The sequence below is a fragment of the Mesoplodon bidens genome (genome assembly GCF_964165515.1).
Source record: "Mesoplodon bidens genome assembly, chromosome: 6".
Taxonomy (NCBI): domain Eukaryota; kingdom Metazoa; phylum Chordata; class Mammalia; order Artiodactyla; family Ziphiidae; genus Mesoplodon; species Mesoplodon bidens.
The window spans coordinates 39,268,255-39,556,612 of NC_138162.1; the positions used below are offsets into that span (position 1 = coordinate 39,268,255).

Sequence of the window (288,358 nt, forward strand, 5' to 3'; positions counted from 1 at the left end):
TACTCTTCCTCTGAGTTTATTTGAATATCTGTGAATAAAGAAGCTATAATATATGAAGAAGGCCTGCATTGTGTTCTGTGATGAGTCATCTTCTATGTTAAATGAAGGACCTTGTTACAACAGAATATTCTTGGGGAGGCAGAGGTGTTGGAGTGAGAGGCTGACATGGTTAAGTAAGAGTTGCCAAAGGGAATTCCCTGAATAGAAGCACCTTTGCTTTGCATTGGACCATTTTGGACCATGCAAGAGCAGGTCCAAAGCCAATGGCACAGCAGAGCTCCAGGGAGAGCCTGCTTGCCACATGGAGCTGCCTGTGAGGGTCAGCAGTGCACCTCTGGGGGAGCGGGACCATGGAGTATTTGATAGCGTGTGTCTCTGTCAGGCTCTCTGGTGTGGCAGTAAGACACCTGGGATAGTGAAGACCTGTTCCCTGTCAGCTTCAAGATTAATGAAATAACATGTCCTGTGGGGGTTGAAATTCAAGATTAAACGTAGTGGTTTGGAGTGGTAATATGTAATGGTTACTTGAAGGAGACAAGCTGATTGTGAAGCCACTAAGACCTTCATGAAACATTCATCTATCTGTCAAAAACTTACTGAGTACCTCCCGGGGACCATGTCCTATTACAGGCACTCGGGATGCAGTCATGAACAAGATAGATGGAGTGGATACTGTGAGATGCCACCAGAGGACAAGTGCAAGGCTTCTGAGATGCAAATATGATTCAGGAAGGTGAAGAAGAGAGAAGTGTGCTGTGGCTGGGTGGCATGGACAAGAGGAATCACCTTGAGATCAGTAAGATAGGTGGGGATAGACCGTGGAAGCCACCACTGGCCATGACAGGACTTTAAGGGCAATGAGAGATAGGGGCCACTAGTCCATACAGTAGTTTCCAGTGACTTCAAAAAAGGCACCCCTTTCTCAAGTTAAAAAAAAGTTAATGACTAGTTTAGTGCACGATTTGAACAACAGGTCACAGTATTCCTGCTGGGGAGAGCAAGGATGAAGAAATTTGTGGCAGCTGGGACACGTTACTGGGAGAGGAGCAGGGATGAGGGGATAGGAAGAACAACAGCCCTGGAGTTTAATCAGCATCATCCAGCCCAGGTTCATTCAAAGGGTGATTCCATAATTCAAGCTGCATTTAAATCAATGGCCAGACATATACATCCTATTACAAATTAGGCAAAGCTGCTGCTATGAGGACGTACCCCTTGACTTGGCCTGGCTCTCCCCACGTGCTCACTCATCACCTCTCGACGTGGGGTGCATAAGCAGTCAATAGTACGAATATGTCTCTCACACACACACACACCCCACCCGTACGTGTCCCAAGTTGTTTAACACAACTGGGGAGGGCTGGGCTTATTTGATTGCTTACTTCCATACCTCTAAATAAAATGCTATATTTTTTGTATCAGATAGGGATTGTGTTCAGCTGCCAGCACAGAGACCCAGCAAAGTCTGTTTAAACAAGGTAAAGATTTGTTTATCTCTCACATAAGAGAAACCAGACACAGGGAGCAGAAAGATAGAAGGAACTTGGATCCCAAATGATCACAGAGCCACCATAGAAATCCCAGACTCTTTACATCTGGCTGGAAAGGAGACAAGGGAAAGGAAGAGGAGAATGCCCCCACATGTTTTTTGACCTTTTAAGGAGCTTTTCCATAAGTCCTACCAACAACTTAGGCTCAGATTTCATTGGCCCTAACTTAGCTACATCTCCTCTCCACCCCTGTCCTGATATAGATATATCACTATTTGTAGTTAATAATCAAATTTCTATTTTTATGATTGTGTAAATATTGTTTACTCCAGCTACAAGAAATGAACCATTTCTTTTCTTATAAGGAACATCTCATAAATTTTTGTTCTTTCCTAGAGTTTTAACTAGCCTTTTTTTTTTTTTTGGTACTATCTGTCATCATTATAGCTTCAGCTTTTCTCCACCCCCACTCTGCCCTTGAATCTCTATCACTTCAGGTATGCTTCCTTTTTTTCTGCCTCACAAAGGCCCTTATTCCTGGACCTTCTGTTCCTTGGTCTCATCCTCTACTGGTTGATCTCAGGGTCTGCTGCTCAACAGTCATCCTTGGACTTGCCATTCCACTCTTGGGGGTTGGAGGCATTGTTTCCAGTGTTTCATATCTTCTTCTTTCTTCATTTATTCCACATTTTGATACAATTTCCCTACTGATTACTCTTAGATTAGCAACCAAAGAGGTACTGGACTAGGCACCAGACATACAGAGATGAATGAAATATAATTCCTGTCTCGAGGGTTTCACAGCCTAGTGATGGAGACAGACATGTAGAAAGATGAGTAATAATACTTAAGTGAACTTATACATTCTCATAGCTAAAGTGTGAGGCAGTGCGTGAGCAGGAGCAGTGAAATCTATTTGTGGTGTCAAGGAAGACTTCGTAGTAAAGGTGAAGCCAGGCTTTGAAAGAAGACTAAGCGTTTGGTTTAGTGGAGAAGTGGAGGAAGGGAATTCCAGGCAGAGGTAACAGCATGGACAAATGCATGGAGGCATGAAAGATAAAGCCAGTTAGAGGAATGGCAAATTCAGTGATATTGGAATATAAAATACAAAAAGGGAAACTCAACTAGGCTGATGAAGTAGGTTATGGCCAGAGGATACAAGACCTAGTATGCTTTCCAAGTTCCAAACAACCTGTTTATAAACTTATGAGCATGTCTTATTTGCAAGCTGCGGGTGGCCTAAGCAGGTCTATAAATGTAAGAAGGGCATTAAAAAACCCAAACATTTCTGTACAAGAAATAAAGTCTCTTCAGTTCTGCTTGTTGGTTTTTCAGTCCCAACTTAGAGGAGACTGCAGTGCTTCCATCAGGCCTATGTATCCCTTACTAACAAATCGCTTGAGGTTTATCTCAAAATAAATGTTTCTTTCTTAGATACACACTTTGCTTTCCCTTCAAAAGACAAAGCAAACCCAAGTCACAGAGGGTAAAGACCCTCCCATTTTCTACCTTTCCAGATTATTGGGTTTATTCTATATTTGCAACATTGCTAAGTGTTTCAAAGGGGACTAGGGCAGACATAACCTCACCACATAGACTCCTTCTGGCTCCACATCACAAGTCTCCTGGGTACTTTCACAATATTATTGGTCGAAAAATATTTAAAATATCTTTCCTCTATAAATGCATGGGCAAATAGCTTCCCCGTTTCCCTGTAATGCCCACATTATAGGTAGGAAGTAGACAGTTGGACAACTGTTTTATGGAGAGGCTCAGACCTCAAGAAAAAATACCTTCACCCTCCTTAATGGTGAAACCCAATATAAGGTAGTTCATGGTTACTCTCTTTTCAAATTATTTTCTGCCCTTATAGATAAAGTAGTTTCAGTAATTTTGTCGTAATAGCTCTTTAGGAGGAAAGAATGAGAGAAGAAAATAGTTTAATTGGTTAGGGGAAGTGTGGAAAAGTGTGAGGGGGCAGGTAACACAATATTTTGAAATCTACTTCTAAACCTAAAACCTAATTCATAAGCTTAGTTATGAACATTTGAAAGTGTTTGAATCGTTTGTTTACTTTTCTAACTAATATTGAGTGTGCAGCTCGCTCAATGCTGGATGCTTGCTGGGCAGTGAGAACAAGATGAAGAAGAGGTCCAGGCCTGCAGGGGACTTGGGGTCCACTGACCAGCAGAGGAGGACTCCTTCTTGCCGCTCGGTGCTGTCAGTGCTGGGAGGGCAGAGGGGTTCCAGGCCAAGGACCCCACCTTTTGGCTCCCCTTTGCAGATTTAAGTTCCATCAGTGAAATGACATCCTCTGTCTACGTCAACAAGTTCCACTATTATAAAACGTTTTAGATTTTTTAAAAAAGGCTTTTTGGTCATTGTTCAACTGCAGGTGATATTCTTTGGGCTCAACCTACCTTACTACAATTTTCCTTGGCTTAAAAATCCCAGCATCGCCACTGAGGATTCTCCTCGCTTTGGGGAGAGAGTGTCAACTGCCCAGGCTCCAATTCCAAAATTCTGATCCAATCCACTATCATTCTGGGATCTTTTCTAGGCATGTGTGTATACATACATATATGTGTGTGTATATATAGATGCATATGTATGTTCAATATATTTTATACACACATATGCATATATATGTGTATGTGCATATATATAATATATATATTTCTGTTTGTGCCTCTTTTTTCTTCATATTAGAAAAAATGCAACATTAACAAAGAAATGAAAACATTAACTGGTTTGTGGCTCTAGATTTCAAGACTCAGTGAACGTGTGGAATTTTGTAGTGACTGAAAGAGGAGTGTCCCCATGATTTTCTCAACTCTAAGCCTGTGAGGGAGTCACCCTTTGGAAGTGAGCAATATTATATAATTCTAGTGATAAGACCATTTGGAGTTAAATTGACCCAAATCCCCATGCGGCAGACGGAAAACATCTGCTGGGGGAGAAATGTACACTGGCAGCCAAATCCCTACAGGACTTAATCAGTTTTATGAAAACAGTTGTTGGCAAACACCCATTTCAGTTAGTGCCCCAGTGTGATACCCTGCATCCTGGGGTTGGGGTGCTGTGGGGTGTCGCCTAGGGCAGCAGTTCTGAACCTTATTGGCACATTGGAATCACTTGAGGAGCTTCCAAAACTACTCCTGTCGGGGTGCTACCTGCAGAGTCTTCCCCGACTGGTATGGGTGAGGTCGAGTCAAGTTTGGAAACCACTGCAGTGAGGTCATTGGCTGAGAAGTACTTGGTATTTGGGGGCAGAAACTACCAAGATAGCTTGTCTTCAATCTGTCTCTTTCTCTGGAGTGGAAAGTTGTGGAGAGAAACAGCACAGGGAACATGTGGGATCATCTGGGGACCTCAGGCCCAGGCATTCTTTCAGGAAGCCAGTGGCCCTGCCTGCGTGGACCCCACCACACACTGGCCTGGAGCCCCATATGGACTGTCATAATAGTGTAAGATAAGCTCCTAGGAATGAAAATAGGGCAGCCTGCCTTTCTGGGTTCTTGTACCAAAGCAAGAGGTCTCAAAACTACATGGTGGTGGCAATATAGTTTGCGAACAGAAAAAGCCAAAGGACAAGAGGACTCTGTTTTAGCAGATTCATTTATAAGGAAAATATCAGAAGCAAAAGGCACACATGGGAATATTGTTATTGGAAAGAGCATTTTGCTAAAGAATTTTTATAAATGGAAACTGCTTCAAGTTCAAGCCATATTTAAAAACACAACCACATGGGTGGCAGGAAGGAGGGTAACAACTGTGTTCAACTATTTTTCTGAAGGGATGAACACCCTTCAGACCTCATTCAGCTGTCTCTCCTGAGGGTCTGAAGTGGCTCTGTGTGGGTCCTACTTGTGTTTGGACCGGCCCCCAGCCCTGTCTGAGGCCTCTCCAACCCAGTGAGGATAATGAAACATGGTAGCTGGGTAAAGAGCTATCCCCTTTAGAGATACAGATTTTTTTCCCCAAGACAATTCAAGAACAATTCATTTTGGTACTAGAGGGAGAAATGGACACAAACTATGTATGATTTAGTGAAAAAGTCAAGGGGCCAAATTCCCTGTGAAACTCGTACCCCAGGGTATCTTGAAGTTTGTGGTATTCGCCTCAGGGATCGCTCAGGAATTCTCTCTCCCTTCCTTTGACCCATAGCAGAATACACTGGGTTAATTTTGGGTATTTCTGGGAGGTTGTTTGGGGATGGAGGTTGAGGGGATTTGGGGAAATGGGAGCCAATAACTGTTTCCAAATAGACCAGAAGAGAAGGTTTGCTGCGATGTGCAGCCCAGAATCTAGTGTAGGCCATCCTCTGTGGCAATTTTGTAAATCGCTATGGTTTGACGCAACCATCTTTGGTCTGATGGAGCTTCACTTTTCTAGAAAACCACATTTTCTTGTTAAACTAGGTGTATGGTCCATCACTGGATGGAGGGCAGGCAGTCTGGCCTGCCTCCCCAGTGGGGTCCGCCTTGTGCCCAGAGCAGCTGGCAGGTGCTCCAGATATATTTGTTGAACAAGAGAAAGCGTAAATGTCTCCCCTGTGAACTTCCAGGAAGCATTCAGAAGTAGACAAAAGACCCTTAATACATATTTTGCCCCAGATTCATCATTTCAGTTCCAAGGAAACAAAAATCTTCTCTGACCTTTTGTATGCCGTCTCATATCATATAAATGTAATGAAATCTGTTCCTGCTATTGATAAGAATTAACACTGTAAGCACACACTATGAAATCAGGCACTGTTTAAAGAGGCTTGCATATATTAACCCATTTTTACTCTTACAACTGTATAGGAACAGTTATGTCCATTTCACGAATGAGGAAAGGGAGGCCCAGATGATTTAGGATCTAAGTTTAGACACTCAGCTAATGAGTGGTGGAATTGGGAGCCCAGCCCAGGCAGTCGGCCTGTGGACCTTGTTCCCATGCCCACCTCCCTGCCCTGTGTCTAGGGGTCATAAAGTCGATGCTGTGGTTTTGCCTGTCCAGCATCCCATTCTTTCCTTCTGGATGCCCCTGGCTGACTCCATCAACATGGTTTGTGTTCTCACATGACCCTGCCCCAACCTTAGGTCATTGGTCTATGAATGTGCCCTGACTCATCAGTTTATGACTTCTGCCCCAGGGTTTTTGAACTTGAAATTAGTAAGGAGTCAGGGTCTATTTCTCTCCAATGATTGTAAAATCCAGGAGTTATTGGCAGCCCCATCTGCCACCACAAGGAGAAAGCACTCAACAGCCAGAGAGAGGAAGGAAGCCAGGTCCTCAGAGAAATGGGAAGGAGAGACCAAGAGTCCTGAAACACTGAGCCTCTGGTTTGTAATGTTCCCAAAGGCCACCACCTTCCTGTGTGAGATCCACGATCTCTGTAACATTTCTCCTTTTGTTTGAAGCACTTTGAATGGAGTTTCTGTCACTTACAACTTAGATACTTCTAACTAGTAGAGGCAGAAGCTCAACTCTGAGCCCTAAAGCAAAGATTTCAGAGCCCTTTTCCCTTTTTATCAACAAAGAAGGCCTTTGTCTAGAGAGGGATGTAAGCCTTTCCCTCATGGCCTTTTCCACAAGACAGGGATTTTTCAGGAGGACTTCATACCTGTGTTGCTACTGCAGATGTTTTCAAAGATGTGGCAGTAACTTATCCCATGGTCTCTTGCAATGGGACTCTGCCACTCCTTGCATCAAGAGATGAAGTCTGTTTCCTTTTCCCTTAAATTTAGACATGACACGTGACTTACTTCGACCAATAGACTACACCAGAGGTGGGGTATGTGACCTCCAAAGCTAGGCCTTAAAAGGCCTTGCAGCTTCTGCTCTTGCCATTTTGGAGTGCTGCCCTGAGGTCACCATATAAGGAAGCCAGGCCAGCCTCCTGGTGGACGAGAGGCCAGATGGAGGAGAGCTGAAGCACTCCGCTAAGAGCCAGTGGCATCTGCCAGACTTGGCGACCCTCCAGATGAATGCAACCATGTGAGTGAGTCTAAATGAACCAGCAGAGAGAGAAACCAACCTTCAGAATCCAAAGAAATAATACATCATTGTAGTTTTAAGCCACTAAGTTTTGGGGTGGTTTCTTTCCCAGCAATAGTTAAATGATACAGCCAGTTTCACTGTTTCAATTTTTCAAGTTTTGTAGTGAATATTCCTAATGAAAACAAATACAGCTGGCAGCTAGCAGGAAGCCTCTGAATGGAGTCTCCCTAGGTGCCTGGGTTTTGTTGTTTGGTGGAGAGGTATGGAGACAGAAGGTATGACAGGAAAAACAATCATACCTTCCAAGGCAGAGAGGGGATATTTTTCCTGTATTTTCTGGCCTACAATATGCTTTGGCATATAGAAGGGTCAGAAAGTGTTTTCGCCACATGGCAGGCTGTATGAAGTCTGAGAACATAAATGTTGGACACTTTAACTTGTGCGTAATGAGAAGCCATGCATGATGGCTCCTGAGCAAGTGTATGTTAGTTGTGCAACATTTCTGTAGATGGAGAAAGCTCCAGGTGTCATCCGAGTGCTGGTCCAGTGAAGAGGGAAAGGAATGCTCTGCGTGAGCTCTGAACATGACTACCTATTGAGTTCCAGAATCACATGGCTCTACATTCCCTCTTCCAGGCCCTGTAGTACTCTCATTTCAGGTGAAACTGGTCCAGGCCCAACCATTGGGAGGAGCCCAAACTTGGGATATGTTAAGCTTCCAAATCTAGAGTTCTTGACTCAGCCAGAAAGAGCTTTATGCCTTTCTTCTCACTGCACTAGTTATTCAGCAAAGAGCCTTTCTAATCTTTTGCTGTTTCTCCTCCTAGTTATTGATAGAAAACCCTGGGTGTGTAGAGCTGCAGAGTCTGAGGATACAACTGAGGAAAGATCCTCACTTTACATGAGGTTGGGGTGTCTTGGTGATTTCAGACAGGACTGGTAGGACGTGGAGTTGAGTGTTGGCTCCCACGGGACCTCTGTTTGCTCAGGGCAGACAAAACCACCTTAACTGTGACCAAATTCTCAGGATCTCATAAACTAATGTCCAGCTAGATCTGTTGGTTTCCCTGGGATCCCACTAAAAAGGACTTAAGCCTCAGTGAGAGTCAAGTGTCTGAAGGACTCGGGACCCTCCAGGAAACAGGATTGCAGAGAAGTCCCCCAGTGGAAAGTTTCCCAGTGTGAGGAGGGCATTCAGCATACTGCAGGCAGAATGTCAGGTACAGTGTGAGGAAAGAGTGGGGGTCCAGCCAGGAATGTCCCCCTATATTCCCTGATGTGTGAACAAGAGGACACCCTAGAGCCCACAGACCAAGTCTGGCCCAGGCCTATTCTCGTGGATAAAGCTGCCCATTTGTTGTAACCATATTTATAGGAGGAAAAGGGTGACACATAGTTCCATCATGAACTTTGTTCTAGAGGTAGAGGCATCCCCACTCTTTCCATTAGGAATGCAGAATAAGGACAAGGGTGAAACCCAGTTAATGATGAATCTGAATAGATGATAGCAAAATAAGGAAGTCTTGGAGTAAAAGATTTTAGTAGCAAGTAACCTGTGGCATCGAGGCCTTAGAACTTTACTAAAGCAGCCCTCGGCACCCACGCTGAAACAGTGGCTTGGGATGGAGTCAGTACAAAAAGCAGGGGCACTGTAGGTTTCTCAAACAAGCATTCTTTAAGTTAACTTGTTCCCACTAATAACCTGTAACAAGTTGAACTTCCGTTGATGCAAGTTTTTCATGCCCAGGGAAGGAGAAATGACATAAGAAACAAAAGAAACGTGTGAAAAGTTACTAGAGAGAGCATGATCCAGTCTTTGGCAGCACTGGCTGGGTCCAGAGCTTTGTAAAACCCAAAGCACCAGAAGTATATTTACCTTTTTGCACCGCAAATACACCAGAGAGTGGGGCAAGAAAGATTTAAAGAGAGGAGAGAAGAGGAGAATGGAAGGGGATGAAGGAAACCAAAGAACTCTATAAACTTCAGACGGCTGCTTCAGGACATCTGGAGGTTGACAATCCCCAGGAATCCAACAATCAATCCTCCTGGACACGTCCTAGGTCACAGGAGCAGCCCAGGGGCAAATGGACACATGGTAAGTGCGGTCGATGCCAGGCTGTGCACCAGAAGAGGGTGAGAACTGCATGTGCCCCTGGGAGTTCGTGGCCCTGCTGCCGCCGCCACTCGGAGCTCTGTCTGGTCCCCTGAGGCAGAGAACAGGGCTCGCAGTCGTTGCCGATCCTCAGAGCCAAAGCAGCTCTGGTCCTTCTTTGGTAGCCATAATGCAGCCTCACAGAGACTCTAGTCCAGGCTTCTTCCTTTTCTTCCCTCATTTTCTCCTTCAGCCTCCAAGAATGCAAAATGTGAGTCACAGGAAAGGGCTTTGAGACTGCAAAGCACTCATTTCTGTGGGCGTCAACATTCTCATCTGTGAAATGGGAGAGGCGTGGATGAGAACAACAAATTTCTAAATTTTTGTTTTAAACCAATAGGTGTCCTTTTACAAACAAAATGTTAACCAAAGCCAGGTGGAAACATTTCACTTGAGGAATGGGGAGAGTGAGCAAGATGTCTGTAAGGGCTGTCATGACACAGGACCACAAACAGAAATGTATTGTCTCACAGTTCTGGAGGGAGACATCCTAAATCGATCTTCCGAGAGCGTGAGCGTGAGGGAGGGATGTGTCCAGGCCTCTCTCTTTGGCTCAGAGGTGGCTGTCTTCTCCCCTCACATTGTCTTTCCTCACATGTCCTCTTTTTGTAAGGATCCCAGTTATGTTGGGTTATGGCCCACCTTAAGACCTCACCTTAACTTGATTACCTCTGTAGATACCTTATCTTCAAATAAGTTCATATTCTGAAGTACTGGGGGTTGGGACTTACATGAATTTGGCAGGGGGTCGGGGAGGGAGGGGCATACAATTCAACCCATAACAGAGCCTTTCCTGCTCTGACCCATTCCCCTCTCATGGAGACTCCTAGGAGAACACTACAGAAACACAGAGCTCCAGACACAGTTTTCAAAAGCTGACAAGAGAGTCAGCCCCTCTCTCGGCTCTAAAAGTCTATCCATCAGCAAAGGTCTGTGTTATAGGAAACCATTTGAGAATATGTGTGTCTTCACCTGTTGCTCAGGTCTTGGTTTCTAAATACCATTCCCCACTGAGTGAAACCAGGTTTCCTTGAAAAAATGGCAGATTCTAGGACAGGGTAGAGAAAGTATGAGATGCATCTGAAATAGATTTTTGTGCTAGAATGTAATGTTGGGAACACATTGAGAGAATGCAGAGTAGAGGTAGGGATCAGAGAGAGAGAAAAGAAAAAGAGGAGAAAAAAAGGACACAGAAATCTGTTTGAAGGGGCCCCCAGTGGCTAAATCTAGGATAATAGGAGCATCAAAATAAACAGCGATTGTAACGGATTATAACCATTTGAGTAAAAGAGTAATCTATGAGTCTATATTGATAGAAATAAGTGGATAAATAAACAAATGTGGAGAAGGGAATGTGCTTTCTTATAGTCTAATGCCAACTACTTAAGTTATAATTAGTTAGATTTTGAAAATCACCTTTGGAACCATCACAGTAATATAATTCAGGCAAGAATCATCATTAGATGCTAAAACTAGTGAGGAAAATATGATATTTATAAACAACATTTATAAATATGATCTTTAACAGGATTTTTATATCGAGTCTCAGAGTACCTCCCCACAAGTTATTCGTTAATTTCAAAGGGAAAAATAGAAAGTCTATGGTGAAGAAACGTGGAGGACATCACCTTAACTAAGGGATCAATGTTAACAAAAGGAGCAATGGGACAAACCTCCTTATTTTCCTCCTGATACGATGCAGTAAGAAGGACAAAACAGCATTTTTGTGCTACTCCTGCTGTATTAGTTTCCTGTGGATGTTGTAAAAAATATTGCCACAAACTTGGCAGCTTAAAAGAACAGAAATTTATTCTCTCACAGTTCTAGAGGACAAAAGTATGAAGTCAGTGTCAGTGGGCCGTAATCAAAGTGTCAGCAGGGCCCTGCTCCTTCCAGAGACTCTAGAGGAAAATCTGTTCTTTGCCTCTTCCAGTTTCTGCTGGCTGCTGGCATTCCTTGGCTTGGAGTCCATCACTCCAATCTCTACTTCTGTGATCCCATCACCTCCTCCTCTTCTGTCAGTGTGAAAGCTCCCTCTGACTTCCTCTTATAAGAATGCACATGGTTGCACTAAGGGACCACCCAGATAATTCAGGATAAGCTCTCCATCTCAAGATCCTTAACTTTATCACATCTGCAAGGGTCCCTTTTCCATATAACATTTCCAGGTTCCAGGGGTTAAGACCTGTTATCATTGGAAGGTCATTCATCAACATTATTCAACACCTTCTAAAAATGAAAAACCAAATTACTTCATGAAGACACATAAGACAGACCAAAACTGAGGGCATTCTACAGAACAATTGACCTGTGCTCTTCAAAAAAATTGATGTGGGCTTCCCTGGTGGTGCACTGGTTGGGAGACCCCCTGCCAATGCAGGGGACACGGGTTGTTGCCCTGGTCCGGGAAGATCCCACATGTCGCAGAGTGGGTGGGCCCGTGAGCCATGGCTGCTGAGCCTTCACGTCCGGAGCCTGTGCTCTGCAACGGGAGAGGCCATAACAGTGAGAGGCCCGTGTACTGAAAAAAAAAAAATTGATGTTATGAAAGACAAAAAAAAAAGTGGGGACCAGTTTGAGACTAAAGGAACATGACAGACGAATGCCATGTGTAATCCTGGGTGGGATCATGGATGGGTGCAGGTGGGGAATGTCACAAGGACATTATCAGAGCAACTGGAAACATTTAATTCCACAATAAATAATGGTAATATACTAAGACTAAATCTACTGACTTCTGAGGAGGAACCAAGATGGCAGAGTAGAAAGACGTGCTCTCACTCCCTCTTGCAAGAACACCAGAATGACAACTAGCTGCTGGGCAATCATCGAAAGGAAGACACTGGAACTCACCAAAAAAGATACCCCACATCCAAAGACAAAGGAGAAGCCACAATGAGACGGTAGGAGGGGTGCAATCACAGTAAAATCAAATCCCATAACTGCTGGGTGGGTGACTCACAGACTGGAGAACACTTATACCACAGAAGACCACCCACTGGAGGGAAGGTTCTGAGCCCCACGTCAGGCTTCCCAACCTGGGGTTCTCCAATGGGAGGAGGAGTTCCTAGAGAATCAGACTTTGAAGCCTAGTGGGAATTGATTGCAGGACTTCAACAGCACTGCAGGAAACAGAAACTCCACTCTTGGAGGGCACACACAAAGCAGTGTGTGCAACGGGACCCAGGGGAAGGAGCAGTGACAACAGGGGAGACTGAACCAGACCTACCTGCTAGTGTTGGAGGGTCTCCTGCAGAGGCGGGTGGGGGGGGTGCTGTGGCTCACCGTGGGGACAAGGACACTGAGAGCAGAAGTTCTGGGAAGTACTCCTTGGCATGAGCCCTTGCAGGGTCTGTCATTAGCCACACCAAACAGCCCAGGTAGGCTCCAGTGTTGGGTTGCCTCAGGTGAAACAACAGGGAGGGAACCCAGCCCCACCCGTCAACAGTAAAGTGGACTGAAGTTTTATTGAGCTCTGCCCACCAGAGCAACAGTCAGCTCTACCCACCACCAGTCCCTCCCATCAAGCCTCTTAGTCAGCCTCATCCACCAGAGGGCAGAGAGCAGAAGCAAGAAGAATTACAATCCTGCAACCTGTGGAACAAAAACCACATTCACAGAAAGATAGACAAGATGAAAAGGCAGAGGGCTATGTACAAGATGAAGGAACAAGACAAAATCCCTGGAAAACAACTAAATGAAGTGGAGATAGGCAACTTTCCAGAAAAAGAATTCAGAATAATGATAGTGAAGATGATCCAGGACCTCAGAAAAACAAAGTAGGCAAATATCGAGAAGATGCAAGAAATGTTTAACAGAGACATAGAAGAATTAAAGAACAAACAGAGATGAACAATACAATAACTGAAATGAAAACTACACTCGAAGGAATCAGTAGCAGAATAACTGAGGCAGAAGAACAGATAAGTGACCTGAAAGACAGAATGGTGGAATTCACTGCTGTGGAACAAAACAAAGAAAAAAGAATGAACAGAAATGAAGACAGCCTAAGAGACCTCTGGGACAACAATAAACGCAACAACATTCACATTATATGGGTCCCAGAAGGAGAAGAGAGAGAGAAAGGACCAGAGAAAATATGTGAACAGATTATAGTCAAAAACTTCCCTAACATGGGAAAGGAAATAGCCACCCAAGTCCAGGAAGTGCAGCGAGTCCCATACAGGATAAACCCAAGGAGAAACACGCCAAGACACATAGTAATCAAATTGGCAAAAATTAAAGACAAAGAAAAATTATTGAAAGCAGCAAGGGGAAAATGACAACATACAAGAGAACTCCCATAAGGTTAACAGCTGATTTCTCAGCAGAAACTCTACCAGCCGGAAGGGAGTGGCATGATACACTTAAAGCGATGAAAGGGAAGAACCTACAACCAAGATTACTCTACCTGGCAAAGATATCATTCAGATTCAATGGAGAAATCAAAAGTTTTACAGGCAAGCAAAAGCTAAAACAATTCAGCACCACCAAACCAGCTCTACAACAAATGCCAAAGGAACTTCTCTAAGTGGGAAACAGAAGAGAAGAAAAGGACCTACAAAAAAAAAAAAACAACCCATAACAATTAAGAAAATGGTCATAGGAACATACATATCGATAATTACCTTAAATGTGAATGGATTAAATGCTCCAACCAAAAGACACAGGCTTGCTGAATGGATACAAAAACAAGACCCATATATACGCTGTCTACAAGAGACCCACTTCAGACTTAGGGACACATACAGAATGAAAGTGAGGGGATGGAAAAAGATATTCCATGCAAATTGAAGTCAAAAGAAAGCTGGAGTAGCTATACTCATATCAGATAAAGTAAACTTTAAAATAAAGAATGTTACAAGAGACAAGGAAGGACACTATATAATGATCAAGGGATCAATCTAAGAAGAAGATATAACAATTATAAATATATATGCACCCAACATAGGAGCACCTCAATACATAAGGCAACTGCTAACAGCTATAAAAGAAGAAATCGACAGTAACACAGTAATAGTGGGGACTTTAACACCTCACTTACACCAGTGGACAGATCATGCAAAATGAAAATAAATAAGGAAACAGAAGCTTTAAATGACATAATAGACCTCATGGATTTAATTGATATTTATAGGACATTCCATTCAAAAACAGCAGATTACACTTTCTTCTCAAGTGCGCACGGAACATTCTCCAGGATAGATTACATCTTGGATCACAAATCAAGCCTCAGTAAATTTAAGAAAATTGAAATCATATCAAACATCTTCTCTGACCACAATGCTATGAGATTAGAAAACAATTACAGGGAAAAAAACGTAAAAACCACAAACACATGGAGGCTAAATAATATGTTACTAAACAACAAAGAGATCACTGTAGAAATCAAAGAGGAAATCAAAAAATACCTAGAGATAAATGACAATGAAAACACGATGATCCACAACCTATGGGATGCAGCAAAGGCAGTTCTAAGAGGGAAGTTAATAGCAATACAAGCCTACCTCAAGAAACAAGAAAAATCTCAAGTAAACCATCTAACTTTACACCTAAAGGAACTAGAGAAAGAACAAACAAAACCGAAAGTTAGCAGGAGGAAAGAAATCATAAAGATCAGAGCAGAAATAAATGAAATAGAAACAAAGAAAACAATAACAAAGATCAATAAAGCTAAAAGCTGTTTCTTTGAGAAGATAAACAAAATTGATAAACCATTAACCAGACTCATCAAGAAAAAGAGGGAGAGGACTCAAATCAATAAAATGAGAAATGATAAAGGAGAAGTTACAACAGACACTGCAGAAATACAAAGCATCCTAAGAGACTACTACAAGCAACTCTATACCAATAAAATGGACAACCTGGAAGAAATGGACAAATTCTTAGAAAGGTATAACCTTCCAAGACTGAACCAGGAAGAAACAGAAAATATAAATAGACCAATCACAAGTAATGAAATTGAAACTGTGATGAAAAAACTTCCAACAAACAAAAGTCCAGGACCAGATGGTTCCACAGGTGAATTCTATCAAACATTTAGAGAAGAGCTACACCCATCCTTCTCAAACTCTTCCAAAAAATTGCACGGGAAGGAACACACCCAAACTCATTCTATGAGGTCACCATCACCCTGATACCAAAACCAGACAAAGATACTACAAAAAAAGAAAATTACAGACCAATATCACTGATAAATATAGATACAAAAATCCTCAACAAAATACTAGCAAACAGAATCCAACACCACATTAAAAGGACCATACACCATGATCAAGTGGGCTTTATCCCAGAGATGCAAGGATTCTTCAATATACGCAAATCAATCAACGTGATACCTCATATTAACAAATTGAAGGAGAAGAACCATATGATCATCAATAGATGCAGAGAAAGCTTTTGACAGAATTCAACACCATTTATGGTAAAATCTCTCCAGAAAGTGGGCATAGAGGGAACCTATCTCAACATAATAAAGGCCATATATGACAAGCCCACAGCAAACATCATTCTCAATGGTGAAAAACTGAAAGCATTTCCTCTAAGATCAGGAAGAACCCAAAGATGTCCACTCTCCCCACTATTATCCACCATAGCTTTGGAAGTGCTAGCCACAACAATCAGAGAAGAGAAAGAAATAAAAGGAATACAAATTGGAAAAGAAGAAGTAAAACTGTCACTGTTTGCAGATGACATGATACTATACATACGGAATCCCAAAAATGCCACCAGAAAACTACTAGAGCTAATCAATGAATTTGGTAAAGTTGCAGGATACAAAATTAATGCACAGAAATCTCTTGCATTCCTATACATTAATGATGAAAAATCTGAAAGAGAAATTATGGAAACACTCCCATTTACCATTGCAACAAAAAGAATAAAATACCTAGGAATAAACCTACCTAGGGAAACAAAAGACCTGTATGCAGAAAAGTATAAGACACTGATGAAAGAAATTAAAGATGATACCAACAGATGGAGAGATATACCATGTCCTTGGATTGGAAGTATCAATATTGTGAAAATGACTATACTACCCAAAGCAATCTACAGATTCAATGCAATCCCTAACAAATTACCAATGGCATTTTTTACAGAACTAGAACAGATCCTCTTAAAATTTGTATGGAAACACAAAAGACCCCAAATAGCCAAAGCAGTCTTGAGGGAAAAAAACAGAGCTGGAGGAATCAGACTCCCTGACTTCAGACTATACTACAAAGGTACAGTCATCAGGACAATATGGTACTGGCACAAATACAGAAACGTAGATAAATGGAACAAGATAGAAAGCCCAGAGATAAACCCATGCACCTATGGTCAACTAATCTATGACAAAAGAGGTCAAGATATACAATGGAGAAAAGACAGTCTCTTCAATAAGTGGTGCTGGGAAAATTGGACAGCTACATGTAAAAGAATGAAATTAGAACACTCCCTAACACCATACACAAAAATAAACTCAAAATGGATTTGAGACCTAAATTTAGGACCGGACACTATAAAACTCTTAGAGAAAAACATAGGAAGAGCACTTTGATGTAAATCACAGCAAGATCTTTTTTGATCCACCTCCTAGAGTAATGGAAATAAAAAATAAATAAACAAATGGGACCTAGTGAAACTTCAAAGCTTTTGCACAGCAAAGGAAACCATAAGCAAGACGAAAAGACAACCCTCAGAATGGGAGAAAATATTTGCAAATGAATCAACGGACAATGTTTCGGACATTACATGAAATTTCTAAAAATCTTATATGTTCTGGTATAATGTTATATCATAATTCTAGTTATTACTTTAAAATGTATATCTCAGAAGTAACTAAATTTCCTTGTCAATTGCATTATTATGAACTTTCATCAAATCTTTAACCATGGTCATTTGTAAGTCTTTTGTCATTTACTGACAGTTCTGGGTATACTCTGGTGCTTTCACAAAAATGTTCGTATAAAAAAAAGGGTTTCATCTTCAAGGAATTCATGGAAAAGACTCTGACAAGTACAGGTTTCTGGTAACTGACTATACTGCTGAACTGAATGAATAAGCATTTTCAGAACTCTAATGAATTTATAAAAGTGCTAACAAAAGATCAAGATAAAAAAATAATTACATGGGACTGAGTGAACTGATGAGGATGATTATAAATTTTGTGACTTTCTGTTTGAAAAAAAAAAATCCCACAAGGTCTAAGAGGTAAAAAATATACAAATCAATTTTCACTGCAAAGTAAAGGAGCTGTTATAGTGGAGGATTACTGGACTGAATGTCAGTATTATGACATAGTATGAGTGTGCTTCGTGTTTGGTAATTGCAATCATTGTTGCTTTTGTGGTGGTCATCCATTTACAATGCTTGGTGTCAGTTTATTTATCTCTTGTAAAAATAAAATACAGTGTGTGTGTGTGAGTTGTGGGGGAAAAAAAGGAAACTTTAAAAAAAATCTACTGACTTCTATGATATATAAGAGAATGTTCTTGTTCTGAGGAAATGAACAGTATAGTATTAAGGGTACAGAGACATGATTTAAGTTTAAAAGGATATCTCAACTAGTTCTAAAAAAATACTGGAGATAGATACAAATATAGATACAGATGAAGGGAGATAAAGCAAATTTGGCAAAATGAATCTGGTGAAGGTTATATGGGAGTTCTTTATACTATTCCCACAAATTTTCTCTGAATTTTCTGTAAGTTTGAATTACAAACGAATATACAGTATGTGCTTTATCATTATGGGCACAATTTCATGTCATTGGAAAGTTCAGACCTATTGACTTAGTTAAGAGGCAGAGCAGGAGTGTATCTTCACTAATTGTGAGGCTTATTTAACGGCTTTTGTGGTAATATGTTGATGTGGAACGGCCAGTCTGCTCGATTGATATTGAAACATTAGAGGTGGAGAAGGCAGCCTGCAGGTGGAACCTTTTTTTTTAAGTGTTAATTTTTTTTTTCTTTTTGGAACACTTTTTTGAGATATAATTCACATATATACAAGTTATGCATTTAAAGTGTACAATGCAATGGCTTTTAGCATATTTACAGAGTTGTGCAACCACCATTGCTGTCAATTTTGGAACAATTTCATCTCCCCCCAAAGAAACCCCATACCTCTTACCTCATCCTTATCACCCTCGTCCCCTCAACCCTCACTCAGCGCAGCCCAAGGCAACTGCTAATCTGCTTTCTGTCTCTATTGATTTGCCTATTCTGTGCATTTCATATGGAATTATATAATATGTGGCCTTTTGTGACTGGCTTCTTTCACCTAGCGTAATGTTTTCAAGATTCATCCATGTTGTAGCATACATCAGTACCTCATTCCTGTCATACAAATGAACCAAGGTGGTCCTAGCTTGTTTATTTCTTCACAGCAGTCTGAGACCCTTAATCTCCAAAGTCTGCAGGTGCCACACTCAAAATTTTACATGTCTAGTTAAGAATAGCCCAAACAGGGGCTTCCCTGGTGGCACAGTGGTTGAGAGTCCGCCTGCCAATGCAGGGGACACGGGTTCGTGCCCCGGTCCGGGAAAATCCCACATGCCACGGAGCGGCTAGGCCCGTGAGCCATGACCACTGAGCCTGTGCGTCCAGAGCCTGTGCTCCACAACGGGAGAGACCACAACAGCGAGAGGCCCGCGTACCACAAAAAAAAAAAAAAAAAAAAAAAAAAGAATAGCCCAAACAAGCAGATTTTTAGCCATATAGGGTCTGCCTGTTTTGCATACATTGGGAAACTATACCCAGCTTCTGCCGACCATTGACAAGATAGAGCCTTGTGGTTTTAAGGCCCCAAGGTGCTACTGCCCTTCAGAGCTCTCCAATTCAAAGACTCATTGCTGTGCTTCTAAGCAAGGTCACCTAGACACATATGCCCTTGTTCTGGCCCCCCTCCCTGGGGTTCCCTTGCCCTCCTCCCCTTTGGGGTTGTCATAAGCCTCTGCACGATCTCATGTTGCGAGGAACTTCCCTTCTTATAGAACCCTGTCCAAATGCTGCCCAAAAAATCTTGCTGTGTGTTACTGCCTCTTATGGTCATCTCTTTTGCCTCCATCCCCACCCCTCAAATCTCACATAACCTCTATAATTCCTTTTTATTGTTGAATAGCATTCCAGTGTATGGATAGACCACATTTTCTTTGTCCATTCATCCCTTGATGGACATTTTGGTTTTTTCCACCTTTAGACTATTATTTTGGCTGTTATGAACATTTATGTCCAAGTTTTTGTTTGAACACTTTTTTTTTTTTTTTGCGTTACGGGGGCCTCTCACTGTTGTGGCCTCTCCCGTTGAGGAGCACAGGCTCCGGATGCACAGGCTCCGGACTCGCAGGCTCAGCGGCCATGGCTCACGGGCCCAGCCACTCCGCGGCATGTGGGATCTTCCCAGACTGGGGCACGAACCCGCGTCCCCTGCATCGGCAGGCAGACTCTCAACCACTGCGCCACCAGGGAAGCCCCTGAACACTTATTTTTATTTCTCTTGCTAGGTGTAGCATTGCTGGGACATAGGGTAACTCTATGTTTAATCCTTTCAAAAACTTCCAGACTGTTTTCCAAAGTGGCTGCAACATTTTCTATTCCCACCAGCAGTGTACAAGTGTTCCAATTATTACACATCCTAACCAATACTTGTTATTATTTGACATTTTTATTATAACCATCCTAGTGGGTGTGAAGCGGTAATTCACTGTGGTTTTGATTTGCATTTTCCTGATGACTAATGATGTTGAGCATCTTTTCATGTGCTATTGGCCATTTGTATATCTTCCTTGGAGAAGTGTCTATTCAAATTCTTTGCTCATTTTTAAATTAGGTTATTTAATTATTAAGTTGTAAGAATTCTTCATATATTCCAGACACAACTTCCTTATCAGATATATGATTTTGAAATATTTTCTTCTATTCTACGGATTGTCTTTTTACTTTCTTGGCGATTAGCACAAAAGTTTAGAATTTTGTTGATGTCCAATTTATGTATCTTTTTGTTGTTGTTGCTTAAGCTTTTGGTGCTATATCTAAGAATCTACTGCAAAATCCAGGATCATGAAGATTTAACCCTATGTCTTCTTCTAAGAGCCTTACAGTTTTAGCTCTTACATTTAGATCTTTGATCTATTTTGAGTTAATTTTTGTCTGTAGTGTAGGTTCATTTACATGTGGTGATCATTTCCCTACTTCTGGAATATGTTTTCCCTGCCTCATTAGACTGTTTCTCACCTTGGCCTCAACCTTTGGTATTCTCAAATCAGAACCAAAAAAGTGAAGCAGAGTCAACCCCCAAAGACCAGTGTCAGTGGGAGGCAGGGAGTGCCGAGGAAGCCCCCCATCTCCTGTAGACTGTGAGTTTAATCACTGCCCTCCACTGGGGCTTTTACTGTTTCAAGTCATCAAGCTTTTGTCTCAGCACCATTTGTTGAAAAGACAATTCTTTCCCTGTTGAATTGTCTTGGCACCCTTGTCCAAAATCAGTTGAACATGGATACATGGGTTTGTTTCTGGATTCTCAATTCTATCCCTTTGATTTGTAAATTTATCTTTATGTCAGGACCGCAATGTCTTGATGCTTGGAGTGGAGCTTTTTATGTGACTCATTCTCCCAACTAATGAACTGCTCAGGTGAGGTTCCACCCCAGGCCCTGTCCTCTGCACCTAAGTGTGTGGTACTTTTTAAAGGAGACACTGCACTAGGTATTAGGACCTGTGTTGTATCTCTGTCCATGTCTTTTGTTTCTCCTCCTTTCCTGCCTTTCTGTGGACTTCGTTGGACATTCTATCACTCAGGAGTATTCCCTTAGGCTGGTGGCAGTGGCTCGTGATGACTTGAAACAGTAAGAGCCCTGGTGGAGGGCAGTGATTAAACTCACAGTCTACAGGAGATGGGGGGGCTTCCTCTGCACTCCCTGCCTCCCACTGACACTGGTCTTTGGGGACTGACTGCTTCACTTTTTTGGTTCTGATTTGAGAATACCAAAGTTGAGGCCAAGGTGTGAAACAGTCTAATGAGGCAGGGAAAACATATTCCAGAAGTAGGGAAATGATCACTAGGAGGAAAAAGACATGGGCTCAATTCCTCAACACTTGGGCCTTCAGCCATCAAATGTTCTCTAGCCTTCCATCCCTTTGAAGGAAGGTAAAAAACATATGCTGAGAAGTGAATCCATTCATCATCAGGAGTACCATGGCTGTAAAAACCTTCCTCAACCTGAAACATTTCCAAAAAGGGAAATTTTACAGACTCGCTAGGGAACATAATAGAATCTGGAACTGGGAAAGCAAGTGAAAAGAAGCAAAGGTCACTGCCTTCAGGAGAGAAATATTGGGGAAAGGAGACATCCCAAAACAGTGTTTTTCATATGGAAGATGACATGCGGAGAGCTCAGGTCATACATCTCCAGAATGAGGTCACTTCAGGTGATTTGCTGGGAACCAAGAAGACCTTATATGATCTGGGAATATCTTTAATGAAAGCATCACTGGCAATGATTTTACACAGAGGAAGTGTTGGTTAATATTTCTCATCTGGAGCCCAGCTGGAACAGGATGGGGTGCAGGAAGGAGTCCAGGGATATCTAGAAGGGCCTCTTTCCTGGATGAGAAAACAGCATCACCATTTTGCAAATAGGAAGTGAAACATAAAGAAGGCAGGGACCACACCAGATTTAAGTTATACGATCAGAATTCCAGAGCCCATATCAGCACTATACCCACTAGCCCCTGACCCCAGAGGCCATGGGAAGGAAAAAAGTAAAAGGCATAGAGACAAGGCCTAGCTTAGACTGGACTGTCATGTCTAGGGTGGCTCACCTTGGCTTTCTCTTTTGGGACACTGAGGCCAACCTTTTTGTTCTTACCTAACACAATGCATATTTCTAATAAACACCAGGGTAGCTAAGGGGTGGAATGAAGACTCTAAGGGGTCCCCTTTGCACAGTGTGCAGAGGACACAATATGACAAGAGCACCTAGAGCTGTGCCCTGTGGTGACCCTGGGGCTTTGGTTTATCCCCAAGATGTTTTAAGCAGTATATTTTTTTATACCTTAATAATTTTCTTACATGTTAATTACATGTTGATTTAAACAGTGTAAGAAGCAAAACAAAAAAAAGTGATAATGACCTAGAATTCCACCTGTTAGTTACTGAGAATATTTTCACATCTACTCTCCATGACTTAAAAATATACTCTAACTCACATATACACACACACACACACAGAAGCACATATAATTTCTTCAAAAATTGAGTCTCACAGTACGTGTTCTTTTTTTTTTTTAACATCTTTATTGGAGTATAATTGCTTTACAATGGTGTGTTAGTTTCTGCTTTATAACAAAGTGAATCAGCTATACATATACATATACCCCCATATTTCCTCCCTCTTGCGTCTCTCTCCCACCCTCCCTATCCCACCCTTCTAGGTGGTCACAAAGCACCGAGCTGATCTCCCTGTACTATGCAGGCACTTTCCACTAGCTAGCTATTTTATATTTGATACTGTATATATGACCATGCCACTCTCTCACTTCGTCTCAGCTTATTCTTCCCACTCCCCGTGTCCTCAAGTCCATTTTATATGTCTGCCTCTTTTTTCCTGTCCTGCCCCTAGGTTCTTCAGAACATTTTTTTTTTTAAGGTTCCAAATATATGTGTTAGCCTACGGTATTTGTTTTCCTCTTTCTGACTTACTTCACTCTGTATGACAGACTCTAGGTCCATCCACCTCACTACAAATAACTCAATTTTGTTTCTTTTTATGGCTGAGTAATACTCCATTGTATATATGTGCCACATCTTCTTTATCCATTCATCTATCGATGGACACTTAGGTTGCTTCCATGTCCTGGCTATTGTAAATAGAGCTGCAATGAACACTGTGGTACATAACTCTTTTTGAATTATGGTTTTCTCAGGGTATATGCCCAGCAGTGGGATTGCTAGGTCGTGTGGTAGTTCTATTTTTAGTTTTTTAAGGAACTTCCATACTGCTCTCCATAGTGGATGTATCAATTTATATTCCCACCAACAGTGCAAGAGGGTTCCCTTTTCTCCACACTCTCTACAGCATTTGTTTGTAGATTTTTTTATGATAGCCACTCTGGTGTGAAAAGATATGTCATTGCACTTTTGATTTCCATTTCTTTAATGATTAATGATGTTGAGCATTCTTTCATGTGTTTGTTGGCACTCTGTATATCTCCTTTGGAGAAATGTCTATTTAGGTCTTCGGCCCATTTTGGGATGGGGTTGTTGGTTTTTTGGTATTGGGTTGCATGAGCTGCTTGTAAATTTTGGAGATTAATCTTTTGTCAGTTGCTTCATTTGCAAAGATTTTCTCCCATTTTGAGGGTAATCTTTTCGTCTTGTTTATGTTTTCCTTTGCTGTGCAAAGGAAATCTTTTACATTTAATTAGGTCCCATTTTTAAATTTTTGCTTTTATTTCCATTTCTCTAGGAGGTGGGTCAAGAAAGATCGTGCTGTGATTTATGTCATACAGTGTTCTGCCTATGTTTTCCTCTAAGAGTTTTACAGTGTCTGGTCTTACATTTAGGTGTTTAATCCAATTTGGCTTTATTTTTGTGTATGGTGTTAGGGAGTGTTCTAACTTCATTCTTTTACATGTAGCTGTCCAGTTTTCTCGGCACCACTTATTGAACAGGCAATCTTTTCTCTGTTGTATATTCTTGCCTCCTTTATCAAAAATAAGGTGACCATATGTGCATGGGTTTGTCTCTGGGCTTTCTATCCTGTTCCAGTGATCTATATTTCTGTTTTTGTGCCAGTACCATACTGTCTTGATTACTGTAGCTTTGTAGTATAGTCTGGAGCAGTAAGTCCTGGAGCCTGATTTCTCCAGCTCCGTTGTTCTTACTCAGGATTGCTTTGGCTATTAGGGGTCTTTTGTGTGTCCATACACATTGTAAAATTTTTTTTGTTCTAGTTTTGTGAAAAATGCCAGTGATAGTTTGATAGGGATTGCATTGAATCTGTAGGTTGCTTTGGGTAGTAGAGTCATTTTCACAATGCTGATTATTCCAGTCCAAGAACATGGCATATCTCTCTATTGGTTGGTACCATCTTTAATTTCTTTCATCAGTGTCTTATATTTTTCTGCATACAGGTCTTTTGTTTCCCTAGGTAGGTTTATTCCAAGGTATTTTATTCTTTTTGTTGCAATGGTAAATGGGAGTGTTTCCTTAATTTAACTTTCAGAATTTTCATCATTAGTGTATAGGAATGCAAGAGATTTCTGTGCATTAATTTTGTATCCTGCTACTTTACCAAATTCATTGATTAGCTCTAGTAGTTTCCTGGTAACATCTTTAGGATTCTCTCTGTATAATATCATGTCTTCTGCAAACAGTGACAGCTTTATTTCTTCTTTTCAGATTTGGATTCATTTTATTTCTTTTTCTTCTCTGGTTGCTGAGGCTAAAACTTCTAAAACAATGTTGACTAATAGTGGTGAGAGTGGGCAACCTTGTCTTGTTCTTCATCTTAGTGGAAATTATTTGTTTTTTACCATTTAAGACAATGTTGTTTGTGGGTTTGTCATATACAGCCTTTATTATGTTGAGGTAAGTTCCCTCTGTGCCTACTTTCTGGAGGGTTTTTTATCATAAACATCTGTTGAATTTTGTCGAAAGCTTTTTCTGCATCTATTGAGATGATCATATGGATTTTATTCTTCAATTTGTTAATATGGTGTATCACATTAATTGATTTGTGTATATTGAAGAATCCTTGCATTCCTGGGATAAACCTCACTTGATCATGGTATATGATCCTTTTAATGTGCTGTTGGATTCTGTTTGCTGTATTTTGTTGAGGATTTTTGCATCTATGTTCATCAGTGATATTGGCCTGTAGGTTTCTTTCTTTGCGACATCTTTATCTGGTTTTTGTATCAGGGTGATGGTGGTCTCATAGAATGAGTTTGGGAGTGTTCCTCCCTCTGCTATATTATGGAAGAGTTTGAGAAGGATAAGTGTGAGCTGTTCTTGAAATTTTTGATAGAATTAGCCTGTGAAGCCATCCAGTCCTGGGCTTTTGTTTGTTGGAAGATTGTTAATAACAGTTACAATTTCATCACTTTTGATTCGTCTGTTTATGTTTTCTATTTCTTCCTGGTTCAGTCTCAGAGGTTGTGCTTTTCTAAGAATTTGTCTGTTTATTCCAGGTTGTCCATTTTATTGGCATAGAGTTGCTTGTAGTAATCTCTCATGATCCTTTGTATTTCTGCACTGTCAGTTGTTACTTCTCCTTTTTCATTTCTAATTCTATTGATTTGACTCTTCTCCATTTTTTTTGTTGATGAGTTTGGCTAATTGTTTATCAACTTTGTATATCTTCTCAAAGAACCAATTTTTTTATATTGACCTTTGCTATTGTTTCCTTCCTTTCTTTTTCATTTATTTCTGATCTGATATTTATGATGTCTTTCCTTCTGCTAACTTTGGGGTATTTTGTTCTTCTTTCTCTAATTGCTGTAGGTGTAAGGTTAGGCTGTTTATTTGAGATGTTTCTTGTTCTTTGAGGTAGGATTGTATTGCTTTAAAAGTCTCTCTTAGAACTGCTTTTGCTACATCGCATAGGTTTTGGGTGGTCGTGTTTTCATTGTCATTTGTTTCTAGGTTTTTTTGCTTTCCTCTTTGAATTCTTCAGTGATCTCTCGGTCATTTAGTAGTGTGTTGTATAGCCTCCAGGAGTTTGTATTTTTTACAGACTTTTTCCTGTAATTGATACCTAGTCTCATAGCGCTGTGGTCAGAAAAGATACTTGGTACGATTTCAATTTTCTCACATTTACCAAGGCTTGATTTGTGACTGAATGTATGATCTATCCTGGAGAATGTTCCATGAAAACTTTAGAACAACGTGTATTCTGTTGTTTGGGGATGGAATGTCCTATAAATATCAATTAAGTCCATCTTGTTTAATGTATCATTTAAAGCTTCTGTTTCCTTATTTATTTTCATTGTGGATGATCTGTCCATTGGTGAAAGTGGGGTGTTAAAGTCCCCTCCTATGATTGTGTTACTGTTGATTTCCCATTTTATGGCTGTTAGTATTTCCTTATGTATTGAGGTGCTCCTATGTTGGGTGCATAAATATTTACAATTGTTATATCTTATTCTTGGATTGATCCCTTGATCATTATGTAGTGTCCATCTTTGTCTCTTGTAATAGTCTTTATTTTAAAGTCTATTTTGTCTGATATGAGAATTGTTACTACAGCTTTTTTGGATTTCCATTTGCATGGAATAACTTTTTCCATCCCCTCACTTTCAGTCTGTATGTGTCTCTAGGTCTGAAGTGGGTCTCTTGTAGACAGCATATATACGGGTCTTATTTTGTATCCATTCAGCCAGTCTATGTCTTTTGGTTGGAGCCTTTAATCCATTTACATTTAAGGTAATTATCAATATGTAGGTTCCTATTACCATTTTCTTAATTGTTTTGGGTTTGTTATTGTAGGCCTTTTCCTTCTCTTGTGTTTCCTGCCTAGAGAAGTTCCTTTAGCATTTGTTGTAAAGCTGGTTTGGTGGTGCTGAATTCTCTTAGCTTTTGCTTGTCTGTAAAGGTTTCAACTTGTCTGTCGAATCTGAATGAGATCCTTCCTGTGTAGAGTAATCGTGGTTTTAGGTTTTTCCCTTTCATCACTTTAAATATGTCCTGCCATTACCTTCTGGCTTGCAGAGTTTCTGTTGAAAGATAAGCTGTTAACCTTATGGAGATTCCCTTGTATGTTATTTGTTGTTTTTCCCTTGCTGCTTTTAATATTTTTTCTTTGTATTTAATTTTTGATAGCTTGATTAATATGTGTCTTGGTGTGTTTCTCCTTGGATATATCCTGTATGGGACTCTCTGAGCTTCCCAGACTTGATTGACTATTTCCTTTCCCATATTAGGGAAGTTTTCAACTATAATCTCTTCATATATTTTCTCAGTCCCTTTTTTTTTTCTCTCTCTCTCTCTTCTTCTTCTTTTGGGACCCCTATAATTCAAATATTGGTGCATTTAATGTTGTCCCAGAGGTCTCTGAGACTCTCCTCAATTCTTTTCATTCTTTTTTCTTTATTCTGCTCTGCAGTAGTTATTTCCACTATTTTATCTTCCAGGTCCCTTATCCATTCTTCTGCCTCAGTTATTCTGCTATTGATTCCTTCTAGAGAATTTTAAATTTTATTTATTGTGTTGTTCATCATTGTTCGTTTGCTCTTTAGTTCTTCTAGGTCCTTGTTAAACGTTTATTGTATTTTCGCCATTGTATTTCCAAGATTTTGTATCATCTTTACTATCATTATTCTGAATTTTTTTCAGGTAGACTGCCTATTTCCTCTTCATTTGTTCAGTCTGGTGGGTTTTTACCTTGCTCCTTCATCTGCTGTGTGTTCTCAGTTTTCTCATTGTGCTTAACTTACTGTGTTTAGGGTTTCCTTTTCACAGGCCACAGGTTCGTAGTTCCCATTCTTTTTGGTGTCTGTCTCCAGTGGCTAAGGTTGGTTCAGTGAGTTGTGTAGGCTTCCTGGTGGAGGGGACTAGTGTCTGTGTTCTGGTGGATGAGGCTGGATCTTGTCTTTCTGGTGGCCAATTCCAAGTCTGTTGGTGTGTTTTGGGGTGTCTGTGGCCTTATTATGATTTTAGGCAGCCTCTGTGCTAATGGATGGGGTTGTGTTCCTGTCTTGCTATATGTTTGGCATAGGGTGTCCTGCACTGTAGCTTCCTGGTCGTTGAGTGGAGCTGGGTCTTGGCATTGAGATGGAGATCTCTGGGAGATTTTCGCTGTTTGATATTACGTGGAGCTGGGAGGTCTCTTGTGGACTAGTGTCCTGAACTTGGCTCTCCCACCTCAGAGGCATAGGCCTGATGCCTGGTTGGAGCAGCAAGACCCTGTTAACCACACAGAGAAGGAGAAAAAGGGGAAAATATATATATATCATTGCTCCCAAATCCAGAGCCTCAATTTGGGATGAGCCGTTGTCTATTCTGGTATTCCAAAGATGTAGGGTACATCAAGTTGATTGTGGAGATTTAACCTGCTGCTCTTGAGTCTGCTGGGAGAGATTTCCTTTCCTCTTCTTTTCTCGCACAGCTCCGGGGGTTCTGCTTTGGATTGGCCCCGCCTCCACATGTAGGTCACCTGGGGGCGTCTGTTCCCCGCTCAGACAGGATGGGGTTAAAGTAGCAGATGATTAGGGGGCTCTGGTTCACTCAGGCCGGGGGGAGGGAAGGGCATGGAATGCGGAGTGAGCCTGCAGTGGCAGAGGCTGGCGTGACGTTACACCAGCCTGAGGTGCACCGTGTGTTCTCCCAGGGAAGTTGTCCCTGGATCACGTGACCCTGGCAGTGGTGGGCTGCATAGGCCCCAGGGATGGGAGGTGTGGATAGTGACCTGTGCTTGCACACATGTTTCTTGGTGGCTGCAGCAGCAGCCTTAGCATCTCATGCCTGTCTCTGAGGTCCACGCTGATAGCTGCGTCTCACAGCCATCTCTGGAGCTCGTTTAGGCAGTGTTCTTAATCCCCTCTCCTTGTGCACCACAAAACAAAGAGGCAAGGAAAAGTCTCTTGCATCTTCGGCAGCTCCAGACATTTTCCCGGACACACTCCCAGCTAGCTGTGGAGCACTAGCCCCTTTCAGGCTGTGTTCACGCAGCCAACCTCAGTCCTCTCCCTGGGATCGGACCTCCAAAGCCCGAGCCTCAGGTCCCAGCCCCAATCCACTCAGGTAGGTGAGCAGACCAGCCTCTTGGGCCGGTGAGTGCTGACCAGCACCAATCCTCTGTGTGGGAACTCTCTGATTTGCCCTCTGCACCCTTGTCGCTGTGCTGTCCTACATGGCTCTGAATCTTCCCCCCTCCGCCACCCACAGTCTCTGCCAGTGAAGTGGCTTCTTAGTGTGTGGAAATTTTCCTCCTTCACGGCTCCCTCCCACTGGTTCAAGTCCCATCCCTATTCTTTTCTTTCTGTTTTTTCTTTTTTCTTTTGCGCTACCCAGGTATGTGAGGAGTTTCTTGCCTTTTTGGAGCTCTGAGGTCTTCTGCCAGCGTTCAGTAGGTATTCTGTAGGGTTTGTTCCTCATGTAGATGTATTTCTGATGTATTTGTGGTGAGGAAGGTGATTTGCATGTCTTAGCCTTCTGCCATCTTGAAGCTCCTCTGTTTGCAGATTTTTTGATGATGGCCATTCTGACTGGTGTGAGGTGATACCTCACTGTAGTTTTGATTGCATTTCTCTAATGATTAGTGATGTTGAGCATACTTTCATGTCTTTGTTGCCAATCTGTATATCTTCTTTGGAGAAATGTCTACTTAGGTCTTCAGCCCATTTTTGGATTAGGTTGTTGGTTTTATTCGGTATTGAGCTGCTTATAAATTTTGTAGATTAATCCTTTATCAGTTGCTTCATTTGCAAAGATTTTCTCCCATTCTGAAGGTTGTCTTTTTGTCTTGTTTATGTTTTCCTTTGCTGTGCGAAAGCTTTTAAGTTTCATTAGGTCTCATTTGTATATTTTTGTTTTTATTTCCATTTATCTAGGAGGTGGGTCAAAAAGGATCTTGCTGTGATTTATGTCATAGAGTGTTCTGCCTATGTTTTCCTCTAAGAGTTTGATAGTGTCTGGCCCTACATTTTGGTCTTTAATCCATTTTGAGTTTATTTTTGTGTATGGTGTTAGGGAGTGTTGTAATTTCATTATTTTACATGTAGCTGTCCAGTTTTCCCAGTACCACTTATTGAAGAAGCTGTCTTATCTCCATTGTATATTCTTGCCTCCTTTATCAAAAATAAGGTGACCATATATATGTGTGTGGGTTAACCTCTGGGCTTTCTATCCTGTTCCAGTGATCTATATTTCTGTTTTTGTGCCAGTACCATACTGTCTTGATTACTGTAGCTTTGTAGTATAGTCTGAAGTCATGGAGCCTGATTCCTCTAGCTCTGTTTTTCTTTCTCAAGATTGCTTTGGCTATTCAAGGCCGTTTATGTTTCCATACAAATTGTGAAATTTTTTGTTTTAGTTCTGTGAAAAAAGCCAGTGATAGTTTGATAGGGGTTGCATTGGGTCTGTAGATTGCTTTGGGTAGTATAGTCATTTACACAATGTTGATTCTTCTAATCCAAGAACATGGTATCTCTCTCGACCTCTTTGTATCATCTTTAATTTCTTTCATCAGTGTCATCATTTTTTTGCATAAAGTGTCTCCTTAGTTTTGTTAATACCTAGGTATTTTATTCTTTTTGCTGCAATGGTAAATGGGAGTCGGGTTTTTTTTGTTTTGTTTTTTTGGGGATTTTTGCGGTACGCAGGCCTCTCACTGTTGTGGCCTCTCCCGTTGCAGAGCACAGGTTCCGGACGCGCAGGCTCAGCAGCCATTGCTCACAGGCCCAGCCGTTCCGCAGCATGTGGGATCTTGCCGGACCGGGGCACGAACTCATGTCCCCTGCATCGGCAGGTGGAATATCAACCACTGCACCACCAGGGAAGCCCTGAGAGTGTTTTCTTAATATCACTTTCAGATTTTTCATCATTAGTCCATAGGAATGCAAGAGATTTTTGTCCATTAATTTTGTACCTGTTACTTTTCCAAATTCATTGATTAGCTCTAGTAGTTTTCTGATAACATCTTTAGGATTCTTTATGTATAGTATCATGTCATCTGCAATCAGTGACAGCTTTACTTCTTCTTTTCCTATTTGGATTCCTTTTATTTATTTTTCTCCGCTGATTGCTGTGAATAAAACTTCCAAAACTATGTTGAATAATAGTAGTGAGAGCGGACAACCTTTTCTTGTTCCTGATCTTAGAGGAAATGGTTTCATTTTTTCACCATTGAGAATGATGTTGGCTGTGGATTTGCCATATATGGCCTTTATTATGTTGAGGTAAGTTCTCTCTATGCCTACTTTCTGGAGGGTTTTTATCATAAATCGGTGTTGAATTTTGTGAAAATCTCTTTCTGCTTCTATTGAGATGATCATGTGGTTTTTCTCCTTCAATTTGTTAATATGGTGTATCACATTGATCGATTTGCGTATATTGAAGAATCCTTGCATTCCTGAGATAAACCCCACTTGATCATGGTGTATGATCCTTTTAATGTGCTGTTGGATTCTGTTTGCTAGTATCTTGTTGAGAATTTTTGCATTTGTGTTCATCATTGTTATTGGACTGTAGTTTTCTTTCCTTGTGACATCTTTATCTGGTTTTGGTATCAGGGTGATGGTGGCCTCATAGAATGAGTTTGGGAGTATTCCTCCCTTTGCTATATTTTGGAAGAGTTTGAGAAGGATAGGTGTTAGGTCTTTTCTAAATGTTTTATAGAATTCACCCATGAAGCCATCTGGTCCTGAGCTTTTTTTTTTGTTGAAAGAGTTTTTATCAGTCTCCATTTCAGTGCTTCTCATTAGTCTGTTTATATTTTCTATTTCTTCCTGGTTCAGTCTCAGAAGGTTGTGCTTTTCTAAGAATTTGTCCATTTCTTCTACTTTGTCCATTTTATTGGCATATAGTTGCTTGTAGATACCTCTCATGCTCCTTTGTATTTCTGTAATGTCAGTTGTTACTTCTCCTTTTTCATTTCTAATTCTATTGATTTGATTCTTCTCCCTTTTTTTCTTGAGCAATCTGTTTGTCTGTTTTCTATATAGTAGTTTGTATTTGCTAATCCCAAACTCCCAGTTTATCACTCCTTCCCCCTATCTCCTTTGGTAACTATAAGTTTGTTTTCTATGTCCGTGAGTCTGTTTCTGTTTTATATATCAGTTCTTTTGCATCATGCACATTATTTTTAGTGCTTGATTAGTATTCCATCCCAGGGATGTATCACAACCTTCAAGTGTATTAGACTAATAATTATAATCAGAGCAACACATTTTTGAGTCTCCTGGGCAGAGCCAAAACAGGGCTCTCTGTTAGACATCCATCTTGCATCTCCCAACTTTTCAGAATGTAATAGGGGTCTATACAAGGGAGGACTGGGGAAAATAGTGGTCCCATGCCAAGTAATCACTGAATCCTGTTTAAGAATTCCTTATTTCTGATGGTTCCCTTAAGCTTCAGTGAAATTGATGGTTTCCCTGGAATAGATAATATCTAAGTGAGATAACACATTTAAAGTGATCTGTGAGATATAAAATTGCTATATAATCATAATAATAATGATAATGATAACAACACAATAATAATAGCATTTTTATTATAAATTAAGTTCTAGACTTTGGGTCTACAGTAGGAACCTATAGAAAATTCAGAATTACACAAAGCAATAGCTTGTTTCACTTTAGCTGTATGTGCTCCTGAAAGATTGGGACAAATAAACGCTTAATAAATTAAATCATACATTCACACTTAAACTTGGAAATGGCTCTATTTTCCTTTCTGATTGGTGTTCAATTTTCTCTGCTCTTAAAACTTTAGTTTTAAGTTCTCCCAAGAGGCTAAGTTTTGGCAAACACGTAAACCTTCCAGGGGAACCTCATAAAGGATTGGTCTAAGTGCAGGGTATCCTGTTTGCCACCTTCCCCCTCTTGCTATCCACCCTCACCCTCCCAACTGACCCTGTCCTAGGAGTCTGGCTTGTAAGGACTGCATTCTACAGCTGCCAGGTCCTCAGACTTCTGGGTGGACTTGGCCAATGGGGGACCCAACAGGAGATCAGAGGGAGGGGGAAGAGGGGTCCAAGGTATTCATTGCTCTGGCTTCCTCCCTGCAAAGTCACCTCTCAGGAGGGCATCCTCCACACAACTCCCTCCTTCCAGGAGCCCATAACTTCTCCTTTCCTCATCCCATTGGGTCTGGTGGTAATAACAGCTCCACTGTTTAGCCTACACCTTGTAAATAGTACCTTTGTAAAGAAACCCTTTTCTAATTATTGTAATTTGAGTGTGCCTTCTCTTTCCTTTTGGGTCCCTGTCTGATAAAGTCTGGAGGGTTCAGGAATCATTTGAGAGTAGATTGCATCCTTCCTTAATTTGGTGACTAGAAGCCAGTGGAGGCTTTGCTATTTCTTTCAAGGGCTCTGTGAACTAAAGATAACAACACACAAAAGAGGAAGGGCATCAAGGATCTGGGTGCTAGACAGAAATGGCAAAGCCATCAGTGGTAGAAGGTCATCGTGGTTAGGCGTGTAAGTTTTGGTGCCACACTGCCTGCATTCAGATAAAGTACTGTGCTCACTGTGGTGACCAGTCTCGAAGATGGCCCCCAGTGACCCTGCCTCCTGCATGCTTCCCCTGTGAAATCCTTCCCTTTGAGAGTGGGAACATGTGACTTCTTCTAACTAACAGAATATGTCATTTTTGTGATTATGTTGCATTAGATTGTAACTTCTTTGCTAACAGACCCTCTCCCAGGCGGGCTTTGATGATGCAAGCTGCCATGCTGTGAGTCATCATAAAAAGAAGCCCATGAGGCAAGGAAATGAGGTGGTATTTGACCAAAAGTCAGCAGGGAACTGAGGTTTTCACCCCAACAGTACTCAAGGATCTGCCACCTCCAAAAACCCTGTGAGTTTGGAAGCAAATCCTTCCCCAGTCAAGCCTCCAGATGAAACCCCGGCCCTGGCTGATACCTTGATTGCAGGCTCATAAGACACCTTGAGCCAGATCACTCAGCTAAGCTGTGCCTGGGTTCCTGACATAGGAATAATAAATAATATCAGGTAATAAATGAGATAATAAATGAGCTTTGTTTTAAGCCACTGACTTTGTGGTAATTTGTTAGGCAACAAAAGATAATGATATACTTACTAACTGTGTGACTGCAGGGAAGTTACTAAACCAATTTATGTCTTAGTTTCCTCATCTTTAAAACTGGAATTAGGATAATAGTTATACACTTCTGCTTTGTAGGGCTGTGGTAGGAATGAAATGGGTGAGCTGTAACATGCCTAAAGCAGCACCTGTCATAGAGGTGGCTGATCACACAAATGTTGGCTAATATTTTTAGAGCAGACCATGTAGTCCCTTCAAGGATATGCCACCTTCCCTGATAATAAGATTCAGTTGACCCTGAGCCCCAACTTTCCTCCCTCATTTGTCTCTTTGCTAAGTCTGGCATTTAATAACAGATTTTCACAGAGCAGAAAGCTTTTGCAACTTTGCAGAGCCCTAGAGCATGAAAACATTGCCCTGAACTTTTTCTGAGACTCAGTCACCTGCTCTGTCATCCTCTCTATAGATTCTTCCCTGCTGTGATTTCTGAATTCCTTAGAAAATCAGCTGGAGACACAGTTTGGCTGACTTGTGAAGCTCTGGATCAGAGCACAAATCTGGATGTTTGTTTGGTGGCATTTATTATAACGCATCCGTCTAGGGGCCGGCAGAGCATCGGAGCCCCATGGCATTTGGACACCAGAGAAGAGGGTCTTCAGCCCTGCATCTCCCAAAACAAAGTGTTCAGCTCCTAAAGTGCATTTCACTCTTCTGCCCAGACCTTGGATCCTCCTCTCTTCCTGTGTCTGATAGACTTAAGATTTCAAGGATCTTTTCCTGTCAGTCCCCTTTCCCCATATCTTCTCTCCATACACTCCAAACTTTCAGATCCATCTTCTTACCAGAGTGAGGCCTAGGCCTCCAAGCTCCTTCCCTTCTCCTTGTACCCACCCATGCTCCTTTTTCTTCATAGAATTTTACCTTTCCATCCAGTAAGCCCTCTCTGATCCAGATTCATTTTTACCTCCTGTTCCTACCTACCTAGATTTGGTGGACATGCGTTTTCCCCATTGTTCCAAAAGCCACCCCCCCCCAAATAAACACACATAAACCTATGCACATATGTGGGATATACTGCCCCACATGCTGTGGGAGAGCAAACAGACCAAAAGAGGAAAAATGACTCTTCAAATTAGCCTCCAGCTAGCGGTCGTCACCCCAGGAGTAAAATCCAGGTGTCCTGACCCAGAGTAGACACTGTCAGACAACAGAGCTGACCTGTCAGCTGGGTCTAGTCAGCTGTGTGATAGTTTTGGTTACTTTTGACCCCATGAGGTAGGGGCAGAGCTGGATGTGGGCAACGCTCAGGAAATATGGGTTGACTCAGAGGGCAGGGAAATTAAGTAGTTGGAGCTCAGTTGGAAAAACAGCCCACACTTTTGGGTGGAGCCTTTCTGGGAGGTGCATGTCACGCATTTCACAATAGCTGTTTACCTTTTAGTGTGCTGCCAGCTCTCAGGGACTCCACTGCCTGTGTTCTGTTTCAGTGCCAGGGAAAATGATTCTCTTCATTGACAATCGTGGTTTTTTAACATGTGAGTAAGCAGCTCCCCTGCATCTTTTAAATCTCTCTTCGCTGAGTGCTGGGCTGCAACACAGAGGAGAGAAAGGGGGAAACATAGAGGGGATTTGTCCACAGGGATAATTTATTATTAGCAGCAGCACTGCTTTCTTCCTTTTACCCCCCTTTTTTGTGGGGTGGTGGGTAGACACTACAGTCTTGTGTGTGGGTGGGCAGATGAGTGAGTGGATAGATAGACGGAAGAGGGAGTTTCCTTCTTGGGATTCTCATAATCGGTCTGTCGTTTACATCCCATTCATCTGGAGGGCACTGGGATTAATCAGAAACAGCTCGAGCTGAAACTGCCTCTACTGTCATAAACATTCTGAACTCCGTCAGGGTCTCTAATCTCCTTCCCACCAATCAACTCCTGCTCTATTTTATCTTATTTATTTATTTATTTATTTATTTATTTATTTTGTGGTACGCGGGCCTCTCACTGTTGTGGCCTCTCCCGTTGCGGAGCACAGGTTCCGGATGCGCAGGCTCAGCGGCCATGGCTCACGGGCCCAGCCGCTCCACTGCACGTGGGACCTTCCCGGGCCAGGGTACGAACCCGTGTCCCCTGCATTGGCAGGAGGACTCTCAACCACTGCGCCACCAGGGGAGCCAAACCCTCCTGCTCTATTTTAAACAAAACTCCCTCCAAGTGTCCTTAATCTCGGGTAACCACCACGTACAGTGCTCATTATTTAAACTAAAAGCAGTACATACATAGAGTAACAAAACAAAACAAAACAGTACAGAGAAGTGTATGATAAAATCCCAGCTGTTCCCCCCAGAAGAAACTTTCAGAGATTGGACATTTACAGAAAAATATCAGCTCCTAAACCAGGAAAGATTATATACTTTTTATTTATATAAAAGGAATTTCTCTATATCCACAACTCTGGCCCTTGCTGACTTTACTTTCTACACATTAGAGCTCTTTCAAATAAGCATGTGATCACTCTAGTTCATTCTTTAAAATGGCTGTATTGTATTCCATCATATGATTACATCTAATTTATTCAATCAGTTTTCTGTTTATAGTTGTTTTGGTGATTTGCAGTTTTTCATGTGGCAGCTTCAGTGGCAGAAGTCTCCTGACTGGAATGCAGGCCCTGGCGGTCATTGGCATGTTGATCCTGCTTAAGGAGTCTGCCAGCCAGGCGCTGAGCCCACAGACTCTCAGAGATGTTCCCCCCTGCAGCGAGGCCCCACCACAGGGGGGACAAGGCCCAGGCACTGCATGCTAAAGAGGTGCAGAAAAAGGTAATTGGGCTCCAACACACAAGACCTCCAGAGGGAGCAGGGAGAACATTCTCTGGGAGCCTGAGCCATGGGCTCTGGTCCTACCTCTACAGAAGAGTAAGAAACACAAGGGGCATGGACCAGCCATTCATTGTTCTCTGACTCTGAACCAACCACTTCGCATGGGCCATGGCCCTGCCTCCTCATCACAGCGGGAGGTATCATCAGCCCCTATGGGTGTGGGGACTGAAGCACCGGTGCTAAGTCACCTGCCATGGGTCAACACTATTTTTGTCCTAGTGGCACATGCCAGGGATCGCTTCTCTGTTAATTCCAAGTTTGAAATTCTCTTCTTCCCAACCTCACTTTGCTCTCCTTTTAGCCACTCTTTTCTTCTTTTCTGCCCTCTCTTTTCAGGATAAAGTAAATGAGGCCAAGAAGTTTTTATTGAGCACCTGCTCTTTGCAGAACACTTCTTTTTTTTTTTTTTTTTCTTTTTGAGGTATGCGGGCCTCTCACTGTTGTGGCCTCTCCCGTTGCGGAGCACAGGCTCCGGACGCGCAGGCCCAGAGGCCATGGCTCACGGGCCCAGCCGCTCCGCGGCATATGGGATCCTCCCAGACCGGGGCACGAACCCGTATCCCCTGCATCGGCAGGCGGACTCTCAACCACTGCGCCACCAGGGAGGCCCTGCAGAACACTTCTTTTTCTCCTTATCTTGTAGCTTTCCAAATGGGAGGCACAGTTGTCTAAGAGATTCCATGGTCTCAAATCATGCCCATTGGGCCGCAGACTCAAGAAGTCTGTCTTCTTGATGGTCAACATCACTAATTATCAAAGAAATGAAAATCAAAAGTACAATGAGGTACCACCTCATACCAGTCAGAATGGCCATAATTAAAAAGTCTGTAAATAACAAATGCTGGAGAGGGTGTAGAGAAAAAGAACCCTCCTACACTGTTGGTGGGAATATAAATTGGTGCAGCCACTATGGAAAACAGTATGGAGGCTCCTTAAAAAACTAAAAATAAAGTTGCCATATGATCCAGCAATCCCACTCCTGGGCATATGTCTGGAGAAAACTCTAATTCGAAAAGATACATGCACCCCAATGTTCATTGCAGCACTATTTACAATAGCCAAGCCATGGAAGTAACCTAAATGTCCATCAACAAATGGCATGGATAAAGAATATGTGGTACATATATACAGTGGAATACTACTCAGCTATAACAAAGAATTGAAATAATGCCATTTGCAACAACATGGATGGACTAGAGATTATCATACTAAGTGAAGTAAGTCAGAAAAAGAAAGACTCACAGACAGAAAACAAATTTATGGTTACCAAAGGGGAAAGAGTTTGGGTGAGGGTTAAATTAGGAGTTTGGGATTAGCAGATACAAGCTCCTATACAGAAAATAGATAAACAATAAGGTCCCACTGTATAGCACAGGGAACTATATTCGATATCCTGTAATAAACCATAATGGAAAAGAATATGAAAAAGAATAGTGTATATATGTATAAGTGAATCACTTTGCTGTACACCTGAAACTAACACAACATTGTAAGTCAATTATACTTCAATTAAAAAAAAAAAGAAAGAAGTCCAACTTTCCAAGGTCTCCTTGGGAGGAAATCACAGGATGCCCTCCTGACGTATAGGACAAGTGGCTTGAGGAGGGGGGTTGGTAGTGAAGTGGGTCCTCTCTGCCTTCCCGGGTCTCCTGCCAATGCAATGAGTCCAGGGCTTCTCCAGGTTGCACTCTGAGCTTCAGTGCTGAGTGTATCAGAGGCTGGGGTGCTGGAGGCTGCACCAGGGCTCAGGCCACAGGGGCCTTGGAGGGGAGGGAACTTAGAGGTCCCTGGGGCAGGGTGAAGACAGCATGCTAGTTTCTCCAGGGGCTGGATATTGAAGGAGGAAGGATATGCAGTCAGAAGTCAGACATCCACGTCCTGTCCCCACCGCCACCCCACCAGTCCCCATGGGAAATGGGCTCTGAGAGGTGGATTGACAGCAAGTAACACAGCCCCAGGCCCCCTGCTCCCATCCAACTCCTGGGTTGTTAGCAAGGCTATGGGAGCTCCCCAAAGTGCTTCAGAGTTTGAATGAGGCAGCCATTCATTGGGCAGTTGCTGAGGCCAGGCACTACCTAAGCCGGGCCCTTTTCTAAACCCCATAACAGCCCTGCAAGTCAGCTATCAATACTCACATTTTACAGATAGGAAGACAGAAGCTAAAGTTAGTCAACTGTGTGTTCCAGAACCCAGAGCATGTATAAGGCAGGCAGACAAACTGTGTGAGCCCAAAGCGGGGAGGAAACCTGGGTGGCAGCCTGGGGTGGACAGGAGGTGGCTCTGGCTGGGGCGCGGGAAGCAGCAGCATTATAAGAGCCCTTTGGGCCTTGTCTTCCTTGAATGGGGCTATTTCCTGGTGAATCCATAACACTGGAGCAGATTGGACTCTGACAAATCCCTTGGCAGGCTTTCTCTAATGGAACATCTAGAGAGAAAAAGTCCCCGTCTTCCTACATGTCCCTTGTAACCTCCTCCCCACCACAGGGACCTTGTTTGCTCTGGCAGACAGGGAGTCCATTCAGAGTCCTGGGTGGCACAGGTAGAGTCCGGCCTGGGAGCCTGGACCCCACGCCTGGTTAGGGGGGTTGGAGTGGCCTCCGGAAGCCTCCTTTGGCTCGAGTGGGGGAGGGTGCTGACCTTATGCTGGCCGATGAGAAGGACTGACTTTACGGTTCTATCTTGCCCCGTACACCAGAAAGCCACTTCGAGCTGGTGGAACGGGGCCTGGTGGGCGGGATGGTGGCTGGCTGGTGGGGCCGTGGTCTCTGCTGGCTGCAGGGAAGGTGATTCTAGAGCCATCAGCAGCCCCAGAGGGTGCCAGACCGCGTCCACGGGGACAGTCTTAGCTGTAACTGCTTGGGACACCCACAGCTACCCAGTTTAGCCTTTTATTTATGCTGCAATCATAGAGCTTTCTTTCTTATACAAGGAGGGGCTGCCCAGAGCTTTTTATTTTTCCAAGGGTGGGAAAAACAACCTTACCTTAGGCTCAGACCACATCTGATTATGAAGGGGCTGTGAGTGAATTACACTCAAGCTGCCACCCAAACGGCCCCCGGGCTCTCCCCGCCTCGGAGGCCTTGGAGGCGTGACAGGCCCTCATTCCCAGCTCCAGGCACAGGCAGCTCAGCCCCGCCCAGAGCCAGCCCCTCAGAGGAACGTCAAGGTCACTGTGAGGAAGGAACGTTCACAGCTTTTCCCCCTCCTGCCTTCTTGCTGGCCACAACTGTGCACGACTAGCTGAAGCTTATTATGTTGAAATATTCGAAAATGCTTCACTAAATACGGCGGCTTGTTTGCTTTTGCTGACAGTAACAGTCTACCCACAGAGCCCTTTCAAACCTCAGCGGTGTTTGGGAAAGTGGACAAGGGACTCATTCAGTGACGTGCAAGTTTGACCGGAGCCAGGAATGAAGCCTGGATTTCATGAAATGAGGAGTAGCCTCAGACCACACACAGAGGTGGTTCTAAACCAGCGGTGCCTGCCCTCCCCCCGCCCCCATCTCACACACACACACACACACACACACACACACACACACACACACACACTCACTCTCCTCACCCTGACAGAGGGCCCCAGCTGACAGCGGGAAAGCTCATTGGCATCCACAGCTGAATGTGAAGGGGTGTCCCGGGCTTAGGCGGCCCTTTGTTAGCAACAAGTTGATGAAAAAAATGGATTAGTACAGTGTGTGCACCCCATCCTAAGGAGAGCTCACACAAAAGCCAGCGCCACCTAAACACAGCTGTTAGAGAAGAAAAAGGAGCCGAATGGAATTGTTGAAATCAATTTTGTGTGGGGAGGCAAGAAACACACAACTTTTCCCCCAGAATGAGGTCCATTTTGTGAAAACCTGCCCTGCGTTCAGTGCGTCCAGGGGATGGCCCTTCCCCCCGGTCCCACTTCCTGAAATGTGGGCCCACCCAAATGAGATTATGAGGACTCTAGGAGTATGTTTCTTGCAGGAGACATCGGGGCAAAATTGTTGTTGTTCCCCTGTCACTGACTGCAAACTTCATGCAGGGTAAACTGAATCTGACTAGGGCCCTGTTTGAAGTTCAGAAGATTTAGGCTTTCTTTTTTTCCCTTTTGAACTTTTTTAGACATAGGTTCCAATGCATCCAAGGAGCACGAGGCAGTTACACTCAAGAAATATTTATGGCGCTTCAGTGAACTGGGTGGGTTAGAGGCAGAGTTGGGCAGGGTGAGGGAGGGTAGCCCCAGCCCCCAGCCCCCACCCCGAGTCCTGGTCCTTACGAAGGGAAGCTAGGCCCAGGCAGACATCACTGCCACATCTAGCTTGGCAAAAACTGCCACGCTTTTTCACGGTTTTTGTTTTTCCTTCACCATCCACTACCCACCCTCGCCCCTCCGGGCACTGTGGAGTGGCTGTGCCGGGGGCGGCGTGGGAGGCAGATTGCCGGCGCCTCCTAAGGTTGTCCCCGCTTGCCTCTCACTAGGGTGCTTCAAGGAGAGTGACCTGGAGAGAAGACTTGTGGTGTGCCTTCTTTCTTCTTACACTCACACTTTCTGATTTTGCCAAGAATAGGTACAAAGTTGGAAGCCCAGGGTTCTGGTTTGGTTTGGAACGGGAACCACACAGTTCCAGGATGTCTTAATTGGGTACACAAATTCTTAACCTCAAGCAGTGTGGACAGTCAGGAGAATGAGTTCCCTCTTCCGAGCTTTCTTGGGGTTTTCCTGAAGCTTCCTCTTAGTCTGTGACCATGCTGGTGAAATTATTGACCTCGGCTTCCCTAGCCCAGAGCACAAACCACAGAGATGGAACAAGAGCCAAAGGTTCCTGTGTGAGTGGTCACTTCACATCCAGGAAGGTTTCCTCCCTCCATCCTGGGTTGTTAGAGCCAGCTATCACTTCAGGTGATGGTGTCACCTCCCACAATAAAGTCACTCATATTTTAACTCAAGAGCTGCTCTTTAATCCTTCTGCTCTGTACTGCTGGGAATTCATGTCCTTGTTCCCTTGCTAAATAGACACTCAACCTTCTGCTCCCCTGGCATCTCTGCTCCTGCACCTCCACACCTCCCATTCCTACTGTTCTTGCCTCTGGAACACCAGGTAAACAGAGGGCTGGGCCTATAGCATCCACATGTCCTCCTGGAGAGCCAGCCTCTCACCTGTGGCCCAGGGTGTCACACCCAGGTCAACCCTCCTCTACAGGCCTCCCAGGAGGGACAGAAAAATACAGCTTCCCCAAGCAGTAAAATAGAGATCATGATTCTGATCTTGCAGGAGAATGTGAAAAGAGTAAGATCCCCCCTTTTTTAAAGTCCACCAGTATTTATCAAATATCTATTACATTCCAGGTACAGAAACATTGCCAGTTCCCAGTTATTTGGTAAATATTCTGGAACACATTAGCAGAGCAAGGAGTAATATTTTTGAACATTATAACTAGGTGTGGCAGAGACTGTAGTGCTCACCAATCAATACCTGATTCCTGTGATCCTCTCTTCTTGCTGCGCGCACCCCTGGAATACAGTCTCAGCCTCCCTTGCTGTCAGGTGGAGCCATGTGACTGGGTCCCAGCCAATGAGATGTGAGCATGTGATGTGTGCCATGTCCAGGCCCAGCACATAAGAACTTCCCACACTTTACAAAAATGAACTCAAAAATGGATCACAGACTTAAACATAAAACATAAAATTATAAAACCTTTAGGAAAAAACATAGAAGAAAATCTTTGGAATCCAGAGCTAGGCAAAGAGTTTGACATAAAATCACAAACCATAAAATGAAAAAAATCCTTTAGACCTCCTAAATTAGACTTCATCAGAATGAAAGCCTTTGTTCAGAGAAAGGTTCTGTTAAGAAGATGAGAAGACAAGCTACAGACTGGGAGAAAATATTCGTAAACCATATATCCATATGTCTAGAATACATACAAACCTCTCAAAACTCAGCAGTCAAAAAGCAAACAATCCAACTAGAAAATGGACAAAAAAACATGAAGAGAGACATTTCACTGGAAAGGATATACAGAATCAAATAAGCACATGAAAGACGCTCAGCATCATTAACCATTAGGGAAATGCAAATTAAAATGACAATGAGATAACCATACCAGAAAACAGTTTGGCAGTTTCTTAAAAAAACAGAAACAAAAACAAAAAAACAAAACATGCAAATATCTTCTACCCCAGCAATTACACCCCTGAGCATTTACCCCAGAGAAATGAAGACTTATGTACTTATGTTCACATAAAAACCTCTGTACAAATGTTTACAGCAGCTTTATCCATAGTAGCCAAAAATTGGAAACAGCCCAGATCTCCTTCAGTGGGTGAATGGTTAACAAATTGTGGCACATCATACCATGGCACACTGTTCAGCAATAAAAAAGAACAAACTATTGCTACATGTAACAACCTGGAAGAATCTCCACAGGAATTATGCTGAGTGAAAAAAATCCAGTCTCAAAAGGTTACATACTGGGACTTCCCTGGTGGCACAGTGGTTAAGAATCCGCCTGCCAATGCAGGGGACACAGATTCGATCCCTGGTTCGGGAAGACCCCACATGCCATGGAGCAACTAAGCCCATGTGCCACAACTATTGAGCCTGCGTGCCACAACTACTGAAACCAACGTGCCTAGAGTCCACAATCACAACAAGAGAAGCCACCACAATGAGAAGCCCGCACACCACAGCAAAGAGTAGCCCCCACTCGCAGCAACTAGAGAAAGCCCATGTGCAGCAACAAAGACCCAATGCAGCCATAAATAAATAACTAAATAAATAAATTTTAAAAAAGATTATGTACTATATGATTTCACGTATACAATATGATTGAAATGACAAAATTATAGAACTGGAGAACAGATTACCTTGCCAGGGATTAAGGAGGGGATGGAGGTGGGAGGGAAGCAGGTGTGGTTGTAAAAGGGCAACATGAGGGATCCTTGTGTGATGGTACTGTTCTCTATCTTGACAGTATTGATGTCAGCACTGGCTGTGATATTGAACTAGAGTTTTATAAGGTGTTACCATTGGGAAAAACTGGGTGAAGTGTCCATGGGTTCTTTCTGTATTATTTCTTACAATTTCATGTAAATCTATGATTGTCTCAAAACAACAAGTTTAGTTACTGGACCCGCCAAATACCCCTAAGACACATGATCCAGTGATCTTTCATCACTGAGAAAGATTAACAGAGAAAGGCAAACTCCAAAGTGTCCCTGAATGGCCATGTCCTGCAAAGTCACTCCCTCAACCTCCCATACTGGGCTGAGATGTAATCAAGAAAAAACTTTTCTTGCGTTAAAGCACTGATGTCTGGGGATTGTTTGTTACTGCAGTCACTTCTACTTACCCTGACTAATGACACATTGAGGATCTGGGACTTTAACCCAAATTCGGGTTCCACAGGGAACTGACAAGTTGTGCTGACTTCCCCATGAAACTATTTTTGTCTCTAGTGCTGAGAAATTACCCCATCTTTCTGTCTGTGTGAAAACCAGGGATCGACTCCCACTTCAGCACTTCCTGGCATTTGGAGTTTAAGTCACTGGACTTCTCTAAGCCTCATTCTCCTCTGCTGCAAGACTAGGGAGTAAAGAAGTGAGGTGCATATACGTGTACCTACCTGTGCAGCTGAGATTGGGGGTTGTGTGTCCAGCAGCCTCCTCCTTGTTCTCTTTGTGATCTGACTCTTCTGGTCTCCCAGTAATTCTCTGTCTTAGCTCCAGAGTGGCCTTTTCTAAAAATGGACCTGATCATTTGCCTTGGTTAAAAAATAACAATAATGACAATGACAAAATGGTAGTGATGCTGTTATTAATAATGATAGCTGCCATTCATCAAGCACTTATTATATTCCTAGAGACGCTCATAAACGACCTCAGCCTTCACCCTAGGGTTTGTGCTGGCATTTCCAAGCCCAGCACCTTCTGAACTGCTCTTCCCCCAACCCTCCTGGGCAGGTCATGCTCCACCAGGCAGCAGTTCTTCCCCTCAGCCCTCCACAACTTGCTCTTGGGGCATTGTGTCCCTCATTTGAGGCTGTGATCTCAGAATCATGTAGGTGGGGCCTGGGCTTTACCTGCTCCTGAATGGCTTTACATGCCAGGCACTGGGCAGAGTTCTCGTGTACATCGTCTTACCTGGTTCTGCAAAATATCCTTCTGTAGAATGCAAAATTCTGACAGGCTCTTTCTAGGATGGGCTTCTAAAGCTAGGGGCCCCCCAGACCTCAGTCAGGCCACGACGAAGTTTCACTGGTTGTGCTAGTTTTCTATTGCTGCTGTAACAAATTACCACAAACTTAGTGGTTGAAAACAACATGAATGCATTATATCTTGCTGTTCTGTAGGTTCCAGGTCTCACTGGGCTAAAATCCAGGTGTCAGATGGGCTGCATGTTTTCCTGGAGGCTCTGCAGAAGAATCCCTTCCCTAACCTTTCCAGCTTCAAGAGGCCTCCCTCCTGCCTCAGCCCACGGCTCCTCCTCTGTCATCACAGCCACAGCAGTGGGTGGAGGGCTTCGAATATGGCATCACTCCAACTTCCTCTTCTGCCTCCTTTGTCCATTTAAGATTACACTGGACTTGTGATTGCATTGGGCCCACCTGGATAATCCAGGATAATCTCCCCAGTTTAAGGTCTGTTTGTGAGCAACCTTAATCCTATCTGCTACCTGAATTCCCTTTTTTCAGATAAGATAACACATTCACTGGTTCCAGGGATTAGGAGGTAGCCATCAGACCTACCACACTGGTCCACAGCAAAATGAGAAAAATAACAATGTAGTGATTTTCCTATGAAGCTATTTTTTTTTAAATTTGTAATTCTGAACGTATGATTTTGCAATTTTAGGGACGGGATGTTAAATAGTATGAAATGTCCTTTTGAGAAGAAACGAAAAGTTGGCAAACTGACATTTTCCTAGTCCATGAAGTTCCAACCTGTGAAACTAGTAGTGGAACTTGTGGAAATAGTCCCATGGATGTGCTCCCCCAGAGCATCATCTGCATGGCAGCCAGAGGCTGGCAACCTCAGGGTGCTACTGAGGGGACCAGGGGTCCTGAAGGACGCAGCCCAACCAAGAATCATGGAGATGTGAGGGTGTCAATGACAGGGGCTTATCATCCCATTCAGTTCGGCTCCCTGATTAGTACTTGGGTTGGGCTGAGGAGTGGGGCCCCCAGGATGTGAGCAACCACAGGATGGCTGCAGGAGGCAAGCTGACATAACATGTGTCACGATCCTTAGCTGACAGGTGTTTGTCTAAGGCTAACATGGGTCCATGGATGCAATCAGAGGGCTGTGTGGTTTTTGAGAAGCCACTCAACCTCGCTCAGCCTATTTCCTTGTTATCAATTAAAGAGCATAATACCTTCCTTAAGGGCCTTATGAGGCTAAATGAGATCCTATACAAGAGGAATTTGTGTAGTCCACACACTTATACTATATAAGCAAATAAACAAATACCAGTTTTTACCTTACCTGATAGAGAATACTCTTGATATTTTTGAGGGTTAAAAAATAACTCTAATCTTTAACAAAATGCATTTCTTGGTTTTTACCGTTGTCATTTTTCTTTAGAGACACAAGTTAAACCAGACAACTTTAAAATAGCTTCTAAGTCAGCATTTCAGTTTCAAGATGTTGAGAGACAAATTCACTCAAGAGATGGGATAAAATCCAGCCATTAGCAAGCAGATGAATTTAGTTCAAATGTTGTATGTTTATAATATTTTGAAAATGTTTAATGGTCTATTAGTTGCTCAGGTAAGGATTTACCTACTGGTGAGGGCTTTTAAAATATCAGCAAATGATTTGAAAGATTAAAAAGAAAGAAAGAAAAAAAAAGGAGAGAAAAAGTTTGGTTTTGGTTGATTACCTTAAAAATCATATAAATGGCTTTTTTACAGATAGTAAAATTAATATATAGATATTGATGGATATATAAAGAGATTTATATAAAGGAGAAAATAATAGTCACTCTTATTCCCGTGACCCAGAACCCTGCTAACATTTGTTGTATTCCCTTCTGTTGTTTCCTTTTTAACCAGCAAGAATTAAGTGATTTTCATACTGTACTGCTATCCCATAGAATCCTACCAGCATAGACAAATGACTTTAGCTCAACAACAGAAAACCTTGTGGGTTTTTCTAATTATTACAGAATCTATATTTACCTTCCAATATTTCTAGATGTCCAGCAATACCTGCTTGGATTCCCCTTATATTTTCCATTTTTCCTCTCTCCTAGAAATTCCTTGACTCTTTCAGTACTCTCTATAGCACTGGTCTAAATGAACACAGCTTTTAGAACCACACTGGGGTTCATCCATGGCCACAGATGCTGAGGAACCCAAGGACAAGGAAGGTAGGGAGAGAAGGAGACACAAGTCCCATTTCCCTTCTCCCTGTCCTTAGGCACTGATCTCATGACAACAATGATAGCATGGTGGCTGGGGCTTGGCCCTTGTCCCGCCTTCTGCTCACTCCTGACCTGCTGGGGCCGGAGCACTAAACAACTTTATCAAACTCTCTTGTACCTGAATGTTTTCACATGAGTTCGAGTTAACCACTCAGATACATCTGGGACAGGCTTGGAAGATGGGAGTGAGGCAGGGTTGACGTCTGCGGTTTCTGCAAGCTTGCGGACATCACGAGCCATGGGCGCCTTCCATTTAGCTGGGGTAGCTGGTAGTGAACACATGTGATTTCTGGAGCCTCCCTCTGTAGTGGCTGTTTCTTGATTACAGAAGAGGCAGCAACCCTTTCGTGGCTCCATTCTGTAGGGTGGCTTTGAGAAAATCACCTCTGAAATCTCTCCCTAGAGGTGGTTTCAGAATCACCTCCCACTGATTTTACAAGCCATTTTGCTTAATTAAGCCCAACTCACTTACACTAGCTAGAGTGGATTCTATTGTCTGCAACTGAGCCCCCACTGATACAGCTATTCTACAGGATCGATCTATTTTGAGCATCTGCTATGAGTTCACATTGTACTAGGCAAGAAGGAGTCCATCAGAGAAGTACTAGAATGGCTCGCAACGTGCTGCACCAAAGTTACGTTAATCCTCTCCATTGCCTTAAGAGCAAAGTACTATTATCACTCCTATCATACAGAAGAGGAAATGGAGTCACAGGTGAATTAAATAACTTTCCTGAGAGATTTTGAAACCTGAACTCAAACAAGGGACCATAAATCTCTCTCTCCCATTATGTTTTTCCACATAGTCAGCTCTTTTCCACCCCTCCCTTACACCATCCCCCAGCAGAATGATATTCCACAAGAAGCCTGTTTAGCTCTTAGAAACTGATTTCTTTATGTCCTGCATTTGAAGTCTGGAATGTTAACCAAATAGTGCTACTGCAAAAGACATTCTCAGTCTGTTCCTAAAGAGGGCTGGAGTGTGCACTACATAGTTCTTGCTTTCTTTGTAGGGGAGATTAGCTGGGGGTGGGGGGGATTGCTCTTCTTTTCACTCCTCCACAGAGATAATTTATCACTATTTGAAGAATTGTATGTTTCTGTGGTTTCTTGGTTTGGAACTGCAACAGACACTGAGACTTCTGCAAAATTCCAATTATTTTCTGCGTGGAATGCAACTGAATGCACTGATGTCTTCCAGAGAGCAGGTCAACAGGAATCATTTTCTAATAATTAGTCCTATGAATAACACAATTCTCGGAGCCCACTTTCACTCAAGCCTTTCCATTGATGGTTTCAGTAGCTCCAGGTCAGGATTTCACTTTACACATCTAAGGTTCCCCGCCTCCCCACCCCTGTCCTGCTGCATCCAGCACAAAAAGAGGCAATGCGAACTTGACAGAAATGAAAATGCCAAAACCACACATAAGAATCAGGCCTGGGTGTAGCGCTCATCTGCTAAGTAAGAAAGCTTTCCCCTGAGTGAGTCCTCCACAAACAAGGTCAATCCCAAAAGCCCACACTACCTTAGTCAGGGAGGGGCCGATGGCGCCATTAAAAACTCTGCCAGCGGTTACCTCAGACAATGTAAATACAAAACTGGTGCTTGTGTTTATTTAAAGTTATTGGCATTGGGCTCATTCCTGGTAGACAAGGATAATCTTGTTTATAGCAGCATCAGATGACGGACAAGACTCTGTATAACATAAATCAAACGATGCAGGGGGGCATAGTTTAAACGTGCCCTCCCCCACCCCCCGCATAACAACTAGGGGCATAAACAACTTCCCTCAAGCAAAACAAATCCTGCCAAGATCAAGCTGGAATTCATTTATTATACAGCTTCAAGTTGACTTGTTTCAACATTAAACAACTGCAAAAGCAGAGGGATAAGAACTGATGTCCAAGACCATTACAAGCCTGTCATTTTACTCCTAACATTTTTTGCAAAATGTGTTTTTGGCTTTGTTTTGTGTTTGTTTGGCAATATTCACTTTCCTGCAAATGCTGCCACTCGTGTCACTTCACAGGGAAGGTGTGGCTGTGGACTATGCATGCGCATAGACAGCAGAAAGGGGCAAGGGGACCACCTGAAGAGTTGCCATTGTCCTTTCAAAGGCATTTGGCCTGGCGGATAAACCTGGGCCTGGGAACCTTAACGAATTTAACGATATAGAGACAGATATTAGGATTTCAGGGCAAATGTACAGAGCTCAAGTAGGGGTCAAAACTTGGCAATAAGTTCTGCCTCTTTCTGGGGTTCAGACCTGCTAGAACTGATGGCAAGGTGTGGCTGAGATTTACTCACCTGTGGAACTACAGGGCCTCCTGGGAAAGACTCATGTCAGTGAAGATGGAATCTAGCAGACAAGCCAGTCCAGAGAAAAGAGGGGCCTTAGGCCTACCTGATGACTCAGTAGCACAGACTCTCAGCAGGAGGTAGTGCCTGGGGAACACAGCAACCCCCAGAAAAAGGTGGTGTGGCCAGGAGAAGGAAGAACAGCAGTGGTGGTGGCACACGGTGTGGGAGGGGCACCCGTGGATAAAGAAACACTGTGTATGGGAGGAGGAAACAGGACATGAGGAGGAACAGGATCCTGCCTCTGAAGGGGAGAACAATAAATGAATGAAGAGTCCCCTCATCCCAGCACAGCACACATGACACAGGAATAGGAGGCAGACCAGCTGGGAGGGGCCGGCAGGACTTTGTTTCTCTGAAGCCCGATTCCCATTCTGGGTTTTTCTCCCTTTGCTGTCTGTTTCTCCCCTAGGTTAGGCCACATCTTCATCTCAGTGTCCCTGGCATCCTGCAGTTGGTGGGATTCGACACAGGGGATGACTCCATGCCCATCTGTGGCCTGCTTTCTCCTGGCCACACCATCTTCCTTGCAGCCCTCTTGGGGTGGGGGCATCCTGAGTGCCATCCTTGGCTTTGCGCAGGCTGTTATGGTTCCACTCTTTGGAAAAACCTCCCTGAAGCCTCAAGCTACCCAGAGATGCCACCTTTACCCCCTGTCACCTATTGGTCTGACACTCTCCCATGCATGTTAAGACCTTTGGCCTCTGAAGGTAGGTCTTTCTCTCCACCTTAAGTCCTGCCTCTGTCCTGACTGCCTTTGCTGTCCATGAACCTTAACTCCACTGTCCTCAACTTCCCTTAACCTTCACCCTGTCCACCTGAACATGTCCTCCTCAAACAAGAAATCCCACTACCTGACTCCCCTACACCTCACCCCCTCACCCCCACTCCTATACATATGCTCTTTGATTCCTCCAGGCCTGTGCCTTCTCCATCACCTCACCTGAGAGGTGCTTCCTGGCCCTACTTCATTCTATTCTCATGCCACTAATCACCCTATTTTCCGGCCCCTTGACCTCTACCAGGGCCCACCTGCCAAACCTTGACCCTGGATGAGTCTCACTGTCTGCTTTCTCTGCTCTCACACTTGGGCAGTATATTGGTTATCAATTGTTAATAACAAATTACTCCAAAGCTTAATAGCTTAAAATAGCAAACACTTAGTTTTCTTTATTTATTCTCTGTGGGCTGAGCTGAGTGGCTGTGGTTCAGGGCCTCTCGGGAGGTTGCAGTGAAGATGTTGGCCAGGGTTGCAGTCATCTGAAGGCTTGACTAGGGCTTTAGGGTCTGCTTCCAAGGGCTCCCTGTGTGGCTATTGACAGGAGGCCTCAGCTCCCGCCACAAGGACCTCTCCATAGGGCTGCTTGAGCATCCTCAGGACATGACAGCTGGCTTCCCCCAGAACAAGTGATCCAAGAAGGAGAAAGAGCAAAGGAGAAGCCACAGGTCTTCTGTGACCTAGAATTGGAAGTCACACACTGTCACTGGCACTTCTGCTACATTCTATTCCTTAGAAGCAAGTTGCTAAGTCCAGCCCACCCTCAAAGTTAGGGGAATTAGACTCAACCTTTTGAAGGGAGGAGTGTTGGGAGCATGTGGACATTTTAAAAAACCACCACAAATCACTTCATTCCTTTCCTCTCATGACAGCAATCACTCCACTTTCCTGCCCCCTTGACTACAGTCAGAGCCAGCTTGTGAAACGTTAACTGGGATCAATCTTGTCATCCACCTTCTCTTCTGTGCATGGGCAATGGAGCCCTGATGAAGAAAAGTCTCACAAATGGGCGATGGGGTTCATGCTGACACATTTTCTCCAGCCTCACTGGGCTCTTCCTGCTTCTGGTGCATCTTCTCTGCCACCCTAGGTGACTCTCACTGCTGTTTCTCAGTGGCACATCCAAAGTCCACCTCCCTTCTCCGGACCCTTACACCACACGCTCTCAGCAGGCAGTTGCCACCAGCTTCATTGATGGCATCAGCTTCCTCCCTCTTTCACAAATGAACTTGTATCATAAACTGCCTTCCCTTCCTTTTTACGGGAAAAGGGGCTTCTCTCCTTTATTCAAGCTTGACCATTCCTGATCCAATGCCCTATTCCTCCAGCAATCAGCACAGATTCCTCTCAATCTTTCACCTTTCTACTGGGTTCCCCTGCCCCCCTCACCCCCAAACTAAGAACAAACTGATGTTTGTTCCAACCATTTTTTTTAAAAGGTGAGACACAATAACAATCCAATCTTGGCCCAGTCTCTCCCCTACTACACAAGACACCCATAGCTGGATGGTCTTGTGTCTCCTCTATGTCACTGTTGAACTTCTAGAAAGAGTGGTCTGCACTCTTGGTCTCTTCTTCCACCCTTCCCACCACCACCCACCTCTCAACCCTTGGCAACCTAGCTTTCCCCTTCCTGGCTTCCATGATGCCCTAGGGGCCACCACACAGCCAGCTCCACAGATTATCCTGTCTTGTGTGGCCTCCATGTAGCCCTGGACTCCCTGTCGATACGTCGTTCCCTCTGACACTCTCTCCCCATTCCTGTCTGTCTCCTCATTCTCCTCTGGCTCCTCTCTTTCTTCCTAGAATGTTCTTGGTCTCTCTGAGGTAGCTCACCAAACTCATGTCACCTTCACCCTGGCCTTCCGCAGCTGCACTTCTAGCCCTGTCTTTGTTAAGGAGAGCACAACTTACTGCCCAGCAGTCCATGGCCCTGCTCCACCTGGATGTCACATGTGAACCTTAACCTTGACACGTCCAAAGCAAGATTGATCACATTTCCTCCCAAACTTGGCATCCCTGTCCACCTGGTCACTCAAACCAGAACCTGGGAACCATCCGTCTTCCCCCCCATATGACCAATCAATTAAGTAATCTTGGGAAACAAACAAGACAATAATAATTACAAAAATGGCTGAGGCCATACTGCCAGGGTTCACAGCTGCCTCGGCCACCTCCTGACCTGCTGGCATGGGGCAAGGCCCGTCACCTCTGTGCCTCTGCTTTCTCCTCAGTAAACTGGGCATAATAACAGTATATACCTCATAGGGATGTTGTGCTGGTTTCGTGATGAATACACGTAGTGCCAGAGAGTAAGAGCTCAGTAAAGTTTGGCTCTGACCATCACTGCTCTTCACCCCCAGGGATAGAGATGGCCTAGGAGTGCTACTCAAGGTCTGGCCCACAGACTGGGGCCAGTTTGGGAAATACTTGTCATTGGTTTGCAATGAGATAAGTTCAGAAGTTGAGAGTAAGCGTGTTAAACTAATTTAACCCTGAAGAGTTCTAAACTGTTATAGGGTATGATGGATAATTTTATACAGGTTGAATCTAATGATGAGAAATTGGGGCTTCATCTCACACTCATTGGGGCCACTATCAAAAGACCAGAAGAGAAAGGGAAATCTCTCCCAGCAGCCTCAGAAGCAGCGGATTAAAGCTCCACAATCAACTTGATGTACCCTGCATCTGTGGAATACATGAATAGACAAAAAATCATCCCAAATTGAGGAGCCAGGAGTCAGTGCTGTGCCTCTGAGGTGGGAGAGCCAACTTCAGGACACTGGTCCACAAGAGACCTCCCAGCTCCACATAATATCAAACAGCGAAAATCTTCCAGAGATCTCCATCTCAACACCAGCACCCAGCTTCACTCAACGGCCAGCAAGCTACAGTGCTGGACACCCTATGCCAAACAACTAGCAAGACAAGAACACAACGCCACCCATTAGCAGAGAGGCTGCCTAAAATCATAAAAAGGCCACAGACACCCCAAAACACAACACCAGATGTGGACCTGCCCACTAGAAAGGCAAGATCCAGCCTCATCCACCAGAACACAGGCACTAGTCCCCTCCACCAGGAAGCCTACAAGACACACTGAACCAACCTTAGCCACTAGGGACAGACACCAAAAACAAAGGGAACTACGAACCTGCAGCCTGCAAAAAGGAGACCCCAAACACAGTAACATAAGCAAAATGAGAAGACAGAAAAACACACAGCAGGTGAAGGAGCAAGATAAAAACCCACCAGACCTAACAAATGAAGAGGTAATAGGCAGTCTACCTGAAAAAGAACTTAGAATAATGATAGTAAAGATGATCCAAGATTCTATTTCCAAGATCCAAAATCTTGGAAATAGAATAGACAAAATGCAAGAAACAGTTAACAAGGACCTAGAAGAACTAAAGATGAATCAAGCATCGATTAAAAACACAATAAATGAAATGAAAAATATTCTAGATGGGATCAATAGCAGAATAACTGAGGCAGAAGAACGGATAAGTGAGGTGGAAGATAAAATAGTGGAAATAACTGATGCAGAGCAAAATAAAGAAAAAAGAATGAAAAGAACAGAGGACGTTCTCAGAGACCTCTGGGACAACATTAAACGCACCAACATTAGAATTATAGGGGTTCCAGAAGAAGAAGAGAAAAAGAAAGGGACTGAGAAAATATTTGAAGAGATTATAGTTGAAAACTTCCCTAATATGGGAAAGGAAATAGTTAATCAAGTCCAGGAGGCACAGAGAGTCCCATACAGAATAAATCCAAGGAGAAATACGCCAAGACACATATTAATCAAACTGTCAAAAATTAAACACAAAGAAATCATATTAAAAGCAGCAAGGCAAAAACAACAAATAACACACAAGGGAATCCCCATCAGGATAACAGCTGATCTCTCAGCAGAAACTCTACAAGCCAGAAGGGAGTGGCAGGACATAATTAAAGTGATGAAGGAGAGAAACCTGCAACCAAGATTACTCTACCCAGCAAGGATCTCATTCAGATTTGATGGAGAAATTAAAACCTTTACAGACAAGCAAAAGCTGAGAGAGTTCAGCACCACCAAACCAGCTTTAAAACAAATGCTAAAGGACCTTCTCTAGGCAAGAAACACAACAAAAGGAAAAGACCTACAATAACGAACCCAAAACAATTAAGAAAATGGGAATAGGAACATACATATCGATAATTACCTTAAATGTAAAAGGACTAAATGCTCCCACCAAAAGACACAGATTGGCTGAATGGATACAAAAACAAGACCCATATATACGCTGTCTACAAGGGACCCACTTCAGACCTAGAGACACTTACAGACTGAAAGTAAGGGGATGGAAAAAGATATTCCATGCAAATGGAAACCAAAAGAAAGCTGGAGTAGCAATTCTCATATCAGACAAAATAGACTTTAAAATAAAGACTATTACAAGAGACAAAGAAGGACACTACATAATGATCAAGGGATCGAACCAAGAAGAAGATATAACAATTGTAAATATTTATGCACCCAACATAGGAGCACCTCAATACATAAGGCAAATACTAACAGCCATAAAAGGAGAAATCGACAGTAACACAATCATAGTAGGGGACTTTAACACCCCACTTTCACCAATGGACAGATCATCCAAAATGAAAATAAATAAGAAAACACAAGCTTTAAATGATACATTAAACGAGATGGACTTAATTGATATTTATAGGACATTCCATCCAAAAACAACAGAATACACATTTTTCTCAAGTGCTCATGGAACATTCTCCAGGATAGATCATATCTTGGGTCACAAATCAAGCCTTGGTAAATTTAAGAAAATTGAAATTGTATCAAGTATCTTTTCTGACCACAATGCTATGAGACTAGATATCAATTACAGGAAAAGAACTGTAAAAAATACAAACACATGGAGGCTAAACAATACACTACTTAATAACGAAGTGATCACTGAAGAAATCAAAGAGGAAATTAAAAAGTACCTAGAAACAAATGACAATGGAGACACGAGAACCCAAAACCTATGGGATGCAGCCAAAACTGTTCTAAGAGGGAAGTTTATAGCAATACACTCCTACCTTAAGAAACAAGAAACATCTCGAATAAACAACCTAACCTTGCACCTAAAGCAATTAGAGAAAGAAGAACAAAAACATCCCAAAGTTAGCAGAAGGAAAGAAATCATAAAAATCAGATCGGAAATAAATGAAAAAGAAATGAAGGAAACAATAGCAAAGATCAATAAAACTAAAAGCTGGTTCTTTGAGAAGATAAACAAAATTGATAAACCATTAGCCAGACTCATCAAGAAAAAAAGGGAGAAGACTCAAATCAATAGAATTAGAAATGAAAAAGGAGAAGTAACAACGGACACTGCAGAAATACAAAAGATCATGAGAGATTACTACAAGCAACTCTATGTCAATAAAATGGACATCCTGGAAGAAATGGACAAATTCTTAGAAATGCACAACCTGCCAAGACTGAATCAGGAAGAAATAGAAAATATGAACAGACCAATCACAAGCACTGAAATTGAAACCGTGATTAAAAACCTTCCAACAAACAAAAGCCCAGGACCAGATGGCTTCACAGGCGAATTCTATCAAACATTTAGAGAAGAGCTAACACCTATCCTTCTCAAACTCTTCCAAAATATAGCAGAGGGAGGAACACTCCCAAACTCATTCTACGAGGCCACCATCACCTTGATACCAAAACCAGGCAAGGATGTCACAAAGAAAGAAAACTACAGGCCAATATCACTGATGAACATAGATGCAAAAATCCTCAACAAAATACTAGCAAACAGAATCCAACAGCACATTAAAAGGATCATACACCATGATCGAGTGGGGTTTATTCCAGGAATGCAAGGATTCTTCAATATACGCAAATCAATCAACGTGATACCTCATATTAACAAATTGAAGGAGAAAAACCATATGATCATCAATAGATGCAGAGAAAGGTTTTGACAGAATTCAACACCATTTATGGTAAAATCTCTCCAGAAAGTGGGCATAGAGGGAACCTATCTCAACATAATAAAGGCCATATATGACAAGCCCACAGCAAACATCATTCTCAATGGTGAAAAACTGAAACCATTTCCACTAAGATCAGGAACAAGACAAGGTTGCCCACTCTCACCACTCTTATTCAACCTAGTTTTGGAAGTCTTAGCCACAGCAATCAGAGAAGAAAAGGAAATAAAAGGAATCCAGAGTCTTTTGCAAGGAGCCCGCAAGGGGGGTTGGCGCGCGCTAAACGGGAGAAGCACTGGTTTGAGAAAAGCATGGGTCGCAAGTACACATTGGGACCCTGCCATTAATGGAGGGGAAAAGCGGGGAGACGCCAGCAGATTCCATCCTGTAAGCTGGTAGGAAGCCTGAAGGCTTGATGGGATTCCAGTGTGATAGGAGGCAAGGACATGCTTCAGGACCCCGGAGGAAGATGGCGGAAGAGTAAGACGCGGAGATCACCTTCCTCCCCACAGATACATCAGAAATTCATCTACACGTGGAACAACTCCTACAGAACACCTACTGAACGCTGACAGGAGACCTCAGACCCCCCAAAAGGCAAGAAGCTCCCCACATACCTGGGTAGGGCAAAAGAAAAAAAGAATAAACAGAGACAATAGGATAGGGACGGGACCTGCACCAGTGGGAGGGAGCCGTGAAGGGGGGAAGGTTTCTACACACTACAAGCCCCTTCGCGGGCGGAGACTGCAGGTGGCGGAGGGGGAAAGCTTCGGAGTAGCGGAGGAGAGCACAGCAACAGGGGTGCGGAGGGCAAAGCGGAGAGATTCTGGCACAGAGGACCGGTGCCCTCAGGCACACACCAGCCCGAGAGGCTTGTCTGCTCGGCCGCCGTGGCGGGCGGGGCTGGGAGCTGAGGCTCGGGTATCGGCTTTCAGTCGGAGCGCAGGGAGAGGACTGGGGCTGGCGGCAGGAAGAGAGCCTGAAGGGGTTAGTGCACCACGGCTAGCCCGGAGGGAGTCCGGGGAAAGGGTCTGGAGCTGCTGAAGAGGCAAGAGACTTTTTTCCCTTTTGTTTCCTGGTGCGCGAGGAGAGGGCATTAAGAGGGCTGCTTGGGGAAGCGCCGGTGACAGGCACGAGCCGCGGGTAAGGCACGGACCTCGGAGACGGGCGTGGGCCGCCGCCGCCGCCGCCGCCCGCCCGCCGCGGCCCGCCGCCGCCGCCGCCGCTGCCGCCGCCGCCGCGGGGCCTGTGTGCGAGCGCGGGTCACTGTCCGCCCCGCCTTCCGGGGGGCCTGTGCACCCCGCCACTGCTGGGGTCCCCGAGACCCGGGGACGGCTTTCCCGGGAAAGCGCACGGAGCGCCACGGGCTGCTGCAACGTCACGCCGGCCTCTGCCGCCGCAGGCCCGCCCCACACTGCGCGCCCCTCCCTCCCCTCTGCCTGAGTGAGCCAGAGCCCCCGAATCAGCGGCTCCTTTAAACCCGTCCTGTCTGAGCGAAGAACGGACGCCCTCCGGCGACCTACGCGCAGAGGCGGGGCCAGGTCCAAGGCTGAGACCCGGGAGCTGTGAGAGCAGAGGCAGGGAAATCTCTCTGTGCAGCCTCGGAGGCAGCGGATTAAAGCTCCACGGTCCATTTGATGTGCCCTGCGTCTGTGGAGTGCATGAATGGACAGCGAATCATCCCAAATTGAGGAAGTGGACTTTGAGGACAAGATTTAAGACTTTCCCCCCTTTTCCTCTTTTTACAACGAATTATTCCAAATTAAGGAGGTGGACTTAGAGAGCAAGATTTCAGACTTCTCGCCCTTTTCCTCTTTTTACAACGAATTATCCCAAATTGAGGAGGTGGACTTGGAGAGCAAGATTTTTGATTTTTCCCCCTGCTCTCTTTTTGTGAATGTGTATGTGTAATCTTCTGTGTAAGATTCTCTCTGTATAGCTTTGCTTCCACCATATGTCTCAGGGTTCTATCGGTCCGTTTTTTTTTTTTTTTTTTCAATAATTACTTTCTAATTTTAATAACGCTACTATATTTCATACTTTATTCTATTTTACTTTACCTGCTCTTTCTTTTTTTCCTACTCTCCCTTCCTCCCTCCCTCCCTCCGCTCCTCCTTTCCTTCTTTCTTTTTCTTTCCTCCCTCCCACCCTTCTTCTTTCCACTTTCTTTTTCTTTCCTTCCTCCCTCCCTCCTGTCTTTCTTCCTTTCCTTTCTCCCTCCCTCCCTCCTTTCTTTCCTTCTTTCTTTCCATCCTTCCTCCCTCCCTCCCTCCCTCCTTTCTTTCTTCCTTCCTTCCTTCCTTCCTTTCTTCCCTTCTTCCTTTCTTTCCCTCTCTCTTTCTTTCTTCTACTAATTCTTTCTTTCTACTTTTTCTCCCTGTTACTCTGAGCCGGGTGGATGAAAGGCTCTTGGTGCTGCAGCCAGGAGCCAGTGCTGTGCCTCTGAAGTGGGAGAGCCAACTTCAGGACACGGGTCCACAACAGACCTCCCAGCTCCACATAATATCAAGCAGCGAAAATCTCCCAGAGATCTCCATCCCAACACCAGCACCCAGCTTCAGTCAACGACCAGCAAGCTACAGTGCAGGTCACCCTATGCCAAGCAACTAGCAAGGCAGGAACACAACCCCACCCATTAGCAGAGAGGCTACCTAAAAACATAATAAGGCCATAGGCACCCCAAAACACACCACCAGACGTGGACCTGTCCACCAGAAAGACAAGATCGAGCCTCAACCACCAGAGCACAGGAATTAGTCCCCCCCACCAGGAAGCCTACACAACCTACTGAAACAACCTTAGCCACTGGGGTCAGACACCAAAAACAACGGGAACTACGAATCTGCAGCCGGCAAAAAGGAGACCCCAAACACAGTAACATAAGCAAAATGAGAAGGCAGAAAAACACACAGCAGGTGAAGGAGCAAGATAAACACCTACCAGACCTAACAAATGAAGAGGTAATAGGCAGTCTACCTGAAAAAGAATTCAGAATAATGATAGTAAAGCTGATCCAAGATTCTATTTCCATGATCCATAATCTTGGAAATAGAATAGACAACATGCAAGAAACAGTTAACAAGGACCTAGAAGAACTAAAGATGAATCAAGCATCGATTAAAAACACAATAAATGAAATGAAAAATACTCTAGATGGGATCAATAGCAGAATAACTGAGGCAGAAGAACGGATAAGTGAGGTGGAAGATAAAATAGTGGAAATAACTGATGCAGAGCAAAATAAAGAAAAAAGAATGAAAAGAACAGAGGAGAGTCTCAGAGATCTCTGGGACAACATTAAACGCACCAACATTAGAATTATAGGGGTTCCAGAAGAAGAAGAGAAAAAGAAAGGGACTGAGAAAATATTTGAAGAGATTATAGTTGAAAACTTCCCTAATTTGGAAAAGGAAATAGTTAATCAAGTCCAGGAGGCACAGAGAGTCCCATACAGAATAAATCCAAGGAGAAATACACCAAGACACATATTAATCAAACTGTCAAAAATTAAACACAAAGAAATCATATTAAAAGCAGCAAGGCAAAAACAACAAATAACACACAAGGGAATCCCCATAAGGTTAACAGCTGATCTCTCAGCAGAAACCCTACAAGCCAGAAGGGAGTGGCAGGACATAATTAAAGTGATGAAGGAGAGAAACCTGCAACCTAGATTACTCTACCCAGCAAGGATCTCATTCAGATTTGATGGAGAAATTAAAACCTTTACAGACAAGCAAAAGCTGAGAGAGTTCAGCACCACCAAACCAGCTTTACAACAAATGCTAAAGGAACTTCTCTAGGCAAGAAACACAACAGAAGGAATATACCTACAATAACGAACCCAAAGCAATTAAGGAAATGGGAATAGGAACATACATATCAATAATTACCTTAAATGTAAATGGACTAAATGCTCCCACCAAAAGACACAGAGTGGCTGAATGGATACAAAAACAAGACCCATATATATGCTGTCTACAAGAGACCCACTTCAGACCTAGAGACACATACAGATTGAAAGTAAAGGGATGGAAAAAGATATTCCATGCAAATGGAAATCAAAAGAAAGCTGGAGTAGCAATTCTTATATCAGACAAAATAGACTTTAAAATAAAGACTATTAGAAGAGACAAGGAAGGACACTACATAACGATAAAGGGATCGATCCAAGAAGAAGATATAACAATTGTAAATATTTATGCACCCAACATAGGAGCACCTCAATACATAAGGCAAATACTAACAGCCATAAAAGGGGAAATCGACAGTAACACACTCATAGTAGGGGACTTTAACACCCCACTTTCACCAATGGACAGATCATCCAAAATGAAAATAAATAAGGAAACACAAGCTTTAAATGATACATTAAACGAGATGGACTTAGTTGATATTTATAGGACATTCCATCCAAAAACAACAGAATACACATTTTTCTCAAGTGCTCATGGAACATTCTCCAGGATAGATCATATCTTGGGTCACAAATCAAGCCTCGGTAATTTTAAGAAAATTGAAATTGTATCAAGTATCTTCTCCGACCACAATGCTATGAGACTAGACATCAATTACAGGAAAAGATGTGTAAAAAATACAAACACATGGAGGCTAAACAATACACTACTCAATAACGAAGTGATCACTGAAGAAATCAAAGAGGAAATTAAAAAATACCTAGAAACAAATGACAATGGAGACACGACGACCCAAAACCTATGGGACGCAGCAAAAGCAGTTCTAAGGGGGAAGTTTATAGCAATACAATCCCACCTTAAGAAACAGGAAGCATTTCGAGTAAACAACCTGACCCTGCACCTAAAGCAATTAGAGAAAGAAGAACAAAAATACCCCAAAGCTAGCAGAAGGAAAGAAATCATAAAGATCAGATCAGAAATAAATGAAAAAGAAATGAAGGAAACGATAGCAAAGATCAACCAAACTAAAAGCTGGTTCTTTGAGAAGATAAAGAAAATTGACAAACCATTAGCCAGACTCATCAAGAAAAAAAGGGAGAAGACTCAAATCAATAGAATTAGAAATGAAAAAGGAGAAGTAACAACTGACACTGCAGAAATACAAAAGATTATGAGAGATTACTATAAGCAACTCTATTCCAATAAAATGGACAACCTGGAAGAAATGGACACATTCTTAGAAATGCACAACCTGCCAAGACTGACTCAGGAAGAAATAGAAAATATGAATAGACCAATCACAAGCACTGAAATTGAAACTGTGATTAAAAATCTTCCATCAAACAAAAGCCCAGGACCAGATGGCTTCACAGGTGAATTCTATCAAACATTCAGAGAAGAGCTAACACCTATCCTTCTCAAACTCTTCCAAAATATAGCAGAGGGAGGAACACTCCCAAACTCATTCTACGAGGCCGACATCACCTTGATACCAAAACCAGGCAAGGATGTCACAAAGAAAGAAAACTACAGGCCAATATCACTGATGAACATAGATGCAAAAATCCTCAACAAAATACTAGCAAACAGAATCCAACAGCACATTAAAAGGATCATACACCATGATCAAGTGGGGTTTATCCCAGGAATGCAAGGATTCTTCAATATACGCAAATCAATCAGTGTAATACACCATATTAACAAGTTGAAGGAGAAAAACCATATGATCATCTCAATAGATGCAGAGAAAGCTTTCGACAAAATTCAACACCCATTTATGATAAAAACCCTGCAGAAAGTAGGTATAGAGGGATCTTTCCTCAACATAATAAAGGCCATATATGACAAACCCACAGCCAACATTGTCCTCAATGGTGAAAAACTGAAACCATTTCCACTAAGATCAGGAACAAGACAAGGCTGCCCACTCTCACCACTCTTATTCAACATAGTTTTGGAAGTTTTAGCCACAGCAATCAGAGAAGAAAAGGAAATAAAAGGAATCCAAATTGGAAAAGAAGAAGTAAAGCTGTCACTGTTTGCAGATGACATGATACTATACATAGAGAATCCTAAAGATGCTACCGAAAAACTACTAGAGCTAATCAATGAATTTGGTAAAGTAGCAGGATATAAAATTAATGTACAGAAATCTCTGGCATTCCTATACACTAATGATGAAAAATCTGAAAATGAAATCAAGAAAACACTCCCATTTACCATCGCAACAAAAAGAATAAAATATCTAGGAATAAACCTACCTAAGGAGACAAAAGACCTGTATGCAGAAAACTATAAGACACTGATGAAAGAAATTAAAGATGATACAAATAGATGGAGAGATATACCATGCTCCTGGATTGGAAGAATCAATATTGTGAAAATGACTCTACTACCGAAAGCAATCTACAGATTCAATGCAATCCCTATCAAACTACCAATGGCATTTTTCACAGAACTAGAACAAAAAATTTCAAAATTTGTTTGGAAAAACAAAAGGCCCCGAATAGCTAAAGCAATCTTGAGAACGAAAAACGGAGCTGGAGGAATCAGGCTCCCTGACTTCAGACTATACTACAAAGCTACAGTAATTAAGACAGTCTGGTACTGGCATAAAAACAGAAAGATAGATCAGTGGATCAGGATAGAAAGCCCAGAGATAAACCCACGCACATATGGCCAACTTATCTTTGATAAAGGAGGCAGGAATGTACAGTGGAGAAAGGACAGCCTCTTCAATAAGTGGTGCTGGGAAAACTGGACAGGGACATGTAAAAGTTTGAGATTAGATCATTCCCTAGCACCATACACAAAAATAAGCTCAAAATGGATTAAAGACTTAAATGTAAGGCCAGAAACTATCAAACTCTTAGAGGAAAACATAGGTAGAACACTCTATGACATAAATCACAGCAAGATCCTTTTGGACCCACCTCCTAGAGAAATGGAAATAAAAACAAAGATAAACAAATGGGACCTAATGAAACTTCAAAGCTTTTGCACAGCAAAGGAAACCATAAAGAAGACCAAAAGACAACCCTCAGAATGGGAGAAAATATTTGCAAATGAAGCAACTGACAAAGGATTAATCTCCAAAATTTATAAACAGCTCATGCAGCTCAATAGCAAAAAAACAGACAACCCAATCCAAAAATGGGCAGAAGACTTAAATAGGCATTTCTCCAAAGAAGATATACAGACTGCCAACAAACACATGAAAGAATGCTCAACATCATTAATCATTAGAGAAATGCAAATCAAAACTACAATGAGATATCATCTCACACCAGTCAGAATGGCCATCATCAAGGAATCTAGAAACAATAAATGCTGGAGAGGGTGTGGAGAAAAGGGAACACTCTTGCACTGCTGGTGGGAATGTGAATTGGTACAGCCACTATGGAGAACGGTATGGAGGTTCCTTAAAAAACTACAAATAGAACTACCATATGACCCAGCAATCCCACTACTGGGCATATACCCTGAGAAAACCATAATTCCAAAAGAGACATGTACCAAAATGTTCATTGCAGCTCTATTCACAATAGCCCGGAGCTGGAAACAACCTAAGTGTCCATCATCGGATGAATGGATAAAGAAGATGTGGCACATATATACAATGGAATATTACTCAGCCATAAAAAGAAACGAAACTGAGCTATTTGTAATGAGGTGGATAGACCTAGAGTCTGTCATACAGAGTGAAGTTAGTCAGAAAGAGAAAGACAAATACCGTATGCTAACACATATATACGGAATTTAAAAAAAAAATGTCATGAAGAACCTAGGGGCAAAACGGGAATGAAGACGCAGACCTACTTGAGAATGGACTTGAGGATATGGGGAGGGGGAAGGGTAAGCTGTGACAAAGCGAAAGAGAGGCATGGACATATATACACTACCAAACGTAAGGTAGATAGATAGTGGGAAGCAGCCGCAGAGCACAGGGAGATCAGCTCGGTGCTTTGTGACCGCCTGGAGGGGTGGGATGGGGAGGGTGGGAGGGAGGGAGATGCATGAGGGAAGGGATGTGGGAACAGATGTATATGTATGACTGATTCACTTTGTTATAAAGCAGAAACTAATTAAAAAAAAAAAAAGAGAAATCTAGAAACAATAAATGCTGGAGAGGGTGTGGAGAAAAGGGAACACTCTTGCACTGCTGGTGGGAATGTGAATTGGTACAGCCACTATGGAGAACGGTATGGAGGTTCCTTAAAAAACTACAAATAGAACTACCATATGACCCAGCAATCCCACTACTGGGCATATACCCTGAGAAAACCATAATTCCAAAAGAGACATGTACCAAAATGTTCATTGCAGCTCTATTCATAATAGCCCGGAGCTGGAAACAACCTAAGTGTCCATCATCGGATGAATGGATAAAGAAGATGTGGCACATATATATAATGGAATATTACTCAGCCATAAAAAGAAACGAAACTGAGCTATTTGTAATGAGGTGGATAGACCTAGAGTCTGTCATACAGAGTGAAGTTAGTCAGAAAGAGAAAGACAAATACCGTATGCTAACACATATATACGGAATTAAAAAAAAAAATGTCATGAAGAACCTAGGGGCAAAACGGGAATGAAGACGCAGACCTACTTGAGAATGGACTTGAGGATTTGGGGAGGGGGAAGGGTGGGCTGTGACAAGGCGAAAGAGAGGCATGGACGTGTATACACTACCAAACGTAAGGTAGATAGATAGTGGGAAGCAGCCGCAGAGCACAGGGAGATCAGCTCGGTGCTTTGTGACCGCCTGGAGGGGTGGGATGGGGAGGGTGGGAGGGAGGGAGATGCATGAGGGAAGGGATGTGGGAACAGATGTATATGTATGACTGATTCACTTTGTTATAAAGCAGAAACTAATTAAAAAAATAAATAAATAAACTTAAAAAAAATGGATAACCAGTGGACCTACTATATAGCACAGGGGACTCTGCTCAATGTTATGTGGCAGCCTGGATGGGAGGGGAGTTTGGGGGAGAATGGGTACATGCATATGTATAGCCGAGTCCCTTTGCTGTGCATCTGAAACTATCACAACATTGTTAATCGGCTATACTCCAATATAAAATAAAAAGTAAAAAAAAAAAAAAAAAAAAAAAAAAAAAAGGAATCCAAATTGGAAAAGAAGAAGTAAAGCTGTCACTGTTCGCAGATGACATGATACTATACATAGAGAATCCTAAAGATGCTACCAGAAAACTACTAGAGATAATGAATGAATTTGGTAAAGTAGCAGGATACAAAATTAATGCACAGAAATCTCTGGCATTCCTATATACTAATGATGAAAAATCTGAAAGTGAAATCAAGGAAACACTCCCATTTACCATTGCAACAAAAAGAATAAAATATCTAGGAATAAACCTACCTAAGGAGACAAAAGACCTGTATGCAGAAAATTATAAGACACTGATGAAAGAAATTAAAGATGATACAAATAGATGGAGAGATGTACCATGTTCTTGGATTGGAAGAATCAACATTGTGAAAATGACTCTACTACCCAAAGCAATCTACAGATTCAATGCAATCCCTATCAAACTACCACTGGCATTTTTTCACAGAACTAGAACAAAAAATTTCACAATTTGTATGGAAACACAAAAGACCCCAAATAGCCAAAGCAATCTTGAGAACGAAAAATGGAGCTGGAGGAATCAGGCTCCCTGACTTCAGACTATACTACAAAGCTACAGTAATCAAGACAGTGTGGTACTGGCACAAAAACAGAAAGATAGATCAATGGAACAGGATAGAAAGCCCAGAGATAAACTCACGCACATATGGTCACCTTATCTTTGATAAAGGAGGCAGGAATGTACAGTGGAGAAAGGACAGTCTCTTCAATAAGTGGTGCTGGGAAAACTGGACAGGGACATGTAAAAGTATGAGATTAGATCACTCCCTAACACCATATACAAAAATAAGTTCAAAATGGATTAAAGACCTAAATGTAAGGCCAGACACTATCAAACTCTTAGAGGAAAACATAGGCAGAACACTCTATGACATAAATCACAGCAAGATCCTTTTTGACCCACCTCCTAGAGTAATGGAAATAAAGACAAAAATAAACACATGGGACCTAATGAAACTTCAAAGCTTTTGCACAGCAAAGGAAACCATAAACAAGACCAAAAGACAACCCTTAGAATGGGAGAAAGTATTTGCAAATGAAGCAACTGACAAAGGATTGATCTCCAAAATTTATAAGCAGCTCATGCAGCTCAATAACAAAAAAACAAACAACCCAATCCAAAAATCAGCAGAAGACCTAAATAGACATTTCTGCACAGAAGATATACAGACTGCCAACAAACACATGAAAGGATGCTCAACATCTTTACTCATTAGAGAAATGCAAATCAAAACTACAATGAGATATCATCTCACACCAGTCAGAATGGCCATCATCAAGGAATCTAGAAACAATAAATGCTGGAGAGGGTGTGGAAAAAAGGGAACACTCTTGCACTGCTGGTGGGAATGTGAATTGGTACAGCCACTATGGAGAACGGTATGGAGGTTCCTTAAAAAACTACAAATAGAACTACCATATGACCCAGCAATCCCACTACTGGGCATATACCCTGAGAAAACCGTAATTCAAAAAGAGTCATGTACCAAAATGTTCATGGTAGCCCTATTTACAATAGCCCGGAGATGGAAACAACCTAAGTGTCCATCATCGGATGAATGGATAAAGAAGATGTGGCACATATATACAATGGAATATTACTCAGCCATAAAAAGAAACGAAATTGAGCTATTTGTAATGAGGTGGATGGACCTAGAGTCTGTCATACAGAGTGAAGTAAGTCAGAAAGAGAAAGTCAAATACTGTATGCTGACTCATATATATGGAATTTAAGAAAAAAAATGTCACGAAGAACATAGGGGTAAGACAGGAATAAAGACACAGATCTACTAGAGAATGGACTTGAGGATATGGGGAGGGGGAAGGGTAAACTGTGACAAAGCGAAAGAGCGGCATGCACATATATACACTACCAAACGTAAGGTAGATAGCTAGTGGGAAGCAGCCGCATAGCACAGGGAGATCAGCTCGGTGCTTTGTGACCGCCTGGAGGGGTGGGATAGGGAGGGCGGGAGGGAGACGCAAAAGGGAGGGGATATGGGAACATATGTATATGTATAACTGATTAAATTTGTTAAATAAAAATAAATAAATAAATAAAGAATTTTTAAAAAGGACCAGAAGATAACAAGTGCTGGTGAGGATGCAGAGACATTGGAACACTGTGCACTGTTGGTGCAGATGTAAAATGGTGTAGCCACTGTGGAAAAGAGTATTGCAGTTAGTAAAAATTTTTTTTAAAATTACCATACAGTTGGCAATTCTACTTCTGGGTATATCCCCCAAAGAATTGAAAGGAGGGATTGAACAGATATTTGTACACCCATATTCATAGTATCATTATTCATTAGCCAAAAGATAGGTGAAACCCAAGTGTCCATTGTAGGCTTAAAGGATAAACAAAATGTAGAATATTATTCAGACTTAAAAAGGAAGGAAATTCTGCCACATTCTACAACATGGATGAAATCTGAGGGCATTATGCTGGGTAAAACAAGCCAGACACAAAAGGAGAAGTACTGTACCATTCCAGTTGAATGAGGTACCCAGAGTAGTCAAATTCAGAGACAGAAAGTAGAAGAGTGGTTGCCATGGGCTGGGGCAAGAGAGAATAGAAGGTTGTTTAATGGGTAGTTTCAGTTTTGCAAGATGGAAAAGTTCTGGAGATTGGTTGCATAACAGTGTGACTGTACTTAACACTACTAAACTATATATGATGAAAAATGGTTAGGATGGTAAATTTTATGTTTTGTGTGTGTGTGTGTGTATATATATATATATATATATATATATATATATATATATATATATTTTTTTTTTTTTTTTGCAGTACGCGGGCCTCTCACTGTTATGGCCTCTCCCGCCGCAGAGCACAGGCTCTGGTCGCGCAGACTTAGCAGCCATGGCTCACGGGCCCAGCCGCTCCACAGCATGTGGGATCTTCCCAGACCGGGGCATGAACCCATGTCCCCTGCATTGGCAGGCAGACTCTCAACCACCGCGCCACCAGGGAAGCCCTATGTTGTGTATATTTGATCCCAATTTAAAAACTGTTTTGATAAAAAATTAGGGCTTATACTTTGTATGTTCTTTTAAAATTTCACTTTCTCTGGTAATATGTTTTATAAAAGTATCTGTCCAAGAAGGATTGGAAACAAAACAAACGGGTCCTCCAGTGCATACTACAGATGTTTCCAGAAGTTCTGCCCTGGGTCAGGCTCTCCACCCTTCCTTACTGGTTTGCCTGCCTGCACTCTCACCCCTCTCCAATCCATTTCTCACCCTGTGGCCACAGTGATCTTTCTAAAGGGCAAGTCTAACATCATGTCTGTCTTGGGCAAAGTTGTTCAGTCGTTTTTTGCTTGCTTTGAGCAAAACCTCCAACTCCTCAGCTGGGCACTCTTCTGGGCTCCAGTCTGTGCCCCTGCCCAGCCTCACCCATGGATGGATCTGCCAATCCTCTGAGCATTCCAGGGGGCTCTGCATCTCCTGGTAGGGGCACTGGCTGCCCTTTTGCTTGTAATGCCTTTGCCTCTGTGTCCCATCCACCTAATTCTGGCTTGTCTGTCAAAGGCCATCTTTTCCCAGAAGCCTCCTCTGAAAGTCTAGGAAACCACTAGGAGTATGACTAACTGTGGGAAAATGAGCTTCCTTGGCATCACACGAATTTCAGAAGCTGTAAAGTAAGAGGTCAGGCACTTTGATGTGCTATAGGAGGGAAGCTTTAGGCAAGCCACTACTTGACACTTCCCAAATGATGCCTGGAAGGTCCTCCGCCACTTGCCATGTGTTTTTGTGTCTCTCACCATTTCCTCCTCCAGATTCTTTAGCAAATCAGGGGTTCTTCAAAGCCAGCGGGCTCCAGGCAGGTGGATGGTGTCAGACAACAGGACCCTGAGGGTGTGAACCTCTGGGGACTCCCAGCCGGGCCCCGCCCTGTCCCCACCCTGCGCCGCATGGAGAGGGCAGGCAGTGCAGAATCCCCTGGGCCTGTCAGGCCCCTGAAGGTTGCTGTCTTTCCTTTCAACTTGGGAGAAGAGAGAGAGGCTTCAGGATAGGTTTCTGATGTGCTTCCCAGCGAGTGGGGAGCAGCCCGGGCAGAGCTGGCTGCCACAACCCAGCAGCTGGGCTGCGTGGACAGCTGGCCCTTCCATGGCTGCTTCCCGCCCGAGGTCCTGCAGTGGCCTTGACCTCCCTGCTCCATCCTGCATGGGGGTTGGGGCTTCCTGCCAGCACTGGCCCCGCACCCTGCTTGGGGCGCCTAGATTCAAACCACGTGCCCAAACTCCCAAATACATTTTTGTAATCTGTCCAAATGATAACTGCAGACAGAAAGGGGCATCACTTTTATTTTGTGATGGCTACAAGAAGTGGCAGTGTCGTCCCAAGGACAGCATTCCTTCCCGGATACCTAGTTCCCAGCCTCTTCCTGTGTGGAGTGATTCTTCAAATAGCAAAAAAAAAAAAAAAGAGAAAAAGAAAAATTATTATATGAAGACCCAAAGTAGAAATTAGGAATTATCTATGGTTTCCTGTAATCCTCTCAGGTATAATATGTTAGATTCAAACTGGAAACTATGTCTGGGATGAAATCCTACTTGAAATGGTTTTTTGTGGTTCATAGTAATGACTAGGGCCTGGCAGGTTTACACAAACAAAATGAATATTATAATCTTGTGGGTCAGCAAATAAATTACTTTCATAGGATTTAGGCACTTTCCGTGGAAGCTTTATCTAAAAAGGCACTTATGCATAAAGGTTGCTAAATAGCCAACTTGTGACCCTTGAGGCCTGGTTCTTTGATTAAACAGGAAGTGGGGGCCGTGCCTCTGCAGGCTTTCTGATTAAATAGGGAAATACAGAATGCTTGATAAGTAGAAAGATTCTTGCTTGATTTGTAAGCCAGCTGGGAGCCTTGAGACTTTGAGATTTGACCTACATACAAGGGAATTGCCCTTTTCACAGGCCGTCAAGTACCTGATGGAGTCTGTGGAGGACAAGGACATTTTAGAGGTGGTCAGCATTGTATCTTGGCCACAGAGAAGCTCTCTCTGGCTCTGCCAGCCCCAGGCTCTCCATGAGATCTCTGCTGGTTTTAAATTGCTGCAAGGTATAATGGGGTCCTTTCGAGTTTTCATAGCTCCGAAGCATGACATTACTGACATATAAAAAGGCTCCAGGGCTTCCCTGGTGGCGCAGTGGTTGAGAGTCCGCCTGCCGATGCAGGGGACATGGGTTAGCGCCCCGGTCTGGGAAGATCCCACATGCCGCGGAGTGGCTGGGCCCGTGAGCCATGGCCGATGAGCCTGTGCGTCCGGAGCCTGCACGTCCGGAGCCTGTGCTCCGCAACGGGAGAGGCCACAACAGTGAGAGGCCCGCGTACCGGAAAAAAAAAAAAAAAAAAAAGGCTCCGGAAGGATGACTATCAAAGCTGAAGGGCTGTGTTTGTATGAGTACCCAAACAAACCCGCCAGGGAGATATATGGTGAGAGACAAACTTGGAATCTGAGGCAAAGATAAACAAGCCAGTTTCAGCGACAGAGCCAAATTACCGCCGGGGTTCCTAGGAAATGTTCTCTGAGGAGCTGTCACCGGCACAAACCCTCTGAGGAGAGAGAGGCTATGGAAAAAGAGCCTGAGTGAGATGCTACGTGCAGGTTCCCCTTAGCAGGCCTCGCTCGGCCCAGCTCCGTTGCCCCAAGTGAAATGGATCTGCTCTTTCCTGGAGGCTCCAGTGGGAGGCATGCTCAGATCTGGGGTCCCTGGCTCTTCCTTGGTGAAGGGAGGTATGTGTAGCGCTGGCCTTGGGGCCCAGGGCATGTGTGGAAGGTTCCCAGTGCGACATACCCAGGCCCAGCCCGGGAGCTTTGAGGAAGGGGAATGTGCCAGCCCCTCTCTGCCCCCAGGCATACGCATCCCTTAGCTGCAGGCCCCTGGACAGACCTGCATCATATCAATGACTCGTATTGTGCCACTGATGAGTTGAGGGCCCTGAGATTTCATTTTTCTACTCTTATTTGATTCAAATGTTGTCCAAAGTCAGTTGGATCTTAAAAAAAAAATGGTGGAAATGTTGTTTGCTCTTAATGTGGATGGTGGATGGCCAGCCTGCCCTTCCTGGGGTGGGCCTGGGGCAGGGGGCAGGTGGGAGGGTAGTCAGGTCTGCAGTGGCCTGGAAAGGCTTTTGTCAGTGCGGAGCTGAACCAGGCAGTGGGTGCCCAGGGATGGAGAGCAAAGAGGGCTCAGGGCTCTACACACTTCCTTTCTATTTGCAAACAGTTATGTAAACACATATGCAAGCTGGTTGCTGCCCTGAGGGTTTGGGCAGGTACCCAAACCATCCCCTGGGTCCTGGTGCTTGGTCACCTCAGCTTTATAGCATTTGGAAGGAAAATTGATTGGAGCAGGCTGTGGACTTTGCTGATGCGGGTAAATTATTTTTTGTTGGATTCAAGCCCTCCTTTGCTTGTTGATAAAGGGAGAAAATTTGTTCTGGATGAGTATTGGCAGCAATACGTCATTCTGGTTATTTTGGATGACTCCAGGCTCCCATCACAGACCTCTGGATGCCCTTGGTATACAATCATCTATTCAGGCCCTGGGTCAAGTGTCAGCTCCTTAATGGGAGAACTTCTCTGACCAGTCTTCCTAAAAAACAAACAAAAACCAAACAACACAAAATGACCCATCCTGGCCTATTTCATTCATACCACCTTAACTCTATCTGGAAATATTTATTTCTTTGCTTGTTGATTATCTCTGTCCCATTAGACATGAGCTCCATGAGAGCAGAAACCTTGTTTGTACAGTCACTGCTCTATCCTTGGCACCTAAAACTATGCCTGAAATATAGCAGGTGCTTTAAAAAAAAATTGTGGAATGAATGAATGTGCTTTGAAATGTACACAGGATTTGTTTTTTTATCAGGTTGGTAAGACTTGTGGAAATGACTGTCATTAAAGAAGAAGTCTATACTCACAGATCCCTAGAAACTGGAGGCATAGCAGGGCCATGTGGGGAAGCACCAGGGTCCATCAGGAGGCAGAAAGAGAGGGTAAAGCATGGGCACAAGCCTTTATTGTGACTTTTGTGGGAAGGGATGGATGAGGTAGGGTGAACAGCTGAGCAGTCTCGAGATTGAATAGTCTGAATAATTTCTGTAGCTCTGGGTTATAGGGGTGGTCCCTCCTTGTCTAGTATTTTGTGATTAGGGCAGAGGATATTGCCTCCAGGAGTGTAAAATCCAGATAGAGGAGGTGATTTGGAGTGTGGGCTCTGGATGGGTTGGTTTGCATATGAAAGATATGCAGGCAAGTTGTTTGCTGCCTGGAGGAATTAGCTAATCCTGGGAGGGGCAGTCCCTCACTGGGTCCCCAGAGTCCTGAGATGTCAAAGTATCATAAAATAAAAGACAACATAAAACAAGATTAATACAGAATGACTCTTTCACATGCATAGAAATGTAAAAGTTATGGGTACAGATGTTTAGATAAATATGATAACCAAACACAGAGTGAGCTAAGACAACTGGAGCTATCATATTGGAGCTATCATTTATATTGGTCCTGAAATCAGCATGTTCCCTCTGGGTGGTTTTGCCAATGGAATTGTCAGTGGGGAATGATCTCTTCTGACACCACCCCTCCAAAATTTTTACTGGAGTATAACATACATACAGAGGAATGCATCCATTATAAGGTACAGCTCATGAATGTTCACAAAGTGAGCACACCCAGGAAACCAGCCCTCTTGTACCCTGTTCATTTCCATTGGCAACCACCATCCTGATGTCTAATAGCATTGGTTAGTTTTGCCTGTTTTTTACCTTCATAAAAAAGGATTCATATTATGCCTTGCTTTTTTGTCTAATTATATTTGTGAAATTCATGAATATTATTGCCCATGTGGAAGACAGTCCATTCTCATTGCTGTACGGTATCCCATTGTAGGGATACACCACAATTTATTTATCCATTCAAATGTAAGGGGCGTTCGGGAAACTTCCAGTTTGGGACTCTGGCCCCTCCACTGACTTTTTGCCCACTGGTGTGTCAGGCAGCATTTCAGTTTTGACCAACAGAACTTACACTGGACAACTTGGTTCAAAAAGGTGGGTTTATTGGAACCATTCTAAGGAGCTCACAGAATAGAAGGAAAAGAGGGAACAGCCAGGCTTTGAAAAGGATGTGAGTCAGGTCTCCCCCTACTAGGGGGAGGATTTTGGTAGGGAGAACTTGTGGATGACCTCTTTAGGTGGAATAGTTAGTTGTCCCACCTGCATAGAGCAAAGTTTTCTACCTGTTGTGTGAACACTAGTGGCCCACAGGAATTTTATAGTGTCGCATGGAAAAAAAAAAAAAAGACCCTGTGGCTAAGGTAGTTGAAAAAAGTGGTTAAAAAGGTTATGTTTCTCAGGACCTTTAATATAAGAGAGTATATTTTAACTTTACAGGAGAGCAATATTTCTCAAACTTGACTTTTTTCATGGCGCATCAACTTCTATCTTAAGGGACACTAGTGTTCCAAGTAAGACAGCTTTGGGATATGTTTATGCAGAGCAGAGTGTGAATGAATGGGGTCATAGAAAATACAATTCGGGCTGAATTTTTAATGCAAAGAGGGATTTGCGTAAAGTTAGATAAAGTTCTCTAGAAAATAGAGAACTTTGAAAAGTGTTATAATAACAACATTATTTTGTGTGAGTTTTACAGTTTACAGAGTATCTTCAAGTACATTACCCCAGTCAACTCTGAGGTGGGAGTTATTAGTCCAGATTACAGAATTGATTACTGATGCAATGTGCTCTGAGAAAGCTGAGGGTTGGAGGGACAGAGGAGGACTCAGGCTCATGTGCAAAACTGAATCAAGCTGTCCTCTGACTCTCTTATAGTTGCCAATTTGAGACTGGGTTCTAGATCAGGATTGTAATTTAAGTCATGGGTGTGGGTGAGATCACCTGGGAGAATGTGGAGCGGAAGACCTAAGAGTAAGGCTTGGACAATACCCATGTATAAAGGTCAGGTGGATGAAGAGGAACCTGCCAAGAATTCTCAGGAAGAACATCCAGTGACATCTCAGGTAAACCAGGAAAATACTGAGATACAGAAGCCAAGGCAAGATAGAGTCTCAGAAGAAGGGGCGGGTCAAAAGTCTTGATGTTCAGAGAAGTCAGGTGAGATCAAGGCTGGAGGACAACCCTGGGTTTATTGCCACAGTGGCCATGGTCACATGACAGTACACCACTCAGATCCCGCTGCCAGGGAGGACCTGGCCCAAGGAGTGCAGTTTCTGACAGCCTCTAGCTGTGGTGCCCTCAGGATCTGCCTCAGGATTTGAACAAGTCCTGCTCCTCCAGGGCAGCCCTCAACCAGTGGCTGACCAGAGTGGTAGTGCTAGGGCTCAGACTCCCCGAAGCCCAGTGTCCTTCCTAGCCTCTTCCCTTCCTGTCCTCTCTTCTTTACAGGTGTCAGGTCCACATCAAAGCGTGGTAGGGGGCTCTCCCTGCCTGCTCCTTCTCCTGCCTGCTTCATCTTTCACAGGTGTTAGCCCCAATGAAGCACCTCTAACTCTACAGGGTTAGCCCCAATGAAGCACTTCTAACTCTAGCTCAGAGTCTGCTTCTAGAAGAACCTGAATTGACACAGTGGCCACTGGTGACTTCAGTGAGAGATGTTTAGATAGAATTATGAGGCTGGAAGTCAGACTAGGGTGAATTAATATTGAGTAGAAATTGGTAAAATGGAACCAGCGTGTATAAAGAATTTCAGGAGGCTTGGATGGCCCAAATGCTTTAGGCCATTCGAGGACAGAAACTTTTTGTAAGTATCCTGTAGTCCTCAGAAGAGGTGAGAACCATATAAAAGAAAATCAAAGTAATAAGGGTGAATCATTTTCTCTTTTGTAGGTACATCTTTCTCAAAGCTCTATTTTTTTGATGTCTTTGCATAAAGGACCACCCAAAGAAAAGCAAGTTGATGAACATTGCCTCCTCTTTTCCATTGAAAAGTCTTCAACTTCTCACTTTCTTTACCACCCTTACCAGATGATACAAAAACTGTTCCAAAGCCCTTTCGGATATGAAAGAGTTAATAAGGTGCTGAAATCAGAACTTTTCAGAAAAAGATAAACATAGGGTTTTTTTTTTTTTTCCCCTGACAGAAGCTAACAAAAGGAAATTCTGAGATGCACTTCAAATAGAGGGAAAAAAGGGATGGATGGTCAAAGAAGCAATAAGGATTGATGAACAAAGAAAATAAAAATATGGGCATAAATGTAAACAGAATTACCTGTATCAAACCCAAAGAATAATAATGTTCTGTGGGGTTTTTAAAGAGATAAAACATAATAAAAAGAGCACACAATTTGGGAAGGGAGACTCAGAGTTAAAATTTTCTAAGGTCCTTTGATTTAAGGAGGAGGATAAAAATATTGATTACCCACAGATTTGGTCTGTTTAGTATGCATGCTAAAATGTTTAGGGAAACAAAATATGGGAAGTAGCGTGTTCAGCTTTTACCCAAGGAGAGATAAAAACAGAAATGAGAAAAATACTCCACTGGGGCTTCCCTGGTGGCGCAGTGGTTGAAAGTCCGCCTGCCGATGCAGGGGACACGGGTTCGTGCCCCGGTCCGGGAAGATCCCACATGCCGCAGAGCGGCTGGGCCCGTGAGCCATGGCCGCTGAGCCTGCGTGTCCGGAGCCTGTGCTCCGCAACGGGAGAGGCCACAACAGTGAGAGGCCCGCGTACCGCAAAGAAAAAACCAAAAAACCAAAAACAAAAAAACTCCACTGTTTCCAAGGCTCAGGCAGGTCTCTTTCCTGGAGCGTACACTTGATATATGGACTCCTGGGCCTGAGGGGTGGCCAAGGGGTACGTATTTGGTGGAACTAGAAGTTACATGCACGGAGCTGGGATGTCCACACCACTGCATGTGAGGTCCCTCTCAGTGACTAATGGAGCCATAAGCAGGGAGAGAAGGAGGGTAGGCTGTAGGCTGGAGCCTCCACATGCAATGCTACCCAGGCCCCACAAGTGTTAGGAAAGGAAGGAAAGAAAGAAGGAAGGAAAGAAGGAAGGGAGGGAGGGAGGGAGGGAGGGAGGAAGGAAGGGAGGGAGGGAGGGAGGGAGGGAGGGAGGAAGGCCATCTAAGGGTGGCAACTCTGAATACTCATCTTGACCTGGAATGGAACTGCAGGGTCAGCCATTGGTTAAGAGCCACGAGGGCAGAGGAGGGTCAGACAGTGCTGACTCTGACTCCTGAGTGCAGAAGTATGAAATTCAGGCTCTCTGGCCTCAGGTTAGGATGCCTGTGGGTACAACTTAGCCTCCAGAGTCCTCAGCAAATTCAGATTGAAGCTATATCCACTGGATGCAGCCGGAAATCACATCCTTGCTTGGCTTCCTCCCTCTTCCCTCTCCCCTGGTGGCACTTCTTTAATATATCACATGCGGACCAAACCTTGTCCCAGACCCACTTCTGGGGAACTGGACCTAGGCTGAGGAATCTCATGAACAAAAGCATGGTGTATGTGTGGTGTGTGTGTGGTGTGTTTATATGGTGTGTGTGGTGTGTGTATGTGGCATGTGTGGTGTGTGTGTGTGGTGTGTGCGGTGTGTTTATGTGGTGTGTGTGGTGTGTGTATGTGGTGTGTGTGGTGTGTTTATGTGCTGTGTGGTGTGTGTGCGTGGTGTGTGTGCTGTGTGTGTGTGTGGTGTGTGTGTGGTGTATGGTCTGTATAGTATATATATGTGTGTGGTATGTGTTACTAAGTCTGGCGTTTGAGGTGGGAGGAGATGGGCTTGGGGAAAAGTCAGCCCACCTGACACTGTTTGTTTCAAGGGTATTCTATCTTCTCTCCATTCGATGCCCCAGAAGAGGTGACTGGGGAGAACTCTCCCACCTTCTCCCATTGCTACGTCTCTTCCCCTGCTCATGATTCCTGCTCCCAGTCTCCCTTCTCTTTGCCCTTCTCCCCTGTGCCAGTTATTAAGCTCCCAATCCACCCAATTCTGCTCTGCTCTGTCCTGTGGGACCATCATAGGACTCTGACCCTCCCCTCTGTCAGTGGCCCCGTTGGCTATGCCAATAGGGGGCACTAGAGGGAGACTGCAGAGCTGCAGCCAGAAGTAGACCATACTCCCTTCCTTGTTTTTAATTAAAAAAAATATTTTTGGGACATCTTTATTGGAGTATAATTGCTTTACAATGGTGTGTTAGTTTCTGCTTTATAAACATGTGAATCAGTTATACATACACTTATATCCCCCTATTGCCTCCCTCTTGCGTTTCCCTTCCACCCTCCCTATCCCACCCCTCTAGGTGGTCACAAAGCACCAAGCTGATCTCCCTGTGCTATGTGGCTGCTTCCCACTGGCTATCTATTTCACATTTGGTAGTGTATATATGTCCATGTCACTCTCTCACTACATCCCAGCTTACCCTTACCACTCCCCGTATGCTCAAGTCCATTCTCTACATCAGCGTCTTTATTCCAGTCCTGCCCCTAGGTTCTTCAGAACCTTTTTTTTTTTTAGATTCCATATATATGTGTCAGCATACAGTATTTGTTTCTCTTTCTGACTTACTTCACTCTGTATAACAGAATCTAGGTCCATCCACCTCACTACAAATAACTCAATTTCATTTCTTTTTTTTCTTTTTTTTTTTTATTAGTTTCTGCTCTACAACAAAGTGAATCAGTCATACATACACATCTGCTCCCACATCCCTTCCCTCATGCATCTCCCTCCCTCCCACCCTCCCCATCCCACCCCTCCAGGCAGTCACAAAGCACCGAGCTGACCTCCCTGTACTCTGCGGCTGCTTCCCACTATCTATCCACTCCACGCTTGGTAGTGTATATATGTCCACGCCTCTCCTTCGCTTTGTCACAGCTTACCCTTCCCCCTCCCCATATCCTCAAGTCCATTCTCAAGTAGGTCTGTGTCTTTATTCCCGTTTTACCTCTAGGTTCTTCATGACATTTTTTTTTTTAAATTCCGTATATATGTGTTAGCATACGGTATTTGTCTTTCTCTTTCTGACTTACTTCACTCTGTATGACAGACTCTAGGTCTATCCACCTCATTACAAATAGCTCAGTTTCGTTTCTTTTTATGGCTGAGTAATATTCCATTGTATATATGTGCCACATCTTCTTTATCCATTCATCCGATGATGGACACTTAGGTTGTTTCCAGCTCCGGGCTATTGTAAATAGAGCTGCAATGAACATTGTGGTACATGACACTTTTTGCATTATGGTTTTCTTAGGGTATATGCCCAGAAGTAGGATTACTGGGTAGTATGGTAGTTCTATTTTGAGGTTTTTTTTTTTTTTTTTTTTTGCAGTACATGGGCCTCTCACTGTTGTGGCCTCTGCCGTTGCGGAGCACAGGCTCCGGACATGCAGGCTCAGCGGCCATGGCTCATGGGCCCAGCCGCTCCGCGGCGTGTGGGATCTTCCTGGACTGGGGCACAAACCTGTGTCCCCTGCATCGGCAGGCGGACTCTCAACCACTGCACCACCAGGGAAGCCCTATTTTTAGGTTTTTAAGGAACCTCCATACTGTTCTCCATAGTGGTTGTATCAGTTAACATTCCCACCAACAGTGCAAGAGCCTTCCCTTTTCTCCACACCCTCTCCAGCATTTATTGTTTCTAGATTTTTTGATGATGGCCAATCTGACTGGTGTGAGGTGATACCTCATTGTAGCTCTGATTTGCATTTCTCTAATGATTAGTGATGTTGAGCATACTTTCATGTGTTTGTTGGCAATCTGTATATCTTCTTTGGAGAAATGTCTATTTAGGTCTTCTGTCCATTATTGGATTGGGTTGTTTGTTTTTCTGATATTGAGCTACATGAGCTGCTTGTAAATTTTAGAGATTAATCCTTTGTCAGTTGTTTCATTTGCAAATATTTTCTCCAATTCTGAGGGTTATCTTTTCGGCTTGTTTATGTTTTCCTTTGCTGTGCAAAAGCTTTTGAGTTTCATTAGGTCCCATTTGTTTATTTTTGTTTTTATTTCCATTTCTCTAGGAGGTGGGTCAAAAAGGATCTTGCTGTGATTTATGTCAGAATGTTCTGCCTATGATTTCCTCTAACAGTTTTATAGTGTCTGGGCTTGCATTTAGGTCTTTAATCCATTTTGAGTCTATTTTTGTGTATGGTGTTAGGGAGTGCTCTAATTTCATTCTTTTACATGTAGCTGTCCAGTTTTCCCAGCACCACTTATTGAAGAAGCTGTGTTTTCTCCATTGTATATTCTTGCCTCCTTTATCAAAAAGGTGACCATATGTGCATGGGTTTATCTCTGGGCTTTCTATCCTGTTCAATTGATGTATATTTCTGTTTTTGTGCCAGTACCATACTGTCTTGATTACTGTAGGTTTGTAGTCTGAAGTCTGGGAGCCTGATTCCTCCAGCTCCGTTTTTCTTTCTCAACATTGCTTTGGCTATTCGGGGTCTTTTGTGTTTCCATACAAATTGTGAAATTTTTTGTTCTAGTTCTGTGAAAAATGCCAGTGGTAGTTTGATAGGGATTGCATTGAACCTGTAGATTGCTTTGGGTAGTAGAGTCATTTTCACAATGTGGATTCTTCCAATCCAAGAACATGGTATATCTCCCCATCTGTTTGTGTCAACTTTGATTTCTTTCATCAGTGTCTTATAGTTTTCTGCATACAGGTCTTTTGTCTGCTTACGTAGGTTTATTCCTAGGTATTTTATTCTTTTTGTTGCAGTGGTAAATGGGAGTGTTCCCTTAATATCTCTTTCAGATTTTTGCAGCATTAGTGTATAGGAATGGAAGAGTGCATTAATTTTGTATCCTGCTACTTTACCAAATTCATTGATTAGCTCTAATTGTTTTCTGGTAGCATCTTTAGGATTCTCTATGTGTAGTATCATGTCATCTGCAGACAGTGACAGCTTTATTTCTTCTTTTCTGATTTGGATTACTTTTCTTTTTCTTCTCTGATTGCTGTGGCTAAAACTTCCAAAACTATGTTGAATTATAGTGGTGAGAGTGGACAACCTTTTCTTGGTCCTGATCTTAGAGGAAATGGTTTCATTTTTTCACCATTGAGAATGTTTTTGGTTGTGGATTTGTCATTTATGGCCTTTATTATGTTGAGGTAATTTCCCTCTATGCCTACTTTCTGGAGAGTTTTTATCATAAATGGATGTTGAATATTGTCAGAAGCTTTTTCTGTCTCTATTGAGATGATCATATGGTTTTTCTCCTTCAATTTGTTAATATGGTTTATCACATTGATCTATTTGCATATATTGAAGAATCCTTGCATTCGTGGGATAAACCCCACTTGATCATGGTGTATGATCCTTTTAATGTGCTGTTGGATTCTTTTGCTAGTATTTTGTTGAGGATTTTTGCATCTATGTTTGTCAGTGATATTGGCCTGTAGTTTTCTTTCCTTGCAACATCTTTGTCTGGTTTTGGTATCAGGGTGATGGTGGCCTCGTAGAATGAGTTTGGGAGTGTTCCTTCCTCTGCTATATTTTGGAAGATTTTGAGAAGGATAGGTGTTAGCTCTTCTCTAAGTGTTTGATAGAATTTGCCTGTGAAGCCCTCTGGTCCTGGGCTTTTATTTGTTGGAAGATTTTTAATCACAGTTTCCATTTTAATGCTTGTGATTGGTCTGTTTATATTTTCTATTTCTTCCTGGTTCAGTCTCGGAAGTTTGTGCTTTTCTAAGAATTTGTCCATTTCTTCCAGGTTGTCCATTTTATTGGCATATAGTTGCTTGTAGTAATCTCTCATGATTCTTTGTATTTCCAGTATCAGTTGTTACTTCTCCTTTTTCATTTCTAATTCTATTGATTTGAGTCTTCTCCCTTTATTTCTTGATAAGTGTGGCTAATGGTTTACCATTTTTTAATCTTCTCAAAGAACCAGCTTTTAGTTTTATTGATCTTTGTTATTGTTTCCTTCATTCCTTTTTCATTTATTTCTGAACTGATCTTTATGATTTATTTCCTTCTGCTAACTTTGGGGTTTTTTTTTGTTCTTCTTTCTGTAATTGCTTTAGGTGTACGGTTAGGTTGTTTATTTGAGGTGTTTCTTGTTTTTTGAGGTAGGATTGTATGGCTATAAGCTTCCCCCTTAGAACTGCTTTTGCTGCATTCCATAGGTTTAGGGTGGTTGTGTTTTCATTGTCATTTGTTTCTAGGTATTTTTTTATTTCCTCTTTGATTTCTTCAGTGATCTCCTGGTTATTTAGTAGTGTATTACATAATAGTTCAAGTATTACATAATAGTTCAGTTCACAGAAATAAAAAGCAGGGATTCACTTGAGCAAATGGTAATCAGATGGTCCCTGTTTACCGTCTTGAATGTCTGCCCATCTTACCTAGGTCATAGAAAGGCCAGTGGGGGAGGAATCACCCCTAAGTCCTAGACAGGAAATGGGGGCTAGGGGCTCTTGTGGTGTCAGTGTGGGTCCTGGAAAGGGAGCAGGTGCTGTGGGTCATTCCATCCCTGATAGGAAGGTCAGGGCTTTCTGCAGTGGTGGAGAAACTGACTGGGGGCCGCATGGGGAGTGGGGGAGGACTGCCTGACTCCAAATTGCCTCTGCTACTCATAAGCTGTGTGATCTTCTGTGCCTCAGTTTCTTCCTTCATAATAATAGATAACAATAATAGATAACAATACTTAATAATACCTATCCAGAAGGGTTGTTGGGAAGTCAAATGAGAATATCCACTTGAAGTGTTTAACAAATGACATAGTAAGCGCTCAATAAATGTGAGCCAAAGTCCTCAGAACATTTATTCCCCAGCCCAAGCACCCTTAGCCTGCTTAACAGAGGAAATACGCGGTTTACCACCACCGGGGTCCCCTTGTGCTTCAACAGGCTCTTGGAAGCAGTGTGAAAAATGGATTAGGGAGGGAGAAGGAGCAAGACTAGGAATCCAGGGAGAAGTCTGCAGGCATCCAGATGGGAGGTGAAGGGGCGGGACCTCGGACCCTTGGCAGTTTGAGTCATTATTTTGGAGAAATAATCTCTGGTACTTGATAACAGGCTGGGAAAGGGCCCTTGGCCAAGCACCAGGCTTGGATGGCGGGAGGAAGATGGAAGGTAGGGAGGGCAGGTGCAGGGACGATCTTGGGCGGCGGTGGTGGGGGGGTGCGACACGTGCGGTTTGGGACAAGCAGCAGGCCCAGAGGAGGCGGGAAGTGCAGGATGGAGTTAGGGCAGAAGGTGGAGTATTTTTGCACGTTGGGGGCCTGCTTCCTGGAGCAGCTGGCTCTGGTCTAGGTGCTGTGCAAGTAGGTGCTAGGCCCGATTTCCTCCCCGGACCGTCGGCTTCGCGGCAGTCGGGTGTGCCGGACGAGCCGCCCAGGGGCACTAGCAGGTACCGAGCTTGGGACCCGCCAGGAGGAGTTCCATCTAGTCGCTGGCTTCCTTCCTCCCTCCCTCCGCACCTCACCGTCCTCAGTCAGAGCTCCCATTCCGCCCACCTCCCTGGCGCCTCCGCCCTCCTGCTTTGCTTGACCTCGGTTAGACGCGCTGGGGGATCAAGCTGAGGCTGATTTTTCAGCCGGCCGCCAGCCAGACCGCAGAAACCGTCGCCCTTCACACCCGGTGGCCGCGCGCCCTCCGCGGCCAGGGCGGGAAGGGCGCGGGCGGCGGGGAGGGGCCCCTCTCGGCTGGATCCCCCAGCCCCGGCGCGGCCGGCAGAGGGTCTCGCCTTTCACAGCCCGCAGAGTGCTGACCCCGCCGGCCCGAGCGGTGTCTGCGTGCTGGGCGATCGAGGGCTGCGCGCAGCTGTGGCGTGTGCGCGCGGGGGGCATTCACGCCGCCGCCAGCCCACATCCCTCGCCCCTCTCTGTCCCCGGCGGGGTCGCAAGCTCCCGCCTGGTCCCCCAGACCAGGGTTGGGGATTATCAAGCGCTCCCTGCACCCGAAGCTCGAGGGTAAGCAGGACCCCACAAAGGGCCGCCCCTCCGCCTTCCTTGCCTCACTTTCCGCGGTGGACGAGACCCCGGGGCGCGGTGGAGATCGGCCACCCATCGTTTCCTGCGCACAGAGGGGCTCGGGGACTTTCCTGAGGCTTGCGGCTAGTGGAAGATCACGCGCCCTCGAGGCGCAAGTCCCTGCAGTTTGCTTTCATGTTTTCCATCAATACAGCCAGAGCGTAATTTAATTAGCTTTCCTTCTTTTTTCCCCCAAAAGGAGAAAATAAACCTGATTCGGAGAAACAGATTGTCTCCCCTGCTTGGGGGCGGTGAATCCCCTCTCCCGTTTTGTGGCACAGCAGCGGGGGTTTCCAGCGATGATCCTCAGAAGCGGCGGGTGGCCTTCTGGAAACTCGCTGAGGAAAATTCACATGAGTTTTACTTGAAGCAATTTCTACATACACTCTCTAATATTTGCCTGCCGGGCGGGATGGGAAGGCGGAGCCGGGAGTAAGGTGGATTCCCCGACAGCGCTCCTGGGAAAGGGAGTGCAGGGCCGGGGAAAAGCGGGGGCGAGGGGCAGAGCAGAGTGCGCGCTCGCGCTTGGGTCCGCCGTCCTAACCCGCACCGCAAGCCGCAGCGCGGCTCCACGTGCCCAACACCATCCCACAGAGTAACAGGCGAGGGAGGAAAAGCCAATCAGCCTCCCCTTTGCCCAGAGACGGAAACCTGCGAGGTGCTGCCAGTCCCCCTACACTCAGGACTTGCAGTCATTAACACCCGAGCTCTCAGTCTCCCCCTCCGCCCTTTTGTCCCCCGCCCCTCTTACATATTTTGGAGGTTAGGTTAGTCGTCAGAAGCATTTTTATGTTTGGCAGTCCAAAGCTCCAACTTCTCTACTAGGCCCACGTTCCTGCTCATTTAGGGTTTTAAAGACCAAGGGAGGAAGTGATGTTCTAGCATTCCCATTCTTTCAGGTCTGGCCACCAACCCATCTCCAGAATTTGGGGGTGACCTTCTCTTATCACTCCAGCCCAATTCATGCTTCACTCAGAGAGCACCCATCATTTGTGCCTGGGTTCCTTGGTGGCTCTTGTTCCCTTACCCACATACCTTCCTAGGGGACACTCCAATCTTCCTGAGACCTGGCTGTCCTCCCCAACATCCCCCAGCACACTGCTGTGCCCTAGGGTGTCTTTTAGGACTATAGAAGCTGTTATGCCTTTCAGGGCAATGTGGCAGCTCTGGGCCATTTCGGGTGGTGAATGGCACCTCTGCAAGGGCCCCACGAACTGGTTGGTTTTCCCTTTTCATGGGAGGTCAGTGAATTGCTGCCTCTGGGGTTGACTTGCCTGATGATAGGGCCTCTGCAGTGTCCCAAATATGACATTCAGAGCTCCTCTGCTGATGGCATTTCCCAATATGTGAAGCCGGAGGGTGAGGTATCTACTAAATAGGGAAACTGGGGAGTTAAGAAATCTGAGATGCAGGTTTGATGTAGTGTTTGCGGGAAGTGAGGAAAGCTGATTGAGGAGGGGAAGCTATTAGGTTGCTGGGCAGGGCATTGGGGGCTCCATTGATAACTGCTGAGCAGGATGCTTGGGGACAGGGAGGGGTGGGTAAGGACTGACCTGGAAAAAACCTGGGGTTTTGCCAGGCAGTGCTGAAGGGAGGCCACATAGGGCATTGTCACTGGGTCAGGAAGGCGGTGAGTACCGGCTGATACAGTGAGACAGAGTTGACTGTTGGAAGCATAGTGAGGACGGTGGCAGATGGGCAGGGCAGGCGGACTCTAATCATGGAAAGTCAGAAGTTTCCATGACCACATGTTGACATTTATGTTTTGAAAAATTAAGATATTTTGTTTTTATCAATACTTTTATAATGGCTTTAGGAAAGAAGAAAATATATATGAATTAGCTATTATGAGGCTTCTTTTGAAGTCCAGCTTTCAGTCCAGAGGCATGCCTCACTTTACAAAAAATAAAGAAAAACCCAAAGTCAAAAGATATGGGGAGGGGCACAAAAACTCATATTTGACAAGAGGACTCACTGGAGTTTCCTTAGAGATGTATAGGAAATTCCAAGATTTCCTATACATCCAAGATGCACCTTCCCCCTTGCTTAAATATATAAACAATATAAATTGAGTTTCAGTTATTTCTTTCAATGAGAGGAAGGGGCCCAGAAAGACATCTGTAGAAAGAGGCATTCTTGATTTTTAACTATGAGAGAAAGCAGTACAAAACCAAGAATGTCCATTGGGCATTATCCATGTCAGTGACATAAGGGCATCATGCTCATAGAAATAAGATTGGTCTTAAATTTGGAAATTTAGGGGATAAATATTACCACATAAACTGTTAACCTACAGTAAAAATAAATAAATAAAGTACTTTTGGTAAAGTTTAATCAGAGAAACAATTCTGTGTGTGGGTATTTTTATGGAAACGTAACAACCACTTTGGGGCCTAAAAAAAATACAGGATGGCTCCAGCGTGAGCTCAGTTGCATGTCCACTGGTTTCACGTGGGTTGGGGGCTCACTGGAGAGGTCAAGTGAGTCCTGTCCAGCAACAAAGTCTCAGACAAAACATTAACATATCAGAATTATTGTGAAAATAAAAATGGGCATCTATGCTGAATCCTAGACCTTCTGAACTAGAATCTTCTGGGGAGGGACCTGGGCACCTGTGTGTGGAAAAGCCTCTGCAGGTAGTTCTGACTTGCCACTTCAGGGCTGGGGACCACACAGACTTAGACTTCTGAAGGGAAGGTCAGTCTGAGTCTCTCCCCCTAGGGGCAGAGAGTAAACACCCAAGTGGCTGTTTTCATACTTAATACTCTGCAAGATCCTGTGAGGCAATGGTGTTCTTTCCACCTGCCACAAACACCATATGGAGCCAGCACTGGGGGAGGTGTGGAGACAGGGCAGTGCATGGGGCTGTCACCCAGGGCAAATGCACTGTCACCAGTGCCAAGACCTGTTCCTCAGCTTTCGAACCTTCCCTTTGAGGCCCTCCAGAAGCGCTGGGTGGAGGATGCTTTGCAAAAGAAGGTGGGGACAGAACTGGGAAAGAAGATCACATCAGTGATGATTAAATGAGAATTAGGTGAGGAGCCTAAAAAAGGCTCTGCACTCTGGGCTCTTGGAAGGCAGATGCATCTTATAGGTTCACTGACATCCTTGGTGGGTTCTAGACCCACTGTTAACTGGGTTTATGACATAGTGACCGTGGAGCTCTATTGCCTCATATGTGAAAAATGACCTTTGAGGCAGGCAGCGAACCCGTTCTTTTAGATTTTATAGACTAGTAAATGTCAAAACTTGGGAACTGACATATGGTTACCAACTTTTATATCAAGTAAGGACAATGAAATAAGTGAAAAACTATGATACGCTATCATTTCATAAAAGATGGCTATTTTATATCATAAAGGAAGGATAACTTCAGAATCTTAAAACTGCACATTCAACTTTAAAAACAACCCTATACTGTCCTTGGCTTTCTCATTTTCTATGGATTGATGAAAAGTTTATCACCAACTCATCTCTGCAAACTAAGGCTCTGTCCCCTTGAACACTTAGGGGCAGCTGCACTGCTTGCAGATGATGTTAATTTACTCAAAGAAGTGGTTTCAGGGCTTGAAGGGAACTCTGAAGAGTTCAAGTGCAACGGTCTCACAGTATCTTGCCTCAGTTTCCAATACTGATAATTATGTTTTGAGTGCTAGCAGCCAGAAACTCTATTGTTGCTTGGAAGAGAAGTAAAAAATACAGATTGTGGCAAATAGAATCATGGAAACTTGAAGTTGGAAGATTTTTTAGCAATGATCTCATCCCTGTCGTTTTCAAACTAATGCTCCATGGAGCCACAGTGGTGCTGCTTGAATCAACAGACCTCCATTTTAATTGTTATAAATAATTGAGCCTCTAATTACGGTAGAGTTCGTTTGCTTAAAAAGATGCTTGAACACTACTGATCCAGTCCATCTCAAATTTAAAGGGGAAACTGATGCTGAAAGAAACCCTGGGATTTGCCTGTGGTCACCTTCTTAGTTGGGAGAACTTGGTGGCATGACACTAGTGGAGTGGGGAAGGAAGGATTATTACAGTGTTTGTTCTCACATTCATCAATAGTTGAACCAAATCTTCCCACTGCTCCACTGCAAGGAAGGTGAACCCTTACAGTTACCCTTCTGGAACGTTCTGACTGGCTCCTTTCTATACTGAACCTCATACTCTGCTTGGCAAACCATTCCTACATGATAATTATGACAAACATTTCCCTGACATTTGTTGGAAACTAATTTTTAAACTCCAGATCTGTACTTTTGCTCCCACTTTGACCAGCACTGATAAAAATCTAAAATTAAATAGCATTTAATTACATTTGAAGAGTAGAGAGCTAATATTTGTATGAACATCATTTTATGTTTCTAAGGTCATGTGTATGTAAGAAAATTAAAAGGTACTTTATTTTATGAAAGATATACTTTGATTAAAATGACTGAACCCTACTGTCTGATATATAAACTGAGATGAAGATGTATCTACTTTCTTTCTGAGCTCCTCGTACAGCTGACCCCACAACAGTCTAACAACATTTATATGTCAAGTCTATCACACACTGCACAGCACATTCATTTTGTAGCAAGATCCTGGTGGTGACATGTAGCATCTAATAAGTCTGGACACAATTCAGCTGCGAGCAGCAAAAAAAAAAAAAAAAGACTAAGTCTATATAACCTAAAACAGAAAATTTTTGAACTGTGGTTCCCAGTCATTAGTGGGTCATGAAATCTACTTAGTGGGTTATGAAAGCATTAAAAAACATACATACACAAGAGCCAAAAGTGCAATAGAAGAGAAAATACCAAAATATGTTGCATGCCTTAAGGGTAAATATTATTTCATAAACATTTTATTTCATTCATATATATTTATTAACACATGTACTGGGTCATGAAATAATATATATTTCACAGCTCTCAACACTGCCCTAGAGAAAAACATACTTGGCCATTCAGTCCCTTAAGAAAAGATTTTCTTTCTTTTTTTCCCCATTTCTGAGCAATGGCTCCACACTGCGATGGCTGGGTACTCCAAAGGCCCCCTCCCCTCAATACAGTAACAATTCACAGTGATCTCTGAGCACCATAATTTCCTGGTTCACTGCTATTTTCTGGACATTTACTCCCATCATAGCCCTGCCGGTTCAACTGAGGGAAAGTTGCCACAGTGTATCTGCCTGTGGGTCAGTAGAAGCCTCAGGTCCTGCTACCATGTGCCAGGCATGATGCCAGGGGCTTTACAGACCCGACTCTTTATACACATGGTTTCCTTTGTTTTACTGGTAGCAGTGCCTCACCTGTACATCTCGAGCTCCTAGCACAGCACCCATAGGGGCTGAGTGAATGCTTCCAAATAAGTGAATCCAACAACAAGCACATACCATTGGTTATAAACTATTTAAGTTAAGTTCAACAAAATATAAGAGTTTTAAATAAAATCAAATGTTTACTCATTTACTCATACTTAAAAAAGTGCAAAAGTACTATACAAAGCTTTATATAGTTGTACAAAAAGTTGACGCATTGGTGTTCTGTGGCTAATGATAATAACTGTATTACTTCAGTATCATATATCATAAAGTTATACAACTTAACCCTTTGATTTTGAGCAGTTTATAAGCTTACTATTTTAATATACATCATGTATTCAGTACTAGTTATTACTTTTGTATAAATAATTTCTTAATAGTAGTACATGATACTGAGGGAAAATAAAACAGTTAATAATTTCCCAAATGGTAGTAAGAAAGAAACTCACTAGTATACATTTGATTTGGGGGGTGACCATAATTTGGCCTATGACTTAAGGAATCTAGGAGAGTGAAACAAAGCTTTTTTAAACTGGAAGGACACTCGTGGATGAAGTTCAAGCCCTTCATCTTTCATATTAGGAAATGGCTGCACACCAGCCTAAATGACTTATCTAAGGTCATATAATTATACAATAAGAGAGATACCCCAGGTCGCCTGATAACAAATCCAGAATATTTTCCATTTCATAAAAGAGGTTTATACTATAATACGTATTTTTTTAAAAGATCAAATCAGCTATCAAGGAAAACCAATACATGATAACATTTTAGACTTAAAAAGAAAACCTTAGAGCAAGAGTTTAAAAATATATGTTGACAACTGTGTAACATAATCAGTGTGGAATACAGTGTTGTAAACATTGATGGCAGAAGTTCATTGGTTGTAGTAATTTATTTGTGTGTTTATGTATTACTCTTGTGTATTAGTTGTGCTTTCATCTGTATCACTGGAGTTAAATTTTTTCCACAAAAATTTCTCATTTGATTTCCAAAGAGGAGCTTCAAGATCCTCTTTCCTTTTGGAGGATGCAGCAGAAGGCACTTTTTCACACAGAGTCTCTATTACTGCCAAGTCGGTGAGTTTACTAAGACTCTCGTCATTCTGTTCATTCAAGATGTCCCAGAAATCTTTTGGTCTCTGTTTTGCTTTCTCCATGGGCCCTGAAAGAACTTTCTTTGGCAGTTGTGTGGGACTGTTCCCGTGACTTTTAAAGAGGTCATCAAGAATAGAGGTGTCACCAAGTAAGCTTACCACAGAAGTGTTTTCTAACACTGGATTGTCTATCTTTTTGTTTTCCACTTTGAAAAAGGGTCCATTTCTTGAAACACCCAATCCTGTGAGATCCTGTCGGTTTTTCATGGTATTTTCCAACTTTTCCAACTCATACGCTCCAGACTTACTGTTCAGGAAACAGGATGCTACAGTATCTTTGGATGCTTGGCTGTTTTTCCCATTGTTCGTCTTTTGGGTAGAGCTTACAGGTAATTTCTTAGTTTCCACATCATTAGAAAGCAACTCTTCTCTATAGAAACTGTGATTTCGAAACTTAATTGATTTTTCTTTATATATTTTTGGGCTGCAAATTTGAGAAAAATTTTTGGTACAATTTTTAAATGACAAAGTTACAGAATCTGACACCCTTTCTTTTATAAGAGACTCTCTTTTTTCAGACAGATTCCTGACTCTCTCTCCTTCCTTATAGGCAGATTTAACGAATTCTGAGGGGGAATCCACAAAAAATTCTTTTACCTCTGGATACTGAGAAGCATAAAAGTCTCTTAGCATTTTCTGTCGTTCTTCTGACGTGGCATTAGTTATGTGTTTAGCAAATTCCTTTACAGAAGACAACTTAAAATAAGAAGCCATTTCTTCAAATTGTTTTCTGAAGATTTAATGAACAAAACCAGTGGTTATTTTTATTACATTTTATTTTTAAAGAGCTTGTCTTCAGTGTTATGCTATGTAGCAACAAAGCAATGTAAGCATATTCCTTTAGCATGTATTAGCTTAATTCCATAATGACCATGCATTTTGCACTTAGGAGAATGTGATCTCTTTCCTTACACTACCGAAAAAAATATTCTAGCTCATGAAATTACCAGCTTTTTAAGTTATTCTGACTTATACTATCAGGTATTTCCTGGGAATTGTGTGATCCCAGCATGCTGCTACTCCAGTCAGCCAATTTAAGACTTACATGAGAATCATAATTTATATAATCTGTATTTGGAAATCTATATTGCACTCAAGATCCATGAAGTAAAACTGTCAAAGAAGGGTCTTAAATAGAAAAGAGAAAATGCTGAAAAATTAAGACAGGAATTTTTTTCATCTATCTCTTTTCTCCTTCCACAAGTATCGATACAATATAGAAATTTCACACAACTTTTTGATGAGCCTAAGGGAAAGTTCTAAACTGATAAACCTAGATTCTTTTTCAGTATTGATCTGACTTCAGTATAGATAGCTAAACTATAGTCAGATGCTATTTGAAGAAATGCGTTTCAGTCTTAGTATAAGATATTAATAAAAGCTGTTATATGCATGTGTGAGGAAATGAGCCTTCTGAAGCCCTGCTAAGATGGAAGTGGAAAAGCTGTCTAGGAACCCTGGGCACTAGACTCTGCTCCTTTCCCTAGGTGAGGGTTCTAGGGACTGAACTGTAGCCTCCCCCAAAATTCATAAGTTGAAGCCCTAAACCCCAGTGTGACTGTATTTGGAGATGGGGCCTTCAGGAGGTAATTAAGGTTAAAAGAGGTCATAAAAAGTCACCAGACAGCTCTCTTTCTGCCATGAAAGGACACAGTGAGAAGGTGGCCATCTGCACGCCAGGGAGAGAGCTCTCACCAGGAACCAAATCAGCTGGCACCCTGATCTTGGACTTCCCAGGCTCCAGTACTGTGAGAAGTAAATTTCTGTCTTTTAAGCCGCAGTCTGTGGTATTCTGTTATAGCAGCCCGAGCAGACTAAGACGGGCTAAGAGGGTATTGGTTTGCTGATGCTGAGTTTAGGCCATGAGTCAGGAGAGCCCAATGCTTATAAATGTTCTTTTAAACAAAAGCCATAGATAGTGCTGCAGCGTATGATTAAAAGTCCCCGAATTGTAGAATTATATCTATTTTTATATAATATTTCCTTACAACATTCATTTATCCACTCAACAAATATTTATAGAGCCCTCTTATTTGCTAGGCACTGTAAAAGAAACTATACAACAGTGAACAAACCCCAGTTCCCTGTCTTCAAGGGGTTTATTGCATAGTTGGGGGAGACAGATACATGAAAATCAAACCAGAAGGGAGTAATAAACTCCATGATGGAGGTAAATACAGCACCCTGTTGGCATCCACAGAAGGGGTACCTAAGCCAGTGATTGGTAGTGGGCAAGGTGGCAGGGAAGGCTTCTCTGCTGTCACCACAAGCCAGTCAGGTAAAGATGAGCCAGGAAGCCTTCTAGGGAGAGAGGGAACGTGCATGGGCCCAGTTCCAAGAAGACCTGGTGCACATAGGGGCAGGAGAATCAGCCAAGAAAAAGGCTGAAAATCACGAGGGGATCCGTATGCCAATTTCAGAAGTTTGAATTTTATCCTGTATACAACAGAGAATCCTGAAGATAAAAAATGATTTTTTTAAATGTATGTAACCAGGAGCTTTATTTAAAGCCACTATTATTTTTGCCACTCAGACCAGGTTATATAAAGTTTGTGTTTCCTTTGATTTTAGTGGCAATCCATGCTGCAAATTCATGACTTTCTTTTGTGGCTTCAGATGAGTACGCTGGCTTCTAGTCCTCACCACACTGGTCCTGTTACTTGTTCCAAATCCAGGTACTATCTATGCCTGATCAACAGCCACTCTCATTGCCAACAGAATAGTTAATAACACAAAAACAAGTTTCCAAATTTCTGTCCTGGATATGGCCAATGTTCTTTGTTGGAAAACAACAAGTATGTTCTTAAAAGGTTCCAGTTTTAACTTCACATGAAGTAATGAAGTGTCATTATTTTGTTTATTAATCATCTCTGAATCATTTTCATGGCCTTTCTCATAAATATTTGTGCTGTGAAGATTAAGTTATTGGCAGGGTTACAGGCTGATGTCTTTTATTCATCCAAGACTTGGTAGTGTTTCAGCAGTTGCCAAAGTACTTTCACCTTTGCTGTGCTGACCTCACCCATGACCCTGCAAATCTGTCACCTCTGGGAGGAGAGGTGCCTCAGACCTTATTCTACCCGAGTAGTATGCAAGTAAACTGGGCTGTGTGGTTGCCCTTTACAGGATGAGCTATGATTACAATTCATTTTATTTTTGCCTTCTAAACTTGCTTTTGTAATTCTTGGTCTTTCTAAACACTCAACGAATTGCAAGGTACAACCAGGGGATATAAGCTAGCCACCAGTTTGTGAAGAAAATTTTGTAGACACTCATAATCCATTTAGAGAAAGGGGCAGTGGTGGGGCAAAGGAAATCAAAGTTAGGTATCTTTCAGTCTTTCAGCAAGTGTATCAAGAGTATTTATGTATCACGGAAAAAATTCAATTTTTCTCCTTTTTTCTCGAGGAACTGAAGGAGAAGGGATGGAACACAGCTAAAACCATGTTCTTTTTGCCTAAGCTTTCTGAAGTGAAGGTAGGATTGAAAGTTCATTCAGATAATCCATGGGGCTACAGCATAGTACAGATTCTTGATTCACATCACGTAGGATGGTTAGCAGGAAAGAGGTGCTAGCGGTCTGGACAGCGATCCCTAGTTCAGATGTTGGCATTTCTAATGTTAGACACCCTTCACCTTGTTATTTAGCACGAGGCACTGATCCCTAGGATAAGTAGAGAATAAAGAAAGAGGCAAAAACTAATCACTGTTAATACTTTTATTTTTATATACAGTGCTAAAGGGTTAGATAAGACACTTGTGCTTAAAGACTGGTGAAATGTATATGGTTGGTCTCCTAGCAAAAATAATTGCCCAAAGAAAATTACCTGCAATTTACCCAAAATCATTGTTGTAAATCTGTTTGTGAGGAGTTGTGTTGCTATAGCAGTGTGGGGTGTTCACCTTTGTGGGCAATGGTGGGCAGCTGAGAGGCGTGCTCCAATCGGCCACACCAGCACCCCAGGAGCTAAGGGACAGGTTGCCTGGGAGTTGCCAAAACCTGAGGGAAGCATCTGGAACATGCAGAGCAACCACCATTTTCCTATCGTACGTAGAAGTCATCAGGACCAACTGGACCGCGCCTCCTCTCCCTGCTTACCTCAGTCACTACTTCTCAGTTACACATAACCACTGGCTTCTCATGCCCCTGCTAGTCTCTACATCCCTGATCTAATCCAATCCCCCATCCTGCCAGACCATTCCTCGGTGCCCCTGGAACCAGGCTATGATCTACTAACTCTCCTGTGTCTTCTGCCCAAGGGGCCCTCTGTCTCCTCCTGATACTGCCTCCCCGCTGCAGCCCTCACAAGTCAAGATCTTATACCTCATATCCCTAAACCTCAGAGTTCATGCTTCCCATTGCTGCTTCCAGATCATTTTTTCTTAAAAACTCCTTCCCGGGCTTCCCTGGTGGCGCAGTGGTTGAGAGTCCGCCTGCCTATGCAGGGGACACGGGTTCGTGCCCCGGTTCGGGAGGATCCCACGTGCCGCGGAGCGGCTGGGCCCGTGAGCCATGGCCGCTGAGCCTGCGCGTCCGGAGCCCGTGTTCCGCAGTGGGAGAGGCCACAGCAGTGGGAGGCCCGCGTACCGCAAAAAAAAAAAAAAAAAAAAAAAAAAAAAAAAAAAAAAACTCCTTCCCCTCTTTAAGGTTTATGCTATCCAGCTTAACCATTCTCGCCCCCACCCCACCTTGTTAACTGACTGTCTAGTTGCTTCCTGATAGTGACTGAACACTCAAGATCCTGGATTAATGTTGCTTCCTTTCCCATCTCCTGCCGTCATTCTTGATAACGTCAGTATCCATGTGGATGTCCCACCCAACTCCTGGCCCACCAGTTTCTTGACCTCACCTCCACAAACTTGATTCCATGTTAGGCCCCTATTCCCAAAGTCATATACCACTAATGTCATTACCATTAACTGCACATCCTCCAAATCCCTGAATTCAATCATATCATGCTCCAGTTCAACTGCTCAATTATCCCAATGACAACAATGCTGGAATATACCCTTGCTTTCTCACTAACATCAGCCTCCCCTTTTCCAGCTTATGTTCAATTTTATAATCGCTTCTTTGCAAACATCCTTTAGCTTCTTTGCTTTTCTCTCCTTCTCCTGGTAAAACTCAGCTGTTTCCCTATTCTGTGTCTGCAACTGAACAACTGAAGCTTGTTGAATGCAGTCTGCACAACTGCACAGATGGTTTTACTGGAATTACTCTCAAATAGGAACTTAACATCACCCAGGAAGTCTAGCCCCACTAAGCTTGCTTTCCCACTTTATGACTTCCACTAATGACTTCTTTCATAATTTCTCTCTCCCCAAATCTCTTTCCCTCTGTACTGATGACTTTAATTCTCAATTAATTGAGGAAATATCACTGTATCTGTGCCCTTCTTTATCCCTTTCTCTTAATACTTCTCAAAGGCTAGACCTTTGCCTGTGGTCTGGATCCCACCCTCTCCTGCCTCCAGGACTTCACTTTTTCTGTTATTACCTCTCTGGCATGATCTCTTTTTTTCCTATTAGTCTTTTTCCTCAACACACAAACAGGTTCTATTATCTTCCCAACTTAAAAACAAACTACACTTCATCCCACAATGCTCTCCAGCTACTGCTAGTTTCCACATCCAAACTTAAGGAGCAGTCCCAGGGGCTAGCCCTTTCACTGCTTGCCCACCTCACCCTGGCATCTGCCTACTTCTACTGCTCATGGAAAGGTGACCAAAGAGTTCTTCAGCTCCAGGGGCTTTCCCACTTCTTCTGATTCTGGTTCTCAGCAGCAGTCAATAAAGTTAAGTGTTCCCTCCTTTTCGAAACTCTCACTTGTGTTGGACTTTAGGACCTTGCACTGGGCCTCCTACCCAGTAGGCCACAGTCACTCTCCAGGCTCAGTACTGGGGCTTCTCCTCTCCTCTCTGTGTTCTGTTCCTAAGCTGTTCACACAGTCTATGGCTATAAAAACTATCTGTAATCTATTTATAATCTCTATGCTGATAATTTCCAAATTTAGACCTCCCGTCTCCAAATCTCAGAGTAGCATATCCACTGCCCATGTGACATTTCCCTATATCCTCAAATTTAATATGAGCAAAAGAGAACTCTTGATTTTTTTTTTACTCCAAACGTGTGTCTCTCCCAGTTTTCCCCATTCAGTGAATCCAGTCTGCTGCTTAAGGCAGAAAATTGGGAGTAATCCTGTCTTCACCCCTTCCCAAAAACCAGTTCAACATCAAACTGAATTTATCCATTCAGCCCTGTCTCCATGGCAACTATTCTATTGCAAACTACCATCACCTAGTTCCTTATGGTTTCCCCTAGTCCACTCTGCCCTCTTCCATGCAGAAGCTGGAAAAATCTTTTAGAAACATACATCAGATCATGTCATGCTTCAACAGCTTTTGGAACAAAATCCAAATTCTTTTCTATAATCTACAAGGCTTGGCATGCTCCAGCCCCATCTATGTCTCTGCCTTCATCTCATGCCATTCTCTGCTTGATTTATTATGCACTAAGTATACCAGTCTTCTCTCAAAACCTCCTCCCTCTTCAGAAAGTTACTTTGGTTCTTTGCTTCATTATCCTTCAGGTCTTAACTTAAATGTTACTCGTATAGAGAGGTCTTCCCTGACTACCTAGTAGAAAGGGAGTTATATCCCTCCCAATCCCATTATTCTCTATAAAGGAGGCCTGTCTACTTTCTTCCTATAACACACCATTTTATAATTATTTATTTATAAGTTTTTTTACTTTTGAAAATTTTATGGTTTGATGCCAACCCCCATCCCACTGTACTGTAAGCTCTACGTCTCTTTTTTTACACTGTATATTTAGCACCTAGCACAATGCCTGAGTGCATATTAGATGCTCAATAAATACTCAATGAGTGAATGAATATAATGCACTTAAGTATTTCATTTATATAAAATAATTTCATTTTTTTTTATCAATTTGGGGATTAGCCTTCTTAAAACACTAAAACATTTGGGATTTTTTTTCTTTTTTTGGCCGTGCTGCATGGCTTGTGGGATCTTAGTTCCCCGACCAGGGACTGAACCCAGGCCACCACAGTGAAAGCGCTCTAACCACTGGACCACCAGGGAATTCTGGGATTTATTTTTTAAAGTGTACAAATTCATATTTCTCTGAAATATTCAGATGCCAGGTATAGTTAAAATTCAAATAATTTGTGTATTTTACTAGGTAGTTATATTTCTTTTGAGAATCATTCATAAAGTCCAATGTTGTTGTAGATGACATACCTGCGGATCCCTTTTGGTGTTTCTCCAATTATGAAGGTGGTCTGGCCTGTTCGGTAGACATTTTTCTTCTTCTGGCTTACAGGGTGTGAAATGTAAAGGGGAAAGGAAATGCTGCCTTCACTTGGTTGTTGGCATTCCTTTGTATGTGTCGATGTATCTCCCTTCATTTTTTCCTTATATGTCTGAAGAAAGGATGAAAGCAAAAACTCTGAAAAAACAGTCATTTTTGGTCAAATGAGACTGTCTTACATTTTCCCAGTATTCTTTACAATCTAGTATATCATATTCTCCAAGGAATATCACTGTCAGATCTTGTTAGATCTTTAAAAAGATATTACTTGCAGCAGTAATGCGATGTTTCTCTTTTCATTGTTTAAGATATATGCTAAAGATATACCTTTCTTAAAGATACAATAAAAGTAATGGTAGTATGATGTTTCTACTGTCAAGACTATGGGTATACTGATACACATGCTGGCATCCACTCTCCTAAACAAGGATAAAAATTAATGATTATATAAATAATGGCATAAAAATGGGATATTTAAAAATTTTAATTCAGTAATTTCTCTCAATATTATTAAGCAGACTTTCAGTTATTTAATCTTATATAAGCAGTCAAACTTTTAAGAAATAACAACCTTTATAGAATAATGCAATACACTAGTTTTGTAAACCCTACTTCAATCTCCAGTGGGTTGCAAGAATTACTTAGTGATTGTTAAGATGTTAACTACAGGTGGTTGAAATTACAGATAGAATCATATTTATTTTACAGACTAAGGGTGTCTTGCATAACACAAATTGTTAAAAATAGTGAGTCAAGAAAAAAATAATTTTAAATTGTATGGTTCCATTTTCCACGACAAAATGGTAAGGTGAGTATGTGGAAAGTCCCCATCTTATTCAAAAAACAGAAATATTGGATGCAATTTGACAATAACAACAAAATTATATTTGAGCTCAAAAGTAAGAAAGGAAAATCTCTAGATGCCAAAACCAAGTAACATAGTGGTAGGTGGGAGCTGAAGCTCAGCAACCCCAGGGATAGGGTCCTAAATTCTAGTCTGCAGGATTCCATGTGTAGAGGGAAAATGGAAATGATTTAAGTCTCTGAATTAAAAAACAAACAAACAAAATAAAAACACAGCAGGAATTAAATGGATATCCAGTTTTCAAATTAAAGCTAGGAAAGCCCAAACTGGGGGCACAGGATAGACACAGGCTCCCTTGTTACTCTAGATAGAATCACTGGTGAAAACATGGAATGCCCAGCCTCTGCCATTTGTGGAATCTGATTTTGTAGCACTTGCATTGTATGGAAAAATTTAAGCTAAAAACCAACATAAAAAACTGGCCCAGAACCAGTGAAAACCATAGATCTCAATGAGGGGTGAATACAAAAATATAACATAGGAACACTTTTTAAATCTAGAGAATGCTTGTGATTCCAATGCGGCGGGGGGAAAAAGAGTTCAGGTAAAAATTATAAAGAACACACAAAGCCCACTGCCATGAAAGTGGACAGATACAACAAATGTGAGAATCCATATCTGAGGAATTATAGATAACAAAGCAATCTGAAAGAGACTTTAAATCATTCGCATGTCCAGAAAGATAAAGGAAGAACTGGGTATTGTAAAATACCAGATCTGAGAAAGAACCAAATACAAATTCTAGAAAAGAAATATAGGTTTGAAAAAACATAGACATAGAAACAAACTTAAAATATGAGTTAAGCAGCAGGCTACACAGCCTTACAATGATAGTTGATAAATTGGTAGAGTAAAGTTACTCAGAATGCTGGGGAGAGAGAGGGAGGGAGGGAGGGAGGGAGGGAGGGAGAGAGAGAGAGAGAGAGAGAGAAAGAAAGAAAGGAGGAAAGGAGGGAAGGAGGGAAGAAAGGAAGAAAGGAGGAAAGAAAGGAAGGAGGAAAGGAAGGAAGGAGGAAAGGAAGGAAGAAAGGAAGGAAGAAGAAAGAAAGGAAAGAAAGAAAGGAAAGAAAGAAAGAAAGAATGGAAGAAAGAATGGAAGAAAGGAAGACAGAAAAGAAAGAAAGGTTAGAAAGAAAAATTGAGAGAAGACATGGCAGAAAACATAACAAAATTTCTAAAATATTAGAAAGAGATAACAGAAAATGGAAGAGATAATGTCAAAGAAGTAATGGTAGAGAATCGAAGAAGGCATGAATCCTCAAACTAAAATAGGAGAATCTCTAGTGTGAAAAATGAAAATAAATCTGTACCTTGTTATATCACAGATAAAGAGAATATCTTAAAAACTACCAGAGAAAAATAAGCTATCCCACAAAGAAATAATAATCAAATTAAAGGCAGACTTCTCATTACCACTACTACCATCACCACCACCAAGAGAAGATAATGAGAGTATCTTCAACATGCTGGGAGAAAAAAACCGTCAACCTAGAATTCTAAACCCAGTTAAACTATCACTTAAGAAATTTGCAGGCATACAAATACTACAAAACACAGATTAGTAATTGTCAATGAGACAGTGATTTTTTCTTTTACAGGAGTTCAATGGGATTGAAGTGGCACATATCACTGAATGTTGGTAGGGAATGGCTTTCATTCCACAAATATTTACTAAGCACCTATTACGTTCCTGCCATCATGCTATGCAGCTGAGAAGAAAAATATTTACATATACAAAGAGGCCCCTACTCTTAAGGGGCTTAAAAAAGTTGAGCCCCCCCTTCCGTTGTTAGTTTTTTGTTTTTAAAATAAATCATTTATCTCTTTAATTTATATTCAAGTTCATTTCATTGAGATAAACTGAACAAAAGACATAATTATATGTTCTTTAATAGCAAACCATTTCTAATGAAAAGAAATTGACTTCTTCAAAATCTAGTGTGACTCACATGGACAAACACAAAATGCCAGGTTGCCATTTTGAACCAGGGCTTTGCTTCAGTTAGTAATGCTGAAAGTACTTTCCTCAAAGACATCATTTCTTAAAGCTTAAAACGTTATTAATAAAGAGAGGGAAATGTTGATCTTTAAAGATAAATTTGAAAGAGATTTGATGCATTTATTTTACATCACAAGAAAACAAGATGAATGTTAAAAGTTCCTAATAAAATAGCTCATAATCTTTGATGATTCCCAAGAAATAATTACCCATTATTATAAGGAAGGATGGGAATGTTTACATGGGGATAAAGGGAGTAAACCGAAAGGGAAGGAACGGGGCCAACCAAGAACACTCCCTCCTCATATACTGCAATTTCTGAAGCCATGGAGAAAGCATGCAAGGCCATGGAAATTTTCAATTATTTACATGATTACTCTGGGTCTTTCTGACCCTGGCAGCATTACAAAGCTCATATTTCGAACAGATACATTTTTTTCTCAAGTTGGTTTTACAAATTCTTCAGGAAAATTCAACTTTTCTATTCATAGCTATCAGACATGTGGATCTTTAATTTATGCCAAATATTATACAATTAAAAACCTGATTATTTTAGATAATAATAAAAAGAGAAAAGCATTTTTTCTCTCACACTGGCTCAATATCCCATCTTTTACTTAAAAAAAATCTAGGTTCAGATTTCCATTTTAGTAGAGTAGTTTAATACTTACTGAAACAAGGCTGTGAAACAAAATTTTGTTTACTAATTATTTTAATAAACATTTTGATGTCCTTGTTATAAAAGCTGGTTTCACTATTTATAGTAAAATAGTATCTTTTACAATAGCTGATATAAGGAAAATAGTGACAGTGCAGTTGCAATTGAAGGGACAGTTATAATTTATTATAAAGCAAAGTACAATGCCTGTGGCCATGATGAAAAGATTCCAGACCACGTGAAATTGGACGCAAACTCTTTCACTACCGCTTATGTCAAAGTTGGGAAGTCATATGACAGAGGCCACACTATGAAGTAGCAATAGTAATGAAGGGTCAAGTAATGAAAAATTCAGTAAAAATGAGCTGGACTAGGAAATTAAAAGATAACATTATTGCTCCTTAATATTATGGTAGAGGGTGAGATTACTTGCTCAAGAAAGCAAAATAAACCCACTCTTCTTTCCACCAGAGAACAGAATGGCCAACAACTGGAACACTATGTCTGTATCTGATAGGAAATTTTGAGATCATAACATGAAGAAAGCAGAAAGCCCAGTTTCTGTAAGAGCTCCTAATTGCTCCTAACTTTTTCCTAGAAAGTTTCTTCTAAATTACCCAAGATTTGCTTTGAGAAATTACTTCTGTACTCCGTGATTCTGATGAAGGTTTCCTTCCTCTTAAGATTTATGGTTATAATGATAAGGAGGGAATTATGAAGACAAGAACTTTGTACAGTATTTGTATAGTATAAATATGACTGTTAATAAGTATTTTAGAAAGCTTGACACTGTTAGAGTTTAATTTATAACTTAGTAATTGCTATGTTCATGATTATCTTCATAAATTATTGGATATTGTTAGGCATTTCTACTATGGTATATTTATGAAAGTAATCAAGTTCAACTTATGGTATCTTTATTAAAAATAAAACTTAGTAAGTGTAAAGAGTGTAGTAATTATTTCTAAATAACAGAAACATACAGTTAAAAGATCCATTTGATGATGAGATTAATTGAATGGAAATGTGAGGTTACTTAAGAAGCTGAATTTATCAGAGAATATTGAAATAATAATCCTAATTTATGAGTGGTAATATGTCTTCCTCCTTTGGACATATATGTACTATGTGGAGCAGCCAGTTGAATGTTGAAAACGTAGAGGAAAACCCTCCCTCTTCAGAGTTAAACAGGTCTAAAAAGGTAAAAGGTCGGCCACGGCTAATTATGTTAAGTCCTAATCTGATTTTATAATTAAACATTTAAAATGTAATATGTTGTCAGAAAAGTAAATATTTGTCATAAAAAATAAAATTCGGAATATAAAAAATTATTTAATTCAATAAAAACGTTAAATATATATTATTTCTATAAATGGTAATTGTTTTAATATATTTTGGCCAAAACAGTCTCCTCACCTATCCACAATCAAATGTTTAATGTGGAAATGGCTCACTTCAAAGACTTCATAAATAACTGCTTTTTTAAAAATTGAAGTATAGTTCATTTACAATATTATATTAGTTTTAGGTGTACAACATAGTAATTCAATATTTTAATAGATTATACTCCATTATTAGTAAATTATTACATTATTATAAAACAAAGGCTGTATTTCCCTATGCTGCATAGTAGTATATCATGAACATCTGTTTTGACTTAATTTTGATAGTTATAAAATCATTATTCATTTTTCTAATGTCTCTATAAAATATATTTTAAAATACATCATAAAATTACTATTTAAACGTGTATAAAGTATACGGTCTGTAAAATAAAAGCTATAATTTTATTTATTTATTTTTTATTTTTAATTTTTTAAATTAAATTTATTTTTTTTATTAGTTTCTGCTTTATAACAAAGTGAATCAGTCATACATATACATCTGTTACCACATCCCTTCCCTCCTGCGTCTCCCTCCCTTCCACCCTTCCCATCCCACCCCTCAAGGCGGTCACAAAGCACCAAGCCGATCTCCCTGTGCTATGCGGCCGAAAAGCTATAATTTTAAGTTGTAAAAGATATACATTAGGATTACAATAAATAAGAGGGCACTTTTGTAGGGAAAAATTTCTTCTTTTAGAGTAGCCAAAATGAATTTACACTAGACCTAGTCAACTGTACATAATCCTGTACAATTTATTTCTTACTGTAAACTTTTAGGTTTATATTGGTTCTAGAAGGAAAGTTTATCTTTAGATCCATAGTATGAGACATTCAAATGTCCTTTGATAATAAATACTTTCTTTTTCCTTTGGACCCAAAGTGTACTGTCCGTATTTCAAGGCATTAGACCTAAGCCAAATAGCAATATTAATAGCAATAGCCAATTAAAATATTGAACCAGTAGTTATTTTTTTAAAGATATAACTGAAAAAAAGATAAGGTATATATAGATTTTCAATATGAAAGAGTAAGAAAAAATAAAACTTACCCTTAAAAAGTTTGCAGATAACAATCTTTGATGTCAGTGTACTGAGAAAAGGAAAAAAGGGAATATTCCCCCTACCTCACAGCCATATGATTACATTAGCATTTTTCTTTTTTCTCTGCTACATATGAAATTTATCTTTATATAATAGAAAACTTCATTGGAATAGTGCACAGAATGTTTAAGGAAAAAAACCCTCTTTCTTTGAAGTAAAAAATAATTTTGGAGGCAAATTACTAAAGAACTATAGAGGGCACCTAGGTAGGAATAGCAAGGAAATGAGAAAAGTTGATAGGAATCAGTTTTTCCCAAACACACCCACCTGTGGGCAACAAATGGGGCAGGAAATATTACAATCCAGGAGACTGAGTTTCAAAAACAACCATGAACAGCCTCTAGTTCTCATTTTGGCAGGAGAAACACTATCATAATCTCTACCATCTTTCTAAATCTCTTTGGGGCTAATTACTGGAGACACATCCATAGGTGGTGCAGATAATGCTGATTCCTTTTCCTCTGCTCATCTGTATCCCCGACAAGTAGAGGAAGCTTGGAGGGGGACAATGTACAATGAAGAACAGCCTGATAGGATGGGTAGCCTGTCTATGATAGGCTACCAGGATGTAGTGAAATCTTTATTAAGCAATTTTGGAATGGATCTGTCTGCTGAGCCGGTTTCTCTAGAAAACACCTTACAGAGGATATACCAGAACAAAGAGCAATGTAAATTTAACAGCCACATTCACTGTTTTTTCCATAACTGGATGATCAGCCTTGATTAGTCACTGAGAAAACTGGAAACCAGGGAGGAGATTTTCAAAGGCAATGGAAGGTCCCAATGGTTCTGACTTGAGAAGCCTGAGTTTGGATTCTAAGATCACCAGAGGATCTGCCCATCACAGGAAAGCTCTTTGGTTTACACCTTGCTCCTGAGAATAGCACAGAGCTTCACAAGCCAGTCTATGGTCACGGCCACAGGTGGGCAAACCGTGTAGCCAAAGCCCCTCACATTGGCCTGATCACACCAACTTTGCCATAAAGACTAAAAAAAAAATCAAGTGCTCTTTCATTTTTTTTCTTCATTAAACCTTAAATAGTTAAGTCTGAGAGGCAGCAATGCTTTTGTTTACACATCTGTTCAAACAAAAGATTAAAAAGAAATCTCTCTTTGGGTAAGGGCCAAACCCTATAAACACATAAAAAGTCATCAACTTGCTTGTCTTTGCAAAGCAGGGAATCAGGAGTACCATAAAGACATATAGCACATGTAAATAAATTCATTCAAATGGCATCTGAGAGTCTAAAAGGACAAAGACCTTTAAGGATCTTTGCGCAAGTGTGAAAAACCCCTTATCTTTGAAGTAATCATTCAAGATTTCTGCCTGGAGGTAGGAAATATTACTGTAAATGCAGTTTTCCAACACTCAACAAAAACCTAAGGCAACTATGAGGTACCCCTGAATTGTCTTCACTCAGCCTCTGGAGAAAAGCCAGCTGGTTAGAGGACCTACCACGAATATACACTGAAGTATAATTTTCTGCATATGTTTAAAAATGTCATTCAAGTCTGAAAAAACAAACACTTAGATTCAAATCTAAAACATTTTTTTTTTTTTGGTGGTGAAGGGAGATTAAAGTTTGTAATTATGGTTCTCTTTTCCTCCTGGAAGGAGTAATTCAGTTTTATATATATATAGATATATATTTTATTTTTTGATAGTACTTTGCTTGCTGAGTGAGCCACAAAAGGACAACTTTATATTGGCTTCCCTGAGCCTAGCTTCCTTTTTTTGTGCACAACAGTCCATTTCTCATTGTACAAGAAACTCATCTATCTAAAGGAACAAAGTGATAGCCTCGGGAGTGCAGGTGAATACTGTGGGGCACACACTACAAACAGAAATACAAAAGCCCTATCTCCTTGGGATTTGGGAACATGAAGGCAGTGCCACAGCAGTCAACCTGGGGGAAAAGGCCAGGTGAGATGGTGGCAACTACCTTTAAAAAAGCCTGCAGACCAGCAACAGGGAGTGTTGGCTAATATTCCCTCAGTCCTTCATGGGAGGGTGGTCAGGGAGTAAATTCCCCTTAATACCTCCTACAGACAAAGGCAAGGCCTTTTGGGGTGGCTGTCTGAGCACTGGACTCAGCACCACAAGCCCTGGTCTCTACTAGTCTTTTTAGGATCTCCAGTAAGTAGTAATGAATAGGTCCTTGGCATCTTGAGCCCCGACTCAATTTTAAATCTTTACATATATTATTTATATTACTATAAAAATGTCTCTAAAGACTACTTGAAGGTCCTATACTAAATAATGCCTGTTAGTGAAAAGATCACGGAAGGGTGGTGCTGATGGAAAAATTTTAATTAAAGTCTTTCTTGGCAGGCACCTGCCCCTGCTTGCCTTTCCAGTGGCTGGCACTTCCATGGGGAGCTTAGGTTCTCACTTCCTTCCTCCAGGCCTCCAGCTGGAGTAAGTGTAGGCTTCTATGCAGGCTGATTCAGTGACAAGGCCATCGATGACTCTTCAGTGTCTAGGGAAGAACATTTCAAGCACTCTGCCACAAATAACACCGGGACATTGTAACTAGTTGTGAAGTTGGATGCAGATTATTGTTAATAATAAAGTACTGAAATCTGTGAATAATTCTCCTTTTTAGTAAATTAGAGTGGATTTCCTATAACCACATCATTTTCACTCTCTTCTATTTTGATATGCTTTCCTGAGTCATGTAGAAGAGGAAGTAAAGCTTTCCCACAGAGAAAGGCCAACTGAAAGTATGTTCTACTAGAACTGAACTTAATGATCAAGCGACCCCTTCTTATGGTCTAAAATGGCAGTTCTGAAACTTTTTGGTCTTAGGACACCTTTACACTTTAAAAATTATTGAGGACGCCAAAGAAATTTTGTTTATGTAGGTTATATCTATTGAAAGTTTAAAATAATTAAATAACTCTTTACCAGCAAAAAAGTCTATATTTTCCAAGGCAAACAAACAAAAAATTAGCCAGAAGAGTGGCTATGTATTACATTTTTGCAAATGTCTTTAATAGCTGGCTTAATAAAAGACAGCTGGACTTTCATATCTTCTTCTGCATTCAGTCTGCTGCAACAATGCTGTTTTAGTTGGAGTATATGAAGAAAATTAGCCTCATACAGATATGTAGTTGAAAAAGGGCAGAATATTTTCATAGCCTTTTCAGATAATTGTAGATATTTTTTGATACTTTACCAAAATTCAATTAAGGTTAGTTTCATGTAATATTTGAAACTATATCAGTGAACTTTTTATATTGTTAAAATTAAAATTCATTGGTATATTTTGTACTTTGGCTGAATCTTTTCCCCATGAATGATTTTGTAATATCATTCACTGGTCATTTGGAAAATATTAAGTCAGTTATGCAGATCTTCAAAATGTTGACACATTCAATTATACAACATTGGAAAACCATATTTGTTGTTATTACCACCTATGCATCAGAAAAAATCTTCTTAAATATTGGGAAGGGGTCATGGTCACGGTGGCAGACACAAGCTTTTCAATATTTTAATTTTCACTCGAAAGCTTGAATTTTATCACTGGCAACAAGTACTGTCTGTTGTCTTCCTTGAAGTGACAGAAAGTATCTACCAAATACACAAGTCTAAATAACCACAGTTTGTCAGTCATTCTTTCAAGTATTGATACAAATTGTGTTCCATAAAAAAAAGTGGTTAGTTTAGTCTGCAGTTCATTTATACAAGTGCTTGTGTACACTTCCTATTTCATCAAACAGAATATTAAAAAGATGAGTACCAGGGCTTCCCTGGTGGCGCAGTGGTTGAGAGTCCGCCTGCCGATTCAGGGGTTCGTGCCCCGGTCCGGGAAGATCCCACATGCCGTGGAGTGGCTGGGCCCGTGAGCCATGGCTGCTGAGCCTGCACGTCCGGAGCCTGCGCTCCACAACAGTGAGAGGCCAGCGTACCGCAAAACAAAACAAAACCAAAAAAAGATGAGTACCAAAGGGTTGAGATTTAAGAACATTAGTAATTTTTATTGATTCATCAAGGATATTCTTCTTTTTTTTAAAAGAATCAATTTTATGTATTTATTTTTTGGTTGTGTTGGGTCTTTGTTGCTGCACACAGGCTTTCTCTAGTTGCGTCGAGCGGGGGCTACTATTCGTTGTGGTGTGCGGACTTCTCATTGTGGTGGCTTCTCCTGTTGTGGAGCATGGGCTCCAGGCATGCAGGCTTCAGTAGTTGCAGCACGTGGGCTCAGTAGTTGTGGCATGCGGGCTGTAAGGCACAGGCTCAGTAATTGTGGCGCACGGGCTTAGTTGCTCTGTGGCATGTGGGGTCTTCCTGCACCAGGGTTCGAACCCGGGTCCTCAGCATTGGCAGATGGATTCTTAACCACTGAACCACCAGGGAAGTCCCCATCAAGGATATTCTTAAGAGAAACTAAAAGTAGTTTTCTTTTCCTGCAAGTATGTGGTGATAAATACTAGTGGCCCAAATAATTTTTATGAACAAAATGAGAAGTTCTTTCTCTTAAGGTATTCATTATTTCATCTGGCCACAGCAACGGGATAGCCTTAAATACTGAATAAAAGTAGGATATGGCTTTCAAGTTCCATTTTGAAGCAGTTAATGCTAAATAGTCATGAAAGTTGTTTACAGATTAATTGAAATTTGATTCCGATAATAACTTGGTTACAAAATGACTGACACCTTTAAATAAAACATCAACCTACCAACAATTTTGCCATAAATGCTGTGAGAGCTGACTCTGGTTATGTTAAAAGGGATTCTATCTTCATCAGGAAATTTGCAAAAATATCACAACTTCCATCTTAGATCAAGAATCATAGTTCAAACATATTTATCCTACCTAAAGCTAATCTACTACAAAATAATTCATGCTTATACTAATAAATTAGAATAATTCTCCACATTTCTCTGTATAGAATCTCTTTGGTATCTACTAGAAATTCAATTAAAATCAGTAAGCTCTAATTGAATATCTATGTAGCAGGTACTTTTTTAGGTCCTGGGAATAATAGAGTAAGATTCACTTCCTAATGCAAAAGAGTTTCACAGTCTAACCAGGAATACAGTGCCAGACACTGCGGATGGCCTACTAACAGCCACTGCCTCCCTCTTTGTTGTCTGAACAAAACTGAGGTTCTCTTAGAAATGTGCTCAGGGAAGGTAGATTGCCCTCTCAGTTCTTAGGGGATAAACAAATTAGTCAAGCCAATTATGTTCTGCCAGAAAGATTTTCCTCCTCAATAAAAGGAGAGATACAGGAAAAGAACCACGCCTTCCTGTCTTTGGATACATTTGTATGAGGAAATATGTTCTTGAGATGCAGTAGTCATCTTGTAACATAAGGCAAAAGGCATCATGGAACTAAAAATTAACTTACTGAGGATAGTGGGGCAGAAAATGAGAGAGCCTGAATTCTTATGATGTCATTGGACTGTAGTAACACACCTGGAAATACCTCCCTCCAGACTTGCTGTTATGTAAATTAGTTCAACAGCCTATTGTATAGGCCATTTTCAGATGGTTATTCTATTCCTTGCAGCTGAAAGCATCCTGTAGATACTTATGAAGTATCACATAATACAATGTGATCAGTGTTATAGCAGACATACATGCACACACATACACACACCCACAAATAAGTAAAGATGAATTTGAGGAAAACATTTATACTGCTTTGGGGAAGACGGGACAACTGTCACTGATGATACAAGGAGTAGGGGTTCAATAGGCAGACAAAGGTGAAATGGAATTTTAAACAAAAGAACCACAAGAGCAAAGACATGGAAGAGTAAAAGTCCATGGTGTACTTGGAGACTGATTTATAAACTGAAGGCTGACTAGGAAGAGCTCGCTCATCTTTCTATCCCCAGAGTCTAGCACAGTGCCTGGCGCATAGTGTCAATAATTCTGAATGAGTGTCTCAGAATGAGACTGGAAAAGGAGATTAGCACCAAATTGAGATAGGCCTCATGTGCTATGGAAAAGAAACACAATAAGATATTTTACAGAACTTTGGAAGAGAGAAAATTATGCCCCAAAGTGACTGTTCAGATTTGTTACTGCTAGATGAAGAAAGCTTACAAAGTCATGCATGGGTAGGGATATCTTTCTGACACCATTCTCCATGTTCTCCCTTGTTGAGTGGGTGTCTTATACCAGCACTATGGTCAAGAGATGACAGATAATGAGTGAAGATGAAGAATACCAGCATTTATGCTGCTCTAAAATAACTAACACCTTTACATTATCTGCCAGTATATCCCCTTTAACATTAACTTGTGGAGCTAAGAGTTAAAGAGCCTTTACTCATAGTGAAAATGGTTGTGGGGATCTGCCTTATGTAGTACTTGCTTACAGGAATTACCAGTAACAAATGTTTCCTGAACTTCCACTCTGTGCTGCCTGTTGCTAAGTGGTGATGCTTACGGACATGTATGTCATGTCCTGATCCTTAAGCAGCTTGTAACATACATGAGAAGAGAGCAAACATTAATGCGGTGTCTGCCATGTCTACAGTGATGACTGGCACAGAGAATGGGTGTGAAAGGAGCTTGGAATAGAGTGATCTCCGAAGACTGAGGCTTCATGTAAGAAGTGGAACTTGAATTGGGAGTGGAGGATCAGCCAGTAGATGATTTACTTGGAGGTGCAGATTGAGTAAATTTATTGAAGACCATGAATGCCAGGCAAACCCGAGACTACTTCTAATTCAGATAAGGAGGGACTGTTTCCCTTGGCTAATTAAATATATTCAGTAGTAGCTCTGAACAATGTTAAGTCATTGCCAGAGGATTTTCAAGGAAAACTATGAAAGTTGTTCATGGAAAAGATAGTTTAAGCCATTTAATTTTCAGAGATACTGATGGGGTTCATTATACACTGACAACAACTGAAAACCTAAATTATTCAAAAAGTATCAATTATGTACAAGACACTACTTTAAGTCTCCAGAATTATCAAATGTGAATCAGAGATATATTGTGCTATTTTTTGAAGTCCAGAGTTTATAGAAAAGAAGAAAAAGATGTATACTTACATAACTATGATAAATATGTGGAAGTCATATGTTAGAATAACAGGCCACTTAAAGTACTATTGGGAGAAGCAGAAAGAGTGTAAGGAGAAGGACAGCTTACTTCCATCTTAGGTTGGAATTGGGGCAGACTTTGTGAAAGAGTGACACATCTCAGGTAGATGCTGAAAGGTAGAGAGGTTTGGAGATTTGGGAGGTTAGAAAAACTAAGGCTGAAGGTTATTTGTGGTAGAGAAAAAGCATAAGTAAAGAGAAAAAAAGGAAAAAAAATTATGTCTTTGCCAAAATATCTTTGGCAGAGTAGATATTGCAAACAGTCTTACCATATTTCTTGTGTACAGATAGTTTTAACTATCTAAAAAAATATTTTTTAGAGAAAGATGCATTCAGTCCACCTGAATTTTTTGTTTAACTGCTAAAGTGACGGTAATTCTTCACAGGCAAGTTATCTTGAAAAATTAGACTGATTTGTCATATTGGAAAAGCAAAATGGAATTTTTTAAAAAAAGTAAAAACCTTCAAAGCAAAATAGAAACCAAAGGAACTGAGGGAAAAGCACAAGAGAAGACAGAAAGATTGAAAGACTACAGGGATTTAAGCTGACTGCCACTGTTGAGCCTGAGGGAAGTCACGTACCCTCTCATTTTAAAAAAATCAATAAAACATTATGTTTGCATTAGTCTCCAAGAATCCTTCACATTATGACCTTATAATTTTGATTTATTCGTCCTATAAAATTCAGAATTCATATGTATACAGGCAGGATTCTCAGATGACAAGGCAATAGGTGTTTCCATTAAGTGGCCATGTCCAATTGATACCATGGTTTTCAGTAGAGGGATAAAATATAATTTGAAAAGGGCTGTTAAGTGCTTAACATTCTCTAAGTCCCTAGGTGGAGTAAACCAGAGTTCAATGAGGTCTTATATCTTTAAGCTTTTATATTGTTACTTAGAAGGCATTATTTGAAGAAATAGTTTTTTTTTTTTCTTTTTTCCGCGGTACGCGGGCCTCTCACTGTTGTGGCCTATCCTGTTGCGGAGCATGGACTCCGGACGCGCAGGCTCAGCGGCCATGGCTCACGGGCCCAGCCGCTCCGAGGCATGTGGGATCTTCCCGGACCGGGGCACGAACCCGTGTCCCCTTCATCGGCAGACGGACTCTCAACCACTGCGCCACCAGGGAAGCCCGAAGAAATAGTATTTTCAAGCTATTTATAATCTTCCAACTATTCTAAATGGAGATACTGTTCAAAGAAGCCATATGAATCGTCTATGCAATTGGAACAATGACCAGCTAGGAGAAGAGTTAGAATCAAGCTACTTCCTAATAAGCAAAGAAAATTTTTGTCAGTCTAGGCCATGGTCAAATTAGTTTTTTATAAGTACTGTCAAATACAATTTTTTTCTATAGTATTCTTTATGATAAATCAGGCATAGTTCAAGGTGGGCCCTTCATCTATAAAATTTGAGGACTGGACTAGATATCTTTTATGGCATTCTAACATATTCTATTATTGGTGCTATTAACAACAAAAAGAATAACAGGGCATTGCAGAGAATAACAGAAAGAGTTTCACTCATCACCCCTACTAATAAGCAATAATCATAATTACAATAATAAAAATTTATGCCTTTCTTGCAAGGAGTTGAATGTGTTTTGTACACATCAGCTCACTAGTGGCATTATTAAGCCTGGTAACGTCACTGTGAGGAAGGATGCCACAGCTTCTCATCGCCACCAGCTAGGAGGGGAATAGGTATAGGTGCTTAGAGTTAACACCAGATTCTCATTCCTCTGACGAGGTAACAGGTGTTCTTCACAAATGACACACTATCTCTCTGAATCAATCCTAGTTCTAAGGATAGAAACACAACAGCCTTTTTCATGCCAGCACTGGTCACATAATTTCATACATATACACACACAATTAAAAAATCCAATCTCTACTAAAATCACTTGAAAGAATAACTTTCTGATACAAACACCATAAAATTAACACCTAGCTATAGAAAGAAAAATCATAAGACCATGAAAAATCCCACCCAGTAAGAGTTAATTCCGCTACATGCTGAAACCATAAACCTTACTTACTGGACTACTTCATAAACCAGTCATTTGTGAACAATTACTTTAAACCATCATGCCATTCACTATCCTGAAAACTAGGCTAATGGAATGCTATATCTCCCCAAAGTCGGCTCACTGTAAACAGTCCATCCCTCCTTGCTGACTCCAAAAGCTGTATAAACATACTGCAACTAAATCCACCATAGCTCATAGAAATCCTTTCTTTAAGTAATCTACAAAATGCCAATCTAATACAAATACAAGAAAGAGAAGTTCTAAGACAACATTTTGTATTTACAGTATTCTGAACAGTGCTTAAACCTGCACTGGTTATATAAAAGGCACTCTCTCCCCCATGCCACCCCCGCCTCCAGGCTGACGGCATGCTTAGTTTTCTCATTTACACCACACTGCAATAACATAAAGAATGGTTTACTATTAATCCAGGTTTTACTACAAAGCAACCCGTTATTTCTCTGTCAAACACTGGCAAGAGTGCCAAGTGTCTGTCATCCAATTCAGGGGATTAAGTCTTCTTTTATAGTCTGATACTTGTACCAATTTATAAAAATACAGATATAGTTTCTTCGAGTTGGTCACAGTCTATATTTTGGCTTGGATTCAGGCAGCATAGGCTGACTATGACAGCTGGCAGGAAACTGAGGGGAGAATACATCCTCCCCCTTTCAGTCACCACGTCTCAGTTGCCATAGTGATTAATCCTTAATCAAATGCTGTCTTTGTACAATTCTTTTCAGAAAACTTTAAGTAAACTTAAGTTGAAAACATGCAGTTGATTGAAAAAATGAGGTACCATATCACACACAGGTATAGCTAAGTTTTATGCCATACTTCCATATATTAAAAGAATAAATTAACTCTAATGAAGTTCCTTCCAATGCTTAAAACACTTCTTTTTGGTCTAAGCTTAAGCCTAAATCACACAGGTTTTCCCCCTTGTTATCAGACATCTTGCTTTTAAAATAAGCTGTCTTCAGAAATGGTTCTAAAATATCCAAGTACAATTGAAGGCAAAGCAAGTTCTTATTTTACATAGTTTGTATTGCTAAATTAAAAAGGTATAATTAGAAATTTATTTTAGGAGAGACAGGTTTTAATTCAAGACATTTATCAAATATGTTCAAATAAGTAGAAATTATTTTATAAAAGTATAAACTGTAAGAAACCAAAGGAAATATGGAAAAGATAGTTTATTTTAGAACTTTTCTTAATATATGGGTGAATTCCATTTGATTCATAGCTTTTGTCATTCTGGTTACCAATAATTATATAAAAGGACTGAGAAACTCTGAAAGACCATAGTACGTTATCTATAATTGCAGTGTACATTACTTCTCTTTTGTAAGTTTTCCATTTAGTATATTCCTTTGCAATTTAGTTAAAGGCTCTTACTTAGACTCAATTACAGTATTCCTTGGAAAGTGAAATACTTGCATATTGTGGCCACTGTTAATCTTGTGTTGCCTTCATACAAATAAGTAGGACTTGTTTTGTTTTCTTAGGAATTGAGGCAACACATCTGCATCTGGCTGCAGACACAGAGACACACACAGAGACCACACACAGGCATACACATACACAAACACACAAAATCTTTTCAAACACAAAGGTCTCTAATAAAACTTTGGTGACAGACATGAAGCACTCAAAAGAATTCTCAGTAATCAAAAAGATTCTGGATGTGAGCCCCAGATGAAAGATACTGTACTGTAGCTGGGAGGTCTAGGGATCTTCGGAGATTTCAGAAGAGGGTTGTCAATATTTCTAACACTATGGCTGAGTCTTTCTGCCTTCATCTTGCTTCATTTACCTTCACCTTAGTTTATGCTCTTTTCTCCCCATAACGGTTTAAAAGTTTTCCCCAAACTGCAAATCCACTATTGCCAGCCACCACCACAGGGAGAACTGCAAAACCTCTCAGTGAGTGACATATATATCTCTAACCAAAGATGATGGTGTGGTTCAATGACTTACTCATTAAAGGTGTTGAAATAAATACTATCGACCAGATATGATGAAATCAGTGATTGTGATCATTTTTTTTCCTTAGAAATTCTGTGAATGGCTTTGACATGTCATCAATATCTCATTTACGTAAAATAATATTTTTTAATTTTAAAAGTCTTCAGAAATGCTTAATTTAACCATCTTTACAAATAGTTTTAGTAAAGAGAAACACATTACCATCATTCCATCTCACTAATATTATTAAAGTAGTTTCTAGTTTCCAGAAGAATTATAATGAGAACCCAGAGTAATATGTATAGAGACGCAAAAGGACTAGTTTGATGGCAGAGTGCTCTCTCACTCATTTGAATGTCTGTCAGCAGCTATGGAGATATCATGAATTAGAAGTAGTCACAAACTAATGAATCTAAACAGAAAATAAATCTATCAGCTTTAAGGAGAAAAGTTACTAATAACTTCTACTCTAATACAGAATATCCTAAAATAAAATTAATATAAAGTATTGAGTGACTTTGTTTTCATAAATGAAAACAATAGTCACATATAAAAATTTGAAAAATAATCTACCATAAACATTCTTGTTTTGTTTTTAAGGAAATTCAAAGCCCCAGATGGACTAGTACCACCCATTCTTTTACTTATAGTTAAATATAGCTGCATACAACTGTTTATAGATTATTTGTTCTTGTTGATCCTCACCCTCCAGGGGAGTTAGAGACCTGACATCAGTCTTATCCATTGGTTGTAATAACAATACTTATTTTTCATTGACTGGTTACTTTGTGTCAGGTAGTGTTCAGGGCATTTTACAGGTATTATTACCTCATTTGTTCTTCACAACCATCTGAGGTAAGAAGTATAATTACTTGTATTTTAAGCACAGGAAATCGAGGCACAGAGAAGGTAAGTAACTTGTTCATGGTCACACAGGAAGTATCAAGTAAAGCTACAATTCAAACTGACAGCCTGAATAGACTCTATGCCATAGGCTAGTTATAACAATCAAAAATTCCTTCTGTCTCTAGAATATTAGAGTTCAACAAACTGAAGATGAGTCTCATTATATGAGTTCTTTTATTTATTTCTAGTTAAACTAAAAGGAGGAAAGAATGAGGTATGTCTCAGGGGTTGCAGTTTTATGTCAAAAATACAGTAGGTTTAGTTTTTGATGTTGGTGAAAAACTAAGAACAACAAAAATATGTATGATCACTATTTTGAAAACTGATTTTTTTTTTTTTTTTTGCAGTATGCGGGCCTCTCACTGTTGTGGCCTCTCCCGTTGCGGAGAACAGGCTACGGACGCGCAGGCTCAGGGCCATGGCGCACGGGCCCAGCCGCTCCGCGGCATGCGGGATCTTCCCGGACGGGGGCATGAACCCGTGTCCCCTGCATCGGCAGGCGGACTCTCAACCACTGCGCCACCAGGGAAGCCCTGAAAACTCATTTTTAAAAAAATTTATTTATTCTATTTATTTTTGGCTGCGTTGGGTCTTCGTTGCTGCGTGCAGGCTTTCTCTGGTTGCAGTGAGCTGGGTTGGGGGGGCTAGTCTCTATTGCAGTGAGCGAGCTTTCTCTGGTTGCCGTGTGTGGGCTTCTCATTGCAGTGGCTTCTCTTGTTGAGGAGCACGGGCTCTGGGCACGCAGGCTTCAGTAGTTGTGGCATACGGGTTCTAGAGCACAGGCTCAGTAGTTGTGGCACACGGGCTTAGTTGCTCCCTGGCATGTGGGATCTTCCCGGACCAGGGCTCGAACGCATATCCCCTGCATTGGAAGGTGGATTCTTAACCACTGTGCCACCAGGGAAGCCCTGAAAACTCGGATTTTCATATACCAAGACTTTTCTTTTTATTTATTCAACTTTTTATTGGAGTATAGTTGACTCATAATGCTGTGTTAGTTTTAGGTGTACAGCAAAGTGAATCAGTTATACATATATATATATTCACTCTTTTAGATTCTTATCCCATATAGGTCATTACAGAGTATTGAGTAGAGTCCCCTGTGCTATACAGTAGGTCCTTATTAGCTATCTATTTTATATATAGTAGTGTGTATCCAAGACCTTTCTTTTTTGATGGTAAGTTTATAATACCATCCCTAAGTGATTGTTGCTTATAGGTAATACATTTCAGCTTTCAAGATGCTAAAGTACAACTATATTATTAACCTGATGTATTAAATGATATAGGTCAAATCTGAGGGACTGAATCTTATTCTGTCAGAATTTTACTGTATCAAGTATTGATTTAAAGAAGTTAGCCACTGAAATAAGTATGTTTATATGGACTGTTCTATAATGCCTGCTAGCATTGGTGGCATGGGACTGGACTTCCTGCTTAATGGCTTTAAAACTTCCCTGAGTATTTTATACCCACTGTGATTTAGTCATTAAACACTAGATTTCTTCATATTCCCTGAAAAAGGTCTACTAAATTGGTCTATGTGTGACTGGGGAGATATATGGCCTCAAAGGACATATCAGAAACTCCAGGGGCTGGGTATTCCAATTTGTTTCCTGGTAAGAAATGCCCCTCACTCTGAAAATTACTGTGAAAAGACAAGGTTTCTGATGAGACTGTATGTTCATCTCAAGAATGCTGGGGCTGAAAAAGGTTGAAAACTACTGGTATTGCTAATGAAAGGATAAAGGGAATCCCTTCGCACACCCCCGCCCCCCCAACTAAAGGCAAAATATATTTCCAGCATTTTCATCTTTACAATTTTCCTAACGAAGGTTCCAAAGGTACTTTTTATTGCTTCTATATCTAGGGGTTGCTTCTTGGGTCCGTTTTGGGAGGTATTACATGGCTGTAAATTTCTTCTCAGAAATATTTAAATAAGCTAGTGACCAATATCCAGTTAAATTATTGCATTAACATCTACTACAGAGTTTGCCAAATTTTCTGACCTTTCACATTAAAATCTGTTTGGAAAAGAGCATGGTTTAAAAAAAGGCATGGTTTAAAAGGAAAGAAAAACCTAATAAAAAATTAGCTGTCTGTTTAAAAGATTCTGATACGCTCTTCATTTTTTTTTTCTTTTTTTGCGGTATGCGGGCCTCTCACTGTTGTGGCCTCTCCCGTTGCGGAGCACAGGCTCCGGATGCGCAGGCTCAGCGGCCATGGCTCACGGGCCCAGCCGCTCCGCGGCATATGGGATCCTCCCGGACCGGGGCACGAACCCGTATCCCCTGCATCGGCAGGCGGACTCTCAACCACTGCGCCACCAGGGAGGCCCCCGCTCTTCATTTTAATACAGTAAATTTCTGGCAAACCCAGCACATTTCTGCCTACCTTTTTCATATAGCTCCTACAAGGTAGTCAAACTGTAGAAATGCTATCTACAGCATTGGCTGAGATATGGTATACTCCAAGATCAAATGAGAATATTAAAAAGTGGCATACTTGGGTCATGAAACTGCTTTCATGAGTTGCATTTTGGAATTGGGCCTTTGGATTACACCGAAAAATGCTTAAAAGCACAGCCTTTCAAAGCTCAATATTACATTTACTCTAAGGATATTATAAGACAACTGACAGTTAACTAGATCATTCAGTGGTCCCCATTTAAAATGCCAGGTGACAAATTTCTTTCAAATTAAACGCTAGGAAAAGCTTTGCTCCTTAGAAGAGCTGTTTTTTTGTTTTTTGTTTTTCTTTTTCCTTAAGGACAATCATTTAGCTCAGTGTTTCTCAGCAGGGGGTTATGGCATTTTGGGCAGAACAATTCTCGGCATGTGGGATGCTCTCCCCACCCCCCAGGACAGCCATTTAGTATCCCTGGCCTCCAGACATTAATGCCAGTCAGGCACTTAGTCATTGTGACCACCCAAACTGCCCAACATTTCCAAATGTACTAGTTGAGAAAACACTAAATACATTGTTCACTTCCTTTGTTTTGTCTACCAGGAAACTCAATCAAATTTCTCATTAAAAAATATATCTGGGAGAGTATAGTATATCCTATATACCTGCATTCTAACTTTCTACCAGTCTTGAACTTCCGTCTTAATTTATATTTTCCTTGGTCATGAACTTAATTTTGTATTCTGATTTTATTAAGACAATCCAAAATCTTTGTCAAACCAGATGAGGTACAAATAAATGAAGATAGCTTTGATCTTGGGTGGCCTAGGCCTGCAGCAGCTTGAAGCGGGGTTTCGGTTCCCGGCCAGTGACTGAGGTTGGGTCGTGCTGGTGAGAGCACCAAATCCTAGCCACTAGACCAGTGGTCAGTGACAAGGCTCTGGCTGTACGGCTTTGCAGAAAAAGAATTCCCACAAAGACGGAAAGTAGTGAAACAAGTAAAGTATTTATTAGGCGAGAAAAAGAGTATGTGTGGATAGACACATGGGTGGACTCAGAGAAAGAGTAGCACCCTCGAGGCAGTTTGAATCACTTTTATGGGGCATTTCTTCGGGTGTCCTTTGGCCAGTCATTTTGATTTGCCTGGTTCAAAGTCCATATTTGGTATAGCTCAGGATTTTTCCATGTGTGCGTATGCATCTCTTAGCCAAGATGAATTCTACGGAAGAGGCCTTTGGGTAGGTTTGGACACTTGGCATCATTCCCCTTTTGACCTCCCAGGAGCCTTTCTGCTCATGTGTAGTCTGGGAGGTCTCCTGACTTCAAGAATGAGGAATAAGTGGTTTCTTATCTTCCCTCTGGGCAGGGTCCAGCCTCCTCTCTCAATTGTCCTGTTATTCCCATCTCAGAGTACCGGTCCACAAGGAACGAACACAAACCGTTTGCCCTGGGGGCCCATCTATCTCCTGTCTCAGCTTGACAGTTCAGATAGCATCCCCCCACCCTCCATTCCCAAAAGTAGCACTAACTTGAAACAAAGTGTCATTGTCATATACAATACCAATTTTTCACTTCTACACATAAAGTGGTAGAAAAACTACTCCTCAGACACCTAGCTCTAAGGAATTAAGAAAGAATAATAAGCCAAAGAGAAGAAAATATTTTTTAAAACTTTTGACAAGGGTAAATAAAATATCACTTTTATATAAGCCTTATTTCTATATATATAACAGCAAATTTAAATGAGAAGAGCCCATAGGAAGTATTTATTACTTTTAACATTATAAAAATCCTTTTGTTAAAAATATAAACTCTATATGAAGTTAGTTTTTGTGTGTGACTTCATTTTAGATGAAAAATTATGGAGGTAAATCTAATGATACATTTTCCTTTTTCCATATGAGAAGTATTTTTGGTTCTGATTTAAGTGATTCCCTCAGATTCCTCATTTTTGCAGACTTTCACTGTGGGAAACTATTAAGCAACTCAACATTATTAGGCATTTAGATACAGATTTGTCTTTTAATATAAAACATCTTTAGTGAATATAGTGCCCCAAATGGTATTGTTTTTTACACTTATTTGTAAGTCATTTATAGTCTTGTTGGTACTTTTTTTTTTTTTTTTTTTTTTTTTCTTTTTGCGGTATGCGGGCCTCTCACTCTTGTGGCCTCTCCCGTTGCGGAGCACAGGCTCCGGATGCGCAGGCCCAGCGGCCATGGCTCACGGGCCCAGCCGCTCCGCGGCATATGGGATCCTCCCAGACCGGGGCACGAACCCGTATCCCCTGCATCGGCAGGCGGACTCTCAACCACTGCGCCACCAGGGAGGCCCTTGTTGGTACTTTTGAGGGAGTACTTACACAAGATCCTATTGAGGAACTTCAGTGAAAATGAGGTAAAAACTAGAGATATATTATCCTATGTTCTACTTACCTTAGAAGTACAAACAGCTATGTTAGCAGGAAGCTGGGAAAACTGCTTCAATTCAAATACATCACGTGCTGCCCATCGGCTCATGTGATTTTCAGCTTTGCTTGATCCAATCACATTCTGGTTTGAGTGAATGTAAGCCACTTCCTGAACACCACCTAAGAGGTAATTGATGTTTATTAAGTGATATCTCATGATGAAGCAATATGGTTCAAGGTATACTTTAAAAATTATCGGCAACACATTAAAAACAGGTTATGCTTATTTTATTTTTAATCCTCAAGAAAAACACTGTTTGTATGTCAATATCACAATATTCTTTTTTAAAACAATTGAAAAGAGAAAGAGTTAAAATATACTGGTCTAGGTTAACTTAGAAATGACTTTTCCCTCTCATCAATATAAGAACTTCTGAATCATGTAACAATTTTTAGATTTAAGCCTGAAATGAGGGTTTTGGCTAAGAGGAAAGTCATAGTGGAAGGTTGTCTCTATGAATTTGTTGTCTCTGTTGATGTAAAAAAAAAAGTTTACTAATTTAAACGCCGTGCTAACCTCACCTGTTCCTTTAAACATGTATTTGATTACAGTGACGAAATAGGAGCATGGGGTTTATGACCAGGGAGTTTCGTTTGGTTGGCTTTGTTCAGTTTTACTGTTTGTATACTGTCTTTTTTGTACATATGCCCAGATTTGGAGGTTTTTAGGAAATGAAAAAAATTAACTTATACCTTTTATCTGAAAGAAGTATAAAAAATGGCTCCTTTTTTTATTGCTTTGCTTCTGGGCACCTATAATTTACTTTTAAATTGCGGTCATAAAAAAGAAGGCTCAAATTGAGGTCTATAAAAGCTCCCTCAAACAGCTCTGGCAATGAACCTCAATTATGACCTTCAACACTTGTGCTGTTTTAGTCTTGAACCTTTCTCAACCAGAATTGCCAATCATGAGAAAACAAGATGTTGTTAAATAAGCTGAGTAAAAGAGTAACCAAGATAATATTCGCCTTAAATTTCAAAATATCTGTAGTAAGTATACCAACAGTTTAAAACCTTCAAAAGGATTCTGGTAGAAAATTTACTCAGATTTTCCTTAATTTTGATGACACATTTTATGCATTATTCAAAATAGAATGAGTTCCACACAAACTATTGACACCTTCTATACAGTAAAAAACAAAAAGAAAAAACAAAACTTAGCTGCTCTTTTAAAAAAGTTTATGCAATAATTCCTCAAACCTAAAATCTAATTGTAGCACAGAAACCAAAGGACAGTCCAGTACCGGTATCCCTTAGTTCTTGAACGTTTGCTTTACACCACTTAGCTTTTCCAAAAGACCTACGTCAGTACCTGTTTTCACTCTAACAGAAAGAAATCCAGAGAATTTTCGCTTTTGTGAAAAAGGGCGAAAAGTGAAGTGTTGCAGTGTTTGCTTTGCAGCAAGCCCTTATAGAGGCAGCACACAGCCCAGCAGCAAGCCTGGCACCACCAAGCTCCTTCCCCAGGAATGACACTCAGCATCTCAGCACCAAGCCATCATGGTTTTGGACTGTGTCTGTGAGCATCTGTGCTTTATCTGGATTTATTCTGTGCAACCATTAACAAGATGTGTCCTAAGGTAATTTGCTTTACACCATTTCAGCTTACAAAGTTACATAGGAAGGCTATACTTTAGGAGAGCAGGGTAAACCTGTACTTAATTACAAGGGTATCAAAATATATATCATAATGAACTTTTAAATGACACTACTAAATAACCACAAAAGCAAGCTTATCAAAATATAAGCTTGCTTACATATCAGATTCTTTCATGTAGTTTTTTTGGGAATGAGTGAGACACTTTTGAAAGCAATGCTAACTCTTAAAAACTACTAATCAGGGCTTTCCCTGATGGTGCAGTGGTTGAGAGTCTGCCTGCTGATGCAGGGGATGCAGGTTTGTGCCCCAGTCCGGGAAGATCCCACATGCCGCGGAGTGGCTAGGCCCGTGAGCCATGGCCGCTGAGCCTGCGCGTCCAGAGCCTGTGCTCCGCAACGGAAGAGGCCACGACAGTGAGAGGACCGCGCACCATACCCCCCCCACAAAAAAAACAAAAAGCAAAAAACAAACTACTGATCAGATTCTCAGCAGATGGTGGTAAGGGGAAGCAGTTTTTCAATCTCTCTAAATCCCCATATGAGAACATGAGAACAACTAGACTGCAAAACCAAAAGCAAAGGACAACACTTACAACAAAATTAGATGACAAGATACTCCTATTAGCCCTAAAATACAAGAGGGAGGGTATAACCCACTAATAGCTACACACTCTGCATGGCATCAGGGTCTGTGTGAAGGAAGAAGGAAGTGGCAGGGTGGCATCTGATGGATCGGAGAACAGGAGACCCTAGCACAGTGGGTTATTTGGAGATCAGCAGCTGGATCTGGGAAGGTTCTGCATTCTCTAAAGCTGAGTACAGCGTACAGGGGGCTGTGGTAAGAAGGCCTGAGGGGCTGGGGCAAGCTAGCCCTAAGGAACTCCCCAAACTAACCCACCAGGGCTCCCAGACCAGGGCCATACAATGAGGAAAAACTGCTGGGATGGAGTCAAAATGAGCAGAATAGGAAGAACAGGGATGAGGGAAAGAGATGGTCTAGAGCAAAGCAGGGTAAACAGAAACAGGAAATCCTATCATAGTTTTGAACACTAGAAAAATAACAAATATGAATCTCTGTGAAATTAGAAAAGATTTTTTAAACTCTGTCTCATTTAAAAAAATTCAGGGAAAAGGATTTCTATAAAAATGAGTAAGAGGGTCAAATCTCATAAAAATTATGAGTAAAGAGAATAAGCAGCAGAATAATATCCCTACAATGAAAATATGCCAGAAAGATATGCTTACAAAACAACAAAATTGTAATTGATTTCAAAATTAGGTAAAACACCTTAAGAAAATGGTAAAATATAGGAACCAACAATATAAATCAGAATTAGAATAACTCAGAAATGAGTGGCAGAACTCAGAAAGACAAAGAAACTTTTTAAAAAATTCAGAAATGGAGACTAAATTAGAAGGAACATAAGAGAGAATAAACACAATAGATATTGATTTAAGAGAAATAGAAGGACATTTTTAAAAAGCAAAAAGAAATGAAAAATAAATAAAATAGGATTTGGGAGAATGTGACAAATACTGAAGACAGGCAAAGAAGACTGAACATTTGAATAACAGAAATTCCTGAAGAGGAAAGTCAAAGTAAAGGAATAGAACAAGTAACTAAAAATACTAGTACAAATAAGCTTTCCTTAAATAAAAACTGAGTTGAAACTACATTATGAGAATATTGATCCAGACTACTATGGACTGAATATTTGTGTCCCCTCAAAACTCATATGTTGAAGCCCTAATTCCCAATGTGATGGTGTTTGGAGGTTAGGCCTTTGGGAGACAATTAGGTCTTGAGGGTGGAGCCCTAATGAATGAGATTAGTGCCCTTATAATAAAAGACATGAGAGAGATGATTTCTCTCTCGACCATGTAAAGACAGCAAGAAGGCAGTGATCTGCAAACCAGGAAGAGGGCCCTAATCAAGAACCCTTCCTGATCTTGGACTTCCAGCCTCCCAAACTGTGAGAAATAAATGTTGTTTAAGCCACCCAGTCTATGGTAACTTGTTACAGCAGCCTGAGCTAAGACCAACACCAAAATATAATCTAGTAAAATTACTAGAAAATAAGGAAAAGAAAAAACACACTTTGGGAATCTAAGAAAAAAAAAAAAGAACACATAGCACAATACTTCATGCCAGAAGAAAATGAAGCTACATATTTAAGATACTTAAGAAAAGAAAGTGTAAGCCAAGAATTTTAAAAATGACTTTTAAGTATAAAGGGCACAAACTTCTATGAACAAGTATCTCAGGGAATATTACTCTCATGAGTACTTCCTGGGATCTACTAGAAATAAGGGATCTACTAGAAAATAAACTTCAGACAACCAAAATGACTAGAGAGACACTGACATAAGAGACATTGACTAATGAGAAGCATTAAATTTATAGTTACCTGCAAACCAAGAATAAATGAAGTCTAAGAGAAGAGAGTATAATGCAATATTCATGTGTGTTGACAATGAAGACATAATATATCCATTTTAAAAATGGGCAGAAATGGGAGAGTATATACAAAAAAAAAAACCACCCCAAAACCTTAAGGTTTCTAGGAATTATATTATAATAATATTTTTCTTATTTGACTTTTGTGTAACATGGATAAAACATGAGTAATTATAGAACATTATAATTAAATCATTCCCTATATGCCAAAGAACCGGTATTATCAGCATAGAAGTGGTATGTAAATATGATAGAGGTTAAACTCTATACCCCCAAAGTAAGTACAAATATGGAAGTATCAATATGAATTCATGAAATATTTTATCATCATATATAAAAATATATACATGTACATAAATACACATATAAACTCATATATACCTATATATACACACACACACACATATAAACATACATAACACAAACAATTTATCCACTGAAAAGGCCCAAGCAAGTAGTAGTAATGATCATTCCTAGCACCAGACTGTGGTCTTGAAACACACTTTCTCACTAAAAGAAACCAAGACTTCTTAGAGAAATGACTGATTTTAGGTCTGAGGCAAAAAATGCATGATGGAACATCCTGTAATACCTGATAGGTATCAAAGATGATTAGCATCATGTTAAAGATCTCAGGAATCAAAATGCTCAATTTTAAAGGCTCCCACTGTCCAAAGATGGGAAAATTGAGCCTCAATAATTATATTAATTGAAATGGATTTGGACTCATTAAATGTGTTTGAATCAATTAATTCATAATGATTTTAAGAAAAGAAATCTAAGGATGATAGGAAATCAATTTATTATACTAAAAGCTGTTAAAGAAATTATTTTTCCTGCCTTCTCTATATGAACTGTACCACTGGGTAAGTAATAGTAGATGAGAGGAAGTATCTCCTTACAGAAGCATCCCAACTAACAAATGAAAAAGAAATGAGAGAAGTAGAAAATGTCATTTTGCTACTCTGAATGAATAAATAATTCTAGGCATTAAGCATCAATGGCTGCTCAGATCACAAAGAGAGAAACCAGTATACATTCTGTCAAACACTAACTTTTGTTTTGTCAAAGGGATTGAACCTGAGTTTGAAATAGTGTGAGACGCCAACTGCTCATTTTCAGGAAATATAGAGGGTGGAGAAATATGTCCAACTGCACCAATCCATAATATGCAAGTTGCAGAAAAAATTGGCCTGGTTTCTTCAACAGAGAAATCATATAAATTGTAAAGAAACAAAAGGGATGGAGGAGGAATCCTATACATTAAGCTATATAAAATTTTTTTAATGAGTGAGACTAAACTATAATGTCTAGGGATACACATTAGTATCAAATGTATATACATTTAATAAAGCCATAAAAATGCAAAAAAGTTAGAATAATTAGTGTATGGGAAGGTTGTGATTCAGATGGGCCACATGGAAGGGGTCCTGGTCTAGATGACAAAGTTCTCTATCTTGACCTAGGTGGTCTTCCCCTTTATCCTGCTACCACCCACTTCCTCACTGTGTCTCAATGTAGCATCTTGATTGTAGAGCTAATTCAAGTTAATTCAAGAATCTCTTGCGGAACTATTTGATTGCACGAAACAAATATGCAAAGAAAAGTTTTCAGAATATATCTGCAGTTACCTAAAAATTTATCCATTGATTCACACATCTGATCTTGATTGACAATGCTCTTATTTGGAAATTTCATTGGTTTTCTTGGTATGAAAGTGCTGTTTTTCTCATGGCTAGGTAATTTTGAAGAGAAACTGATTCTATTTTTTATAGTTTTTGGTCTATGGTTCTGTTTAGAGACACTGATGTGGCTAACAGATAAATCATCATCTGAGGATGTAAAATCATCAATAGCCTGAGAGGTATAGGCTTCACCTGTTGCACACAGTTGGTTTGTTTTTTTCATTGTTTTTGGAAAAGTGTAAAGTTCCCTTTTATTTTCCTCTTTTCTCTTAAGTCTCAGAGAACTAGTAGTTCTTTTCTTTCTTAATCTTGACTTGGAGGAAATTTCAATGTCATCAGATTCGTCACTAATATCACTACTGCATTTTCTTTTTGTATTAGATTTTAGGGTCTTGTTCTCAGGATTTAATTGTTTTGAAATTAGTCCATTTCCTCTGACATTGGTCTTTCTATTATCACCATTATTTCTTATATTTACAGGGTTTTCTGTTTCAGAATCTTCAGATCCATCCACAGGTGGCTTAAACCTTACACTCTTCTTGAGGAATCTTTTAGTTTTGTACTGTGTGGGAAAGATGATATCACTATCTTCTGATTCTGTGACATTCTGTGAAATGCAATGGTGGCCAACTGTATTGTTAAAATTTTTCTCATCATCAGACTCAGAAGAAATATTCTGTTCTAAAATCTCAGTTTTATCAAAAATATATTTTCCATTTGGATTTAGGATGTTAGTGAATTTCTGATGCTTTGAAGTACCAAGAGAGTCTTGACTTTTCCTATAACCAACATCTTTGGCTCCTGTTGAAAGGCATGTGGGCTGTTCATCAGAATGTTCATCGTCAGAGGCAATATTTTCATCACTATCCTCAACTGCTTCACATTTTGTCTCAAACAATTTAGAGAAACCACACTGGAGTAAGGTAAGCTGTCCAGGAGAACCTGAAGCTTTACTTGAGTCAGATGCTTTGTTTTTAGCAGTCTTTATTATTGAGTTTCCTACTGATTCATCTTCACTAAAATCACTGCAGAGATCACATGCTTCTTTTGCTAGTGGTTCTGCAGGCTGTTCGGGACCTTTGTGTTCTTGACAGTCAGGCTCCCTAGCCTATATAAGAAGCAATGGTGGAAACATTAGAAAACGTCAAAATAAGGATATCAAATCTATCACACTGGAGGGGAATTGAATTTGGGCAGATAATTTATGTACAAGTATATTACTTGGTATTTTCTAAAAGTAAAACATTTATTGATAGTAAACAAACATAAAGGATTTAATATTACAGTCTGGTATACTCTTTTAAAGTTGAATAACTTTCCAAATAAATAAAAGTTAAAACTAGAATATCAAATGATCAAGTTACTTATAAGGAAAACACAGAGCAGAGCTGTTAGCTTATAAGATGCAGAGACTGATTCTGGCCTCAAAGTGAAAAGCACACAACTTATTGCTTACGACAGTCCAGCAGATACTTTCAATCATGCGTTAAAAACAAAACAAATTTGTAGGAGCTAAAGAATTCCCAACTGGAAAGTGTTTCTAATTGATTAAAAATAGATTGGATAGGATCTTGACCACCATAAATAAAGAAAATATTGAAGCTATTTTGAAGTAAAATTTGCTACAAATTTAAATCCAGTATTTACTTTTTTCACATTAATTAGAGCTAAATACATTCTCAGTTTCTGAAAACTGAGGCTTCATTAGTAAAAGATTTTGGGAAAGTATTATCTGGTAATACTTCTGCCAACATTTGATACTCATGTATTTCTATAAATTTAGAAAAATATTCACCCCATACTTGGTTATATAAATTTATAGGGGTGTTATAAATTTATAGTTATCATTGCATATAGTTATCATACAGTTATATGATATACTGTTATATCATATATATATATATGTTATATCATAATATATAGTTATCATATAGCCCATTATATCTTTGGGCTAGTACAAATTTAGAGTTAAATCCCTTAAAAAAAAAACAAGAAAAAAATAGCAACAACAATTAAAAAAAATCTTCTACATATATTCTTTACTTTTAAAAAGACTTTATGATGACAGTATAGATTTTGTAGTATGTGAGATGACAAACTACCACAAGACAAAGGGCTCAAAATATCTGCTTGAGTCAGAGAGTGAGTTTGGTGTTTGAATTTAATAATTTTAAATATACATTGATTGCTATTTTTCCATTTAATTTGTTGTTTAGTAAAAAAAAATTATTTAGGTTGGATTGGTTACCTATACAGTGCATTTAATTTTGGATTTACAGTTTGGCATAGTTAAAATTCCAGTTTGGATGTAAACACCTGGTGACTGCTCCTGAATTTTTTTTTTATGATATGATATGAAATATCAGCCTAAATTATTAATTTTACTGACAGTCCTCTTTGTGTCCTTGACTTTTTTAAAAAAAACATGTTCTTTACACATTGAAAAATGAAGGAAAAGGAAAAGAAACTTAAAATCTTCACATACATGTTTCCCAGGAGTTCTAGGCTACAGATTCAAAGATTGCTTACTGTTTCTAGTTTGTGTACTGGAGGTTCCTCTTTCAACCATGTTGTAGCTGTCATGATCCCTGCTTCCACTTGGCCTTCTCTCTATAAAGAATGCAAATAACTGTGTAAAATATAGGGTAGAAACAACCAGATAAACAACAGCAACTGCATGCTAAAACTTAGAGTTAAGAAAACTTAGTACGGGGAATTCCCTGGTGGTCCAGTGGTTTAGGATTCTGCGATTTCACTGCCATGGGCCTGGGTTCGATCCCTGGTCAGGGAACTAAGATTCTGCAAGATGCGTGGTGTGGCCAAAAAAAAAAAAAAAAAAATTGAGTACAGCCTGCTTTAACTCTCTTAATGCTATTTTTCAATTTGCTAATTAAGGAATTCATATATATTTTTAAATGATCATAATTCTTAGGTAGTATAGAGGCACAGTGGAAGCCGGCTGGGCTCATAAAAAATTCTTACTTCTTATCATAAGCTTACTTTTTCTGATAGATAACTAATAACATTTTTCGGCAAACTCCAGTAAAAGCCCTAGTAGGGAGGGAGAGTGAAAAAATGTTAAAAATTTACCCAGTAGTGATAGCCACAATAACTATGTCTATATGATAACTATATAACTATTGTATATGTGTAAATATTATATAATACTGAAATAACTGTAAGGACATATTATCAACATTTTAAATACCACAGATGATGTTGGGTATTGGGAACTCGATATTCTAGTTTATATTGCTCGTGTGTTTATAGTTCATATTCATTAAAATATGTTTATTGATTCCTTCAGTGTAGTAGACATTAAAATGAAAATATCCATCTAATATAAAACTAAAAAAATCTTAATTAGATAATAGGCTTGCTACATCTTTTAGGAAAGTATGCTTTTATAGCTTTTGGTATATCATTTAGCAGAGATATTTAATGGCCTAGATTCTAGAATATTAAATTCTTCTTCAAAAGGAAATAAATTTATTTCTCTTTTCAAGCCTTTATTTGTTGATAGAACAAGGGGAAATAATACTATCATCACCAGAGTTACAAATATCCAACTTACGAATACACCAATATTCATAATATAGCAATGGCATGGTTCCAGTTACCTGGTATCCAGGGCAACATGTGAGAATCACCCCTAAAGAACTTGAAAGAATGATAAAGAGTTCCTGAATTGTCATGAGATCTTTTCTTCCAGTGCCTAGAGGCTATTACTGTAAGGGAATGGGAAGCCTCTGTCCGAGAACTCCCTTTTATCTCTTCAACAGAAGCCAAATGCCTACAACAGATGCAACTGGCAGCAACAGATATCTACAAGCTGTCAGAACCCCTTTGTGATAGGTAAATGGCAACTCCAGTCTTCTGTTGACTTGGAGTCATCCTTAACTCCTGTTTCTCATACCCTATCAGACGATCCAGCAGCAAATCCTGTCAGTGCGTCAGGGCATCCACCACTACCCTCTGGCCCAAACCACCATCTCTTGGCTGGATTGTTGCAGTATCCTCCTACCTGGCTTCTTGCTTCTGCTCTTGTACTTCTATAGTCCAATTCTTAACATTTAGAATAGATAGTATAGATCAGACTATGTCATTCTGATGTTCAGAACTCTAATTGCTTTTGTTCTCACTCAAGTCAAAGCCAAAGTTCCTGCAGGATCTGGTTTCCTGTCATTTCTCTGGCCCCATCTTTTGCTCTTTTGATTACTCCACTCCAGCCACTTTGGCTTCCTTGCCATTTTGAAATCATGCTGGGCATGCTCCTCCCTCAGGGCCTTTGTTTGCATTTGTTCCTCTGTCTAAAACACCTCTTCCTTTCTTGTCTCTTCCAAGAATCAAATGCAATCTCATAGTGCATCCTTCCTTGGCTACTCCATCTAAAATTTTAATGCTCTTTCCTTGACAGTCTCCCTATTTCCCTTCCTTGCTCTATTTGGTTTTTTTTGAGATATAATTTACATATAATACTGTGTACGTTTAAGGTCTATGAGGTGTTAATTTGATATATTTATATACTGTAATATGATTATCATCATAGCTTTAGTTAACACCTCTAATATGGCATATAATTATCAATTCTTTTATGTGGTGAGAACATTTAAGATCTAGTCCTTTAGCAGTTTTGAGGTATATAATAATAGTATTGTTGACAATACTCACCATGCTGTGTAGTAGATCTCTAGAACTTATTCATCTACTTGCTCTATTTTTATCCTTAGAATCTATCATCATAATATACTAACTTCAGTTATATTTCTCTTTATTATTTGTTTCCCCCAAATAGAATGTAAAATTTTGTATGCAGGGCTTTTTGTCTGTTTTATTTATTTCTGTATGCCTAGTCCTATGATGTATAGTATTGGACATTTAACATATACTCAATAAATATTTGTGACATTAGCTCTCAATATCTATCGCTAAAGGGAAACCATTAAAAGAAAGTCAATGCAAAATAGAACTAAACTGCCCAGAAATCATCAGATTAAAAGTGTTCTATATATTCAAATTTCTACATCTTAAATCATTTTAAAAGGAATTTTTCTACAACCTTTAAAAATTAAAAATGTATCATAGGAAGTAAAATACTTCTTTTACTTTATAATATATGTTTCCATTATGCAGGGCTTGGACTAATAATATTTTAAAACATCGTTTGGCCAAAAGCACAGCATGAATCTACGAAATTCTGATTGATAACAAATGAGCAATTTTAATTCAAAATTTAATTTAATAATTGAGTGCCAATGATGTGCCTAGCAAGCAGTTAAGCATATTTTACCATAAACAAAGTATAAGATATGGAGGGTCCTGTCATTAATAAACAATCCTGGAGGAGAAACAACATATATTTAGGACAACCAGAGAATAAGAGAACTTTCCATTTAATAACTTGTCATATGGAATGTCTTACCTAACACTTTTTTAACAGAGGAATAGGTGGCTATTCTGATAAAAAAGAGAACAAAACTATTTGATACACAGCAGAAAACAGGACAAGTAATATAATACTAATACATTTTACAGATAATGATTTCAAATTAGAAACATGAATATACTCTAGTACGTTGGGTAGTACTACCCAACGCTAGACGTAGGATCTGAGGGGGTCCTGGAGGACAAACAAGGCTATTTACTGATTATAGAAGAGGAATGGGAAAGAACAAGTCCATCAGAGAAATAGCATATTCAAAACAAGAAAGAGACAGAGAAAGGGAGACTTTAAATGGGTCACTCAATTCAGAATCAAATAATTACTATAAAATAAAAACTCAGCAATATATATCAGACATTGTATAATAGTTGTAATATTCACAACATACAAATCATACATACCTTCCTCTTCCCCAACCATTGATGATCACGTTTGAACTGCTACTAAACTTGCTTAACATATGCTTACTGATGTTACGTGTTCAGTATGTAAATGTTCTCTTCCACCTCCCATAAAGATGGTCTAAGTTCTTTAAGGACAGGGACCAATTGTTCCTTGAACTGTTTTTATGGTACTATTTAAAAAAATGAAGTATATTAAGGTTTTACTACAAAGTCCTGGAAGTTAAAGGAAATATCCTTAAGTTTTCCAAGACTCAGTTTCCTCAAATGTATAATGATGGGATTGAAAAAAATGATAGTCCAGGATTTTATGATACTCATATCAATATTAACTAAAAAATAGGTTAATATTCTTAGTACTCTGGTATATTAAAGAATTTAAAAGATTTTTTAAAGGATATAAATATCCTGTTAAGAATAAGAAACATCTGTATCCTGAGGATGAACAAAACTGGGAGAGTTTGAAATATTGGTGTGGAATTTTTATTGGGAACAGAAAACAAAAATCTCCATGAGACATGAGAGTGCATCTCAGGGAGTATTTGGTAACTTTTAATCAAAACACATTTTATATTTTTGTTTATTTAGGAAAGCTCTTTTTTTAGTTCCTGACATCAACAGCTGTTTTCAAAATAATAAATTTCTCTTTACCGTCTAAAAATGACCTTGGAGGTCATACTGTCTTGTATATGTATCTGAATTTGTATATGTACATTATTTATAACTATGCATGGGGAAAATCTTAGTTTAGAGGTACGGTAATTCATTTCCTATTTCTATAAAAGTAGAAATTCTAAACATAAAACATTTTTTAAGAAGAAAACCAAAACTTTCTCTGAAAAGGCACCAGCAATTTTCCTGAGGGAGAAATCCATGTTTAAAATATTGAAAAAAATCAGAGAAAAATTTCACACCTCCAGGATGTCCCTTGTAAGACAAGACCCTTGGGACCTCAGTTTGAAGAGATTATAGACCCCAAAAAGCTCTCCTCGATGCTCTTTTGATCCTTGAACTGCTTCAAAATACCGCTTGGCATTTTCACTTCCAACCACCACACAGTGAAGTTGCTATAACAGAAAAAACACAAGATGTTTGAAGTGTTCGCTCCAACAATATGTCAGAATTTCCTGGCATTCCCTGTATATACACAGCTTTAGCTGGAGCAGGCAGAATCTCCGTAGGGAGGAAATTTTATTTTAATTTCCCTGGCAGATGCTGCCATTATGGTGAAATAATAATAATCTGGCCAGTTTTATTAAAGAAGAAATCTTACATTTCCTATTTTATCTGTTTTCTAACAACTGACTCAAGATCATATCCCTATGGACTAGCCACCTGATGTAAAATGTAAAAGGCATACATCTGAATACACTTTTCTCCTTTCTAGACTCTCATTTCAATAGAAACTACTAAAACTCGCAGAAATAGTAGCTACATCACCAAAGTTAAATTATAATCTAAAGTAATTATATAATAACCATAATAATTAGTTTGGTATCAAACTAATTGTGGCCATGGTTACATTGTCAACTAACAGCAAAAACCCAATCATTGTTTGGCAACATTGCATCTCTGAAACAATTCTGAATACAGAAAGAACACTGACATGGAACCCTTAAGGACATATACCACTTTAGTACCAACATAATGTAATCTCTTTATTTACTAGATACTTTATTGTATATAATGTATATACAATTTGATTAACCCATGTACACTCTTAACATTTCTTGAAACAAAGAATGAAAAATAACTTCCATCTATTGCTAATGGAAGGATGAGTAAGAAGAGACACTTTATGGTAATTATCATCAGATTGATTTGCACTATAATAAATTACTTTAGGCAAATAAAATTATTCTTATTAATAATAGCTACTATTTATTGAACACATGTCTAGCATTTTTACATTCTCATTTAATTCCTACAACCCTATAAGATACTATCATCTCCCTTTTAGAAATAAAAGAACTTAAATTCAAAGAAATTAAGTGCCTTGCTCACAGCTGCCTCACTAGGAAGCATCATTTCTATAATTTTTACCTGAGTTTGGCTGAATTCAAAATTTATACTTGTATCAATTTCTCATATCCAGATGTCCCTCTTAAAACAAGACCCTTGGGGGCCTCCCTGGTGGCGCAGTGGTTGAGAGTCCGCCTGCCGATGCAGGGGATACGGGTTCGTGCCCCGGTCCGGGAGGATCCCATATGCCGCGGAGCGGCTGGGCCCGTGAGCCGTGGCCGCTGAGCCTGCGCGTCCGGAGCCTGTGCTCCGCAATGGGGAGAGGCCACAACAGTGAGAGGCCCGCATACCGCAAAAAAAACAAAAAAAAAAAACAAAAAAAAACAAGACCCTTGGGACCTAAGTTTGCATAAGTTATGGATCAACATACCAACTTGATTAGTTTTATATCAATGTCCCAGAAATATGGGCTATAGTCCTGGAAATACAGAATCACAATAGCAAATGATGTACTCGATGGCCCAGTTACCTATGATTTTACCCTTGCTACTGACTCTTCCTTAAACACTGTATTGTCAGACTGCTATACTACTAAATATAATCACCAAAGTAATTTGTAAGCATTAATCTGAATCTTTATAAGTCTCCTACCAAAGTTTTGTCACAAAACTTATAAAAGGCAGATTATTTTGTACTTAAGTTTTCCAAAGTGGCTCCAGTAAAAGTGAAGGCCAGATGCATCCATCTGTAGGGTAACTATAACAAAATCATGTTAGAATTCAAGAGGGTAGGGAAAAAAATCAGTATTTGGAAAATGTAGCTTAGTTTCTATCTTAAGAAGAACCCATACAAGGCTATAAAATGCTTAGATTTCTTCACAATATACAAGAGATGCAAGAAGTAAAAAAGGAATATTCATCATGTTAGAGTTCATGACCACTTCCTTTATCCTCAAGGCCAGTAATGAGGCATCTTCGTATCATCCTCTAACCCTCTGCTTCTGTTATCACATTGCCTTCTTCTTTCCTTTTTCTGACCCTACTGCTACGCCTCCCTTTATAAGGACCCTTGTGATTACACTGGGCCCACTCACATAATCCAGGTCAGTTCAGGGAATTAGGATGTGGATATCTGTGGGGGGCCATTATTCAGCCTACCACAGTAAGGAAGTGCAATAAGCATGATGAGGGCTTGTCAAAATGACGCAGAAGCCCCCTTGAAGGGGTTCTCACTGGTCAAAAAATGAGAGTTTGAACATAAAAATCATTAATGATATTCAGTGGGTTACTAAAATCTGTTACTAAAATACTATCTCATGAGTCCACACAGCAAATTCAAGTTTTGCTTTTGGAACTTTCTGGAATTTTCTTTCTGAATACTTTGAATCCATGGTTGGCTGAATCTGAGGATGCAGAACCCATGGATACAGAGGGCTGACTATATGGGCATAGTCTCTGATGATCTCCCCATAAAATATATACTATTTTACAAATGAAAAAAGTGGTGACTCTGCAGTGCAAAAAGCTGGCAGACACAAACTTGACAGGTGATCAAGGTTAGTATCACCAGTGGTGGATCAGGTCACCACCAGGTGCCTTCTGACCAATGCAATGAGAAGAGCACAGCATTCTTTCTGTACCATTCTTGCCAAGGCTTCTTGTCTTGAGTTGGAAGATGAGGAAACATCAAATGGACATATGTTGAGGGAAAGCATACACAAGGAAAGGCTTTATTTTTAAAACTGTCAAGATCATGAAAGACCAGAAAAGCCTGGGTAACTTAAGGTTGAAGAAAACTTAAGAGACACAAAAAGAAATGTAATTATGATCCTGGATTGGACCCTGAGCCAGAATGAGAAAGGAGACATTGCCAGGAAAGCTGATGAAATCTGAATGGGTTCTATGGATTACAAGGTAATGCTGTATAAGTGTTAGTTTCTTGATTTGGATAACTGCTTTTTTTTTTTTTTTTTTTTTGAGGTACACGGGCCTCTCACTGTTGTGGCCTCTCCCATTGCGGAGCACAGACTCCGGACGCGCAGGCTCCGCGGCATGTGGGATCCTCCCGGGCCGGGGCACGAACCCGTGTCCCCTGCATTGGCAGGCGGACTCTCAACCACTGCGCCACCAGGGAAGCCCCTGGATAACTGCATTTTTGAGAGGAGAGTTGAGGGGGGGGGCGGTGAGGGAGAAGCAAGTTGCAGAACAATATGTAAAACTGAGTGTTTATAATGCATAAAGCTATTTTTATATGTACATATAAACAGGACGGTGTCCTTACTTGGGAGAAAACAAAGAATTTAAAGGTGATAAATCTTCAACTTCCTCTCAAACGGTTCAGAAAAAGAATAAAGATCATGGCTGAGAGAAAGAGAAAGCAAATGTGGTAAAATGTTAACAACTGGGGAATCTGGGTGAAGTTAATTGGGAGTTCTCTGTGCTGATCTTGTAACTCTTCTGTAAATACATATTAATTTCTAAATAAATTACATATATATGAAAGATGAATTTCTGAATGCCAAATTTTAGATTACATGCAATGCTCCAAACCTGAAGGAGTGCAGTTGCTGTATAAGTGATTTTTTTAAAGTATGAAATATACTTTATATTTTATGTTGTGAAGGCATTATCACAACAAACATAAACAAAAACATCAAAGGGCAAGTCCCCCTTGAACAACACAGATCATCCCTTATCAGTCTAACCAACACTGTAATGTTTAGGTTTATCCTTCCTAGATCTTTTTCAATGCAGTTAAAACTATTTATATATACATGTAGAAACAGTTTTATAAATAAACACAATTGATATACTTGTTCTGCAAGTTACTTTTGCCCCACTTAAAATGTCTTAAAGATTGTGCCACATCAGTACATTTGCTCTATAATCTTAAAAAAATTTTTTTTGCTGTATATGGGTATATCAGAATTTATGTTAATTCTGTTACTATTGCACATTTAGGCTGTTCCTTTTTTCATTTTTTGAACAAATACTAACAATTCTGAATATAAATCCTTGTCATCCTTCAATGTGCATATGTGAGAATATTTCTGCCAGGTAAATAGGGAGAAAGTGCATTTTAAAAATGCTGTTAAATTAGCTTCTAAAATAAGTGCACCAAGCTGTATTCTCAAAAACACTATATTAGCACCTCTTTAAAAATATCCCCACCAACAATGAGCAATGCCAATCTCCTCACCTCCCTAAAAAAACCCACAGAACAAAACAAAAATGTCTTTTGCAGAACGTGCAGAACACAATCTTATTTTTTACTTCTCCATTATAAGTGTAGTTAAACATCTTTTCATATACATGTTAACTGTTTGTATTTTTTCTTCACTAAAATGCCTAATCAGTCTTTTTATTGGTTTGTAGGAGTTCTTTATATATAATAGATGCTAATTTGTTTATTATACTTATGGTAAGCATCTTCTCTGGTCTCTCCTTTAATTTGGCTTATAGTTTGTTTGTCATATAGAAGTTTCATATAAAAATGTAGTCAAATTTACAATATTTGCCTTAGAGGCTATATCAGTTTCCTAAGGTTGCTGTAACAAAGTACCATAAACCAGGTGGTGTAAAACAACAGAAATTTATTCTCTCTCAGTTCTGGAGGCTAAAAGTCTGAAATCAAGATATTGGCAGGGCCATGCTCTCTCTGAAGGTTCTAAGGGAATATCCTTCCTTTCCTCTTCCTAGTTTCTGGTGGTTGCTGGCAATCCTAGGCATTCCTCAGTTTGCAGCTTCATCACTCCGATCTTTGCCTCTGTCATCACATGGCATCCTCCTTCTGTGTCTGTCTGTATTCAAATTTCCCTCTTATAAGAAATCAGTCATTGAATTAGGGCCCACCATAATAAAATAGGTTAAATAAGTATAACCTTATTTAACTTGATTACATCTGCAAAGACCTTACTTCCAAATAAGATCCCATTCACAGGTACCAGGGGTTAAGGACTTCAACATGTTTTTTATTTTATGTTTCTTTTTGGGGGGAGGCACAATTCAACTTCTAACAGAGGCTTTGTTAAAGATTTTTACATTTATGTTCATGAGACATATTTGTCTATAATTTTCTGTTCTTGTAATGTCTTTGCCAATTCTGGCATTGGGATTCTTCTATCTTTCTAAAGTAGGCTGGAATTGTTCCCTCCTCTGTTCTCAAAAAGAATATTAAATGTTTGATAGAACTCACCACTGAAGGAAAAATTTCCACCACTGTGGAAAAGTTTTGAATTAAAAATTCACTTTCTTTGACAATATAGAGCTATTTCCCCTCATTTGAAGTTACTGCTCTGAAATATCCAGTATTGCTATTAAGAAGTTAGCTATCTATTTAATTCTAGTACTCTTGTAGACAATTTTTTTTCTCTCCATGAAGCTTATCTCTGGAAATTTTAAGGGTTTTACAATTATAGAAAGACAATGTAAGTATGGATCTATTTTCATTCATCCTATTTAACACTCAGTGGGTTCATATAATCTGTGGACTCTCATCCTTTGGGGCTTCTTCCTTCTCTTTCTTCTGTTCCCTTGCTCGACTATAAGACTGATATTGGAACTTCTAGATCTAGCCTTCATTTCTCCTAAGTTTTCTTACATGTGTTTGTTCTACCTCTTTTTGCTCTGTAATCTAGAAGAATTGCATGGCTCTTTCTTTTAGATGAAAATTTTGTTCTTTGCTATTCAGCCTATTGCTGGAGTTTCTTGTTTTCTGGATCTCTAATGGATTTTTTTTCTAGTAGTCTTTTGTTGTTCCCAGGATCCTACAACCTCATTTACCCTTTTTTTTTTTTTTTTTTTTGCGGTACACGGGCCTCTCACTGTTGTGGCCTCTCCCGTTGCGGAGCACAGGCTCTGGACATGCAGGCTCCGCAGCCATGGCTCACGGGCCCAGCCGCTCCGCGGCACGTGGGATCCTCCCGGACCGGGGCACAAACCCGTATTCCCTGCATTGGCAGGCGGACTCTCAACCACTGTGCCACCAGGGAAGCTCCTCATTTACCTTTTGAATAGTTATATTTCTTTAAAAATCTTTTACTCTTTTCTATTAATTTTGTTTTCTCTGATGTAATTCTTTTTTAGTGCCTATATGAGTTCCTATATCTCTTGTAATAAATTATCATAAACTTGGTGGCTTAAAACAACAGAAATGTATTCTCTTACAGTTCTCACAGGAGGTTAGAAGTCTGATATCAGTATCACCAGAATGAAATCAAGTTTTGGCAGAGCCATGTTCTCTTCATAGGCTCTAGGGGAAGATCCATTCCTTGCCTCTTTTCACTTCTGGTGGCTGCCAGCATTCCTTAGTTTATAATTACATAGCTCCAATCTCGTCTCTGTGGTTACACTGGCTTCTCTTCTGTCTCTGTCAGATTTCCCTTTGCTTCCTCCTTATAAGAATGCTTATGATTTAGGGCCAACCTGGACAATCCAGGCTAATCTCCCCATCTCAAAAATCCTTAATTTAATCACATCTGCAAAGACCCTTTTTTCCATATAAAGTAACATTTATAGGTTCCAGGGATTAGGACCTGGTATCTTTGAGGGCCATTTTCATGGTGTTTATTTTCCTAAACTGTTCAATACTAATTATTTTTTTGGAGGCGTGGGGGGATATTCATCTGTCTTCAAATGCCTTACGGGCTTATCTAGGCCTACTGCAGTAATTATTCAAAGCAGGCAGCAGGTGGAGGGGTTTGCAAGTATTTATTATTTTGGACTTTCTTCTCGATTTCAGCAAAAATTTAGAGCTTTGTTTCCTTCCTTCCAGTATTTCTACTTATTGTTCCTAATTGAGAGCAGACATTTCCTTTGTCTGCAATCTGGTACAATGGGGGAAAGATCATAAGGGTTAAACCACCTTGTTAGATCATTAATAATGCCCCAAAGAGGGGGCATCACAGTTAACCCGAGGCTCCTTTCTATTTTTAGTATCTGTTGACTCTAAGCTTGGAATATTCACAAGTTGTACCTACCTTTTCCAGTAGTCTTCTCATGACTGAGTTTAGCTTTGTTTCTTCCTTCAATCTCATCTCAACTGCCCTTTGTCTTTTAGGGTTCCTTATCATTTTTGGCCCACAGAGAGAACTATTTTTTCTTTCCAACATTTTTATAGGATTTTTAAACATCATTTTGGATTGTTTTCCCCCCAAGAGATTTGAGGAACACTTGTGAGGCTAGAGTGTGTTTGCCATTTGCACCCTTGGTTCAAATTCCAATCAATGTTTAAATCACATTTATGCCATTTCCTCATATGATTGCCATCTTAACTTTATTTGTGCTTATCAAGTTGTATGGCTGAATGTTCCTTAAGTGGCTTCTTTTAATAAGCAATTAGATCATACAAAGTTCTGAAAACTTAAATTACTCTTATCTTCTGAAGCTTTTTTATTACATATTATTATATATTATATAACAGGCCATTTTATTTCATTAAATGAGTCAGATGAAAAGGCAAAAAGGAAATACATATAGTAATGGGATCAAGAAAACTTACTATGTGATTGAGGAAAGACTCTTACTTGTGACAAGTCAAAGATAGTATCCTAAACAGCTGCTCCTAAGATGAAAAAATAATATCCTACTTTTTTCCAAGATTAGTTAATGTCTGAAAAAATAATTTTCAAGTAGTTGTGCTATACCTAAGAACAAAAAGATTAAAGGTTTCTTACAGAGCTAAATGCTTTAAGAAAAATAAACACTGCTGTGTACAATTCTATTTTTAGAATTAAGAAAATAGCATAAATTTAAGACTGGATCATTCTTAGGTTAACTACCACCACATGTGGCAGATGTTTGCTCTTAAACAGATTCCAGCTGAATATATAGGGAGTAATTCAAATTTCACATTTATAATTAAACTTGAACCTCATTCCAGATCTTCTCAAGTGGGCAGTTACAGACTAACTAAACTTTATTTAGAGGCATAAATGGAGTAGTAATTGATACCCTAAGGGTATTAAAGAGTTAATGCAATTTTAGATGAATTTTAAAAGCACCAGCACAGTAGTTAGTGCACTTGAGTTCTGTTCCTATAATTTCATTTACTGGGGTGTCCTGGATCCCAGTTTCATTATATACAACATGAAACATTTGTATTAGATATCCCTAAGGTATTCCTCTCCAATCTTCTTCATGCACACATAGATAATGGAAACATGTGAACATCTACTCAAAGAGGAGGTTACTCAAGGCTGGAAGCTGGCTTAGATAATCTTGCTGCCCAGAGAGCTGTAGGATGTCTGGGTGCACCTGTACCCCATCTGTGGCATACACTTACATCTTGGCCCACAGTTTGGGGAGCTGTGACCTTGCTACTCAAATTGTGATCTGCAGACTAGTAGTGTTGGCACTTCTGGGAGCTTGTTAAAAATGCAGAATCTTGTGCTCCACCCAGAACTACTAAAACAGAATCTAAATTTTAAAGATCCCTAGGTAATTCATGTGCACATTAAAGAAGTACTGCTCTAAGAAACTTTCAGCTCTAAAATTCAATGAACTTAAGATTTAATCTGTTTTATAGAAGTGTATTCTAGAGCATATTTCATAATCTTATTAAATTTTTTATTATAGCTAGAATAAAATAAAAAACATATTTGTACACAAATTTATTATTTTTGAAAACTGACAAGTGTTTACTTTTAATTAGAAAAAGGGAAATATATTTACCTGCTTGTATACCTGTCGTAAGTACATGATCTCCTCCACAGTTCCCAAGGATATCAGCCTAAGCACTTTGACATCTCTGCATTGACCAATCCTATATGCTCTGTAAAAACATTAAAGAGAGAAGGCAACCAAGATCAAGTGAAACAACTTCGGGTTCAGGAGGTAGCTTTTGGATATAAAAATGAAATATTGCTAAAATTTTAATTTAAAAGGAAATATCTTATGTTTAGATATGCTATATTATTTAATAATAATGTAAAAACAGAAATTCATATAAAAAGGCCAGTCATTGAGGAGGAAAGTATTATAGAAAAAATATACATATCAACTTCACTTCTGTTATAAACATCACCTTCTACTGTGCAAAAACTTTTCCTAAATTCAGATTTTTCTTTTATGGCAGTCTTAAGCTTATGAATGATTCCATTTATATAAAACTCTCAAAAACGCAAACTAATCCAGTGACAGAAAGCAGATCAGTGGTTGCTTGGCGGGGGGGCCTGGGAGGGGCCAGATGGATGGATTACAAAGTGGCACCAGGAAAATTTGGGGGGTGATGGATATGTTCACTATCTTGATTGTGGTAATGGTTCCATGGTGTATACCTACAGCAAAACTTATCAGCTGTACACTTTAAATATGTGCAGTTTATTATATGTTAATTATATCTCAACAAAACTGTTAAAAAAACCTTGGAGGTAAAGCAGTAATCAACTGGCAAGCCTATGGAAGTGCAGATTTACAGCCTTCATCCAGAGATTTCCAAGCAGTTTGTCCGACTGGATCACTCAGTTGATTAGTACCCCAGGTGTTTTGATATGGACTGCAGTGCTAATTAAAACTCTAACCTGACTCACCACACTTATTAACTATAGGTCCAGTCCCTGTAGCTTCTCCCAGGTGCAGACTTTATTGGATGTTCTGAATGAGGTCACCTGTTTCTAAATACCTGTTATAGTCATGGGAGATCGGGGCAAAGCCATACTGCTTCATGCTTGAAAATGTTACAATTTGGGGGAAATTTAATTTTGACCTTATAAAGTCACACTGTATTGTGTTATATTTGGTGCTCCTTCTGCCTCCTTTACCCATTCCTCCTCACAGAGAAGGGCTTTTACTAGAGGACATCTTGGTACTGAAAATCTTGCATTCCCAGAAAAGAATGGGGGCTCCTGTGACACAGCAAAGCCAGGGGTTTTGCAGTAAGTTACTGCAATTCTCACTTCCATCCTGCAGCCTGGATAGAGAGGGACTCATAATCCCTTTCTCTCCCACAATGGATTTGGGTCTAAAAAAAATAAATATGGATCTAAGGAAATGTCCTTTGGGTATAAGGCAATTGTTTGCTGAATGGGATAGATTCTGTCAGTATACATATTCTTGAAGCTTTACAGACAAAAACCTTATAACATGTTACACTGGACCTATGCTTATCATTTTCTAGGTCTATCAAGTACAGATATGTAAATGGTCTTTTATCACACAAAGACAAGTGTCGAGAAACTGTTATACAGTGTGGAGGTCAGTATTTTCATTTCTCTTCTTTGCTTCTCCTGTCAGAGTAAATGGAAGGAGAGGGAGAGGAAGAGGAATTCTGTTCATTTAGTTTTACTGTCAACTAACTTCCACTGAAAGCCAAAGCACAGTGAACTGTGTTTCGAGGGAACACTGGGATAAATAAGTCTTGATGGCCTAGATGAAAAAGAACAAAATTACAACAAATGTTGTTAAGACAAAAGGAAATGGATATTTTTCTGTGGTTTTCATTTGACTATTTTCCTGGGCAGTTGTCACTGGCTGGTTAAAAGTGCAGGCTCTGCAAGTCAGACTGTGTGGATTCAAATTTATTCTATCTTAAATTGATACCAACTTAATTTCAATTGCATTAAAAATTTTTCCTTTATAGCTCTGCTTTCACCTTTTATCTTATTGATGTTATAAATTATATCTTTATATGTCATGTATTCATTAGCAGATTTATAATCATTTTTATGCATTTGTCTTTTAAATCCTGTAGAAAACAAGGAGAAGAATTATAAGCCAAAATTATAATAATACTGGTTTTGATATTTGTTTATGTACTTACCTGTACTGGAGAACTTTATATTTTCATATGACTTTGAGATATCATTAGAGTCCTTTCATTTGAAATTGAAACTCTCTCTTTAACATTTCTCCTTAGTATAGATCAACAGAACAGAATAGAGAGCCCAGAAATAAACCCAAGCACCTATGGTCAACTAATCTATGACAAAGGCAAGAATATACAATGGAGAAAACAGTCTCTTCAATAAGTGGTTCTGGGAAAACTGGACAGCCACATGTGAAACAATGAGAATAGAACATTTACTCACCAACTACAAAAATAAACTCCAAATGGATTAAAGACCTAAATGTAAGAATTGAAACTATAAAACTCCTAGAAGAGAACATAGAACAATCTTTGACATAAATCTTAGCAACAGTTTTTGGATCAGTCTCCTAAGGCAAAAGAAACAACAGCGAAAATAAATAAATGGGACCTAATCAAACTTACAAGCTTTTGCACAGCAAAGGAAACCATTGACAAAACAAGACAACAACCTAAAGAATGGGAGAAAATATTTGCAAATGATATGACCATCAAGGGGTTAATATCCAAAAAATATAAATAGCTCATACAACTCAATATCAAAAAAAACAATGTCAAAAAACCCAAACAATCCAATCAAAAAATGGGGCAGAAGAGCTGAAAAGACATTTTCCTAAGAAGACATATACACAGCTAACGGGCACAGGAAAAGATGCTCAACATTTGCTAATTTTTAGAGAAATGCAAATCAAAATGACAATGAGCTATCACCTCACACCTCTTAGAATAGCTATCATCACAAAGACCACAAATAACAAATGTTGGCAAGGATGTGGGGAAAAGGGAACACTTGTACACTGTTTGTGGGAATGTAAATTGGTACAGCCACTATGGAAAACAGTATGGAGGTTCCTCAAAAAACTAAAAATAGAACTATGTTATAATCCAGCAATTCCACTTCTGTGTATATATCTGGGAAAAAATGAAAACACTAATTTGAAAGATACATGCACCCCAATGTCCACATAAGTATTAATTACAATAGCCAAGATATGTAAGCAATCCAGTGTCCATCAACATACAAATGGATAAAGAAGATGTGGTACATATATAGAATGGATTATTATTCAGCCATAAAAAAAAGAATGAAATTCTGCCAACTGCAGCATCATGGATGGACCTGGAGAATATTATGCTTACTGAATTAAGTCAGACAGATAAAGAAAAATACTATATGATATCACTTATATGTGAAACCTAAAAAATAAAACAAGTGAATGTATATAGAAAAACAAAAACAGAATTACAGATATAGAAAACAAACTCGTGCTTACCAGTGGGGAGAGGGAAGCGGGTGGGGATGAGATACGGGTATGGGATTAAGAGATGAAACTACTGTATATAAAACAGATTAGCAACAAAGAGATATTGTACAGCACAGGGAATTATAGCCATTATCTTGTAATAACTTTCAATGGAGTGTAATCTGTAAAAATACTGAATTGCTATGCTGTATATCCAAAACTAAAATACTACTGTAAGTCAACTATACTTCATTTAAAAAATACTATAATATTTCAGTTGTATCTCAGTAATAAAAAATGCAGAAATACAACTTTAAAAATACACTAGAAGGAATTAACAGTTGATTATATGATACAGAGGAATGGATCAGTGAGCTGGTAGACACAGCAGTGGAAATCACTGAAGGAACAGATAAAAGAAAAAGGAATAAAAAGAAAGGAGGATAGTTTGAGACTTCTGGGACTACATCAAGCATACTAGCATTCATATTATAGGGGTCCCAGAAGAAGAGGGAGAAAGGGGCAGAGACCATATTTGAAGACATAATAGCTGAAAACTTCCCTAACCTGGAAAAGGAAAGACATCCAGGTCCAGGAAGCACAAAACAGGATCAACCTAAATAGGAGCACACCAAGAAACATTGCAATTAAAACTGCAAAAATTATAGATAAAGAGAGAATATTAAAAAGCAGCAAAAGGAAAAGCAACAAGTTACATACAAAGGCACTTCCATAATGCTATCAGCTGACTTTTCAGGAGAAACTCTGCAGGGCCAGAAGTGAGTGGCAAGATGTACTTAAAGTGATGAAAGGGAAAAACCTACAACCAAGAATACTCTATTTGGCAAGGCTTTCATATAGATTTGATGGAGAGATCAAAAGTTTTACAGACAAGCAAAAGCTAAGAGTTCTGCATCACCAAACCAGCTTCCAAGAAATGTTACAGGAACTTTTCTACGTGAAAAAGAAAAGGCCACATCTAGATATATGAAAATAACGAAAGGAAAAAAATCTCATTGGTAAAGGCAAATATACAGTAACAGTAGTAAATCAACCATGTATAAAGCTAGTAGGATGGTTTAAAGACAAAAGTAGTAAAATTGTGTATATCCATTATAAGTAGTTGAGGGCTACATAAATCAAAAAGATGTAAAATATGATGTCAAAACCAGTAAACATAGCGGGTGAGGAGAGTAAAAATTTAGGGTTCTTAAGCGTATGTGAACGATCAGCAATTTATGTTATCCTTTTGAAGAACTTTTGGTAGCCACAAACCAAAAATCTAAACACACACGAAAAAGAGAAAGGAATGCCAACATAGCACTAAAGATAGCCATCAAATCACAAGGAAGAGAAGAAAGACACAAAAATAATTACAAAAACAACGACCAAACAATTAACAAAATGGAAAGGAGAACATACCTATCACTAATTACTTTAAAAATATATGGACTAGATGCTACAATCAAAAGACACAGAGTGGGGGCTTCCCTGGTGGCGCAGTGGTTGAGAGTCCGTCTGCCGATGCAGGGGACACGGGTTCATGCCCCGGTCCAGGAAGATCCCACATGCCACAGAGCAGCTAGGCCCGTGAGCCATGGCCGCTGAGCCTGCACGTCTGGAGCCTGTGCTCCGCAACGGGAGAGGCCACAACAGTGAGAGGCCCGCATACCGCAAAAAAAAAAAAAAAAAAAAAAAGACACAGAGTGGCTCATTGGATACAAAAACAAGACCCATCTATATGCTGCCTACAAGAGACTCACTCTTGAGCTAAAGATACACAGACTGAAAGTGAGGCAATGGGAAAAGGTATTCCTTGAAAATGGAAAGGAAAAGAAAACTGTGGCGGCAATACTTATATCAGAAAAAATAGACTGTAAAACAAAGACTGTAGTAAGAGACAAAGAAAGACATTACATAATGATCAAGGGATCAATTCAAGAAGAAGGTATAACACTTGTAAATGGATGTGCACCCAGCACAGGAGGACCTAAATACATAAAGCAAATTATTAACAGACATAAAGGGATAGACTGACAGTAATACAATAATAGTAGGGAACTTTAACACCCAACTGACATTACTGGACAGATCATCCAGACAGAAAATCAATCAGGAAACACTGGCGTTAAACAACATATTATATCAGATGGACTTAACAGATAAATATAGAATATTCCATCCAAAAGCAGAAGAATGCATATTTTTTTCAAGTTCACATGGAACACCGTCCAGGATAGACAATATGCTATGCAACAAACAAGTCTTAGTAAATTTAAGATTGGAATCATATCAAGCATCTTTTCTGACACAACAATATGAGACTAGAAGTCTAATATTAAAAAAAAAACTTGCAAAAACACAAACACGTGAGTTTAAACAATACGCTACTAAACAACCAATGGATCACTGAAGAAATCAGAGAAGAAATAAAAATATACCTGGAGACAAATGAAAATGGAAACACAATGATCCAAAATCTATGGGACTCAGCAAGAGCAGTTTCGAGGCTTACAGCATTACAAGCCTACCACAGGAAACAAGAAAAAACCCAAATCAACAACTTAAACTTACACCTAAAGGAATTAGAAAAAGAAAAAACAAAACTGAAAGTTAGTGAAGGAAAGAAATGAAGATCAGAACAGAAATAAATGAGAGACCTAAAAAAAAGAAGACAAGATCAATGAAACTAAGAGCTGGTTCTTCAAATGGATAACAAAGATTGATAAACCTTTAGCCAGACTCTTCAAGAAAAGAGAGAAGACTTAAATCAATCAAATCAGAAATGAAAAAGAAGTTACAACTGATACCACAGAAATACAAAGGATCATAAAAGATTACTACAGTTTTATGCCAACAAAGTGAACAACTTAGAAGAAATGAACAAATTCCTAGAAATGAATAATCTCCCAAGACTGAACCAGGAACAAATAGAAATTTTAAACAGACTAATTACCAGTAAGAAAATTGAATCAGTAATCACAAAACTACCAACAAAAAACAGTGTAGGACCAGACAGCTTCACAGTTGAATTCAACAAACATTTAGAGAAGAATTAACAATATCCTTCTCAAACTGTTCCAAAAAAATTGCAAAAGCACACTTTCAAGTTCATTCTATGAGGCCAGCATTGCCCTGATACCAAAACCATACAAATATATCATAAAAAAAGAAAATTACAGGCTAATATCACTGATGAACATAGGTGCAAAAATCCTCAACAAAATGTAGCAAACTGAATTCAACAGTACATTAAAAGGATCATACACACCAATCACAAGCAATGAAATTGAAACTGTGATAAAAATTCTTCCAACAAACAAAAGCCTAGGAACTGATGGCTTCACAGGCGAATTCTATCAAATATTTCGAGAAGAGCTAACACCTATCCTTCTCAAACTCTTCCAAAATATAGCAGAGGGAGGAACAGTCCCAAACTCATTCTACAAGGCCACCATCACCCTGATACCAAAACCAGACAAAGATGTCACAAGGAAGGAAAACTACAGGCCAATATCACTGATGAACACAGAGGCAAAAATCCTCAACAAAATACTAGCAAACAGAATCCAGCAGCACATTAAAAGGATCATACACCATGACCAAGTGGGGTTTATCCCAGGAATGCAAGGATTGATCAATATATACAAATCAATCAATGTGATACAACATATTAACAAACTGAAGGATAAAGACCATATGATCATCCCAATAGATGCAGAAAAAGCTTTTGACAAAATTCATTTATGATAAAAACCTTCCAGAAAGTAGGCATAGAGGGCACTTAGCTCAACATAATAAAGGCCATATATGACAAACCCACAGCCAACATCATTCTCAATGGTGAAAAACCGAAAGCATTTCCACCAAGATCAGGAACAAGACAAGGTTGCCCACTCTCACCACTATGAGTCAACATAGTTTTGGAAGTTTTAGCCACAGCAATCAGAGAAGAAGAAGAAATAAAAGGAATCCAAATCGGAAAAGAAGGAGTAAAGCTGTCACTGTTTGCAGATGACATGATACTATACATAGAGAATCCTAAAGATGCTACCAGAAAACTACTAGAGCTAATCAATGAATTTGGTAAAGTAGCAGGATACAAAATTAATGCACAGAAATCTCTGGCATTCCTATATACTAATGATGAAAAATCTGAAAGTGAAATCAAGAAAACACTCCCATTTACCATTGCAACAAAAAGAATAAAATACCTAGGAATTAACCTACCTAAGGAGACAAAAGACCTGTACAGAAAACTAAAAGACACTGATGAAAGAAATTAAAGATGATATAAACAGATGGAGAGATATACCATGTTCTTGGATTGGAAGAATCAACATTGTGAAAATGACTCTACTACCCAAAGCAATCTACAGATTCAGTGCAATCCCTGTCAAACTACCCATGGCATTTTTCACAGAACTAGAACAAAAAATTTCACAATTTGTATGGAAACACAAAAGACCCCAAATAGCCAAAGCAATCTTGAGAAGGAAAAACAGAGCTGGAGGAAACAGGCTATCTGACTTCAGACTATACTACAAAGCTAAAATAATCAAGACATTATGATACTGGCACAAAAACACAAATATAGATCAAGGAAACAGGATAGAGAGCCCAGAGACAAACCCATGCACATATAGTCACCTTATCTTTGATAAAGGAGGCAAGAATATAAAATGGAGAAAAGGCAGCCTCTTCAATAAGTGGTGCTGGGAAAACCAGACAGCTACATGTAAAAGAATGAAATTAGAACACTCCGTAACACCATACAGAAAAGTAAACTCAAAATGGATTAAAGACCTAAATGTAAGGCCAGACACTATCAAACTCTTAGAGGAAAACATAGGCAGAACACTCCATGACATAAATCACAGCAAGATTCTTTTTGATCCACCTCCTAGAGAAATGGAAATAAAAACAAAAATAAACAAATGGGACCTAATGAAACTCAAAAGCTTTTGCACAGCAAAGGAAAACATAAACAAGATGAAAAGATAACCCTCAGAATTGGAGAAAATATTTGCAAATGAAGCAACTGACAAAGGATTAACCTCTAAAATTTACAAGCAGCTCATGCAGCTCAGTATCAAAAAAAAAACAAAACAACCCAATCCAATAATGGGCAGAAGACCTAAATAGACATTTCTCCAAAGAAGATATACAGATTGCCAACAAACACATGAAAGTATGCTCAACATCACTAATCATTAGAGAAATGCAAATCAAAACTACTATGTGGTATCACCTCACACCAGTCAGATTGGCCATCATCAAAAAATCTACCAATAAATGCTGGAGAGGGTGTGGAGAAAAGGGAACCCTCTTGCACTGTTGGTGGGAATGTAAATTGATACAGCCACTATGGAGAACAGTTTGGAGGTTCCTTAAAAACCTAAAAATAGAATTACCATACTACCCAGCAATCCCACTACTGGGCATATACCCTGAGAAAACCATAATGCAAAGAGTCATGTACCACAATGTTCATTGCAGCTCTATTTACAATAGTCAGGACATGGAAGCAACCTAAGTGTCCATCAAGAGATGAATGGATAAAGAAGATGTGGCACATATATACAATGGAATATTACTCAGTCATAAAAAGAAATGAAATTGAGTTATTTGTAGTGAGGTGGATGGACCTATAGTCTGTCATACACAGTGAAGTAAGTCAGAAAGAGAAAAACAAATAGTGTATGCTAACACATATATATATGGAATCTAAAAAAAAAAGATTCTGAAGAACCTACGGGCAAACATGAAAAAAGACGTAGAGAATGGAACTGTGGACATGGGGAGGGGGAAGGGTAAGCTGGGAAGAAGTGAAAGAGTCGCATGGACATATATACACTACCAAATGTAAACATAGCTAGTGGGAAGCAGCTGCATACCACAGGGAGATCAGCTCAGTGCTTTGTGACCACCTAGAGGGTTGGTATAAGGAGGGTGGGAGGGAGATGCAACAGGGCGGGGATATGGGGATATATGTATACGTATAGCAGATTCATTTTGTTATAGAGCAAAAAGTAACACAATGTTGTAAAGCAATTATACTCCAATAAAGATTTAAAAAAAAAAAAGGAAAATGGAGAAAAAAACAGTTAAAAAGAAGGATCATATACCATGATCAAGTGAGATTTATCCCAGGGACACAAGTATGGTTCAATCTCTGCAAATCAATCAATGTGATATACCACGTTAACACATTAAAGAATAAAAATCATATTATCATCTCAATAGATGTGGAAAAAGCTTTTGAAAAAATTCAACATCAATTTATGATAAAAACTCTCAAAAACGTGAGTACAGAGGCAACATACCTCAACATAATAAAGGCCACATATGATAAGTCCAGAGCTAACAACATACTGAATGGTGAAATATTGAAAGCATTTCTCTAAGATCAGGAACAAGAGAAGAATGCCCACTCTGGACACTTTTATTCAACATAGTATTGGAAGTCTTTGCCACAGCAATTAGGCAAGAAAAAGAAATAAAAGTATCCAAATTAGAGAGGAAGAAGTAAAACTGTCAGTGTTTACAGGTGACATGACACTATACATAGAAAATTCTAATGATGCCAGCAAAAAACTACTAGAGCTCATCAATGAATTTGGTAAGGCTGCAGGATACAAAATTAATAAACAGAAATCTGCTGCATTTCTATATGCTAACAATGAACTATTAGAAAGAGAAATTAAGAACATATCCCATTCACAATCACATCAAAAAGAATAAAATATCTAGAAATAAATTTAACTAAGGAGGTAAAAGAACTTTACTCAGAAAACTATAAGACACTGATGAAATGGACTGTATAAGAAAGCTGGGTTTCAATGCTTTATGATCTGGTCCAAACATCCACTGCAAGAACCTTTTGTCAGCCTCATTCCCCACTTATTTATAAAATTTATGAAATGATTCTTTCAGTTTTGATCAAGGAGCACATGTTATAGGTTAATCCCTCTTTATGTGCAAGGTGTGGGAGAGGAATTTTAGAGTCAGCACATTAATTAATTTCCCATAAGGATGTACTTTAGTCTACTCCCATATCCTTTAGTTGCTGAACCCATGCTTGAATTTCTCTGTGCTCTCCTGTGGACTTGGGATTGTGGCTTTTCTCTGCTGGTTCCTTCCTTCATCATAAAAATTCTCCCACGAGTTTCTCAAAACTTCTGATCTACTAGTAGTGACCTTTCTATTTTCCTGCAGTACTGGGGATTTATTCTTTCTTCTAAATTAATCTTGTCACAATAATGGGATTTTGAGATGAATGGAAAATTAATGGCTATTGTCAGCCTGCCATTTGTATTCAGAAGTTCAGGGTTATCTTAAATAAAAGTTTAAAATTTTTTTACAAGGTCTTCCCTATCTTCTAATGACAGTCATATTGTAAGCAACCTAAAAAATTCAGGAGCATTTTTAGATTAAAAGTATTTGCAGGTCACTTTAAATTTTGTCACCATTGTACCTGTCAATTGCTTGAAGATCATTGGCTGGATTCCATGTAGGATCAAATAATACTACCACATTGGCACCAACAAAATTGAGGCCTAGTCCACCAGCCCTGGAGTAAACAGAAAAGAGCACATTAAAACAGCAAAAATAAATTTTGCTCTCTAAATTATGCCAGGTTTCTATAACCAAATCAACACAATATTACATTAACATTATAAAAGTAAGGTGATTAAAAGACAAATATGCCACAAGTAAAATGGCTATGGAACAATTTTTTTTGTACCACTCTAGAATATCCCTAAGAAATTTGAGCATTAGAGACCATGTAAGTAGGTTGTGCTGGTTTTTATATTTTTTTGGATACTCAAATACTATTCTCGAAGATTTTCCTAACATAAGTTTTAAAAACTGCTAGTATACTCCAGCTAAATAAATATACACACTTAAAAAAATGCGCTTCTCCTTATTCCTCCCACTAAGTGCAGCTTATATATAAAATAAAACACAAGATTATGAAAGGTAGAGAGAATACAGATTGGCTAGAGACCACGAAACCTAAGGAATGACATGGCAGTGAGTTCCCTGGCTTTATTTTTGCCTAATATAACCCAGATTGGGTTCTGGAGAAGCCAGTGAACTGGAAATGCCAGCAGCCAACAGTCACAGACCAAAAAAGCCCCAAGAAAAGCCTTCTTCCTTTAGCCAAAGAACCAGGAAACATACAGAGTTTTAAGACAGAAAAATGTTAGATAATGAACAGCCTATTCTTGCAAACACCACAGAAAAAAAAAAAAACTGTGGCTCCAACCCTAACCTGGTCAGCAAAGGCTAAGTGAGGAGACTAAATTCCCACCTTTGACAGTAATGAGGTACCTCTCATTCTCACTCGGGTGGTATCAGAGAAGACTGAGGAGCCAGAACTTTTCATTTCTGCCCAGCTATAACCAGGCCCCTCTGTAGTGTGGGTGGAAGCCATGGAGAAATAGCAATGAAGTGCCTCAAACTCAGGATGTCAACAGAGGCCAAGCAAGAGACACGGATTTCCAGCCCATGTGGCTGGCATGGTGTCTGGGTAAAACAGAATTTTTAAACAAGATACAGAGTTTCGTAACATAATACTCAAAATGTCGAGCATACAATAAAAAATTACTAGTCTTACCAAGGTCTAGGAAAATCTCAATTTCTATAAGAAAAGATAATTAACATATGACAACACTGCAAAGAAGCAGATGTTGGAATTATCAGACAAGGATTTTAATGCAGCCACAATAAAAATGCTTCAAAAAACAATTATAAATATGCTTGAAACAATTTAAAAATAGAAAATCTCAGCAAAGAAAGAGAGGATACCAAATGAAAATTTTAGAATTGAAAAATTACTGAATTACAAAACTTGCTGGATGGACTTGATAGTACAGTGGAGATGACAGATGATAGAATCAATAAACATAAGAGCAGGTCAGTATTATTGATATTTACCCAATCTGAACAACAGAAAGAAAATATACTGAAAAAAAAATAACATTCTTAGAGGCCTGAGGGACAGTAACAGAAGAGCTAACACTTAGCTAACACTAATCATTGTAGTCCTGGGAGAAAAGAGAAAGTGAGACTGAAAAAATATTGAAAGAAATATAGCTGAAAACTTCCCAAATTTGGGAAAAGAGATAAACTTACAGAATGCAAAAAGTTGCATGAACTCCCAAAATGATAAACCCAAAGGAACCTACACTAAAATACAGCATAACTAAACTTCTGCAAACAAAAGACAAAGAAAAACTCTTGAAAGCAGTCAGAGAGAAATGATACACAACTTTTAAGGAAATATCAAATGACAGTGGATTTCTCATTAGAAACCAAGGTGGCCAGGAGGAAGCAGTACATTTTCAAGTGCTCAAAGAACTATCAACCCAGAATTCTATATCCAGCAAGAATATCCTTCAGGAATGAAAGGGGAATCATGACATTCTCAGATTAAGGAAAACTAAGAGAATTTGTCACGAACAGACTTAGAGGAAAGATAAAATAAAACAACTAAAAAGTCAACCAATATCCAGTCCTGTCAAATTTACCTCAAAAATGTTTTTTTCATGAGTCCTTTCTCCATTCCTATTTTCATTTGCCCTAGGTCAAGCTTTTATGTCACACCTGTATGTATTACTTCAGTGGCTTCCTGTCTTCCCTTACCTCAGACCTTAAATCCATACCCACATTACATAAAATAATTCTAAGCACAGAATATAGAAAACTAAGTATGCCATTCCTGTTTAAAACCCCTCAATTCTTTGGAAAGCCAAAGCTTTATCTTCATTTAATTGACCTGTGGTTAAAACATACAGTGAAACGAAGCCACGAAAGATATGTGTATAATTTGATAGTTTTTAAAATATGATATAACTTAATGGATTTGATAGATTCATTTTTCTATCAGTAAAAACATGTCAGAATACAAATAATCCATTTTGGAATGAAGTTTATTTCTAAAGATATCTTTTCTAAATGTATCTTTTAGCAAAACTGAATATATAAAATGCTTGTCTACTGAGTTAAAGATTTCAGCTGCCTTATAGCTTATTAGATTTTACCTAAAAATAACTGTTATCTTCTCATGTTTTGAATTTTCTGGGTCTAAACACCGTACATTTAGTAATTATTTTATTATATAATAATGATAAAATTTTGTATTTTTTAAAGGGAAGGTAAAATTAAAATCCAATAATAAAATCATTTTCTTCATTTTCTTCATTTTTCTAATCTCAACCTTCAAAGCCTTCACTGAGGTTTTCTCTTGCTGATTTTCCCTTTTCAGATGCTTAGACCATCATGTAACTCACACTTAGATAATGCTTTACACTAGATACTAACCATCCAGGGAGGGAAAATGTTAATAATCTTCTCTTGTACAGTTTCTATTAAATAGAAAAAAATTAACATTTATTGAGCATCTACTATACTATATACCAGGAATGGTGCAAGATATTTTCATATATTCTATTCTTTCATCCTCAACACAGCTCTATGAGCTAACTATTATTCTCATTTTACAGATGAGAAAATTGAGAATCTGAAATACTGATTAACCTGCTCAAGGTCTCTGAGGTGGCCAGTGTCTGGATTCAAACCCAAGTATCCTGACTTGTTCAATATTCAACAGAAATTGAATTTTCTCCTTTGGAAAATTATTTATTAGAGGCAGCAGCATAAAGATGTCACAGAGACTTGAACTCAAAGAAAGAAGTTAGGTAGGATAAAGAGGAAGTTTGGGAAAGGATTTAAAAAATGGGTAAATTACAGGAGTGGGTGGGATTTAGATACCCAACAAGTAGAAGATAAGTTAGAAGTTTATCTGTCTACTATGGTGATGGGGAAAATTCTGAAGAAACAAGGTTCATAAGATTATATAATTAGACTAGTTATGTGAAAAATCAACCAGTTATAATCAAAATAAAATTGGAGGGCTTCCCTGGTGGTGCAGTGGTTGAGAGTCTGCCTGCCGATGCAGAGGACATGGGTTCGTGCCCCGGTCTGGGAAGATCCCACATGCTGCGGAGCGGCTGGGCCTGTGAGCCATGGCCGTTGAGCCTGCGCGTCCGGAGCCTGTGCTCCGCAACGGGAGAGGCCACAACAGTGAGAGGCCCACATACCTCAAAAAAAAAAAAAAAAGGAAATCAAGAAGTATTTTCTAACACTTAACACCAAAAGTAAGTCTAGTCAACTGTTTAGTTAGCTTCTTGTCAGTAAGATATGCATGAATTTATTTCAGATGCCCTAAATGAGTCACAGAAAGGTCACCACTTGAGGTAACAATCTTCACAGATATTCTGAAGTTACAACTTAAGACTGTCTGAGTTAAAGCAGAGACAATGTTTCTTTTAAAGAAAAAATAATCTCTAAACTCTATCTCTAGAGATGAGATGATTCTCTATTTGACAATAATACAACTCAGAATTACAAACTTTCAAACGTGTCACTCCTCTCATATGGATAACAGCAAAGGCTTACTCCTTAAGCAATAAAATATTTAGAATATAGCCCTTTTCAAGCTGAGGAACGGTATTAAGATAGATTGCGAATAAACATGCAGGCTATTCATTCCTTAGGTCTTCCATGTTCTATTTTGTATCAATAAATATGTAAAAAATTATATTATAACCATATCTTAATATTCAACAAAAAAATTCTGTCAATGAATTAAATTTTACTGTTATGTATTAACCATTATAAAAGGTCGAATGAAGTAGTCACTTGAACAAATACTTATGGGAAACGTAAATATAAGTAAGAGATACCATGTTCATAGATAGGAAGGTTCGATAGCATTAAAATGTCACTTTTCTCCAAAGTCATTTATAAATTCAGTGATTCCAATAAAAATCCCAACCCAAGGAAAAATGCCAGATAACCCTTCCTTAATTAAATGAATGAGATGATTATGGAAAGCAAAGCTTTAAGGTGTTGACATTTCAGAATAAAGATAATTCAGAGAATCAGGGCTTAAAAAAAAAGACTAAAAATCAGTTATTTAAAATAAAATAATAACGTCGCAAGATGACATTTTTCAGAATATGGAGCAAAAAAGATAAAAATATGAAGTAAGGGCTTCCCTGGTGGCACAGTGGTTGAGAGTCTGCCTGCCGATGCAGGGGACACAGGTTTGTGCCCCGGTCCAGGAAGCTCCCACATGTTGAGGAGCGGCTGGGCCCGTGAGCCATGGCCACTGAGCCTGTGCATCCAGAGCCTGTGCTCCACAATGGGAGAGGTCACACAGTGAGAGGCCCGCATGCCACAAAAAAAAAAAAATAAGAGTCCAAGTTCAGAGGTTTAATGAATCATTGTAGGGGAATTCCCTGGCGGTTCAGTGGTCAGGACTCCAAGCTTTCACAGCCAAGGGTCCGGGTTCGATCCCTGGTTGGGGAACTAAGATCCCATGAGCTGCATAGTGCGGCCGGAAAAAAAAGAATCATTGTAGGAGCCCTAAAATCAGATAACCTAGTGTCTGAGAGAAATACCAAAGGAAATGGAAGAGAAGCCATTGTCAAAGAAATAATCAAAGAGAATTTTCCAGAGTTGAAAAATACAAGCCCTCAGATTATGCCCAGCAAAATAAATGAACTAAAAACCCAGACGAAGACTCAAATATCACTGTGAAATTTCAGAATACAACAGATGAAGAGAAACTCTTGTGAGTTCACAAAGAGGAAGGAGAATCAGATTGACATTAGACAAAAATTCAGCAACACTAAATACCAGAAAACAATGTTGTAATACCACAAAGATCTGAGAGGAAATTATTTTCAATCCAGAATTCTACAGTTGGCCAAAGTAGCAAGTGAGAGAGCAAATAAAAGACGTTTTCTGATATTCAAAGATAACATAAAATTTACTTTCTATATATTCTGGCATACAAAGTTATTTGTTAAAATAGCTGACAGGGCTTCCCTGGTGGCGCAGTGGTTGAGAGTCCGCCTGCCGGTGCAGGGGACACGGGTTCGTGCCCCGGTCCGCGAAGATCCCACATGCCGCGAAGCGGCTGGGCCCGTGAACCATGGCCGCTGAGCCCGCGCGTCCGGAGCCTGCGCTCCACAACGGGAGAGACCACAACAGTGAGAGGCCCGGGTACCGCAAAAAAAAAAAAAAAAAAAAAAAAGCTGACAGACGATATGGACAGGTAACAAAAGTAGAAAAAAGGGTGGATGTGTTCTAATGCTAATACCACACATTACAAGTACTTAAAAGATACTGTAGAAAGTTGCTGGACTAAAAATCAAAGATTGAAGTATATTATTTCAGGTTAAAAAAGTAATTTATAGACAAATAATAAAAATAAAAATAGTAAATACTGTGTGGAAAATGGGGAGGGAGGAGTGTAAGTAAACTAAATCCTCCTCTAACATAACAAAGAGTCCAAGCTGTTTAAAGCTGATAAACTAAAAGATAATGAAGAATTAGGATTCTGGCAAAAATGATGGACTGAGCCAGTGTGAAACTGTTTTGTTTCAACACCTAGAAATTAAATATAAATTTTTGCAAAACAGGGAAAACAAAACAAAAACTGAGCATATGTCTTTTGAAAAACATAGCTAAAGAATGGATTTATTATGTCTTATAAGGTTCTTTATGTAACAAATGTAAGGACTTAGGTAACAAATCACTCTTTGAATTCAGTCATAGGGAAACAGGAATCCAAAACTTCTCGTCCTGGTTGGGATGCCTAACAAAGAAGTCAAAGTAAAATCACAGTAATGGAGAACTCCTACAACCAGTCTCCAAAGGATTTCCACAGAGGAAAGAAGCCCCACTGAAGATAAGCTCAAAATAAAAAATTATAAAATGTGTGAAGAAACCATCAACCATAAGCAAAAGCCAGAGGGAAGAACAAATAGAAGGATTAGCACCCCCCAAGCACAGGAGTTAATAGAGCAAAAATGCCATTCAAAAAGATATTTTAAAAAATGACTAAAATTACTAAAGAAATAAAAGGAAAGCTAGAAACCATAAAAAACAAAATATATGTAAAAGTGATCAGCTAGATTTGAAACATATAAATAAGACTTTTTAAAAAATTGAATATATTCCTATGCTATACATTGCATCGCCATGACTTCTTTATTTTGTACCTTTCAAACCCCTTCACCTATCTCACCCCTTCCCCCCTGGCAACCACTAGCTTGTTCTCTGTATCTGAGTCTGTTTCTGTTTTGCTATGTTTGTTCTTTTGTTTTTTAGATACCACGTATAAGTGAAATCATATGGTACTAGTCTTTCTCCATCTTATTTCACTTAAATTATACCTCCAGGTCCATCCATGTTGTCACAAACGGCAAGATTTCATTCTTTTTATGGCCAAGTAATATTCCATTGTGTATATATATGTGTGTGTGTGTAATCTTTATCCACTTCATTTATCAATGGACACTTAGGTTGCTTCCATATCTTAGCTATTCTAAATACTGCTGCAATGAACATTGAGATACATATATCTATTCAAATTAGTGTTTTGCATTTTCTTCAGACAAATGACCAGAAGTGGAATTGCTAGATTGTACAATACTTCTATTTTTAATTTTTTGAGGAACCTCCATACTGGTTTCCATAGTAACTGTATCAGTTTACATCCCCACCAACAGTGCACAATGGTTCCCTTCTCCCCACATCCTCACCAACACTTGTTATTTCTTGTCTTTTTGATAACAGACATGAGGTGATAATTTCTTTTTGATTTGATCTGCATTTCCCTGAAGATTAGTGATGTTAAGCACCTTTTCATGTGCCTGTTGGACATCTGTATGTCTTCTTTGAAAATATGTTTATTCAGGTCCTCTGCTAATTTCTTAATTGGATTGTTTTTTCGATATTGAGTTTTATGAGTTCCTTATATATTTTGAATATTAACCCCTTATTGAACATACCATTTACAGTTATCTTCTCCTATTCAGTAGGTTGCCTTTTCATTTCATTGATGGTTTCCTTCACTGTGCCAAAGCTCTTTAGTTTGATGTAGTCACATTTGTTTATTCTTGCTCTTGTTGTCCTTGCCCAGACAGATCCAAAAAATATTACTAAGATAGATGTCCAATAGTGTACTACTTATATTTTCTTCCAGGACTTTCATGGTTTCAGGTCTAACATTAAAAGTTTAATCCACTTTGAGCTTATTTTTGCATGTGGGGTAAGAAAACAGTCTACTTTCATTCTTTTACATGTATCTGTCCAATTTTCTCAATATCATTTTTGAAGAGACTGTCTTTTCCCCACTGTATATTCTTGGCTCCTTTGTCATAGAGTAATTGACCATGTAAGTGTGGGTTTATTTCTGGGCTCTCTACTCTGTTCCATTGATCCATGTGTCTGGTTTTGTACCAGTACCATGTTGTTTGATTATTATAGCTTTGTATACCAGACATTTGATTTTTTTTTTTTTTTTTTGCGGTACGCAGGCCTCGCACTGCTGTGGCCTCTCCCGTCGTGGAGCACAGGCCCTGGACGCTCAGGCTCAGCGGCCATGGCTTACAGGCCCAGCCACTCCACGGCATGCAGGATCCTCCCAGACCGGGGCACAAACCTGCGTTCCCTGCATTGGCAGGCAGACTCTCAACCACTGCACCACCAGGGAAGCCCCAGACATTTGATTTTGAAATCAGGAAGCATAACACCTCTAGCTTCGTTCTTCTTTCTCAAGCTGCTTTGGCTATTTGGGATCTTTTGTGGTTCCATACAAATTTTAGGACTATCTGTTCTCTGAAAAATGCCATGGGTATTTTGATAGGGATTGCTGTATTGCATATGAAGATTGCTTTGGGTTATATGGACATTTTAACAATGTTAATTCTTCCAATCCATTAACATGGTATATATCTTTCCATTTATTTGTGTTGTCTTCAATTTCTTTCAAATTTGTGTTATAGTTTTCAGTGTACATATCTTTCACCTCCTTAGTTAAAATTATTCCTAGTTATTATATTCTTTTTGACACAATTGTAAATAAAATTGTTTCCTTAATTTCTCTGATAGTTCATTATTTGGTATAGTAATACAACAGATTTCTGTATGTTAATTTTGTGTCCTGAAACTTCACTGAATTTATTTATTAGTTCGAATAGTTTTTTGGTAGTGTCTTTAGGGTTTTCTATACGTAGAATCACGACATCTGCAAATACTGACAATTTTGCTTCTTCTGTTCCAATCTGTATGCCTTTTAAACTTTCTTATCTGATTACTGTGGCTAGGAATCATTGTACCATGTTAAGTAGAAGTGGTGAGAACTGGGCATCCTTCTTTTGTTCCTGACCTTATAGGAAAACTTTTCAGCTTTTCACCATTGAGTATATTATTAGCTGTGGGTTTTTCATATATGGCCTTTATTATGTTGAGGTATGTTCCCTGTATACGTACTTTGTTGAGAGTTTATATGGTAAATGGATGTTGAATTTTGTCAAACTCTTTTTCTTCATCTATTGAGATGACCATATGATTTTTATTCTTCAATGTGTTAATGTGGTATATCACATTGATTGATTTACAGATATTACTTTAAAAAAACATTATTTAAAAAATAAGAATGCTTATGTGTGTCTTATAAAACTTAGCTCAAGACAGGATTCTATGTCATTTAATACTTTGTATTTAAGGACTCTTGTGTGAAATTACTTTTTGAATTCATTCACAGGAAAATGGAAATCTAGAGCTTCTCTGCTTGGGCCTTAGTTGCAAGAACTCAAGAATTTTAGTGCTCAACAGTTAAGTAGCTCACTCATCATATATAACACTTGATTCCTCATTTTAAGTAATTTTTTTTTCTTTTTTCTTTTTTTTTTTTGACCACACCATGCAGCCTGTGGGACCTTAGTTCCATGACCAGGGACTGAACCCAGGCCATGACAATGAAAGTGCCAAGTCCTAACCACTGGACTGCCAGAGAATTACCAAAGTAATTTTTATTTTGACTTAGCTTTTCATTTTTTGTATTTTACATGTTTATTTTAAAAGTCCCTTGAGATTACTTTCTAAAATATACAAACAGCTTACACGGCTCAATATCAAAAAACAACTCAATCAAAAAATGGGCAGAAGATCTATACAAACATTTCTCCAAAGAGGACATACAGATGGCCAACAGTCACATGAAAAAATGCTCAACATCACTAATTATTAGAGAAATGCAAATCAAAACTACAATGAAGTATCACCTCACTCCAGTCAGAATGGCCATCATCAAAAAGTCTACAAATAATAAATGCTAGAGAGGGTGTGGAAAAAAGGGAACCCTCCTACACTGTTGGTGGGAATGTAATTTGGTACAGCCACTATGGAAAACAGTATGGAGGTTCCTCACAAAACTAAAATAGAGCTACCGTATGATCCTGCAATCTCACTCCTGGGCATATATCCAGAGAAAACTATAATTTGAAAAGATACATGCACCCCAGTGTTCACTGCAGCACTATTTACAATAACCAAGAAATGGAAGCAGCTTAAATGTCCATCAACAGATGAATGGATAAAGATGGGGTATATACATATATATATATATATATATAATATACACACACAGAATGGAATATTACTCAGTGATAAAAAAAGAATGAAATACTGCCATTTGCAGCAACATGGATGGACCTTGACATTATCATACTAAGTGAGTGAAGTAAGCCAGACAGAGAAAGATAAATATCATATGATATCACTTACATGTGGAATCTAAAATAAAAAAAAAAAAATACAAATGAACTTTCCAAAACAGAAAGAGACTCACAGACAAAAGGGAGGGGAGGGATATATTAAGACGATGGGATTAACATATATACACTACTAGAGATAAGACACATAACCAACAGGGATCTACTGTATAGCACAGGGAACTATACTCAGTATTTTGTAATAACCTATAAGGGAAAAGAATCTGAAAAAGAATATATATATATACATATATACACACACACACACACACACATATATGTATATATATAACTGAATCACTGTGCTGTACACCTGAAACTAACACAAATGACACTGTAAGTCAACTATACTTCAATTTAAAATAAATAAATAAATAAATAAATAAATAAATAAATAAATAAATAAATAAAAGTCCTTTGAAATTCTTTTTGAAAGACAGTGGAAGCACATCTATAAAATACTTATTACATTAGATGTTGAAAGTTACAGATTTGTTACCCCCCCAAAAGGGATTAATCTTAGGTGTTTATATCAAATCTTTCTCTAATGTGAGTGTATTTCTTAAAAAGTTTATTGAGAGATTCATAAATAGGTGTTAGAACTGATTTAACTTTTATAAAACCTATAAATGTTGAGCTGCTCTGCTTGAGACCAGGTAGAGACAGAGGAGGGAAACTCCTCACCCACTAAGCACTGTGGGTTCTCAAGGGCTCCTTGATCACAGTTCGAAAACCACTGCTACCTATCATTCTCAGCTATTTGATTAATAACTTGATTATCCAATTAAGTCTAATTGCTCTAACCACAAGACATGAGTCAAAACAGTACAGAAAATTTCTGAGGAAACATCCATTTTTTGGATTTAAAAAAAATAAAGCCAGGGCTTCCCTGGTGGCGCAGTGGTTGAGAGTCTGCCTGCATTGGCAGGGGACACGGGTTCGTGCCCCGGTCCGGGAGGATCCCGCATGCCACGGAGCGGCTAGGCCCATGAGCCATGACCGCTGAGCCTGCGCTTCCGGAGCCTGTGCTCCGCAAACGGGAAAGGCCACAACAGTGAGAGGCCCGCGTACCGCAAAAATAAAATAAAATAAAATAAAATAAAGCCATACATATAAAGAGAATTCAGTGATAAGGGAACTGAGAGAAAAGTTTAGATAAAACTCAAGATATTGTTATTTCAGTCAAAATTAACAGCATTTTTGTTGCTTCTTCTTAAAGCTAAATGAAACAAAGCAATACAAGCATAACCACTGAAAATCTAGTAATAGTTTAAAGATTACCTTAAATCTTAAAAGCAATTAGATAAAAATCAAGTTATCAAATTTTATTTTCTTACATTGTGGAGACAAGGCAAATGTTAACATCTTGTGTACTGTTGAACTCTTTCACAATCTTGATTCTTTCCTCTGATTTTGTATTTCCATCAAGTCGTCGGTAATCAAGCCCAGATGCCATACAGTATTGCTGCAGCACATCGAGCAACTAGAGGAAAAATACAGAGACGTGAAAAGACAAATTCATGGTTTAATAAGTTTCATACCATTATAGAGATGAGCTTTACTAAGTATTAATATTGCTGATCACAATTTCTTATAATTACAAGGACAACAAATATTTTTCTAATTTCTGACTCACATGTATCTTCCCATTATACTGAAACTGACGTTCGTGTTCAGCAATCTTTGTTTTAAAAAAAGAAAAATCAATCTTTCAGGGGAAAAAATCAATTTTTAGTTTTTTAAACTAAAATGGAATAAAAAGAAATGGCTAACTCATTTATGTAAATATATTACATTATTTTTGCTATTTTCCACATTCTAAAATTTCTTAAATGTCTTAAAGAACACTTTAATTATTAACAAAAACATCAACAGAGAATTAGAAATCTATCTTTGAGTTTGCTATTTCACAGTAAGCAACTCTGATATAATTGAAATTTTAGTATCTGTTTTAAAAGTTCTTACCTCATTACCATTTCCTACAGAAGATACATAAGTAGATGTGGCTGGATGCTGTTTTATCTCTTAGGCTTTATGCCTCAGGAATTAAGGTTGAGCCAATCAAGAATATGCTTCAGACAAAACTCACCTTGGTGGAAAAGGAGAAAAGAAGAACTTTATCTTTGTTTTGCCTACAATGGTTTAAAAGCTGCTGAAGGACCTGGAAGGGAACCAGAGAACATCAGTGAACCAGTTTCAACAAAAAGTATACTATATACATATAAACATCACTTGAGAATTTCTTAAAAATTACTTTGATACAATATAACCTCAGTTATCTTTTATAATTCCCTTCATTTTTTTCCAAGTTAGAGAAATAAAATATTAGATACTACATGAAATTCATCATCATATTGTTAATAATGAGGTAAAGTTCTCAAAGACTTTTATTTCATCTCATCTGGTTTTAATAAAAAAGAAGCATTTTAGATTATGGGATGCATTTAAATGGATTAATTTAATTTCCAAAATACACTTTATTTATACCTACAGTATGTTCAGAAACTAAATTACAGAGCAGCATTCCTTTTAGGAAGTATTTAAGTTTTCTCTAGGTAGATATAATAAAATGTGTTTAATTTCACCTAGGTTCTAAAAGTTCTGATATTTATTTTCTCAGAATAATCAGTCAGATATACACCTCTTCTCATTTTCTTCCCTGTTTCTCTATTTACAGTAAGCCCTGAATTCCAGATTTGATTTTGACCTCAAAATGCCAATAATTTGCCCCCATATGTAGCACTTTTAGGGAGGAAACAAATAACCCAAAGCCTGTGTATGAGAGTAGTACTGTTATTTTTAAAAAGGCATTTCTACTCTGGCAATGACAGCTCCAGAACACTGCGGAAAAGCAAACCACAAAGGAAAGAAAAGGAATTTTCTGTACTAAGTATAAGGTTTTTCTGAACTATACAATAAACAATTTTATTTATTAAATGATAAACATTTAAACTTTTAAATAAAAAAATTTATACTCAATATAAAATTCTTAATAGTTGAGCAAGAAAAGACATTGTGCTAACTCTGACCTCCACGCAACAGTCTCTCAAAAAAATAGCTCTAGAGTTTAAAAAAAAAAAAAAAAGCTACTCGGACAACCAAGCAAATGGTAAATAAAAATGTCACACATCAGGTAAACATTATTTTGATACTTGGAGAACATATAAAGTAAATTTTATTTGTATTAGCTTTATTTTTTAATAAAATAACTGAATAAAGCATGTGCATTTGAATTTCACATAATTCATTAACTTAAAATTAATATATTTTATATTTTAGAGCAATTCTAGATTTACAGAAGAACTGAGTATACAGAGAACTCCCACAGACTTCTTCCCGCCCTCCCCCCACTTCGGCCTCTTCCCTGAACAGTTTCCCTTATTATTAACATATTGCATTAGGGTGATATATTTGGCTGATGAACAAATACTGATAAATTATTATTAATTAAAGTTCATAGTTTACATTAGGGTTCACTTGTGTTGTACAGTTCTATGGGTCCTGACAAATATATAATGACATGCATCCATGATTCCATTATTATACAGAATAGTTTCACTGTCCTAAAAATTCCGTATTCTCCATCTATTCTTCCCTCCCTGCAAACCCCTTGCAACCACTGATTTTTTTGTTTCTCTATAGTTTTGCCTTTTCCAGAATATCATATAGTTGGAATCATACAGTATGTATGACTGGCTCTTTCACTTAGCAATATGCATTCAACGTGACTCTGTGGCTTTTTGTCGCTTGATATCCTGTTTCTTTCTATTGTTGAATAATTTTCCATTGTCTGGAGGTACCACAGTTTGTTTATCCATTCACCTATTGAAGGACATCTTGGTTGCTTCCAAGTTTGGGCAATTACAAATGAAGTTGCCATAACCATCTGTGTACAGGCTCTTATGCAGACATAAGTTTTAAACTAATTTGGGTAAATATCAAGGAGCATGATCGTGTGGTAAGAATATGTTTAGCTTTGTAAGAAACTGCCAAACTGTCTTCCAAAGTGGCTGTACCACTGTGCATTCTCACCAGCAATAAGAGTTCCTATTGCGTGTTGTCAGTGTTTTGAGTTTAGCCATAGGTGTCTAGTGATATCTCGTTTTAATTCGCAATTCCTTAATGACATGATGTTGAGAATTTTTTCATATGCTTATTTGCCATCTGTATATCTTCTCTGGTGAAACATCTGTTCAGATCTTTTCTGTATTTTAAATTGGATTGTTTATTTTCTTATTGTTGAGTTTCAACAGTTCCTTGTATATTTTAGATACCAGTCCCTTATTGTTTTGCAAATAAATTCCTACCAGTCTGTGGCTTGTCTTATCATTCTCTTACAGACATTAACATTTTAAGACAAGGACATGATGCACAGAAATCCACTCTGATTGTTTGAGGGTATCATACCTATTATAATTTCAGGTATTCTTGAACATTTTATAGTAAAATGAAAAAAAAATAATAAGGAAAGTGAATGTTTTTGGACCGAAGGTCTTTATTAGGCTAGTTAAAAAACAAAAAAAAAACTTACTAGTTAAATGAATAACTATAAGCTAAGATCCCTTACTAAAAATTTCAGAAATAACAGTGTGGTCACTATAGTTGGAGTCTTAATAATACAGACCCAATGTTTTGTCACTCAGTTGTCCTCCACAGAACAAGACAATCCACCTGTAAAGGAATCCTAAATTTGAGGATGTTCACAGTTAATGAATCTTAGATCTAATTTTTCTCAAATTAGGCCTAGAGATGAACATGACCCTTGTATGATTCCAACAGCACTAAATTGGGTTTCCTAGTCTTTTTTCCACCCTCCACAATAAGACTCTGGCATTTCCCAAGGGAATTAAAGGGAAAATGAGGATTCTCATCAGGGGAATGAGTGCAACTTTGTGCCTAACCCCTTGAATAGTAGTTGAGGTCAAAAAAGACCTTGGCACTTAAGAGAAAGAGCTGGAGTTCATGAGTATAGCTTTGAGGCTATGATGGGTACAGTAGGTATTATGTCCACAAATAAACTGCAGTTGCCAGCTAACCTATAATAAAAGAAGCAGATCTAGGATCTTTTATCACTTGAATTCAAGAAGTACATGCAATTTGGAGTTCTTAACCCCACAGGCAATAATTCCATTATAAGCCTGTAAGTTTTGTATTACTAGATCATGAGATGATGTTGCTAATCAAATGATGAAACACAGTCTTGAAAACATATCCCTAGCTTACTACCATCAGTCTCTGCTTTATTGGTGTTCTCCCACAAAACAAGTAAAGTACAGGCTTCCTTCTCATATAAAGACACACACCCAGCCTCTGGCAATAAATCCCTTCTAAAAATCATAATAAAAATAAATGTAATAATTATCTTAATCAAACACTATTATTCCTAAATAAGTAACTCTAACAGTATGTTTTAAATCATATAGTTAATGGATATATAAGAATATAAAGTGCAGAGTAATAAAATTCCATTTAATTTCAAGAGTGGTCAACTTTTAGTGAAGAATCACAATGAATAAAATTTAAATAAATAGCCATGAATAATGAAGTTTTCAGAGAAGGCCATGATTTCTGGAAATATTCTATTGGCTTAAATTATAGGATTATAAGTGCTCAGTTCTAAACTAACTGGGCTTTTTACATTTCTCAATTTAAAAATAATTAAATAAAAGTCAATATGGATGACAAAAATGTTATTGTTAGGAAATATTGTTAGATTTGAATTATTTGTTGTGATAATAAATCATAGGATGTTCTCTCTAACACAAACTTATTTATTTTAAAAATACACAATTTTTACAAAGTGAGCATAGAGGGAACATACCTCAACATAATAAAGGTTATATATGACAAGCCCACAGCTAACATCATACTTAATGATGAAAAACTGAACGCTTTTCCTCAAAGATTAGGAACAAGACAAGGATGTTCACTCTTGCCACTTTTATTGTACTGGAAGTCCTAGCCAGAGCAATTATGCAAGAAAAAAAAAGGCATCCAAATCAGAAAGGAAAAGTAAAACTGTCACTATTTGCAGATGATATGAGATTATATACAGAAAACCTTAAAGACTCCACCAAAAAAAGTTAGAATACATAAATCCAGTAAAGTTGCAAGATACAAAATCAATATACAAAACTCAGTTGCATTTTTGTAGATTAATAAAGAACTATCAGAAAGTGGAATTAGAAAACAATTCCATTTACATTCACATCCAAAAGACTAAAATAACTAGTAATGAATTTAACCAAGGAGGTGAAAGAGCTGTACACTGAAAACTGTAAGACACTGATGAAAGAAACTGAAGAAGACACAAATTAATGGAAAGATATTCCATGCTCATGGATTGGAAGAATTAATACTGTTAAAATGTTCATACTACCCAAAGCAATCTATAGATTCAGTGCAATCCTTATCAAAATTCCAAGAGGATTTTCACAGAAGTAGAAAAAAACAATCCTAAAATTCGTATGAAACCACAAAAAACTCCAAGAAGCCAAAGTAATCCTGAGAAAGATGAACAAAGGTGGAAGCACCACACTTTCTGATTTCAAACTATATCACAAAGCCAAAATAATCAAAACAGTATGATATTGGCATAAAACAGACACACAGATCAATGGAACAAAATAGAGAGCCCAGAAATAAACCCTGCATATATGGTCATTTAATTTACAACAAAGGAGCCAAGAATATACAATGGGGAAAGGCTCTCTTCAATAAATAGTGCTAGGAAAACTGGACAGCCACGTGCAAAAGAAAGAAACTAATCTTGAAAAGATATCTGCATCCCCCAGATTCACTGTAGTATTATTTACAAGAGACATCTATGGAAACAATATAAATGTCCATTGACGGATGAATGGATAAAGAAAAGGTGATACATATATGTATGTGTGTGTGTGTGTGTGTGTGTGTAAAATACACAAGGAATATTATTCAGCCATGAAAAAGAAGGAAATCCTGCCATTGTGGCAACATGGTTAGACCTTGAGGGCACTGTGCTAAGTGAAATAAGTTAGAGAGAGAAAGACAATTACAGTATGATCTTACTTAGTGGAATCTAAAAAAAAAAAACCTCATAGGTACAGAGAACAGATTAGTGGTAGTCAGAAGCAGGGGGTGGGGAGTGGGTAAAATGGGTGAAGGTGGTCAAAAGGTACAAATTTCCAGTTATAAGACAAATAAGTTCTTGGGGATGTAATGTACAGTATGGTAACTATAGTTAACAATACCACATTGATACCTGAAAGTGGCTAATATTAAAAGTTCTCAGCCCAAGACAAAACACTGTAAATATGTATTGTGATGACTGTTAACTAAACTTAATGGGGCAGTCATTTCTCAATAGATATATATATATATATATATAAATATATATATATATATATATATATATCGAATCGTTATATTATACACTTAAAACTAATACAATGTCAGAGTCAATTACATCTCAGTAAAAAAAATACACAAAATTTTAAGGTAATCTTCCTAGCTTTTATTTTATTTCATTGAATTTAGACATCCAAGCAAACTAAACTATTGTGTGTTCATGTACATTATGTTTTAAGAATATTTGCAGGATTTTAAGGGGAAAAAAACCTGACTATTTTAAATTACTTCCTTTTTAATTTTATTTTTTGCCAAAAGAAATAATTTATTTTTTCTTAATTAAAACATAATAATTGGGAATTGTTCTGTAAAAATCTGAATCCATAAATAAAGTTTCTTGATAGTTATTAAAGGGTTAAACAAACAAATTCTATTGCAAGGTGGCTTGAAGCTGTATTTCACACAGCTGTCACAGGAAATTCCCAAAGGCCTGGACATGTTTGGAGAACCTAGCCTTACTTTTCGCACCCCTCCCTCAGTAATACACCATCAAGAGCAGCACCAACAGGTCAGTTTTCTGCTATACAGCAAATGTCCACTTTCCATAAATGAGATTTAGCAACCTTACAACCTAGGTCAGCAAGTAAAAACAAGAGCCAGAAAATTCGGTCTAGACATAGAGGCCCTGTCCACCTTGAACTCTTCAGGTAGTTCCTTTCTCAAATTTGGAACTACTGGCTATCCTCATCCTCTTATTTGGCATTAACATTTTTATTTCTGGTAGATTACTTCCTTAAACATTTGAAGACAAGATATTATATATGTGGTGACAGCATACATTCTTAACAGGGCATGCATCCAATACATCAATAAGGAAAGTTTGAAGTACACTTGATGTAACTACTACTAACTGAGAAATCTACCATACGCAGGGTTCGTAGTGAGCTGATGCAATTATACCAGTTGTCTTTGGTCACTATCTCTTCTGAATGATTGGGCATCTGTTCTGATTAATTGGTGTCCCTATCATACCATTTGATAAATATATTGTATATCATCCTTGCATGTATGCAAACTGAAAGAATACTTACCTTCATTTTTCCACTGTATTTTGGGTCAGAAAGTGTTTCAAAGGCTGCATCTTTGCTTTTCTGAACAAAATCTGGGAATCTGGAAAATACCTGATCACATATCTTCTTGATAAGTGTTTCCTTAAGGGGAAAGGAGAAAAGAAATCTCAACACAATTTAAACCTGTATAAATTGGAATCACTTATGAAAAAAATCTAACTAGAAGGAATATATATTCCTTCCTAGGTTGAAGATATTACCTTCTCTAATTCAGAAAACCTTAAAGTGATATGTTAATCATATATGGCTTTGATGAGTTCTGAGATAGTGATATGGCTATTAATTTTGCTGTTACTTTTTTTTAAGATTTCCAAAATAAGGAACTGAATACTTCCCAAAGAGCAGTCTTTTAAAATTACATTTGAACAGCCTCAAGCCTATCACACAAAAAGAAAATGTAAAATCATTATATAAAAAAGTTTTTAAAAAGATCTTTTTTTTTACATTGTGCTTTAGAATAAGACACAATTGAAATGACTAAAGTAAATGACTGCATGTATGCCTAAATTTTGAAATTACTGATTTTTGCTAGTTTGGGAAGCACTCCTAATATTTAATATACAGATTATTATAAATCCTCATTTTAATCCAGTAGATAAGATAAATGTAATTAGACACATTATTACTGGAATTAGGACTGACTCATCAAATATCTTTAATTAGTAATTATATCAAAAGATGTTAGGAAAATAAATATATGAACATTATCAGAGGCATAAAAAATTATTTTAATTTAAGGTTAACTTTTCTCACTTTGATTAAAAATTTAAGTGCATATACTTCTTTGACACCTAAATTAAAAAAACAAGCAAGTCAGTTACCTCTTAAATTCCATACAAAAATAACTTAAGGGTATTTGGCTAAGAAATTTTATACTAAATATAGAATACTTATACCAAATAGCATCACAAAGAAATTTAAAAAGCCAATCCAAACCTGCTGTTTGGAGGTGCTAGCAGCCTGCAGTAATGCAACATGGTTAGCTACCTTCTGAAGGACCGCAAGGTAACTGAAATACAAGGTTTTCACTGTTTCGCCATGTGAATTGGTCTGTAACCAGAAAAGTACAGAAAATAAAAATAAGCAAGGGACTAACATGGTTATGTAACTACTTACATCACAAAATATGCCACTTACAATAATACTTATTATCCGGTTACTATTGGCACAATACACCCTGAGAAAATAATGGTCAACTGATATACAAAATATCCATGAATCACTAATGTGGAATCGTAGTTTTGGTGAACCATACACAATGATGTTTTTAATAAAAGAGGGGAGAAAGTCCTCATTCCAGGAAGTATACACAGTGATAGAAATGCTGCCATAAGAGGTTCCTGGTCATAAAACTCTACAGTGCGGTGATGGTGTCACATAGAAGCCTTTACTCTCTCCGCTCACCCATTCCAGTTTTCTAGGAAACTGTGCTATTACAAAAATGTGAAGTGGTTAAAGTCAGCAAAATAAATGAGATATGGAATAAATATCAATCTAGATAAATATTTACTTATGGTCCCTCTTATGTATGTGGATATGAGGTGACAATAAAGTAGCAAGGTGAAAAAAGGGCAGGAAATACATAGATTTTTTTAAAAAGCATAAATGAATATTTGTTTCTAAATAAAAATAAAATACTTTACTGTACTGATACACAGTTTCTTTTAAATTAACATTCAATCTCAGATCAGAATAATATTTTAAGCCTGCTATCAAAGAGGAAGTATTATCCATTGATAATGAGAAATTTACTGGAAATGAAATGAAATTTCAAGATTAAAGCAGGATACTTCCCAATAACAGTTGAAAGGGAAGAAATAAAATTGGAGCTACTTTTAAAAACTAGTTTTTTGAAAAGATACTTGAATATTGTATTTTGCTGTGATTATTATTTGATATTGTAAAATCTTTTGGAAAATTAGTCCCTTTTCTTAACTTACAGCTTCTAAAGATAAAGAACCATGTGAGGAAAAGTTATTTTATCTGCTACTTACTCTGATACTATTAGAATAGAGTACTGTGTAATCAAAAGCAAGATAGTAAAGATATCACACGGAAATGCTTACCTTATAACAACAATTTCTCCTTTTTCGGCCACTGCTGCAGGTACAAGGCTCAGAAGATTGAAGTATCAAAGACACATCTTCTGTTTCTAATACTGTTTGATAGACGGCTTTCTGAAAATCTGTCAGAGAACAATATACCATCTGCCAAGATAAAATACAAGGTAACTATTAGTATCTTTTTTATAGCAATAATAATCACAATGCACATCAGGTTTCATAGACTGTAATAGTGAAAACTGCTCATAAATTTAAATTTTTTCTGGATACATCATTATACATAGGAGAATATAAGAAAATTTCTCCTAATTCTCCCATATTCTATGCTACAACTCTACCCTAAAGTATACAAATTAGAACTTACTTTCCAAATAAATCTCATAGTTTGTTCTTTAATTTAAAAAAATCAAAATATGAAAAATGTATGTAATTTCTTTATAAATTTCTCAACATATTATTGTGGGTCTTTTCAGGGTTCCATATTATTAGCTCATCATGCAAATAAGTGATTAAAGTTTAGGTCAAATAAAAAAACTAGAAAAGGAAAAAGGGAAGATTTTTAGAACAATGGTATGGATAATAGTTACTGAATTACTTGAAAATTTAGAAGAAAATAAAAAACTTCCTATTACTGAAAACAGGATAAAATATTTGCATTTGATATCTTGCTATAAATTCCCAAGATTAGTAAAGAGTAAATGCAGTAAATTAAGTAAATACACATAAAAGCAAAACTTGTAGACGTTGCTACTTTGTGCCCAAATTCAAGAAAAGAAAAAAATATAAGAAAACAATGCCACAAAGTTATAGTGGATACAGTTTGCCTTATATTTCTGGTAGTACTGGAAATTGGTAAAATTCTTCTACATATAACTGTATGTAACCAGGGTCATAAAACTAAATATATCCATATCAGGACTTTGAGGAATGTGAATAGGGGAAAAGCCACCTATTTTAAAATATTTGTATGTGTGTATCACTACAATAGAAAATTACTGCAAAAATAAGACACACTGTGCATATAAGAATATTGAAGATGGGGTCAATGATTAAGGTACAGAGGGAAATTCTGAGTTATTATTTTCCTCCAGGTTTATTAAGATATATTTGACATATAACATTGTATACGTTTACGGTATACAACATTATGATTTGATATGTGTATTTATTGCAAAATGATTAACACAGCAATAAGGTTAGTTAACACATTCATCACTTCACATAATTACTTTTTTTTTTTTTTTTTTTTTATGGTACGCGGGCCTCCCACTGTTGTGGCCCCTCCCGTTGCGGAGCACAGGCTCCGGACGCGCAGGCTCAGCAGCCATGGCTCACGGGCCCAGCTGCTCCGCGGCACGCGGGATCCTCCCAGACCAGGGCATGAACCCGTATCCCCTGCATCGGCAGGCGGACTCTCAACCACTGCGCCACCAGGGAAGCCCCCATAATTACTTTTTGTATGTGTGGTGAGAACATTTAAGATCTATTCTCTTATCAACTTTCAAGTATACACAGTATTGCTAACTACAGTCACTATGCTGTACATTAGATCCCCAGAACTATTCATCTTATAACTGGAACTTTGTACCTTTTGACCACCATTTCCTCATTTCCCCTAAACCTGAGCCTCTGGCAAACACCATTCTACTCTCTGTTTCTGTAAGTGTAGTTTTTTTTTTTTTTAACTCCACATATAAGTGAGATCATACAGTATTTGTCTTTCTCTGTCTGATTTATTTCAGTTAGCATAATGCCCTCCATGTTGTCACAAATGACAGATTTCCTTCTTTTTCATGGCTGAATAATATTCCATTCTATGTACATACACATTTTCTTTATTCATTCATCTGTCAACAGACAGTAAGGTTGTTTCCACATCTTAGCTATTGTGAATAATGCCACAATAAACACAGGAGTTCAGGTATCTCTTCAAGAGTAATTTCATTTCCTTCAGGTACACAATCATCCCTGAATATCTGCGGGGGATTGGTTCCAGGACCCACCTCCCCTAAGTTTAACAAAATCTGTGTATGCTCAAAACCCTTATATAAAATAGTGTAGTATAGTTGGTCCTCTGTATCTGCAGATGTGGAACCTGCAGGTGCAGAGGGCCGACTGTATACCTAGAAGTGGGATTGCTGGTAATTCTATTTTTAATTTTTTGATGAATCTCCATACCATTTTCCATAGTGGCTATACCAATTTACATTCCCACAAACAGTGCCCTCGGGTACCCTTTTCTTCACATCATCACAACACTTGCTACCTCTTGCCTTTTTGATAACAGTCATTCTGACAGGTGTGCACTGATATCTAATTGTGGTTTTGATTTGCATTTCCCTGATGATTAGTGATATAGAGCATATTTTCATTGGTCTGTTGGCCATCTGTGTGTCTTCTTTGGAAAAAAGTCTGTTTATTAGGTCCTCTGCCCATTTTTTAATTGGATCGTTTGCTTTTTTGCTATTGAGTTGTATGAGATTTCATATATTTTAAATGAGTCCCTTATCAAATATATGGTTCGCAAATATTTTGTCCCATTCAATAGGCTGCTTCTTCATTCTGTTGATTGTTTCTTCTTCTGTACAGAAGCTTTTTAGTTTGATGTAATCTCACTTGTTAATTTTTGTTTTTGTTGCTGTGCTTTTGACGTCATATCCAAAAAATTATTACCAAGGACTTCCCTGGTGGCACAGTGGTTAAGAATCCACCTGCCAATGCAGGGGACACAGGTTCAAGCCCTGGTCCGGGAAGATCCCACATGCCACAGAACAACTAAGCACATGCGCCACGACTACCAAGCCTGCGCACTAGAACCTGCGAGCCATGAAAGCCCGTGCACAGCAACGAAAACCCAACACAGCCAAAAATTAATTAATTAATTAATTTTAAAAAATCATTGCCAAGACCAATGTCAAGAAGGTTTTTCCCTTATGTTTTCTTCTACGAATTTTATAGTTTCAGGTCTTACATTTAAATCTTTAATCCATTTTGAGTTAATTATTATGAGCAGTGTAAGACAGGAGTCCAATTTCATTCTTTTGCACATGAATACCCAATTTTCCTGGCACCAAAAGACTGTCTTTTTTTCTCCATTGAGTACTGGCTCACTTCTAAAATATCGGTGGACTATTTACACATGGGTTTAGTTCTGGGCTCTGTATTCTATTCCACTGGTCTATGTATCTGTTTTTATGCCAGCACCATACTCTTTTGATTACTGTAGCTTTGTAATATAGTTTAAAATCAGGAAATGTGATGCCTCCGGCTTTGTTCTTCTTTCTTAGGATTTCTTTGGCTATTTGGGATCTTTTGCAGTTTCATACAAATTTTAGGATTGTTTTTTCTATTTCTGTGAAAGATGTCATGTCATTGGAATTCTGATAGGGCGTGTACTGAATCTGTACATTGCTTTGGGTAGTGTGGACATTTTAATATTAGTTCTTCAAATCTATGAATATGGAATATCTTTAAATTTATTTGTGTCTTCTTCAGTTTCTTTTATCAACGTCTCATAGTTTTCAGCATACATGTCTTTCACCTCTTTGGTTAAATATATTCCAAAGTATTTTATTGTTGAATTGTTACTAAAACATGTAGTAATATTTACTGAACACTTCTTACATGTCACACATTTCAGAGCAACCATGTGAGGCAAGCACCATTGTAATCATTCCCATTTAAAAGATAAAGAAATCAAGTTTTGAGAGATTTAACAAATTGCTCAAGGTGATAAAACTAATAAGTAGGGGAGCCAGGATTCAAGCCCATGGTATTTGATTTCAGAGATCAAATTCTAAACCTCTGTGCACAACTCTTTCTTCATATACTTTAAATTTATTGTTCCTACTAGATAGATAACTAAAATTACACAAAACATTTAAAAAGTGGGGTTCAAAAAATAAACAAATGGGACCTAATGAAACTTAAAAGCTTTTGCAGAGCAAAGGAAACCATAAAAAAGACGAAAAGACAACCCTCAGAATAGGAGAAAATACTTGCAAACGAAGCAAGTATTAATCGACAAAGGATTATCTCCAAAATATACAAGTATTAATTGACAAAGGATTAATCTCCAAAATATACAAGCAGTTCATGCAGCTCAATATCAAAAAAAACAAACAACCCAATCCAAAAATGGGCAGAAGACTGAAATAGACATTTCTCCAAAGAAGATATACAGATTGCCAAAAAACACATGAAAAGATGCTCAACATTACTAATCATTAGAGAAATGCAAATCAAAACTACAACGAGGTATCACCTTACACCAGTCAGAATGGTCATCATCAAAAAATCTACAAACAATAAATGCTGGAGAGGGTGTGGAGAAAAGGGAACCCTCTTGCACTGTTGGTGGGAATGTAAATTGATACAGCCACTATGGAGAACAGTATGGAGGTTCCTTTAAAAACTAAAAATACAACTACTGTATGACCCAGCAATCCCACTACCAGGCATATACCCTGAGAAAACCATAATTCAAAAAGAGTCATGTACCACAATGTTCACTGCAGCACTATTTACAATAGCCAGGACATGGAAGCAACCTAGATGTCCACTGACAGATGAATGGATAAAGAAGATGTGGCACATATATACAATGGAATATTACTCAGCCATAAAAAGAAATGAAATTCAGTTATTTGTAGTGAGGTGGATGGACCTAGAGTCTGTCATACAGAGTGAAGTCAGAAAGAGAAAAACAAATACCATATGCTAATACATATATATGGAATCTAAAAAAAAAAAAATGTTTCTGATGATACTAGGGGCAGGACAGGAATAAAGACACAGATGTAGAGAAGGGACTTGAGGACCCGGGGAGGGGGAAGGGTAAACTGGGACAAAGTGAGAGAGTAATATTGACATATATATAGCTAGTGGGAAGCAGCTGCATAGCACAGGGAGATCAGCTTGGTGCTTTGGGACCACCTAGAGGGGTGGGATAGGAGGGTGGGAGGGAGATGCAAGAGGGAGGGGATATGGGGATATACGTATGTATATAGCTAATTCACTTTGTTATACAGCAGAAACTAACACAACATTGTAAAGCAATTATACTTCAATATAATGTTAAAAAAAAGTGGGGTTCATGAAGTATTCCAATTGAATTATAATATATGCTTTGGATCAAAAAGTCAAATGTTGTTTCAGTTTCCCCAACTTGCATATCAAGATCATATTTTCCTTTCAAATCTATTTTTTAAAGTAATAATCAACAGGATATCCTAAGATTAGGGTATTTGATTGGACTGCCCCTAATTGAGGACAATATTTATTAGATTTAATTCACAGTAATTTTTAGAAACTATTCCATTGCCTGAGCTAGGAGAACCATAAGATTAAAAACTATAAAAGACCACTATATTTTAAAAAAATTTTCTTAAGGTTAACGCCTCAAATTTTCTTATATAATTAACAGAATTTAATTGTAATTTTCCTACAAATTCTTAAAATTAGGTTAGTTGTGTAACTGTACATTGCATTCTACAAGAAATGTACCTATATAAAAAAAGCTTTTAACAACTTTGGCCTGTAGTTAGAATTAAATTACCAAAGAATATACTGGGTTGTAGATGGTACACAGAATAGGAAGGACAAAATATGAACAGAAAACACATTAGGGAGAGAAGTTCTTCCTTCATTGAGGAAGAACTGTATCAAAACCTTCTTGTTCTAAAATAAGAGAAATGAGTTTAATGTATATTAACAGTAAACCTGTTAGATAAAATGTTAGTAAAGTTAGTGAGGAAGATGATTGGTCTCAATTAATATTTTATGAAATTCTGCATATAACTTTTTTCATACTGAGTAAAAGGCAAAAAACTATATTCATAAAATACCATAGGAGATAGGTTTTCTCTTCAAAAGGAATATTTTTAGAAAAAATAAAACACGACAAGAAATTCATAATATACACAAAAGCTGTTCTTACCCTGTCTTCCTTCTTAGGCAACTGATCCTTGATTAGAGTCTTGGTACGCCTGAGAAACCATCCAGACATCTTTTTTGCAAGCCTCTGCATGGCCTTTCGGCCAGTAGCTAGTTCTCTTTTTGTTGCTGTGTGTCTCTGACCATGTTCCACTTGGTCAGAAAACTGCTTCTTGAAGTGGATCCTGCTACCTAAAAGTCCTGGCACAGCCCTTTATAAAGGCAATGAGAAAAAATGTTAAGGTTTTATTAAACTATCTAAATAGGAAATCACTGGCTTCTTTTTGCTTTAAAGAAATATACTAAGTCACTTGTTTATTAATGATAACAATAACAAAAGGCAAGAAAGCAGAATGTTCTTTATGACAATTTTAGTGAACAACTATAAGGAGATGATGGAACTGGTAAATTAGTTCAGATATTTACTTCAGGGACCAAGAATAATAAAGATAGGCTTTCATGGGACACTCTACTCTGTATACTATGTTTGGGATCAAACACGTCTGTAAACAGACAATTTTTTTTCAGAAACAAATAATTAGGAAACAAGGTAACATTGTTAAGGAAGTATTAAATAATTTTCCAAAAAATAAAAAGTGTTTTTACTTACCAGTCCATGACACACCACAATTCTTTCATGTTGTTCTGAAGAATGGTTCCAGTGAGGCCAATTCGGACATTACATTTTAATGCTTTCATAACTTCTGTTACTCTAGCCTTTGGATTCTTGATTCTATGAGCTTCATCTACAATGACAGCTGACCATTCCAAACTATAAAGTGAGGAAAAAGGGAGGAAAGGTTGAAAAAACTTCCCTTTCTTAGTCTATATAATTTTTAGAGTACAGCTTTCTCTACCAAAGTTTTAAAGTTTTTTTCCTCTTTACTCTTCGTTGATTCCACAGAATTCTCACCTCCTTATTTAAATGATCACAGCTTTGGACAACCCATGAAAATTAAATGTGTAGGAAGATAAAAAGAAATAGAGATTCTGTTTAGTAACAATGAAATGAAATAACTCATTTAAACATGACTAAATTGACAAAAAAGGAATCTTCTAAAAGTAATAAAACAGAGAAATAAATATAAAAGAAGCAAAACTTACCACGTTAATTATGAGTGAAAAAATATCAATATAAACTCATGATTTTTAAAAGTTGTACTACATAGCTCTGTCTGCTAAAAAGGTTTAGAATTGATTGTTACCCCAGTAGCAATGAACAACCATAGTGGTCAATCCACTAAAAGGAAGCAGATTCCCATGGTGAAACAGTTGATTTCAGGTGTGCAGCAGGGGAAATACTGGAGAGTGAGAAAGCACAGATGTATTCAAAGACAAATGGGGGCATGTCCAAAGGACACAGGAACCACACTAATTAGAAAATTTAAGCATGATTATAGGATAGTATAAAACATTGAATAAATAAAAACCCAGGAGTTGTATGAAAAAATTTACTTTAGACCTTTACCTCACACCATATACAAAAACTAAGTAAAAATAGATCACAGACCTAAATATAAAGCTAAAACTATAAAAGTTATAAAATGTAGGAAGAAATCTTGTGACTCTGGGTTAGGGAAGAATTTCTTAGATATGACACCAAAAGCATGGTCAATAAAAAAATTTTGATAAGTTGGACCTCATCAAAGTTAAAAACTTTTGCTCTTCCAGACACACAATTAAGAAAATGAAAAGACACGCTACAGACTAGGAGAAAATATTTGCAAATCATAACCTGATAAAGAACTTGTATACAGAATTATATAAAGAACTACTACAACACAGTTGAAGTTAAAACAATCCAATTTAAAAGATGGGTAGAGGGCTTCCCTGGTGGCGCAGTGGTTGAGAGTCCTCCTGCCGATGCAGGGGACATGGGTTCGTGCCCCGGTCCAGGAAGATCCCACATGCCGCAGAGTGGCTGGGCCCGTGAGCCACGGCCACTGAGCCTGTGCATCCGGAGCCTGTGCTCCGCAACGGGAGAGGCCACAACAGTGTGAGGCCCGCGTACCGCAAAAAAAAAAAGTCATCATTAGAAAAATGCAAAAAAACCCCAAGAGATACCACCAAAAACCTATTTGACTGTCAATCAAAAAAAGACTGACAATATTAAGTACTGGCAAGGGAAACTGTAAACCTCATACACTGCTTTTGGGAAAGTACAGCTATTTTTCTAAAACAGTTTGGCTGTTTCTTAAAAAGTTAAAATTTCCTCATACCACCCAGCAATTCCATTCCTAAGCATCTATACAAGAGAAATGAAAATTTACATTCACAGAAAGACTTGTATGTAAATGTTCAGAGCAGCATTATTGGTAATAGCCCAAAAGTGGAAACAATCCAAACGTCCATTCACTGGACAAACAAAATGAGGTATATATATATACACACACAAAATAGTACTGTTCAGCAATAAAAAGGAATAAACTACTGAAACATCATACATGATGAACCCCCCAAAACATATTAAGTGAAAGAAGCCAGACACAAAAGACTACATATTGTATGAAATTTCCAGAAAAGGCAAATCTATAGAGACAGAAAGCAGATTAGTGGTTGCCTGGAACGAGATGGGACCAGAGATTGACTGATAACCAAAAACTTTTTGAGGTGATGGAAATGTTCTTAAACTGGATTGTGGTGATAAATGCACAACTTTATAATTTACTAAAAACCATTCTATGCTTAAAATGGGTACATTCTATGGCATGTCAATTGTACCTCAATAATCTATGAGTCCATAGTGATACTCAAAAAACAGGGGTTGGGGAGTGGGAGAAAAACTTTGCTATCATTGTGAATGACCACTGTACCAATTTGTTAGTCTGAAAATTGGAAATTAAAGCAAAAGAATCAAGCATCACTCACCTTGCTTTGCCAGTTGAAATTATAGTTAATTTCTAATTATAGGAGAATGCTGTTAATAAGTGTAGAAGAAATGATAAACTTAGGAAAATATTATTTTGCAAAGCCCAATAAAATAACTTCAGGCAAGAATAATTTCTGTATGCTAATACCCCTAAGTAAAAGGATTGAGGGACCAGGATATTCAAATGGTAGCAAAGCATAACCCACAAAGTACTTCTAATTGTAAAGGGAGAAACATATCTTTACAATGGAGAGATCTGACGATCACCTCCTTAGCCTATGGGACAAACTTCGCAACATTAATAGTAGAACAACTTGACATTAATATCTCCTGAAATAATGTAATATGAAGTCCACAGCATCATTTATGAAGTATTCTTGTCAAAAATGTCTGACCTGAAGCTAATGAAGTCTTTAGACCAAAATCAGCTTACAAAACTACATACGTTAGAGGAATACATAACTCCTTGAGAAAGCAATCAGACAAATCTAATGTGAGACATCCTAAAACACAACTGGCCTGGTCCCCTCAAAATGTCTTATAATAAAAAAATAAAGTTGAGGGAATGTTCTAGATTAGAAGAGACTAAACAGACTTAATAGTCAACACACACACACACATTAACTTATACCTTGCCAACATACACACACACACACACACACAACTGGTGACTATAGGTGTTGAGTATATAGATGTTCATGTACTATTACTTCAGTTTTTCTAAAGGTTTGATCATTTTCTTAATATAAAGTTGAAAAATGATGAGATCAAGAACAAAGGAAAAGAGGAGAAAACAATCACAAAATTTTAAAAGCAGGGAAGAAGATGAACAAGACAACTTATAAAAACAGAGGAAGAAGTATCCCATGCCAGTAGTAAAGAAAGCCAAGAAACAATCTGATTCATATTATTGAGCTCTTTCTTAAATGGTAGCACCAGATGCTTCTGGAAATTGGAGTTAGGTAAATGTTCAACAGTCTGTTTAAGAAGTTGCTGGAGCACCTATATACTATTCATTATCCCACAAAATAGCCAGCCAGGACACTGTAAAGTAAGCAAAAGAAGGGCAAAATACAGCAAACTCCTCATTTTTCCTTAAGAGGAAATCAACAAGTGATGTTAAAAACTTAAAGGACAATTTTTAAGTTGCAGCATAAACATGTTCTTTGAGATATGGAAGTAAAAACTAGGAAGATAAGTTAAAGAGTTGAAGGTGACTGTCTCTGAAGAATAGCTAATGGGGGTGGCAGACAGGAGTGAACTGTGTTCATATTTGGCTCTTTAAATAATATGCATATATAACTTTGATAAAAATAAAAATGAAGTAAAACATAATAGTAATAACAAAAAGAGATACAGCTCACTCATAGAGTGTTTATCTACTCTATGGATTATCTATGATAAATGTTTAATCCTGGTCTATCATATAGAGCATTCTCACAAAAATTACTTAATATTTACTCAGATTGAATATAAATTATTTTGAATATTGTTAAAGATAAAGCCATTCAAACAAATAAAGGAAAACTAAATACAACAGAAACTGTAACATTTGATTTTTCTAATTTTGCACAGAAACCTGATTTATATTTATATAACTCTGTTAGAATTCTTATTTAATATTTATAACAATCACAGAAAATAACCACTTAACACTATTATATACTAGAAGTGTAATAAGCACTGAAATACAGAAATTATTCTATATCAAAGACCTCACAGTCTAAAGGAGCAGTTAAACAAAAATTAAAATGACTGTTGCTATGATAAATGAATTTCTTATTACATTTATCTAACTATAGAATATCTCTTATATAATACATTGCATAAAAGCCCAAAGTCAAGGTTTAAATCTCATGTCCACCACTGACTTAGTTGTTGTAGGTTTGGGTAAGTTACTTAACTTCATGCCTCAGATTGTTCCTGTCTTCTGACAGCATCCAGGAAATAGTAACAGGCAAACTTATGAGCTTATAAGTGTAGTAAAATAAAATCCTAGAGCTTACAAAAATGGTAGCTCTAAATCCAACTTTGCAAAATAATTACATTAAATATAAATGGACTAAACACTACAAATAAAAGGCAGGGATTATCAAAAAGGATAAAAATGCAAGACCCAACTATATGCTAACCACAAGACACTCACCTTAAATATAAAGAACAGATAAAAACAAAAAGTTGGAAAATGATAAACATACAGTAAGCATAAGAAATCTGTATTGTCTACATTAATACCAGATAAAACTTCAAGATTATTAGATATGAAAAGGAACATTTTTAAAGATAAAAGGATCAATTTATAAGGAAAAAATACTAATCATCAATGTGTGTGTACCTAATTACAGAGCTTCAAAATATATGAATTGAAAATTGACAGAACTGAAAGGAGAAATAAACAAATCCATAATTATAATTGAAAATTTCAACATTCCTCTTTCAGAAATTGTAAGCCAATTAGAAAGAAAATCAGTAAAGATAGAGAATACTTGAACAACACCTAACCAAACTGACTTTATTGATATTTATAGAACATCACATCCAACCACGGTAGAAAAAACACTTTTTTCAAGTGTACACAGATCAGAAAATTGCAAATTACATTGCAATAGGATACCACTATACACGCTAAAAACAAAAAGACTGACAATAGCAAATATTGGTGAGAATATGAAACAAATGAACTTTAATAGGTTGCTAGTTGGAGTAGAATAGTACAACCTCTCTGGAAAATGGCTTATCAGTTTCTTCTAAAGTTAAACCTATACTTACCATATAACCCAGAAATCCCACTCCTAGGAATTTACAGAAGAGAAATCAAAATATATGTCAAAAGAAGGCTTATACATAAATATTACTTAAATTTTTACTTACAGTAACCAAAAACTGGAAAACCCAAATATCTATCCTCAAATGAATGGGTAATAAAATGTGATATATTCATAAAATGCAATACAATTCTGCATTAAAAAAGAATGATCACTGATACATTCAATAACATAGCTGAATCTTAAAAATATGATGATGAGCAAAAGATGCCAGACACAACAGTTCTGGAGGCTCAAATTGCAAGATCAAAGTGTTGGCAAGTTTGGTTTCTTCTGAGGTCTCTCTCCTTACAGATTGCTGCCCTCTTGCTGTGTCTTCATGTGTCCTTTCCTCTGTGTACATGAGTTCCTCATATCTCCTTCTCTTCTTCTAAGGACAACCAGTCAGATTGGACTCCCAGATTAAGCCCCACCATAACGGCTTCATTTTAACTTAATTACCTTAAGTTACATTCTGAGGTTCTTGGGAGTTGGGACTTGAACACATGAATTTGGAGGGGACACAATTTAGCTCATAACAAGCCTCCTAATTGGTCTTTCTCCATTCAATTCAGCTCTACTCTGCACAGAGCAGCTTGGTTACTTATAAAATGTAAATGTAATCATTTTTATCAAAATAGTAATCTCCTGAAAACACTTCAGGGACACTCTGCTGCTCTAAGGATAAAGACCAAAATCCTCTAAGAGGCTTTCAGTATTCTTTATGATCTGTTCCTTGCTCACCACACTGGTGTTGTCTCCTGGCCACTTCCTTCTTACACTCTAGGCTACAGTCATTACATGCAGAAAGCATCAGAACTGCTTTCATTTATTAAAAAGTGCTGTGATCTTTGTTGCCTGAAGCCCTCTACAATTTTGTTTATAAGGGATAAATTTATTTATTTATTTTTGGCTGTGTTGGGTCTTTGTTGCTGCATGCAGGCTTTCTCTAGTTGCAGCAAGCGGGGGCTACTCTTGGTTGCGGTGCGTGGGCTTCTCATTGTGGTAGCTTCTTTGTTGCGGAGCACGGGCTCTAGGCACACTGACTTCAGTAGTTGTGGCATGTAGGCTCAGTAGTTGTGGCTTGCGGGCTCTAGAGCACAGGCTCAGTAGTTGTGGCACACGGGTTTAGTTGCTCCGCGGTATGTGGGATCTTCCTGGACTGGGGATCGAACCCATGTCCCCTGCATTGGCAGGCAGATTCTTAACCACTGCGCCACCAGGGAAGTTCTCTCTGCAAATGTTGTTTGTTCCCTCTTCCTGGATTATTTTCCTGCTCTTTCCTATTCTTACCCATCCTTCAATTCTCACTCAGCTCATAGGTCATCTTCTCTGGGAAGATCCCTGACTACTCTCTCACTCTGCAGCAGTCAGGCCCCTCATGTGCTCCTATAACATCCCCTGTTTCATATTATAGCATTCACATGACTTTATAATTGCCTGTCTCTAGATTCCCCACTAAAATCTTAAGATACAGTTCATTTCTTTTGGGTACTTATAGTCCTGGAATAGTGGTTCGCAATATGTATATGTATTTTTTGCCACTCTATATTCACGACAGACTCCCATAATTAAAATAATTCATGAAAATCACTGTTTTAGTCCAGAGGTATCATACACATAAAAGGTTGTACATGAGATTTAGGACAAGTCCTATGCATTAACATGCATTGTTTGGATAGGTAATAGAGGAAATAAAATAAGAAACTGTAGAAAATCTGACTCAGGTTTTTCTTCTTAGAAAATAAGTTAATTATTATAAACTGTCTATTTCAATAATCCTGAAATCAAGTTAAATCATGTTAAAGAATATTTAGAGCTTTAAAAAATCACAATATAAAGGGATATATACAATTGACATAAACAGAATACTAATGCAATCATTCCCATTATTCCGATTACCTGTTAAGTTCATCCAGACATAAGCGCAGTGTTTCATATGTTGTTAGAGCAATTTCACATTTCCTCTGTTTCACACGAGTCAGTTCACTGTCTTTTTTGTTACCATGTAAAATAGTGACTCTGAAATATCCCCAAGTGTCCAGTTCATCCCTCCAGTTGTAGACGACAGAAAGAGGAGCAACTATTAAGAACATCTGTAAGAAGAAGAAATTAATGATATAATTTTTTAAATGAAAAAGAACCCCAAAGTTAAACACAGAATATCAATAGTCCTATTCCTTGATTTTTGACACTGTAATTAATAAGTATAAATACAACTGAGAAATTGAATATATCTGGACTTAGAAGACCATCAAAAAATACTTTGTTGTTTACTTAGCACCTTATTAGGAAAAAAATAGGTACCCAACCTTGTCCAAAGGAGCAGCTATTTTTTATTTTCCCCCCAAAAGGAGTTGAGATAAGAAAAAAATATTCTCCAAAACAAAAAAAAGAGTATAATCAGGATCCCAATAATAACTTTAAGGGCCACGTGGGTAATAGAAATACGCAAAGCAGGCCAGGTTTTTTTATTGAAATGTATGGTCTTCCAGAGCTCTCTTTCCTTTTCACTTTCCTAGTCCATTTCCTCTCCCCCTCTCTCAGATACTATCAGTTGATAAACTGGAAAATTCACTGGAAAATTGAAGCAGTTAGAAGAAAACCTCCTCTTATCACTAGATCAATGACCTACATATATTTACTTCTATATATTCTGCCCTCCCACCTATTACCATGGGTGAACTGTCCATGTTCTTTTCTAAAGACAAACCCTGAACTTATATAGTGGCTCCAATCACTTCCTGTCAACCTGAAGTCAGTGATGAAGAAAGTATCCCCAATCTGCCCAACATGATTACATTTTGCTTTTCAATGGACCACATACAACCCCAAGCAAACACATTCTAATATATATTTCTCAGCATTAAAAAACAGACCAAACAAAAAAATTCTTCCTTAAACCTACATCTCTCTCTAGCTATCCCCCATTACTTTACTTTCTTTATAGAAATGATCCTCAGGAGTTATCAATACTTGCTATCCCTACTTACTCTCCTCCTGTTCTCTCTTAACTCATGTAAGTGGGACTTCTGCCCTAACCCATTAAGATTAACAATATTTCTGTTTAATCTTGAAATAAATGTTTTGAGGTTTCACCAACCTTTCCTGTACTAATCCCAAATCCTGTTGTCATCAGCCATTTTAATTTTTAATGTTTTTATCTCTTACTGTTACCACAATTTCTAAGCTATTTTTTAATAGGGTTTTAAGTAAGTTTCTTTTCTGAAGTTTTATACTTGTCCTACTTGATAAAGATGAGCCAATTACACAAACATACAAACAAAAGAATAAAATAACAAACAAAAAATAATACAATACTACTCTAAATCCTACACTGTCTTCTGTGAAACATTTCAGCTGGGCCATTTGTCAGCTGTAAGATGTCAAATCTGTGATTTTGGTTTAGAAACAGGAAAAAGAAAAAGAAGAGAATATTAACCTACTAAATGTGAGAGTTCCCTCTTTCTACCCCAGCATCAAGCATCAAGCATCAAGCATATATAAGTACTTTTTTGTCATACGTGATTCATCTCAAATAGTTTCATCTTTTGGCTCGGAATTTATCCTATGAATTCCATTTTTCTCCTACTAACTTCAAATAAAAAATTTGGGCTCCAAGTAATAAGCCCAGTTATTGTCTCTGCCTGACACCCCCAAACTTTTTACTTTTTAATATCATAAGATGAAAATGTTATCCAAACTCCATCTGAATACTTCGAGCAGTTTTCCACTCGAGGGGTCATTCGTCAAAGGTGTCAATGAATCTACACTTTGCTGTACAGCAGAAACTAACACACCATTGTAAAGCAATTATACTCCAAGAAAGGTGCTAAAATAGATAAATAAATAAAAATCCCAAACCTAAAAAAAAAAAAAAAAGGTGCCAATGAACCTAAAGATTCCTAGAATCGGCCCTAAGATTCCAGAAGTTCTTTAAAAATTAAGATATTCCTTATAGACATTATTGGTCTTCAAAGTTGTAAAAGGTAAATCAAATGGATCAGTAACTCATTTTAATACTACAAGAGGTAAGAGAACTGAGTTATGCCATTTAACAGACATTAACCCAAGGACTTCACATAAAAATGCTATAAAGTAAAAATATTTATTATTTCCTTTTTAGAGATGAGAAGACTAAAGTATAGATGTGTTAAATAATATGCCCAAGGTCATAATGCTATAAAGTGGCAAAGTAAGTATTTGAACCCATGTCTGTGTAATTCCAAAGCTCTTAACCAACAATGATATATCATGTTAGCACCTTAAATCAGGAAGCCTATGACCTTGAGATGCATAACTTTCTTATTTGCCACTGTCTATGGTACTTTGTGCTGTGCTTAGAAAACAAAGGTGTTCAGTTGATAAATGAAATAATGAATAAAAGCATGTGTCAGTGGCAAGGTAGGAATAGCACTGTCTATCCAGAGGACAATGACAGACCACCAGAGCCAAAGTAAAAATTTCACATTGGAGGACGTGTGATATCAAGCTGAAAAATAAAATGTACCTATATTAAGAGAACTTACAGACCATAAAATTGGAATTTTTGCTATTTAACTCAAAGCTCTAAAGCATATTCCCTGTAATTAACTCTACAAGCTCAATTCTTTCAAAAATGCCAAATCTAATTAATTTACATCCTAATTGTGCATAATTGATAACTTTTCCTTTGATATATTATGGCTATTTAATATATGGAAATTTAAGTTGAGAATCCACTCTTGGAGCCTCTGCAAATTCCTTTTAGAAAAGCAGCATAATAGTAATACCAAAACTTGATAAACAGTCTAACAAAGTAGAAAATTATAGACCAATATCACTTAGATCAATGGATAGCAAAACAATAAATATCATCTCTTCTAATTAAACAAAAGTAAATAAAACATGAGAATGGAAATGACAAGTAAAATTATATTTGCAGAAAATGTAAGTAAAGCAAATAAATGAACAGTAAATTAACAAGAATATCAAAGAATTAAGAAAGTCAAATTTAAAAATATATGTGGCACCTTAAATAACTTAGACCAGATTGACTTATAACTTATATACAGATGATTCCAAAAGCAGCAGAAGGTATTCTTAAGTTCACATGCGACATTCTCCAGGATAGACCATACGTTAAGCCACAAAAAAAGTCAATATATTTATGAAGGTTGAAATCATATCAAGCATCTTTCCTGATGACAGTGGTATAAAACTAGAAATCAATTACAAGACAAAAACTGGAAAATTCACAAATTTGTGGATATTAAACAACATGCTACTGAACAACCAATGAGTCAAAGAAGAAATCAAAGGAGGAATCAAAAAATACCTTAAGACAAATGAAAATGGAAATATAATGTACTAAAATTTATTGCTGCAGCAATAGCAGTTCTATGAGGAAAGTTCATAGTGATAAATGACTACCTCAAGAAACAAAAAAATTCTCAAATACACAACCAAATTTACACCTCAAGGAACTAGAAAAACAAACTAGAAAATGAAGCCTAAAGTTAGTAGAAGGAGGAAAATAATAAAGATCAGAGTGGAAATAAACAAAATAGAGACTAAAAAGATGACAGACAAGGTTAATGAAACTAAGAGCTGATTCTCTGACAACGCACACAAAATTGACAAACCTTTAGCTAGATGTAACAGAAAAAAAGAGGGCTCAAATAAAATCAGAAATAAAAGAGGAGAACTTACAGTTGATACCACAGATATAAAAAGGATCATAAGAAACTACTACAAACAATTTTATGCCAACAAATTGGAAAACTAGAAGAAAGGGATATATTCTTAGAAACATACAACGTACCAAGACTGAATCACGAAGAAATAGAAAATCTGAACAGAACAGTTCCTAGTAAGGAAATTGAATAAGTAACCAAAAACCTCCAAATAAACAAAAGTTCAGGACCAGACAGCTTCACTGGTAAAATCTATCAAACATTCAAAGAAGAATTAATACCAATCCTTCTCAAACTTTTTGAAAAAACAGAACAGCAGGGGATGCTTCCAAACTTATTTTATGAGGCCCAATACCAAAACCAGACAAGGATACCATAAGAAAGGAAAATTATAGGCTATATCCCTGATGGACATAAATATAAAATCCTCAATGAAATATTAGCAAAATGAATCCAACAATACATCAAAAATGATCATAGGGCTTCCCTGGTGGCGCAGTGGTTGAGAGTCCGCCTGCCGATGCAGGGGACACGGGTTCGTGCCCCTATCCCGGAAGATCCCACATGCCGCGGAGCGGCTGGGCCCGCGAGCCATGGCCGCGGAGCCTGTGTGTCCGGAGCCTGTGCTCCGCAACGGGAGAGGCCACAGCAGTGAGAGGCCCGCGTACAGCAAAAAAAAAAAAAAAAAAAAAAAAAATGATCATAAATTATGATCAAGTGAGATTTATTCCATAGATGCAAGGATGATTCAACATATGCAAATCAACTGCATGATACACCACATTAACAAAATGAAGAATAAAAACCATACGATCATCTCAATAGAGCAGAAAAAGCATTTGAGGAAATTCAACAACCATTTATGATAAAAACTCAACAAATTGGGTAGAGAGACAACATACCTCAACATAATAAAGGCCATATATGACCAGCACACAGCTAACATCATACTCAATGCTGAGAGCTGAAAACTTTTCCTGTAAGACAAGGAACAAGACAAAGATGTCCACTTTCACCACTTTTATTCCCATAGTACTGAAAATCCTAACCAGAGGGGGAAAAAAAATCCAAATTTGAAAGGAAGTAAAACTGTCACTATTTGCCAAAGACATAGAAATACACAGAAAACCCTAAACATTCCACCAGAAAGCTGTTAGAATTAATAAAGAAATTGAGTAAAGTTACAGGATACAAAGTCAATACAAAAATCCGTTGTATTTTTACACATTAACAACAAACTATTAGAAAGAGAAATTAAGCAAACAATCCCATTTACAACTGTATGAAAAAGGATAAAATAACTAGAAATAAATTTAAACAAAGAAATAAAAAACCTGTACACTGAAAACTATGAGACATTGATGAAACAAATTTTAAATGTCACAAATAAATAGTAAGATAATCCATGCTCATGGAAGAATAAATATTGTCAAGATATCAATAAATGGTGCTGGTAAAACTGGATAACCACATGCAAAAGAATGAAACTGGGTCACTATCTTATACCATACACAAAAATGAACTCAAAATGGATTAAAGACTTGAAATTAAGACCTGAAACCATAAAACTCCTAGAAGAAAACATAGACGGTAAGCTCCTTTACATCTTGACAATGAATTTTTTGATTTGACACCAAAGGCAAAGGCAACAAAAGCAAAAACCAAAAAGTAGGACTACATCAAGCTAAAAAGCTTCTGTATAACAAAGAAAACCATCCACAAAATGAAAAGGAAATCTACTAAATGGGAGAAAATATTTTCAGACCATGTATATAACAAGGGGTTAATATCCAAAATATATAAAGAACTCAGTAGCAAAATCAAACAAGTAGCATCATTTGCAAGATAATAAACTAAAGAAATAGTGTATAGTAAATAAAATACTGGAAAATTTTTTGTTTAATCACCGTTGAAATTGTGTCTGATGCTGGTATTATGACGGCTAGAAAAATCCTCCCTCTCTGCATTAATACTGATTATGAATTTTACACAGAATCTTTAAAGTTTTATCAAACAAGATAGTAGTACTTTTAAAATAATTTACTTTGATTCATTTTCATAAAGACTGAATTCCAATCTTAACAGCCTAAATCTAAAGTATCATTCCAAGAATATTTGAAATGCATAGTTTGTATGTTTTCCTTTAGGAATTTATTCTTGGCACAAAACATCTATTTCACACATTCTTAGATGATTTATTCACACTTGAAAAGGTTAAAAATATATATAAGATGCATCATGTATCACACATACATACCTCCAACCCATCACTCCTTAATTGATAATATTTAAATTCATTAAAAGGATTTTTTTCAAGTAGTTCGAACATTAATTTTTCAATATTCCATTGAAATTTTGGCATTAGCATAATAAATATAAAGAAATTTCTCTTCTAGCTATTTAATAGACTATCTTTTAATTTTATTTATTTATTTATTTATGGCTGTGTTGGGTCTTCGTTTCTGTGCGAGGGCTTTCTCTAGTTGTGGCAAGCGGGGGCCACTCTTCATCGTGGTGCACGGGCCTCTCACTATCGCAGCCTCTCTTGTTGCAGAGCACAGGCTCCAGAGGCACAGGCTCAGTAATTGTGGCTCACGGGCCCAGTTGCTCCGAGGCATGTGGGATCTTCCCAGACCAGGGCTCGAACTCGTGTCCCCTGCACTGGCAGGCAGATTCTCAACCACTGCGCCACCAGGGAAACCCAATAGACTATCCTTTAAAAATGCACAGAGTTTTTAAATGGATCAAAACAAATTTATCTTTTGTACATTTCATCACACAAAATTGTAAGTTTTGTTTGGATTTGCTTCTGGGGAATACTGTAGGACGTCACTGGTAATCTCATTAAAAACTTTCTTTATAGAATTCCAGTTCAAATGATTAACTAAACACATGCATTTATTGATGCCAATAAAACAAAAGAACAAATATAAAAATAAATCCATAATAGCAGTAAAATGCCTGGAAGGGCACTACCGGATGATCAGAACACTACAAGAGCAGATGAGAACTGACATACTTGAAGACCTGAGGAATTCATCCTTTACCTACGTAAGAGAAACCTTCCAAAAAAAAAAGAAAACCCACAAAGTGAGTTTTCCCAGAAGAAACTTAAATATGACAAAACCAACAAAATAAAACAACAACAAAAAAAAACTCAATGAAGAACAGGCAGTTGGAAGGACTAGGTCATGGAAACAAATGGAACATTAAATGTAAATAGATTAAATTCTTCAATCAAAAGACATAAAGTGGTTGAATGGATTAAAAAAAAAAAAGACCCAAACACATATTACCTACGAAATTCACTTCAGCTTTAAAGACACATATAAACTGAAGGTGAGTGGATGGAAAATGATATTCCATGCAAATGGAAACCAAAAGAAAGTGGGGATAGCTATTCTTAGAGACAAAGAAGGTCATTAGATCATGATAAAAGGGTCAATTCATCAAGAGGATGTTAACAACTGTAAATATTTATACACCCAATATCAGAACACCTAAGTATATAAAGGAAATATTAACAGATGTGAAGAGGAAAAAAATGGCAACAATAAAATAATAGGGGACTTCAATACTCCACTTTCAACAATGGATCACTCAGACATAAAATCAATAAAGAAACATTGAACTTAAACTACACATTGGATCAGATGGACCTAGTGACACATACAGAACATTCAACAGCAGCAGAATATGGAACATATGGAATGTTCTCCAGGACAGATAAAATGTTAGGAGACAGGACAAGTCCTAATAAACTTAATAAACTTAAGAAGACTGAAATCATATCACATATCTTATCACATAATGGTATGATATCAATAAAAGGGGAAAACTAAAAAATCCACAAATATGTTGAGATTACATAATATGCTCCTCAACAACCAATGGGTCAAAGAAGAAATCAAAAATGAAATAAAAAAATACCTTAAGACAAATGAAAACTGAAACACAACATACCAAAACTTATGGGACATAGCAAAAGGAGTTCTAAGAGGGAAGTATATAGTGATAAATGCCTATATTAAAAAAAAAAAGTCATATATACAACCCAACTCTATACCTTAAGAATCTAGAAAAAGAAGAACAAATTAAGCCCAAAGTTAGTAGATGGAAAGAAACAACAAAGATCAGAGAGGATAAATGAAATAGAGACTAGAGAGATAATAGAAAAAATTAATAAAACTAAGGGCTGTTTTTTGAAAAGATAAACAAAACTGACACCCTTAGCTAGACTAAGAAAAAGAGAGAAGTCTCAAATAAATATAATTAGAAATGAAACAGGAGACATTACAAATAATAGCACAGAAATACAAAGGATCATATGAAATTACTCTGCACTATTATACACCACCAAATTAGATAAACTAGAAGAAATGGACAAATTCCTATAAACAGACAACCTACCAAGATTGAATCACGAAGAAACAGAAAATCTGAACGCAACAGTTACTAGTAAGGAGATTCAATCATTAACCAAAAACCTCCAAACAAACAAAAATCTAGGACCAGACACCTTCACTGGTAAATTCTACCAAATTAACACCAATTCTTCCCACATTCTTCCAAAAAACATAGAAGAGGAGGGGATACTTCCAAACATTTACAAGGCCAGCATAACCCTTATACCAAAACCAGACAAGAACACCACAAGGAAGGAAAATTACAGGCTAATATCCCTGATAAACATAAATCCTCAGTGAAATACTAGCAAACTGGATTCAACAATACATTAAAAGGATCATACACCATCGTCAAGTGAGATTTATTCCAGGGATGCAAGGATGGTTCAACACATTCATATCAATCTGAAAACAAAGCTAAAAACAGTACTTGAACTCTTGAAAACTTAAAACACATTAAGAATTATAATGCTTCTTTAGGATCAAAATTAAATTGACACTAAGAATGGACCTATGCTATTGAAAATAATAGGAAATTTAAAGTAATAAGATTTTTTAATACCTTAAGCCAATACTTCTCAAAATTTTATACTGAAATGCCCTTAATCATAGACAAGAGTAAACTTGGACTTCTCAGCAATCTTATATATAAGAAATATGTAAAAGACACTGCTTAAAAACGTGTAGAAAGTGGTTCATCACCATAATATGATAAGGATTTCACGAAATCAGTTAAACTTTATTTCTATCCAGTTTTCTGGATGCTGAGGACAATATAAAAGTCAGACACATACCTATAGTACACCTTTCTTTTTTGCATTTCATTTTTTTTAGAAATCTCTTATTTTTATAAGAATTATGTATAAGATATTTATAAACACATATTTACAAAGGAGAAAGCTGAAGAATAGATATGAATAGCGTTAACAGTCACATGGGCAGAGACAGTGACAAGCCTAGACCTTACTTAGCCTTTCTGATTCCAACTTTGATGTTCCTTATATAGGAAGGATTTGTTTCATATATTCAGGAGGTAATTATTCTGCTAAGCAACTTTATCACTGAGGCACCTGTGTTAGCAATATCTACTACTGTCTGCATTTCATTCTCACATAAATAAAAAACAATACAATGGACTTCAATTAACTTTACATACACATTCATGGAAATTTAACAAATTAAATTAAGTCATGTAAATCTTGCCAAGCAAAAGATTGAAAGCCCCACCCCACCCCCAAAATTCAAACTGAAATTACATTTTGCTATTTTCAGAGTCAATCATATCTAACTTGAGGACAAAACTGATAATCCTTCAGAAATTAGGTCTATGAAAGGAATGTTTAAATAATGTCTTTAAATACTTATGTTTTAAATTTATACTATAATGTATAATGTTTAAAAGTTTCCAGACACTTTTGCAATACCAGCTTCATGAACTGTACATTTCTAGATATCTTACCTTTTTTGCTGTAGAAGAAAGGGGTTCCTTTTTCATACTTCTTAGTAAAAACTCTGGCATGTTATTTTCAATATCTTCACGAGTTCCCTTTTTACCCAAAACTGCAGCCAAAAATGAAATAACCTAGGGAGAAAAAATCCAATTTTTTCAATCACTGTGTATTGTGATGGACAAAATTTTACTGTTTACCTGAATATTCAGTAAGTGACAATTTGAGTACGTACAAATAGATTTGCTGGGAGGAAACACAATATGAACCACTAGTATTGGTTTTCTTTATTTGTATTAACAAACAAATCTATAATATAAAAGTTATCCTTGAATGCAGTAAAAAAAATTAAAATAAAAATTCTCACATTGCCATCTCTTCCATGATCAGTTCTACTACTCAACGAATTCTTTCTTCATCTCATCAGTTGAGATATCATATTCTTTATTACAATAAACTGTGTACATTCCTTTTTCCTTGTAGAAAATAAACTCATTAAAGGGGTAATACTTGGCTCATAAATTTGTGCATTTTTCTGTATCCAATACATATAGGTGGAATGATAGAATGTTATTTTAAGATAAAGTAAGGCAATTCATCATTATACACACCTTTCTGAATAACAGCTATTCTCCAAATATCAAGTGAGAAAGAGAAAAAGACATAGGAAAAAAGGAAATGTAACTTCATACAATGAAGAGCAAGAGATATTTAAACTAGACCTTGGTTCAAATTTCAATCTAAGTTGCTTGGCAGATATGTGAACTTGGGCAACTAAGTTAATCTCTTTGAATAACTAAAATTATATGAAAACACCAAATATAATACTGGAAGAGTTGTTTTAAATATTAAGGGGAAAATATATGAGGTATACATATATATGGGGAAAATAACTGATCATTACTTTAGAAAAATAAGTTATACAAATATTAAAATCTAAAGAAAAAATGAGAGAATTAGAAAAACTAGCAAAAAATAGTGTTTTCAACATGGTGTGGATACCTACAATGTGAATCTCAAATGACAGAAGAAAAGGAATGGTGCAGAAATATTTGAAGAGATAAGGGCTGAAAGCTTTCAAAAACTGATTTCAAAAATCAAGCCATACACAGTGGTTAAGAATCCATTTGCCAATGCAGGGAACAAGGGTTCAACCCCTGGTCTGGGAAGATCCCACATGCCGCGGAGCTACTGAGCCCACGCACCACCACTACTGAGCCTGCGCTCTAGAGCCCGTGCTCCACAAGAGAAGCCACTGCAATGAGAAGCCCACGTACTACAACGAAGAGTAGCCCTTGCTCGCCACAGCTAGAGAATGCCCATACACAGCAAAGAAGACCCAGCACAGCCAAAAATATATTAAATAATTTTTTTAAAAAGCCATATATTCCATATTGACTAAGAACATGAAGCCAAAAAAAAAAAATCCACAAGTAGTTCCTGCAGAGAAAAAATTGCTCAAAATTTGAGACAGAAATATATTAAAAGTGGTCAGAGGAAAAAAACAACAGATTATCTATTAAGTAAGCAACAATTAGTCAAATAGCTGATCTTGCAGCAAAAACAGTGGAGATAATATACAATGGAGTGATATTTTTATTTAGGTCTTTAATCCATTTTGACTTTATTTTTTGTATATGGTGTTAAGAGAATCTTCTAATTTCATTCTTTACATGTAGCTGTCCAGTTTTCCCAGTGCCACTAATTAAAGAGACTGTGTTTTCTCCACTGTATATTCTTGCCTCCTTTGTCATAGATTAATTGACCACAGGTGCATGGGTTTATTTCTGGATTTTCTATCCTGTTCCACTGATCTATGTCTGTTTTTGTGCCAGTATCATATGCCTTTGATTATTGAAGCTTTATAGAACAGTCTGAAGTCAGGGAGCCTGATTCCTCCAGCTCTGTTTTTTCTTTCTCAAGATTACTTTGGCTATCTGGGGTCTTTTGTGTTTCCATACAAATTTTGAAATTTTTTGCTCTACTTCTGTGAAAAATGCCATTGGTAATTTGATAGCGATTGCATTGAATCTGTCACTGCCTAAATGTAAAAAACTCCTACAGAAAAACATAGGCAGAACACTCTTTGACATAAAATGCAGCAATATCTTTTTGGATCCATCTCCTAGAGTAATGGAAATAAAAATAAACTGGGACCTAATTAAATTGAAAAGGTTTTCCACAGCAAAGGAAACCATAAACAAAACAAAAGACAACCTATATAATGGGAGAAAATATTTGCAAATGATGTGACTGACAAGGGATTAATTTCCAAAATATACAAATAGCTTATACAACTCAACATCAATAAAACAAACAACTCAACCAAAAAATGGGGAGAAGATCTAAATAGACATTTCTCCAAAGAAGACATAAAGATGGCCAAAAGGAACATGAAAAAAATGCTCAACATCATTATTAGAGAAATGCACATCAAAACTACAACGAGGTATCACCTCACTCCAGTCAGAATGGTCATCATCAAAAAGTCTATAAATAATAAATGCTGGAGAGGGTGTGGAGAAAAAGGAACCCTACTACACTGTTGGTGGGAATGTAAGTTGGTACAGACACTATGGAGAACAGTATGGAGGTTCTGTTCACAATGTGTGCCACTTACACAAAAAACATCTACAACAAGAGGTAGAGAAGGACCATTCAAACAAAAACCCAACAAAAGTTGATAAAGCTATATTAATATCAGATAATACTGAGGCAAAAAGCATTACTAAATTAAAGAGGTACACTTGATACTGATTAATTCATTTGGAAGTTATACGAAGTGTAAATTACTAAAGAAGAAACATTTACTGAAACAAAAGTAGTCAAACTGATAAGCACAATGGTAGATTTTGAAATAACTTAGTAAGAACAAAACAAAGAAACCAGTAAAGATATAGAATATTTGAAAAAAATGGTAAGCAAACTTGACCTAATAAACATTTGATAGACCACTGTAAACTACAGCAAAACATAGTTTCACTTAAAGTACACATGAAATATTTACCAAAGTTGACATGCAAAGTCATAGAGCAAATCTTAATACATCCAACAGACAAAAATCATACAGAATATGTTCTTTGGTCACAGTGCAAGAAATCAGAAATAACAAAAATATAAATAGAAAATCCCCAAATATTTGGAAAGTAAGGAATATATTTCAAAGTAGAACTCACAATGGAGATTAGAAAATATTTAAGTTGAATACTAATGAGTAATAATTACATATTAAATTTGTGGAATACATTTAAAGCCATGCTTTATGGACTTAAATGCATATATATTAGGACAGAAGAGAGCCAGCTAATAAAATATCTAAGAATCTATCTGAAAAGTATATAAAAATAACAGAAAACTTAACACACAAAAATAGAATTATAAAACATGAAAAAGCATAAAATAAAAAAGATTGACGAAGCCAAATGATCCTTCTGTGAAAAGATTTTTAAAAGTGATGACCGCTAGAAAATTGATAAAAAATATAGAAACTAAGAGAACAGGCAAACACACACAAAAAAATATATGACATAATAAACAATGTTATGCCAATAACTGTGAAATTTTAGGTGAAATGGAAAAACAGAACTTATCAACACTGAAACAAGAAGAAATGGAAATTTTACATATTCAAATAACTATTATAGAAATCTAAATACATAATTACAAACCTTCTACAAAGAAAACTAACGGTCAAATAGCCACCAATAAAGTCTATCAGTGCTAAAGAAAGCTATAATGCCAGTCTTAAACTCCTCCAGATTTTAGAGAAAGGGAGAAATGTTCTCAACTCATTTTATGAGTTCAACATAACCTTGATAAGAAAATCTAACAAAAATATGGGAAATTCACAGGCCAATTTCTCATACCCACATAGGAGCAAAACTCTTAAAATATTAGCAAATGGAACATAGAAATGTAAAAAAGAACTATATACTAACACCAAGTTTGGTTGACTCTGGAAATGTAATGTTGGTTTAACCTTCAAAATTTAGATATTAGATACGCATTAACTAGTATCTTAGGTATTACACTTAGCTTTCCTAACTCTTAGCTTCCTTAAAATAAAAATAAATTAAAATAGGACAATCTGTTGAGTTGGCCAAAAGGTTTGCTCTGTTTTTTCCATAAGATGGTTCTAGTAGCACTTAGTTGTCTTCTAACTTCATTCAAAACAATTTTGTTAGATTGTATGTGACAGCTGTCATATCAGTGTGCATTTAAAAAAAAACATCAAAATTGGTGAATTTTTGTGGAGCCATTTTAATATTGAAGATGGAAGAAAAAAGCAACATTTTCAGCATATTATGCTTTATTATTTCAAGAAAGGTAAAAATGCAACTGAAATGCAAAAAAAGATTTGTGCAATGTATGCAGAAGGTGCTGTGGCTGATTGAACATGCCCAAAGTGGCTTGTGAAGTTTCGTCCTGGAGATTTCACCACGGTCAGGTAGAGCAGTTGAAGTTAATAGCGAGACATTAATTGAGAACAATCAACGTTTTACACCATGCAGAAGACAGCCAACATACTCAAAATATCCAAATCAAGCACTGAAAATCATTTTCACCAGCTGGGTTATGTTTAATCCCTTTGATGTTTGGGTGCCACATTAATTGAAAAAAACCTTCTTATATTTCTGCATGCAATTCTCTACTTAAAATCAATGAAAACGTTCCGTTTTTAAAACAAATTGTGATAGGTAATGAAAAGTAGATACTGTACAATAATGTGGGATGGAAGGGATCATGAGGCAAGTGAAATGAACCACCAACAACTACACCAAAGGCCGGTCTTCATCCAAAGAAGGTGATGTTGTGTATATGGTGGGTGGGATTGGAAGGGAGCCCTCTATTATGAGCTCCTACCAGAAAACCAAACGATTAATTCCAACAAGTACTGCTCCCAATTAGAACAACTCAAAGCAGCAGTCGACAAAAAGCATCCAGAATAAGTCAACAAAAAACGCATAATCTTCCATCAGGATAATGCAAGACCACATGTTTCTTTGATGACCAGGCAAAACTGTTACAGCTTCGCTGGGAAATTCTGATTCATCCACCATATTCACCAGACATTGCACCTTTGGATTTCTATTTATTTTGATCTTTACAAAATTCTCTTAATGCAAAAAGAGAATTAGGAAGCTGCCTGAAAAATGGCAGAAGGTAGTGGAACAAAAGGGTGAATACATTGTTCAATAAAGTTATTGGTGAAAATGAAAAACGTGTCTTTTACTTTTACTTAAAAACTGAAGGCACTTTTTGGCCAACCCAACATTTCACTTCAAGATACTTACATTTTACGTGAAATGATACATTAGCTTTAAGCACATAGTAAAAAGTTGGGAATGTATATCATTATCACTAGAGGAAACATGAAAAAATAATAAACAGAGCACAGTTAAAAATCAATAGAAGAATTAAAATGGAATTCTAAAAAATATCCTATCAACCCAAAATAAAGGAGAAATATTAAAACAGAAAGCAATCTGTTCAAACAGAAAACAAACAATATAACCAAATCCAAACATAACAGGAATTATATTAAACGTAAATGGACTAAACACTCCAATTAAACATCAGAGGCTGTCAGGATAAATAAAAGACTTGTCTCCAAGAGACACATTTTAAATATAAAGACACAGATAGCTTGAAATAAAGGGTTGGAAAAAGACAAACCATTCTAACAGTCAGCATAAGTATACTGGAGTGGTTATCTTAATATCAGATAAAGTAGATTTCAAATTGTATTACCAGAAATACAGAATAAAGGGGTCAGGAAGACATAGTGATCATAAAAGTTTACAACCTAATAACAGAGCTTCAAAGTACATGAAGACAAAATTGACAGAATTAAAAGGAAAAATAGACAAACCCAAAATCATAGCAGGAGATTTTAACTTTCCTCCCTCAGCTATTAATACTAAAAACATAGAAAATCTGAATATTATCAATTACCTTGAACTGCTAATTGGTAATTATATAGAATAGTACATCCAACTGCAGAAACAATAGCAGAAAAACTGCAGATATCAATGAAGTACCGAACAACAGAGAAGATTAGCAAAGCTAAAAGTTTATTCTTTGAAAAGATCAACAAAATCAATACCCCTCAAGTTATACTAATTAAGAATAAAATAGAGGCTACAAAAGATCCACATTAAGATACAGAGAGGTATTACTCAGATGCCACAAATACTAAAAGAATAAAAAAGGAACATGAGGAAGTATTTATGCCAATCAATTTGACAACTTACATAAAACAGATAAATTCTTTGAAAAATATAATTTACCAAAATTGACACAGCAAAAAATAGAAAACCTGAATGGCCACATATCTATTAAAGTAATTGAATTCATTAACAAAAAACTTCCCTTAAAGAAAACTCCAGGTCTAAAAGATTTCACTAGTAAATTCCATCAAATATATAAGTATAAAATAACTTAAATACACAACCTTTTTAGAAAAGACAGAAGAAAGAAACACCTTGCAGTTTATTTTAAGAGGCCTACAAAGCCCATATACAAAACCAGACAAACATATTGTAAGAAAAGAAGATTACAAACCAATATCCGTAATAAATATAAATGCAAAAATTATTCAAATATTAAGCAACTGAATCCAGCAATAAAAAAAAAAAAAAAATCTGATGACCAAACTAGGTTTAATCCCAGGAATACAAAATGAGTTTAACATTTAAAAACCAACTAATATAAATCTTACTGATTTATATAATAATATATTAACAGAATAAATGGGGAAAAAACATGATTATCACAATAGATATCAAAAAATATTTGATAAAATTCAATACACATTAACTATAATAAATCTCAGAAATATGGACTAGAAGGAAACATCCTAACTCTGATAAAAGCTACTAAGAAAATCCTACAGTTAATATACTTACTGTTGAAACATTAAATGCTTTCTCTGTAAAAGCAGGAATGAGATAAGGATGTCACTCCCACTAGTTCTATTCAAATTGTACTGAGATCATACCTAGATAGTGAAATAAGGCAAGAAAAAGAAATAAAAGGCATAAAAATTGAAGAAGTAAAATTCTATTTGTGGATGACATGATTGTTTACATAGAAAACCCTAAGGCATCTACAAAACAACTACTAGAACTAATAAGTGAAGAATTTAGCAACATACAAAACATACAAACATAACTTTGACTTTTATATAATACCATCAAAAAATTTGAAAGTTAAATGAAAAAATCCATTTACAAAAGCATCAAAAATATAAGAATGAATTTAACAAAAAATGTATAAGGCCCATGCACAAAACTATAAAACACTGCTGAGACAAATTAAAGACCTAAATAAGGGAGCTATCACTTCATGTTAATTCTCCCCAAACTGTTGTATAAATTCAATACAACTAAACTCCACAATCCTAATCAAAATCCAGACAGATTTGTCCATGGAACTTGACAAACTGATTAAAACTTTACATGGAAATGCAAAGGGATAAAAAGAGACAGGAAATAACAAGAAGGTACTTAACACAAAATTGAGTGTAAGTGGGACTGGTTCAAGAGGGCAAAGAAGAAGGACATGCTCTCGCTCCCTCTTGCGAGAGCACCGGAATCACAACTAACTGCTGAACAATCATGGACAGGAAGACACTGGAACTCACCAAAAAAGATACCCCACATCCAAACACAAAGGAGAAGCCACAATGAGACAGTAGGAGGGGCGCAACCACAGTGAAATCAAATCTCATAACTGCTGGGTGGGTGATCAAAAACTGGAGAACACTTATACCACAGAAGTCCATCCACTGGACTGAAGGTTCTGAGCCCCACTTCAGGCTTCCCAACCTGGGGGTCCGGCAATGGGAGGAGGAATTCCTAGAGAATCAGACTTTGAGGGCTAGTGGGATTTGACTGCAGGACTTCGACAGAACTGGGGTAAACAGAGACTCCACTCTTGGAGGGAACATACAAAGTACTGTGCACATCGGGACCCAGGGGAAGGAGCAGTGACCCCATAGGAGACTGAACCAGACGTACTTGCTAGTGATGGATGGACTCCTGCAGAGGCGAGGGGTGGCTGTGTCTCACTGAGAGGACAAGGACACTGGCAGCAAAAGTTCTGGGAAGTACTCCTTGGTGTAAGTCCTCCCAGAGTCTGCCATTAGGCCCACCAAAGAGGCTGGGTAGGCTCCAGTGTTGGGTCGCCTCAGGCCAAACAACCAAAAGGGAGGGAATCCAACGCCACCCATCAACAGACAAGCAGATTAAGTTTTACTGGGCTCTGCCCACCAAAGCAGTAGCCAGCTCTACCCACCAACAGTCCCTCCCATCAGGAAACTTGCACAAGCCTCTTAGATAGCCTCATCCACCTGAGGGCAGACAGCAGAAGCAAGAAGAACTACAATCCTGCAGACTGTGGAACAAAAACCACATTCAGAGATAGACAAGATGAAAAGGCAGAAGGCTATGTACCAGATGAAGGAACAAAATAAAACCCCAGAAAAACAACTAAATAAAGTGGAGATGGGTAACGTTCCAGAAAAAGAATTCAGAATAATGATAGTGAAGATGATCCAGGATCTCAGAAAAAGAATGGAGGCAAATATTGAGAAGATGCAAGTAATCTTTAACAAAGACCTAGAAGAATTAAAGAACAAACAAAAAGAGATGAACAATACAATAACTGAAATGAAAAATACACTAGAAGGAATCAATAGCAAAAAATCTGAAGCAGAAGAACTGATAAGTGACCTGGAAGACAGAATGGTGGAATTCACTGCTGCAGAACAGAATAAAGAAAAAAGAATGAAAAGAAATGAAGACAGCCTAAGAGACCTCTGGGACAACATTAAATGCAACAAAATTCGCATTATAGGGGTCCCAGAAGGAGAAAAAAGAAAGGACCTGAGAAATATTTGAAGAGATTATAGACGAAACTTCTCTAACATGGGAAAGGAAATATCTACTCAAGTCCAGGAAGTGCAGAGACTCCCATACAGGGTAAACCCAAGGAAAAACACGCCGAGACACACAGTAATCAAATTGGCAAAAATTAGACAAAGGAAAATTATTGAAAGCAGCAAGGGAAAAACGAAAAATAATATACCAGGGAACTCCCAAAAGGTTAACAGCTGATATCTCAGGTGAAACTCTACAAGCCAGAAGGGAGTGGAATGACATATTTAAAGTATTGAAAGGGAAGAACCTACAACCAATATTACTCTACTGGCAAGGATCTCATTCAGATTCGATGGAGAAATCAAAAGCTTTACAGACAAGCAAAAGCTAAAAGAATTCAGCACCACCAAACCAGCTCTACAACAAATGCTAAAGGAACATCTCTAACTGGGAAACACAAGAGAAGAAAAGGACCTACAAAAACAAACCAGAAACAATTAAGAAAATGGTAATTGGAACATACATATCGATAATTGCCTTAAACATGAATGGATTAAATGCTCCAACCAAAAGACACAGGTTTGCTGAATGGATACAAAAACAAGACCCATATATATGCTGTCTACAAGAGACCCACTTCAGACCTAGGGACACACACAGACTGAAAGTGAAGGGATGGAAAAAGATATTCCATGCAAATGGAAATCAAAAGAAAGCTGGAGTAGCAATACTCATAACAGATAAAATTGACTTTAAAATAAAGAATGTTACAAGAGACAAGGAGAGGAGGAGCTTCAAGATGGAGGATGACTAAGACATGGAGATCACCTTCCTCCCCACAAATACATCAGAAATACATATACATGTGGAACAACTCCTACAGAACACCTACTGAACGCTGGCAGAAGACATCAGACCTCCCCAAAGTCAAGAAGCTCCCCATGTATCTGGGTAGGGCAAAAGAAAAAAGTAAAAACAGAGACAAAAGCATAAGGACAGGGTCTGCACCAGTGGGAGGGAGCTGTGAAGGAGGAAAGGTTTCCACATGCTAGGAAGCCCCTTAGCGGGCGGAGACTGTGGGTGGCGGAGGGGGAAGCTTCAGAGCCACGGAGGAGAGCGCAGCCACAGGGGTGCAGAGGGCAAAGCAGAGAAATTCCTGCATGGAGGGTCGGTGCTGGCCAGCACTCACCAGCCCGAGAGGCTCGTCTGCTTACCCGCCGGGATGGGTGGGGGCTGGGAGCTGAGGCTCGGGCTTCGGAGATCAGATCCCAGGGAGACGACTGGGGTTGGCTGTGTGAAAACAGCCTGAAAGGGGCTAGCGCGCCACGGCTAGCCAGGAGGGAGTCCGGGAAAAGGTCTGAAACTGCCAAAAAGGCAAAGGACTTTTTCTTACCTCTTTATTTCCTGGTGCGCGAGGAGAGGCGATTAAGAGCTCTGCTTAAAGGAGCTCCAAAGACGGGCATGAGCTGCGGCTATCAGCACGGACCCCAGAGACGGCCATGAGATGCTAAGGCTGCTACTGTAGCCACCAAGAAGCCTGTGTGCAAACACAGGTCACTATCCACACCTCCCCTCCCCGGAGCCTGTGCAGCCTGCCACTGCCAGGGTCCTGTGATCCAGGTACAACTTCCTCAAGAGAACACACGGCACGCCTCAGGCTGTTGCAAAGTCACGCTGGCCTCTGCCACCGCAGGCTAGCCCCACACTCCCTCCCCGAGGCCTGAGTGAGCCAAAGCCCGCTAATCAGCTTCTCCTTTAACTCCATCCTGTCTGAGCAAACAACAGACACCCTCAGGTGACCTACATGCAGAGGCCGGGCCAAATCCAAAGCTGAATCCCAGGAGCTGTGCAAACAAAGAAGAGAAAGGGAAATCTCTCCCAGCAGCCTCAGGAGCAGCCGATTAAATCTCCACAGTCAACTTGATGTACCCTGCACCTGTGGAATACCTGAATAGACAATGAATCACCCAAATTCAGGAGGTGGACTTTGGGAGCTATGATATATATATACTTTTCCCTTTTTCTCTTCTTGTGAGTCTGTATGTGTATGCTTCTGTGTGTAATTTTGTCTAGCTTTCCTTTTATTATTTCTCCTAGGGTCTGTCTGTCCGTTTTTTTTTTTAATTATTTAAAAAAATTTTAATGCTTCTTTTTTGTTTTTTATCTTAATAAGTGTTTTTTTAATTTAATTTGATTTTATCTTTTTCTTTCTTTTTTTCTCCCTTGTATTCTGAGCCGTGTAGATGACAGGCTCCTGGTGCTCCAGCCAGGCCTCAGGGCTGTGCCTCTGAGGTGGAAGAGGAAAGTTCAGGACATTGGTCCACCAGAGACCTCCCAGCTCCACATAATATCAAACAGCAAAAATCTCCGAGACATCTCCACCTCAATGCCAAGACCCAGCTCCACTCAACGACCAGCAAGCTACATGCTGGACACCCTATGTCAAACAACTAGCAAGAAAGGGACACAACCATACCCATTAGCAGAGAGGCTGCCTAAAATCATAATAATGTCACAGACACCCCAAAACACACCACCAGACATGGACCTGCCCACCAGAAAGACAAGATCCAGCCTCATCCACCAGAACACAGGCAGCAGTCCCCTCCACCAGGAAGCCTACACAACCCACTGAACTAACCTTAGCCACTGGCGGCAGACACCAAAAACAATGGGAACTACGAAACTGCAGCCTGCGGAAAGGAGACCCCAAACACAGTAAGTTAAGCAATATGAGAAGACAAACACACAGCAGATGAAGGAGCAACAGAAAAACTCACCAGACCAAACAAATGAAAAGGAAATAGGCAGTCTACCTGAAAAAGGATTTAGAATAATGACAGTAAAGATGATCCAAAATCTTGAAAATAGAATGGAGAAAATACAAGAAACGTTTAACAAGGACCTAGAAGAACTAAAGAGTAAACAAACAATCATGAACAACACAACAAATGAAGTTAAAAATTTTCTAGAAGGGATCAATAACAGAATAACTGAGGCGGAAGAATGGATAAGTGATCTGGAAGATAAAATAGTGGAAATAACTACTGCAGAGAAGAATAAAGAAAAAAGAATGAAAAGAATTGAGGACAGTCTCAGAGACCTCTTGGAAAATATTAAACGCACCAACATTCAAACTATAGTGGTCCCAGAAAAAGAAGAGGAAAAGAAAGGGACTGAGAAACTATTTGAAGAAATTAAAGTTGAAAACTTCCCTAATATGGGAAAGGAAATAGTTAATCAACTACAGGAAGCACACAGAGTCCCATACAGGATAAATCCAAGGAGAAACACACCAAGACACATATTAATCAAACTATCAAATATTAAATACAAGAAAAAATATTAAAAGCAGCAAGGGAGAAACAACAAATAACATACAAGGGAATCCCCATAAGGTGAACAGCTGATCTTTCAGCAGAAACTCTGCAAGCCAGAAGGAAGAGGCAGGACATATTTAAAGTGATGACAGGGAAACACCTACAACAAAGATTACAAGGATCTCATTCAGATTTCACGGAGAAACTAAAACCTTTACAGACAAGCAAAAGCTAAGAAAATTCAGCACAACCAAACCAGCCTTTCAACAAATGCTAAGGGAACTTCTCTAGGCAGGAAACACATGAGAAGGAAAAGACCTACAATAACAAACCCAAAACAATTAAGAAAATGGTAATAGGAACATACATATCGACAATTACCTTAAATGTAAATGGGTTAAATGCTCCAACCAAAGACATAGACTGGCTGAATGGATACAAAAACAAGACCAGTATACATGCTGTCTAAAAGCGACCCACTTCAGACCTAGGGACACATACAGACTGAAAGTGAGGGGATGGAAAAAGATATTCCATGCAAATGGAAATCAAAAGAGGTTGGAGTAGCAATTCTCATATCAGACAAAATAGACTTTAAAACAAAGACTATTACAACAGACAAAGAAGGACACTACCTAATGATTAAGAGATCAATCCAAAAAGAAGATATAACAATTGTAAACATTTATGCACCAAACATAGGAGCACCTCAATACATAAGGCAAATACTAACAGCCATAAAAGGGGAAATTGACAGTAACACAATCATAGTAGGGGACTTTAACACCCCACTTTCACCAATGAACAGATCATCCAAAATGAAAATAAATAAGGAGACACAAGCTTTAAATAATACATTAAACAAGATGGACTTAATGATATTTATAGGACATTCCATCCAAAAACAACAGAATAACTTTCCTCTCAAGTGCTCATGGAACATTCTCCAGGACAGACCATATCTTGGGTCACAAATCAAGCCTTGATAAATTTAAGAAAATTGAAATCGTATCAAGTGTCTTTTCAGACCACAATGCTATGAGACTGGATATCAATTACAGGAAAAAAACTGTAAAAAATACAAACACATGGAGGCTAAACAATACACTACTTAATAACCAAGCGATCACTGAAGAAATCAAAGAGGAAATCAAAAAATACCTAGAAACAAATGACAATGAAAACAAGGTGAACCAAAGCTTATGGGATGCAGCAAAAGCAGTTCTAAGAGGAAAGTTTATGGCAATACAATCCTACCTTAAGAAACAAGAAACAACTCAAATAAACAACCTAAGCTTATACCTAAAGCAATTAGAGAAAGAAGAACAACAACAACCAAAAAAAAAACAAAGTTAGCAGAAGGAAGGAAATCATAAAGATCAGATCAGGAATAAATGAAAAAGAAATGATAGCAAAGGGGGTAGTATCTCTTCTTACAAAGCCACTAACACCATCATGAGGGTTTCACACTCATGACCTAATTACCTTCCAGAGGCCCCATCTCCAAACACCATCACATTGGGGATTAGAGTTTCAACAAATGAATTTTCAGGAGATGCATTCTATCTATAGCAACATGAATACACAGCTCTCCAAAGAAGATATACAAAATGGCCAAAAAGCACATGAAAAGTTGTTCAACACCACTGATCATTACAGAAATGCAAATCAAAACCACAGTGAGGTACCACTTCACATGCACTAGGATAGCTACTATGAAGAAAACAGAAAATAACAGTGTTGAGAAGGATGTGAAGAAACATGAAACCTCATACATTGCTAGTGGGAATATAATATGATGCAGCCATTGTGGAAAATGGTTTAGCAGTTGCACAAAAAATTAAACATAGAATTACCATATGACCTACTAATTCCACTCCTAGGTATAGATACAAGGGAAATTAAAGCATATGTCCACACAGAAACTTATACACAAATGTGTATAACTGCATTATACACAGTAGCCAAAATGTAGAAACAACCCAAATGTCCATAAAAGGATAAATGGGTAAACAAAATTGCTGTATTTACATGCAATTGAATATTATTCAGCCATCAAAAGGATGAAGTACTGATACATGCTACAACTTGGATGAGCCTTGCAAGCATTACACTAAATGAAAGCACCAGACACAAGAAGTCACAACTGTATTTCCTTTATATGAAATATTCAGAAAAGGCAAATCTATAGATGCCGAAGATTAGTGGTTGGCAAGGGATGGTAGGAAGGGGAAAAGAAAACTTATTACTTAATGCATATGGGGTATTGTTCTGTGGTGATGCAAAAGTTGTGAAACCAGAGAGAGATGGGGGTTGCACAACACTGTGAATGCACTAAATGCCACTGAATTGCAAAAATTGAAATGGTTAATTTATGTTATGTGAATTTCACCTCAATAAAAAAATTATACCTTACAGTTTTATGAGTATGAGTATGCATTTATGTGTGATATAATCACTATTATTTTAGTTCTTGAGAAAAAGAGGAAAAATATGTGAAATGTCAAGCTAGTACATAAGAATGGTTCAATAAACAAGAGCTATTTTTGTTAGCATCATTTCACTGAGGTAAGGAGGCTTTATGCCCTGAATACAATCTTGCATATCACAATAAACAAAGTAGATTTTCAGTAAATTATGTTATCTAAAACATTGTAAAATAATGATAAATAAGGATGGTCAAAACTTCTGCTGAGTTTTAAAATATTCTTTAAAATCCACATTCTGAACCCACATTACAAAAGGCAGTGTAATGAAGGAGCTATGACAAAGACTTTGGAGTCTGACCAACCAACATTATACTACCTATGTGACCCTGTGCAATTTCTATAATGTCGCCATAAATTTCAACTTTTTCATCAATAAAATGCGTGAATAATGCCTAATTAACATATGTTTAATGGAAAATGTATATCATAGAACATGGCACATAGGTTAGGGATCATTAAATATATAACCACAGAAAGATATGATTACTCAATTCAACTTAAAATTAATTAATGCATTCAATAAAATATATTAATATACTTATTACCTACTACATGCCAGGTACTGTCCTGGGCACTGCAAAAGTTTAGATGAAAGGCTTATTTCTATCCTCCAGCAGTTTTAAATCCATGAGTTAGCATGGGCAACTGAGGAGGTAATGGAGAAGAGTTGAAGAAGCATTGTTGAGAAAAAAACTGAACAAAAATAAAGTTACTGAAAAATTCAGCAAGAGATTGATGAGAAAAAACTGATTGATGTACTACACAGAACTGAGATTAAAGGAGGCATAAAGAATGTTCCACAAATGACTGAGTTTTAAGCACTGGACAATTACTTTTTTTTTTTTTACTTAAGTATAGCTGATTTACAATATTTTTAGTTTCAGGTGTACAGCACAGTGATTCAGTTACTTTTTTTCAGATTATACTCCATTATAGCTTATTATAAGATATTGAATATAATTCCCTGTGCTATACAGTAAATCCTTGTTGCTTATCTATTTTATATATAGTAGTTTGTATCTGTTAATCCATATTCCTAATTTGTCCCTCCTCACTTCCACTCCACTTTGGTAACCATAAGTTTGTTTTCTACGTCTGTGAGTCTTTTTCTGTTGTTTGTGTGTGTGTGTATACACATAATTTTCTATGCTCCACACAGAAGTGGAACATAAGAATAAACATCATTAGTATTTGTCCTTTTCTTTTTGACTTACTTCACTAAGCATAATAATCTCTAGGTCCACCCATGTTGCTGCAAATGGCAATACTACATTCTTTTGGGGGCGTTGAGTAACATTCCATTGTGTGTGTCTGTATACACACACACACCACATCTTATTAAACCAATCATGTGTTAATGGGCACTTGGGTTGTTTCCATATCTTGGGTATTGCAAATAGTGCTGCTATGAACACTGGGATGCATGTATCTTTTTGAATTAGTGTTTTCTTTTCTAGATATATGCCCAGGAGTAGGACTGCTGGATCATACCGTAGCTCTATTTTCAGTTTTTTAAGGAAACTCCATACTGTTTTGCATAGTGACTACACTGATTTACATTCCCACCAAGTAAAGGAGGATTCTCTTTTCTCCGCACCCTCTCCAAAATTTATTATTTGTAGACTTTTTGATGATAGCCATTCTAACCAGTGTGAGGGAATACCTCATTGTAGTTTTGATTTGCATTTTTCTAATAATTAGCAATGTTGAGCATCTTTTCATGTGCCTGTTGGCCATCTGTATGTCTTCTTTGTTAAAATGCCTATTTAGGTATTCTGCCCATTTTTTTGCTTGGGTTGTTTGCTTTTTTGATATTGAGTTGTACAAGATGTTTGTATATTTTGCATCTTAATCCCTTTTTGGTCACATGATTTGCAAATATTTTCTCCCATTCTGTATGTTGTCTTTTAATTTTGTTGATGGTTCCCTTTGCTGTGTTAAGCTTTTAAGTTTGATTAGGTCCCATTTGTTTATTTTTGCTTTTATTTTTTGCTGGGAGACTGACCTAAGAAAATATTGCTATGATTTATGTCAGAGAATGTTTTGCTTATGTTCTCTTCTACAAGTTTTATGGGGTCATGTACTTCGGTGTTAAACTACTTCGAGTTTATTTTTGTATATGGTGTGAGAGAATATTCTAATTTCATTGTTTTCACATAGTTATCCAGCTTTCCCAACACCACTTGCTGAAGAGACTCTTTCCTCCATTGTATATTCTTGCCTCCTTTGCCATAGATTAATTGACCACAGGTGCATGGGTTTATTTCTGGGCTCTCTATTCTGTTCCATTGATCTATATGTCTGTTTTAGTGCCAATACCACACTCTTTTGATTTCTGTAGCTTTGCAGTATAGTCTGCAGTCCGGATGGGTTATACCTCCAGCTTTATTCTTTTTCCTCAGGATTCCCTTGGCAATTCTGGATCTTTTGCGGTTCTACAGAAATTTTAGGATTATTTGTTCTAGTTCTGTGAAAAATGTCACAGGAATTTTGATAGGGATTGCAGTACATCTGTAGATTGCTTTGGGAAGGATGGCCATTTTAACAATATTAATTCTTCCAATCCAAGAGCATGAGATAGTTTTCCATTCCTTTGAATCATCTTCGATATCCTTTACCAATGTTTTATAGTTTTCAGCGTATAGCAGTGGTCCCCAACCTTTTTGGCACCAGGGACTGGTTTCATGGAAGACAATTTTTCCACAGGTAGGGGGGGAGGAACGGTTCAGGCACTAATGCAAGCGATGGTTCAGGCAGTAATGCAAGCAATGGGGAGCAGCAGATGAAGCTTTGCTCACTCACCCACCACTCACTTCCTGCTGTGCAGCTCATTTCCTAACAGGCTAAAGCTCAATAACAGTCCATGGCCCGGGGGTTAGGGACCCCTGGCATATTGGTCTTTCACCTCTTTGGTTAAGTTTATTCCTAGGGGGTTTTTTTTTCTTTCTTTCTTAATGTGAGTTTTAAATGGGGTTTTTTTTTTACTTTCTTTTTCTGATATTTCATTATCAGTGTAAAGAAATACAACAGATTTCTGTATATCAATCTTGTATCCTGCTACCTTCCTGAGTTCATTTATTAGTTCTAATAGTTTTTGGGTGGAGAATTTTGGGTTCTCTATATAGAGTATCATGTCATCTGCAAATAGTGACAGTACCTCTTCCCTTCCCGTTTGGATCTTTTATTTCGTTTTCTGGTCTGACTGCTGTGGCTAAAACTTCAAGTACCCTGTTGCATAGAAGTGGTGAGAGTGGGCATCCTTGTCTTGTTCCTGAATTTAAAGGGAAGGCTTTCAGCTTTGCACAGTTGAGTATTACTTTGGCTGTGTGTCTGTTGCAAATTGTATTTATTATGTTGAGATATGTTCCCTCTATACCCATTTTATTGAGATTTTTCTTTATCATGAATGGATGTTGAATTTTGTCAAATGCTTTTTCTGTCTATTGAGATGATCATGTCGTTTTTGTTACCTTTTGTTAATGTGGTGTATCACACTGATTGATTCACATGTGTTGAAACATCCTTGTGACTCCAGAATGAATCTAACTCGATCATGGTGTATGATCCTTTTTATGTATTGTTGGATTTGGTTTGCTAATGTTTTGTTGAGGATTTCTGCATCTATATTCATCAAAGATATTGGCCTACAATTTTCCTTTTTGTAGCCTCTTTGGTTCTGGTATCAGGGTGATGGTAGCTTCATAGAATGAATTTGGGAATGTTCCCTCCTCTTCAATTTTTGAAATAGTTTGAGAAGGGTAAGTATAAGTTCTTCTTGCATATTTGGTAGAATTCTCCAGTGAAGCCATCCAATCCAGGACTTTTGTTTGCAGGGAATTTATTTTTATTATTATAGATTCTATTTCACTTCTAGTGATCAGTCTGTTCTGATTATCTGTTTCTTCTGGACTCAGTTTTGGCAGGCTATTTCTAGAAATTTGTCCATTTCTTCTAGGTTGCCCGATTTGTTGGCATATAACTGTTCATAGTATTCTCTCATGATTTTTTTGTACTGCTGCAGCATGGGTTGCTATTTCTCCTCTTTCATTTCTTATTTTGCTTATTTGGGGCCTCTCTCTTTTCTTCTTGGTGAGCCTGGCTAGAGACTTGTCAATTTTGTTTATTTTTTCAAAAAACCAGCTCTTGGTTTTATTAACCTTTTCTATTGTGCTTTATTGCTATTTTATTTATTTCCTCTCTGATTTTTATTATTTCCATCCTTCGGCAGACTTTGGATTTTGTTTGTTCTTCTTTTTCTAATTCTTTTAGGTGGTAAGTTAGGTTGTTTGAAATTTTTCGTGTTTCTTGAGGAAGGCCTGTGTTGTGATGAATTTCCCTCTAAGAACTGCTTTTGCCACATCCAATAGATTTTATAAAGTTGTGTTTTCATCTTTTTTATCTCAAGGTATTTTCTGATTTCATCGTTGACCCATTGGTTTTTTGGTAGCATGTTGTTTAGTCTCCACATTTTCATTATTTTCCTGTTTTTCTTTTTGTGGTTGATTTCTAGTTTCAGACCACTGTGGTCACGAAAAATGCTTGAAATAATTTCTATCCTCTTAAATTTGTTGAGGCTTATTTTGTGAACTTAAATGTGATCTACCCTAGAGAATGTTCCATGCACCCTTGAAAAGAATGTGTACTGTGGGGTTTTGGGGGGATTTTTTTTGGAATGTAGTGTCCTTTAGATATCAATTACATCCAACTGGTCTACTGTGTCATTTATGACTTCTGTGGCCTTACTGATTTTCTGTCTGGATAATCTGTCCATTGATGTCAGTGGGATGTTAAATTCTCCTATTATTTTATTATTGTCAATTTCTCCCTTTATGTCTATTAGTATTTGTTTTATATACTTAGGGGCTCCTATATTAGGTGTGTATATGTTAACAAGTGTGACATCCTCTTTTTGCATTGATTGCTTTATCATTATACAATGCCCTTCTTTGTCTTTCTTCATAGCCTCTGTTTTAAAGCCTATTTTGTCTGATATGAATATTGCTACCCCTGCTTTCTTGTCACTTCCATTTGCATGAAATATCTTTCCATTCCCTCACCTTCAGTGTCTGTCTCTTCTGCTCTGCAGTGGGTCTGTTGTAGGCAGCATATTGGAGGTTCTTGTTTTTTTTAATTCATTCTGCTACTCCGTGTCTTTTGATCAGAGCATTTAGTCCATTGACAAAGTAATTATTTATAGGTATGTACTTATTGCCAATTTAATACTTGTTTTCCAGTTGTTTTCATAGTTCTTCTTTTTTCATTTCTTTTTTGTTTCTCCTTTTGTGGGTTGATGAATTCCTTTGTAGTATGCTTGAGTTCCTTTCATTTTGGTTTCTATGAATCTATTATACATTTTCAATTTGTGGTTACCATGGAGTTCAAGAATGTTGAACCATAACTATATCTAATTGCTTTAAATTGATATTTACATTCAAACACGTTCTAAAGATCTACGTTTTTATACTCCCCTCCCCCACATTTTGTGATTCTGATGTCCTATTTTACATCTTCATCCTTATCCTTTTACTGTTTATTGTAGTTATAATCACTTTTATAATTTCTTAATTGGTTTTTAACCTACGTACTGGCTTATTTATATGATCTTCAATCCTGTTATATATTTGCCTTTCCTAATGAGATTTTCCCTTCCCTATAGATTCTTGCTTTTTTTCAATTTAGAGAAGACCCTACAATATTTCTTTTAGGGTAGGTTTAGTATTGCTGAATTCCTTTAGTTTATGTTTGTCTGAGCAATTCTTTCTCTCTCCTTCTATTCTAAATGATAATCTTGCTGAGTAGAGTATCCTAGGTTGCAGGTTTTTCCCTTCCAGGAATTGGAATATATCATGCCACTCCTTTCTGGCTTGCAAAGTTTCTACATAACTTTATGGGGGTTCCCTTGAAACTGACTCTTTGTTTTTCTCTTTAACTTTTGCCCTTTTAATTATGATGTCTTAGTGTGGGTCTGTTTGGGTTCATCTTGCTTGGGACCCTCTGTGCTTCCTGTACATGGATATCTGTTTCCTTCTTTAAGTTTGGGAAGTTTTCAGCCGTAATTTCTTCAAATACATTTACTATCCCCTTCTTTCCCTCTTCTCCTTCTGGAACCCTTATTTTGCATAGGTTGGCATGTTTATATTTTTCCATAGATCTCGTATGTTGCTTTCATTTTTTTTTTTTCATTTGTCTTTCTGTCTGCTGCTCTGTTTGGGTGATTTCCATTAACTAGCTTTCAGATCACTTATTCATTCTTCTGTGTCATTCAGTCAGCTATTCATTGCTTCCAGATTGTTTTTTACCTTGGCAATTGAATTGTCTGTTTTTGGTTGGTTCATCTTTATAGTTTCTCGTTCCTTGTTACAGTGAGCTGCATTTCTATCAATAATCTTTCTTAATTCAGTTACCATTCTTATTACCACCTTTTTGAACTCAAGGCCTAGGAGACTGATGAGCTCTGTTTTATTATTTGTTCTTTCAGGGGATTTCTCTTGTTTTTTAATTGGGAGTAGTTCCTCTGCCTTTTCATTTTACTTAACTTTCTCTGTCTCTATGAAGTTAGGAGAAACAGTTGTCTACTGTGGTCCTGAAGGAATGTTTTTATGTGGGAGTGTCCCTCTGTAGACTGTGCATCCAATGTTTTTGATGCCAGGGCTGGCTTTGGTATGGATGCCGGCCACATCTTTCCTCAGGGCATGCTGGCCATTATCTTCCTGAAAGGGGGTGTGGTTGGTTTTGTCAGAGTATCTAAAGCTTATGAAGGTGTGAGGCGTAATGTCCTCTCTGCTCTGTGGCTGTTGCCACTCTGTCAGGGGTGGGGTTTGCTGCCCAGTTGTTGGAGTAGAAGCCCTGAGGGTCAGGTTCAATCAAGCTCCAGTGTCCTTGACTGCATGCTCTGCCCCAAAGGTTGTGATTGCTGAAGCAAGTGAGGCTCATGTACTCCAGATTACCTGTGCATAGCCTGTGTAGGCAGCTGCAGCTCTGCTCAGAAGCAGCCCAAATTCACATCCCTTTCTCTGTTGTGTTCATCCCACATTTAGTGCAAGGCTGGGGTGTGGTGTGGGCTGGGGGTCAGGGCACTGTGGTTACAGGAACTCAGGTGGCTGTACAGCTGCAAGAGATCTGGGCTGCCTCTGAGGCAGTCTTCTCCCATGACCTGTCTGTCCCAGATCTAGCACTAAGCTGTGGTGTGGAGTGCGCAGAAGCAGGGTGTTCTCACTGGGAGATGAACCACTGCATACTCCTGAACATACTGACAATAGCCACCACTGTCCTTCCCAGATCACACCTCAGGCCTCCCAGGCTGTCTGCATAGCTAGATCGAGTCCTCTCCCAGGGCCTGTCTGCTTGAGGTTCAGCACTTTGCCACGGTGTGTTCTTGTGGCACTGACCTGTGCAGGCCCTGACAGTGGCTGCAGCAGTCCTGCCTGCTGCCTCATGCGTGTGCTGACAATGGCCACCACCCCACCTAGATCACACACCAGGACCCCTGGTCTGTCTCTGTGTAGCAAGATTGAGTCTTTTCCCAGGGCTCGGTTGGCCATGCTGCAGTGTGGAGTGAACAAGGCTGGGGTATTCTCCCAGTTCAGATGGGGAAGTGCATCAAAGTGGCAGCTATAAGTGCAAGGCTTTCTCCGCCATGACTGCTGGCAAGCCAGCATGCACGCATTCCTTGGAATAGAGTCTAGATTTCTCCAGCCCTTCTGTCTGTCCCAGTGGTTTTTTCCACAGGCAATGGAGCCTGTCTCCTCTACACAGGATGCCAGGACTGGGATGCCCAGATTATGCTTCCACCTGCTTACTCCTGAGGAAAGGGTCTGCCCATGTGGACCTTCTCTTTCTTTCAGATCCTTCCCAGGCATGCAGGTCCTGATCCAATGCCATTTTTTTCCATCATACCTGGTTATGTGGTGATCTTTCTTGCAGCTTTGCTTGTTAGGAGTTCTTCTGCCAGTTTCCAGTTAGTTTTCCATGAGAATTGTTCCACATGTAGATATATTTTTTTATGTGTCTATGGAGGGGAGGCGACCTCCACATCCTGTTACTCTGGCATCTTGATCCCACCTCCTGAATATTTTTAATATAACCTGATAAAAGATCTTTGATACATGCCCACTATTTCCACTTTATAATTTTTTTAGTCAATTTAAAGTTATTTATACTTTGTATTCAAAGATATGTAACTGAAGTTTAGAATTTAGTGAATTCATAGATGATGTAAGTATTCACCTTGGGTTCTCAACACTTCCTAGAATATAACTTAAAACAGAAAGAATCATAGAAAATGTATAATAAAAAGTTTAGGCAACTGGGGTATTAACTGTAAAAGAACATGGGGAAACTTTCTATGGTGAGGGAAATGTTCTATACCTTGATTACAGTACTGATTACAAATATATATATACACACATATATATATTTGTCAAAACTCATTCATCTTAAGGATGTGTACATTTTACTGTTTGCAATCATACCATCACACACACTGATACATATATTCTTTTAAATTATAGGCAACTGGTCTTCAAAGGCTACTGATAAGGCAAAAAAAAAAAATACCTATTAGCTACCATATAACAGTTTAAATGAGGCAGTATAAGACCTAATCCATTGCTTTCCTCTTCACTCATCTCAGATTGTTTCATTATAGGAAAACTACAGGCATACCTCATCTTATTGCACTTCACTTTATTGCACTTCACAGATAATTGTGTTTTTTGTTTGTGGCAACTCTGTGTCAAGCAAGTCTATCAGTGCCATTTTCCCAACAACATTTGCTCACTTCATGTCTCTGTGTCACATTTTGGTAATTCTCACAATATTTGAAACGTTTTCACTGTTATTATATTTGTTATGGTGATCTGTGATCAGTGATCTTTGATGTTGTTATTCAAATTGTTTTGGGGTGCCATGAACTGTGCCCACATATGGCAGCAAACTTAATCAATAAATATTGTGTGTATTCTAACTGCTCCACCAACCAGCTGTTCCCCTCTCTCCTTCTTTCTCCTTGCAACTCTATAGTCCCTGGGACACAATATTGAAATTAGGCCAATTAATACCCTACAGTGACCTCTAAGTGTTCAAGTGACAGAGAGAATCACGTCTCTCACTTTAAATCAAAAGCCAGAAATGATTAAGCTTAGTGAGGAATGCATGTGAAAAGCCAAGACAGGCCAAAAACAAGGCACCTTGCACAGAACAGCCACATTATGAATGCACAAGAAAAGTTCTTGAAGGAAATGAAAAGTGCTACTCCAGGGCTTCCCTGGTGGCGCAGTGGTTGAGAATCCGCCTGCTGATGCAGGGGACATGGGTTCGTGCCCCGGTCCGGGAAGATCCCACATGCCGCGGAGCGGCTAGGCCCGTGAGCCACAGCCGCTGAGCCTGCGCATCTGGAGCCTGTGCTCCGCAACGGGAGAGGCCACAACAGTGAGAGGCCCGCATACCGAAAAAAAAAAAAAAAATGCTACTCCAGTGAACACATGAATGATAAGAAAGTGAAACAGCCTTATTGCTGATATGAAGAAAGTTTTAGTGATCTGGACAGAAGATCAAACAAGCCACAATAACTCCCTTAAGCCAAAGCCTAATCTAGAGCAAGGCCCTAACTCTCTTCAACTCTACAAAGGCTGAGAGAAGTGAAGAGGCTGCAGAATAAGAGTTTGAAGCTAGCAGAGTTGATTCATGAGGTTTAAGGAAAGAAGCCATCTCCATAACGTAGAAGTGCAAGGTGAAGCAGCAAGTTACCCAGATCTAGGTAACTAATTAATGTTGGTGGCTACACTGAACAACAGATTTTTAATGTAGACAAAACAGCTTTATATTGTAAGAAGATGCCATCTAGGACTTTCATACCTAGAGAGGAGAAGTTAATGCCTGGCTTCAAAACTTCAAAGGACAGGCTGACTCTCTTAAGGGCTAATGCAGCTGGTAACTTAAGTTGAAGCCAATGCTCATTTACCATTCTGAAAACGCTAGGGCCCTTTAAAATGATGCTAAATCTACTCTACCTATGCTCTATAAATAGAATAACAAAGCCTGGATGACAGCACATCTGTTCACAACATAGTTGACTAAATATTTTAAGCCCACTGTTGAGACCTACCACTCAGAAAAAAAAGATTCCTTTCAAAATATTACTGCTCATTGACAATGTACTTGTTAACCCAACAGCTCTAATGGAGATGTACAATAAAATTAGTGCTGTTTTCATGTCTACTATCACAACATCCATTCTGCAGCTCATAGATCAGAAGTCATTTAAATTTTCAAGTCTTACTATTTAAAATATATACTACATAAGGCTATAACTGTCATAGATAGTGATTCCTCTGATGGATCTGGGCAAAGTAAATTGAAAACCTTCTGGAAAGGATTCACCATTCTGGATGTCATTAAGAACATTCATGATTCATGTAAAGAGGTCAAAATATCAACATTAACAGGAATTCAGAAGTTGATTCCAACCCTCATGGATGACTTTTGTAAGGTTCAAGACTTCAGAGGAGGAAGTATCCACAGATGTGGTGGAAATAGCAAGAGAACTAGAATTATAGGTTGAAGATGTGACTGAACTGCTGCCATATTATGAGAAAACTATAGGGATGAGGAGTTGCTTCTTATTCATAAGCAAAGAAAGTGGTTTCTTGAGATGGAATCTACTCCTGGTGAAGGTGCTATGAAGACTGTTGAAATGACAACAAAGGATTTAGAATACTACATAAACTTAGTTGATAAAGCAGTGGCAGAGTATTTTTTTAATTAAGGTATGTACATTGTTTTTTTAGACATAACACTATTGCATGCTTAATAGACTACAGCATAGTGTAAATATAACTTTTATGTGCACTAGCAAACCAAAAAATTCGTGTGACTTGCTTTATTATGATATCACTTTACTGCAATGGTCTGGAACTGAACCCACAATATCTCTGAGGTATGCTTATATAGTCCTAATTATGATAATTCATAATTCAATGTGTTCATCTATCTTATATACAATCTTAGCTCTAACTTATCAAATTCCATGAAACAAAGATACATAAAATGTCTATTTTACTGCAAAATCTCATCTTTAGAAGAAGTTCCATAAAAGATGATTAAATTTGTAAGCTCTAATTATGGATTAGCTTTACTTAATTCACTATATACATTAATGATTTTAAAGAAAAATTTTGCATCCCTTTAAAATAGTCTACACTACCTCTTAACAGATTATTCACCCACCCCCTAAAATGTAAGTTGAAATGAAAATAAATGTGAATTTAGTTGAGAATACACACTAACTAGAAAGGCTAACTTAAAACCACTGACAAACTTTTTAGCTCATTATATTGGGGTAATGCTAGCAGTAATGTGTCAACATCCAGAAGGCAGACAGAGAGAGAGAGAGAATGCAAAGAATAGCACAGGTGGATTTTATGTACCCAGACTGTAAATAGCACTCATCACTTCCACCCTCATCTCTGTTGACAAGCCCAAGACATGAAAGGGGAACTGGGAAACGTATTCTTTGTCATTTGGCCACAACTCCAAGAAGGCAAAGGGAATACATAATTTTGGTGTAGATCTAGCCATCTCTGTCACTCATACTAGCACAGGAGAGGTCTATCAAAATCTTAATTCACAGAAGGAGAACAACATATTTACAATGCAGGTTTACAAAACTAATCTAAAAAAAAAAAACAGAACATGCTTTAATGTGGAATACAGTAGTTCTAAAATTATGATTAAAGATGAAAAGAACAAAAAACTATTTAATCAGCCACCTATAGAACAGTAAAAGGCCAAAAACTGCATTTCAGAAATGATATATCACTCTGGGAAAGCTTTGTTTTTACAGGCGTTCCTTTGAAACTGTCAGGCAAACATTTTTATAGGCCATCTTTTCTCATACACAGTCAGCTCGTGATATATAGCATAAGTCAGAGACAGGCAAATAACGCAACAAACCTCCTCTTAGATCAACAGAAGGCAGAGCAAAAATTGTTTATTTCTTATAGGATTAAAAAAAAAAAAACCTACTTTCCTTATTTTTCATCTCCCTGGGAGATAAAAAGGTAAGCAAGTACTTTGGAATCATACTTCAAAAAGTATGATGACTTTTGCTTGCTTTAAACAACAGAAACAACAAAGTGCTGTTTTAAAAGGGGACCTAGCACATTTATCTTTACAAAGTTCTACTTCTAAAACCTGAAGTACATGCCAAAACAAGAAAAGCAATTTATCTTCAAAATGCTAAGACATTTTTGTTTCTGCTTTAAAGGCTTTGTGCCTCTGGAGGTTAATTCACCTTTCACATTGGATGTCATGGCATTTTCTCCATGAATGAAAATAAAGACAATATGATTATTTTCTTTATTACTATATTCCTGAGTGAACAACATGACTTGTGATCTAAAGAAATTTTAAATATTAGTATACCTTTTGAATCAACTAAAGATCATATTATCCAAGAAATAGTATTGACAATAACCTAAGAAAGCTGTAATTATCAGCAATCCCACCATTTCTCTCAGGATTCAGGTTCACTATACCTATATTTTTTAAATGTATAGTAATGACATTTTTTATAATATCAAATAATATAAAAACAAAGATTCAAAGAAAATCTTTACAGTTTGCAAAATTTTATCTCTCCTCTGCTGCTCAAAAAGTACTAATACCATCTTCTTTACATAGCAGATGGGGAAATAAACATGTAAAACACATATGTACTTATTTAATAATAGTGTTTTAAGACTTTGTGCCTATGAAAGCTAATTACCAAATTAAGATTTTCAAAATCACTTTGATTCAATGAATGAGTTTTTATGATAAACCTTTCAAACACTGTACTAGAACTATGCCATCAGTGAAAAAAAGAAACAAAAAAACCCTCAACGTCCTAACTGATATCACTCAAATTAGTTTTAAATTTTGGTGAACTTTCAAAAGCAAACCCAACAAAAAAAGCAAAGGATGAAAATACCAACTTCCTGGGAAACCTTCCTTGACACCCCCAGGCAGGCTTGCTTCTCCACTTAATTCCACTGGAATATCAGACTGGGTGATGGCCCCTTAACTACATTTCTTTTCATCATCATTTGTGACCTCTGTAAGGGTAGTGATCATGCACATCTATATTAGGCTCTTCAGTGCCTATCACAGGGCCTGGACCACGCTAAGTGCTTAATAAATGTCAACTAATTGAATGAATGAATACAGTTAATTAAAAGCTGAACAAAAGGTTGCAAGATGGAGGCAGCAAAGGGAAGAGATAGAAGGGAAAAAAAGTACTAGAATGGAAATTAAAATGGTTACTTCCGCGGCTTCCCTGGTGGCGCAATGGTGGAGAGTCCGCCTGCCGGTGCAGGGGATGCGGGTTTGTGCCCCGGTCCGGGAGGATCCCATGTGCCGTGGAGCGGCTGGGCCTGTGAGCCATGGCCACTGAGCCTGCGCGTCCGGAGCCTGTGCTCCGCAACGGGAGAGGCCACAACAGTGAGAGGCCCGCGTACCGCAAGGAAAAAAAAAAAAAAGTTACTTCCTGTATGTGTCCTTAGAGGGAAGCCATTTAGTACTCCTGTGCCTCAGTTTCTTCATTTAAAGAAGCTGAACAAGATTATCTCTAATATTATTTGTTTCTACAATTTTATTTTAAAAATGAAATGGTCATCTTATGTATAAATATTCACATAGACTAAACACTCTCTTAATCAACCTTCACTGAACCAACTCACCAGATTAACAAGTTTTCCCATAACCTCTGAAAAAGGTATAGTCTGAGCAAAGGTTTTTAAACTTTAGTGGACCTCAGATTGCCTAGAGGGTTTGTTAAAACACAGATTGCTGGGCCCCACCCCCTGAGTTTCTGATTCAGTATGTCTGGGACAAGACCCAAGAATTTACAATTCTAACAAATTCCAGGTAATGCTGATGCTGTTGGTCCAGAAATCACACTTTTGAGAAACACAGCCTTATAGTAAATTCCCATTCAACTCCATTCCTATCATTTGAGCTGTTTGATTATCAAAGGTCAGTTTCCCAAACCTGTATATTCCAGCTGAAATTGTTTATTATAGTTACATTAGCTGTTTAAATATCATGTAAATATATAGTCATTTTCAAATTACCTTTGAATTAGGTGTGAGATTTCTGTAAAACACTAAGAAATTTTCATAAAAATCTACGATTTTGCATTCTTTCCCAATTTAACTTCTTAGTCCAATTAAAAATTAAAAGTGAAAATAGTGGTGATAGAATTATTGGTGTTGAAAAAATCATGGGCACAAATAGACATGAGGAAACTTTTGGAGTGATACATTATTTTTTTTTTTTTCGGTACGTGGGCCTCTCACTGTTGTGGCCTCTCCCATTGCGGAGCACAGGCTCCGGACGCACAGGCTCAGCCGCTCCGTGGCATGTGGGATCTTCCCGGACTGGGGCACGAACCCGTGTCCCCTGCATCGGCAGGCGGACTCTCAAACACTGCGCCACCAGGGAAGCCCTGGAGTGATATATTGATTGTGGTACTGCAGTGATCATTTCTTGGGTGCAAATATATGTAAAACTTATCGAATTGTACACTATAAATTTACACAGTTATTGTATATCAATTATACCTTAATCAAATACATAAACAACACACAAACTTACACACAACCAACAAAAATTTAATAAGACTGACAAAACCAAATTTTGTGAGGTTATTGAGTAACCATAACTCTGATACACTGCTGATAGGAATGAAAGAAAAGTGTTTCCAAAGTGTCCGTTTCATACAAAACTAAACACACATCACCTTATGACCAAGTAATTCCATTCCTAATTATTTACCCAAGAGAAAGGGATACGCAAGAGATTATTCAAGAAAGTTCTTAACAGTTTTATTTCTAACAGCTAAAAAATGGAAATAGCTCAGGTGTCCATCAGCAGGAGCATGGATAAACAGAATGCAGCATCCATACAACTCAGCAATACTACTCAGCAGTAACAAGAAACAAACTACCCATGCACTCAATAACAAAATGAATCACAAAATATTATGCTAAGTAAAAGAAGCCTTATATAAGAATACATCTGGGGGCTTCCCTGGTGGCACAGCGGTTGAGAGTCCGCCTGCCGATGCAGGGGACACAGGTTCGTGCCCCGGTCCGGGAGGATCCCACATGCCACGGAGCAGCTGGGCCCGTGAGCCATGGCCGCTGAGCCTGGGCTCCACAATGGGAGAGGCCACAACAGTGAGAGGCCCACGTACCACAAAAAAAAAAAAAAAAAAAAAAGAATACATCTGTATGACCCCATTTATATTAAAAGGCAAAACTAATCTATGATATAAAAAAGCAAAACAATGATGTCTCTTGGGGGTGGCAGGAAGGAACGTGAAGACATCTTCTGGAGTGATAATGCTCTATATCCTGAAAGAGCTTACACAGTTTAGCCAGATTACACAGAGACATGTATTTGTCAAATCTCATAGAATTGTGGGTACATTTAAGATTTCTGCATTTCATTGTAAATCTTACTTCAAAATGAAAAAAATAATAATTATAATTAAATATTGAACCTTGGTAATGATATGCATGTTCAAGTGTTTGGGGATAAAACATACTAATGTATGCCACTTTAAAACTCAACAAAAGATGGTGGGATGGATGGATATGTGAATAAGCCATATATAATGAAATGTTAACAGAATCTAGGTGGTAGGTACGTGGGTATTCATTGTACAATTGTTCCAGCTCTTCTATGTGTTTGAAAAGCTTCATAACAAGATGTTGAGGAAAAATCAGTTTGTAAGGTAGTAGGGATTCCATTTTTTGCATATTTATGTATGTCTGTATGTTCATCAACATGCACATATGAAGCATATGCATGTATATATTTATGTATGTTGTATATGCAAGTATTCCCTCTCAGTCAGATCCTTCCAATTCACTTTAAACATACTCAAGTTCCCCCTATCCCCAAATGGTTCAAAACAAACAAAAAAGAAATCCCATCCTCCTTCAGCTACTTAGACTACGTCGTATAAAGAGATGAGCACACTTCTGGTGTCCATGTCTTCACCTACTCCATTCTGGCTTGTGCCCCCAATACTCCAGCAAAATGGCTCTTACTCAAAGATTTCAATGATTTCCAAGTCAGTAGATCAAATGGATATTTTTAAATCCTCATCCCTTGAAGAATGTAAAATATTAAATTTACCCACTTTTCAATTTGGAATGAGGGAAGCAAACTCTTTTGGTATGTAAAACAAGCATTTTTAAAAAGAAGAGCTCAATTTCATACTACGGCCAAGTTAGAATGTATGAAGGGGAAAACTTAAGGGATGAGATCAGAAAAAAGGAAAAAGAAATGAAGAAGTTACTACTACAGTTCAAAGAGTAATTGCCAATGGTCTATTGTCAGAGAACATTTTCACCTAATTCTACTACATTTTAAATTCTAGTGAACTCATTAACTATTGTTCACATTTCTTCAACTGGGTTAGTCATCCTATCTACAGAAGCTCTATCTTAAATGGAACCCCCAAACCGCCTATTTATGTAGAAATTATTTTCTGAGTTACAAGAATAATAACCAGAGAACTAGGTCCCCAAGGATCAGATAAATCCAGCTATGCATCAGAATTAGTGCAAACACTATTTCCTAATCTTGAGAAGGTGAGCCCTCAAAGATATTCATAGCAGCACTGTCATAGCATATAATACAACTCAAAGCCTTCCAATGATTTCAGTGTGTCAGATAATATAAAATTGTGCAGTAAAGTCACTTTTAAAATAGTCTTATAAAATGTAAAATAAAGGGGATTTCTTTGTGACATGAGCTTCCAAGATGAAAGTTTAATATGGGCCTAAAATGTGCAGAAGAATTTGAATTGTATTTAGTAGGTTTAGGGTGGGGTTTCCCAAATTGCAGGTCACTTTTTGTAGCACCCTCATGTTTCTGATTTTGAAGGTGAACAGGCATTGACTAGTCAAAGACATGTGGGAAAGAACATTCTAGCATGGGCAGAAACAGTAAAAGTATATGTAAAGACAGTCACAGAAGGGCTTTATTATTTATTTTCCTTTAATATTCATCTGCATATCTTGGTCACAGATGGTAGTTTCCAAAAGGCTCCTATCTTTATTCTTGGAACCTGTTCTCCTGAGAAAGTAAATTCGTTTATTCCACAAGCAATTATTTAACACCTTCAATGTGCAAGCCTAGAACTATGTGCATTGTCTGAGATTAAAGGAAAACAGATTATGGCTAATAGAAACACACTATGATTACTGAGGGACTTAATTTTACCCTAGCTTTTTACACCAGAGCTTTATACCTAGCTATTATTTGGCTATTTTCAAATGTTAAACTTAATTTTTCGCTTACCTTTGAACTCCACTAACAATGGAGGTGTCATGAAGAATAAAGTAGCTTAAATTCAATTGTAAAGATGGAAACACAGAAGGACTTAATCACACTAGACAAACACTCCTGAAAATCCAGAGTGATTGCTTAGTATAAAGACTAGGTTCAGAACTCTAATCTTCTTGGATTATAAACCTTTGTGGTACACAGCTTCTGACAAGGCTCCCAATAATCCCCACTTCTTGGTATCCATGACTTTATTTAATGTCCCCCCTTCAGCCCAGTACGGGCTGAACCTCACAACCTGCTTCTAATGATGTGAATATGGCAAAAATGAAGGCTGTCTCTTCTGTGATTAGGTTACAAAAGACCATGACTTCTGACTCACTAGTGCTCTCTCTTGCCCAATCACTTGTTCTCCCTGTTGAAGCATGCTTCCACACTGTGAGAAGCACCATGAAGAGGCCCGTGTGGTAAGGAACCAAGGAAGGGCTTTGCCAATAGCTCACGAGAAACACAGGCCTCAGTCTAAGAACCCACAAGGAAGTGAATCCTGCAACAACCACACAAGCTAGGAAGTGAATCTTCCCTAGTCCAACCTTGAAATAACTGCAGCCTTATGAGAGGCAGAGCCAGAAGACCCAGCTAAATGGTACCCAGATTCCTGACTCACAGAAACTTTAATATGATAAATGTGTATTGTTTTAAGCTGCTACATTTTGGAATAATGTTATATAGCAATAGATAACTAACATAGAGCCTACCTGCAGAAAAGTATATACATATACAAATTCTGGCACACATTTTAGAGAAACAGGAGGCCTCTCTTAAGTCCACCAATAGAACTCCTAGTGGCCCAGAGATCCCAGACTAAGAAATTTATGCTATGATAAACTCCAACAATATGCACAAAAGGCCTGCAGAAGTCAATTTAACCATGCTATGTAGCTTAACAAATGTCAGAATGCTTTCCTTCCATAAGGTATTACTAAGAAAGTTAAATTACTCTAAATATAATTGATATCTTAGTACTAGTATTACCAAAGGTAAAAACAAGTCAAGTTATACTATAACATCATTTTAAATAATGTATTTCATAGGTACTAAATAAATATTGAGGATAAAATAATGACTAAACACCATCCTTAAGTACTGTGTGAGACAAACACACACACACACACACACACACACGAAACAATTATAAGATCTGGGATACAAACAGAAATTTCCATATGGTATCCATTCATGTATGTAATATATATGATATAATATGTATGACTTTATTGAATTTTAATTATAAAGTAATTAAAATAAATACCTGTACTGTTTTTCCAAGTCCCATGTCATCACCAAGAATACACCCTCTTCCTTGGATGAAGTGTTCATAGAGAAACAGGGCTCCTTCCCTTTGGTAGTCTCTCAAATACCTATTAATAGTATAAGGAATAGAGTCTCCATTTTCAGATAATTGAAAAGCAACAGCAGATGATGGAAATTTTCTGTCTGGGAAATAAGGTTTTTCCAAATCTTCATCATCAAATATAAAATTCCTGGAGCAATCTTTAACAGATTTCACTTCTTGAAGTCTTTTAAGAGGTACTTTCCTTTCTTGAAAATCTGAATATAAGATGACTGCAAATGACTTCCCATTTTCATCCACTGTGATAGATTTTATGCTTGCTTCACAAAGTTTTTCATTATCTGGAGAAGGGGCGAGACATCTTTCTCCTGGATGCCATATATCTATAATAATAAAAGAGAAAATAAACTTGACAAATCTAACTTATAAAGTAATACCTCATTTATCCACTGCTATGAGAAAAAAGTGTTCCTCACATACCCTTTCCAAAGTCTGAAACAAGATAAATTATACTTATAACATGTACAAATATTTTCCTAAAGTATATTTTCCTCAAGTATATTATCATAATAAAGGGTACATAATTTATTTCCAGTTTTTCTCACCTTGGCTGTGTGTCATAATCTCCCCATATATGCTTCGTCTGTTGATTCTGATTCAGTGGATATGGGCCATGGGCATTTGGTTTTATTATTGTGTTTGGTTGTTACTGCTGAATTCAAAAGGTGACTCTGATGCACAGCCAGGATTGAGAACCACTTATTTAAATATTCATGATGACTCATGAACATTAGGTATAACGTTCATGATATGTTAGAGTAACACTGAATAGGACCTGGTAACAGGTAAGCTAAAATCCTCTGAAGAGCAATATTTTTGTGATTCTTCTGTCTGCTTTTTTAGTTACTCCATCTCCTTTCTCTGAAGACAGCTGTTTCTTCTCACTGTCAATATTGCTGCTTCTAAAATGTTGCTTGAATCTGTATACAACTAATCAAGGGAATCTCCAACTCAACTAGAGTGATATGTACCAGCTTTGTTACAGCTTTTTATCCCTTCTAGGTTTTGAAGAGCCAAGGTTCTTAAAAAAGAGATGAATTCTAAGATCTCTTTCTGCTAAGATTCTATTATTCTTTGAAGAGTCTGACTTGTCTCTATGTACAAATTTATTCTGTGCTTAACCGTAGAGCTTTTTATTTTCTATTCAGAAAATATAGCACTGTGAATGAGGAAGAGGGCCCCTACAGAGTATACTGTTGGTACAATTAAAAGGTACCAAATAGAGGAAATTAAGTAAAAATAATTTCCCAAATGGAATTTCTTATATCAAGAATCCCAGAGGAATTGTATGGCTACAATTGTAAGGATACTAGGAATTATTTTTCTCACATATTTCTCATTGAGATCATATATCATTGGCAGTTTCCCAGGGACTTCCTAATGATGCTGAATTAGGCTTTTATAACATTCATGATTATAACTAGTACATCTATATTCTCTTCAGCAAGAAGAGCTCATTATACTATTCCTCATCAGTTGTTCCTCAAAAGTAAAACCATTATTCTAATTTTGATAAGGTTGTTTTTATAAAACAATCAGCAAAAAAATCTGTTCTCCCACTCTAATCTTTGCATCCAAACTGTTTGAGAATTGTTACATTATTCTAAAAGACAAGAGTTTTAATGTGAAAATAAAATCTTTATTCAGGCTTCCCTGGCGGCGCAGTGGTTGGGAGTCCGCCTGCCGATGCAGGGGACGCGGGTTCGTGCCCCGGTCTGGGAGGATCCCACATGCCGCGGAGCGGCTGGGCCCGTGAGCCATGGCCGCTGAGCCTGCGCGTCCGGAGACTGTGCTCCGCAACGGGAGAGGCCGCGGCAGTGAGGGGCCCGCGAACCGGAAAAAAAAAAAAAAACAAAAAAAAAAAACACCTTTATTCACTATACAGGGATAAAAAATAGGTTGATGGGCCCTATTTTCATAACAGTACTGTTTGAGCCTTAAAACCTACATTAAGCCTTGCAACAATTCTTAATACATTATTTGTTTCACATGCTTTGTCTACCTATCCAGCAAATGCCTTCTAATTTTTAAAGACTTAATTCATTAATTTATTTTTCAACATATATGATTTAACACCAATTATTTGCTAGAACTGTACCACACAGTTAAAATGAAGAAAACCAATGTCAAAAATAATAGTGATTAAACCTTGCTTAGAACTAGTCTTTCCAAATCTCATTAAAAGGCCATCATTGTCTAACCAACTTTTCAAGGTAGAAAACTTTTAGTCAGTCTTTATTCCTCTTTTTATATTAGTCCCTACATCCTCTCCATCAGAATGTCCTGCTGGCTCTCCCTAAAAAAGAAAAAAAAAAAGTATCACTTTCCTCCATGCCACCATCACTTTAAAACAACTGTTGGTAAACTTTTTCTGTAGAGTCAGATTTTAGCTACTTGTTATTTTACATCTTGCAGGCTATACTGGCTCTTGCCCTTGTAACACAAAAGTAGCCACAGACACATAAACAAATGGGTATGGCTGTGCTCCAGTAAAACATTATCTACAAAAAAACAAGTGTCAGGCTGAATTCGGCCTTGACTGTAATTTGCCAAACTTTGGCTTTCTCCTAAGTTACTGCTACAGACTCCATTCTCTATTCTCCATTCTCTCTGCTGACACTACTTCCCTCTACAATCCATTTTCCACATAGCAGCAATAGTGACTATTTAAGAATATAAATTATTAGTAAATCTTTAATTTAATATCTTTTAATAATGACCCACTGCACAAAGAATAAAGTCCAAGCTCCTTACTATGGCCTATAAGACCCTGTATGATCTTCCTCTATTTACCTCTCCAACTTAATCTATCAATTTTTCCCTTGACTCAAGCATATTAAGCAGGTCTTTTCTCAGGTGTTTTTATGTCATCGCCTCAGAGATTTTATCTCAGACCACCTTATTTAAAGTACGGAACCCCACTATTCTGTACTATTTTATTGCCTCTATAGCACATATCACAATGTTTAATTATCACGTTCACTTTTTTTAATCTGCCTCTCTCACTAGAGAATAATATCTTTTCCAAGAAAATGTCTGTATTCTTCAAAATTTTATCCCCAGGACCAGCACACAGTAGGCACTCAATAAATGAGCTGAATTTATTAACAAAAACACATCCTTGATCTCATAGAACCTTGACATCTAATGAGAGAGACAAATACTCAGAAGTTCACACACATGAAATTGCTTTAAGTGCTTTGGCAGAACAGAGTGCTGTAAGAAACAGGTACTGAGGAAACAGTTTAAAAAGTAAGGAGATCTAGGGGCTTCCCTACTGGCGTAGTGGTTGAGGGTCCGCCTGCCAATGCAGGGGACGCGGGTTCGTGCCCCGGTCCGGGAAGATCCCACATGCCGTGGAGCGGCTGGGCCCGTGAGCCATGGCCGCTGGGCCTGCATGTCCGGAGCCTGTGCTCCACAACGGGAGAGGCCACGGCAGTGAGCGGCCCGCGTACCGCAAAAAATAAATAAATAAAATAAAATAAAATAAAATGAAAAAAGTAAGGAGATCTAAGAAGAGAATGTCAGTCAGAGGGCACATACAGCATGTGCAAAATCCTCATGGGCTTCACACAACTTACAGAAGTCTATTTGGTTCCTGAGTTTGGGTAATTTCTAGAACTAAATATTAATAGATTCCGTTAAGTTTGAGCAGGGCGATTATCTCTCAGTATTCAAACTCCAGAACAAATAGCTTAAATTAGGATGATTTCCTTTTGGACTGAATAGGGGTAAGGCTCCTTTTGATCTGGTCCCTGTGTTCCTCTTTAACTTCATTTCCTCCCTCTCTCCTGATTTCATTCCAAACTGGCCTCCTTGCTATTCCTCAATCATGGTAAGCATACTCCCACCTTAGTCCCCTGAGATTTCTGTTCCTTCCGTCAACGGTCCTCCTAAATACCAAAGTGACTGATTCTTTCACTTCATTCAGGGTTCTGTTGAAATGGCATTTCCTCAGAGGTATCTTCTCTGACCACTCAATTTAACATAGCACTCCCCGCCACTCTCTCTTCCTCCACCCTGCTTGATTCCATTTTCAGAGAAAAATATGAACTGTCTGTTATTGTTTATCTCAACTTAAATATAAGCTCCCCAGAGCAGGGACTTGTGTTCACTGCCATATTCTGGGCACCTAGGACAATGTTTGAAACTCAAATACTTGTCAAATTAACAAATATTTATATATAGCTAACATTTTGAGGGCTTATGTGTGCCAGGCATGCAATTTAGATGTAGTAGTTCATTTAAGCCTCACAGCAACCCTTCATGTAAGTAATATTATTAGTTCCGTTTTACAAATGTTGAAACAGATAAAGGTTAACCATGGTCACACAGCTAGAAAGTGCAGAGCCTGGATTTGAACCAAGCTATTTGAACTTGTAACTACAATGCTGTACCAGTTCACACATGAATGAACAATTCCTTGGAACTGAGTAGCCCTGCCCCTTTTAAATGAGGTATGAGCATTCCAGTTACTATAATCTCCACTCAGCAGCTTCATCCATTTATTTCACCTGCCAGGTTTCTATAGGTATTTATATTTGTGGTCGCTGAGTTATAGTGTCATCAATTCCTAGCCGTCAGAGCTAAGGCTTGTTACTTAAACGTCTCTGAACTTAAGTTCTGAATCCCTCATCTATTTAATGAGATCAATATCTTCCAAAAAGGAAAACATGTACATAAACAATTAGCATATTTCTGGGCACAGAACAAGCACTCAATATCTGGTAGCTTTTGTTATGTCACTATTAATAATGAAAGCTATTAATTTAGGGGCAAGAAGCCATCCCACATGACTTGTGGCAGATAACCATACCCTCCTTAAACCCTCTCTTGGTGACCCATTAAAGGTGATCCTGACTCAGTACATCATATATTAAGCTCTTTGTGTAATAAACTGAATGAAATATCTCAGCCTTTATTCACCTACTTAATAACAAATTTACCATTCACTAAGAACTGAGGCATACAAGAACAGAGAATAAAAATACCAAGCATGTACTTAGGGTTTATTATGAGCCAGACACTGGGTCACATAAATGCTTTAACACCATCTCATTTAATAATCACAAGAACTCACTCAGCAAAGATCTCAGTTTTACAGACGAAGAAACTACCCAAAGTTGCTCAGCAAATGACTGTCAGAGCCAGCACTAGATCCCAGGGCAGTCTGACTTCAGAGTGCAGGTTCTCAACTCTGAATCACAAAGAACTGTCCCAGCCCTAGAGGTGGTTCACAATCTCCAGCTGTCACTCACAGGAGCCACAGAGTAAAACCCCAACCCCAAGGGAACTGGCAGGAACAGGTCCAACCCTACGCAGTAAAGACAGTTGTCTGGGGAGAGAGGGGAGCTCGGAGCTTATACCTTTGCTGTCGGTTTCCGCGCGGGGCTTCGGGACAGAGAGATCCATCTGGCCAGGGGGAAGGGCCTGGCAGCCTGGTTGCATTTAACACCTGACAGGCGGCGGAGGACCGCCAGGAGGAGGCTGGCGGGCGGACGGCGGCCAACTCCACCTGCCGCCGCCCTCTGTACATCGCCCCCCGACCCCCGAAGCCCGACGTCACGGGACGAGAGGGAGCAAAGGTGGAGCCTGACGGGGTCCCGGGAGAAGGGCCGGTGGCGTTCGAGACAGCGGCAGAGCCGGAGGGCGCTGTGGAAGCTGGCAAGGCGGCGCTCACCTAATCGTCTGGGGCTCCGCCGCTGGGGGAGGACAACAAACAGGAAGGTCGACCCCCTAACCTCCCTCTCAGTAACAGGCCTCTCTCTGGGACCCACCACAACTTCCAGCCCTGACTCGGAAAATCCCGCGATAACTGGCTCCCGAGCTGTTTTCGGGATCTCGCGAGAACAAAATCTTGGTTGACATGGGCGGAGCGATCTTCTGGCCGTCTTTCCTCTAGGAAACCGGTAACACAAAGATCCGCGATAGTTGCAAGTATCGCGAAGTTTGATATCGCCTGGTAGCCTGCTGCGGCTCTTGGCGGTTGCCGAGAGAGGCAGAAAGATGCTCGTGGGCGTGAACCTGCGGTGGGTCTTCTAAGGGCCGGTAAGGAGGATGACGGCCTGGCAGGAGACCGTCGTCCCCGCGATCGTATCTTGTGGCTTATATTAGGCGCTTGGTTCCTTCGTCAAGTTGCCGGACGCCCAGGGACTTTAGGAGGCGAGCGGTTCCCGCTTGGAGTGCCGCCTCAACCGACGGCTCAGGACACCCAGAGGAGGCGTATTTTCTTAGGCCATATACTAAAATGTAGTAAGTTATAAATAACTTCTCTAAGTACAAAACCTGCAACGCATGCCCTAAGTAGAAGGCAAAGGTAAAGATACTGTGAAAACTTGAAAGTGTTTTTTCGTGTACCATCCCAAGTTACCAGTGGTTTGTATAACACGTTATGGGTAAACACTAAGCAAACCATCAGGCTGTTTTGGTAAGCATCTTCAGGGCAGCATACCACTCAGGAATTAATGAATACTGCTCATCTAATACTTTTCCAGACATTGTATGTAGATTGATCCAAAAATGCTTCATCACATGTTAAAATGTTTTTGTGTGCTGTAGGCTATTTCATTGAAGTAGATTAGCCTGCATGGGCCTGTATTAGTTTCCTATGGCTGCTGTAACAAATTATCAAACACTTAATGGCTTAAAACAGCATAAAAGTGTTATCTTATAGTTCTGTAAGTCAGAAGCCTTACATTGGTCTCATTAGGCTAAAATCGAAGTGTCAGCTGGGTTGCCTTCTTTTCTGGAGGCTCTGCAGAGTATGTTTCCTCGCCTTTTCCAGCTTCTAGAGGCTATACACATTCCTTGGCTCATGGACACCCTTCTGTCTTCAAAGCCAGCAATGTTGCATCCCTCTGACCTTTCCATAGTCACATCTCCCTTTAATTGCAGCAGGGAAAGACTATTTGATTTTAAGGGCTCACATGATAAGATTGGGTCCCCCAATAATCCAGGATAATCCTCCCATATCAAGGTCTATACCCTTTTTCACATCAACAAAGTCCCTTTGCCATATAAAGTAACATATTCATGGGTTCCAAGGATTAGGATGTGAATATCTTTGGTGGATCATTATTCTGCCTACCACGGGTCTTAATGAGAAAAACTATATGGCTATTTGCTCTGTAAATAGGTATCCATTCTTTGACAGATACTAAAACTTAGTGTGTTTTCATAAAATGCTTCATCTAGAATAGCACTTGTTTCTGTTTACCAGCAGGTAAAAATTTTGTATGGAAGAGAAACATCTAATTCATCCATTATGTTGGTCCTCACACATGGTTAAGAGGTTAAGTCCTTTAACCCCACTGCTTCAGTGTCCTCACCCATGACAGATTAATAATAGGGTTATTGTAAAAGTTAAATAAATAAAACACCTAAAACAATGCCTAGTCACAGTAAGGATTTAGTATTGCAATATACTATTGTTATCAACAGAATGCATCCACTTGAAAGTTGAATTCTGCATAGCCATTTCTTCAACTTAATATTTTGGCTAATCATTGATAGTACATTATTAATTAGATTAGAATTTTAGACTAGATTCTAACTTAAACACCATGGATTACAAGGCATATTTTCTAGGTGTAGCTGAAAAAAACTCATTATAATTGTTACTCTTGATTTTAACATGCATCTTGATATTGGAAATTCTAAAATGTAGGGAAAAATCTTCTTGGAATTGGAATTGATGAAATATATCTGTTTTACTTAAATTCTGTTCACATTGTCCCTAAAATCAATAGCAATTGGAAATTACAATCAAGCTTACTTTTTTTTTTCTGCAACTATCAGAGAAGAAATCTGATTTTTTCCCCTATTGAAATGACTAGTTGTGTAATGTCTTATTTTTTAATGTTGTCTTATTTTTCCAGAGGTCCACTGATTTAAGATGTTCATTTCTAAAGAGCTAACCTCTAAATAGGAGTGAGTAGACAAATCACGTAGAAGTAAACATTGATTTAAATGAAAGAGCTCATCTGGCTGATGGAATACTCTTGTGACTAACAGAAGTGAAGGGGGCCTCAATTTCTGAGTGTTTCTTATTTAATCTCGCCACCATGGTTATGATACATGGTGAAGCGAAATAATCATGACATAAAATATGTTTTAGTGACTTACATGCCTCACAAAATTAGACATCCTGAAACATTCCTTCCCCCATTTAACAGTAGCTTTTGTCTGAGCCCATTAGAGTGACATCCTTGTCTAGGTGCTGATATTGTAAGCATCCAACACTGTAAAACTGCACTGCAAAGTGAAATTGAAAACCTTGCAAAATATTCAGGAATTACCAAAAGTCAATAAAAATGATATTGGATAACTAAGTCGGATGCAAAACCATTGGCAAAGTATGATCTAGCAAAATTAAGCCTGTAAAATATACAAAAAGAGAAAAAACACAGATGATGATAGCATGGGCATTTCAAAAGAGTATTACTTGATTATCAAAGAGGCCCTTGAGAAAGAGGATTAAACCTTTTAATATTTTACAAAAAAGTAGTCTTTATATTCACACTGCAGAAGTCAAATATGAATCTATCTGTGGTTCATAGACCTCCAAAATTGTGAGTTAATCCAGCAAAAAAGCTCAAAAAAAATAGGTATGTATCTTAGTCCATTTCAGTTGCTATGACAAAATTCCACAGACTGGGTAGCTGTGGATAAACAGCAGAAATTTATTTCTCACAGTTCTGGAGGCTGGAAAGTCCAAGATCAATGTGTCAGCATGGTAGTATTCTGGTAAAGGCCCTCGTCCAGTTCATAGCTGGCCCTTTCTTGCTGTGTCCTCACATGGTGGAATGGGCTAGAGAGCTCTGTGGTATCTCTTTTTTAAGAGCATTAATCCTGTTAATGAGGGCTCCATCTCATGAACTAATCACCTCCCAAAGACCTCACCTTCTAAAACCATCACAAGGGGCATTAGAATTTCAACATATGAGTTTTGAGGGGACACAAACATTCAGACCATAGAAGTATGAAAACATAAGACAGCATAAGAAATTGAGTCTCAGAGTTTTAGTTAGCTGATTTTAGGTTGTAGCATTTCTCCCCTGATACAGTTTTCCAGCCATTGTATCAAGGGGGAGAAAGGAAGAACAGATGAGAGCAGGGTAGAGATGATAGAAATAGATGTGTTCTTGTTTGCCAATAAGTAACCTAAACCTTAAAGTTTAAAAGTCAGTGTTATGCAACAGTGTGAATGTACTTAATACTACTGAACTGTAGACTTTAAAATGGTGAAGAAGGTAAATTTCATGTAATATATATTCTTTTACTCTCATTAAAAAACAAAACAAGGGCTTCCCTGGTGGTGCAGTGGTTGAGAGTCCGCCTGACGATGCAGGGGACATGGGTTCGTGCCCCGGTCCGGGAAGATCCCACATGCCACGGAGCAGCTGGGCCCGTGAGCCATGGCCGCTGAGCCTGCGCGTCCGGAGCCTGTGCTCCACAATGGGAGAGGCCAGAACAGTGAGAGGGCCGCGTACCGCAAAAAAAAAAAAAAAAAAAAAAAAAACTTGGGTCAACAAAAGGACAATTTGATTCTTGAGTCAGGTGTAGTGAAAGATATATAGTGAATGGCAGGTTAGTGTTAGGAATGTGATGAGCATTATTACCTCTTGAACCTTCACCAATGCTGTTTTTACTTCATAGACTCATTATATATTAGAACTTGAAGAAATTTAAGGGATTCCTTGATCCTGTGCTTTAATTTAAAGACAAGAAAATAGTTTTGAGAAATGTTAGGTTATTTGCCCCTGGTCACAAATAGCAAATAAAATCAGGACTAGAACATGATTCCTGATACTCATTGCAATATGATAGGTATACAAAAATATTTCACAGAAGATACTTTTAGATTTGAAAACTTAAATCCTGTGATTCAATTTCATGTAATATTTCATATCATGTCACATAGTAAGCCTAACAAATCAACAAAACACGAGGAACTGCAGGTTGAAATAATTTTATAAAAATACTCAAAATGCATAGCAGACCTTGCAAAAAAAAAGTATGTAAGATACTCATAGGCCAAAAGTAAGGAGGGAGGTGAAAGCTAGCTTATTTAGCTGGCGCTTATACCACTGCTGTCCTGGAAGCATCTGTGCATCTCAGTTACCAAAAGGTCTGAATTTTAACAGTTTTGTGGGGACAGAAGACATGGTCTTAAGCTCTCATAAGGTCCCATATTGGAACTGAGGCTCTCATTTGAAATCAGAACCTTGAAAGGTAACATCCTCAGTGAAACAGTGGGCTAGAAGAAAACTCTGGAGAGCAGAAAACAGGGAGGATGAAGAAGAGAGACTTGTTTTTCTTGGCATGGGCTCTTTGGACAGGGTGTGTGTGTGTGTGTGTGTGCGTGCGTGTGTGTATTTCCTCTGACATTTTGAAACCACAGCATGCCCCCAAATGGATTACAATTTGAATTCACATAATCTGCATGATCTAGGAAACCCCAAGCCACAATAATAGCATAATGTAGTGCCAGTTTAATTACATCCAGGTTGGGAGAAAGAAAATAGCATATCCTTTCTAAAAGAAAACATGTTAAAACAAAGATCCCTCAAAATTCTCAGAGATAAAGCCCTATAAAACAGTTCACAGTCCCCAAACTGTAAAACACAAAAATGAGCCACCATGAACAAAAGCCAGTAGGACAAACATGCAACAAAGATAGACCCTTAGTAGTTTCAGTTATGAGAAGTATTAGATAAAAGTTTGTGTGTGTGTGTGAATAGATAAAATACATACTGATATTTTAAAAAATGAAACTGAGAACATGAGAAAGAGAAAAGACACAGTCAAAAAAACAGCAAATAGATTTTTTTAAAAGGACTAGAACTTTTGGAAGTGACAATTTTAATTATTGAAATTTAAAACTCAATATTAAGTTAAATGGCAGGTCAAACACAGCATAATATACCATATAACATAGGGAACTATATTCAGTATCTTGTAATTACCTATAATAGAAAAGAATCTGAACTGATTTTGCTGTACACCTGAAACACTGTAAATCAACTATTGTTCAAAAAAAATAAAAATTAAAAAATACAAAATTAAAAAAATAAAAGCAGAGTGGACATATCCCCCCTCCCAAAAACAAAGAAAGAAAAGAAAAAACCCTAATAGAGAATTCATGACCTGTAAGATCTAAAGAAATGACCCCAAATGCAGGACAAAATGTCAAGTAGAGGGAAAGTACAAAAGAAAGGTTAAGAAAAATGGAGGCTAGAATTGGATTTCCAGAAGTAATGAATAGAGAGAATGAGGAAAGAAAATTTTCAAAGAAATGATAGCTGAAATCCTCAGATTCAGGAAGCACAATAAATTGGGTGCAATATTAAAAAAATATATATGCCAGTAGTTGCACACATTGAAGTAAAATTACAAAAGAAAGTAACAAAGAGTCTTGAAAGCAGCCATTAGAAAAGACAGGTTACCTATAGAATAGAATGACAATTTAACTGATAACACTAGACTTCTCAATATTAGAAAGGAAGCCAGGAGACAATGGGATAGTAACTTCAAAGTGCAAAAAGAAAATAACTGTCAACCTAGAACTTCATAGTCTGCTACACTATAGTGAGTGCAAAATAAGAATATTTTCAAACAATCAGAAGTATAAAACCAGTGGACTCTCACTACAGGATCTTTTTAAGGACTTTGAACTCAGAAAACATCTGAAATGTAAGAAGAATGATTAGCCTAAAAAAATTAGCAAACAACCATTAACTGTAAAACTATAATAATGATGTAATTTAAATATGTAAAAAATAAAGGAAAATTAAAATGCTGGACAAAAAACTTGAAAATGTGATAACAATGAAAAAATCTAAGGTGTTTAAGATGTTTCTGTTGGAAAAGAGGAGAGTAGAGATACTGATGATTTTTTTTGTTTTTTGCGGTACGCGGGCCTCTCACTGCTGTGGCCTCTCCCGTTGCGGAGCACAGGCTCTGGACACACAGGCTCAGGGGCCATGGCTCACCTGATGATTTTTACTAAGTGAAATATTCACATTAAATGTCAGGGTATATGTAATGAAATATTAAAGGAACATATAAGTTCTTAATAAAAAAGTGGATAATAAAAATCAATCCAGTACAAAGCAGGAAAGGAGAAAAATAAAGCAAAAGCATGATTAATAGCTCAAAATAATAAAAATTATCCATATATTTTAGTAAAAGCAATAAATGTGTTTAAAAGATTAATTTTCCTGGTAAAAGGTACTTTCTGATTGGATAAAAACTAAATCCAGCTGTATGTCAGTTACAATACATACTCTTAAGAAAGTAAAGGCAAGGCTGAAAGTAAAGTAAAAAGATATAATAGAGAAATAGTAGAGGGAAAAAACAATTAGAATAGCTCAGAATATTAATATCAGACAATACAAGCTTTAATGTGAAAAGCCTTAAGGACAAAGAAATTAGCCACAGAAATTATAAAAGGCATAGTTTACCAAGGAGATAAAAAAAGGATCTCTACTTATAACCACCTACCAATAGTCTCAAATATATAAAAGTTGTCAGAATTTCAAGGAGTAACTTGTAAGGCCATAAACATTGTAGAAATTTTTAATATTCTTCACAGTAATTGTCAGATTAAAAAGAAAGTAGAATCAAGCCACACAATTAACTGTCTTGATCTAATGGACATATATAGAGTACTCTATTTTATTATTAGAGAATAAACATCTTCACAAGCACATAGGGAACATTTTTAAAAATTGACTATAAACTATGTCATAAAATAAGTCTCAACAACTTTCCAGCAGTCTGCTTCAGACAGATCATGTTCTCTAGTCCCATGAATTAAGTCAAATCAATATTTCAAAAATATTTTTAAAAGATGATATATTTGGAAATTTAAAAACACTTCTAAACTTATGGGTCAGAGAAAAAAATCATGATGGAAATTAGATAATAAATATGTAATAATTAAAAGGAACAAGTTATAAGACTTCTTCAGCTGAGGCCCTAAAATGACAAACCTCACATTTAATGTGAGATAGTCTTCCATATAAGATTTCCAAAGGAAGTCAACAACATAGATTTTATGATCCTAATTCCTCATCTACATTGAGCATATGAAAGTGTTGGATGGAAGGGATTAGAGGATGGGAATGGGAGGTTAGAGGAAGAGAAGAAAATGTTTTTGATAGAGCTATTGCAGAGCTAAGTTCCACACCTCAAGACAAGCAAAAGGAGCTTCAGAGGAATCACTTGGAATATTTAATATGCATCCCTTGGAATTTTTGGAACATGGTGGACTATTTGACTCAAACCTTAAGAATCTGAAGGGCAAGTGTTATGGCTGGCTAACTGCTCTGAAGTTGAGTAAGAAAGTTTAATGTGTTTAGGGCCACCTTACTCCCAGAGTTTATTGTGACAAAAGGATGCACATTTCCTCAAGATGTGGGTCTTAGGTGAGAGAAAGCCAGCAGAGACTTCAAGATGACCCCAAAAGGGGACCTGGGACAGCTGGATACATAGGGATAAAACAGTGACCCTGAAGAATACAGGAAAGCACCCTATGAAAGACATCCAAGGAAGGCCTCTGCACTCTCATGGCAGTACTGGTTTAAAAGACCTTTCCTGTGTCTTAATTTTTCTCCTTTTCCCAAACAATTCTGGAAAAGTCAGAGCAGCCTAGTAAGTATGAGAGAAAGACAGAAACGTATATAAAAGTAGTAATCACCCCTACTTTTTCCACTGCAACAACTCACCTGCAGCATGTGTAAGCTCTGCTAGCAGAAGAACTTTAAGTTTAAATGAGTATTGAATTCTGAATTTTAATATTACAGTGGACCTATTAACTATCAAACCAAGACTTTTTGCTTATTTGTCTAGTGGCTAGAAGTGACCACAGGATTTTTTATTATTGAGAGAGACCAGAAGATTCATGTGATTTCTCTGTACCCTTCCTTTTAAGGGTATGGAGAAAAACTAGCCCTCCAAGTGGGTTTGAATGAGCAGTGTAACAAATAAGTGAACTTATATTCTGATTTCCTCTCAGGAGTCTTGGTGTTTCAGTATCCATTAGAACTCAATAATAATAGAAATACTGCATATCAAAGTTTATGAGAAATTCATACTCAGGGGGACACCATCAAGAAGACCAAAATACACACTTGTGGGAGTCCCAGAGGAGAGAGAGAGAAAGAGACACAATATTTGAAGAAATAATCACTGAAAATGTTCCAAATTTTGTGAAAGACATGAATAGAAACACCCAGGAAGCTCAACAAACTCCAAATAAGATGAATGCAAAGAGGTCCATACCAAGACACATTATAATTAAACTTTCAAAAGCCAGTGCCAAAGAGAGAATCTTGAAAGCAACAAGAGAGAGGCAAATCATCACATACAAAGGATGCTCAAAATTATCAGTATATTTCTCATCAGAAACTTTGGAGGCCAGAAGAGAATTGGCTGATATATTCAGAGTGCTAAAAGGAAAAACTGTCAACCAAAGAGCCTATATCTGCCAAAACTGCCCTTCAGAAGTGAAGGGAGAAGTTAAGGCAGTGCCAGAGAAACAAAAGCTAAGAGAGTTTGTGACCACTAGACCTGCCCTGCATTAAGTGCTCAAGGGATTCCTGTATAGTGAAATGAAAGGACACTAGACAGCAACTTGAAGCTGTATAGAAAAATATAGAAATCAGTAAAGGTAACTACATGGGAAATTATAAAAGCTAGTATTATAACAATGGCTTGTAACTGTATGTTTTGTTTTCTACATGATTTATGAGACTAATACATTTAAAGAAAAAATCAACTCTTCGTGTAAAAGCTAGTATTACTGTAACTTTGGTTTGTAAGTCCAAATGTTTTCTGCTTAATTTAGGAGATTAATTATTATTAGTTGTCTATGTTTGCGGACATACAATGTATAAACATGTCATTTTGTGACACCAAAAACCAAAAGGGGTAAGGACAGAGCTGTAAAGGAGCAGAGTTTTTTTATATTATTGAAATTAAGCTGGTATAAATTCAAGTTAAAGTGTTACAACTTTAGGATGTTAAATGTAATTCCCATGGTAACCACAAAGAAAATAGCTGTAGAATATACACCAAAACAATAAGAAAAGAATTTAAACATTTCACTAGAAAATAAAAATCATTTAAACACAAAAGAAGACAGAAATGCAGGAAATGAGGGACAAAATAGCTATACAGCATATAGAAAACAAATAGCACAATGGCAGGAGTAAGTCCTTCCTTGTCAGTAATAACTTTAAATGTAAATGGGTTAAACTCTCCAGTCAAAAGTTGAGGAAAGAGGGCTTCCCTGGTGGCGCAGTGGTTGAGAGTCCTCCTGCCGATGCAGGGGACATGGGTTCGTACCCTGGTCTGGGAAGATCCCACATGCCTCAGAGTGGCTAGGCCCGTGAGACATTGCCGCTGGGCCTGCGCATCCGGAGCCTGTGCCGCAACAGGAGAGGCCACAATGGTGAGAGGCCCGCGTACCGCAAAAAAAAAAAAGTTGGAGAAAGAGATTGGCAGAATGGAGAAAACAACATGAACCAGTTACATGTTGTCTACAGGAGACTCGTATGAGATCCAAAGACAAACAGTTAAAAGGGAAAGGATGGAAAAAGACATTTCATGCAAAGAGTAAACAAAAGAGATCTGGGGGAAGCCATGCTAATATCAGAGAAAGTAGACTTTAAATCAAATAAGTTATAAGTGACAAAGGAGGACATTATATATTAATAAGAGATTAAACACAGCAAGAAGATATAACAATTATAAACATTTATGTACCTAATGACACACTATCAAAATATGAAGCAAAAACTGACAGAATTGAAGGGAAAAACAATTCAATAATAATAGTTGGAGACTTTAATACCCCACTCAAAATAATGGATAGAACAAAAAGACAGTAGATAGGTAAGAAATAGAGGATTTAACACAATAAACCAACTAGGTCTAATTGACATACAGAACAATCTACCCAACAACAATAGCACACACATTCTTCTCAAGTGCAGATGAGACATTTTCCAGGATAGACCATATTTTATGCCACAAATTAAGTCTCACAGATTTAAAAATATATATATCAACAAAGTAAAAAGTATCTTCTCTGACTACAATGGGATGAAGTTAGAAATCAATAACAAAAGTAAACCTGGAAAATTCACAAAATTGTGGAAACTAAACAGTACACTTTGAAGCAACCATGGATCAAAGAAAAACAAGGGAAATTAAAAAATACTTAGAGACTAATGAAAACAAAAACATAATGTACCAAAACTTATGGTATGCTGCAAAAGCAGTGCTAAGCAGGAAATATACAAAAAGAAGAAAACTCCCAAATCAACAACTTTAACTTTACAATTTAAGGAACCAGAAAAAAAACAAACAAAACCCAAAGCTAGCAGAAGGAAGGAAGTAATAAAAATTAGAGCAGAGACAAATGAAATACAGAATAGAAAAACAATAGAGAAAATCAATGAAAACAAAAGTGATTTTTAGAAAAGACCAACAAAATTGACAGACCGTTAGCTAGAAGAACTAAGAAAAAAGAAGACTCAAATTACTAAAATCAGAAATAAAAGTAGAGACATTACTAGAAATCTTACAGAAATAAAAAGGATTATGAGAGTACAATTAACAATGGTATGCCAAAAAAATTGAATAACCCAGATGAAATGGACAAATTTCCCAGAAACATAAAACTAACTAAAACTAAATCACAAAGCAATAGAAAATCTGAGTATACCTATAACCAGTAAGGAGATTGAATCAGTAATCAAAAATCTGCCAACAGAGAGAAGTCCTGGACCTGAGGGTTTCATTTGTGAATTCTGTCAAACATTTAAAGAGGAACTAATACTAATACTTCTCAAACTTTTATAAAAAATTGAAGAGGAGGGAACACTTCCTGGTTTATTCTGTGAGGCCAGCATAACCTAATACCAAAGCCAGGTAAGACATTACAAGAAAAGAAAACTACAGGCCAAATCCCTATGAACACTGATGCAGGAATCAACAAAATACTAACAAACAGAATTCAGCAGCATGATAAGTAGAATTTATTCCTGGAATGCAGAGGTGGTTCAACATATAAAATTTGATCAATGCAATATGCACATGAATAAAATGAAGGATAAAACCCCACATGATCAACTCAATGAATGCAGAAAATTATTTGACATCCTTTCATGATAAAAACACTCAACAAACTTAAGGATAGAAGGAAACTACTTCAATGTAATAAATCCGATTTATGGAAAACCTACAGTTAACAACACATTCAATGGTGAAAGACTGAACACTTTTCCTCTAAGATTAGTAACAAGGTAAGGATGCCCATTTTCACCACTTCTATTCAACATAGTATTGGAAGTTCTAGTCAGAATAATTAGGCAAGAAAAAGAAATACAAAGCATTCAACTTGGAAAGAAAGAAGTAAAATTATCTGTTTGCAGATGATATTATATGTAAAAAAAGACTACACACACACCCATACAAAAGCTGTTAAAATAAATGAATTCAGCAAAATAGCAGAATACAAAGTCACTAAGTAACAATCAGTTGTATTTCCATACACAAACAATAAATAATCTGAAAGGGAAATTATAAAACATTTCCACTTAGAATTGTATCAAAACTAAGAAAGTACTTAGAAATTAACTTAACCAAGGAGATGAAAGACTTATACACTGAAAACTACAGAACATTCCTGGAAAAAATTAAAGCAGAAAAAATAAATGGAAACACATCCCAAGTTCATGGATTAGAAAACTTAATATTGTTAAGATTTAGTACTACCCAAAGCAATCTACAGATTCAATGTAACCCTTAGAAGAGTCCCAATGATTTTTTTTTCAGAAATAGATAAACCCATCCTAAAATTCAGATGAAATCTCAAGCACCTAGAATATCCAAAAATAATCTGGAAAAAGGAGAAGAAACCTGGAGGACTCACACTTCCTGATTTCAAAACTTATTACAAAGCTACAGTAATCAAAACTGTTTTGTACTAGCACAAAGACAGACATAGATCAATGGAATAGAATAGAGAGCCCAGAAATATACCCTCACATATACGGTCAAATGATTTTCAACAAGAGTGCCAAGACCATTCAATGGGGAAAAGACAGTCTTTTCAACAAACGGTGCTGGGAAACTGGATATTCACATGCAAAGAATGAAGTTGGACCCTTACCAAACACCAAAATGGATCAAGGACCCAAATGTAATACCTAATATAATAAAATTCTTAGAAGAAAACAGAACAAAACTTCATAACATTGGACTTGGCAGTAATTTCTTGGGTATGAAAGATGTATGAATGGCCAATAAGCACATAAAAAAGATGCTCAACATCACTAATCATTAGGGAAATGCAAATCAAAACTAACATAGGTACCGCATCACAACTATTAGGAACACTTACATCAAAAAATAACTTGTTGGAGAGGATGTGGAGAAATGTCACCCTTGAGCACTGTTGGTGGGAATGTAAAATGATACAGTCACTGTGGAAAACAGTATGACACTTCCTCAGAAAATTTAAAATGGAATTACTTTACCATTTGATCCAGCAATTCCACTTCTGGGTATATACCCCAAAGAATTGAGAGTAGGGTCTCAAAGAGATATTTGTACACCCAAGTTCACGGCAGCAGAGTGGACAATAGCTAAAATGTGGAAGCAGTCCAAGTGTCCATTGATCAATGAATGGATAAGCAAAACGTGGTATATACAAATAATGAAATATTCCACCTTAAAAACGAAGGAAATTCTGCAATATGCTACAACATTGATGCACCTTGAGGACATTATGCTAAGTGAAATAAGACAGTTACAAAAAGACAAATACTATATGATTCCACTTATATAAGGTACTTAGTGTAGTCAAAATCATAAAGACAGAAAGTGTTAATGATGGTTGCCTGGGGCTGGGTAGAAGGGAGAATGGGGAGTTATGGTTTAATAGATACAGAGTTTCAGTGTTATAAGATGAAAAGAGTTATGGGGATGGATAGTGGTGATGCTTGCACAATAGGAATGTATTTAATGCCACTGAACTGTACACTTTAAATGGTTAAGATGATAAATTTTATGTGTATTTTACCACATTAAGATAAAAAAAACCTACTATTCAAAAACTGTGAGAATTCACATAAAAATACGAGAATATGCAGATAATATTTTAGAATAAGAGAATTCAAATACAAGTGCAGTTTATAAAAATCAACTGCATTCCTGTACACTAGCAACACAAAATAGGAAACATAATTTTTAAAATATACTATTTATAGTATCAACTAAAAATATATAAGAACAGTTAATAATTATCTTTTAAAATGTATGCAAGATAGTTGTAGAAGGAATAATAAACTTTATTGGAAACATACATGGAAAAGAGATACACTATGTTCATGGTATAAAAATTTAATATGATAAAGATGTCAGCTTTCCCCAAAATTAATCTATAGATTCAATGAAATTCACTGTCAAATTACTGGCAGAGCTTTTTCCTGTGGACCTTGACAAGGGGATTATAAAGAAAAAGTATAAAGTGCCAAGAATATCAAGACAGTTTTGACAAGATACCAAAAGGAAAGGAGGAACAGTTCAATAAGTAATTGTTCAAAACTGGAGCAATTGAGTTTTCACGGGGGAGAGAATTGGAGTTGAATTTGTGTCCAACATTATACATAAAATTAAATTAAATTCCAAGTAAATGAAAAACCAAATGAAAAACTTTAAAATTTTTAGGAAATTTTACATTTAGAAAGAAAGAAAGAAAAAAACCCACCAACCCAACAAATTCTTTTCACATATTCAAAATTTCTGGTCAGCCCAGCACAGCTATCAAACACCAAATGAGTGGTAAAGTAATAGAATGATAAACAAAGTGATATAATTATGCCATTTGTACGACTATGTACAAGGCAGTTGCCTTACTAGACATGCCTTTATTCTAACTCTTCAGACAACTAGAACAGTATTTTATTGTTTATATGTCAAATTTGCATATTAATGATGTATATATAGTTATGTTTGAAGTATTTCTTTTAGCATACTTTTATTTAACATAAAATTTTAATTATATCATATATGATTAGCTTATTCTGAAAACAATCAGCATAAAACTAGTATATCCATGTAAGAACATGCTACTCAACTTTATCATTATAAAAACAAAATAAGTTGTTTAAAACTTAAATGTAAATGAATAGGCTAGTATTGCTTTAAATAAATACAACAATTACAGGCTTAATTGCAATGATATTGCAAAACTAACTTTTAAAAACTAAATTGAAAATTGAATACAATTTTAGATAAAATATTGAAAAACAATACTTGGACTTAATCCATATGTTCCTTCCCTCATATTTATCCAAAAGTGTGGTAGCATAAAAAATTAACTGATATAAGTATCATAGAAAGACTTTTTGCCCAACTAAAAAAATACTAATGAAGATGTATTTTTCCAAGGAATTAAGTAAACTCCAAAAATTCATTACGTACTCATAATGCGATTCTCTTTTCCACAAAAGATTCTAGTCAACGTAATGGGAATTACATTTAAATAACATTTAGATAGTGCAAAAAATGTAGATTTGCCTTTGCTAAGCAGGATAGAAACATTAAATATCTGAATCACTTAAAAATTTTAGGGTGAAAGATGTTTTCAATCCTTACCATGGGCTCCCCAAATGGTTTTCAGATTACATGATCTGTAGTGTCCATTTCAAGTCTAAAATTCTGTGTAACTTCTGTTAAAGGTAACTTTTCCTCAAGTTATTTTAGCCCACATGGCCTCATTGTTGGTGACTTTACCTGCATTTTCATTGCTTAAATTATTCAAACAAGGCAACTGTTTCAAAAGGGAAGATATATAGACATGGTTCAAAATGTTAAAGTTCAGATTTTAAAGTATGCCTATATACTTTGTAAAGATGGTTGCCGAAGTTTTAATTTTCAAATATGTTCCCAAATGGAATGATACCTTAGGAACCATGAAACAACAGTAAAAGGGAATTCTGTGGTCATTACAGGATGTGCAGACTTGAATAGAGGTTTATTCTGAAAGCAAATATATTATTATACTTCCTTTATGAGAATCATTTTTCTCACCTTGCTCTACATTCATCAATATATTCAAATGAAATAGCATGGGCTAGGAATAACTTGAGGAACTAATTAAGACAGGGAAATATGAAAAGCATGTAAAAGTTAAATGAGTTTATTTTTAAACTGATTACTATTATTTAAAATATAAGGCAACTCTGTCCAATTTATGCATATATTATTTGACATACTGGTTGAAATATCACATACCACTTTTGCACCTACTGTGCAAAATCCAAATAATTCATATTTTCAAGTCTGTTAAAACCTTCTCGAATTTCTGTAATTCATTCAAATTCTGTAGAAAAACATAGGCTTTTTTTTTTACTGTTAGTTATTTATACAGTTCAGTGTTACAGATTCTAAATATCAAAAAACCTGCAAGAATTCCACCATCCAAAGCATATTCTTAAGATCTTTTTGCATTTACCACTGTTGTCACAATAATGTCTTTTGTGGCTGTGAATTATCATTAGACTTTCTATATTCACAACCATGAGAATACCTGTCTTTTCTTTTTCTATCAACATTTTTATTACTTTTCTTCAGGAAAGATTATGTGTTTCTAAATCTGTGACAACTTTCAAATGTATAGGACTGTTAAAAGTGGACATTACTGATATTATTTTATTTTTATTTATTTTTTAACATCTTTATTGGAGTATAATTGCTTTACAATGGTGTGTTAGTTTCTGCTTTATAACAAAGTGAATCAGCTATACGTATAGATATATCCCCATATCCCCTCCCTCTCGTGCCTCCCTCCCACCCTCCCTATCCCACCCCTCTAGGTGGTCACAAAGCACCGAGCTGATCTCCCTGTGCTATGCGGCTGCTTCCCACTAGTTATCTATTTTACATTTGGTAGTGTATATATGTCAATGTCACTCTCTTACTTTGTCCCAGCTTACCCCTTTCCCCTCCCCATGTCCTCAAGTCCATTCTCTACGTCTGCATCTTACTGCTATTATTTTAGATGGTAGTTAAGAGAAGCAGAGAATATGATGGTGGGGGCTCACACCTGGTTGTTATCATTAGAAAAAAATCAGACCACTAAGCATAATAAGCTTAGAACCATAGCAAAGACGAGTTAAGAAAGAATGTCCCCCATTCTCTCTTCCATTCTGTTTTTTTTAACTTAGTGTTCATTGATATAAGTGGATATTCTTTTTTTATTTATTGAGATGTAATTGACGTACAACATTTTATTAGTTTCATGTGTATGACAAAATAAATCGATATTTGTACATATTGAGAAACAATCACCACAGTAAGTCCAGATAACATCCATCACCATAAAAAGTTACAAAATTTTTTTCTTGTGATAAGAACTTTTAAGGTCTATTCTCTTATCAACTTCTAAATATATACAATGGTATTATCAACTATAGCTACCATGCTGTACATTAAATCCTAAGTGGATATTCTTGAGGGAAAAAAAGAAAACTACCACTTCTTTCCACTTTTAAGTATTTAAATTATTATAAAGTGGTACATATCACTAGTCTAAAGAAGTGCAGTACAAATCTTGTCATATACAGTATTCCTTCAAAAACAGGTTGTCCCTCCAAGTTGGTCACAGTTTAGTAGGGGAGGAAGGGCTGTAGACCAAGTACAGTGTGATAAGTGACATGTACAAAGCGCTGCTGCATTTATGACTGAGACTTCTATCTTTCAGTTTCCAGATTTGTGTAGAAGCCAGTGATAATTTGCATGGTCCTTTTCCTGACTATGTATTTCTTATATTTCATATAATCCATAGATCATTTAATGGAACTAATTCAGTTTACTGTTAAATTCTATTAAATGTCTATTTCTTACATTTCTGCCATAAAAATTCCCTAGCTATTGAGATAAATTACAGAAGAAATATTAATAAATTTTATAGAATCTTAGGAAATTGGCAGTTCCCTTAGTATCTATTTAGTCATTCATTCATTCATTCATTCAACAAATGTTTATTTAGCACACCTGTCATATGCCAGGAACCCTGCTTGGCACTGAAGATAAAGCCAAGAACCAGAAAGACATGACCCCTGCCCTCATAAAATTCAAAGTCAATAACATGCCCAAAATTAATACTTTAAAACATGGAGATTACATAGACTCTCACACAGTTAAATAAGACAGATTGATGTTATTTGGATAGTTTTCATACTTTGCCTCATTTTAGTAAAATTTAAGAATATCAAAAATAAAGAAAAACTTTCAGAGTGAAAGAACAGATCACTCACATATGACCAGGCAATATACTCATTTTAGGCATTTCAAAAACTTCTGTAAAAAGATAACTGAGTTATACTTTTTAGTATTGTAGGGGAGACAAATTTCTGAAGCTAGAATTTTGCACTTATCCAGATCATCATTTAAATATGAGAGTACAATAAAAAATCATCTCAGCCATTTAAGGCCTCAGAAACATTGCCACACACAGACTGTTAAAAAAAAAAGAAAAAAGCTCTTTGCTACAATAATAGTAGAGGACTTTAATAGCCCACTTTCAATAATGGATAGAAGAACTAGACAGAAGATCAGTAAGGAAAGCATGGACTTGAATAACGCTATAGGCAAATTGGACTTAACAGACATACACAGAACTCTCCTTACAGCATAATATACATTTTTCTGAAATGCAGAAGGAGCACTCTCCAGGATAGACCATATGTTAAGGCCACAAAATAGTCTTAATAAACTTTAAACGATTGAAAACATACCAAGTGTCTTTTCTAATCACAGTGGAATGAAACTGGAAATCAACTGTACAAGGTAAACTAGAAAATTCATAAATATATAAATATTAAACACACCAATATGTCAAAGAAGAAATCACAAGGGAAATTAAAAATGTCTTGAGAAAAATAAAAATGAAAACACAGCATATTTAAACTTACGTGATGCAGCAAAAGTAATGCCAAGTGGAAAGTTTATAATTGTAAAGACTTACATTAGAGAATATAGGTCTAAAATCAACAACCTAACTTTACAACTTAAGGAACTAGAAAAAGAAGGACAAACAAATCCAAAGCCAGCAACAGGAAATAAAGATTAGAGCAAAAATAAATAGAGAATATAAAAATGATAGAGAAAATGAAACCAAGAGTTCTTCAAAAAGATCAACAGAAATGACAAACCTTTAGTTATATTGACCAATAAAAAGAGAGAATGGAAATAACTAAAATCAGAAACAAGAAAGGGGGCATTACTATTGATTTATAGAAATAAATAGAATTATAAAAGTGCATCAGTAATTGTACACCAACAATTTGGATAACCTAGATGAAATGGACAAATTCATAGAAACATACAACCTAGCAAGACTGAATCATGAAGAAGTAGAACATCTGAATAGACCTATAACCAGTAAGGAGATTGAATCATTAATCAAAAATGTCAATAAACAGGGCTTCCCTGGTGGCGCAGTGGTTGGGAGTCCGCCTGCCGATGCAGGGGACACGGGTTCGTGCCCCGGTCCGGGAGGGTCCCACGTGCCGCGGAGCAGCTAGGCCTGTGAGCCATGGCTGCTGGGCCTGTGTGTCCGGAGCCTGTGCTCCGCAATGGGAGAGGCCACAACAGTGAGAGCCCGCATACCACAAAAAAAAAAAAATGTCAATAAACAAGTCTGGACAAGATGGCTTCACTGGTGAATTCTACCAAATATTTAAAGAAGAATTAAATCCTTCTGAAATACTTCCAAAAACTTGGAAGAGAAAGGAACACTTCCTAGCTCATTTTAGGCCTGCATTATCCTGATATCAAACTCAGACAAGAAAACTACCAATATTCCTTATGAATATGAATGTGAAAGTCCTCAACCAAATATTAGCAAACAGAAGTCAGCAGCATAGTAAAATGATTATACACCATGACTAAGTGGGATTTATTCCTGGAATTCAAGGATGGTTCAACATACAAAAATCAATCAATGTAATACACCACATTAAGAGAATGAAAGACAGACCAAAAAACAAAATGAAACATGATTATCTCAGTTGATTCAGAGAAAACATTTGACAAAATTCAACACACTTTCATGATAAAAACAATAAACTAGGGATAGAAGGAAATTACTTCAGCATAATAAATCCTATTTATGGAAAACCCACAGCTAACATCATACTCAGTGATGGAAGCCTGAACATTCTTCCTCTAAGATCAGGAACAAGGCTACGATGCCTGCTTTCACCACTCCTATTCAACATAGTTCTGGAAGTCTTAGAGCAATAAGGCAAAAAATAAATAAATAAATAAATGGCATCCAAACTGGAAAAGAAGAGGTAAAATTATCTCTGTTTGCAGATTATATGATCTTGTATGTAAAAAACCCTAATGACTACACACACACACAAGCTGTTAGAACTAATAAATGAATTCAGCAAAGTAGCAAGATACAAGTCAACGTGCAAAAATCAGTTGCATTTCCACACACTAGCAATGAACAATCTGAAAACAGTCCGTTTCGAAAATGGGCAAAGGACCTGAATAGATGTTTCTCCAAAGACAATATGTGAATGGCCAATAATCACATGAAAAAATGCTCAGTGTCACACATCATAGGGAAATGCAAGTCAAAACCTCACTTTACACCCATTAGGATGGCTATTGTAAACAAAAAACAGGCAAAAAAAAAAAAAAAACCACACAGAAAGCATCAAGTGTTAGTGAGAATGTGAAGAATTTGGAACCCTTGTGCATTGGTAGGAAGGATGTTGATGTAAAATGGTGCAGTTGCTATGTAAAATGGTATGTCAGTTACTCAAAAAGTTAAATGTAGAATTATCATATGATTGTAGAATTATCATCTGATTATAGAATTAGCATAGATCCAGCAATTCTACTTCCGGTTATACGCCCAAAATAATTGAAAGCAAGGACTTGAACAGATATTTGTACACTCATGTTCATAGTGACATTATTCAAATAATGAAAGATGGAAGCCACCCAAGTGTCCATCAATGGATAACCAAAATGTGGTATATACATACAAATAAATATCATTCATCCTTAAAAAGGAAGGAAATTCTGACACATGCTACAACATGGATGAACTTTGAAGACATTATGCTAAGTGAAATAAGCCAAACACAAAAGGACAAATACTATATGATTTCACTCATATGAGGTACCTAGAGTAGCCAAATCCATAAAGACAGAAAGTAGAATGGCCATTGCCAGGGTTTAGAGAGAGGAGGGAATGGAGACTTACTTTTAATGGGTACAGTTTGGGAAGATGAAACAAGTTCGTGAGACAGAGAGTTGTGATGGTTGCACAACAATGTGAGTGTACTTACACTACTGCACTGTACACTTAAAAATGGTTACAATGGTAAGTTTTATGTGTATTTTACCACAATTTAAAATAGTTAAAACTGTAAATTTTATGCCTTGTATGTTTTACCACAATTAAAAAATGCATGAAAACTTCTAGAAGAACTCTAATAGAAATAAATTCAGTATGATATTATAGAAATAGGGGAAGAAAGAGTGGGCAAAAAACTTTTAAAAATTATTGTCTAAAAATATAAGGACAAAAAATAAAGAATAATAAGAGGAAAATGTCAGAAAATGAAGAAAAACACATTTACAACTGAATTTCCAAAACTGAAATTCTAGATGATGTGAACCAAAACACTTCAGGGAGAAACTAAAGAGATGAGAGAATTCTAAATCATTTTTATTGTTTGAGTAAAGATATTGATAAACTTGGGAAATAGAAAAATATGAAAAAGTATAACGATCAGTCTTAATAAGTTAGGGATAACCCATTAAAAGAATAAAACTGGAATGTAAATCTCAATTTTTGATATTTGAAGAAATTTGATATTTGAACAAATTTTTATCCGTGTGAAAGAAAGAAAGAATAGGAAGAAGAAAAAGCAGCAGCATAGCAAAGGGAAATATGAAATGCAGAAATAAATCTGATATAACTGTAATTACAGTAAATGTAAATGTTACTCATATTGGATAACAAAACAATATACTAAATGTAAAAATAAGAGATTTAAAACAAAAAGATACAGAAAGATGGAAATTTAAATCATTAATAAAACATACTAAAATATAAACAACAGTAAAAAGGGCTAGAGTACCAATCTTAATATCTATCAAAAGAGAATTCAAGGAAAAATATTATAAAAGCCAAAGAACAATATTATATATGGATATTATAACAACTCAAGAAGGTAAAACAAATCAGGAAGTTCAGCAAAGATGCTGGGTATGAGATCAGTTTTTAAAAGTCAGTTAACATTTCTCTATACAGGCAATGATCATCTAGAACAGGAGTCCCCAACCCCCAGGCCTTGGACCAGTATCGTTGCTCGGCCTGTTAGGAACCAGGCTGCACAGCAGGAGGTGAGTGGCAGGCAAGCGAGCAAAGCTTCATCTGCTGCTCCCCATTGCTCCCCATGGTTCGCATTACCACCTGAACCATCCCCACCCCCCATAGAAAAATTGTCTACCACAAAACCAGTCCCTAGTGCCAAAAAGTTTGGGGACTGCTGATCTAGAAAACACAATAGGAAATACAGAGCAGTAGAAAAACTATGAAGTGCCTAGTAATAAACTTTTAAAATAATATGCAAGACATCTATGGAGAAAGTTTTAAAACCCAATTACAGGACCTAAATAATTAGAGAAATAGATTATCCTCATGGTTAAGATAATTTAACATTCTGAAATATATTGAATATATTAAACGCCTGTATTCATGGGATCATTTTAAAGAATATTCAACTTGTAGCAAGTGAGGACATAGGCAGTCTAGGGTTCTTATGGCCATTTTTTTCTAGTGTAGTCTTTTAAAATAAATGTTTATTAAGGAATTTGTCTTTAAGTTCTTTGTATTTGCAGTTCCTTCAGCCTGTACTATTATTTCCCTAGATATTCTCATGGTTCATTCATCCAAAGTAGGGACCATGGATCCATATATGACTTTATGAGCATTACTCCTTTTCTTGGCTACTTGCCAGGGGATAGATACCAGATCTAGACCACTGAGATCTACTAAGGAGAGAAAGGGAGAGGAGGTACAGTTGGGACTTTATAGCAATTATCATTACCAGATGTTACATTTTATGTATTTTATGTGTTCATTGTTCATCTCCCTTAAGCACAGTGAGGGCAGCGACTTTTTGTTATTGATGCTCTCTGTTATGGGCACAACATTAAAAAAAATTCCTGGACATAGTAGGCACTCAAGAAGTACTTGTTAAATGAATTAATTGAATACAAGAATAATTTGTTCCTAGTGGGCAAATAGATTCAAGAAGACTATCAGCTAAAATTAAGATTGGAAAATTGGTAAATTAACTTTTAATAAATTTTCAGAACGTTGGCCTCCTCTTCCAGATACTGTACCTCAAGGGCTTACCAGCTCTCTAATTCTCAACTTAAATGACTAATTAAATGGATGAAAAATCTCCTTTTCTGGCTTTAATTCTTTTCTGTATTATACATAATGATTCTCTGATGCAAGGTGCTGTACATTTTACTGTGTCATTTGTGATTGAATTTGTGCCCTCTGGGCCAGAAATATGTCTGCTATTTATAAAAGTTTAATTTCTCCCCAATATCTAGTTAAAGGGTGAATCTTAAAAAGACTAAAATGTTGCCCTAAAACAAATACTGTGCATAGTCAAATCAAACATAATTAAACATTCCACTTTTATGTTCTTTTGAGAAGAGCTTAAAGAACTAACTTATAAATTGTAATAGATTTGTAATTAGTTTAATTTGCAGTCACTGAAACATTCAGACATTGGTTTTCCAGATATTCATAGTTTGGATTAAAAATTTCACATTTATAGACTATTTTACTTCATGATACTCATTACACGTTATAGAAATAGCATACAGATTTCCCTCACACTTCATTGGTACACTAAAGAATTTAGTTTTTATAAAATGCATTCATTCTAATATATTCATAATATATATTATTATTCTAGAAGCAGATAACCAGTTGTTTAGATAGTTCTAAGATTTTAACTGCATATTAATACAGGAGAGTATATTAAATTAAAATAAAAAAACAGATAATACTAAGAAAAAATGATGGCACACTGACAGGAAAAGAATAATTTTTAGTGTAGTATACTACATTCTAAATGAAAATATTTGGATGAGAATGCAAAGAGGTTGAATATGAATAGTATGATTCAACTGGTAAATGTGCAGTGTATGTTTTGCTAAGAAATCATAAAGCACAGGAGAGTGGTCTCACTAAATGGTATTACATTTTATGAAATTAGAAAGACTAGTTTATTGGATAAGGCCAAGTCTTATGTACATGTGATGATAAAAAAAATCAACATAATTGAGTGTAGCTAGATCAAATGTTTAAGATGGACTTAAAGGACTCAACTGAGTTCACAAGAAATACACAGAAGAGATGAACGAGTTAAATGACACTATGAAAAAATAAACAGATTTGGAACGTAGAACATTATACAAAAAAACTGGCTTGAACACTTTAAAAGTCCAATGCCAAAGAAAAGAAAATGTGCATGTGTTGAGGGCGGGGAGTGCTGGGGAGAGCACTGTTCTAATTAAAAGAGAGTAAGGAGGGCTTCCCTGGTGGCGCAGTGGTTGAGAGTCCGCCTGCTGATGCAGGGGACACCGGTTCAGGCCCCGGTCTGGGAAGATCCCACGTGCTGCGGAGTAGCTGGGCCCATGAGCCATGGTTGCTGAGCCTGCGCATCCGGAGCCTGTGCTCCGCAACGGGAGAGGCCACAACAGTGAGAGGCCCGCATACCGCAAAAAAAAAAAAAAGACTAAGGAGACACACAAACCAGCTATACAATATATGACATAAAATGTATTTGCGGAACAAATGAAGAAATTTGCATGTGGTCTGGGTATTAGATAATATTATAAAATTAATGTTAATTTCCTTGGGGTGTTAATGATGTGATTCTGTAGTGGAATGCCGTTTTAAGGGGATGCAGCTAAAATCTTTAGGGAAGAATATCATCAAGTCTGCACTTTGAAATGGATTCAGCAAACATATACACACACACACAGGCACGCACACAAGCTTATATGCAAAAATATTAACAATTGTTGAATCTAGATGGTATGTGTATAAGTGATATGAGTGTTTGTTGTATTTTTCTTCCAAATTTTCTATATGCTTGAAAAATGTTCATAGTAAAAAGTTGGAAAAACAGAAGTTATTTAAGCATTTATAATAAAAGAACTTTTTAGAATTTTTTAAAAAGAATCCAAAGGAATTTTCTATTAAAGATACAGAGCTAAGCTCAACAATGAACTAGCACTCTTTACAAAGAATGCCATTAACCTATTACTAAATAAGTGCCAAGAAAATAATGGTAATCATCCTTAAGACAGAGGCAGCTGGCATCACAGTACCAGTTATCTGCATTTCTAAATATGTATTCTCTCAGGATAAATATGGATGCTAATGGCCTAGAGCACTGCACAACTTGAAGCTCGTAGAGGTCAGTATATTTTTAATTATTTTCAGTATCACAGACATCCACCTTTACATAAGTTTTAGATAGGCATTTGATGAAATTCTGACCTAATGTAAAATCTAACAATTTTTGTAAGTAGAATGACTAATAGTTTACCATTTAGCTAACATAGCACAAGAATTAGTTGAATTTACCTGAGTAAGTATGGACCTCACTGAAGTTGTGTCTTGGCATCTCTGTAATACTGCATTAATTGCAAAGCTTCCCAGAAGATGCTGTTTTTTTACAGCCCAGGCTGGAGAAACAAACTTAGTAGCAAGTTGGTTTATCTGTTAAATATAAAAGTGAAATATTGAGCTGAAGAAATATCTGTTAGTGTTGTGCAATGGTGATAAAAATTACTCCCTTAATATCTGGCAGTGACATTTTTGTATACAATAGTAAGCAGTGTGATCAAGGATATGTTTCTTACTAATTCAGGGGATTTTGACAAAATGTAAAGATAATCATATTAATTTAAAATAAGGTTTATGCATCAATTATGTCATATTCTATGACCTAAATTAACATGAAAAAGCTAAAATTAAATAATTAAAGTTAAATAATTTAAATTATCCTTGCTATCACTCTGCAATTAATACTCAATTCTTCTTTTTTTTTCCATTTATCTTGCTTGTATTCTACTACCCACAATACCTTTCTCTTCCCCTCGCTTTTCCCCTTCACTTTAATACGTGTGTTGAAAAACTGTCATGATATCCTGTGATTTCCAACAAGCCCTGGGAACACCAAGTACTAAATTATGGTCCCTCCATCATATTCTCAAACCCAGTCCATCACTGAAGCTTCATCTTATACTAGAGCTCCCATAACTGTCAACCCCATCTCAAATGCCTTGATGATCCAAGTCTGCTCTGAAATCCACTATGAATAATATACAAGGTTCTTCAGGGTGGTTAGGAAGATAGGATCTTAAAGCTAATATTAAATATTATAGCTTTCTAGTTACCTTCAATTGAATGTAGATTTCCACCTGGCATGCAAAACCCTCCTTTCAGTCTGGTACATTCAGATGACAGCTTCTTAGGAGGAATGTTCTTATTTTTTCTGAAAATCTGAAACAGGAAAAAGTTTTATTCTTGGGTGCCAAGTAAAAAATTCTTTAAAAAATTCCCTACAGTAACGGAAAATCGTTTTCTTCTACCATTTTGAGAGGTAGAACTTGGCAGCAGTAAGCACTTTACATTAATAAGGCATCTGATCTCTTGAAGAGAAAGTTTTGCATTATAGAATTGATCAGTTGTTAGTTGTTGAGGTAAAGGCCCCCTGAAAGGAAACTCCTACACAGTAACTCATTTCTTCTACTGGAAGATGTCAAAAGCAGAAGCTGGTTAGTCATAGTGAGATTGCTTATCGCCAGTGAACATGTCAATTGAGTCATACAAGGAACATCTAAAATGGACTTTTGAGAAGTTGAAAGTGTCCTTTACTTGATCAGTAGTGCAGGGAAGGGAGAAATAGGCATTCAATGACTAACGGGTAAACACCCTTTCCCCTAGACTCAGGACAGCTGAAGAAGCCCATGAATGAATAAAACGGAGAGGAAAAAAAAAAGAAACAGTGCCAGTATAGAAGGTAATTACCTCTTCTTGTTTCTACGAAGAATGTCTCTGCTGTTCCTTATCACTGCAACAATCCAGAGAATAGAGGAAGTTACACAAAAGATTAAAGCAAAACTTTAAGAATTGCCTTAAGTGTATAATAATGTTTTTATAAATTTTCTATCTCAATTTACTAGAAGTTTAGACCCAAGTCCTTTGCAAAATTTTGAAATCGGGGAAGTTTGTAACAACCTTTCCTTCTTCCTTGTGGTTGCTCTTGTAGACCCTGTCTCTCCCTCGCTGGTGTCGCTTCTGGTCATTTCCCCTCTGTACTCTTCTCTGATTCCTTTGCCAGAACATCTGTGTTCTCTCAAGGATGCACTAAGTGGCTTGAGAGTCTACCCCCACAGAGGATCTGAAACCCTCCATTTGTATTTCATGGCATGGTTGCTTATGGACTACATGAATTTTGGTTTGAAATAAAAACAGTAAAGCATATCTTTCAAGTGAATTCTACTTTGTGATGTGATTGTTGACTATCATAAAGAGATATATTTTCCTGGAAGTAATTTAATATCTGGACAAAGCTCTTAATACAACAGCTGTTAAAATCACATATTTAAATAAACTATTATAGGTAAAAATATGAATGGTTCTCAAAAATATTAATAATTTCTAAAACATTAGGAAAATATCATCCAGTAATAACTGGAAATAAGATGTCCCAAGTACAATATTTGTCAAGTACCTAAAGTTTGGTACTTTTCACACATCGTTCACATGATTGTGGCAATTCTTTATCTTTGCCTTTAAAACTTGATAGCAATTTAGTTCACTTTCTCCCAGCTTGAAGTGACCTTAAGCTTTTAAGCTTATTTTCTGTGTGAAAGCATGTGCCTTTTTGAGCACACTGATTTTTCCCTGCTTTATAACTGGAGCCCGGCCCCAGAAGATCTGAACAGCATCCTGATCCCATTTTAGATGAGAGAAAGGTTGGGTTTGACCTCTTTCTGGGGGATCTAGCTGTCCAGATGAAAGACCCCTGAGTATGCATCTTCTCCTCCTACACAGGCTTACCTCATAGAAAGAAGGAATACTCTCTTTACACTCGTCTTGGGGCAACAGGCACCTAGAATTGTAAAAATTACATTCTGATCCAAATATGAGCCTGCCTTATTTTCTTCTCATAAATAGACAAAAAAAACATCATCTTTCTCCTGTTGTCTCCTCATACACTCTCAGGACCCTGACATAATATGATGACCACCACATGTCATTACAAAATGTCCTACATTCAGGATGTGCCTTTTTTTGCAAGACTATGCTATTATCTGACTAAAAACAGACCATAGTGATAATGACAATTCCCTGTCTGCTCTGTGGGAACTCAAGATTCTCATTCCTGCCAGATATTTCGGGCAGCTGTTGGAAGACGCTCATTCCCCACTCCTGAGGTTTCCAGGTAGAGGACAGCTTTGTGTGGCACAGTGCTGCCTCACTCTCCTCCTCTGAAAGGTAGCACCTCATCTGAGTAGGGAGCTTCAGATAATGAACTGGGCACTTACAGCTTAGCTCCTTCCTCTTTCTTTATTACTGGTGTATGCTTGCCTGCAGAAGGCATGTGTTTTAGGCTGCTCTTGATCATGAGGTAAATGATAAAGGCTTTGTCATTGCAGGGGAGCAGGGGGCTGTGGTTTCCCAGCACTGCCTCTAATTCTGAGGTTAAGTATTGGGAATCTAATTCTTCTCATGTTTCTTCTATACCGTCTTCTCCCATTGATCTATTAATAATGAGGCTGACATTTGCATTCCATCTGTCTGGTTCCACTTTCTGTATCAAATGGCTCAGAACTCTAGTGCAAAAGGGCATAAATGCATTGACCTCCTTGTGTGACAGCAGTCTTCAGAAGGAGTGGTCTCCAGGAAGTGGTTCTCTTGGACCCCACAAAGTAACCTCCATTCTTCTCCTCCACCTCAGTGGTGAAATCTCTAGTGCCTGTAAATATCAAAAACAGCTGTGATTCCCCCAGTGTCACAAGAGCTTTAACTAATGGTGCTGCTCCTGCTATTGATGTGGGAATCCAAGCTGCAAATGCCTGAAGGTGAGGACACTACTGTCTATACAGAGGACCCTTTACATTGCTGCTGGTTGTGCTACCTCCTGTTATTACCAAAGCTGCTGACACCTTGGGATCTCAATGTCCCATAGGATTTCAGCTGATGAGCTCCATCCTGGGACCCAGGCCAAAGTATATGAGAACCAGGCTGAAGGACACTCTGAAGAAAAGATTCTATGCTATATAGTGAAGTGCACATATCTTAAGTGTACAGCTCAATGAATTTTATATATGAATACATCTGTATAAATACCACCCACATCAAAATATAGAACATTTTGTCCATTCTTTCAGATTTTCTATATAAATGATCATGTCATCTGTGAACAAAGACAGTTTTATTTCTTCCTTCCCAATCAGTATACCTTATACTTCCTTTTCTTTCTCATTGCATTAGTTGGTACTTCCAGTACAATGTTGAAAAGGAATGGTGAGAGAACCTAATCTTAGCAGGGGTTTTTAGTTTTTTGCTGCTAAGTATGATGTTACCTATAGGCTTTTTGTAGATAGTCTTTATCAAGTTAAGGGAGTTCCCCTCTGTTCCTAGTTTTCTGAGAGTTTTTATCATGAATAGGTATTGGATTTTGTGAAATGTTTTTTCTGCATCTAATGATATGTGATTTTCCTTCTTTAACCTGTTGATATGATGGATTACATTAATTGATTTTTGAATGTTAAAATAGCCTTGTATACCTGGGATAAATCCCACTTAATCATGGTGTATAATTCTTTTTATATATTGTTGGATTTGAATTGCTAATAATTTGTTGAGGATGTTTGCATCTAGTTTTATGAGGGGTACTGGTCTGTAGTTTCCTTTTCTTGTAATGCCTTTTTGTCTGCTTTTGGTGTTAGTATAATACTAGCCTCATAAAATAAGTTAGGAAGTAATCCCTCTGCTTCTACATTCTGGAAAAGATTGTAGAGAATTGGTATAATTTTTTTTCCTTAAATGTTTAGTAGAATTCACCAATGAGTCCAACTGGTCCTGGTGCTTTCTGACTTGGAAGGTTATTAATTTTTAACCCAACTTATTTAATAGATATAGGTGTGTTCAGACAGTCTCTTTCTCTTGTGTACATTTTGACAGATTGTGTTTTTCAAGGAATTGGTTCATTTCATTTAGGTTATCAAATTTGTGGGCATTGAGTTGTTCATAATATTTATTGTTCTTTAAATTTCCATGGGATCAGTAATGATGTCCCCTCTTTCATTTCTGATATTAGTAATTTGCATTGCTATCTTTTATTCTTGGATAGCCCAGGTAGAAGCTTATTAATTTCATTGATCTTTTCAAAGAACTAGATTTTGGTTTCATTGATTTTCTCTATTGATTTTCTGTTTAAATTTTATTAATTTCTTCTCTAATTTTTATTTCTTTTCTTCTGCTTATTTTGGATTTATTTTGCTTTTCTTTTTCTAGTTTCCTATGGTAGAAGTTTAAATTATTGACTTTAGATCTTCTTTTCTGACATATGCATTCAGTGTGATAAATTTCCTTCTAAGCACTGCTTTTGTTGAATCCCAAATTTGATAAGTTGTATTTTCATCTTCATTTAGTTAAAATTATTTTTAAATTTCTCTTGAGATTTCTTCTTTGACCTTTGTTTTATTTAGAAGTGTGTTGTTTAATCTCCAATTATTTGGGTATTTTCCATCTACCTTTCTATTATTGATTTCTAGTTTAATTCTACTGTGGTCTGAGAGCAGACATTATACGATTTTCTTCTTTTAAACTTGTTAAGGTGTGTTTTATGTGCCATAATGTCTGTTTTGGTCTGTTTTGGTGCATGTTCCTTGTGAGCTTGAGAATATGTATTCTGCTGTTATTGGACTAAGTAATTTATAGGTGTTAATTATTTATGTTTGATTGATGGTTCTATTGAGTTAAATTATGTGCTTACTAATTTTCTGCCTACTAGATCTGCCCATTTTTGTTAGAGGAGTGTTAAGTCTCTAAATATAATAATGGATTAATCAATTTCTTCTTGCATTTCTACCAGCTTTTGCCCCATGCATTTTGCAGCTCTGTTCTTAGGTGCATACATGTTAAGGATTGTTATATCTTCTTGAAGAATTGACTCTTTACCATTATGGAATGCTCTTCTTAATTCCTGATTACTTTCCTTGCTGCAAAATCTGTTCTGCCTGAAATTAATGTAGCTACTCCTGCTTTCTTTTAATTAGTGTTAGCATGTTGTATCATTTTCCATCCATTTATTTTTCATCTATATATGTCTTTAAAATTAGGGTGGTTTTCTCTTAGACAATATATAGTTGAGTTTTGGTTTTTGATTCCTTCGACAATCTCTTTTTTAATAGTATATTTAAGCCATTGATGTTTAAAGTGATTACTGATGTGGTTGGATTAATATCTACCATATTTGTTACTATTTTCAATTTGATGCTTTTGTTTTTTGTTCCTTTTTTATTATGGTATGCTTGATGTATAACATTATCAAAAATAGAACTACCATATAACCCAGAAATTCCAATCCTAGGTATATATCTGGAAAAAATGAAAACACTGTTTTGAAAAGATACATGTACTCCGGTGTTCATAGCAGCATTATTTACAATTGCCAGGATATGAAAGCAACCTATGTGTCCATCAACAAATGAATGGATAAAAAATATAATATATATATATGTATACACACACACACACACACACACAATGGAATACTAGTCAGCCATAAAAAAGGATAAATTTTGCCATTTACAGCAACATGGATGGACTTGGAGGGCATTATGCTAAGTGAAATAAATCAGACAGAGAAAGACAAATACTGTATGGTATCATTTATATATGGAATTTAAAAAATACAGCAAACTAGTGAATATAACAACAAAGAAGCAGGCTCACAGGTAGAGAGAACAAACCAGTGGTTACCAGTGGGCAGAGGGAAGGGGGGAGGGCAATATAGGGGATTAAGAGGTACAAACTATTAGGTATAAAATGAGCTACAAGGATATATTGTACACAGATGAATGGATAAAGAAGATGTGGCACATATATACAATGGAATACTACTCAGCCATAAAAAGAAATGAAATTGAGTTATTTGTAGTGAGGTGGATGGACCTAGAGTCTGTCACACAGAATGAAGTAAGTCAGAAAGAGAAAAACAAATACCATATGCTAACACATATATATGGAATCTAAGAAAAAAAAAAGGTCATGAAGAACCTAGAGGCAAGACGGGAATAAAGATGCAGACCTACTAGATAATGGACTTGAGGATATGGGGAGGGGGGAGGGTAAGCTGGGACAAAGTGAGAGAGTGGCATGGACATATATACACTACCAAATGTAAAATAGATAGCTAGTGGGAAGAAGCTGCATAGCACAGGGAGATCAGCTCGGTGCTTTGTGACCACCCAGAGGGGTGGGATAAGGAGGGTGGGAGGGAGGGAGATGCAAGAGGGAGGAGATATGGAGATATATGTATATGTATAACTGATTCACTTTGTTATAAAGCAGAAACTAACACACCATTGTAAAGCAATTATACAGCAATAAAGATGTTAAAAAAAAGGATATATTGTACAATATGGGGACTATAGCCAATATTTTATAATAACTATAAATGGAGTAAAACTTTTAAAATGTGTGAATCACTATATTGTACACCTGTAACTTATATAATATTGTACATCAACTAGACTTCAATAAAAAAATAAATAGAAAATTTAAAGCAAATAAACCAAATAAAGCAAAACATTACTTTTAGCTATACAACAAAATGATTTGATATTTGTATATAGTGCAAAATGATCACCTCAATAAGTCTAGTTAACATTCATCCCTGTACATAGTTAACAAACTTTTTTTCTTGTGATGAGAAAGATCTACTCTTGGGACTTCCCTGGTGGTGCATGGTTAAGACTCCGTGCTCCCAATGCAGGAGGCCCAGGTTCCATCCCTGGTCCAGGAACTACATCCCATATGCATGCTGCAATGAAGAGTTCACATGCCACAACTAAGGAGCTGGCGAGCCACAACTAAGGAGCCCGCAAGCTGCAACTAAGGAGCCTGGCTGCCGTAACTAAGATCCAACGCAACCAAATAAATAAATAAATAAATAAATAAATATTTTTTAAAAGATCTGCTCTCTCAGTGGCTTTCACTTTATTCCTATCTTTAAATTCCATTCTTTTTCTGTCATTTGTAGTTTAATTGAGCTCCTTATATAGTTCCATTTTTTCTCTTTTCTTAACATTATTCATTATACTTCTTTTTTTACTTTTTTTATTGGTTGCCCTAGAGTTTGCAATATACATCTACACCTAAAACCAAGTCCACTTTAAAATAGCACTATGCCACTCCTGGGGTAGTGCAAATAACTTATAATAACAAAATAGTCCTAATTCCTCCCTCCTATTTCTTGTATCATTTTTATTATTCATTTTACTTATATATAAACATATATATGTAAAAGTATATTATCAGATACATTGTTGCTATTATTATTTTGAACAAACAAATTGATCTCCTAGATCAATTAAGGATAAGAAAAAAAAGTTTTAATTTTACCTTCATTTATTCCTTCTCCAGTGCTTTTCCTTACTTTATGTAGATTCCAGTTTCTGACCTTTATCATTTTCCTTCTCTCTGAAGAACTTGTTTTAACGTTTCATGCAAGGTAGGTCCATTGGCAATAAATTTCCTATATTTTTGTTTGTCTGAGAAAATCCTCATTTCAGGTTCACTTCTGAAGGATAATTTCACAGGATAAAGAATTCTGAGTTGATGAGTTTTTTCTCTTAACACATCAAATCTTTCACTCCACTCTCTTCTTGCTTGCATGGTTTCTGATAGGAATCTGATGTAATTCTTATCCTTGTTCCTTTATAAGGTGAATTTTTCCTCTGGCTTCTTTCAGGATGTCCATTTATCTTTGATTTTTCTGAAATTTTAATATGAAATGCCTATGTGAGTTTTTTGTTTGTTTTTGTTTTTTTGGCATTTTTCCTGCTTGGTGTTCTCTGAGATTCCTGTTTGGTGTCTAACATTAATTTGGGGAAATTCTCAGTCATTATTGCTTCCAATATTACTTCTGTTCCTTTCTCTTTCTTCTCCTTCTTGTATTCCCATTGTGCATATGTTATAACTTTTGTAGTTGTCGCACAGATTTTGGATATTCTGGGTTTTTTTTTCAGTCTTGTTACCCTTTGCTTCTCAGTTTTGGAAGTTTCTATCACCATTTCCTCAAGCTCAGAGTTTCTTTCCTTAGTCATGTCCAGTCTTCCAGTAGGCTCATCAAAGGCATTCTTCATTTCTGTTACAGTGGGTTTTCTTTTCTTTTTAAGCTTTGCTTTTTGATTCTTAAAATTTTCATGTTTGCTTACATTACACGTGTTCTTTTATGTCATCTACCTTTTCCACTAGAGCCCTGTGATATTGTGATATAATAAGAAGTATATATTTCATCTTCCTGGTACAGAGCTTCTAAAATTCTTGTAAATTCTTGAATAATAGGAGTTATAGGAGTGTCTTTTGTTACTCATAATAAACCTGTTTTAACCATATAGGAGTTTATGCTAATAATGTGACTCTTGGAGGATAGGGGCTGGTTGCCAGAGGAATCAACCATGTAATTAGAGGGTTGAAACTTTTGGCTCCATGCTCTGAGGTCCAGGGAGCGGAGGAGGCCAGAGATTGAGTTAATAACCAATGGTCAATGACTTAATCAATCATGTCTACTAAATGGAATCTCCATGAAAACCCTAATGATGGGGCTCGAAGAATTTCCAGGTCGCTGAAGACATCCACTTACCAAGAGTGCGTCACACCCCAGACTCTATGGGGACAGAAGCTCTTGTCCTTGGGACATTTCTGGACCTCATCCTATGTATCTCTTCATCTAGCTGTTAATTTGTGTCCTTTAAAATAAACTAGTAAATGTAAGTAAAATGTTTCCCTGAGTTCTGTGAGCCATTATAGCAAATTATTGAACTTGAGGGGACGGTTGTAAGAACTCCTGATTTGTAGCCAAGTTGGACAATCTGGAGACTCAGTACTTGCAAGTGGCAAGTGAGGCACAATCTTGTGGGACTGAGCCCTTAACCTATGGGGTCTGTTCTAACTCAAGGTAGCTAATGTTAGAAATTAATTAATTGTAGGTCACCCAGTTGGTGTCCACAAAGAACTGGAAAATTCTGGGAAAACCCACACATTTGATATCAGAAGTATTGTGAGCAGCTCTTAGCATATTAACACAGTTGTTTTAAATTCATGGTTTGATAATTCTAATATCCTTGCCACAGCTGAATCTGGTTCTGATGCTTGCTCTGGCTCTTCAAACTGTGTTTTTGCCTTTTGGTATGCCTTGTAATTTTTTCTTGATAGCTAGATATGATATAGTGAGTAAAAAGAACTCTAGTGAATAAGCATTAATGCTGTGGTGTCAGAGGAAGGAAAGCATTTTATATTCCTGTGATTAGGTCTCAGTCTTTTAGTGAGCCTATGCCCCAGGCTATAAATTTCGCAGGTGCTTCTCTGTTCCCCACCCCCCCTTAGGTGGGACTGGATGGTCAAAGTGAGCTGGATTTTGGTATTTCCCTTCCCCCAAGTCAGTTAGGCTCTAATAACCCAATAAGATAGGCTTCAGTAAACGAGTGTCTCTTGAGAGCAGCCCTTGTTAAAAAGAACAGAATGCTCTGGCTTATTTCATAATGGCTTCTTTTCCCCTCTCCTTTGTAGGAAGCATGAGAAGATTTTTCTGATATTCACTATCAGTACCTGTAAGAGCATACAAAATTGTGTCCTCCCCCCACGACTAGCCACCCGTCTCCTCTAGAGTTTTAAGTCTCAGACTTGTCCACATTGAGCCGCCAGAAACTGGTTGGTTATAGTTCAGGTTTTCCTACCTTGGTACTTGTTCCCATGGAGGTTTCTATGCATGGGTTTCAGCTCCAGTAAAAGCTGTGATGCTGTGTATTTGCCTGTTTGTCTCTCCAATTTTGAGGGCAGCACTTTGTCCTGTGACTTCACTTCTTTGACAGATCTAAGAAGACTTGAGTTTTCTCTTTGTTTAGCTTTTTACTTGCTGTTAGGACGAAGTGATGACTTCCAAGCTCCTTACATTCCAGACTAGAAACTGGGATATGCACTTATTTTTGTCACCTAGAAATGGAATTGCTGGGTCGTGGAGTATATGTATCAATATGTTAATACTGCCAAAGAGTTTTCCAAAGTGGTTGTACCAACATACACTACCTTCAGCAACGTGTAAAAGTTCTAGTTGTTCCACTTCCTCACCAGCTCTTGGAACTGCTAATCTTCTCATTTTAGCCATTCCACTGTGTGTATAGTGGTTATCTAATTTGTGTGATGACTAAGGATTTTGAGCACATTTTCATTTCATGCTGTGTTTAACTTCTATTTAAGTCCCTTCCATTTGGATTTATTTATCTGAAACTCCCCTCTTGCTTTCAGAGGTTGGCTCTGAGGTATCTGGCTTATATACCCCATTTACCTTATACCTGCTACTATTTGCCTGCTCTACCCAGTGAATCATGCTCCAGCTTCCATAGTACTGAAGTCTGCCTCTTTGTGCTCCAACCACCTGTGAGGATAGTTAAGAAAGCACTAAATGCCAACACATATTTTTTCCTACAGTAACCCTGACCTCCAACCTCCCACAAAAGCTCCTTGGATTCCCAAGTGAATAGACCCTTAGGATGCCAGCAAGATCTCTCAACATGTCTGATTATGCCCATATCTCATGGTGAGTATGGCACCATCTGAAGTTGGGGTTCTGCTACACTTAAGTAATTCAGAGGCACAATTAAAGAATTTCAATTTTTGATTTTGTGGATTTTTATTGAATATAAAATACCAGAGTTAGAAGTTAACTCCTCTTTGACATGGCTATGAGTTTCTTGCTAAAGCTAGTTAGAAGTTGCATTTCACAGAGACCCCAAAAATCAAAATTTAACTATTGAGTGACTGTCATCACTTTCTACCATTGAGGACTAGTTATCATGAAGCCACAGGCTTATTAAAGGCCTTTTGATAATAGACGTTGTCTTGTACCTTTGTGCTAATAAGAATATATCTTTGCCTAGGGATGATTTTAGTATTAGAAATCTAATAAAAGTCAGTAATAGAATAGGCTTAATTTGGAAGGCTAATGGAACCATAATGAAGATGGTTTTCAATTGCAGCACTCATGCCTACTACTGGTCACTATATTTAATTGAGATTCTTATTCTTTGAGCAAAATAAAAGCTACACATTCTCCATACTTAATTATGATAAAAACCATAAACTTTACCAAGACCATACAGAATATATCAAATATAAGATGAAAGAAACAGAGAATACCATGAGTTTTTAACTTAAGTTAGCAAAATCTTTTTAAAAGTTTATTCTTGATTTAAAAACTGTATTCAAGAGTAAATTGCTCAATTTTCTTCTGTGTAGCATTGTACTAGTTCCTAAATAAAAATTAAAGAATTGGTCTCAAACCCATTATAGTTAGTGAATCTTTTGTCTTTTAATAAGTCTGGAACAAAACCCACAAAAATCAATCATTATGCATCTTTGAAATGTAGAAAATTATTGTTTTGAAACTTAAAATGAAATCTTAAGGGTTTCAGCAGATCTTATTTTAGCACACAAATTATAGCATTGGCTTCCCAAGGTGAGTTCTAAACCAGGTTCTCAAACAATAATATGCACCTTGGGATCTTGTTAAAATGTAAATTCTGATTCACTAGGTCTGGGGTGGGGCCTGAGTGTCTGCATTTTAACAAGCTCTCAAGAAATGCCAATACTGCTGGTCCAAAGATCGCACTTTGAGTAGGAAGGGTAGGTGACCTCTGATGAGCCTTAATTATCTATGAAAACACAGCTGGGAATGGCTAGGAAGGTAATGTGTTGCAAAAGAAAGAACAATACCCCAGTATCAAATGCCATTAGTTTAAATTTAAGTCCTGCCACTTGCTAACTATGCATTCCTGAACAAATTCATGCAATGATTCTGAGATTTAGTTTCCTTATCTATTACATGTGTGTAATACCTGCCTTACATAGCTCAAAATACAGTGGAGTTTCTTCTAATTTGAAGGTTAGGTTCTAAATAAATGTGTAATGCAGAAATGTATGTACATATATATGGTATATGGTGTATGTGTATGTATATGTATATGATATATATGTATATTCTTGGAAATGCCTTTAAATCTCCCATTAAATACACCTTTTTATTAAATCCAACACAGGTAGGTAAAGGCCTTGCATACTCATCTAGTGACATCTTCCTAGAAATTTGGCATCATGGTTTGTTGTAACATCTTTCAGTCCCATGAGGTTCAAATTCCCTTCTATCACCAAGAAGGGGTGGAGAGTACAGTAATAGCACAAATCCCCTATGGATTGCCCCCTGATCCTGGAAGACACAAGAGTAGTTTCAAATCAACTTTCAATACATTTGTGTAAACTGTTGTATCCTTTTTCAGAAGGAATAATCCACAACATTCACTTATAAACAGAAACATAAATTGCAATGGATATTTTTGTTTTTGAAAAGGCTCTTGAATTTATTGACAGACCTTTGCCTAAACTGATGAATTAATTTGTTTGGGCCAGATTTCATAAATCCTCTAATAATTCTTCCCTTTATACATGTTGACTTGATTTTTTTAGATCTATAGCCTGTGGTTTAAATGTTTTAACCTTTACTACTTTAATCAGCTAACATTTATTTCAGGGTTGGATGATGACTGACCATTGAAAGATACAGCTAACTAAAATATAAATTCTAATTCGTCAGTTAAATAAACCTGAATATCTAAATAATAAGTAGAAATCAAATATCTAAATAATAAGTAGAAATCAATCTATGTCACTGAACTTTGAAATGTTTGATGTAACTCTTTCTCTTCCAGGGCTATGTTGAAGATAAATTTCTAGGTATTGCTACAAAGCTTGGACATGCATATCATTGCCCCACTTAGATACGGCTGGTTTAGCTTGGCTGTATACAAGCAGACTTTTAACTGTATAAGTAGATTTATTTATGATGTGTTAGACTCTTTTTTCATTAATACATGAAAGCTAAGTACCAATTTAGCATGATTCAAATCAAGCTTTAGTACAAAATTCAGCAGAGCTTTTAAATTTTTAGTCTTGTTAACTTACTACACTAAAATTGAGATGCACATTGCTTACCATAAACAAGTTTAAAATCAAGTTTGGTAAAAATCTTTCAAAGACTGTATATAAGCTTTTTTGAGTGTCTGTTAGAAAATTGTATTTCTAGAGCCCAATTAACCAAATGTCATGGGCAATGAGAGAAATTCAGTGGATCACTTACTGGTCATAACAAGTATGGATTTAAGTTGGTAACATTTTCATTTTTGTTAAGAGCTCTCTCATTGTCTAGGATTCCCATTAGGTTATTGCAGTGAGATTGGTAATAATTTTCAAGATAATATGCCTTCTATGCATTGGGAAGACCATTTGGTTATGACTGTTCCAATCTTAGGTTGGTTAAGTGTAAGATAAAGGATAAAGCACAGTTAAAATGAGTATGCATTAGAGTTACCTCAAGTCCTAGTTAAAACAAAGATTGCTTCCAGACTGTCAAGGTTATTCAGTGGGGAAAAGACAGTCTTTTCAACAAATGATGCTGGGAAAACTGACTATCCATATGCAAAAGAATAAAGCTGGACCCTTATCTTCAACCAAAAATTAATTCAAAATGGATCAAGAACCTAAATACAAGAGCTAAAAACTATAAAGCTCTTAGAAAAAAACACTGGGGGAAGTTTTCATGACATTGGATTTGGCAATGATTTCTTGGACATGACACCAAAAGTACAAGAAACAAAAGAAAAAAAATAGATAATTGAACTTCATGAAAATTTAAAACATTTGTGCATCAAAGGATGCTATCAAGAGAGTGAAAAGATAACCCACAGAATGGGAGAAAACGCTTGCAGATCATATATCTGATGAAGAATTAATATCCAGAATATAAAGATATATTAAAATATAACTTTAAAAAGATACATATAAAATATAAATCCTAAAACTCAGCAACAAAAAATTAACAACACGATTCAAAAAGTGGGCAAAGGACTTGAAGATATTTATCCAAAGAAGATATGCCAATGACCAATAAGCACATGAAAAGATGTTTACGTCACTAGTCACTAGGGAAATGCTTATCAAAACCACAGTGAGGGGCTTCCCTGGTGGTGCAGTGGTTGAGAGTCCGCCTGCTGATGCAGGGCACACGGGTTCGTGCCCCAGTCCGGGAAGATCCCACATGCCACAGAGCAGCTGGGCCCGTGAGCCATGGCCATTGAGCCTGCACGTCTGGAGCCTGTGCTCCACAACAGGAGAGACCACAACAGTGAGAGGCCCACGTACCAAAAAAAAAAAAAAAAACCACAGTAAGATACTGATTCACACCCATTAGGATGGCTATTATTAAAATAAATAAATAAAAAATTAAACAGCAAGTATTGATAAGGATGTGGAGAAATTAGAACCTGTGTACATTGCTGGTATAACTGTAAAAAGGTGCAGCCACTGTAGAAAATAGTTTGGCAGTTCTTCAAAGAGTTAACTCAGAATTATCATATGATCCAGCAATTCCACTTCTCAGTATATACTCACAAGAATTGAAAGCAGGGACCCATTTACTGTACACCAATGTTCATAGCAGCAGTATCCATAATAGCTAAAAGATGGAAACAACCCAGATATCCATCAATAGGTCAATGGCTAAACAAAAGGTCTTCTATACATACAATGGAATATTATTCAGCTGTTAAAAAAAATGAAATTTAGGGCTTCCCTGGTGGCGCAGTGGTTGAGAAGTCCGCCTGCCGATGCAGGGGACACGGGTTCGTGCCCCGGTCCGGGAAGATCCCACATGCCGCAGAGCGGCTGGGCCCGTGAGCCATGGCCACTGAGCCTGCGCGTCCGGAGCCTGTGCTCCGCAGCGGGAGAGGCCACAACAGTGAGAGGCCCGTGTAGCGCAAAAAAAAAAAAAAGAAAAATTTAGATACATGCTCCAACATAGATGAGTCTTTAAAACATTATGCTTAGTGAAATAAGCCAGACACAGAAAGACAAATATTGTCTGATTCCATTTATGTGAGGTATCTAGAGTAGGCAAATTTATAAAGATAGGCAGTGGAATAGAGAGACTGGGAGTAGGGTGGAGGAAATGGGGAGTTGTTATTTAATGGGTATGGAGTTTCTGTTTGAAATGATGGAAGAAGTTCTGGAAATGGATAATGGTGATGATTACACAACAATGTTAATGCACTTAACACTACTAAATTGAACACCATACAAATTGTTTAAAGGGCATATTTATCTCATGTGTATTTTGTCACACACACACAAATACCCCACAGATTCCTGGGTCCTATTCCCAGAGTCTCTGGCTCTGGGTTGGAGCCAGAGAATTTACATTTCTAACAAGTTTCCCAGTGATACTCATGCTGCTGGCCTAGAAACCACACTTGAAGAAACCTCTCCTTTAAAGACTAGTTTTTCCCACCCAACAAGAGGAGAAATTAAAAAGAGGATTAAAAAAATGTTGAAGGGCCTCCCTGGTGGCGCAGTGGTTGAGAGTCCGCCTGCCGATGCAGGGGATACGGGTTCGTGCCCCGGTCTGGGAGGATCCCGTATGCCGCGGAGCGGCTGGGCCTGTGAGCCATGGCCGCTGGGCCTGCGCATCCGGAGCCTGTGCTCCGCAACGGGAGAGGCCACAGGAGTGAGAGGCCCGCATACCGCAAAAAGAAAAAAAAAAAAAAAAAAAATGTTGAAGGTACTGGATACTGGAAACTCAGTGTTAAGAAGGATTCTTGAGTCATGTCCAGTCTCGATGGAACAGAGCTCTAGGACAGAGTAATAATGCACACTGTAGGTACAGGAGGAGCAACTGACAGTACATGCCACACATTCATCATCCACAGGTTGACTGGTTTTAGTCTTGTTTATAGTACAATCTCACTCTTACACTCAAGTTTAATTCACATCACAGAATTATACCTCTTTGGTGTAAGGCTTCAGCAAAAGTTAAGTCAAAGTGGCCCAGCCAGGGTGTTGGGTTTTTCTTTTTCTGGGAGGGGGTGGGGAGAAGTGTGAGGTAGGGAAATGGAGGAGGAGAGGAAAGGACTAGAATAAAGTGAAGAAGGCACAAGGGCAAAACTGACAGAATCAAGTTGAAGAAGAGAGTGTCAAACAGAAAAGTGTGTGCAAAGATTTCTTGTGGATTCCCAAGTACTCAATTAAAAGCAGACTGAAGCTTGAGAAGTGGGTTGAAGGCTAAAGACTGTGAAGCAGGTAAGGGTGGTCAATGCATTTTTCAGCCAGCCCCATCACTGGCTCAGAATCTCTTAGACATGGCTCCTCTTAGGCAAGTTGTACCAGAAGCCCAAGTTTCATCTGGAATTCAAGAACTCTTCGTGCTTTGAATATGGCCCAGAGCAGGGGTCCCCAATCCCTGAGCTGTGGACTAGTACCAGTCCGCTGCCTGTTAGGAACCGGGCCGCACAGCAGGAGGTGAGTGGCGTGCCAGCGACTGAAGCTTCATCTCCCGCTCCCCATCGCTCCCCATTGCTTGCATTACTGCCTGAACCATCGCTGGCATTGCCACCTGAAACATCCCCCCCCAATCAGTGGAAAAATTGTCTTCCACAAAACCGTTCCCTGGTGCTAAAATGTTTGGGGACCACTGGCCTAGAAAACACATGTGGTCCACAGGCTGCATGTTTGCCACCCATGACTTTGAGCCACATTTACAGGAGCCAGTGAACAAATCAATATGCTGAGTCAGAATAAAATCTAACACTTAAAAAATAGTATCCAAATACACATTTATAAATGTTGCCATATTAAGCACTCAAAGGGTCCCATTAATAATAAACTCTTTAGACACAAAAGGCATTTATGTCACAAATTATGTTACAAGTTATAAATAAAAGGTAAAGCAGCTGAGAATGTAAAGCCAGGAATCCTAAATTCTGTTACTCACTTAAGCACAGGCCTAAAAAAATGGCGTTCACCTCTCTGTTACTAACCAGGGTTCTTTTTTGTTGTTGTTGTTTTTTCACTGTTGTGTCCTTGGAGCTAGGAAAGCTTCAATAAATATTTACTGAGTGAATGAATAAAGGCATTTAGATTTGTTATATTAAGGACCACAGTGCCATGATAAATTCTTTTTTCTTTTTAACATCTTTATTGGAGTATATTGCTTTACAAAGGTGTGTTAGTTTCTGCTGCATAACAAAGTGAATCCGCTATACATATACATATATCCCTATATCCCCTCCCTCTAGTGTCTGCCTCCCACCCTCCCTATCCCACCCCTCTAGGTGGTCACAAAGCCCTGAGCTGATCTCCCTATGCTATGTGGCTGCTTCCCACTAGCTATCTATTTTACATCTGGTAGTCCAACCAGGGTTCTTGGCCTTCTCCAATCAATAGAAACTGACTAGAGGTCAGACAAGAAATTCAGGCAAGGCTTTATTTGGGTCCCTGCTGCAGCAGGGGGGAGTGCTTGCTCACTCCCCAAGGGTGGGGCAAGCTTGTTTCTTACATGGGGTGAGGGTAGGGGTGTGTCCAAGGGTCAAGCCAGAGGGGTGGCTTAGGTGTTTTGCCCACCCGTTAGGTGATGTTTTGTGCAGGGGTCATGTGCAGTACCCTGCTTTTGCTCCCCACACCCTGTTTTTACTCCAGGCTCTTTAAAAGTGGCAGTGGGACTTTTTGGTCTCTGTATCTTTTGGGTCCAGAATTTGCCCTACCTGTGCAGGCACACAAGTATTTTTAGTCCCATACAATTTCTTTGTATTTTGTTGCTTGAGGAGAAATGTGTCCAGGTACAAGCATTGCAGCACTGCAGCAAAGGGTCCCAGGTCCCAGCAAAGGGCCCCAGGTCCCAGCCTGTCTCAATTCAGTTCAGTTTAACACTTTTTCTCAAGTACCTACGAGGCACTTAGACAAATGATATAAGACCAAGTGTCTGTCTTGAAAGTGTTTAAAATCTAATGAAGAGGGTAAGATAAATACACAAATCAATAAATGCAAGAAATGGTAATAATTGACCAAGGTTTATAAACAACGACAACAACAGTGAGTAAGGTGTTAACTTCCCCATATTCCCTTAGACTACTCTTAGCACATTCAGTTCCCAGTACAAAGTAGACATTTGATAAATGGCTTTTTGAGTGAACTAAATGATCATGTCTCTTCCCAGGCCTAAACAGTCTGCTCATGGCTTAGTCTACAATTTATTCACTCTTAATTTGCATAAGTAGACTCAGTATGTACTGCTGTACCACAAAATCATGGACAGTTAGTGCTTTAATAATCACAAAATGCTTTATAGTCTTGGGCTCTTTTACTTAAGAATTAAGTAAAAAATAATTCAAAGAGGATCTTAAATAGAAGAGGATATTGAGGGAACCATGAATACAAATATAGTAAAGGAGGGATTAAAGTCTGTATGTAGGGTCAGTAAAGTTGGGGGAAATGATTATTTACTGTTTATCTCCAAAACTCACATTTGTTTCTACCAGAGAAGCATGGAATAATTCTTAAAAGAAGGTTTTCAGAAGTACTGAGAACTGTGTATGAATCAGTCATCCAAGTTTCTCTTAGCATCCAATTCATACCACATATTGTATTTGGCACACTGACCCATTTTCCTAGGAAGCCAAAGTGGAACATTTCTGATAGTTGAAATCCTTTCATTTTGCACACTGGAGGGTAATTCCTGCAGTTTCCAGCACCCTTCATATGCTGGCAGTATGGAGCCTATGTTGCAAAGGAAAAGCAAAAGGAGTTGAGCTGCTTGGAATGTCTTGGCAGTGGAAAAAAGGTTTTTTAAAAGTGACTTCAAGGCAATGTTATCAAAAGTTAGGAGGTTCTAAACATCTTTTAGCAATTTTTTTTAAAAAAAGGAAAAGCCCAAGACTGATTAATTTCTGTTCTGCTGAAGAATACAATAATATGTTATGGTTCTTAATCTTACTAGGCAAAATTAATCTTGCTAATTACATGAGTACAGACAAGGCTAGTGAAACTGATGTAGCAAAGCAATGAATGGAGAGAAATCGGGCCTTTTGGCAGAATATTATGAGATAATGCTGTAATACAGGATTTTATTATCTGCTTCACAGTGTTTGTAATAATAAAATTATAATTCCTTTCACTTTTCTCTATAAAGCAGCATGTACTTAATGCATTACTATTTGACAACTAAGGGAAAGTCTAAGAAACTGACAACATAATATCACATCTTACCATATAATTTATTTGGTAATAATAAAGCATTCCTTCAGCTGCTGACCCCGTGTCCACACCTAAGGATTTACCTAGTTTCTCTATTTTCTGTTTTACTTTGTGTTCCCCCAGAAACAGACGCCGAAGAAAGGATTTGCATGCAAACAATTTATTTAGGAGGTACAGGGAGTGGTGTCCTGGAGGAAGCTCATGATGACTGGGAGAACTGACTGTGCACATCTCTCCTCAGTTCCATGTTCAGTGATGTTGCATTAGGAGCTTGGAATAGACCAAGCAGCAGTATTCACACCATGGAAATCAACAGGTGCTACACATCAGGGCTGTTTTTGTTGTTTTTTGTTTTCTCTGTGTTTTGAGCACCAGTTTACTAGCACAACATTAGTAGAAGAAACACAGTAGCAGAGTGAAGTAGTAAAACAGGGAAGGGACACATTATTAAGGGCACATTATTAAATCAGTTGCCCCTAAAATTAAGCTGGAACTTAATTCTCTCGAGAAGCTGTGGGAAATATAACAAGACATACTGAAAAGGTGTAACACACTGCAAACGTGTAACACTGCTGAGGGTAGAGGGAGCTGGAGTATTTATACACCAACTGAAATCAGTCATTGTAAAGGGTGGTTGATTCCCCTTGGTAATTCTGTCTCCAGTGAGTGGGGAAGAGTAGCCTTGCCTATCTCCAGCATAGAAATACGGCTCTGGGTAGCGGGAAAGAGGCAGGCCAGCGCTGAAGTGATAAGACCCTGTATGGGTGGGGCACAACAGCATCTGCTACAATTTATTTGCCTATAAGATAAAAATAAAAACATCTACCATCTCATCTCACATTGACTTAATGGAAATATTCTAATGTAAATATATATAAAAAATATATGCTTTATATATAATTATATGCTTTTATAGAAACTACTTGGCATTCCTAAAAGAAAGGTAAGATATTCATTCATTGTATTATAATCATTATAAAAATAATAATGAATAATATACCCCATCAATCTAGAAAACAAGAGGAATAAAAAAAAATTCCTTAGCAGAAAGTCTAGTTAATTCTTTTCATAAATAGAATGTCACTGCTGGAGACCCGCAGTCTATGAAGCTGAGGTTGACAGCAAAAATAGTATACAATTTGGGGCATAGGCAAAGACATCTACTTAAAATTACCTTCTCCTCTGAACTATCCTGATTACAAGCATTTCCTCTATTGGTTCCCTCTCTGGTTTGGGAACATGAAAGGCCCTGGTGATGATTAAGTAGGTCATTTAAAAATAATACATGACAAAGGAAACAGTAGCAAAGATCAATAAAACTAAAAGCTCGTTCTTTAAGAAGATAAATAAAATTGTTAAACCATTAGCCAGATTCATGAAGAAAAAAATGGAGAAGACTGAAATCAACAGAATTAGAAATGAAAAAGGAGAAGTGACAACTGACACTGCAGAAATACAAAGGAACATGAGAGAGTACTATGAGCAACTATATGCCAATAAAATGGACAACCTGGAAGAAATGGACAAATTCTTAGAAATGCACAAGCTTCCAAGACTGAACCAGGAAGAAATAGAAAATATAAACAGACCAATCACAAGCACTGAAATTCAAACTGTGGTTAAAAATTTTCCAACAGGGCTTCCCTGGTGGCGCAGTGGTTGAGAGTCCGCCTGCCAATGCAGGGGACACAGGTTCATGCCCCGGTCCGGGAGGATCACACATGCCGCAGAGCGGCTGGGCCCATGAGCCATGGCCGCTGAGCCTGAGTGTCCAGAGCCTGTGCTGCACAATGGGAGAGGCCACAACAGTGAGAGGCCCACATACGGCAAAAAAAAAAAAAAAAAAAAAATCTTCCAACAAGCAAAAGCCCAGGACCAGATGGCTTCACAGGTCAATTCTATCAACATTTAGAGAAGAGCTAACACCTATCCTTCTCATACTCTTCCAAAATATAGCAGAGGGAGGAACACTCCCAAACTCATTCTACGAGACCACCAACACTTTCATATCAAAACCAGACAAAGATGTCACAAAAAAAGAAAACTATAGGCCAATATCACTAATGAACTTAGATGCAAAAATCCTCAACAAAATCCTAGCAAACAGAATCCAACAGCACATTAAAAGGATCATACACCATGATCAAGTGGGGTTTATCCCAACAATGCAACGATTCTTCAATATATGCAAATCACTCAATGTGATACACCATATTAACTAACTGAAGGATAAAAACCATATGATAGGGAGAGGCTTCAAAATGGCGGAAGAGTAAGATGTGGAAATCACCCTCCTCCCCACAAATACATCAGAAATACAGATTTACATGTGGAACAACTCCTACAGAACACCTACTAAATGCTGGCAGAAGAACTCAGACCTCCCAAAAGGCAAGAAACTCCCCACATACCTGGGTAGGGCAAAAAACAAAGAAAAAACAGAGACAAAAGAATAGGGACGAGACCTGCACCAGTGGGAGGGAGCCGTGAAGGAGGAAAGGTTTCCACACACTAGGAAGTCCCTTCGCGGGCAGAGACTGCGGGTGGTGGAGGGGAGGAATTTCGAAGCCGCGGAGGAGAGCGCAGCCACAGCGGTGCAGAAGGCAAAGCGGAGAGATTCCCGCACAGAGGATCGGTGCCGACCAGCACTCACTAGCCCGAGAGGCTTGTCTGCTCACACACCGAGGCGGTTGGGGCTGGGAGCTGAGGCTCGGGCTTCGGTAGGAGCGAAGGGAGAGGACTGGGGTTGGCGACTCTTTATTTCCTGGTGCTCGAGGAGAGGGGATTAAGAGCGCTGCTCAAAGGAGCTCCAGAGACGGGCGTGAGCCGCGGCTATCAGCAAGCACCCGAGAGATGGGCATGAGACGCTAAGGCTGCTGCAGCCACCAAGAAGCCTGTGTGCGAGCACAGGTCACTATCCACACCTCCCCTCCTGGGAGCCTGTGCAGCCCGACACTGCCAGGGTCCCATGATCCAGGGACAACTTCCCCGGGAGAACGCACAGCGTTCCTCAGGCTGGTGCAACATCACGCTGGCCTCTGCTGCTGCAGGCTCGCCTCGTACTCCGTACCCCTCCCTGAGTGGGCCAGACCCCTGAATCAGCTGCTCCTTTAACCCCGTCCTGTCCGAGGGAAGAACAAATGCCTTCAGGCGACCTACACGCAGAGGCAGGGCCAAATCCAAAGCTGAACCCCAAGAGCTGTGTGAACAAAGAAGACAAAGGGAAATCTCTCCCAGCAGCTTCAGGAGCAGCGGATTAAATCTCCACAGTCAACTTGAGGTAGCCTGCATCTGTGGAATAACTGAACAGACAATGAATCATCCCAAATTGAGGAATGGACTTTCGGGGCAAGGATATATATATATATATATTTTTTTTTTTTTTTCCCTTTTTCTCTTCTTGTGAGTGTGTATGTGTATGCTTCTGTGTGTGATTTTGTCTGTATAGCTTTGCTTTTACCATTTGTTCTAGGGTTCTGTCTGTCCGTTTCTGTTTTGTTTTGTTTGTTGTTGTTGTTTTAATTTAATTTTATTTATTTTTTTATACAGCAGGTTCTTATTAGTCATCAATTTTATACACATCAGTGTATGCATGTCAATCCCAATCGCCCAATTCAGCACACCACCATCCCCACACCATCCCCGCAGCTTCCCCCCTTGGTGTCCATACGTTTGTTCTCTACATCTGAGTCTCAATTTCTGTCCTGCAAACCAGTTCATCTTTACCATTTTTCTAGGTTCCACATATATGCATTCATATACGATATTTGTTTTTCTCTTTCTGACTTACTTCACTCTGTATGACAGTCTCTAGGTCCATCCACGTCTCAAGAAATGACTCAATTTCATTCCTTTTTATGGCTGAGTAATATTCCATTGTATATATGTACCACATCTTCTTTATCCATTCGTCTATCAATGGGCATTTAGGTTGCTTCCATGACCTGGCTATTATAAATAGTGCTGCAATGAACATTGGGGTGCATGTGTCTTTTTGAATTATGTGTTTTCTCTGGGTATATGCCCAGCAGAGGGATTCCTGGATCATATGGTAATTCTATTTTTAGTTTTTTAATGAAACTCCATACTGTTTTCCATAGTGGCTGTATCAGTCTACATTCCTACCAACAGTGCAAGAGGGTTCCCTTTTCTCCACACCCTCTCCAGCATTTGTTGCTTGTAGATTTTCTGTTGATACCCATTCTAACTGGTATGAGGTGATACATCATTGTAGTTTTGATTTGCATTTCTCTAATAATTAGTGATGTTGAGCAGCTTCTCATGTGCTTCTTGGCCATCTGTATGTCTTCTTTGGAGAAATGTCTATTTAGGCCTTCTGCCCATTTTTGGATTGGGTTGTTTGTTTCTTCAATATTGAGCTGCATGAGCTGTTTATATATTTGGGAGATTAATCCTTTGTCCATAGATTCGTTTGCAAGTATTTTCTCCCATTCTGAGGGCTGTCTTTTCATTTTGTTTATGGTTTCCTTTGCTGTGCAAAAGCTTTGAAGTTTCATTAGGTCCCATTTGTTTATTTTTGTTTTTATTTTATTTTGTTTTTTCCATTACTCTAGGAGGTTGATCAAAAAAGATCTTGCTGTGATTTCTGTCAAAGAGTGTTCTTCCTATGTTTTCCTCTAAGAGTTTTATAGTGTCTGGTCTTACATTTAGGTCTTGAATCCATTTTGAGTTTATTTTTGTGTATGGTGTTAGGGAGTGTTCTAATTTCATTTTTTACATGTAGCTGTCCAGTTTTCCCAGCACCACTTATTGAGGAAACTGTCTTTTCTCCATTGAATATCCTTGCCTCCTTTGTCATAGATTAGTTGAACATACGTGTGTGGGTTTATCTCTGGGCTTTCTATCTTGTTCCATTTATCTATGTTTCTGTTTTTGTGCCAGTACCATACTGTCTTGATTACTGTAGCTTTGTAGTATAGTCTGAAGTCAGGGAGACTGATTCCTCCAGCTCCGTTTTTTTCCCTCAGGATTGCTTTGGCTATTTGGGGTCTTTTGTGTCTCCATACAAATTTTAAGATTATTTGTTCTAGTTCCATAAAAAATGCCATTGGTAATTTGTTAGGGATTGCATTGAATCTGTAGATTGCTTTGGATAGTATATTCATTTTAACAATATTGATTCTTCCAATCCAAGAACATGGTATATCTCTCCATCTGTTGGTATCAACTTTAATTTCTTTCATCCATGTCTTATGGTTTTCTGCATACAGGTCTTTTGTCTCCCTAGCTAGTTTTATTCCTAGGTATTTTATTCTTTTTGTTGCAATGGTAAATGGGAGTGTTTCCTTAATTTCTCCTTCAGATTTTTCATCATTAGTGTATAGGAGTGCAAGAGATTTCTGTGCATTAATTTTGTATCCTGCAACTTTACCAAATTCATTGATTAGCTCTAGTAGTTTTCTGGTGGCATTTTTAGGATTCTCTATGTATAGTATCATGTCATCTTCAAACAGTGACAGTTTTACTCCTTCTTTTCCAGTTTCTATTCCTTTTATTTCTTTTTCTTCTCTGATTGCCATGGCTAGGACTTCCAAAACTATGGTGGATAATAGTGGTGAGAGTGGACATCCCTGTCTTGTTCCTGATCTTAGAGGAAATGCTTTCAGTTTTTCACCATTGAGAATGATGTTTGCTGTGGGTTTGTCATATATGGCCTTTATTATGTTGAGATAGGTTCCCTCTATGGCCACTTTCTGGAGAGTTTTTATCTTAAATGGGTGTTGAATTTTATCAAAAGCTTTTTCTGCATCTTTTGAGATGATCATATGGTTTTTATTCTTCAATTTGTTAATATGGTGTATCACATTGATTGATTTGCATATATTGAAGAATGCTTGCATCCCTGGGATAAATCCCACTTGATCATGGTGTATGATCCTTTCAGTGTGTTTCTGGATCCTGTTTACTAGTATTTTGTTGAGTATTTTTGCATCTATATTCATCAGTGATATTGGTCTGTAATTTTCTTTTTTTTTTTTTATTATCTTTGTCTAGTTTTGGTATCCAGGTGATGGTGGCCTCATAGAATGAGTTTCGGAGTGTTTTTTCCTCTGCAACTTTTTGGAAGAGTTTGAGAAGGATGGGTGTTAGCTCTTCTCTAAATGTTTGATAGAATTCACCTGTGTGGCCATCTGGTCCTGGACTTTTGTTTGTTGGAATATTTTTAATCATAGTTTCAATTTCATTACTTGTGATTGGTCTCTTCATATTTTCTATTTCTTCTTGGTTCAGTGTTGGAAGGTTATACCTTTCTAAGAATTTGTCCATTTCTTCCAGGTTGTCCATTTTATTGGCATAGAGTTGCTTGTAGTAGTCTCTCATGACCCTTTGTATTTCTGCAGTATCAGTTGTAACTTCTCCTTTTTCATTTCTAATTTTATTGATTTGAGTCCTCTCCCTCTTTTTCTTGATGAGTCTGGCTAATGGTTTATCAATTTTGTTTATCTTCTCAAAGAACCAGCTTTTAGTTTTATTGATCTTTGCAATTGTTTACTTTGTTTCTATTTGCTTTATTTCTGCTCTGATCTTTATGATTTCTTTCCTTCTGCTAACTTTGGGTTTTGTTTGTTCTTCTTTCTCTAGTTCCCTTAGGTGTAATGTGAGATTGTTTATGTGAAATTTTTCTTGTTTTTTGATGTAGGCTTGTGTATCTATAAACTTCCCTCTTAGAACTGCTTTTGCTGTATCCTATAGGTTTTGGATCGTCGTGTTTTCATTGTCATTTATCTCTAGGTATTTTTTGATTTCCTCTTTGATTTCTTCTGTGATCTCTTGGTTATTTAGTAACGTATTGTTTAGCCTCCATGTGTTTGTGTGTTTTACGTTTTTTTCCCTGTAATTCATTTCTAATCTCTAAGCACTGTGGTCAGAAAAGATGTTTGATATGATTTCAATTTTCTTAAATTTACTGAGGCTTGATTTGTGACCCCAGATGTGATCTATCCTGGAGAATGTTCCGTGCGCACTTGAGAAGAAAGTGTAATCTGCTGGTTTTGGATGGAATGTCCTATAAATGTCAATTAAATCTATCTGGTCTATTGCGTCATTTAAAGCTTCTGTTTACTTATTTATTTTCTTTTTGGATGATCTGTCCATTGGTGTAAGTGAGGTGTTAAAGTCCCCCACTATTATTGTGTTACTGTCGATTTCCTCTTTTCGAGCTGTTAGCAGTTGCCTTATGTATTGAGGTGCTCCTATGTTTTGTGCCTGTATATTTATAATTGTTATATTTTCTTCTTGGATTGATCCCTTGATCATTATGTAGTGTCCTCCTTCTCTCTTGTAACATTCTTTATTTTAAAGTCTATTTTATCTGATATGAGTATTGCTACTCCAGCTTTTCTTTGATTTCCATTTGCATGGAATATCTTTTTCCATCCCCTGACTCTCAGTCTGTATGTGTCCCTAGGTCTCAAGTGGGTCTCTTGTAGAAAGCGTATATGGGTCTTGTTTTATATCCATTCAACAAGCCTGTGTCTTTTGGTCGGAGCGTTTAATCCATTCACTTTTCAGGTAGTTATCGATATGTATGTTCCTATGACCATTTTCTTAATTGTTATGGTTTTGTTTTTGTAGGTCCTTTTCTTCTCTTGTGTTTCCCACTTAGAGAAGTTCCTTTAACATTTGTTGTAAAGCTGGTTTGGTGGTGCTGAATTCTCTTAGCTTTTGCTTGTCTGTAAAGCTTTTGATTTCTCCATCGAATCTGAATGAGATCCTGGGTAGAGTAATCTTGGTTGTAGGTTCTTTCCTTTCATCACTTTAAGTATATCATGCCACTCCCTTCTGGCTTGTAGAGTTTCTGCTGAGAAATCAGCTGTTAACCTTATGGGAGTTCCCCTGTATGTTATTTGTCATTTTTCCTTTGCTGCTTTCAATAATTTTTCTTTGCTTTAATTTTTGCCAATTTGGTTACTATGTGTCTCTGCGTGTTTCTCTGTGGGTTAATCCTGCCTGGGACTCTGTGCTTCCTGGACTTGGGTGGCTATTTCCTTTCCCATGTTAGGTAAGTTTTCGACTATAATCTCTTCAACTATTT

At 38.3% G+C, this 288,358-nt stretch overlaps 1 protein-coding gene across 5 annotated transcripts; it reads right to left on the reverse strand.

The window, feature by feature from the left end:
* Positions 1-88,629: 88,629 nt before the first annotated feature.
* ERCC6L2 (ERCC excision repair 6 like 2) lies at positions 88,630-235,356 on the reverse strand. 5 transcript variants are annotated; one of them, XM_081237686.1, is made up of 19 exons: positions 235,148-235,356; positions 229,680-230,104; positions 196,348-196,470; positions 186,710-186,903; positions 179,745-179,906; positions 179,139-179,346; positions 173,204-173,344; positions 172,125-172,187; positions 171,099-171,218; positions 164,768-164,839; positions 164,016-164,161; positions 152,517-152,612; positions 141,665-141,764; positions 132,947-133,099; positions 128,718-128,798; positions 126,135-127,296; positions 120,412-120,566; positions 97,519-97,700; positions 88,630-90,986 (listed from the first exon to the last, which is right to left on the reverse strand). In XM_081237686.1, the coding sequence occupies exons 1-19, from the start codon at positions 235,227-235,229 to the stop codon at positions 90,014-90,016; spliced, it is 4,638 nt and encodes a 1,545-aa protein (XP_081093812.1). In that variant the 5' UTR covers positions 235,230-235,356; the 3' UTR covers positions 88,630-90,013. The 5 variants fall into 5 exon arrangements, with proteins under 5 accessions (XP_081093812.1, XP_081093810.1, XP_081093811.1 ...); XM_081237684.1 differs by having other exon boundaries at positions 172,074-172,187; XM_081237685.1 differs by lacking the exon at positions 235,148-235,356 and adding an exon at positions 231,930-232,063 and having other exon boundaries at positions 172,074-172,187.
* Positions 235,357-288,358: the final 53,002 nt, after the last annotated feature.

Bases quoted from the DNA above. Each gene is read 5' to 3' on its own strand.
- ERCC6L2 (XM_081237684.1), bottom strand. From the start codon at position 235,229: ATGCAACCAGGCTGCCAGGCCCTTCCCCCTGGCCAGATGGATCTCTCT. The intron at 186,904-196,347 runs GTAAGATATCTA...TTCTTCTTACAG, and splicing joins TTTCTTCTACAGCAAAAAAG to ATGTTCTTAATAGTTGCTCC. The intron at 152,613-164,015 runs GTAAGAAAATAA...TGTTTACTCCAG, and splicing joins ATTTGCCTTGTCTCCACAAT to GGCTGGTGGACTAGGCCTCA.